This window comes from Rhinolophus hipposideros (genome assembly GCF_964194185.1).
Source record: "Rhinolophus hipposideros genome assembly, chromosome: 13".
Taxonomy (NCBI): Eukaryota; Metazoa; Chordata; class Mammalia; order Chiroptera; family Rhinolophidae; genus Rhinolophus; species Rhinolophus hipposideros.
The window spans coordinates 31,663,997-31,907,789 of NC_138059.1; the positions used below are offsets into that span (position 1 = coordinate 31,663,997).

Genomic DNA, 243,793 nt, shown 5'->3' on the forward strand with positions numbered 1-243,793 from the left:
AATTGTCTGGCTGCAGGGCAAGGGCTAGAGAGATAGCTTTCTCCTGGACGGAGGAGATAGCAGAAGACATTGTGTCTTTGTTGAGCCCCCCTGTGGGGACAGAACCCCAAAGAGCAGTTTCCAGGCTCTCGGCCTCACATGGAAAGGTGCTGGCTCAGGTAGTAAATGGCCATCAACTGTGATTGGATGACCATCAGCTGTGGCTAGTTGGACATCAGCTGTAACCAGTGAGCCATTGGCCACTAATATAACTGCTGTGGCTACGCTAGCAGCAAGTGGGGGCTAGCAATAAGATGGTGGCTGAGCTAGCAAGAGCAGATTGCAGTTAGCAAGTCGGTTGGTTGTCAGGCAGAAAAGCGGACGGCAGGTTGCGGATAGTATGGCTCCTGCTTCCTGTGTCTCCAACCCAGCCACCAGCGAGAATATAGTGGTATGACTTCTCTATCTATGGCTCCGTGGGTGTTCCTTTTTAGTCTCACCATATCCTGTGTTCTTATGTGGGGAGCAGGACTAGAGACCCCAGAAGAGACCCTGCGTGAATCCCTGCACGACACCCCCCCTTCCCCAACTCCTGGTATGCAGACACAGTCAGTGGCCATATCTGAGTTTCCATCAACATGGCTAACACCATTAATTCATCCTGTCCTGGTGATTCCCTGAGAATCTGCCACACTCAACTTTTGGGCACACCCACGCCACTTCCAGTGGCATTTCTGTATAAACAACCTCTTGGTTCATGCTACAGAATTTTCTAAAATATCTCAAAGGTTCACAAAATACAATCAAGCAGCATCTGTCCTCGATGTGTCTCGTACCTCTTGCTGAGCTCCCCTAAGCCCAGCACAAACAACAACTAGCCTCAGTTCACGGCTTGGCCTCTTGAGGCAACTCCAAGCCCAGGGCAGGTGGGGGCCATCTCCCTATTGCTTTATGGCTCATGCCAGGTGACCTCAGACAGGAAATAGTCAGTAGGTCCCCTCCCAGGAGATCTCAGAGCTGGCATGCCCAGTGGCCATCTTCAGACCCACCCAGAGCACCACCTGCCTGCCTCTAAGGAACACACAACCACAGGGCAGACTGGGCAGGCACCAGAGCTCTGCTAAAGTGAATCCTGCTCTGTTGGGTCAGCCCCTGCACAACAGCTCCTCCACTGTAGTCATGACCAGTCCTCACAACCTGTCAGCCCAATGGTCAATTCCCCCATTGATATGCAAACAGCAACCAAGGCTCACCTACAACAGGAGGGCACACAGAACCCACACAAGGGACATACCTGAAGCACCCAACTTGGGTGACCAGGGAGACTGTGCCACTAGGCACCATAGAACACCTCCTACATAAGGCCACTCTACTAAAACTGGGAGGCATAGCAGCCCTACCTAATACATAGAAACAAACATAGGGAGGCAGCCAAAATGGGGAGACAAGGAAACATGTCCCAAATAAACGAACAGAACAAAGATCAGAAAAAGAACTAAATAAAATAGAGACAAGCAATCTACCAGATGCAGAGTTCAAAACACTGGTTATAAAGATGCTCAGTGATCTCTGGGAGAACTTCAACAAAGAGATAGGGAACACAAAAGTGGAGATAGAAAACATAAAAAAGAACCAGTCAGATATAAACAATACAATAACTGAAATGACAAATACATTAGAGAGAATCAACAGCAGATTAGATGAAGCAGAAGACTGAATCAGTGATTTAGAAGATAAGGTAGCAGAAAACACCCAAACAGAACAGCAAAAAGAAAAACAAGTTTGAAAAATGAGGATACTTTAAGGGGCCTCTGGGACATCAAGCATACCAGCATTTGCATCATAGGGGTACCAGAAAGAGAAGAGAGAGAGCAAGGAATTGAAAACCTATTTGAAGAAATAATGACAGAAAACTTCCTTAACCTGGTGAGGAAATAGATGTACAAGCCCAGGAAGTGCAGAGAGTCCCAAACAAGAAGAATCCAAACAGGCCCACTCCAAGACACATTATAATTAAAATGCCAAAGGTTAAATTTAAAGCCAAAGAAAGAATTTTAAAAGCAGCAAGTGAAAAGTAGTTAGTTACCTACGAAGGAGCTTCCGTAAGACTGTCAGCTGATTTCTCAACAGAAACTTTGCAAGCCAGAAAGTATTGGCACAAAATATTCAAAGTGATGAAAAGCAAGGATTTACAACCAAAATTACTCTACCCAGCAAAGCTATCATTTAAAATTGAAGGACAGATAAAGAGCTTCCCAGACAAGAAAAAGCTAAAAAATGTTTATAACCACCAAACCAATATTATACTTATAAGGAATGTTAAAGGGATGTCTTTAAGACAAAAAAAAATAAAAAACTATGAGTAGTAAAATGGCAATAACTACATATCTATCAGCAATTACTTTCAATGTAAATGCATTAAATGCTCCAATCAAAACAGGGTGGCTGAATGTATAAGAAGAACCTTACATATGCTGCCTACGAGAAACTCATTTCAGATCAAAAGATACATACAGACAGAAAGTAAAGGGATGGAAAATGTATTTTATGAAAATGGAAAAAAAAGTTGGTGTAGCAATACTTATACCAAAATAGACTTTAAAACAAAGGCTACAACAAGAGACAAAGAAGGATCCAGTAATCCCACTTCTTATTAATCCAAAGAAACCCAAACGCTACTTTGAGGGGACATGTGCATCTACATGTTCATTGCAGCATTGTTTACAATGACCAAGATATGGAGACAGCCTTTGCATCCATTAATGGATGAATGAATAAAGAGGAGGTGGTACATATATACAATGGAATATTGCTTGGCCATGGAAGAGAATGGATTCTTGCCATCTGCAGTGGCAAGGACGGGCCTGGAGGGTATTTTGCTGAGTTGAGTAGTATGTCAGACAGAGAAGACAGACGCATTGTGATTTCACTTACATGTGAAATCTAAAGAACAAAATAAACAAAACAGAAACAGAGTCATAGAAACAGAGAACATTTTGATGTTTGCCAGACGTGAGGGGGTCTGGGGGAATAAAAAAGGAAAGGGATTAAGAAGTACAAATTGGTTGTTACAAAGTAGTCATGGGGATATAGAGTATAGCATAAGGAATATAGTCAGTAGTATTGTAATAACTATGTATAGTGCCAGTTGGTTACTAGACTAGTCAGGGAGATCACTTCTTAAATTATATAAATGTCTATCCACTACATTGTACACCTGAAACTAATATAAAATAATACTGAATGTCAACTGTATTTGAAAAATTAAGAAGGGGGAAGGGGAATAAGAGGTTCACATTTCCAAGTATAAAATAAGTCATGGCGATGTAATGTATAGCATAGGGAATACAGTCAATAATATTTTGATAGCATGATATGGTGTCAGATAGATGCTGGACTTACGATGATCACTTATTTAGGTATATAACTGTTGAATAAGTATGTGTAACCTGAAACTAATATAGTATTTTATGTTAGCTCTATTTTAAAAAAAAAATCTTTAAAGAAAAGTGTAATGGATAAAATGCTAACACTGCAGTAGCATTATGTGTTAGTTATTATTTGTTGAATACCCAATAGGTATCAGACCCCATGTTAGCTGCTTTTATATATAATATTTTATTTAATCTTTATGACAAACTTAAAAGGTTCATGATATTATTTCTATTGTATAGATAAAGATATTAAGGCTTAAAAAGGTTACGAAAATTGCTCAGGTGTACACAGGTAAGTGGCCTGACTAGAAAGCATCCAATCCAGGTGCTCCAGCATTGTATCAAACACCATTGGTGCCCCCAGCTCACTTCAGCTCCTATTTGATAAACACCTACATTATAGTCTATTACATTTCTAATCAATTCTATAGATTAGAAAATTATTCCTCTCTCCATCATCATTTGTTTAATTCATTAAATTAACAGATAGCATTAGATAAATGTGTTTGATACCTGAAATTGAGTCACTCTGGACCTTGAGAGAAAGGCCTATGTGTCATGAATTTTGGCGCAGTTGGAGGGAAAGAGAACAGTGCTCCTTCCTTCCTTCTTTCCCTCCCTCACCAGACAGGAAGGGCCAGCAAATGTACAGCTGCAAATGAACAGTGACAAAGCCCAGGGCAGCCTTTTGTCTGGGGAGCATCTGCTAGCTCAATTACCAGGCAGTCATTCTTGTATGGGCTATCCTTTGAGGGCCCCAAAGCACTCCGGAATTTGGAAACAGGGCTTTCCTTACCAACAGCATTCAAGCAGAAAGCAGGCCTTCTTGACAGACTGCCCTGCTCAGTTCCTGGTTACACAAAAGAGAAGGAAGAAAAAGCAACAGAAAGTACTAATTAAAAAATAATAATGAAACAATAAATGACAGTGTTGAAAACAAGATAATGATTCAAAGTTTGAGTTTATAAGAGATGTTGTAGTCCTGACTTTTCTTTTGCCAACGGCTGGCAAAGTCCCTTGGAAGCTTCCCAAAGGTCTTTCTGCTTAGGTGAGGAGACTGGGGGTGGGAGAAGAGAGTGGCTATTACTGGAACCTAGAGAAGTAATTCCTAGAAGACCCAGCACCTAGGACTCAATGATACTACAGAGGCTTGCAAGGGCTTGGTTTCTCTAGGGCACTTGGGCTGGACATGGCCAGAGAAACAACTAACTATTACATCCAGAGATGAGCTTGCGACTTCATAGGCCTCGTACTCTAACCAGGATACTGACTAAAGCACTACTTTAACACATCTGAACTAGTATTTAAGATGAAAATAATGGATAGGCAGAAGGGGTCAACTTACTGTATTGGAGATTTCTTTATGTGAGGCCCTCTTTGAAGGAAATACAGTGTATACATATTTGAATGCATAAAACTGATTGGCTAATTAAAAGTTCTCTTCAAAAAAATTGTCTTCCTGTCTTCTCTTAAATAGCAATTTCTTTCAAAAATATGTGCATCTTTCTAGGCATACTACTACCAGTGCTCCTTGCTTTACACCAGTGACCCCCAAATGAGAATCCTACATGGCTGCATCAGCATCATCTGGGTGTTTATTTAAAATAGATTCCTGGGGCGGCCAGATGGCTCTGTTGGTTAGAGCGCAAACTCTTAATAACAGGGTTGCCGGTTCGATTCCCACATGGGTCATTGAACTGCACTCTCCACAACTAGATTGAAAACAATGGTTTGAGCTTGGAGCTGAACTGCTGGTGGATGGCCAGTTGGCTCAGTGGTTAGCACACAGTGCTCATAACACCAAGGTTGCCAGTTGGAATCCCACATGGGCCAGTGAACTGCACCCTCCACAACTAGGCTGAAAAACAACAACTTGACATGGAGCTGATGGATCCTGGAAAAACACACTGTTCCCCAATATTCCCCAATTTAAACAAACAAACAAAGAAACAAAAACTATAGAAAGTAAACACAAAACACTTAAAAAAAAAAAAGGATTCCTGAGCCTTTCCCCAGTCCTACTGAATTAGAATCTCTGGAGATGGGAATCTGTATTTTTAACAGGTGATTTTGAGTGCAGGTAGAATTGGAAATCAATTCACACAATGTTGATTTCTAAAATGTTATATGATCTGATTAAAAAGAGATTAGAAAGAAAAAGGCAAATAGATGAGGCTAATGAAGAGGAAAATACCTCTTCATTTTACTTTAATTTTTAAATATTTACCTAACCATGAAATATTTGAAACATATGGGAGAGTACAAAACATAATAAGAGACCTTTGTGTAGCCATCAACTCCATTCCTCGTCCATTTCATTGATGTACTTCCACACCAATGATACATTGGTAAATCAACTCTCTATTCTTGGTTTATTTTCATAACAGCTCTTAAATAGCTTGAGATTATTTTATGATTTTGATTGCTTTATGTGATTTTGTTTAGACAGGCCCATATTTCGATATTACAAGAAAGCAGAAAAAATATCCATCTTATTCATTCATCATTGTATTCTCAGCATTTAGGACAGTACCTGTAGGCATGTAGTAGGTAATAAATACCAGTTGAATGAATGAATGTCCATCCCAAATGACACATTTCATTGGGGGCAGGAAATAAAATAAATTTATAAAATAATGATAATGGACAGTAAGGCTTTTTAATGTTTTTAGTTGGCAAAATTTAAAACTCTATAGTTTCAGAGTAGTTACAAACTATTCCTAGTTTGTTGAGTGTTTTTATCATGAAAAGAAATTAAATTTTGTCAAAAGCTTTTTCTGCACCAATTGAATGATCATGTGTTTTTCTCTTACATTCTGTTGATATGGCCCATATCATACTGATCAATTTTTGCATCCACTTTCTGTCTCTATGGATTTGTCTATTCTGAACATTTCATATAAATGGAATTGTATGATATGTGGTCTTTTGTGTCTGGCTTCATTCACTTAGCATAATGTTTTCAAGGTTCACCCATGTTGTAACACGAATCAGTGCTTCATGCCTTCTTATGGCTACATACATGGGCTTTTTAAAGTAGATTCTAGACTGAGAGATAAGTAAGAGTCTTTCTCTTTGAAGATTTTTCTTAGAGGTAGAACTTTGGGATACCTCAGCTGCGGAGCATGAGGCCCTTTTCTGGGAGGCAGTTTTTTTGTACATAACCCATCATGTAGACTTAATTTTCTTCCTCTCTGTACATACTCTCTTTCCTCTATTTAGCCTGAGACGCCTCCTTAGCAAGGGGTCATGCTTTCAAACTCAGCCAGGATAGTATGACCACCTGGTCCAGTCTTTGGCAATAATGTAACTCAGACATGCAACTAAGCAAGTGGCTGTCCTATAATTAATTCCTTTGCTTTAACATAAGATATCACAGAGGAGAAATTCTGCTGGACATTATACTAAGTGTAACTGAATGTAGCCCAGAATTACTAAACTCACTCTTCTCAAGCACAGCTTAGAATCAAAGGGTAAACCCATTTAAGTTACAACTAAATATAATTCGGCTAGTAGAGGTGGAGTGAGGTAAGGAGGATGGGCTGCCGTTGCTCTTTTTCAGCAAGAAGTTGCTGTGTTTTCTTGTATTATAAATATCTCTCAAACGTGAAGCTTCCATAACGGCGAAAGCAATGGTTCCATTGCATCCATTCTAGTATTTATTACCCATCACAGTACAAAAGGGAAAGATGACTTTATCTTTTAAAGCTCAAATCTCTTTTAACAGGTTATATTGGTTACTCAGAATTTTTGGATTTTGTGCTTTTTTTTTTTTAGATTTCTTACTTTCTAGAAATTCCTCTGCTAGCTGATTTTCAAAGTTCTTCCTTGGAATACATTAAATGTTCAGAAACCAGGAGATTTTTCCTCATCCAAGCTTATGGGCATTTTGGCATGTTTTTTTAGGTAGGATTTTATTGTGAGTGTTTTTGAGTGTTTGAGATAGGAAGGAATGAAATGAGCTGAAGGGTACTCCCTATTTGATAGCAGGACAATTAATCATTTTTCTCTAAAACATGAAAATTTACTCCTGGTTCTTATATGGACATGGACTAAGAAAAGCATGTCATGTAGCATTTTGGGGCTTCAAGAATTTGTTTTGAAGAGATCAAGGAATGCATACTACATGCCATCAACTCTTAGGGCACAGGTTTGGTTTGACACACAAATGTGCCCTTCCCATTTCCTCTTGCCTATCTCCAATTGCTAAATGTTCATGTTTTCAGCCTCGTGCACATCTAGGAAAGGCCATGTAACACAGTTACACATAGAAAGATTTTGCTTTTCTGACAAAAGGTGAAAATGTTGCCACTGTGACCTGCTTCTCTCCTCTTTCTTCATTGAAAGTGGTGTGATGCTTGGAGCTCCAGTAGCCTTTCTGGGCAGTCATCTTGCTGTGATAAGGAAAGGCCAAAAGCATTGCATAGCTGTAAGCCCTGACATCACATCACTGAGCTGATGAATCAACACCATTAACTGCCTAATTCCAGCTTTTACGGTGTATAACAAATATAGACCTCTATTTGTTGAAGTCACTTTTAGTAAGATTTTTGCTACTTGAATACACTGCTAACTAATACAAACAATTTATGGAATGAACTTTATTACGTAAACTATCCTCTGCTTTATTAATATTTACTCTAATTCTACCTAAATATCCACCATTTTCCTCTTTTTCTCTCTCCTGTGTACTTCAACTGTCTAATGTCTATTTTTACTATCTTTTTCTGAAAACATAATAGAGGTTTAAGTTTTAAATTTGGGTGGGGGAAAGATTTACAAAATTCATTTCAAAAGAAATATATTATGAGCAGTTTCATTTTTAAAATCTAGTGTGTGTCACTCCATTTATATAAAAATGTTTCCTGGGGCAGTTGCAACCCACACATGGCAGAACTTGTTGGTGTGGGAGAATGAAAAAAGGAAATTGTGACTGCGTCTGTAAGTACAAAGCTGTCTGATGATAGGCCTGTTTTCTATGAAGACAATACTTTTAGAAACCCTTAACCTTTAGCATCCTTAAATGCCAAAAGCCAAGTGTGAAATAACCACAGTAGAAAAAAATGGGGGCCTTATTATTGATCTTTGTTATAGTAATGTATCTTTAAATTTTAAAGAAATATATATTTTAAAAGAAAAGGGAAATCTCTATTTTTAATCATTTTCAAATTAATCCCTTAAATATGTGCCTGTGGTCTGTTTTGGAGAGTCTGGGTAGCTGACATATTGTTTTTTGTGTTAAGGATATTGTCCATTGTATCACGTAGTTTCCTGTTTATGCAGGCCCTTGGGAGAAGTTTTCTTTCTGATCATAGAATGAAGAATATTTATAGCTGAGCAATAAGTTTATTTTTGTCTCGTGAGTATTGTAGCTGATTTAACTGCCAATGGGATGCTGATTTTTGTTTTATTGGGTGCTTTCTAAAGAAAAAAAATATTATCTGAAAAGGTGCACAAGTTCCATAGTATTAGTTCCTATTAGAAAAGAATGAGTTAATTATGTCAGTTTTCATGTAATGGCCAAAAATGATGCTGGGCAATCATACATCCTACACCTCAGTTTGATGTTTCCTAGCATTGACTCAGGCTATGCAGTATTACTAACATTATATGAATTTTTAAACTCTTATGTATTTTTATCACCAACTTTAGGAATGTTTGTTATAATGACAATAAATGGAGGATAGTGGGCAGTTTAATTAAGATAACAAGCAATTCTAAAAATATATAATTGCTTTAACATCATGATTGAAATTTATTTTTCACTCAAATCAAGTCCAAAATGGATGTTCCTGATCAGCATAGAGCTTTCCTCCAACCCAGACTCCTTCCAATTTGTGGCTCCTCCATCTTCGATACAAAGCGTCCAAGACTGCTCAACTGCTCTGCATCAAGTCTGAAGAAGAGGAAAGATCATGGATGATGGAGCCCAGGGAGGTTTTATGGGACAACCTGCTTATATTTCATTGGCCAAAAGTCGACCACAGGGCCACATCTAACTGCAAGGGAAGCTGGGAAATGAAGCCTAACTCTGTGCCCAGAAAGAAGGAGGAAACAGGGTAGATAAAGACCTGGCCAGTCTTGTCACAGTGAAACAGATAATGAAGTGAAAGATACAGATAGTTTTAAAACCTGAAGAGGGAAGGAAAATTCAGTTAACTCTAATCATTTGGTGAAAAGACAGGCTACACCCCAAGGGTACTGCAGAATTCTATCCACCCAAATCATGTGGTAAATAGTGAAAGAGGCTATGATAAAAATAGGGTAAGGGTGAAATTTGAAAGACACTCTGGGGACTCCATGACACCCGTACTCTTGTGACGCTGTAGGCAAAACCAATCCAACCAACTATAAAAAACAGCTCAGTATGTTAACCCATTGCTCAGATAGAATCATTCTGGAAAACTTCCCAGTTTTATATATCTTACTGATAATCTGTATTGCAGTTCCAAATAACTCCAGCCTGCCTGAAATGCCTTCCTACTCCCCTTGGCTGGTTAAAGTGACTCTGCTTCCATGGAAACAGTGTAGAAAAAGTATGCAGAGGGTGAAGCCAATCAAATGCTTACTTTTTTGTTAAGTTTTAGAAGTAAGTTTTGTAACCATTGTGATAATCAGTTTGTGTTTGCTATTTAAGGACTTTGAAATGTTTAAGAGAATCTAACAAATGAGCCTTGTGGTTTTATTTTGAAATGATAAATTGATATTTGATTTGTGATTTTCATTTGAAAGTTGTAAAATAACTGAATATGTTCTTAGTGTTTGAATGTTTAAGCGTATCCAGTTTACTACATGTATATATGTCAGTTTTATTAGATTTGAGTTATAGAAAGATTTTACTTGCTGGATTTGTTATGTTGCCCCATCAGGCATTTGAAATGTTTCAGAAAATCAAATCTATTAAATTTGTAAAGGTAGTTAAAAATATTTTAGGAAACTTAATTACAGCAAAGGTGATCAATTGTTTGAGAAAATTTAATCTTTTTAAATTTATAAGTTAATTAAAGATGAATCAAACAACAAAAAAATTGTTTTCATATTTATATAAGAATCACTATTTTTACAAATAGAATAAGTAGATATATAGGTTATGTTTGAAAACTTTAAAAAGCTAAAGTAAATGTTCAACTTCAACAAATTGAATATTAATTAAATAGAACAGACATAAGTTCATTTTGCTCACAAATTCCTCACAATTAAATACTTAATTGACAGGAATAATAAGAAAGGGGAAAGAGAGAGAGTGGTGGGCATTTAATAAAAAGCAGGACCAACAACACAAACAAATTAATTTCTTTCAAACATGTTATGAGGCTAGAAATTGGCTCATGGTGTCTTTAGCAAAGCAAAAGACAAGACAAACAAATAAAAAACAATATTTAGGGGCTGGGCTGGTGGCTCAGGCGGTTAAGCGTTCCATACTCCTAACTCCAAAGGCTACCGGTTAGGTTCCCACATGGGCCAGTGGGCTCTCAACCACAAAGTTGCAATTCCTCGAGTCCCGCAAGGGATGGTGGGCTGCACCCCCTGTAACTAAGATTGAACATGGCACTTTGAGCTGAGCTGCCAATGAGCTCCTGGATGGCTCAGTAGGTTGGAGAGCATCCTCTCAACCACAAGGTTGCCGGTTCGACTCCCGCAAGGGATGATGGGCTGCGCCCCCTGCAACTGGAAAACGGCAACTGGACCTGGAGCTGAGCTGCGCCCTCCACAACTAAGATTGAAAGGACAACAACTTGACTTGGGAACGAAAAATAAAGTCCTGGAAGTACACACTGTTCCCCAATAAAGTCCTGTATCCCCTTCCCCAACAAAAAAAAACAAAACAAAAAAAAACAATATTTAGATACCACAATACCATAATTTGCAAATCAAAAAAGGTACAGTTCCTTGCCATAATGTATACAGAGAGTGCCAAAAAAAATGTATACACATTTTAAGAAAGGAAAAAACTGTATTAAAATTGTAATACTCAATATATACCAGTAACAAAAGATGAATACAAGTCATATGTATACTTTTTTTTGGCACATGGGGGTGTGTATTTGCATGTGTATATATACATATGTGTGTATGTATGTGTGTGTGTGTGTGTGTGTATACATACATGCTGGGTACATGCTCTGTATATATACCAGGGGTGCCAAAAAAAATCTATACAAGTGGACACTTTGGTCAATGCTGCTCAAGCAGTAGTTCGCCATAATCAGAAATATCTGGACGCTGATGGTAACCACTTTGAGCACCTCTTGTAATTGCAGAAATCAAATGTGACTTGTATTCATCTTTTGTTATCGGTATATATTGAGTATTACAATTTCAATACAGTTTTCCTTTCTTAAAAAGTGTATACCGTTTTTGGCACCCTCTGCATATAAAATTAGTACAAAGTTAACTACGTGAGCTTGGTAATGACAAAAAAACTTAATTTTCTCTCAATCTCCTGGGGCCCCCTAAAGATTCACGGAGTTTTTCAAGGACAGTGTTGACTTACAAATTGACTTTAGCCTCCAACTAGAAATAAAACATGATTCTGCCCAAATGACCACCTGACCTGAACCTCTGTGTTGCCTTTGCCCACAGAAAGGAAGTAAGTCCAGCCATGCCTGGTTGGGGAGCTCTAAAGAGACTGAGGGGAGCTGGGCAGGAGTGAGGAGGAAGCTAGGAAGGTCTAGGGAGCTGAAAACTGAGCTGTTGCCCCAGAGGAAGGGCCTTGCCTTGCAAGCCTACTTCCTCACAGGGGAATAGCTTATTGAGACATATGGGGATAGCCAATGGGACTGATAGGCAGAATTAGGGCTATTTGAAGGATTCTGTCAATAGCAGGCAAGAGAGCAAGGGCCCCAGAAAATGGGTCTGACCAGGATTCAAGATGGACACCAGGGCCCTGTGTTGACACAGAAACTCTGGGAGCACATAAAAGAAAAGGGAGGTCCTGTGGTTAGTGGCTACTTCCATAATGGAAATGTCTGGCCAGTTGGTGCTGACGTATAGAGCAGAACAGAGACTAAATATAACCAGCATCCACATTAGCCAAGGAGCAGGAGAAGGGACAGGAGAGGACTGTGGGAAAGTGGACGCTCTTCAAGAACAGATGGAATAGACAGTTGGTGCCCTGATGCCTTAACATCTGTGATAATAATTATCATCTTAACTGTGAACCAGGTATAGAAGGAAAGGAGAAGCATATAATGAGTTTTGTGGTATAGGGATGAGAGCATAGTGCTGTGAAAAACTGTAGCTGGGGTGTGGAAAAGGAAGAGGCAAGAAACAGGGCTGCATTAAAAGCATGCTAAGTCTCCACCCTCTAGATGATGGTAATGCTCTCCTCAGTTATGACAATGAGAAATGTCTGCAGACATTGCCAAATGTCCCCCCTCCCCAAAACAAATTCATCTGTGGTTAACAACATTGCTCTAGAATTAAGCTCTAGAATGAAAACTGAAACTTTTTCCTTCTGTATCTCCAGCACCCATAAGTGGCACTGGATAAGTATTTGTTAAATGAATGAATGAATGAATGAATGAGGCTAACAGATAGTAACAGAGGAATGGAAAAATTAGTAATATTATGATAATGAAACTTTGAAACCTCCCTGGATTAAATAGGTGAAAATTGATTGTATAAGAGAGGGCCAAGAGAGATTTATCCCAGTAATTTAAGAAAGAAATAATGGTTATACATACAATGGAATATTATTCAGCCTTAAAAAAGAAAGAAATTTTGTCACATGCGACAACATGGATGAAGGTTGAGTACATTATGCTGAGTGAAATAAGCCAGTCACAGAAGGACGAATACTGCATGATTCCACTGAGATGAGATATCTAAAATAGTCAAACTCTTTGAATTTGGTGGTTGTCTGGTGTCCATATTCCCTGCTGAAAAACCATGCTGTTACTGAGAGAGATAAGAAGAATGGTGGTTGCCAGGGGTTGGAGGGGGGAGAAATGGGGAATATGCTGTTCAACGGGTTAATGTTCAGTTAGACAAGACAAATAAGTTCTAAAAATCTGCTGTATAACACTGTGCCTATAGTTAATAACACTGTGTTGTGCACTTAGAAATTTGTTAGGAGAGTAAATCTCATATTAAGTGGTCTTACCATATTTTTTTTTAAAAAAGGTTTGCTTATACTTAAATTATTTTTAATTACTTTTCTAATTGGTACATCATTTGGTTTATATTTCTTCATGTTAATAATAAATACATGTTTACCATTGTAAATATATTTTTAATATATTTAAACACGAGTATGTTACCTCTCCAACATTCTTAACCATTCCGTTGGAAAACCACTTTTATTTAAACCACAGAGCCCATCACATTACTTTAAGTGAGGGGACCACTAATCACCTAGTGAGAACAACAAAAGACAAAGGGCATAGAGTGAAAGAGGAAAGCACAAAACACCTTTAACATTTCCCTCGAAATATCAGGATGCACTAGTAATATCTCAGAGGAAAATTTGATTGAGTTGGTAGGGTAAGATTTTGGCGAATCTGGGAGACCTGATTCAGGAGTTGGTTTGAGGTAGTGAGCACTAGAGAGTCATGAGTTAACACGTTGAGAACAGTTTCATGTTGTCAACAATGCCTTCAGAAGATTCTTCAAGCATGGCAGACAGTAGAGGGGAGAGATGACCAGGATGGGTCACGATGCAAAGTGAACCAATGGATTGACCACTGGGGCTTGGAGCCAAAGGAATGGAGTATGGAAAGTACTGTAAAGCTGTATTTCTGTAGAGTGAGGACAGAGATTTCATAAGATTCACATTGTTGGTTTACAATTCACTGAATTTAACAACATAATGGTAGTAATGGGTTTATTTTCCTTTTAAAAATAATTCTGAGGGTTACTAAGGCAGGGTCATGAAGACCTGAACAAATCAATGCTCTCAATGCTTTAGATAGCCTTGGCCACTGAGTCAAATCCATTATTATCTGAAAATGAGGGGATGATTTTGTCTCAAGCTTTAAGATAAGATTCTAGAATGGAATCTGCATTTTAGAAATTCTTTTCATTAAGATCTGGAGAATAATTTTGAGTTGTTATGAAGTTATAACCTTTCAGCCTTGCTTTTTTGGTTTTTATGACACGATGGCAGAGAAAGCCAGAGAAGCCCCCGTGTATTCATTCTTCCTATCTCTCTCAGTAACAGAATGGTTTTTCGGTGGGGAATATGGACACCAGACAACACACCTTATTTCCTAGCTTCCCTTGCTAGATGTGACCCTGTTGCTAAATCCTGACTAATGAGAGGGGGGGCAGAAATATCATGTGGAAGCTTCTGGGAATTTTCCTTAAAAGACATCAAGTGTCTGCTTTTTCCCTCTCTTTTCTTTGACCCTTCCTCGTATCTTGCTTCTAGGACCCATCCTGGGCCATGAGAAGGCAGGCCACTCCGAGGGAGGGCAGAGTGGGGAGCCAAAGTGGCTTGGGGCTTTGAGGACTTTGCAGAGGAGCCACACCAGCCCTGGATTGCCTAACTGGGCCTTCACATGAGACAGAAACGACCTCATATTTTGTGTAAGCTTCTCTTTGGCAGGTTTTCTGTTACATACAGTCAAAACTAATCCTCAGTAATACAAAAAATAAAATTTGATTCTACTAACTCTCATGTACTCTATTAAACATATTTTTAAATTTTTCTGTTGATAAATGATCTCTTAAAGTAATGACTGAACCATATCACCTCCCACCTCTTGCAACTTGTGCTTGGGAATCTTTACGTCCTCCTATTTCCCTCTAACCATATGATGCCTCCTCAGCAGTAAAGGCTCTGCACCCACCCTTCCTTTCCAGCCATCTTCTATCACTCCTTCTGCTTGGATTAAATGGCCCTCTTCTCCTGAAAGGTCTATCTCCATCTCTGCCTCTCAAAGTTCTTCATATTCAAGGCCCATCTGAAACATCACCTTTCCCATGCAGATTTTCTTCCTTTCCCTCACCAGGTGGGGGTCCCTCTCTCTATCCACAGAACTGAGTCTCTCACCTAACAATTACACTCTGTGATGCCCTTTAATTATACTATCCTTATTTTATCATCATCCTCAGCAGCAAATTTTGTGAAAACAGAAACTATGTTTATTCATCTGTGTGATCTCTACTGCCCTTAGCATACTTCTTGTTTAGGATGGATGCTTAAAAGTTGTTTGTGGGATTGCATGGCCAAGGCTTCTTGGCATAGAAAGAAATCAATATAATTCATGGCTGATTGGTTTGCTTTAGATATTACTATTAAGTTTCTTTCATATCTTCCAATTCTTCTTGAAATAGAGCACTTTGCCGTGGTGAGAATAATCAGATGCTATCTTGCATATTTAGTTGTCATCTCTTATTAAACTGTAACTTCTTGACATTAGGGACTGTTTTAAACTTATTTTCTATTTCCTTCCCTGTCATCTCTCAACACCACTTCTAATAGTTCTTAGCTTAGTGTCATACTCACTGAATTGTTTAAAGTACTTGTTGAAGCAATGAAGTAATGAATGAACGAATGAATGAATGAATGAAGCCAAGGTACTCCTTCTTTGACATTGTTCACATTTCCTTTTCCCAAACCTTGTTTTTCCTTTTCCACTTTCAGGGCCTGCCACTCATTCTGATGCTCTCAGCTTTCTTCTGCTAAGTTGCCCAAGCATCGTGCTTTAGGGATCATTCTCAGATCTTTCCAGAACTCCCAGGTGTCCATTAACCAAATAGAAGAGATAATCTAGCTTTACTTTAGTCTCCATATAATGAAAAATAGTACAAGACCAATGGCTCGAGGTGCCAAATTCTTTTTAAAAGGCATGGTCATAACATAGGCAGAGTTTTTAGACATCTACATGGTTATATTTACATCAAAAGCTGATTATGAGGCCAACAAGTATAAAGCCATGAGGTTAACACTCCAAGATAAATATTGTTTTTATAGACAATCAAGGTCTATTGTGGTTTGGTTTTTGTCTGAGCATTCCCTACCACTTTCCAAACTGGAATTAATGTAGATTAAGATCTGTTCATTTTCTGATTTCAGGCTTGCAAAGAATACCCAGGAAACATCCTCAGGAAGGGGATGCATCTTGTTGCTTGGAAACAAAGTTGGGAATAATGCCTAGGACAGCACACTGAGCAGAAGGGTCTGTGGCCACTAGACTTCCCATGGGTACTGCCAAGTTGAAGGATTGATTTCCAAATACCACACTGTTTCCTAACATAGCTTTCTCCATCCACTCTCCTTGGTCTCCCTCTTTGACAATATCTAGTCTGGTTAAAATACACTCACTGGGTGAGAACATCCTCAGAAGTACATAGCTTCATCACTTACACTGCTTTGATAGAACTTTTTACAGTTCAAATTTTATAGCGGACACCAGATTTACTTCTTAATTCCTTTCTTCCCGCCCCGACCCTCCCCAGCCCCAACCCAACCAACAATCCTTTGCCTCATCTGTTCTGTCACTGAGGAATAAGAGCCGACTATCTGGGTCTGTGAGTCATGCGCACACATTCAGGCCAAACTACACTCCACATGGCCTTGGGTATTTTAAGTGGTGGTTCTCCCCTAGTTTCCTGCTCACATAAATTTCCCAAAACTCACTAACCCCTTTTGTGAACACACATCTTCAGTCAAGCTTCCCTAATCTAGTCTTCCTCCTCTTCTGTTTAGACAGTTTCTAAAGGCCACAGCCAGCAGTCATTTAACCTGCATCGAATTACAGTGCTATCAGCTCTCCTCATTTGCAAATGTTCAATTTAACAGACCTTTAGTGACAAACTATCTCATGCTGAGCCCTAAGCTACACTATAAGGATATAAGATAAAGGCATGGTTCCTGCTCTCTGTAGGAGGGGCTTGTGTCTTCCCCTTTTTTAAATTTATACTTGATATTCTTCTAATCATTGGTCTATATGGATAGGACATTTCCGGAAATCACCATGTATTTTAGGGATGGGGCTATACCACAAGACCCTAGTAATCAAGCAAGCAATAGATGTTCAGATGACTGTCAATGTATCTCTCTGACTCCCCTTATCTTACCCAACAATTTTGTGTCAGAAATGTCCGAATTTGACTTTTCCTGTACACTACAAGAGAGATTGGGGAGAGAAGGGACTCTCTTGTTGCTTTAAAATAAAATGAAACTTGGATCTGGGACATTTGAACCACCTACTGGTTGGCTCCTATTATTTTACCCTAAGCAGATTATCCAGGTATCTTGCTTGAAAATCTGGTAAGTAAAAGAAGGTCCATAAGAATCTATAAAATATAAGGATCTCAAGATCTAGGGAAACTTAAAGATCATACAAACAAAACAGTGATGGAATAGGGCATACCAGCTGTCCCAAGGAAATCTAGGAAGAGAGGATTGGAAGGAAAAAAGCTATGAAAATACAAATCTGTAAAAAGTTGTATTTCCTTTGCTTTGATTCCTTTCCTCCCTCCCGGGCTTTACTCCTTATCTTTGATCCAGAGGAAGAGTCTATTGCTTTTTTCTGGGTCAGGGAAAGTCCACAAGGAGTCAATGTTGCTATTTCTCTAGCTAGGCCATCTCCACACGTGGTCCCTTCTCCACTGGTGGCTCTCACTAAAGGTATCATCTTCTGCTAGTTTATCTTCTGCCATTAGCACCCACTAGGTCCTCCCTGTTACCTAATTTTCAGACTTTATTATACTTTAAAAGTGGGTCTCTTCTTTCCGATTTAGAGTTACACTACAAAGCCTTCTTCCATGAACTTAGCCTTGGGTAGCACCATGTCTTATCCCTTCTTCCTGGCCTTCCTCCATCAACTGCATAAGCATGTGGATGGAGTGGGGGCATTCAGCACAGCTCCCTCAAATGACAATGAACAGGGACAATTACTGCTGGACATTTCTGAGATTTCTTGAAGTTTTATTACCTCCTCAACATTTGTCTCCGTGTGGTGTGTGTGTGTGTGTGTGTGTGTGTGTGTGTGTGTGTGTCTATTTTCACAGAGCAGTTAAAACCCTTAAAAACAAAAAAGAGATTGTGTGCTTGTGTCACAAACAGCAGGCGGTGAAATTGAGGGGTAGGATGCAGAGCCCCTATGCTACTCTGAAAGCCAGTCTAGGCCAAGAGAGGCTCAAAGTGAAGAGTTGCTGGACCCTGGGAAGGACAGGAAGCAAGAGAAATGCTTGGGACCTGTGTTGGTATCAGTAAGATTGGAAGGGCTGAGAAAGGACATTGCTTGGGACTGAAAAGAGAGGGTTGTTACCTAAAGGAAGACCCAGCTCCCTAATATTTCTGTGGCATTGTAGCTGGTCTTTAATATTTCTGTACATTTGTAGATTAAATGAATGAGAGTCCAGGAACATTAAACCAAGACTTGGGGTCTTTTCCCTGGAAGCATTACGTCGGAAGGCCAAGACTCAAGTCCTGGCTCCTGAGACCCCTGGCTGTGTGATCATAAGCCTGTCTGTTATACTTTTTGGGTTATTGCTTTCTTCATCTGTGAGAGGAATAATGATATCTGCCATCCTACCTCTCAGTCAACAGATATTTGTCAAGTGCAGTTATACTCCAGGGACTGAACTAGATGCTGAGAGCCAGCAGTGAATGAGACACGTGGTTCCTTCTCCCATAGCTTACATTATCATTTGAAATTGTATGGGAACAAGGAACTACAGATGTGACAATGTCATAGTGGAAAAGCACCTGGACTCTTGTGTGCATTTGCCAGGACACCTGACCTAGACTGCGAGGTCAGAGGAAGCTTTTTTGAACAAGCAATTTGAGCTGAGATGCAAATGATGAATAGAAGTCAGACAGCTGCAGCAGGGAGATGAGAGCTGGTTATGTATAGGAACAGCAGTGAAAATACTGAGGTGGGGAGAACAAACCATGTTGAACCAAGAAACGAGCAGAGTGACCCGGAGTGCAAAACCACACGGGGAAGGTACAACACACTGCGCTCGGCCTCACAAGCTGTAATAGATGAATTCTAAGGACAGAAAATGAATAATAAAGTGTCAACATTTCTTGGGCCACGTGTCATGGTCATTACTTTACATGTATTATCTCATTTATCTCTCCCAATAGCTACGAGATCACATAACTATTAATTGTGGAGGCAGAACTCAGACTCAGCAGCCTGCTCCAGACTCCTCACACTATACTGTGCAATATACAGACATGCAAATGTCACATACGGACAGTTTAGAGCCAGGAGGAATTGTTTCTCCCCAAATCTCTTTTGGCTATTTCTATTTTTGTAGGAGGTGCTTCCCAAGGCCACAGAGCATGTGAAAAAAAATGACATCAGCTTCTTTTTAAAGCAATTCATGAGGAACAAATGACTCTTGGTCAGGCGATTCCACTCTCTGGTCAACATCCTGGCAGGAAACTTCCGAGCACAAGAGACTTAAGAAGGAAGGAGTGTTTTCCCTTGCCTGTAATTTGGTTTCCTGTTCTGCTTTCCAAAATTTGCATAAACATTTTTTAAATGCTTTTAGGAAAAGTGCATTTTAAAAAGCCTTTTCCATGAGACAAGATTGATGATGGTAAGTGATCAGCCGCAGGAATTGCACAGGATCCACTCCAGTTGCCTGGATATAAACTCTGCTGTCTCAGAAGCCTTTTCGGAGCCCCTTCACCAATTCACTTAGAAATATCCACTTCGTCCTTTGTGCTCTCACTCTGGTCCCACATATTCCTGTGGCACTTTATCAAGCTAATCTGCTTCAATGCTTGTTACTCTACCAGACTGTCGCCTTCTTGGAGGCAAGAACTCTCCGACTCATGTGTTTATCCCCAAGTTTACATGGTGCCCAGCACATAGCAGCCACTCAATAGATGCTTCTAGAATGAATGAGCAAATAATGACAGCTTGAAGGATATCAGCATTGACTGAGTACCTACTTTGCAACAAGAACTATGCCAGTGGCTTGCATGTATCATTTCATTAGAGTCTCACAAGCCCCTTGTAAGCCATTAAATTCTCACAACGTACAAGCAGTTACTCTTAGTCCCCATTTTTCAGACAAGCAAACAGGGGCTCAGGGAGTTTAGTGAATTATACAGGTAATAAACAACTGAGCCAGGAGTCAAACTCAGGTGTTCTTTCCCATTATACTTCTTTCCTCCTCCCCTAAAGTGGCAGATGGGGAAGTCAGCAGCTCAGAGTAGGGTTTCCAGGAGGGAATTCCCACCCGTTCTCAGGAATTTTTTTTGCTTTCCTGTTCCTGAATCCTGAGAAAAGTTGGTCCGGAAATTGGGAAAATCGGCTCCTTGAACTCAGGTGGTTGGTAGTATTGGCCGTCACTTTGTGGAAATGATTCATCATGGAGAACGGAAAACAGTTTATATCTTGGGATTCTGGAACGGGAAAGAGAAAAAAAATCTCTCCTGGAAACCCTAGTTCAGAGGCTTTGCTGATCCTTACAGGTATTGGCCAATTTTTAAAAGCTGTCTCCCATTCAGCATGGTAAGACTTGCTTTGGAGCAGCTGCAGCAAGACGAAATTAGGGGGGCAATAATCACCTTCATTTTCTGCAGTCTTTCCTAGAAGAGGCAACATAGAGTGGGGGGAAGGAAGGAGGCTATGGGTCAGCCAGGCCAGGGTTCACATGCTAGTTCTGTCACTTACCAGCTGTGTGTCACTGGCAAGGTGTTCAACAGCTCTGTATCTCTTATAGAGGGACAATTACACGTACCTACCATAAAGGAGAGTGAAGAGTCATCAGAAATTGCAAGTAGAGTGGCCAGCACACAGTGAGTGCTTTTTTTCCTTTAAATTAAAGTTTATTGGGGTGACAATTGTTAGTAAAGTTACATAGATTCCAGGTGTACAATTCTGTAATACATTATCTATATCTCACATTGTGTGTTCACCACCCAGAGTCAGTTCTTTTTCCATCATCATATATTAGACCCCGTTTACCCTCTTCTAGAGCTCCGCTCCCCCTTCCCGCCTTACCCTCTGGTAACCCCTAAAGTACTGTCTATGTCTATGAGTTTTTGTTCTTTCAGTTGTTTGTCTTGTTCTTTTGTTGTTTTTGGTTTATATACCACGTATCAGTAAATCATATGGTTCTCTACCTTTTCTGTCTGACTTATTTCACTTAGCAGTGAGTGCCTTTTAAAGGGTAGATGTCTCTAATGTGAAGATGCCTGGGAGGTGCCAATTCACGGCATCACCGGCCATAGCTGACTCTGTCCTCTAGCTCTGTCCATCTGCCTTAAGCACACTTCTCCCCTTTATCTACCTGGATGACATGATCCTTCACAGGACATCTTTCCTTATCTCCTTTAACTTTAGTACATGGTTTCTTAGCTGTTTCTTTATTTGGTGTTCAGTTGGTTGGTTGGTTGGCTGGTATAAGAGGGATCTTGGACTCTTGGCATAAGCCAGGGTCAACATCTAGAAGCCACAGGACAAATTTATCCATTCCTGTTTTTGTATGGCTCATGGAATAACAACTGTTTTTACATTTTTAAAAAATGAAAAAAAAATTTTAAAGAATACTATTGGGTGACAAATGAAAATCAGATAAAATTCAAATTTCAGTGTCCATAAATCAAAATTCTATTGGAACACAGAAATGCTCATTTGTTTACATATTGTTTACTGCTGCTTTCCTGTTACAACAGCAGAGCTGAAGAGTTGCAACAAATACTGTTATGGTCTATAAAGACTAAAATATTTCCTATCTGGTCCTTTACAGAAAAAATTGCCAATCCCTGGTATAAGCAAATAACAGCAGAAGATTCCTCACTCATAAATACTGTCATGTGGGGTCTCAGGTCCTGCTCCTTGCATGAGAACACAGGACATGGTGAGGACAAAAAGGAACACCAACGGAGCCACAGATAGGGGAGTCACACCGCCATATTCTCGCTGGCAGCTGGGTTGGAGATACAGAAAGTAGGCTCCACATGATGCACAACCCGTCGTCGGCTTCTCTGCCAACCAACTAACCAACCCCTTGCTAGCTGCAATCCACGCTTGCCAGGCCAGCCACGGCAGTTCTATCAGTGGCCAATGGTTAACTGGTTACAGCTGATGTCCAACTAGTTACAGCTGACGGCCAACTGCTACCTGAGCCAGCACCTTTCCACGTGAGGTCGAGAACCTGGAAACTCCTCTCTGGGACTCTGTCCCCACAAATACCCAACTAAACCTCTTCTTCTTCCCCCTCCTCACCCCATTGCCGAATATAGGCTCAGGTCAGCAATTCTTTTTTTTAATTGAGATAACATTGGTTTATAACACCACATAAGTTTCAGGTGTGCAACATTATAATTCGACACCTGTACACATAGTTGACCCTTGAACAACGTAGGAGCTAGGGGCACCAAGCCCCATGCAGCCAAAAATCAGTGTATAACTTTTGACTCCCCAAAATCTTAACTACAGTCATCCCTCAGTATCCTCAGGAGATTATTTCCAGGACCAGCACAGATACCAGAATCTGCAGATGCTGAAGTCCTTTATATAAAATGGTTTAGATCAATGCATACAGTCGGCCCTTCGCATTCTAGGTTGGCTGAATCCATGGATGTGAGACCTGGGATAGAAAAGGCCCACTGTATATTTATTGAAAAAAATCCACATATAAGTGGACCCATTGAACCCATGTGGTTCAAACCTATGTTGCTCAAGGGTCAATTGTTTCACCCTCCCTCCAATCCACCTCCTTTCAGAACTTATTTTGGATTATCAAACCACAAATACTCCCTGAGAACATCGTATGTGTGTACGATTCTTCACACTTTAATTTTATTTGTCTTGATCACACCTTAGTTCAGCACAGAGGAGTGAGAAAGGAGAAGGTGGAAGTAGATGAAGGAGAGAAGGAAAGAGCAAAGGAAGAAAAGGAGGGAGGCATAGAGAAGTATAAGCAAAGTCATAAATAAATGTTCTAAACAAGCAAGTTCATAAAAGCCAGGAAAGGGGAAGATTTAACAGAAATTTACAAATTCTCCTGCTTCCTCTGCACTTGACACAATCATATCATCTTTTCTTCAAGAAAGCATTCACCATTTTGACAAGATGGCACCAGTTAGAGAAGATGACTAACCAAGCAACTGTGGTTGAAACAATTTAATATTTGTGCAACTGAGGAACTGACCAGCTGACAGAAATGAACTCAAAACTCCTAGCAAAATTTGGCTGCCCTAGTAAATGAGCTGAGGAGTCAGAACTACTGAGAAGTTACCAAATCCCTTAAAAAGAAAGAAGCAACAATTTTAGCATTAAAACCTTAATGTTGAAAGACTATAATAATCAACAAACCCCAAAGTGAAAGGACGTTAGATTAAAAAAATAAGAATTAAAGAGTCTACACAGTCATTTGATTAGCATAGATCTTATTAGCATAAATAAATTTGATTAGCATAAATCTTATTGATAGAACGGAAAGCCCCAGTGATGGTAATACCAGAGGTCTGGTTTTATCCTCTGTGCCTAGAGACCTCATAGCAAGATTTCTGGGTGCAAGCATAGGGATTGTTAAAATACCAGAGTAAGTCTAGCAAAGCATTTCTCCATTTTAAGACAAAGACCAGACGTGAAGACCACAAAAGCTCAGGTGCGTGTCAAAGTTAAGTGCCACTGGGCTTTGTTTTCTCCAAGTGTGCACTTTATACAGAAGAGGGATTTCATCTAAGCAGGACTCACAGAGAGATGTGAAAAGCTGAAAAATCTCATTTCCTCACCTCCCAGGCACTCGCTAGTGACAGAAGATAAAAAAGAGAAAGCAAAAAAAGCAAAAGGCAAAACAGTACATGCAAGAATAATAAAACATTTGCATTGCTGTCTACACCCTGGTTCATTTATTATTTGTGTGTGCTCCTGGCTCTCCCAGTTTAGGGGCCCCACATTTTCCATTTGCAGTTTGTTCACAAGTTTATGCAAAAACTGTTAAGGGCACCCAATTAGATAGTAAAGGGTGTAAGGAGGAAATTTAGAGGAATCATTCTAATCAGCACTCTTCAAAACTGTCAAGGTTACAAAAACTAGGTGGGTCGAGAAACTGTCACAGCCAAGAGGAGCCTAAGGAGACATGACAACTAATGTTAATGTAGTATCCTGGATGGAATCTTGGAACTGGAAAAGGATATTAGATAAACACTAAAGAAACCGGAATAGAGTATGGATTTTGGTTAATAATAATATATCAATGTTGATCAACTGAGACAAATCTACCATACTAATGTAAGATGCTAATACAGGGGAAACTGTTTACAGGGGTTTCATAACTTTGTTGTAACTCTAAAACTAATTTTAAAAATTATGTTTATTTTTCAAAAGAAGGAACCATTCATTCAGTGACCATTAGTGAGAACCTATGTATCAGGCGCTGTGCCATGAGTCTCACTTGAAGCCTGTGTTTCAGTGAATTTGCATCCCCCAAACTTCTCACTACAAGAAGGGCTTAGGAAGTCAACTATCCCCTTGATGTTGCAATGGCCTAAGTAAGTGCTTTCCAAAGGGAAAATCACTGAGTGATTTAATAGGAAAGAGAGAGGGAGAGAGAGAGAGAGAGAGAGAGAGAGAGAGAGAGAGAGAGAGAGAGAGAGAGAAAGAGAGAGAGAGAGAGAGAGGTGGGTGAGTGGGGAGAGAGAAAAGTGGATGGTCTGTGGTTAAACAGATTTAGAAAACAATTAGACTAAAACAAATTAAAAATGTTTCTTTACTACAGGATCTCTCAGAGCTTTTGTTTTATTTATGCAAATTGCACTATTCAAAAAAGGGAGCTATAGACTACTTATTTGATTATGAAACTCTTTTATTGCAGAATACCTCTTGGACTACCTTCCTCCAAAGATACTTTGGAAAACACTAATTATGCAATCTAAAAAGATGACTAAAATAGCTGAACACTACTAACAGAACTTAAAAGAAACAATTAAAATGATCTAATTACTGATTTTTAACAGGTTGCTTCAGGGATCTCAAAAGCAAGAAATTCTGCCAAACTTATTGCTGAAAAATGCTCATTTTATGCCCAAGGCCTTAAACAAAAGCCTAATGGACTACGTGTCTTGCTAAATGTAACTGCATGAGGAAACTATTAACATTAGCTTGGTTGATGTCCTCCGTTGCTAAACAAAAGGCATTTGTATCTCAGCCCTTTGGAAAGTTACACAAATTTGGATGGACAATGACTATGGTGGATATTAGTTAATGCAGAGATGAATGAATCCTCCCTATTCTGGGGAACAATTCCGTTTGCAAATAATTGTAGACACTCAGATGTATCGGGGACAGCTGGGATATTTAGAACTCATATATGAGATATTGTACATTTTATTCCCTTAGACATGCAACTCTTTCAAGTCTAAATTGCATTTTAATTTAATTAGTTTGGGCAGTTGCATCTCTTCAACTGAGATTAAAATAATAGGCTCAAATCATGCAGGGTTTTCTTGCAAATTTGTTTCAAAATATAACAGATAATAAGGAATAATATTTGAATCTTACAATACAGCTTTGTTATGGAATACATTAGCAGCATTTTTATCAACCTCTGATTGCTTTAGCACAATCTTTGTGGAATTGAAAAATTCTTGCTTGAGATGTATTTAAAGTAGCAGAAAAACAGTTGTTGAGGAAACAGAAGGCCTGAATAGAACAGCAGAATAGAGTAAGGAATCAGAATTAAGTAAAAAGAGTGCAGGCTTTTTGGAGAGTAACAGACACGGATTTGAATCCTGGATCCATCCCAGCAAAGCTGAGTAACCTTGGCCAAGTCACTTTTGGAAGCTCAGTTTCTTCATCAATAAAATGGGAACAAGAATATCACTTTTGCCAAGTTGTTGTAAGAAACAGAGATAGTGTTTACAAAGTGCCTTTTACAGTACTAGAGACTATCCTCTCAGTTAAATGCTTATTCTAACAAGTAAGTACCATCACCACACCATCACCAGTCTTAAACAGCAAAGAGTTTAGCAAGAATACAAGCAAATATCAACACAAAACAACTGGAAGCCAGGTTTATAGAAAACAGAGGAAGGGGGGTAAAATAGGTCAGCTAAAAGTGAATGCTCTGTGGAAAAAACAACTTTATTTGCATCAGCAGAGTTTTTTGGAAGGCAGGCAAGACTAATAAACTTTTAGACTTTTGGCATAACTAAACTCAATTACAGTGGTTCTGCTTAAGTCAAGTTTGTAAAATGGGCTTCCCTGTAGTCCTCAGATCAAAGTCATCTAAAACTAGTACATTCCTAGACTCAAACAAGAAAACTATTGGATCTTTCAAAATTATACAAGGAAAGTGAACCAAGGAAATGTTTCCCAAAGTGCATTCTGGATGTTATTCAGGAGGGAAAAAATTATAGAATTATATAATTTAGGAACTGTTGGATTAAAGGAAGTTAAACCAGTTTCTAGGCTTCTTTAAAAAGAAATGAATATACATGATAAAAATTCAAACAGTAGAAAAGAGCATAAAATGAAAAGTAAGGTTTCTTCTCACTTTACCTTTTGACCCCAGTTCTTCACAGAATCAAGAATTGTTACCAGTTTGTTGTGTATCCTTCCAGAGCTACTGTACACATCTGTAAACATCTTATTTAATCAAGATGTAGATAAATATAGACAAATCGCTCACACAACTTGTAGCACACTAAGCACACATTTGCATACTCCTTTGTTCACTTAATATATTTTGGGGAAAATAACAGTTCATTTAGATCAGTAGTTTTCAGCAAGGGGTAACATCTAGAGACATTTTTGATGGTCACAACTTGGAGGGTGGTGCAGGTGATACTGAAGACTAAGAGATAGAGTTCCAGGATGCTGCTAAACATCCCACAACGCACAGGACACCCTACACAACAAAGAGTTATCCAGCCCCAAACAGCAATGGTGCTGCTGTTGACAAACCTTGATTTAGATCCATCTCATTTTTTTAATGACCACATAATATTCCACTATATGGATGAATCATAATTTATATAACCAGTGCAATATAGCCAATCTAATATGGTCGTCATTTAGGTTATTTTGAGTCTTTTACTAAGAAAAAAACCCTGAAATGAATACTCTGATGCAAATGCAGAAGCATATCTATAAGTAGAAAGGCACATTCTGTAAGTGGACAGGTGGCGGATTCAAAGTATGTGCGCATTTTTATCACAAATATTGTCAGTGGCCCTCCAAAGATGATATAGCAACAGACCCTGCCTTCAATAATGCGTGTAAATTCCTGTTTTCTCAAATCCTTCTCCAAACAGTGTAGTAACATAACTTTTTGTATTTGTCAGTGTATTGCTTAAAATAGAATTGTTTAAATTTGGGTCCACTTATTATAAGTGACATTGAACATTTTTTATACATTTAAAGTCTATTAGTTATTTTTGTAAACTATCTGATCAGTTTTATTTAATGCAGGACTTCTCAGAGACTTTAATCTATATTATGACTCTCCAAGAGATAGCATTCAGCATATCCCAGGTTTTTATCCTTGTAACCTTATTTTTTAAGTAGATCTTTTGATTAAATATCGTTCTGTAAAACTCTCTTTGAGAATTACTGCATACAAGATGCCAGAATAAAATTGACTTGTGAAAAGATTTTGTAAAATTTCCAAGGAACACACAAATGACTTATCAATTTCTTGGTGGCATGTTTAGCAGATAGGGAATCCCCTAACCCATGGTTGGAAGCAAGATCAATCAAACTTGAGTTTTATCGAGTCTTAGTACTCTTCCGCCAAGTGCACTAATCAGGATTCTTTTCCTTGCATGTGGCTGAAACCCAACTAACTCATACAACGTTAGGAAAACAAAAAAACAAAAAACACAACTTTATTTGCTCATATAAATAAACTTTACAAAGACCTGCGATTCAGCTGTGCCTCACATACAGGTGGCACCAAGAACTCAAACTCTGTGAGGTTTTTCTCTACTGTACTCTCCCGCTCACTCATTTTTCTCTACTCCTCTTTTAAGTCTTATTCTCTCTGTTGAGCCCCTCACTGCTTCTACCCCTGGTATTTCACTACTCCGCCACTTAACTAACACCTTGACACTTAACACTTGCTTAACTAACACTTAATACCTAAACATGTGCTCTCAGGCCCCAAGTTCAGAAGTACCAGGGAAGAGCTGGATTTTTGCCCACTCCTGAGCCAAACAGCGGTGCCAGGTTCAGTAACTGTGAGGGGACTGACCTTGTGATGTCAATTGGGAGGAGCTTTGCCCAGAAAAAGAGCAAAGGAAGGTTCTCTTTCACCAATACATGACGTGACATCCTCCATATTATCAAAAGAGACCAGGAAACATCCCTGGAGAATATAATTATCATTAATTAAGTGACATGTGGCAAGTAAATTTAAAAGAATTTAACATTCAGTGTCCTTGTGCAGCTTATACAGATTTGCCAATGATAAAAACAGCATTCGCTACTGCAAAAAGGCTCTTGATTGACTGGATTATGACAGATGAAAAAATAAATATCAAAAAGGTTGCCAGCTTTGGTCCTGGGACAGAATGTAGATTCATAAGCCTTATGAGATGTGCAAAACCAATGATTTTCATCACATTTAATTGGCTAGAATGGTACCAAATGGGAGAAACTGGACTGAACATTTATGAATTGTATTAGTTTTCTATTTGCTGCTGTAACAAATTAGCACAAACTTAGTGCTTTAAAGAATACAAATTTATTATCTTACAGTTCTGGAGGTCAGCAGTTCAAAATGGGTCTCAGAGGCCTCAAACCAATGTGATGGCACAACTGCATTCCCATCTAGGGGCTCCTTTTCTTTTTGAGTTTCTAGAGTCTACCCACATTCCTTGGCTCTGGTGCCCTTTCCCCATCTTCAAAGCCAGCAACAGCAGGTCCAGACTTTCTCACATCAAATCACTCTGGCTCACTTCTGTTGTCATATTTCTTCCTCTGACTCTATCTTCTCTTCCATTTTTAAGGACCCTTGTGATTATATTGGCCTCACACGGATAATTTCTCTGTGTTGACGTTGGCTGATTAGCAACCTTAATTCCATCTGCAATCTTAATTCTCTTTGCCATATAATGTACCATGTTCAGTAGTTCCAGGAATTATGATGTAAACGTTTTAAGAGGCATTACTCTGCCTACCATACAAATTAAAAACTTAAAGACAGCATCACCATTTTTTCCTGAACCATGAAAAGGACAAATGCCATTTTAAATACTGATTATCAATGATATTAAGTACTCCAAATGCATCAGGTAAATGTCTAAAGCTTTTAAATGTTTCAAATGCTCATATGGTCATAGAAAGGTAAGTCTCACTATAGGCTAACCCCTAAATTAGAGGCAAGAAATTTAATGGAAAAAAAAATCAGGTCACTTTATAAACTGGTTGTTTATTTATGAATAATTAAGAAAAATTTTCACATTGCTTAATTTCCATTATATCCTCCCAGAAACAGTATCAATCATATACAATATAACCATAACATCCCATAAATCCATATATTAAACTTTAAAATGTAAACAACCCCTAATATAGAAGTAGAGGGCAAAACATTTTTATAAAATGTATTAAAATTAGCAAACCATTATCCTTTCCTTAGTCTACAGGAAAAGCTTTTCCACAGTACTGCTGAGATTATTCCCCCCTTTTCTGAAGGCAAAACTTATGCTTAACGCTGTCCAAATATGTAAAGACAATGATGAATAGTGTTTCCTGAAGATCCATCACTAAATGAGAATAAAGGGTGAATTTTATGGTATATAAATTATGGTATTGAATTTATAGGTCAATAAAGATGTTAATAAAGAAATGTTCAGAGAATTATAATGGATCTGCTATGATTAAGTAAAATCAAGCCCTTCAATAATACATTTTACATTTACATTTATTTAAATAATTATGTTTACATTTATGGGGTATTTATTAAGGACCAGATTTTTCCTAAGTACTCTATATGTATTAACTCATTTGGTCCTTATAATATCCCTATAAAGTAATTACTCTTTTCCCCACAGATAACTGTAACTCACCCAAGATCACACAATAGTAAATGGCAGAATTGAGATCTGAACTCTGTTATCCTGCTGTGCACCTCTTTAAAATGTTATCAATGAGAAACAATGCAGTTAGAGAAGACCATATATTACTTGTCCCATAAACATTTCCTTTAGTAGTGTAAACGAAGCAATCTGACATCGACATGAAACAATTGCCACTAGAATTCCTATGTCATGTAAAAAAATGTACCTTTTTCTTTTGTCACTAATTCCATTAAGCTAATCTGGTGGGGAAAATTGAAGTATGTATGAGAGATTAGGGAAGATTTCAATAGCGTTTTGTTGCAGTTGTTGTTGTTGTTGTTGTCACAAAATAAAAGGCAATATACTGGGGGGGTGCCAAAGAAATGTATACAAGTGGACACTTTGGTCAACGTTGCTCAAGCAGTAGTTCGCCATAATCAGAAGTGTCTGGACACTGATGGTAACCACTTTGAGCACCTTTTGTGATTGCAGAAATCAAACATGACTTGTATTCATCTTTTGTTATCGGTATGTATTGAATATGACAATTTTAATAGTTTTTTTCCTTTCTTAAAATGTGTATACATTTTTTTGGCACTTTCTGTATATATATTAAACAGGACACAGGATTAGGTGGTAACAGTTCATGTTTATAATAAAAGTGACATTTCTTTGCTCATTTGTTTTATAATTAAGCCCGAGTTCTGCCTGACTAACGTTCACAAACCTAATGTGTTGTGCCTTATTAGCTGCACAAAGTACCATCTTTTCAGAAAATGATGGTACTGCTTACTCTAAAATTTTCCTATATCGAAGGATCTATTCTCATCTCTCTCACCCTGTGCCAAGGTTTCTGTAGGATACTAGAACAGGGAAATGGAGTAAAAATTGCATCAGAAGAGCCAGGCTAATTGGCCAGGAGGTGTGCCTAAATTAGAAATCCAACTGCAAACAACGGTCATCACAATCTTAGCCCTGAACAAGGTTACTGCAGTTTCATTGCTCTCTTCCATGTCTCACTTACCCAAAACCCAGGCTTCATTTCCACCAAGCTACCTTTCTGATGCTTTTCTACATCTGTTCTACACTCCACCACCTCTGAGTCTTGGGCCAAGCTGCCCAGATCCCTGAAACTATCATTCTCTTTCTACTGAACCCCACCTCCCATCACCACCTGTAACATACTCACACATATACATTCTGTGCTTCTTCTTCTTTAACTCTCCACTTCCAGGAAATTTTCAAGAACTATCTTTCATTCATTCATTCATTTGATACTTTTATTTAACTAACATCCACTCATTTAGAACAAAAACTATATGCCAAATACTGCCAAAACAACCTTTAAATGACTATTTCTTCTAAGCAATTTTGCAATTGTCATAGTGATCAGGTATATCTAAATGATAACCTTCTGTCTCATTCTCTGTTCTGTTAACTAAATGGGGACTTAGCATCTTATATACCCTTAAACACTCTGGAGTCTGGCATACAATTGGTACTCAGTAAATTCTAGTTAACTTGCTGAGATGCTGCCAAGAGCAGCTAGTCTAGCTCCTCTTCTGCTTTTCAAAAAAACCCACAGCATATTTTAAACCTAATTCTGTGAGTCAGACCTTTAATCTTTGCCTTTTGGCACTAGAATTTAAAATCAAACCTCACAAAAGAAAATCATCCCTGACTTTCTTCACAATCATTCAAGCTTCAACCCCTTGCAATCTGGCTTCCATTCTTAGAAATCTAATGAAGCTTAGAAATCTAGATGAATCTAAAGGTCATCTATGAATTCAATTTGCCAAAGTCTAAAAACTTTTTTCCTTGTCAATCTTCTGATGCTATCAATCAATTTTTATTTCTCCACTTCAGAGACAGCAATAAGTGTGGTTTTTCCCTCAATTCTCAAAGCCACCTTCTCAAAACTCTTTGTCTACACTTCATTTTCCTTCTGCCCCCTTAATGTGGCAGTCTCCAATATTCTGACCTCCACTGTCCTCTTTGGCTCCCCACTCTCACAACTTTAGTGACCACTTCCTAAACAAATGACTCTCATTTATAGCTTTAGTCTGGATCTCCCTCCAGCCCTGCTGGAAGCTCCCACATGTATGGCCTACCATCAGCTCAGCTATGTCATGTCCAAAACCAAACACTATTTCTCCCCCAAACTGGCTCTTCTTTCTGCTTTCTCTCTCCCTTATACCCCAAATACAGTTAGTCACCCAGTTCTGGCAGTTCTGTCAAAATACTTTGCCAAGTCCTAGTTATTTCATGAAGAGCTGTAGTACTAATTCTGCATCTATCTGCATCCCAAGTGGGTTTTCCTTATTGATAAAAGGGGGAAGTACAAGTTTTGATTTGTAGTTTAGTTGTACATTAAATTTCAAATTTATGGAAAACTTTTCTAAGTAACAAATTTCTGCTAAGCATTTTCTATACATTGTCTTAGGAGAAAGATTTAAGCTTATTATTCTAATTTGATAGTAAAAAACATATGGTAAAAAATTATATAATTGGTTTTTTTCAGATCAACAGATTGGGGATGATATGGTTTCCCCCAAAATATGTATGGCACATGTTTTCCAACTTTGTAAACTTCTGCCCCCAAATTGACCCTTGCCTTAAGTGAATTCCAGACGTCCAGGTCTTAAAGATTGGGGTCTATTTCATTCCTAGGTGTCTAGGGATTTTGTATGTCCCCTACAATTATTGCCCAGCCACCCTACTCCACCTACCCCAATGTTCCTGCTTAGTGAACAAGCCAACCCCAGGGAAGCATTTCTTTTTGTTCTGCCATGCATGACCTGCTCATTTTCTCCACTGCATTGCCAGAACACCTTCCAGACATCACTGTTGCCATCAAATCCCTGCCTTCTTCCCCATGAGCAGGACCATGTTGCTGTTCCACTCAGGAACTAGGACCTAGGCTACCCTCAAAGAGTACATGAGGTTTTGGTAAGACTGTTTTGAATCTGTCTTTTGATGCTATCCATATTTTAACATTTGCCCCTCTTTTATAGGTCTAAAAAGAAAATCATATGACTTTCAGTCTCTTTTAATTACTAAATACTGTGTCTAATACATTACGTAATTTTATCTTTATGTCCCTCATCCCTGACACTTGTCCCTCAGGATGCAACATCATTCTTCCTGGGAAGTCCCACTACATTAACAATCTGCCTGAGCTGAGGCAAGGATTCTTCTCATAGCTGTGTTATTTGGTCCTATGCACCCTGCTTCACTTATCTTAAAGGAGAAAGTTTGGCTTCCCAAATCAACTCCAGTACTCTACCACCTACTGTTCCCTCTCTCCTTCCAACTGCTTCCTCTACTCCCCCAGAGGATCTTTCCAAGCTCAGTGAACAAATTCAGCCCCATGACACTTATCCCCTCTCTTCTAGAGCCTCTCATCACAGTTGCACGTTGCCTAAACTTACACAACAAAATCATGGGGGTTAAAAGTTCATGGTACTCCAATTCATTTGCTCCCAGGAACTCTGTCCAGCAAGCTGAGTCTGTTGAATTAACTGAAGATGCCTGTCTCCCTGTGATGTATAGTCTTTGACTATTGGCCCATCATAGTCAACTTTTCTTTGCTAGGTTTTTTTTTTTAATTAAAAATGGCAAGCATAGCTGCCAAAAGACCAAAAGCAACATTGAGACGTAATTTGCCAGCCAGCAACAGGCGGGAATCATAGGAAGGGAAGGCAAACAATCAGGGAAAAGAGAGTCCTGTGGATTGACTTGCCAGCACTTCAAGAACAATCTGAGTCAGAACAATCACAAAAATATTAACTGGGGCACTGTCGGGATGAATCTCCTTTCATACTTATTCACAAAGATGTTTATGCCCCAGTTACTATTTGAAACATTTACTTATTTCTTTGCGTGTTGAGATCTATGACCTAGTTTCAGTTTACACTTTTATGTTCTATACAGCCTCCACATTCAAAAGCACAGAGCCATTCTATTTTATTCCAAGCAAAAATGATCTTTCAGGACCACTCCGGAATAAATCAGGAGCAGTGGAAAGGTTTCTCCTCTCTTCTACTCTCCTCTCTTCCCTGTCCCTCTCCATACAGCCTCTAGCCCCTACTGACTGGGCTAGAATTCTCCAATCAGCTCTTCATCCTTGATCACAATCAAATGGGTTTAGCACTAAGTTAAAATCAAAATAGCATAAGAAGAGGTACACGTTAAGTCTTACTGGTCACTTGCATTTTGATAAAAATTAGTTGATTGTGTCTCTTTTCCAGAAAGTTTTTTAAAAAGGAGAAAGAGCAAATGAGTCATGGACACTGAGGAGGTATAAAGGTCATGGAAGAATCTACAGTCCAGATGCTGACATCACCATCTGGCCAAAAACAGGGTCATGGGTATTCCTATTTTCAATTCTGCCACACCCCTTAGGCCCATGTGGTATCTAAGACACAAACAGCTTACCATTTCACATCACTATCTAAGAAATAAGGGAAAGAGAGAGTCAATGGATTGCAAGTGGAGAGCCAAAAATGACATCAAGCCAATAGTTCGGGGTGAGGTGCTACTCTTTAAGTTTAGTTTTATTTTCTTATTAGTCAACAACCTATGCAAGTTCATGTCTTAAGTGATCATTGTTGTCAGAGTCACAGGAGCCAACTGATGAACAACAAATATACAGTGATATCTAGAGTGAAATTGGGAAGGAGGAAGTAACCCTGCAGCCATCATCTTGGGAACTTGAGTTTAATTTTTGATGAAATTTGTCCCAGACAGCTCTGAAATGTGGATGGAGAAACAGCCATTACAAGGTTTCAAGCAGTCTTCAGTTTCAGTTTTCAAGCACGGAGATCTAATAGGCCAATCAGAACCAGCTACATAATTTGCAGAGCTTAGTGCAAAATACATTAGTCACCAATTTGCAAGAATTCCAAGATGGTGACAGCAGAGCATTAAACAAATATCCTGTTCTAAGCCAAGGGCCATGTGGAATAGCACAGATTATAGGCCCACAAAGCTAGCTGTATGGCTATTTAATTATTTAAATGTGGAGCATAGACTCCCTTCTAACATGGAGATGGTTAACTCATGAATCCAATGAGATAAACTACTCTGTTTGAGAATGATTTTCAGGCAGCCAGTTGGTTCAGTTGGTTAGAGTGCAGTGCTCATAGCACAAACATTGCCAGTTCGATTCCCACATAGGGCCAACGAGCTGCGCCCTCCACAACTAGATTGAAAAAAAAGAAAAACAACTTCACAACTAGATTGAAAACAACGACTTGACTTGGAGCCGATAGGTCCTGGAAAAACACACTGTTCCCCAATATTCTCCAACAGGAATTTAAAAAAAAAAAAAGAATGATTTTCATGAAGGCAGGAATTTGACTATTTAACTTACTACCAAATCACCAGAGCCCAGAGCAGGTGCTTAATACGTATATGTTGGGGGGGTGGGGGGGATGAATAAATGAACATAAAACAATTCACATGCAATAGGCAGCTGCATCATTACAGCCTTTACTGTTTGCTTTCAATTTTTCTATGTAGGAAATTGACTTCTAAGTATAGGCAAACTGTTGTCTGAGCTTAAGGAGACAGGGATATTATTTAAGAAGTATTTATTAAAGTAAACCAAGTAGCTTTCCGGTCAAGATGGCAAAGTAGATAAATGCTGTATTTGCCTCCTCTCATGACCACATCAAAATTACAACTAAACTACAAAATAACTATCATTGAGAATCACCTGAAATCTATCAGATGCAGAATTCAAAACCCTGGTTATAAGAATACTCAGTGATCTCAGGGAGAACTTCAACAAAGAGATCAGAAAAATAAAAATGGAGATTGAAAACATAAAAAAGAGCCAGTCAGATATAAGGAATATGATAACTGAGATGAAGAATACATTAGAGGGATTCAACAGTAGATTAGATGAAGCAGAGGATTGAATCATGAATTTATAAGATAATGTAGCAGTAAATATCCAAAGAAATGGTAAAAAAATAAAAATAAATAAAAATAAAAAGAGAAGAGTTTAAAGGGTCTCTGGGACAACATCAAGTGTACTAACATTTCAGCAACATAGAGGTAACAGAAGGAGAAGAGAGAAAGCAAGGAACTGAAAACCTATTTGAAAAATAAAAATGGAAAACTTCCTTAACCTGGTGAAGGAAATAGACATACAAGTCCAGGAAGCACAGAGAGTCCCAAACAAGATGCACCCAAAGAGGCCCACACCAAGACACATCACAAGTAAAATACTAAAGGTTAAAGATAAAGAAAGAATCTTAAAAGCAGCAAGAGAAAAGCAGTTAGTTATCCACAAGAAAGCTCCCATAAGGCTGTCAACTGATTTCTCAACAGAAACTTTGCAGGCCAGAAGGGATTGCCACAAAATATTCAAAGTGATGAAAAGCAAAACTTTACAACCAAGATTATTCTACCTGGCAAAACTATCATTTAGAATTTAGGAGTTCATCACCACCAAACCAGTATTACAAGGAATGTTATAGGGACTTATTTAAGATGGGAAAAAAGATTAAAAATATGATAATAAAATGGCAATAACTACATATCTATAAACAATTACTTTCAATGTAAATGGTTTAAATGCTCCAATCAAGAGAGTGTGGCTGAATAGAGAGACCCTTACATATGCTGTCTATAAAAGACTCACTTCAGATCTAAAGACACACACAAACAGAAAATAAAGCAATGGAAAAGATATTTCATGAAAATGTAAACAAACAAATAAACAAAACCTGGGATAGCAATTTTATACCAGACAAAATAGACTTTGCAAAAAAGGCTATAACAAGAGACCAAGAAGGATTCCAGAAGTCCCACTTCTGGGTATTTATCCAAAGAAACCTGAAACACTACTTCAAGGGCATATGTGCATCCATATGTTCATTGAAACATTATATACAATGGCTAAGACGTGGAGGTAGCCTGGGTGTACATCAGTGGATGAATGGATAAAGAGGAGGTGGTACATATGTGCAATAGAATATTGCTTGGCCAGGGAAGGGAATGGATTCTTGCCGTCTGCAGCAGCATGATGAAGCTGGATGGTATTGTGCTGAGTGGAGTATGTCAGACAGAGGAAGACAGATGCAATGTATTTTCACTTATAGTGGAATCTAAAGAACAAATGAACAAACAAACAAAACAGAAACTTATAGATACAGAGAACATTTTGATGGTTGCCAGATGGGAGGGGATTGGGAAGGGGTGAAAAGGGGGAAAGGATTAAGAAGTATAAATTGGTTGTTATACAGTAGTCACAGGGATGTAGGATATAGCTTAAGGAACATAGTCAATAATATTGTAATAACTATGTATGGTGTCAGATGGGTATTAGATTTGTTGGGGTGATAGAAGAGAGGGGGTTGGAAAACAGGGTGAAAAGGGTGAAGGGATTAAAAAATACAAACTGGTAGTTACAAAATAGTCATGGGGATGTAAAATAAAGCATAAGGAATTATAGTCAATAATATTGTAATAACTATGTATAGTGCCAAATAGGTACTAGACTAGTCAGTGGGATCACTTTGTAAATTGTATAAATGTCTAACCACTGTGCTGTATGCCTGAAATTAATATAAAATAATATTTAATTTCAAAATTTTAAAAAGGGAGGAAAAGATAAAGGGGAATAAAAGGTTCAAATTTCCAGGTATAAAACAACTAATTCATAGTGATGTAACGTACAGCATAGGGAATATAGTCAACAATATTATGATAGCATGATACAGTATCAGATAGATGCTTGACTTATCATGGTGATCACTTTTTTTTTTTAGTTGGGTCTTAATTATTTATTTAATCTGACAAATTCTGTCTTTTTTAAAAATTTATTGGGGTGACAATTGTTAGTGAAATTACATAGATTTCAGGTGTACAATTCTGTCTTACATCATCTATAAATCCCATTGTGTGTTCACCACCCAGAGTCAGTTCTCCTTCCATCACCATATATTTGATCCCACTTACCCTCATCTCCCACCCCCCTTACCCTCTGGTAACCAATAAACTATTACACAATGTAATACTATTCGGCAATAAGAAAAGATGATATAGGAACATTTTTGACAACATGGATGGATCTTGAGAGTATGATGCTAAGCGAAATAAGTCAGACAAAAAAAGCAGAGAACCCTATGATTTCACGGATATGTGGTATATAAACCAAAAACAACAAAAGAACAAGAGAAACAAATGAGAAACAAAAACTCATAGACACAGACAATAGTTTAGTGGTGATCACTTCTTTAGGTATATAAATGTTGAATAACTATTGTGTACCCCTGAAACTAATATGATATTGTGTGTTAGTTGTATTTTAATAAAAATATTTTTTAAAAAAAAAACTAGTTGTTTGCATTGAAAGATTTGAGAGAATCAGAGCACAGATGGTGCTCTGGAATCAAGAGGACCAAGGGTAGCGCCAGTTGGAAGCAGACCCTTCTCATCACACATGAAAGGAACCCAGATACATTCTTTCACCTCAACAATTGGAAGCATTGGAAGCATGTCTTGAAACATTAGCAGTACAGCAATGCACTTAAGACCATGGGTGCTAAAGTCAGACTAGCTTCATTATTACCTTATTGGGCAAGTCACTTAGTCTTTCTGTTACTCAGTTTCCTTGTCTATAGGAAAAGGAGGGATAATATAGTATTTATATCACAGGGCTGTTTAAAGGATCACATGAGTTACATGTACCAAGCCCCTAAAACAATGCCTAAATCATAGTAAATGCTATACAAATATTTGCTGCTCTTTGGAAGGACACCATTGTCCATGGCAATTATGAAGCCCTTTCAAGCTCCTTCCAAAACAGTAAACATTGATGAAGGGAACAGGCACAGAAAAGGAGGAACAGGCTGGATACTGCCCATAAGCAAGTGTGTAACCACTTTCATCCTGTATCCCTTACCTTAGAAAATTGGAAGAAATAGGCAGCGAAGAAGAGTTTGTTACTTGGTGAAGGGGTGGAGGGGGATTGAGTGGGGTGGAAGTTGACAGGCAACAAACACAGGAACTTAAGGGCACCAATAGTATTGTGTGATTTGACTTGTATATTTAGACTGGAGGCAGAGTTGCACAATGGGAGTCAACACACCCTGATGGTTATGAGCAAGGGTTCTGGAATCAGACTGTCTGGGTTCATGCCCCTATCTACTCTGGGGTCAAAGTTCACCTAATGCTGTGACTAGAACCTAGCCCTGAGTGACAATCCTTCAAAAGCCCAAAGTTGAACTGGAATTTTCTAAGTTTCCACAGAAGAACAAATCTGTGTTTGAGAAACCAAAAACTAGTAGCCCAATCGGCACCTATGTGCAAATCAGGAAAAGTCTTCAGTTTCTGAGCCTGACAAAGCTCAGGCTGGACTTTACTCCCAATTCACCCCCTTTGCCAGGAATCGTTGTTCAGGGAATAACCTCAACACATATACTCAGCGCACAGTTAACCAACTTAGTTACTATTTTAGTCTGGAAAAAAAAATTGGAAGAAAAATGTCATTTAATTAAAAAATTGAAGTCCATAAATTTTACATGAATGTTTGTAACTATTCAAGTTGGAAAAGGACCAGGGAAACTAAATCCTGGAAGGTCTGGCCAGTCTTACTCTCATAAGAGAATTAGGATCCTAGCAGAAAACAAAATATATTGTTCTTCTTAGAAGAAAGTGTTAATAAACACTTCGCCAAACAGAGGTTAAAATTGAAAAATATTGGTTACTCTTACCAATTATATGAGGCTTAAAAGGATAGTAATAATTTTCCCCATGAAGTCTTTAAGCAAAAAAACGTAAGAGTACTTTGAAACAGTTGTACAGTAAATTATCTGTGTGGTTTTAAATTTGAAAACGTATAGATACATTAAAATATATTCCACATATAATTTAGATATATCTGTAAGTTATAATTAAGTCAGTAGCAAGAAATGTGAAACCCTTGCATTAGGAGAGTAGAAATGATTTAAAATTTTCACAGTTACCACTGATTATGTGTATTTCCCTGACGTGTTCTCCAGTGGTCTGGAATAGTCTTATAAGAATCCTTCCCAAGATTGGGGATTTCTTTCCCTGGCAGTATAGACAGATGAGTGCTGAACTGAGTCACGATAGAGCAGTTTTAGTTTGCACCCCGCAATCAACCATCTGGACTGCCTAGAATGATCTTCCTCCTGTTCTCTATCTGGGAAACTCCTACTCATCTTTCAAGACTTAGCTCAAATGCCACCTCCTCTGGGAAGCCTTCAAGGACTCCCCAGGGAAAGTCTCTGGGTTCTCACACATTTTGCTCATATCTCTTTTATAGTATTTTTACTGTTTCATAATTTTGGTATTCTCTACATAGTTTTCTGACCAAAATATAACTTTCTTGAAGGCAGGCAAGGTGACCTGCCATGTTTATTTCTCTGGCACCTGCCACAGTACTTTACAAAATGAATGATTAAATGAATGAACAAGCTATGTGACCCTAGACAACTCATGCAGCCTCTCTGTTACTGCATTTTCTTCATCTGTGAAAGGAAAGCATCTGTCTATTTTCTCAAGTTCCCATCCAGTTCAAATGCTCCTTAAATGCATAATATTCTATTACAGATATCCCATCCAGGCCTTTTCCAGGGATGGGTAGAGAGAGTGACCTCTGAGATTTTGCCATCTCTCCTTTGTACCCTCTCCACTCATCTGATTCCCCTACACATCCCTGGTATGTCTCTTTTTACAGTCCCTTGCACTCAGCTACTTGTCATTAGTGTCCAGGTTAAGAGCACAGAGCCTGGAGACAGAATGTTTGAGTTCAAATGCTGACTATAGCTGTGATTACCTACGTGACCTTGGGAATGTTATTAAACCTAGCAATTCCCTAATTTTAAAATAGGGATAATAATAAAAATGACATCTATCCCATAGGATGTCTAAGACAGGCTCTGATCAATCAGAATGGATACCAGTCTTAAACAACCAGCACAGCTATCTTAGATGTGGAACCTCTCAATGTCCTATATCCCTCACTCCAGGGCTGAACTTGTTGCAGTCATTGACTGTTATTTTTGAAAATGGGTAAAATAAGGACATCTTAAAAGATACCCACCGCACCCCCCTAAATATTTTCAATAAGGCAAAGGGGAATAGGCCCTCGAAAGCTCTACTCAAGACAGGTTTCTAAACTTGGTTGATTTCACTTTGGCAATGAATAATGAGAACTTACTCTTGGAACTTACTCTTCTGGTTTGTGAACAGAATATACTCGTATGTCTACTCATTATCAGAAAATAGTATAGATGCTTTCTCAAGATTTGTAGTTCTCTGATCATATGTGCAACTTAAGAAACTGTTATTTTTAATAATAATATTTAATATTAAAACAGCACTTTATACTTTTTCCTATAAATTGTCTCATAAGGTTCTCACAAGCCTGTGAGATGAGTAGAGCAGCTATTATCTGTCTCATTAAAAGAGTGATCACCATTTGTTTGTCTTGTTCTTTCTTTGTCATTGATTTTAGACAGCTTCAATACAATGTGCCTTGGTGAAGGCCTGTTGGGATTGAGGTAATTAGGTGTTCTATTTGCTTCTTGGATTCGAGGATCCAGTTCTGTCCACAAGTTTGGGAAGTTCTCATCGACGATTTGTTTGAATATATTCTCTGTTCTCTTCCCTCTTTCTTCTCCTTCTGGTATGCCCATTATTCTTATATTGCTCTTTCTGATGGAGTCAGAAAGTTCTTGTAGAGTTCTTTCATTTCTTTTAAGTCTCAAGTCTCTTTCTTCTTCCCTCTGTGTAAATTCCAGGTTCCTATCTTCGATGTCACTGATTCTTTCCTCCACCTGGTCAACTCTACTACCTAAGCTGGATATTTTATTGTTAATTTCTTCTATTGAGTTAAACTCATAGACACAGACAATAATTTAGTGGTTACCAGAGGGTAAGGGGGTGAGGGGTGGGGGATGAGGGTAAAGGGGATCAAATATATGGTGATGGAAGGAGAACTGACTCTGGGTGGTGAACACACAATGGGATTTATAGACGATGTAATACAGAATTGTACACCTGAAATCTATGTAAATTTACTAACAATTGTCACCCCAATAAATTTAATTTAAAAAAAAAAAGAGTGATCACCAATCTATCATATGTGAGAGTGTCTAACACATAAGATCTTGGGCAATTCTTTGGAAATTTATATAGACATTAATGAAACAGTAGTACTCTCTGGGAAGGTTAGAGGGTAACTCTGATTTTCTTCATCAATTTCCTGGAATCTAATTGTAAATCTTGGATGATTTTTGAGTATAAATATAATAACTTATGTTAAATGGATCTGTGGCTTAGAAATTGCTGCTGTCACAAATAATATATTACTTCACTTACTCCAAGAATATAAGGTAAGTGACTTGTAATTCAAGAGAAAAGTAGAAATAGAGACATACCAAGTACACAGATTAGGTATAAAATGATGTAGCAGCATCCCTCTGAAATACAAAGCTATTAGGAGACCATAGAACATCTCTCCCACATGGAAATGAGCATGGTGTTTGGTCACAAATTAGAATTCCAGTTGACAGAATACCTGGTGCAGAATGAATAATCTTCACTTAAGCAATTCACAATTATATTCCCAATCTTCTCTCATTATTCATTACGTTAATATAGCCTTTACTTTTAAGGGACTGTTTGACAACAGTTAAAGCTGTTGCCTTTAAAAATATGAGTTTGGGTATAGATATGGATCTATGGAATAGATATTAATATATACTAGCTGGATCTTCCGTCTTGAATTCTAGACAAGTATTTGTCTGCTGGTAATCTTATTTGGTAAGTCTAGAGGAAAAGAATTGTATCATCTCATTACTAAATGCAATTCCTGTGAAGCTTTCTTATTCCTGAGACCAAGTGAGGTAAGTAATCTTTTTTATTGAACAGAATGATGGAATAACATTTTGGAAAAATTATATGGAGTAAGCAGATGGGAAATGAGAGAAAAGCCATATGGCTAAGGAAAACCATGAGTTTTCACCACATAGCTGTAAAATATAAAGGAAAATTCTCTTGGGAAGCCCATGGGCCACTTGATTCAACAAAAGTGATTTATTTTTCATTCAGCAAGGGTTCTGAACTTTGGGAGTACGTGGAGTTTTATGACCTATGGCTCTCAGCACCGGCTGTGACAGAGAAAAAAGACTGTTGATAGACTAATTCTGACTAAGATAATGAGATACTTCACTGGCAGCAGCTAATAGCCTCACAGGAAATTTTAGGATGGAAGTCAGCCAACAAGCCCATCTTCATTTGCCCTTTCCTTTGAGTTGGCATAAACATTAGACACTTATTTATTTCTCTGAAAAATTAATTCCTTTAAAAAAAACTTAGTGGAGTCATTTCACATGGTAGTCCAGCCTATATTTCAAATGAGGTAAAAGCTTTAAAATTACTCCCTATCTTGCTGGCGTATTCCATCCTATCCTTGTCCTCATATGTCATCCTGGGTATTATGACGCAACTACCTAAAGTGGAGGGACCAATCAATAGCTAGAACCATTTGAGATGGGAATGCAGGAAGGAAATGACCCACAAGGAACTCTGGACCCACATAGAGAAGGGTCTGCTATAGCAGACTAGGAATACGCAATAGCAAGTCACTGATGAGTTCTATTTAGGAGTGCTGTAGATTGAATCTTTGTGTCCCCACAAATTCACATGTTGAAATCCTAACCTCCAACATGATGGTATTAAGAGGTGGAGCCTTCGAGAAGTTATTAGGTCATGTGGTCTGAGTCTTCATGAATGAATGACTGCCCTTATAAAAGAGACCAAGAAAGCTCTTTTGCCCCTTTCACCATGTGAGGTTACAGGAAAAGACAGCCGTCAGGGAGGAAGTGGATCCTCACCAGACTCAAATCTGCTGGCACTATGCTCTTGGACTTCTCAACCTCCAGAACTGTGAGAAATAAATGTTTGTTGTTTATAAGTTATCTAGTTTATGGTATTTTTGTTATAGCAGTCTGAATGGACTAAGACAGAGAATATGGCATAATCAGATTTGTGCTTCAAAAAAATTACTCTAGTGACAACATAGAGGATAGATTGGAAGGAAAAGACAATGTGATATCAAGTGGAAGGTTCTAGAAATAGGCTGAGGGGAGAAATGCTGAGAGCTTGAACTATGACAGTGGCTCTGGGGTTAGAGAGAAGAAAACAGATTCAACACATAGTCATCAGGTCCTGTTCATTCTCTCTCTCAAATATCCCTACCAATTTAGTCAAATGTCCCAATAATGTCTTTTATAGAATTTTGTTTTCTTCCAGTGTAGAATACAGTCCAGGATCATTAAACTTGGTTGTTATGTCTCTTTACTCTCATTTAACCTGGAACAGTTTATCAGCTTTTCATTATCTTTCACAACACTGACATTTTTGAAAGGTACAGGTCAGTTCTTTTATAGACTGTTCCTTAATTTTTGGTTTGTCTGATGTTTTCTTATGATTAGATTCAGGTTATGTATTTCCAGCTGTAATACCATATAAGCAATGTCATGTCCTGCACAGGGTCACATCTGGAGACCACATGATGTCCTCCTGTTCCTCATTGCTTATGTTAATCTCAATCACCTGGTCAGGATGCTATCTGGTTTCTCCACTGTATAGTAACTATTCCCTCCTTTGTGACGAGTGAACAATCTGTAGGGAAATACTTTAAGACCTTATAGATGTTCAACAAACTTTCCTCCCTAGATTGAGCATTCTCTGGTGATTCTTATCCAGGTCAATCTTTATACCCTAATGGTTTCAAAATGGTGATTTTTCCAGAAATTCCATTTTTAACTGGTTACATTACTGCATGAAATAAGGAACTATATATCCCAGTCTTGTTGCAGTTTTATGACTAAATTCTCATAGAAGCGTTCTGTGGGACTTAACAAGAAATCTCCTTAAAAGCACAGGACTGAGGGGCTGGTACTCATCTCCTTCCTGACTCCTTTTTACTGCCTATAACACAAACATACTAGCTGGAGGCCTGGCAGCCAAATTATACCGCCTTGGACCTTGCAAATGACATCTTCAAACAAAGGATGCCAGGGCAGAAAGATAGAAACTTGGGTCCCTGTTGACACCATGAAGCTTCCACACCAGTCCTGGACTGCCTATGTCCAGACTTCTATCTTGTTAAAGCCACTATTTGCGACGGACCCTGTTATAGATGAACACAAATTTTTAGCTAGATGCATACAGAGTAGTTGAATCCTTGAGAAAGTATGGGCAGCTTCCTAAGAAGAACATGGTGTAAGAAGAGAGAAGGGCTAAGGATTAGAGCCCTGAAGAACACTGAAAATTCCTGGATGTAAAAGTAGCCAGTATAGAAGTCTGAAAATCAAACATCAGGAGAGAGTTGTGCCTCCAAATCAAGGAAAGAGAGAGGTTGAAGGGAGAATGGAATGAAAACTATCATAAGAAGGTCAAATCAAATAAGGACTGAAGAGCCTCCATTGAATTTGTGCATCAGGAGGTCTTTGGTCACCTACCAAGATACATTTTATTAAAAGGAAGGGGAAAACCTGGACGGCAGCAAGTTAAGGAACAAACAGAAGCTGATATACGAGAATTAAGTTTAGATGACTCTTCCATAAAGCTTGCTAGAAAAGGAAAGGAATAGAACGAGGCTGTAACTAATTCTCATACTGATACTGAGAACAGAGACAAATTGTCTTGTTCACTTTGGTTCTCCAGCAATCAATGCATGCTCAGTACATCATAAGTAATAAGTAAATATTAGCTGAAAGCAAACTACACAGAAAAATTCCCTTTCCTTGGAGAATTCAAACTCAAGTAAATAAATAAATGGAGTAGGATGCATAGTTGATCAGTGTTTTTTTAGGATAAGAGATGTTTTTGTTCATGTTTATTGTATTAGACATACAGTTCTATGACTTTTGACAAACACATATAGTCATGTAGCAACCACAACAAATTATAGAGTATTTCCATCATTCCCCCAAAATCCCGTGTATCCCCTCCCCCAACTCTCAGTCCTTGGCAACCACTGATCTGATTGCTGTCCCCATAAACTTGACCTTTTCAGAATGTCATGTCAATGGCATTGAACAGGAGCCTTTTGTGTCTGGTGTATTTTATATAGTACAATGCTTTTGAGATTCATCTAGTATGTTATTGCATGTATTAGTAGTTCGTTGTTTTGGGGGGGTTTTTTGGTGAGTAATATAGATATATCCTTTGTATAGCTATATCACAATTTGTCTATCTAGTTCTCAGTTGATGGATATTGGGTGACTTCCAGGTTTTGGCAATCATAAATAATAATGCTATAAACATATGCATATAAGCCTCTGTCTGGACGTACATTTTCCTTTCTCTTGATAAATCCCTGGGAGTGGGATTGTTGGGTGTAAGTTTAACTTCAGAAGAAATTAGCAAATTTTTCCTAAGTGCCTATATCGTTTGGCATACCAGCACGGTATTAGAATTCCTGTTGCTTTGCATCTTCCTCAGCACCTGATATTGTAAGTTTTTAAAAGTTTAGCCATTCTGATACATATACAGTATTATCTCATTTTGGTTTTAACTTACATTTCCCGTTGCATTTTCATTCTGTTAATTATGTTGAGCATCTTTGCATGTGTTTACTTGCTATTTGTACCTCTTCTTTGGGTGCCTATTCAAATATTTTCCTAATTTTATTTTTTCCAACTTTATTAATATATAATGACAAAAAACACACACCATTGTGTTAGTTTAAGGTGCACAACATGTTGATTTAACATTTGATATTGCAAAATGATTACCACTGTAGTGTTAACTAACAGTTATGTTACCTCACATAATTAGCATTTCTTTTTTTGGTAAGAATATTTAAACTATACTCTAAGCAACTTTCAAGCATATAAATACATGATGATGATTAACTGTAATCATCATGTTGTACATTGTGTTCCCAGAACTTACTCATCTTCTAACTGGAAGTTTGTATCTTTTGATCAACATCTCTTCATTTCCCCACCCCCTCGCCCCCAGTAACCACCATTTAACTCTGTTTCTATGAGTTTAGCGTTTTCAGATTCTACATATAAATGATATCATACAGTATTTGTCTCTCTCTGTCTGACTTATTTCACTTAGCATAATGCCCTCAAAGACCATCCATGTTGTTGCAGATGGCAGGATTTCCTTCTTTCTTGTGGCTGAATAATAGTCCATTATATATATGTACCACACCTTTATCCGTTCATTCTTTGACGGACACTGACATTGTTTCCATGTCTTGGCCACCGTGAACAATGCTGCACCGAACATGGGTGCAGATGTCTCTTCAAGATCCTAATGTCATTTTGAGGAAATATATACCCAGAAGTGAGATCACTGAAATTATATGGCTGTTTTATTTTTAATTTTGTTTTTTAGGAATCTCCATACTGTTTTCTATAGTGGCTGCGCCAATTTGCAATCCCACCAACAGTGCACAAGTGTTCCCTTTTCTCCACATTCCTCACCAGCATTTGTTATCTCTTGTCTTTTAGATGATGGCCATTCTACCAGGTGGGAAGTGATAGCTCATTGTGGTTTGCATGTGCACTTCACTGGTAATTAGTGATGCTGAGCACCTTTTCATGTACTTGTTGGCTATTTGTATGTCTTCTCTGGAAAAATGTTTGTTCAGTTCCTCTGCCCATTTTTTAATCTGACTGCTTTTTTTTTTTTTTTGCTATTGTGTTGTATGAGTTTTTAATACATTTTTGTTATTAATTCCTTATCAGATGCATGATTTCTAAATTTTTTTCCCATTTGATAGACTGTCTTTTCATTTTCTTGATTGTTTCTTTTCCTGTACAAAAGCTTTTTAGTTGGACATAGTCCCATTTATTAATTGTTGCTTTTGTTGCTTGTACTTTTGGTGTCATATCCAAAAAATTGTTGCTAAGACCAATGTCAATGAACTTTTCTCCTGTTTTCTTCTAGGAGTTTTATGGTTTAAGCTCTTATATTTAACTCTTTAATCCATTTTGAAGTCAATTTTTGTGAGTTTGTTTAAGATAGGGGTACCTTTTTATTCTTCTATTGTGGTTATCCAGTTTTTCCAACCTCATTTATTGAAAACATTCTCCTTCCCCTGTGAGGATTCTTGGCTCCCTTGTCAAATATTAGTTGACTGTATATGTGTGGGTTTATTTCTGGGCTCTCAATTCTGTCCCATTTGTCAATGTATCTATTCTTATGCCAGAACTATTTTGATTACTATAGATTTGTAATATAGTTTGAAATCAGGAAGTGTGATGCCTTCAGCTTTGTTCTTCTTTGTAATGATTGCTTGGACTATTTGAGGTCTTCTGTGGTTCCATACAAATTTTAGGATTGTTTTTTCTTTTTCCTTTTAATTATGTTTTTTCCAGTTACAACTGACGTTCGATATTATTATATATTAGTTTCATGTATATAACATAGTGATTAGACATTTATATAATTTATGTAGTGATTCCCCGCCCCCCCCCTTAGTCTAATACACTATTATGGCACTATTATGATTGTTTTATCTATTTCTTTGAAAAATATCACTAAAATTTTCATAGAAGTTGCATTGAATCTATAGATTGTTTTCAGTAGTATGGACATTTTCAACAATATTAACTCTTCCGATCCATTAACACAAGATACCTTTCACTTACATGTTTTCTTCCAGTTTTTTCATATAAGTCTTATAGATTTCAGTGTACATACTTTTCACCTCTTGTTAAATTTATTCCTATTTCATTGTTTTTATTGCTATTGTAAATGGGATTGATTTATTTCTTTTTCAGATATTTCTGTTAGTGTATAGAAATGCAGCTGATTTCTGTATCCTGCTACTTTACTAAATTTATTTATTAGTTCTAATATTTATTTGGTGGAGTCTTTACGATTCTCCATATATATGATATCATTTGCAAAGACAATTTTACTTCTTTCTTTCTGATTTGGATGTCTTTTATTTCTCTCTTTTTTTTCTTTTTTTTTTCCCCCTGATTGCTCTGGCTAGAACATCCAGTTCTATGTTGAATAGAAGTAGTAAAGGTGGACACCGTTTTCTTATTTCTGATTTTAGAGCAGAAAGTTCTTAACCTTTCATCATTCAGTATGCTGTTAGCTGTGGACTTGTCATTTTTGGCCTTTATTATTTTGAGGTATATTCCTTCAACACCAAATTTGTTGAGAGTTTTATCATGAAAGGATGTTGTATTTGGTGAAATGATTTTTCTACAACTATTGAGATAATTATGTAGTTTTTATAATTCATTATGTTAATGTGGTATATCACATTAATGTTGAAACATTCTTGCATTCCGGGGAGAAATCCCACTTAATCATGGTATACAGCCCAATAATGTGCTGCTGAGTTTGGTTTCCTAATGTTTTGTTGAGAATTTTTGCATCTATATTCATCATGGATATTGGCTTGTAGTTTTTATTTTCTTGTCATCTTTTGCAAATTTTAAATTTTGAGTTGTTTTCTTATTATTGAGTTGTGAAGGTGTATGTTCTGGATTCAAACCCTTTTACAAATATGTGTTTTTCAAACATTTTCTCCAAGTACATAGTTTGTCTTGTCTTTTTTTTTTTTTTTAGCAGTATCTTTTGAAAAGCAGAAGTTTAAAATTTTTGGTGAAGTTCAATTTATCAGGTTTGTTTTGTTTTGTTTTGTGGTTTATACTTTTGAGTCCTATCTAAGTAATCTTTGCCTAATCCAAGGTTCTCTTTTCTTCTAAAAGGTTTATACTTTTAGATCTTTCATTTAAGTCTATGATCCATTTTAAGTTAGGCTTTGTATATGGAGAGGATAGGAGATTTGAATATATTTATAGTTCAAGAGAGAAAGAAAGATGGAAGACATGTAATATAGCAAGATTGCAAAAGAGATATGAAATTGAAAAAGGAGTTTGTGATGATAGAACTTAATCCCTTCTCCCACTAAAACAGAAAGGAAAAAGATTAAAACAAAATGTTAAGTGGGGTAGTGGGAAGTTAAATAGGCTCACATCTCTTGGCCTCCATTTTCTTGAAGACAGAGACAGGGCTGGAAATAGGTTAGAGAAGAATAACTAGGATCTGGAATAAATGCTGTGGAGAATGGGGAAGAGGGATAGCCAGTAACAAAAGAGAAACTAAACAATATTAAAGGCCCGAGTGAGGTTGGAAACTTTGAAATAGTAGTTACCCCCATTGCACATTTAGGCAAATTTTCTTAGTTGTATTGATCAACGTCATCAGTGTAGGAGGGATGAAAGCCAACATAAGGAGGGACTTGGCAGAAAAAAGGAGATGAATTCACTGAGATACTGATGAGAAGCTGGAGTTCTGTTTAGACAAAAGGAAGTGAATCCATGAGGGAATGATACAATGAGACAACAAGGAAGGGCTGCAAGAACTTGAAGTCTGGGTGAGGTGAAGAGCAAACCTCAAATCCAATGATTATCCTGTGCTTTTTGTTCATGGGATCGACCTACTTATTTTGTATATTAGTTAGGATGCATTTGGTTGCAAGTAAACGTCTACCCAAATTAAAACGACTTAAGTAACAGAGGTACGGGTTTTTTCACCCCATTTTCTCACATAATAAGAAGCCTAGAGGTAGTAAGCTCTGGATATAGTTAAATAAATGGCAGAACAATATCAGGATTCTGGGCAATATCTCTCCTATTGTCTTGGTTACCCTCACAATTGCAAAATGGCTCCCAGAGCTCCAAGCATCATATCTTTTCATGGTCATCTTCAAAGGTAAGAAGGAAGAAAATGGTTTATCTGCATGTGTCTCTCTTTCAACACAGAGGAAAATCTTTCCTAGAAGTTTTCTCCTCACTAGATTTCCCTCAGTTCCCATTGGCCAGAACTGAATCACATGCCCATACTATACTGCATGGCAGGCTAGAAAAGCAAATAACAGGGTTTCCAGTTTCTATAACAGGTGATAACTTTGCCAGCAAGGTCAAAGGACTATTGAGTAGTCAACTAGCAATGTCTGTCACATCATGCTTTCAGAAAAGCATGTTAGTATGACAATAACCTACAGCCACAAAAGAGACCTAAGATATAGTTCCTAGCCTTCAAGAAAGGCTACACATTAGTCATATAACATGGATTTGACTTCAGTCATCTTTCAATGGTTTCCAGGAGAAAATTTTTATAAAGATGAACAAGAAACTTCCCTGCTCTTAAGGAGCCTAAAGTCTAGAAAGGAAGCAGAAATTCACAATCACAATATACAGCATATTGTAGGATTTAAAGATGGTACATGATAGGACCAGTGAAAAAAACAATTAATTCCAGCTTGACATACTAGTTGGAGTATACAGGGTTTGAGCTAAATTTTGACAGATGATTGGAATTTCATCCAAGAAAAGGACATTCAAGACTAAGAAAACAAAAAACAGAAAAGGCTAAGATTCAGAAGTTGTAAAGTATAGGATTTATTCTTGAAACATCTCATTTTTCATATGGTGATAGCATAGAGCTTTAAGGGCAAGAGTGTGATGCAATAGACCTGTAGAGGTGGGCTGGAGCCTTATTGTAGAAGGCTTCATAAAACAGCAAGGAGGATGGACTTTATTCTGTAGGCAATGGAGAGCTATCACAAGTTCTTAGGAGGCAAGCAACTAATATAAAATCAGTTTAAAGAGGATCTGATTAGAAGCCATGTGTAGAGAGAAGAGATTACAGATAGGGATTAATTAGAAGATTTTGCCACGGTTATGACTAAAGAATATGCACATAAATATGGGTTATGGTAGTACTCTGTTTCCCCAAAAATAAGACCTAGCCAGACAATTAGCTCTAATGCGTCTTTTGGAGTAAAAATTAATATAAGACCCAGTATTATATTATATTATATTATATTATATTATATTATATTATATTATATTATATTATAATTAAATTATATATCATTACAGGCCTATCTCAAGAAATAAGAAAAATCCCAAATAAATAACCTCATGTTACACCTTAAAGAACTAGAAAAAGAACAAGCGAAACCCAAGGTCAGCAGAAGAAAGGAAATAACAGAAATCAGAGCAGAACTAAATGAAATAGAGAACAAAAAGACAATAGAAATAATTAATGTGACAAAGAGCTGGTTCTTTGAAAAGATTAACAAAATTGACAAACCCTTGGCTAGACTCACTAAGATAAAAAGAGAGAAGACACTAATTAACAAAATCAGAAACAAAAAAGGGGAAGTTATCACGGACACCACAGAATTACAAAAGATCATCCAAGAATACTATGAAGGACTATATGCCACCAAATTCAATAACTTAGAAGAACTGGACAAGTTCTTAGAAACATATAGCCTTCCAAGGCTGAATCATGAAGAACTGGAAAATCTAAACAGGCCGATCACCAGTAACGAAATTGAATCAGTCATCAAAAACCTTCCCAAAAACAAAAGTCCGGGACCAGATGGCTTCACTAGTGAATTCTAGCAAACCTTCAAAGAGGATCTAATACCAATCCTGCTCAAACTCTTCCAAAAAATTGAAGAAGAGACAGTACTCCCTAACTCATTTTATGAGGCCAACATTACCCTGATACCAAAACCTGGAAAGGACAACACAAAAAAAGAAAACTACAGACCAATATCTCTGATGAATACAGATGCTAAAATCCTAAACAAAATCCTAGCAAATCGAATACAACAATGCATTAAAAAGATTATTCACCACGATCAAGTGGGGTTCATCCCCGGGGCACAAGGATGGTTCAAACATCTGCAAATCCATCAATGTGATACATCACATAAACAAAATAAAGGACAAAAATCATATGATTCTATCAATTGATGCAGAAAAAGCATTTGACAAGATACAACATCCATGTATGATTAAAACACTTAATAAAATAGGTATAGAAGGAAAATATCTCAACATAATAAAGGCCACATATGACAAACCCTCAGCTAATCTCATAAATAATGGTGAAAAGCAGAAGCCCTTTGCTCTACATTCAGGAACACAACAGGGCTGTCCCCTATCACCTCTGTTTTTCAACATAGTGTTGGAAGTCCTTGCCAGAGCAATCAAGCAAGAGAAAGAAATAAAAGGCATCCAAATTGGGAATGAAGAAGTTAAATTGTCACTCTTTGCAGATGACATGATGCTATATATAGAAAACCCTAAAGACTCCACCAAAAAGCTATTAGAAACAATCAATGAATATAGTAAAGTTGCTGGCTACGAAATCAACGTACAAAAGTCCACTGCTTTCCTATATACTAACAATAAAATCTCAGAAAAACAAATACAAAAACCAATTCCTTTTGCAATTGCAGCAAAAAGAATAAAATACCTAGGAATAAACTTAACCAAGGATGTGAAGGACCTATATGCTGAAAACTATAAGACATTTTTGAAATAAATTGAAGAAGACACAAAGAAATGGAAAGACATTCTGTGCTCATGGATTGGAAGAATCAACATAGTTAAAATGGCCATATTACCCAAAGCAATATACAGATTTAATGCAATCCCCATCAAAATCCCAATGGCATTTTTTAAAGAAATAGAACAAAAAATCATCAGATTTGTTTGGAACCACAAAAGACCCTGAATAGCCAATGCAATCTTAAGAAAAAAGAACAATACTGGAGGTATCACACTCCCTGACTTTTGCTTGTACTACAGGGCTACAATAATCAAAACAGCATGGTATTGGAAGAAAAACAGACACATAGACCAATGGAATAGAATTGAGAACACAGAAATAAAACCACATAAATATGGACAGATAATTTTTGACAAAGAAGCTAAAAACATACAATGGAGGAAAGACAACCTCTTCAATAAATGGTGCTGGCAGAATTGGATAGCCACGTGCAAAAGAATGAAACTGGACTGCTATCTGTCACCATGTACCAAAATTAATTCAAAATGGATCAAAGACTTAAGCATAAGACCTGACACAATAAACTGCATAGAAGAAAACAAAGGTACTAAACTTATGGACCTTGGATTCAAAGAGCATTTTATGAATTTGACTCCAAAGGCAATGGAAGTAAAAGCTAAAATAAATGAATGGGATTATATGAAACTGAAAAGCTTCTGCACAGCAAAAGAAACTATTGACAAAATAATGATGCAACCAACTGAATGGGAGAAGATCTTTGCAAAGAGTGCCTCCGATGAGGGTCTAATATCCAAAATATACAAGGAACTCATGAAACTCAACAACAAAAAAACAAACAACCCAATTGAAAAATGGACAGAGGACTTGAAGAGACATTTCTCCAAAGAGAAATGGCAAATAGACATATGAAAAAATGCTCAACATCTCTAATTATCAGAGAAATGCAAATGAAAACCACAATGAGATATCACCTCATCCCAGTCAGAATGGTATCATCAACAAGACAAATAGTAACAAGTGTTGGAGAGGCTGTGGAGAAAAAGGAACACTCATCCACTGTTGGTGGGAATGCAGACTAGTGCAGCCCTTATGGAAGGCAGTGTGGAGGTTCCTCAAAAAATTACAAATAGAATTACCATATGACCCAGCATCACTCTCCTGGGTATCTACCCAAAAAATCTGAAAACATTTATACATAAAGACACGTGTACTCCAATGTTCATTGCAGCTTGTTTACGGTGGCCAAGACATGGAAACAACCAAAATGTCCTTCGATAGATGAATGGATAAAGAAGTTGTGGTATATATACACAATGGAATACTATTCAGCGGTAAGAAAAGATGATATAGGAACATTTGTGACAATATGGATGGATCTTGAGAGTATAATGCTAAGTGAAATAAGTCCGACAGAAAAAGCAGAGAACCATATGATTTCACTGATATGTGGTATATAAACCAAAAACAACAAAAGAACAAGACAAACAAATGAGAAAGAAAAACTCATAGACACAGACAATAGTTTAGTGGTTACCAGAGGGTAAGGGGTGTGGGGGTTGGGAGATGAGGGTAAGGGGGATCAAATATACGGTGATGGAAGGAGAACTGACTCTGGGTGGTGAACACACAATGGGATTTATAGATGATGTAATACAGAATTGTACACCTGAAATCTATGTAAATTTACTAACAATTGTCACCCCAATAAATTTAATTAAAAAATAATAATAACAATAAATATATTATAATTATATTATTATGTTAGAGCCAGTCTTATATTATAGTAAAGTAATACCGGGTCATATTAATTTTTGCTCCAAAAGACACATTAGAGCTGGTTATCCGGCTAGGTCTTATTTTCGGGGAAACATGGTAGTAAGGGAAAGAAGAGGATGAATTCAAGAACCATTTCAGAGGGAGATGAAACGTACGTGTTCTGAAAATATTATTGCCATAGGATTTCCATCTTTGCAAAATACTACCACGAAAACCAGTCTTTAAAACCTAACCCAAGCAGGAGATTCCTGCTGCTGTTGGTGTGACTTTTTGTCCTAATGCCTGTTGGAATATCTTCTGCTAACTATGGTAACAGTGAAGAGTCGTCCGTGACAACCAGAAGTCATTATTCCTTATACCACCCATTAACAAATGATCACTACCATTTATTTGTTAAATACCTAATAAGCATCAGTCACTGTACTCTGGTGCTTCATGTATTTTTCCTATGGATCTTTACATCAACCCAGTAAGGAATAATGTTCCCATTTCCCAAATGTGGAAAATGAGGCCCAATGAAGGGAAGTAACTTGCCCAGGGTCACTCAGGACTTCCTAAATCCAAGATACTTAGCCTGATGGAGATTATGATGAAAATGTACAAAATCTTCTGAACCTATACTAAAACATTTGCCTTTTCAGGGTAGCTAAATTACCACTGTCTTTTACTTTAAAAAAAAAAAAAACCCTCACATCTAATCTTTTCTTTGCCTTATTAATATACATCCAAATAGATTGCAAATATTCCTGAAACATTCCTGAAAAAACTATTTCAGCATTAGGCCTTCCATGTACTTCACTTTCCTGATTTCTGTCCAGTCATTTATTAGATGATTCCCCCTAAATTGACTGTATATGCTAATTTGGATCCTTTGTGTTTCAATTAACAAATGATTTTTGAGGTCGGAGCGGGGAGTTGGCTGGTAGGCAACAGATTGGTTTCAAATATATTGTCATCTTTCTCTGCCTCATAGGGTTTGGACAATTATTTGAATAGTTTATTTTGCCCTATTTCATTAAAAGAGTAAAAATATAAAATAAAAGTGTTAATAATAGGAATAAGAAGCACGGGTCTTATAAACTTAATATAACCATGACAGTCAGAAAGGAGTGAATCTTCAGATTCCTCAGATGCTTTTTAGACTTAAATTAGTTAATTTTTATTCAGTTGTGATGGGAAAATGCAAAATTGAGAATGTAAGTAAAACACTAGAACCATATTATCAAAGATTACATCTAAGAAGTTATATGAAAAAGAATATATATATAGCTTATAAATATCATTTTGTGTATATATATCTAAGAAGTTATATCTAAGAAGTTATATGTAGTATAAATATAAATTGTGGACTAAAATCTTCCCTTAAAACATATAGTCATACTGTTTCGTCTTTACACATTTTATTTTCATTCACATTTTCACAAACTTCATTTATGAAAAGGGGACTATTTACCTCTCCTTACATTCAGAGTTCTCCAATCACATAGTTGTATTTACAAAACTTTTCTCACTTCTTCCTAATACCCACCTTAATCCTCTACTCTTAACAGAAATCTAATGCTGCTATTCTTCTGTGTATCTCCAACTTTTCCTCTCTGTTCCAAACTGCAGCTCTCCCCACTTCAGCTCTTTCCATTAGTTGTGCTCTTTCTTTTCCATTAAAGTGTTGGCTAAATGTGTAGATTATTTTTCTTCCCAAAGTGATCTTAAATGCTTTTTTGAAAAATGAGATTAGGAATATAGTCAATATAAAAAAGTAAAAATTGTAAATAAAAATAGCTTACATGTTGGCAGGTGCCCTCTGTTTCTTCCGATTTTATTACAAGTGGGTTATTTCTTGCTTATACTCTCTAGACCATAAGAACTATTAGAATTTCTCTGCTTGGCACAGTCCTGAGAATCCTGTTATAAGCACCCAATATAAAATTAACAGAATTCAGTGAAGAGTGCTCACAGAGTGCATAAACTTCAATCAGATGTCTGTCCTTTATATAATAACAAACACAGCAAAATCTTGCTCATTTTAGACGTCGTATAGAAAAATCTAAATTAATGCAAAGTCTGAATTAGAGACTTTTAAAAAGCCAAATCTTTGTATTACTTTTGTATACCTAGAGTAACTTGAACTGTTAAGGGGGTAGGGTTCCTTAATTAGAAGCCCTTTTTGTCTACTTTGGATATTAGTAGGATCTATTTACATGTAAATAGCAAATACACTTATCTCCTTAAAAAAAAAGAAAAAACATTTCTTCTTTTAAGTAAACTAATATTATAACCACCACAACCAAACAATCTACAGTTTCATTTAGGGGACTAATTTGCTCTTTTTAGATAACGTTGAGAATTATTCCTTCCAAGAACAGTTTCATTAGAGATTTACATTTATTTTAATCTTGAGAATTATGGTTACATCCCTGACAAAATTAGAAAGAGTTAAAAAGGGATACACTGAATTAAAATAGTGTATATAATTTCAACTGTGAGGGACAGAGTCAAACATTGTCTTTTCTGGTAACTCTCTATTACTTTTAATTTATCATAAATAATTAGGTGGTAGTTTTATTATATTATCCAATGCAGGGGCCTTGGGTAATAGGAAAACAAATCAGTATTATACTGAGGACAGAATACTGAGAATTTGCAAATTTTGAAACACTTAAATGGCACTTCATTGATGGTCTCCTTCTCCTAAAAATCTTAGGGATAAAGTAAAGGGAGAACAAAGCGCCATGCAAAACTCGCAAGATTTAGAATAAAATGACTTTAGTTTTTATCTGAAGCACAAAGCACTGTGACTTTGGATAAGTCATGTAACTTTTCTGAGCCTGTTTTCCAGCTACAAAATGATACTACTAACCTTAGAACATTATTTTTGAACATTAAATTCAATCATGCATAAGAAAATGTTTTGAAAAGTGTTTAGTACCAATCAAAATGCTAGACTGAAAATGGAGAAACATTTAACTTGTATTTTATTGTTTTTAAAATAGAACTGTTCTTTTCTTGGCCTAGGAGAAAAATTTCCTCTAACACTTGGCATCTTTTGAAAAACTAATAATAAATGCTTCCACCCATGGTTGACTCATAATTATTTCATACTTTTGTGAAGGGAACGAAACATGATAAAAAGTAGTGATTTTTAGACAAATTGTGAAATCACCCTACATTCATGACAACTTTTTGGTCAGGAAAGCATCTCTGTGTAGATGCAATGTGGAGTTTAAAGTGGTTTTTTACTGAAACATCAACAATTTTTAGCTGTGTTGTTAAATACGAATTTGCATAATGTTTGGTTTAACAAAAGCTAAAGTTTCACAAAGATAATGGAGTAATAGAATCCTGAGAGATGACAGGAAAGAATTGAAGGGAAAAACTGCTTTTAATATTTTTTTGTATTTGTACATGAGTGAAAAACCAAAATAGTGACGACTGACTAGACCAAATAATCTAACTCCAGATGGTGATAGGTAATATCACCAACAATTTGTTTATTATTGTTAGCAGGACTCTAAGCACTGAATGGAGAATAACAATAAAGAGGAAAGGTATAATAACACATGACCTATGGGAGCCCAGAAACTTGGAAATTTCACTCTTGTTGAAATGCCAATCATTTCCTCCTTGCCAAAATCTCCTCAGGCAGCCTGCTGCCTGCAGACTGGAAGGGTGTACAGGCCCTGCACTGCTCTCTGACCAGCTAATTTGACCAGGGGCAGACACTTGGCTCAAAATGAGTCCATCATATTCTCAGAGACACAAAGGCTGAATCGGAGTGTGTTGGCATTGAAGATGCAAAATCATGAAGAGTTGTTGCCAAAATTAGCAGCATGGCAGCCCAAAACCATGTGGGAGGGAAAAGAAACTAAAAACCTTTCAGAGAAGCAGAATAATAGTCTGCAATGAGGAAAATGGAACAGATGTGAAACAAGGACAAAGTGAGATTAGAAAACAAAGTGACTCAAGGGAGAGAGGGAAAGAAGAGAGACAGAATGAGGGAGAGAGAGGCTGTCTGATCATGCATACTTTCTTCAGTTGGGTTCTGTATAATGTCTTAAAATAAATCTCCTTTCCTTTACACTTGCTGTCTCCCATGAGTTTTGGTTCCTCAGAACCAAGAGATAGTTTAGTAAGATATTCACTGAGTGAACTAGAGCCAAAAGTAAAAAAGTATACAAGAAACGCATTTGAACAAATTGCATTTCCAAATTTATATACTAAAGCTCACAGGACACTAAAAATCTTTCATTGCTTTTTAAATTTTGTATAACAGCTTTATTGAGATATAATTCACATACAATAAAATTCACCCTTCTTTGCCTGTTTACTTTTACTTTTTTAAAATTGCTCCAAGCTTCCAGATCTAACGTCCAGTCTACAATAGCCTTGATAACAAAGAGAGGATGGCTAGTAGAAGCAAGCCAACCACAGCAATATAAAGTGACAGTTGACAGCCTGGCAGCAAAGGAAAAACTGTAAATGGGAGAACAATAATTCCAAAGGGAGGGCGAAGAGCAATCTGGGGTTATATAGAGTATTTTCGTTAGGCTCTTTTTGTTCCGAAGAACAGCTCAAGTTACATCTAATATTAGGAGAAGGAGTTACACGGAATGAAGAAAACAAGGATGTCAGCCCCACAGGGCCTCCTGGGAACCACGAAAGGCCGAAACACCAAGCCTCTGTTAGAACGGCGCTGCAGTGGAGCCAGACCTCAGGACGACTGGGCCCAGAACACCATCAAGAACCCAAGTGACCCCAGGACTTCAGCATCAGGAGTTCGTGCATCCTCACGAGTGATCAGTTTATTTATGTGATTCAGCTCTGCCTCCCACTGCGCTGGGCAGCGTCTTTCAGCTTCTTTCCTGCCTCTAACTGGCTTCCTCATCCTCCTCGGAGTTTGTAAACTGCCAGCTCTGGACCTGTCTCAACCTGCAGGCTCCTTTTGTTAGCACAGCATGGTGCCTTCACATTGTTTAGAATTCCAGAGTCTTTGGGTGGGACTTAAACTTGGCAATGGCGAGAATCTTTACCAGCCATATTATCTTCACCTCGCCCTCTTCCCTCATTTCCAGAGACTGGCGAACTGCTGATGGTATTCGACTTTGTGACTCTGGCTCCCTACTTCTCTCCTACCTCACAGACTCTGCCCATCATCATATCTGCTTCTTCATCACTTTTGCCTATTCTACCCTACTGTCTCCCTCTACATCCTTTTACCATAGTTCCCACTGCTAACCAGTAATTCCCAGTTCAAATTCCCCAAGAGAGAATCTGGAGCATAGTGCCCATTTTGGACTAAACTTTCCCCACTGGTTCATATTGTAGACTGCTGGCCAGCCCAGAGAACGGCAGTTTTAGATCAGATGTCCTCTCCATGTCATCATCTATGGCTGAGGTGCTCCAAGGTCAGCCTAGAAAAGAGCATAGTTGTCAGGCTGACACCTCAGCAGGGACTATGAGCAGAACAGTTACCGTTAGAAAGGGCTGAAGGGAAGGCAGCCACCATGATTGTTCAGTGCAGTGGGTCAGAGTAACCTAACTCTAAACTTTAAAAAGCCTGAGAGAATCAGGCTCTATCTTAGCCTCCCCAAGTAATTAAAGTCTATGACACCACCATGAAGGCTTTCAGAAAAGGGTAGATTGTATTCAGTGTTCTCTAAAGAAGCAGTGATGTCTACAGAATACTTTGGAATAATTTGCACTGAATATTATGTAAGTTACAATAATGGGAGGTATTTAATGTGTACTTAGATATTTGAGAAACTTTGGGTATTTTTTTAAATATCATTTTCCTTTGAAATAGGAATTAATCTAGGAAGTTGTTAAGAACAGGAGCCCTGAAAGTTTTCTAATCCTGACTCTGCCAATTACCAGCTATCAAATTCTTAAGTCATTCAGTGCCTCAGTTTCCTCATCTATACAATGAGGGTAATCGTGGCACCTATCTTGTAGAATTGTCAGATTAAATTAAACAATCCAAATAAAATCTTTAGAACAAGTACCTGGTGCATAGTTAGTGCTAAAAATTGTTAATTAGTATTATTGCTGCTGCTGTTTTGTTACTACTCTGTAAATAAGGGAGCTACGTATTAATATATTAGTAGAATTTTTTTCATGGTTGAGAATATATTTATTCTCTTCCTTGACATTTTGTTCCAGTTCTGTCACCCGAATAATGCATTGCATTTCCATACGAAACAAACTCCTTTGATCAGTTTGCTGTACTGTATAACCACAGTGTTTTGTTGGGGATGGGGATCTGAGCTGAATTAACCCTAGTGCTGGCCTGTCTATCCATTAGCTTATCTTGGTGCCTAGACTGGAAGGCAACACAAGCAAGGCAATCGTCAGAGCAGGCTCCAACACAGACAGTTGTCAGTTTGAATGTAACCACCTTCGAAAAACAACAAAGGCTATAGCTGATGCCAAAGGATTTATCTAAAGACAGTCTCTTTGGAGTCTCTGGCCAGATCTAGGATGACTTCCTGCCTGGAAACGAGACAGGAAAGTGCTGGAATGGCTGCATGCCGAAAGAGCTAGGGTTGAAAGGAGTAAGACTTAGTGAAAACATCAGAATCAGCTAGGAAGTTTTAGAAACATATCAATGCTAGTCCCACCTTGGGCCAATTGAACTCTAAACCTCAGGGGTGGGGTGTAGTGGGGTGGGGTGGAGTGGGGGAAGGAGAGAGCAAACAGTCATATTTTTTAAAGCTCCCCAAATGTTTATAATATGCAGCTAATGATGAGAACCCAACTGTCCTAGGGCTTCCTCTAATTTGCTTCTGCCACTAGGCAGAGCCTCCTTAGAAGAGAGGCATCCAGGCAAGAACACAGGAAAGGAGAAAAGAAGACATTGCCAAGAAGCTGCTCATCATAGCAGCCTCCTCAGGATTGGCCAGAACTTACCCTCTGCTCAGCACTGTGCAGAAACCAAGTGGGAAGAGGAAAGAAGATTTTGATTAGCGTTGCCTTCAAAAGCTTTCAAAATAGTTAGGGAATCAATATTAGCACACAAGAAATGGTGGCAGAACCATGAAGCATTACATTGTGTCTGTGATTAAAAGGATGTGCTCTTGAGAGTTCAGCCAAGGGTGAGGCAAAGGTTGACATGGAGGAGATGGAACTTCCTGAAGATGAGTAAGATTTGGACACAAAGGGAGAATGAGGAAGGCAGTTACAAGAACAGTAAACAGAAGGAGCAGAGTCTCAGAAAGAGCATGGGCTGGCACAAAAAGTGATAAGACCACACTAACTAGGGTGCAGGACACTCCTGGGGAATAGTAGGAAATACACTTGGATGATATAAGTAGAGTGGAACCAAATTATAAAGGGCTGGTGTACAAGCCTGAGTAATTTAAACATCATACAACAGAGAACAGGAAGCATTGTGGGATCTTGAGTAACGATCGACAATGTTTTCTAGTAATTTAACAGAATGAAGGAGACCAGAGGTGGCAAGACTGGGTCGTATAAATTGCTACAATAATATTAACATTGAAAAAAAATATGAAGGCATACGTGGTGAAAACAGAAATAAAGAGTAAATCCTAGAAATAGGTTAACATCCCTTTTGTGTGTGCTTCTTTTGATTTTGATTTTGATCAGGCTATATAAAATATGCACATTATAAATCTGAGAAATCACAAAAAGAAAAAGAAGAAAAATATCATGCACAATCTCTCTAATCCCAAGTAATCACCATATTTCTTCCCAGTTTTTCATATATTTTCATGCAGTTGTGACCTCACTGTCTAAGCAATTTTGTATCCTGTCTTTAACATAATCATGTGAGAATTTCCCCATGTTATTAATAGCTTTAAGCTTCATTTTTGTAGCTGTGTGGCCTTCACTGGTAATGAGTACACTGTGATTTACTTGAAGGACAATAACAGCTTTAGAACTGTTTTCAATTCTTCCCCTGTTAAAACAGTGTAGAAGAAGTACATCTTTAGCATTAACCTTTGTCTATCTTTATGGTTTTATCCATAGGATAAATTCCTAGATATGCCATCACTGAGTAAAGATTTTTTTTTTAATTTAAAGCTCTTGCGACTTACTGAGAATTTGCTTTCTAAAATTATTAAACTGACTGCCACTCCTGCCAACAGAGCATAGCAATACTGGTTTCAGTCTAATTATATTTGCTAATTTGGTGGAGTAAAAAACGGAATCTACTTTGTGTTGTTTTTTTTTTAATCTGTGAGGTTGATCTTTTTATGTGCTTATTAGTCAATTGTATTTCCTCACTTATGAATGGTCTGTTCATTCTCTTTTCCCATCATAGAACTAGTAAGAAGGAACAAATTTTAAGACTTACCAATATATTGAAGACGAAAAGGACAGAAGATTCAAAGTTGTTATCTTCTTGCCAAAATAAGCAAGACAAAGAAAAACAAAAACAAACAAACAAAAATCCGTATACACAAAATGAAAGGTTAAATATAAATCTAGGGGAAATATAAATCTGGGAAAAGTAACACATACAGCAGAGAAGCTAATTTCCATAGAATACAAGCAGCTTATAATAGGCAATAGGTCAACAACCTAACAGAACAATGGGCAATAGACATGAATGAATAGTTCTAGAAGAGGAAATGTAAGTGGATTTTAAACATACACAGATACTCAACCTCACAACAAATTACACAGAATGATCGAAAATTAAGGTGAATGTTTAAATTTTAAAAATTAATACAGTAAAAGACACATTGCCATTAATCCCTCTCAAAATAATCCCCCTCACTTCGAACGCACTTATTCCATCATTCTTCCCACTTTCTGAAGCAGCTCAGGAAGTCCTCTTTTGTGAGTGTCTTTACTTCATCCTCCATCATGACAACACTCTGTGTCACACATCACTTCCAGTATGGCAATTTCTGTCAAATAAAAACATTACGGTGTGTCCTCATCCACCTTATTCACTGGATCTGGCAACATGCAACTTGTGGCTCTTCCCCAAAGTCAAAGTGACCATGAAATGAAAACGTTTTGAATCAATTCAGGACATTGAGGCAGCCAGGACAGTGCAACTAAAGACATGAAAGAGGACTTCCAGAACTGCTTCAGAAAGTGGCAAGAATAACAGGATAAGAGTGTTCAAAGCAAGGAGGGAGTATTTTGAGGGGACTTAATGGCAATGTGTCTTTTACTGTACTAAACTTTTTTAATTTAAACATTCACCATACTTTTTGATCACACCACAACATATGCAAGTTAAAATGAAAATGAGATAGTATTTTCACTTAACAGGTGTGCAAAGGTAAAATGTTTAATAATAGACTTTGTCAAGAGGATGTTGGGAAAAATGCACTCATCCATTGTTGATAGAGTTAATTTATATGATCATTTTGGGGGATAATTAGACAATAAATATCAGTATGGAAAATGGACATATCTTTTGACCCAACAATTTCACTTCAAAGAATTTATCTTACAGATAATTCACAATATGTATGCAATAATATATAACCTAGATAAGTATTGCAAATATGTTCATAGGAGCATAATATTGGAAACAATGTAAGGTACATCAATAGATTATTTAAATAATATATGGTGCACCTGTACAGTTGAATATTATGCATCTATTAAAAAGAGCAGTATTTTTTTGTAGGTATTGATATATTAGGTTGGTGCAAGAGTAATTGTGGTTTAAAACATTAAAAATAAATGCAAAAACCGCAATTATTTTTGCAACAACCTAATACCATTTTTCGAGATATATTGTTGAGCAATAAAGCAAGATTCAAAAACTACCACTTTGTAAAAAGGGGGTGAGGAGGATATATATATGTATATATATATGTATATATATATACATATATAGATATAGATATATATTTGCTTGTATGTGCACAAATATGTTTTGGATTGATATTGGATTGATACATAAGACACTGACAACAATACAAGTTGCCTGGGGGAGGGGCGCTGAAGAGATGGGAACTGAGTAATGGAGGTTAAAAAGAGAGTTTTCACTCTTTTGCACCTTTTGAATTTTTTATCATACTCCTGCAATGGGAAAATGTGACTGTTAAGAGTATGACGATGGCTTTTCTATATTGTGTGAAATCAAGGTTCAGAAGGGCAGCTGCTTGGATACTCTCCAAATTACGATTCAGATAAAGCTGCATCGGTTATCATTCTCCCCTGGAATGTAAGAACAAGATGGTAGGGGCTGTAAATGTTGACCTCCCATTTGAATCAACAGCATCTAGCCCAGATGGGAGGTGCTTGATAAACATGTCTTAGATGACTACCAGGATTCTAATCTAAAGAATAGAAAAATAGAGTCATCACAGTGAGAAAGGAGCAGATCAATGTGCAAGGAAAACTCAGAGACAAAAGCATTTAGGAGTGAAAGGACAGTTCTTTGCAAAAATGTTGCAAAGGAGTCAAACGTCAGAAAGACTGGCTTGGAGCCAGCCTGCTCCTTGTGTAGCAGTGCTGTGTGTCCACAGCAATTTTGAGAGGACTGTAGAGAGATGAAGCTGGAGAGGTGGGCAGAGCCAAGTTGCAATGGGCCCTGGACACTATGCAAAGGAGTGAAAAGAAACAAAAGTTAGAAAGAAATTGAAAACACAAACATCGTGTTCAGACTACTTTGGTTTCAAGAGACAGAGATCTAAACCAAAGAGGGAATTTATTGGCTTGTGTAACTGGAAAGTCCAGAGAGTCAATAATATCATCAGGATATTCTTTCTCTTTCTCCACCCCCCCCACACACTTTTTTGTGCTGGCTTCAATCTCTTTCAGACTTCCCACATGCTGGCTTCTGGCAACTCCAGCTTTACGATTAACAGGTTATTGGCTCTAGCACTTCCTAATATTTCCAGTAAAAATCTTAGAATGGATTCTTACTGGACAACTTGGATCACATGTTCATCCCTGAAATAATCACTGGTTGAAACACTAGTAAGCCAGGCAAAACTCATCATGATCACTTTTAAAGAGGCGTGGTTAACACCACTCTAATCTTAGGAACCAACAGTGAGGGAGGCGCAGTCTCCCAAAGAAATCAGGATGCTGTTTCCAAACACAGAGATGCTAAACAGGTAAAAACATCATGCTAAGCAAAGGCAAAAGATCAAATGAAGATTTTTTTCCCTTCTTTAAAAACAAAAGTTGGAAAGAATTTTTGGAGGAAGAAAAAGTTAAGATCCTAGAGAAGGCAGAGGAGATTGTGGGAGCGAACCCTGGAAGAAATGGGAAGGGATGGTGTTCAGGTGGAAACATGGGTGGTTGAGAATAATTATGGACTCCTGGGGCTGGGAAGGACTTTGGAGGCCATCTAATCCAGCTCCCCTCCTTCTCTTATGCGAGCCTCCCCTCCCCACTCCACACACACAAATTAGGATCCCTTACAGGACCATTTGAAATCTACTCGAAAATATTCATAATTTTGGAAAGTATTTAATTTTATTGTACAGGTTTGATTTCCTAAAATGTCTGCTTTTCATTGAGCAAAAATCTAGTTCTCAGTTTGCCCTGTGGATTAACAAACCTTAAGGCTACTACTTCATCAGATGATCCTTTAAATGTTGGAAGATTGCCCCAGTATTTTCTTTCAGCCAAGCCCAACGTGGTCTTTTGACCACATATCAGGTGACATAGTTTCCAGATTTTTCTACAATCTAGTTGTCTTTTTCTGAATTCATGCTCATTTGCATGTATCTCTCTTTAAAAGGTGCTTAAATATAAGCCTCCAGATGAGTGCAATATAAGGTGCTTAAATATAAGCCTGTCGAGTTCAGTGGGACCATCTTTTGTTTTTGCTCCCTTTACCTGGACACTATAAAATGCAATTTAATATCTCAGTGGCCTTTTGTTTTTTCAACATTGTATCACAACTCACTCATTTTGAGCTTATTACCAACAGAATCCTCAGGTCATTTTTCTCACTAATGGTTGCCAAATCAGGCCTTTCGCGATTAAGTAAGTGGTTTGCCTTTTTGTTTTTTGTTTTTGAGCCAAGAGAATGGAACATCTTAATTTTTCTTTTCATCTCTTTCTTGTTTTTCAGATCCATCCTGTTACTTCCCTGCCAAAGTGTGATCCTTTATAACCAGATGGTATGAGGCCTATAGACCCTGCTGTAAAAGAAGGGAACCCTCAGGCGTTCCATTAAACCAACTAGTCTTTTGGTTTAAGCATGGGCCAGCTCTCGTGTCTGATTCCTAAATAATCTAGTTTCTCTTCCTTGTTATTGCGTTGGTCACATGTTGCACCACTAATAAGTGGGCAGACTTTCTAGCCCATAGCGTGTGTGTGTGTGTGTGTGTGTGTGTGTGTGTGTGTGTGATGAGATTTGACCTATGATTTCAGGCCAGTCACTGCTAACCTTTGCTCCCACTTCAGCTTTGTGTCAGCTGTTCTGGATGAGTGGACACATTGGTGCCAGTAAGCTGTTCCACCCCTCTCCCATGGCCAATGAAAGGGCAGCAGCCAGGACAGCTCCAAAGGAATTTGGAATCAGTGACATCTGGCCTGTGCTTTAGAGCATAATCCTTTAGCCAGAGCCCTACCTAACCATCCCATGTAGCCAAATGGTCTGATTAGCCTTTTACCCAAGTCCCAGATTCCTAGATACCCTACCCCTCAATACCCTTACTGGAACTGAAACTTTTTGTACTATAGCTGTGTCATCAGAGGGGTTCTGCTTCCCTTATGACCCCTTCATCTGGTTCACTGAAGACCCTTTCCATGGGGCTACACATCTGTTTCCAGAATTTCTAAGGGTCTCCCTGATCTCAGATTTGCTGCTAATGCCTAGAAGCCTTCTCCTACGCATCACCGCAGGCCCCTTAGACTAAACCCTTTGCATACATAAACATACTCCAAATTGAACTAAAATTCACCTTTGTCCTTTGGACTTGAGGATTTTGACTGCTGACTTTTTGCTTCAATTCACTTCCACTGCTCTCTCAGCCCCGACACTGCCCTCCCTCCTATCAGATTGAGCCTATTTCCCCACCAGGAGTTTCTAAGTACTTGAGGTTCTGAGAAAGTGCCAAGTATGATAATTAAAGAAAATGTGCAACCGGGACATGATCAAAAGTGGAGCCTCTTCCCTAACCCAAAGAAGGGAGGTACATTATGTCAGGGGTAGATACCAACTGTCCTTTCACCCGGTCTCCCATAATGCATGCACTCAAGACTAAAGGCAGTTGCCCTTAAAGAAGGACAGAGGTCTCATTTTCTCACTAGAGTGTAGAACTCATACCTCAAATATTTGAAGGGCCTACCTGTTTGCCAGGATTTATTTCTCAGTTTTCCCACAAATCTCTGTAATACTATGTTTCCCCAAAAATAAGACCCAGCTGGACAATCAGCTCTAATGCGCCTTTTGCAGCAAAAATTAATATATGATGCAGTCTTATTTTACTATAAGACCCAGTCTTATATAATATAAGACCAAGCCATATATTAATTTTTGCTCCAAAAGACACATTAGAGCTGATTGTCCAGCTGGGTCTTATTTTCAGGGAAACAGGGTAGCTCATTGTCAGATTGTGTAAACAGCAATAAAGAGATGATATATTTATGCTTCTTGCTCACATATTCTGCATCTCTGAAAAAGAAATGCTGGCTTGAAAAGCAATAGTGAAGTAAAATCATCAGTGATATTCTCATCACCTTTCCAAACTTGTTTTCTATAATGCCTTTTTATACTATTTTTAAAAAAGGAACCAGATGTTTTCCTCTGGGGAAATTTCTAACACTCTCTTTCTGAAAAATAAAACACAGGAATTGAGGGACCATACACTCAGGATTTTCCAGGTTATGACCACAATACAGAAATGGATGACATCACCTATAGGAGAGAGGTTTTCGTAACTCAATACAATAAATAGGGTATAAGAAGTAATTACTAAATCTAACAGGAAATTTTATAAGAATTCTTAGGTAATGAATTACCCTTCCTTGCCAATCCAAAATTAGTAGATCAGAAAATAAAAATAATTTTCTTTATATTTGTTAGCCAATCTAAGATTAAAAACTGAAAACCCAAGCCTAGATCTGTGTGGGACTTTTTTCATAGCAAAATAGAAAGTACCTGAAAGGCAATCCAAATAAAATCATTTAAAAAGAAGTCACGCAGACATATCTGCTGAGGAACTGTTCATCAGAATGTTTAGACCAGATCCAAGAATGTAAAACTACCGGCTAGTATGCTGATTATTATGGGACAGAACACATTTCAAAAGGGAAAAATGTAAGATAGCACTCAAAGAAAGTGTCAATTCTGAATTTGAAGATATTAGCAAATATACTCAACATTTTTTCTCAAAGAAAGTGAAAATACAGCTTTGTATTTAATACAGATCATTTAAAGGGTTTAAGATAAATATCATTTATTTCAGAACAAAAAATATTAAAAACCATAAGGAGTAAGATCTTAGAAGAGGAAAGAAGAGAATGAATTCAAGACCTCCTGGGAAAGAAAATAAAACTGGCTCTTCTCCTGAGTTAGGAGGAACAGCAAAAAGGGTTGAAGAAGAGGCAGAGAGATGTGACATGGAAAAAAGGAACATGCGGGGGTTGATGCTGCCCTAAAGGCCCAGATGTTCCCAGTGAAGAAGCAAGGGCTAGAAGCTGCCTCTGTTTCCCTCACTGGACTATAAAATCTGTTAGGGCAGGGACTGGATCTGTTTTGTCCCTGCTGTACTACCCACCACCTAGCACAGTGCATAGCGTATTGTTGATTCTCAATTAGTATTTGTTGAATAAAATGAATGAGTGTGGGCACAGGGACTTAGAAGAGTGGGAAATGCTGGGAATAGCTAAGTTAGGTTGTCAACAAGAAATGAAAATGGAGGTGCTAATTTGAGGTTAGGTTATACACATTTAAAGCAAATCAGTATTTTTCTGAAGTTCAGAAGCAACAGCAGAAAAGCAGACAAATAGAAATTGGCGTGACCAAGAGAGTAGAATGAAAAAGGGGTAAGAGGGTCTTAGTATGTATGTGAGGGTAATGGCCAGGCTGGAAATGGGGTCCAGGGTAGAGACAGACTGAAAGCAGCAATAGATTGTCAAGGTCATGCGATTGTAAGTTCTTCTGAAGGCGTTAGAGCCTCTTTAAAACACCAGTACAACACATAGCTTTGTAACAGTCTAAGAGCCAAATTCAAATTTTTATTCTAAATTCTGTGAGTGTTCAGACCTGAACTATGTCTGAGTTGTTTTCTCTTGTAGCCAGGTTTGTTAATTCAATGAATAATTATAACAAGGAGAGAAGGAAGAAAACAGTTAAAGACATGATTGACCTGTGTTATGTCTATTATAATTATGAGCTATTCAGATTTTTATGTGTGTATAAATGTATATAAATATTTGGATGTGTGTATATAATAATACTCATAAATATACATTCCATCATAAACACCCCCAAATATTTTCTGCTATATTGAGATTGGTAACAATGACTAAAAAATCTGTCAATTAGTTGTGTTCTTTCATGCTATAGGATGGGGCCAAGATCTGGTAAATACTGAACTTGAGGATCCAGGGAACAAGCTGGAGATTTGGAGCTGCTGAGGAAAGCAAACTAGAAGCAAATTCTTGGGTAGAGATATCTTACCTAGTGGTTAGTTATTGAAAGGAAAGGGCCTAGACATGATACAGTTTGACCAGAATCAAAGACCAGAAGACTAGCCAGGTCAAATGGAGCGACAAATGAGCAGGTACCATACAGGAAGTCCAAATCCAGAATTACTGTATGCTTGCCTCTTTGGAAGACCCAAAAGTCAAAGCCTCTGCTAAGACAGTTCAGGCTTTGAAGTTCTCAGTTATAAGACATATTTTCAGTATCAGACATATTTTCCCTTCTCGGATTTTCTATTTAAAAGATGAACCTTTTGAATTAATTTTCATATCACCTCTTATTGAAATATAAGGTTCTTTTTGTTTTCAATTTTTTTGTACCATTTATTTTTCAAACACATATACTCATATATTTAGGTTTCTCAGGTTGGAAATTCTCCTCTTGTGAAAAATCAATGCAAAGGTACATTAAAGTCTAATTAAGAGAAAATAGTGACTCATTGTTAGATGGGAGTGCGGTGAGAGTGGTGATTGATGGGGAAAGAGAATAAAAGGAATTTCCACTCTCCTCCAGATTTCCTAAGTCTTCAAAATGTAGTATTCCAAAGGAATCCATTGTTCATTTTAAAGGAAAACAAAAATTCTACATTCACATTCCTACTGGGTTTACAAATCAGTAGAATATGAAGGTGGAAACAAAAGAAACACCTCTTTGTGACTGATCATTTACTTTACTCATCCAAGTCTTTGAATTTGATTGTGTTGCTGATTTGAACTTCTGAAAATAGAATGTCTCAAGTATTGTTCCTAAATCCCAAAATGCTTGCTGCTAAGTTATTCCTTTTCTATTTAACACTGAAACACAGAGAAGATAGCATAAAAGCGCTCATGCAATGTATGGAACCGACATTGTACAAAATCTGGAGTGGGCACCCTCTTCCTCTTGGTAAGAAATAAATTTTAATACAATTTTGGTGAGTGGGAATTTTCATTTGAACAAAGCCATCTCAAAATCCCAGCACTGTAGTAATTGTTCAGTTGTCCCCTCATTTCTTGAAACATAGCATTTAAATGTTTTGCTTTTATCACAGGATATAAAACCCCTAAGAAACAATTTAAAATTGAATACAGATCTCTGACCCTGAGACTTCAGATATTTTTCTCCGTTGCTTACTTATCCAACTATTTTAAAAATCTTATTCTCTTTGATCATTGATAGGAATGTTGGCTTGGCACAGTCATTTTAACTCCAAACTTGTGAATTTTTTTTTTAAACTCTCAAGTATGAATTTCAGCAAGTTAACCAAGGATCCTAAATTCGCCTCCCAACCCTAAATATCTTGTGATGCATTTAAAGTATTACATGTCATCTCTTGCCCACCTTTTAGATCACACAGACTTTCAATTAGGCATTTTGGATTCTGACCACATTTGCTAGGAAATAGCTGTTTAAATATGTTCTACTCCTAACACATTTCTGATGGGATTCCCCTGGCAAAGGTGGATGGGATTTTAAAAATTGGAACCATACTAGAAACAGACTTGTTTTTGGTAATTGCTGATGAGTTTCCTGACTAGCATACACAGAGCTAAAGTGACAATTCCATTGAACTGAACGGATGGCAGAAAAGGGCAAAAGATGGCACCCTACAAAAACAGGCTGTCCACTGCTAGTAGGAATTAATTACTAAACAGTTGCCTCTCCCTACCATCCTCTCCCTGCTTAAATGTTTTATATCTTCTTACAGTTTCAGTGCTGAGATTCTGCCAAAAATATTAAATTAATTTAAAAGGAAAAGGAATACATAAAGATAAAACTTCCAAAAATTATATTACAGGGAGGAATAGTTTTTTTCTTCTTTAAAATTGTATCTTTCTATGGCACACTATCTTCAAATAAAAGTCACTGAAACCAATATCTGCGCATCTTAAAATAACAATATTGATAATTGCTAAATTTACTAATCTATTACTAAGTACCAATCACTCAGCTAAATGCTTTACATTTATTATTTTATCTAGCTGTCACAGAAACCCCTAGAAGGAGGTACTTTTATTACCCTCATTACAAAGATGAGGAAACAGATGTAATGGGATCTTGATCTATGAGCATTCATCTCCCTGCACAGTCATACCTTGGAGATATTGCGAGTTCAGTTACCAGACCACTACAATAAAGCAAATATCACAATAAAACAAGTCACAAAATTTTTAGTTTCCAAGGGCATATAAAAGTTATGTTTACACTAGACTATGGTCTAGTAAGTGTGCAATAACATTATGTCTTAAAAATGTATATACTCTAATTTAGAAATACTTTATTGCTAAAAAATGCTAACCATCATTTGAGCCTTCAGAGAGTCCTAATCCTTTTGTCAGTGGAGGGTCTTGCCTTGATGTTGATGAAAACACAGTATCTGCAAAGTTAAATCAAACAAAGCTCAGTAAAATTAGGTATGCCTGTATTAACAATTTTGGACTTTTTATTGGAAGGCTTCTGAGAATCCAAATGTACACATGTATTTTTCCACCCATTGAATATAAATTAACATTTATAAATATAATTAGAGCAAAGTGGGGCCACAAGAGAGGTTACAGTACTTTTTAACTTTTAAAGAGTTTCTTCAGTAATTCTGTTTCTAGGCATATATCCCAGAGAAACTCTCCCATATGTGCAAAAAGAAACATGTATAAAAATGCTCATTTATATAGAACTGAAAATGAATGAATGTATCATGTATCCATGTATCAACATGGGTAGATCTTAACAATTTTGAGAAAAAAGAAAAGGAGGCTATAGAATAAAACATTTGGAACATCATTTATGTAAAATTTTGTTTAGTAAAAAGTATGTTTAGAACATACAATCACAGAATGTGTTATTCTGAACATATATTTATGTAGTAAAAGGATAAAAATGTGAACCGCAAAGGTTAAGTATTCAAGATAACAGTTGCCTTGGGAGGAAAGGAAGGGGTTGGGCGAAGATATAGAGTAGGCTTCAACTCTGTGATGTCTCCTTTCTTTTGCTTTAAAACAACAATACAAATATGAGAAAATGTTAACTTTTGTTCTCTCAGGAGCTACATGAGTTTATCTTATTCTCCGAAAACTTTTGTATTTCAAAAAGTACTTCCATCTTAAGAAATACAAATAGGTATATTCATGCTGGAAAGGGGCAGAAATCACCAGATAGAACTTGACCCCTATAGTTTTAGGGTAAAATGTTTTGAAGGAGATTTAACTATATACCCAATTTATCCATAAAATAACTTAGTATACCATACATAGACTAGCTTTGAGTCTTGTAAATTCGGTGCAACCTCCAAAATAAAGTAGTTGTGAAATGTGTTCCTCAGTGATTTCACTAAGGTGAATGTCTTCATGTGGTTTTATGTTAGCTACAAGCCACAGGGTACCAGACCCCCAGGCACCTATGATATCATCAAGGGAGCAGGAAGAACAGTTATCTGGAGACTGTTATAAGCCACACACTGCTGGGCATAGATTCCTGCTCATGGGTCATCATTATTATCTAGACTGTACATCATTATTATTTGGGCTGTACATCCCCTTTCCTCTCCCTTTCTTCATCTCCAACAGCACACAATCTCAATGTGAAGGTGAACACCCCTGAATGCTGTCTAATTAAGCTGTGCAGTTTCAATGGTGAGAGGATACTTCATTACATTATTTGGTATAATGTTCTGGGTCACATCTAAAAACATTTCAGCTTGAAAATTCATCTAATCTCTTATTTGCTTTTGTTTGGAATCTTTTCACTTTCTACATAATAACATAGTTGAAGAATGATAAATCCAGCATTACTTGAAGCGCCCCTCATTTGTTAAGACTGTATTTTGTGAGGAAATTATTCTTCGTGTACATTTAAAAATAATCCCTTTCAGTTATATAACCAGCAATCAGTACCAGTTTATTTGTGGGCATGTGTTCATACATATTTTTTTATACCTGCCTTGTTTCAAAAAGGATAAAAGCTGGGTTACAGATACATATAATATAGCAGCAGAAAAATTAAATATGAAGTTAGTGAAGGAATGTATGAAGGATTTAAGTCAGGGGCGAGTTATGTAAATAAAGTACATCCTGTTTAATCTTATACACAAGCCAGAAGGAGGCCACACATGGCTCTAAACTTTTTCACAGCCAAGGGAAATACTGTCAGTTCCACAATTAGGTATCCCGAAGACAAAAACAAATGAGATAAAAAACAAGGGAAATAACAACTATTCCAGGTACTAAAACCAAGGGAAAATGTTCAGATATTGTCAGAGAGAGTATAATGGCCACAAATTTCATGGCACTTTCTTATAAATCCCTTAATGTAGGCCTAAAGTATTATACCAAAGTGAATTAATTAAGGAAATCTGAGGAAAGAGACATGGCAGGGGATTGGAGGCTGGGAGTGTGGGAGGAGGGTAGTCTAAGCACAATCGAGGGCTACAGCTTTGCAACCGTTGGTCTTGACGTGGGATTTATTACTAGGATGACCATATAATTTATTGTCTAATCTAGGACCCATTGAGAGTAAAAGCAGGTACCATTAATAATTAAGCCCCCACAACATGTATAAACCAGGACTGTTCTGAGCAAACTGGGACATATGGTCACTCTAAGTTCTTGTTCATCACCCACTGACATCCTGCTCTCAGTGCAGCCCACCTCTGTGGACCTATGTAGTAAGCCAAGCACATCCTGTCCACATGGAGTGAGTCTACCCAGCTCTAGTTACAGGGTACTCTGGCGATTTCTGGCCCAGGTCACCAACATGGAGTAGGCTTGCTCATGAGTCAGCCAAACAGGGAAGCTAATCAAGAAAGACTGAGTAATCAATAGGTGACGGTGGCCTGAGGATCTAGTCTCCATCAAGAAAAGTTTAAAGGAGACTTCACTTCTGGATAATGGATGGGAGGGGGAATAAAATAGGTTGTAGGTAATTGGATGGGTTCCACAAAGAGGAAAAAGACACCCTCTTTTCTGAACGACCAATGAAAGAGCTAGTGAAAGAAACCTGCTTGTAGTTCTCAAACATGTGATATGAATTACGTGGAGCACTTGTCAAAAACTAGATTCCAAGATCCCAACCCTACAGATAATGATTGTTAGTCTGAGATGGAACCCAGAAATCTATTTTAACAAGCACTCCGGTGATTCTGATGATAACAGGTCTAGCTTACACTTTGAAAAATACTACCCTAAATATCACCTGATTGAATAATCCTTCAAGGGGTCTAACCTTCCGGCAAGAAAGAGGACGCTGGGCTGACTTTGGGGAGGATACAATGCCAGTTCCCCTGTGGAAGGTGGGGTGTGAGAGATGGGAAGGGAGACTAGAGGGATGATTAGAGAGAAGCTCAGCCTTCATCCACCTGAAGGATTTTTCCATTGAGGGACCTAGGTTCTCAATTTGAAAAAGAAAAGGCCTCTCCTCTTCAGATTCCCTATATGGTCCTAACAATTAAGAGAACCACCCAAGCAGGGACACAGGTGAGCTCATTTTTTAAATCTTAGCTGGAATAACTCCCACTCTAGCAAGCTTCCTTCTAGTCATAGTAGCAAACATTCATTGGTGATTTACTATATGCCACACCGCCTAAGTGCTGTACCTGCCTTTACTCATTTACTCTTGAGAACAATTCAATCCAGTAGGTACTATTTTTACTCCCATGTTATAGCAAGGTCACTGTGAAGCATGTCCACAGGGTACCAGGCATGGTGTAATCTGTCTGTGGCACCCCTGTGGTAATGCAGAGCACAACCTCCACAGCTTTACACACTGGGCTCAACAATGTGGGTCATTCGTGTTTGATAAATTTCCCAAGGTCCCACAGCTAGAACCTAAGTTCTGAAACCTTGTAGATGAGAAAAAGGAGGGAACTGTATAAAAAGAAATTTCTATGACCCTGACATGAAGGGAAATGAACCAACTTGGAAATCACTAAATTTATTCGTATAAGGACAGATAAGGTTGGGTGGTAAGGAATTGATTCATTCCTGAATCAATTGTGCCAGCTGAAAATCTCCCAAGTCTTCCTGGACAAAGTCCCGAGACTGCCCCCACAAATCACATTCAGTGATGGTGGGAATAAAGCTCCTAAGCTTCCATTCTTGGTTGCATTTTTTCCCCCCAATGAAACAACATTCAGGCCAAGCTTCTTGCCTCCAACATCCTGTCCTCGTATAACATGTTGTTATAGTACTTCTATAACATGTTGTTTCTATCACACTTCTCACCCTTGTGTTAGAGTTATTTTCTGTGTGTTTCTCTGCCAAGTTTACACGCTTCTGGAGGGCAAGGACAATGCTTTACCATATTTGTGTTTCCCGGGATCCATGTGTGCAGGGGTAGGATTCTTTGCTTGCTTCCTTCCTCTCTCCCTGACACGAAGCTCCCTGCCTCCAAAGTTTAGTGGGAAAGACCTGCAAAATAAATGAAGTGCTTTACACAGCAAATCATAGAGGTAGGCACAGGATTGCTGTGGAGCCATAGAAGCCGGGCTTGACTCAGCCTGTAAGGACCAGCAAAGGTTGATAACTTGAGGCAGGCAGAGGAGGGGGGAGAGGATATTCTAGGAAGAGTAAATAGCACAAAGAAAGTTAGATGTTCATATGTAAGAGAGAGAGTAGAGAAGAAGAAGGAAGGAGAAAGGCTGTGTAGTACCACAAATGGCTAAATGTGGCTGAAGGAATTTTTACTTTGTGACACGAACGGAAGGGCCAGACTAGTGGTGGGATAAGAGTATGAGCACTGGAACCAGACTGCCCAAATGAGACAAATCCCAGCTCTGCCACTTACCAGCTATGCAACTTGAGCAAGTTACTTAACTTCTGGAGCCCCAGATCTTAATTTGTTAATTGGAATAATAATAGCACCTACCTTTTTGGACTCTTATGATAATTAAATGGCTTAATACTTATAAAGCACTTAGAACAGCGCCTGTGATGTGGTACTTATGCAATAAAGAGTAGCTATTATTGTCATCCCATTGTTCTCTTATTCTCCACTTTTACTTCATTCCAAGCAAGTCTATATTCTGCTTCTAAAATATTTACCAAAACCATCTACCTGTCTCCCCGGTGTCCACCTTAGCCCAAAGAACGATTCCTTTCCTTGATTCTTATAGTAGCATCCTATTTGGTCTCCCTGTTTCCACTCATTCCCTCCCACAATCTGATCCACAGAGCAACCAGAGTGATCCTTTTCAAAGGTTAAGTCAGATTTCACTCCACTAAAAAATTCATCTCGTGTCTCATCACACATACCAACCATTTAGAATTCTCCTTATCAAGACCTTAAAAGGTCTTAAATATGGCTCCCTCTACTTCTCTAACCCCATCTTTCATATTCCCTCTTTCTATGCTTCAGTCTCTAGCTGCCTGAACTTGGCAAGTTTGTCTTGCTAGGACCCTTGCACCTGCTTTTACCACTGCCTTCCTCGCCCCTCAGCTTGTTTGCCTCCTTCCTGACTTGTAGAACCCAGCTCAAATGTCAGAGGAGTGAACAAATAAAGTGACAGCCTCCCTGGTTTCTATGTTTCTCTAGAAATTTATTTCCCTTTGCTTTTTCTGCCTCCAACTGTACCCCCCAACCCCCCAGAATGTAAGCTCCATGAAAGCAGAAACAAGGGCAGTCTTTTTCATTGCAGTGCCTACAATAGCAAACCCCTCTCCAACATACCAGGCACTCAATAAATATTTATCAAATTATGTTGAATGAATTAGAAAAGAGTAGAGAAAGGGAGAAGGTTGCCAAAAATTAAGGCACCTAGAGTCAATTATTATGCTTTTGCAGTAATCCAGTGAGAAATGGTGAGGCCCTAGCCATGGTTTTTAAACCTTGGCTATGTATTGGAATCACCTGGGGAGTGATCTTAAAAATACTGATGCCTGAGCACCATCTTCAAAGATTCTGATTTAATTGGTGGATGTAGCCTGTGCATCGGGATTTTTAAAAGCTCTGTAGGGGATTCTACTGTGCAGCCAAAGTTGAAACCATAAGGCAGAAAAGGGATACAGGAGAGTGAATACAGGGACGTTTAAGATAAGCAGTACTTGGTGGTTAATTATGAATTAGAAGTGACTGAAAGGAGGGCTCCTGAGAAGAATCCTAGATTTCTGGCTTTGGCCTGGGTGAATGAGCGGCAGGTTTTGAGAAAGATAAATTCTGTCTTGGGCATACTAAGTTTGAGATGCCTGTGAGGATTTGGGTGGAGATGTTCAATAGATATTCATTTCTTAATAGATTTATGTTGCATTAGTGAAGAGTATGAAATCCCTCGTTTTCAGGAAGACATGCAGGGGAAAGCATTTCTAGAAAATGAAATTGTACAATGTACAAGACCACTCCCACTCAGCACAGCCTCTTTACTCACAAAGCCCTTTCCAAGCTAATGCCCCATCTGTTCTGAAATGTTCAACATGTTGATATACTTTCAAGATTCTGTATGGACACTTCCATAAATCCATTTAACTTGCTACTCATATACTACCTGTAGGCTTAAAGTATCCCATGGATTAAATTGCTGGTGGCCTTCAAGTAGCATTTAAAGGACTATATAACAGCTTTAAAATTTCCAATAAATGAAAATAAACATACCCATCATTACTTCCTTTAAGATTCGTGGTTCAAGATACTTAGACCTAAACTGCCCAGCTTGTTTAGTTTGTTAATTGGTAAACATTTACTGGGTCACCAAAGATACCAAGTACTATCTGAAAGACCATGGTTCCTAGGTTTGTTTCTAACTTAGACACACTAAAACAAGTTCTGAAGGGGTGATAAATTTAGTTAAGTAACAGATGGCGAACGGACATTCTGTCCAGCATCTATCACATTCCATTTCTCAGTATTCCAAGGAAGAGTGACTAAGTATTGGGGAGAAATAAACTAGGAGGGAATGGACCAGGTCTGGACTGAATGTGTTTATTCAACTAAGAATTGATGCGAGTCAGGCGGAGGTTAAAAAATTCAAAGGGGGATATGACTGGCTTAACAAGGGGGTGTAACAGCTAAAGCTAAAGTAATTCAGAATGTATCAATAAGGACCGAAATATGAATTCTGAATACTTGAACGACTTTGTGAAATTGGGGAGGAGGGAGGGGAGAGGTAAGCGGAAGATATTCTCCGAATCCTCACATAGGGTGTTAAATTGTGGCTAAGGGCTGCTCCTAGCAGCCCCCGCGGAAGACTGAGGTCTATCAAACCTAAGAGTAAGGGCGTGGGGGAAGGACACTGCCGATAGGAGAGCGGCAAAAACTCGCTGCAACATCCCGTCTCCGCTCTCCCCAGGGCTGCCAATGTAGCAGGTGAACCGTGAGAACACAAAAGGAATGAATACGTAATGGCGTGCGAAAGGCCAAAAGCCAGGGTCCCCAAGTCCAGCATCTCCCTTCACCTCGGAAGCAGCCCCACCCGTCCTGGGAGGAAACACCTGCCCCACAGCCCGGCCGGCTCCGGGCGAAGAAGTCCTGCGGGCCGAAGGGGCAGAAAGAGCCGCTGTTTGCTCCACGCAGGACTCAGGCGGCGGGGCCGCGCACCGGGCTAACCAGGTCGCAGGTAGGTCGCTCCTGGGCGGGTGCGGGGAACACGTGCGCGAGCGGACGACCGCCTCCCATAGCCGACCGCGGCGGGCCCGTGGGCGTGACGCCATGACGTACGGCACGCGGGCGGCGCGGCGGGGCGGGGCGGGGCGGGGCGGGAAGGGGACGAGGGCGGGAGGAAGAAGTGGGAGGAGGAGGCGGAGACAGCGGGGCCTGAGGGAGGGGGAGAATGGCAGTTGAGGCGCTGCTTCCCGGGAACAGCCGTCAAGACAGAACTGCGGAGGAGGAGTTCGGGAAAGCGGCCGTCGCGACCCCTTCTCTCCATTCCCTCCGCCCCAGCTGAGAGGCGCCTCGGCGGGTCTGAGGCACTCTCGGTACTTCCTCCGGCTTCTGCCGCCGCCTCTGGGAGATTGGCCTGCTCGCCCGCAACCCTGCGCCCGCCGCCTCTCTGAGGAGTTGAAGGTACTGGCGGGCACAGGAGGAGGCTACGCCCGGGAGCGGGAGGGCAGGGGCGGCTCCCGTTTCCGATCCGAGGCGCTCTGCACGGCCGCTGCCCTCGAGCCCCTCCCCGGGACGGAAATGTTTTCGGAAATCCCACGGGAAAGGCGCCCCCTCTCGTGCTCAGCTCAGGGCTCGAGCGGGGGCTGGACCCAGGGGTCAGGCCTCGAACTGGTTCTGCGTCCACCGCCCGGCCCTGGCCCTGGCGCCCCGGTGGCAGCGCGGCCCGAGGCAGAGCGTGGGATCCGCCCCGAGCTCTGTCCTGCGCCGGGTAGTCTGTGGAGCCCGCGGCTGACCCGGCCGTGTTGTGACGGGCCGAGGCGGCGCTCCACTCGAGCACGTCGCCAGCCCCTGAAGCGGGCAACACCGAGGGCTGCCGCCGCGGTGAGGCGGCAGGGGCGGAGCGCATTCCTGACGGGTGAAATCGGCTCTAACGGGACCGATTTCCGGGCCTCGCTGCAAATTCGGGGCCGGGGCCAGGGCCAGCGCCCCACCCCCACCCCCCTTGCCTGGGAGGCATGCTCCAGGGAAGCTCGATCAGGAGAACTGTCACCCTTGAAAAGCAGAAATTCTACAGATGAAAAATGGTGTAACCTTGGAGAAAAGTATGTGTTTAAATAGGGGTCTCCCAGGATTGTCTCCCTCTTGCCAAACCTTCAGGGAGTTCCCAGCCTTCACGCAGAAGGTAACGCCACTATTTTTAATTTCCAGTTTTTCCTATCATATGGGTTCCCGTCTACCATTGCTCTTTTACCCGTTTCCATTAATGAAAAGAAAAAGTTCAGGGTTCGTTAACTTCGCGATAAAGGAAGTAAATAAAAGGGGACAGTGGTTCAGGTTGTACATGGGAAAAGGGTCTTAATTTTTCCCATTGGCCCCTGAAAGTAGAAATATAAGAACGATGCTTTGTTCTGGTTAATATTTACTATCCAAAATGTTGCAGAATGATCTGTTGGGTTGACTTTGGAAAAGACAGCGTTTAAGTGCCGCTGCAATTTTCAAACCCAGATGTTGGTTGAAAACGCTAGTTTTAAATGTTAGTAAACAGTGGCGGCGTAAACACTCCTTTCCCCTGACCCGTTGCCATAAAATGTTTGTGATCTTTCCATTTTACCTTTTTTTTGGGGTAAGAATGTGGCCATCTTTATTTTTATTTTTTTGTTATTTTAACCCGGATTTCTTGACCCTTTTGGTTATATGAAATCTGACGGTCTGCCTAAATTTCGTTTTCAGTTTTGCCATTAATCATCGTAATGCGCATCTTCTGTTTATAATTAAGCTATTACCGTATTTGTCTGTTTATGTTTCCTTAACACCCAGCTGTCTGAACTGAATTAAAATGTAAATACACTTTAGAAATGTATTTAGAAAATGGCGATGATCTATTGTTAACTCTTATTTTTAAGTGTTTCTTTGCAACTTACAATTCCAATGAGGTACCCAGCAACAACAAAAAATCTTTTTGTTAGTTTAATATTCTTTTTTATTATAGTGTACAATATAACTTAAGTTTAAATTTCATGTGTCCATGGAAACTATTTTAATGTCACCACAAGGTGTCTTTCTGAGGAAAAAATTACATTTGGCAACTAACGTTATTGTTATTTTTTCAATATCTCTGACTTCCAACAAGGATTCCAGTAAGATTCTTTTAAAACTACAACGTTATTTTAGGCATTGAAACACAACCCATCTAGTAGCTACTTGAAATATTGTTTCATCCGGGGATGCCTCAGTTTATCCTTAGAGTTTATATTTAAAAAGTACATTTTATTGTCATCTACTGTGTTTCCCTGAAAATAATACCTAGCCGGACAATCAGCTTAACTGCATCTTTTGGAGCAAAAGTTAGTATGTCTTATTTAATATAAGACCCAATCTTATACAAGACCAGGTCTACTATAGTATAACATAATGTAAGACTGGGTCTTATATTAATTTTTGCTCCAAAAGATGCATTAGAGCTGATTGTCCGGCTAGATCTTATTTTCGGGGAAACACGGTAGTGTTGGATTTTTTTTGTGGGTGTGTGTGACTTTTAGAATTTGGGGTGCTTTTTTACTTTACTAAATGAAAACATTTTTTTCTACCTAAGGTAGGAAAGATACTAAGATTAGTATCTGTTTTTAGCATCTTGGTGAAAAATAAATGCATTTCAAAAATTTGAAATAGGGGATGCCATAAAGTAATATTTTTGCAATTGGGAATGTAAGACACTTGGGGTCTCCTCTTTAATGGGATCATATTGAAAGATGGGATTCTTATGGGATTGTTAGATGGAATTAGATACAGGTAATTTGAAGCAAACTTTTTAAACACTTGAAAGAATCTCTTGTATATTATGGCAGGTTTTGATTTTATCTTAAACACTTATTTAGATTTATCATAAATTCTTTGGTTTCTATTCATCCCCCTTCCCCAACTTTTTTTTTTCAATCTGGAGGGCACTGAGGTTGAAAAGTGTAGTTTTATGAATTTTTCAGAGGGAAGAAAGAAGACAATTATTTGTGATAACCTGTAAAAGACTCTAGTCAAGTATTAGGCCGAGTAAAATGGGGAGAAATTTTGTTGCATTACATCTTAATTGCCTCCTTATATTTCTTCTCTACTCAGGTTATAAAGGAAATCTTAGAGAATTGTTATTTGTTTTTCTGATGCTATGGAACAAGTGACAGTTGATTGTTACTGGCTGGTTTCCTGCTGTCTTAGCTTTATGCTCTTTTATTATTTGAGGCCCATATAAAAATTAGGCCATTTGGGGCATGAAGGCCAAAGAGACGTTGAATTTCTAAATTTATATTTGATTGCATATTCCGTTGTATTTGATAAACTAGCACTAGTAGTTTATTGAAAGGACCTATGGTCATATATGAAATACATTAGCTTAAAGATTTTGGTTTGACTCCTTTTGAGCAAATTGTTAATAATTATAGAGAAGAGCTAATTTTTCCTTAGGTGATTTTTTTTCCCTCCAATCAGGAGTGATTATTGTTTTTCTTCAGCTTTTTTTTTTAAGTCCGGAAAGATCAGTTCTTTGTTAGCTGACAGAGGATGTATAACATTGAAACAACTATGTAAGGACACCTGCACAGTTCAGACTGAGGGATAACATTCCTTTGCTAAACACATCTGTATTTCAAATGGTGGTAGACTTCAACCAAAAAAGGCAATGAAATCATTTTGGATGTTTAAAACTTGGGTACTTATTTGCTTCTCAATAGTTATCATATGTCAGTAATACTTTCTGTATTAAAGTGGGGAAAAAATAGAACCTTTTGATGAAGTAGTTTTTGTTTATATTGCTTTCTTTGTAGCCCTCAGTAAAACCTGAACAATTATGCTTATTGGTAACATTTTCTTGAAAGCAGGCCATTAGCTTTAAAAGCATTATATATTCTTGTCCTACTGATATTACCTAGTATTTTATGTTACATATAATTTGGTAGAGATATACTGCTTCTTAATTTGTTTTGGAAATACTGTTTGGGAGAGTAGTTTCTTTCTTATGTAAAAGCCTCAGTAGGACATAACTGATGAGTTCTTTCAGCCCTCAAATAAGTTTGTGCATTGAATTATAAAGCAAAAGCCTGCCTGAAATCACCCTAATTTGTTTAAGCTCAAAAGAAACTTAAACTCAGTCTTAGGGCCAAAAAACTGGATTTGGCCCCTTAAAATAATGTACACTTAACAATTTTCAACCTTTGTCCTTCTCTAGAGACCCCTGAAAGTAGAAATAGCCCCACTGTAATGTGAATAGCAGGCAGGGTGCCAATTTGAAAAGACACTCTGATAGAGGTGAGCCATAAGGAGGGAGCAAACTTTAGAGGAAGAAGGATCAAGAAACCAGAAGGTGTTGGGAATGTGATAGTATTAGACTTCCAGATAAATATTATAAACACAATAATGTATTCTAAATTATTCTTATACATTATCACAAATGAGATAATACATTTGAGATTTATACTTGATGTGTAGGAGATAATGTAAACTCAGTGATGGCAGGGACCATTCTCTTTGTTCACTCTTAAGCGTAAAGCCTGACAGTAATACAATAATAGATGTTGAATAAGTATTTGCTAACTGAATAAAGTATGTATAATGTAAAGTATCTTACTAAATTTATTGGGATGACATTGGTTAATAAAATCATATAGGTTTCAAGTGTACAAATCTATAATACATCATCTGTATATTACATTGTGTGCTCACCACCCAAAGTCAAATTTCCTTCCATCACCATGTATTGGTCCCCTTTACCCTTGTCTACCTCTCCACCACCCCCTTTTCTCTGGTAAGCACCATACTGTTTGTGTGTATGAGTTTTTGTCTTGTTTGTTTGTTTGTTGCTTTCAGTTTTATATACCACATATGAGTAAAATCATGGTTCTCAACTTTTTCCATCTGACTTATTTCGCTTAGCATGATATTCTCAAGAGTCATCCATGTTATCACAAATGGCAGTATTTCATCTTTTCTTATGGCCGAGTAATATTCCATAGTATATATGTACCACATCTTCTTTATCCAGTCATCTATCGAAGAACACTTTGGTTTCCATGTGTTGGCCACTATGAATAATGCTGCAATAAATGTGGCAGTACAAATATTTTTATGAATAAATATTTTCAAATTTTGGGGGTAGATACTCAGGAGAGGGATTACTGGGTCATAGGGTAACTCTTTTCTTAATTTTTTGAGGAACTCCATACTGTTTTCCATAATGGCTGTACCAGTTTACATTCCCACCAGCAGTGTATGAGGGTTCCTTTTTTTCTCCAACCTCTCCAACACTTGCTGTTATTTGTCTTGTTGGTAATAGTCATTCTAACATGTGTGAGGTGGTATCTTATTGTGGTTTTGATTTGCATTTCCCTAATAGCTAGTGAAGTTGAGTATCTTTTCATATATCCATTCGCCGTTTATGTTTTCTTGAAAGAAGTGTCTGTTCAGTTCCTCTGCTCATGTTTTAATTGGATTGTTTGTTTCTTCATTATTGTTGAATGGTATAAGTTCTTCATCTAGTTTATCTAGCCCGTTATCAGAGGCCTTGTTTGCAAATATCTTTTCCGTTCGGTTGGTTGCCTTTTTATTTTGTTGATGGTTTCTTTTGCTGTGCAGAAGCTTTTTAGTTTGATATAGTCCCATTCATTTATTTTTGCTTTTACTTCCCTTGCCTTTGAGGTCAAATACATAAAATCCTCGCTAAGACCAAGATCCATAAGTTTAATATCTATGCTTTCCTCTATGCAATTTATTGCTTCAGGTCTTATATTTAGGTCTTTGATCTATTTTCAGTTAATTTTTGTGTATGGTGACAAATAACAATCTAGTATCATTTGTATTTGGCTTTCCCAGCACCATTTATTGAAGAGGCTTTCTTTTCTCCATTGTATGTTTTGACTCCTTTGTCAAAAATAGTCTTTCCATATTTATGTGAGTTTATTTCTGGGCTCAATTCTGTTCATTGGTCTATGTGTCTGTTGTTGTTTTGTTTTGTTTTGTTTTGCCAATACCGTGCTGTTTTGATTATTGTTGCTTGGTAGTATAACTTGAAGTCAGGGAGTGTGATACCTCCAGGTTTGTTCTTTTTTCTCAGGATTGCTTTGTCTACTCAGGGTCTTTTGTGGTTCCATATAAATCTGGTGATTTTTTTTGTTCTGTTTCTTTAGAAAATGCCATTGGGATTTTGATGGGGATTACATTAAATCCATGTATTGGTTTGGGTGATATGGCCATTTTAATTATGTTTATTCTTCCAATCCATGGACCTGGAATATCTTTCCATTTCTTTGTGTCTTCAATTTACTTTAGTAATGTCTTGTAGTTTTCAGTGTATAGGTTCTTCATATCCTTTGTTAGATTTATTCCTAGGTATTTGTTTTTGTTGCAGTTGCAAAAGGAATTTATTTATTTATTTATTTTTCTGAAATGTCATTGTGTTCACAATGAATTTTTGTACATTGACTTTGTATCTTGCGACTTGACTGTATTTGTTTATCATTTATAACAGTTTTTTGGTGGAGTCTTTAGGGTTTTCTATATAAAGAATCATGTCATTTGTAAAATGTGATAATTTGACTTTTTCAGTCCCAATTTGGATGCTTTTTATTTCTTTGTCTTGCCTCATTGCTCTGGTTAGGATTTCCAATACTGTATTGACTAACAGTGATAAGAGTGGGCATCCTTGTCTAGTTCCTTATCATAAAGGAAAAGCTTTCAGTTTTTCACCATTGAATATGACATTAGCTGAGGTTTTGTCATATATGGCCTTTATTATGTTGATATACTTCCTTCTTTACCCATTTTATTGAGTTTTGAAATCATGAATGGATTTCGTGTCTTGTCAGATGCTTTTTCTTATTTTGTTAATGTGGTATATCACATAGATCAATTTGCATATGTTGAACCATCCTTGCACTCCTCTAATAAATCCCACTTGATCATAATATGTTACCTTTTTAATGTATTGTTGTATTCAATTTGCTAGTATTTTGTTTAGGGTTTTTGCATCTGTATTCATTAGAGATATTGGTCTGTAGTTTTCTTTTTTTCTGTTATCCTTGCCAGGTTTTCGTAGCAGAGTAATGTTGGCCACATAAAATGAGTTAGGAAGTTATTGCCTCTTCTTCAGTTTTTTTGGAAGAGTTTAAGAAGGGTAGGTATTAAATCTTCTTTGAATGTTTGGTAGAGTTCACTAGTGAAGTCCTCTAATGGTCTTAAACGTCCACTTTTTGGGAGGTTTTGATGATTGTTTCAATTTCCTTTAAAGTATCTATTTCATAACTTTATCTACAGCAGGGCTATCTAATAGAAATATGTGAGTCATAAATGTAATTTAAGATTTTCTTTTAGGCACATTAAAAAGTAAAAAGAAACAGATGATAATAATTTTCATAATATATTTAAGCAAATATATTCAAAATATTGTTTCATCCTGTATTAATCAATGACTTTACATTTTTTTATTCATACTAAGTCTTCGATCTAGTGTGTGTTTATACTGGACAGCATAGCTCTAGGGGCATTTTGTATGAAATGTTTTTTTTCCACAGGAATTCTTTTCTTTGTCTTTTTTATAGTCTTTTCCTAACTGATGGACCTTTCTTTTGAGACCAAATACAGACGCTCATATGTCATTTAACTGGAATTACTAAGTTGAATTGAAAGTCAGGATACCTTATTTCTCTTAGTTTTACAACTCCTCCAAAATGACTGTGATTTATTCTCTTTCCCTATATATAAAATGAGGGAAAATGTGCTATGTATTTCACTGAGTTAGTATAAATTACATCTTTGAAATGCTCAACTACTCAGTCAAGGCTGTTAGGAAAGAGATCTCTTTCATTATTAATTAGTAACTTGTCATAGCAAGTCTCAGCATAAAAACAACAGGAGAGTATAAAAACAAAAGGAGTAAGTCCCCACAAAACTACTGCATTTGGAGGTCCTGTTACCTCCACTGAAATCAGTTGCAATGCATAAATCAAGACAAGATGCTCTTGTAACATAGAATCAGGAGAGTTGACGAGGTCTGTTTGGCCACCAGATTTTGTTTCTCATTTGTTTGTCTTGTTCTTTTGTTGTTTTTGGTTTATATACCACATATCAGTGAAATCATAGGGTTCTCTGCTTTTTCTGTCTGACTTATTTCACTTAGCATTATACTCTCAAGATCCATCCATGTTGTCACAAATGTTCCTATGTCATCTTTCCTTAACGCCAAATAGTATTCCATTGTGTATATGTACCGCAACTTCTTTATCCTTTCATCTATCGAAGGACATTTTGGTTGTTTCCATGTCTTGGCCACCGTAAACAAAGCTGCAATGAACATTGGCGTAACGTGTCTCTATAGAGAAATGCTTTCAGATTTTTTGGGTAGATACCCAGGAGAGCAATTGCTGGGTCGTATGGTAATTCTATTCGTAATTTCTTGAGGAACCTCCACACTGCCTTCCATAGCGGTTGCACCAGTCTGCATTCCCACCAACAGTGTATGAGGGTTCCTTTTTCTCCACAGCCTCTCCAACACTTGTTACTATTTGTCTTGTGATGATAGCCATTCTGACTGGGGTGAGCTGATATCTCATTGTGGTTTTCATTTGCATTTCTCTGATGATTAGCGATGTTGAGCATTTTTTCATATGTGTATTTGCCATTTGTATATCCTCTTTGGAGAAATGTCTCTTCAGGTCCTCTGTCCATTTTTCAATTGGGTTGTTTGTTTTTTTGTTGTTGAGTTTCATGAGTTCCTTGTATATTTTGGATATTAGACCCTTATCAGAGGCACTGTTTGCGAAAATCTTCTCCCATTCAGTTGGTTGCCTCATTATTTTGTCGATAGTTTCTTTTGCTGTGCAGAAGCTTTTCAGTTTCATATAATCCCATTTGTTTATTTTAGTTTTTACTTCCATTGCCTTTGGAGTCAAATTCATAAAATGCTCTTTGAACCCAAAGTCCATAAGTTTAGTACCTATGTTTTCTTGTATGCAGTTTATTGTGTCAGGTCTTATGCTTAAGTCTTTGATCCATTTTGAATTAATTTTGGTACATGGTGACAGATAGCAGTCCAGTTTCATTCTTTTGCACGTGGCTATCCAATTCTGTCAGCACCATTTATTGAAGAGGCTGTCTTTCCTCCATTGTATGTTTTTAGCTTCTTTGTCAAAAATTATCTGTCCATATTTATGTGGTTTTATTTCTGTGTTCTCAATTCTATTCCATTGGTCTATGTGTCTGTTTTTTCGCCAATACCAAGCTGTTTTGATTATTGTAGCCCTGTAGTACAAGCAAAAGTCAGGGAGTGTGATACTTCCAGTATTGTTCTTTTTTTTAAGATTGCTTTGGCTATTCGGGGTCTTTTGTGGTTCCAAACAAATCTGATGATTTTTTGTTCTATTTCTTTAAAAAATGCCATTGGGATTTTGATGGGGATTGCATTAAATCTGTATATAGCTTTGGGTAATATGGCCATTTTAACTATGTTGATTCTTCCAATCCATGAGCACAGAATGTCTTTCCATTTCTTTGTGTCTTCTTCAATTTCTTTCAAAAATGTCTTATAGTTTTCAGCATATAAATCCTTCACATCCTTGGTTAAGTTTATTCCTAGGTATTTTTTTCTTTTTGCTGCAATTGCAAAAGGAATTGTTTTTTCTGTCTCTTTTTCTGAGATTTCATTGTTGCTATATAGGAAAGCAATGGACTTTTGTACGTTGATTTTGTAGCCAGCAACTTGACTGTATTTGTTGATTGTTTCTAATAGCTTTTTGGTGGAGTCTTTAGGGTTTTCTATATATAGCATCATGTCATCTGCAAAGAGTGACAATTTAACTTCTTCATTCCCAATTTGGATGCCTTTTATTTATTTCTCTTGCCTGATAGCTCTGGCGAGGACTTCCAACACTATGTTGAAAAGCAGAGGTGATAGGGGACAACCTTGTCGTGTTCCTGAACATAGAGCAAAGGGCTTCAGCTTTTCACCATTAATTATGAGATTAGCTGAGGGCTTGTCGTATATGGCCTTTATTATGTTGAGGTATTTTCCTTCTATACCAATTTTAGTAAGTGTTTTAATCATAAATGGATGTTGTATCTTATCAAATGCTTTTTCTGCATCAATTGATAGAATCATATGATTTTTGTCGTTTATTTTGTTTATGTGATGTATCACATTGATGGATTTGCGAATGTTGAACCATCCTTGGGCCACCAGATTTTAAACCTCTGATCTATTTAAATATTGCTTGAACTGATCTATCTGTTTTTGTTTGTATGAATAACTAACACTTTTTATATACTAGGTGTCCTTAAATCAAAATCATTTAACAAGGTCCTTTGGAAAGAGGGGGTAGGGACTGATAAGTGCATGTAAGTGGGGGAAGTAAAACAATCGTTTAGAAAAGCCTATCATCACATGGTATATGATGTATAGCACAATGACTAGTTCTTTTATCCACACCAAGGTGACAGTGGTTACCTGGTAAGCAGTTGTACATGGCCAAATCACATACATAGTTAAATCAGATAGATATCTTTTTATTACCATCCCCATTAATTTTTTAAAAAAAGAATGTTTTTTATTATGGATGAATATCCTTTGGCTTTTTGCATAAACAAAACACACTTTACTGATGTCCTTCGCCAGAATTTCTGGAATCCTGTAGGTTGATTGGTGACCCTCAGATATTTTCATTTCCTAATCTTTGGAACCTGTGAATGATATCTTATTTGGAAAAAGAGTCTTTGCAGATATAATTAAGGATTTTAAGATGAGGTCATCCTGGATTGTCCAGGTGGGTCCAAAATCCAATGACAAGTTGTCCTTACTAGGGAAAACAGAGGTCATTACAGGCAGAAGGGAAGAAGACACACAGAAGAGGAAGAGGCAGTGTGACCATGGTGGAAGAGATTGGAGTAATGTGGCCACAAGCCAAAGAATGCTTGTAGTCATCAGAAGCTGGAAGAGGCAAAGAATAGATTCTCTCCTGCAGCTCCAAAAGGAATCATGGCCCTGATGGATTTTGGACTTTCAGCAGCCAGAACCATGAGAAAATAAATTTATGTTGTCTTAAGCCACCCACTTTATGGTGATTTGTTAATAGCAGCCACAGGAAACTTAACAGACAGTCAAGTCTTTAGTAAGCCAAAGATCTATGCTTATCTTTGTTTTATATCCTGCATTGTGACTATCAGAGACTACAGTTCTTCTTTAGAATTCTGATCCTTTCTTAGAAATATCAGAGGAGTTGTCTTAATACCCTCAAGTTTCAACAGGTTTAAGAAGGATATATCCTATATGGTACATTGTGTTTTTTTTGTCACATCACTCCTTTATTCCTCCCAATTTGCACCTCCTTTGCTCATGACTTCTTAAGATGTCATTTAGGGGAGAGGGTGAGTAAAATATTGATAGGGATGGAATCAAAAGGTTTTGTCTTATGAAAGCATAATTCCTAAAAGGTTCGTTTTCCACCTTTTCTGTCTCCTTTACTGGACCCTCCTCTTCTCCCCAGTATCTTAATATTGGAATGCCACAGGGCTCAGTCCTTGCCCTTCTATATTTATTCCTCCATGCTCATGATTTTACACACCCTCTATATCACAACTCCTCCCAAATTTATATCTCTAGGCCAGACGTTTTTCCTGAACTCTAGGCTTGTCAAATAGGTATTTGGATATACATTCCCACCTAAGATATAAGAAGCAACTCAAATGTCTGAAAATGAACTCCTTCTCTTAGCTCCTCCCTAAAACTTGTTCTTTTCACAGCTTTCTCCATTTCAGTGAATACTGTGTTTCCCCGAAAATAAGACCTAGCTGGACAATCAGCTATAATGCGTCTTTTGTAGCAAAAATTAATATAAGACCCGGTCTTATTTTACTATAAGACCCAGTATAATATAATGTAATATAATATAATATAATGTAATTAATATAACATAACATAACATAATACTGGGTTTTATATTAATTTTTGCTCTAAAAGACGCATTAGAGCTGATTGTCCAGTGTGGTGACAGAGTTTCAGAGAGCAGTTTCCAAGCTCTCAACCTCACGTGGAAAGGTGCTGGCTCAGGTAGTAGATGGCCATCAGTTGTGACTAGTAGTTAGCCATCAGCTGTAACCAGTTAGCCGTTAGCCACCAATATAACTGCTGTGGCTACGTTAGGGGGTTGGTTGGGTGGGTGGCAGAGAAGCAGACGGTGGATTGCAGCTAGCAAGTGAAGTTGGTTGGCAGAGAAGCGACCAGTGGATTGTGGATCGTGTGGAGCCTGCTTCCTGTGTCTCCAACTCCATTCCTGTGTCTCCAACTCAGTCGCCAGCGAGAATATAGTGGTGTGACTCCCCTGTCTATGGCTCCATGGGTGTTCCTTTTTGACCTCTCCATGTCCTGCATTCTTATGTGGGGAGTGGGACCAGAGACCCTGCATGACATCCGTCTAGGTCTTATTTTCGGGGAAACAGGGTAGTAGGATAGGTTCCACAGCCAAATAAAGTTGGTGCAGTGTTCTGAGAAGAGCAGATGGGTTTTCAAGCAGATGGCACCTGTGCATGGCTAGTGTTTGTGAAATAGTTCCAGGTTCCAGGCCTTTTCATTCTTTGCATGTCTATGAGTTATTTAAAAGACTCACTGTGTCTCTTGATTGCTGATTTTTTCATGTTGGTCTTTAGTTTGATGCTTCCCGGGAGTCTATAGTTAAATATCTAATGCATCTAATTTAATGGTATGTTTAGTATAGTTAAACCTATTTTCTGTCTTTTGAATTCTCAGTGAGAAAACTATAACAATGATAAACCTTTATGATTGATTACCTGCTGCATAATTCTTGCCTAGGTTCTTCTGTTTTCTTTAGAAAATACTCCCTTGTTTTCTTCCCTTATAAAATTAATAAATATTTCATTTTGTATTTCATTTTTGGTCTCATTTCGGGGGACATGTTTAAAAAGAGGCTATATGAATGCTGTGTAGCCAAAGTAAAATAGACATATTTTGCGTATTGTGCCTCTTGTTTCCCAAGAGATGTTGTTTCTTCTGAGAATTACTTTACAAATTGAAGAAACTTTTAAAAATAACTTCCAGGACTTCTACCGAACAGCTCTTCCAACATGTACTAAATCATGTGTGTGCGTGTGTGCATGCTTAATTTTATTATACATATATATGTATGTGTACATACCGGGGGTGCCAAAAAAATGTATACACATTTTAAGAGATGTTATCTATGCTCAAGCAGTAGTTTGCCATAATCAGAAGTGTCTGGACACTGGTGCTAACCACTTTGAGCACCTCTTGTAATTGCAGAAGTCAAACTGACTTGTATTCATCTTTTGTTATCAGTATATATTGATATTACAATTAATACAGTTTTTTCCTTTCTTATAATGTGTATACATTTTATTGGCATCCTCTGTATATACATGTATATATATATATATAAAACAAAATTAAGCACGTGTGTGCGCCTGTGTGTGTGCACGCATACACGCATGCACACATAATGATTTACCTAACCAAAAGTCTCTTCTCCTACCCCTCATATTCTTTAGGAGAAAGAAGCAAATGAACGTCCAAAATTGGAGAAGCAGGATGCTGTCATTATCAATTTTTATTTAAAAACCAATCTTCCAGAAAAAGTGGTTAGAACAAAATTAGCTCAGACAATAAATACTTGTAATTGTCCAAATAGTAGAATTATTCAGATTAATAATTTAATTTGTAAAATTTAGTTTGCAAAGACTATACTCATTACACTGGATTTACTAAGAAAAGAGTATACAGTGGTACCTCAGTTTTTGAATGTAATCCATTCCAGAAGACTGTTCGAGTTCTGAAACGTTCGAAAACAGCCGACAGCTGGGCCTCAGGATCTTGGAAGCCACGTGACATGTTTGACTTCCAAGGCATGTACGAAACCAAAGCATTTACTTCTGGGTTTATGGCGCTCATAAACCAAAATGTTTGTCAACAGAGACATTCGAAAACCGAGGTACTACCGTACTAACATGAAAGAATTTGGAGATTAAATTTTTAAAGAACAAAAACAATTATTTGTTTATCTCAGAAAATCTTAATTATGCACTTTTAACCTAGAGTACGCTATGTATTAAAACTATGAAGGGGATCAAATATATGGTGATGGAAGGAGAACTGACTCTGGGTGGTGAACACACAATGGGATTTATAGACGATGTAATACAGAATTGTACACCTGAAATCTATGTAAATTTACTAACAATTGTCACCCCAAGAAAATTAATTAAAAAAAAAAAAACTATGTATTTGTATATTAGAATCATAGTCTTTTAGAACCAAGGAACCTTAGAGATATGTGGTCCAGCCACTTTTGCTTTCAAATAAGAAAATTGAAATTCAAAAAAGTAGACAAGACTTGGCTAAGATGTCAGATTAGGTTTGTATTTCGTTTTATTGATGTGTAGCAATGAGTATTGTAACCAATTCAAAAAATTTTTGACAGCTAGATGCCTGTTTTAAACCCTGTTTTATAACCTTTACCTGTCTCTGGAACTCCATCACACCCAGCCAGCACTATGATTTCCCTACTATTTCCCTATTGGTGTATTGTTTGCCCTACTGAACCAAGAGGGCCTGGAATGAGCTAGCCAAAATGTTTTTAATCTTTTTTAATTGAAGAAATGGAATGAATAATCCTTTTTCTTTCTGCAGCAGCTTACATTTTGTAACGGATTGAGTAATGAATATTATTTGTAATTAGTATTATTAAAAGCGTAAAGTACCATACCGTTCTGTTCTACCTTATAATCAAGAATGGGCTTAAATAGGTAAATGTGGCAGTTGTGTGTTTGTGAATCTATTGAACAGCTATCTCTTTGGGGAAGCTTTATAAACATATGGGAATAGTTTATTTTAAACTTTTAGTTTCTGTTTCTGGAAGTTATAAAAACTGTCTTAAAGGATAGAGCTTAATGTATATTTGAGTCTTGGTAAGTTTCACTTTCTAAAAAACTTACTGGAAACCGATACTAGCGTCATGCTAATGATGTGTTGAGTTACCCCTACCTCCTCCATTTATAAGTAGTTAAGTTGAAGTTATCCCATTTTTAATATTAAAAAGACCACTTGAGGTAGACTGGTAGCTATATAAACATATGACTGAAAATATTAGTTACATTTACCTTAGAAATTTATATACAGTAATGATATATTCCAAATTTCCAAGTGGCTAGCTATTCTGATTATATTAGAAAAGCCGTTTCAGAGCCAACTATTTGTTTTATTTTATTTCTAACCTTCAGTGTGATAATCCTTCCAACAGTTATATCCAGTAAATGGTTTAGTTGTATTTATGCCATCTTCTCATATTTATAATAGTTATAGCTAATATTTGTTAAGTGGTTAATATGTGCCACTGCCTATGCTGGATTCTTTATATCTGTTATTTTAATTAATCCTAGTAATAATCCTGTAGACTGTAGGTATTATTATTCCTAATTTATAATTGAAGAAACTGACTTAGTAATTTAACCCTAATAAGTGTCAGAGGCTGAACTTCAACTTTGTGACTCTAACGTCCATGCTTTACTCTCTGAATAAAACACATGCTATCATTACCCAATATTTGTATACTATTTAAAAAATCCTCCCCCAGGCTCTAAATTATTACTTCATTTTGTCTTCCCCCACTAAGGTAAGTAAGATAATTTTGTCTGAAACAGACATCCCAAAGTCTCATGGTAGTAGGACATATTAAAATCTATTTCTCACTCACACAAAGAACCGTGTGGAAGACTTGTGTATCCAGATTCCTTCCATCTTGTGATTCAGCTGTCCCCTAAGGCCTGCTTGGAGTCAACCACAAGAATTACATTCAACAAACCAATGAGGAAAGAGAGAGAACTCGAAGGATGTTTGAAATCATAAGTGATAATTTAGGGACCAGGTTTGGAAGTGCCATTCATCATTATATTCACTTTGCATTGGCCAGGACTGGACACATGGCTGTATCTAGCTGCAGTGAATGGAAAATGTAGTTGTCTTACGTACTCAGAAGGAAAATGAAACAAGTGAGGATATAACAACATCTCTGCCGCAATTGTGTTTTCTCTGTTTTAAAGATGATACGGAGAGGTTGTTAGTGAACTAAAGCCATAAAACCATTTGGTGTAATACCATAGAACACTCATTTCACTAGATTTCTTTGGATCTGCATATTAGATGCTTATGTTTCTGAGGAGACATTCAGATAATTAAAAGACATTTAGATTTCTAGCATCATTGCTGATTCTCATTGGGCATCAAATATTGTACCTCTTTGTGTCATGTTTTAAATGAGATATTGACTTAGGAGGAATGAAAAACTTAACATTTTTAGTGATAATTGCCATTTTAAGTGAAGAGCATATAATAGCACTATGATATCTTTATATACATATTTATAATCATCTGTTCTTTGAACATACAATATTGATTAGCCTTTATTATATAACTTTGTTTTTTAAACATGTGATAGATTACTCTAGGCCATCTATATATCTGTTTATTCTTGCATTATGAATTTGAGACATTTGTTTCCAAATGAAAGTTGTTTTTCAACCTTACCAAAAATTTAACTCTTCTGGAAGGAGCTGCAACTTCAAATCTTATATAATAGAAGTGTGTTTTAACCATGCTGATAATTGGTACAGATATAAATATTGTACTCATAATGTAAATTAGAGCTGAAAAGATTTACAGCAACTAATGTTAACTTTTACTGGCAAATTAAAATCCAACATCTCACAATAACAGTTAACCTTTTATACTTCAGTCTCCTTGGAAAATCCGTTGAAAGCTACAGATTCTACCCCTAGAATATAAATATATTCACAATTTAGTTACAGTTTTAGAGATTTCATGGATTTCTGTGAAGCCTACCCATACATAAGCTTTTTTGATTATGCATAGTTATTTTTAAGCATTTTTAGCCTCCAAAAGTTTATTGTTATGCCTATTATGTTTTTACTCTAATAGACTGTATAGAGAGATGTTTTAATAAGTCAGTTTTTATGATATCTGGACCACAAGAATTATACCCAGTGCCTACATTGCTACTATAGTTGAATTTGGCAGCTGTATTGGGGAATAGTTTTAGAGGAAAACATGGCATTTCCAAATTAGAGGTTGGCAAGGTGAATAACTTAAAAATAATTTTAAATGTTAAAATAACCTTTTTGAGCAATAGCAGACGTCATTATAATGAACTTTAGTGATTTATCTCTTTTCAGAGAAAGTCATATATGAAAATCAAAACAATTTAATGCCTCAAGGTTCTCATAATGAGATGGTTCAGTTTTACGAAAGCTCTGTTTACTTTGAGCCAAAATTAGCTTGTGTGCAGATATATCATTTTTAGTACTTCCAGTTATGGACTGATCAAAGGGTTGCTTATGATAGTTTGTTCTGTTTTTTGGTAGTCAAATGCGTTAAATTTTACGTAGCAATATTTAAATTTGATAGGTAGTTGTTTGCAACTCTGTGTATAGGAGATGTTATGGAAAGACAGATACTTTCTTTTCTCACTGCCCTAGGAAACCTTATTTAACATTAAGAAAGAGCAGAGCCAAAAAAGTGAGTTAAGTTTTGGGATTTCCCCCCACTGTTTATTTACCAATTTTTGGTTCCTGAAGTTGTGCACAGTGAATTAAATGAATTTTCTCTATACTAGAGCATTTGGTCAGATAACCTAGTGATTTCTTTTGGCACAGCTTAAATTGTTTGCTACTTGGTGTTAGAAAACCATTGTCACTATGAAAATAGAGTGCTGTCAAAAGTATATACAGTCTTTTAGAGAGAAAGCTTTAAAACAGATTTTGGTAAATTTTAGTTTAGATTATGGGACTATCATATATGCCAAATATAAAATCGAGGTTATTTCTTTCAAAATTATGCTTATGAAAAAAAGGAATCACATATATGTGTGTGTGTATGTGTATATATATATATATCTCTCCTAGCAAAGTCATCCATATTACTTACTGTTTGGGGAAGACATAGTCTGAAATGTCCTTTGCTCTAGTGCTTTGCTTAGATGCACTAGAATCGAAATTCCAGGGGCCTTGTCTATTCTGTCCACTATTGTATATCTACGACCTAGAGGAGTATCTGGCAAATGATAGGCATTGAACATACTTGTTGAAAGAATAAATGGGTTAATATTTGTACAGGTTACTTATAGGAAAAAGACAAAAAGTTATTAAGTTAAAAAGACAAATTTAGTTATTCCTAGAAACTGTTTAACAGTTGCAAGTATTAGATAATGCAAGAAAACTTTTTAAAGATCAGTTTTTTAAAGCAATACAGTAATTATTTGTATTGTAGAGATAGCAAATGCATACTTAAACAGACTAAAATTTCCTATGGCAGCATCATATACAGATTAAAAAATACTGTATCTCAGAGCCCAGGTGAAGATGTCCTTTGGAAACCTGTCAAGTATTTTCCCCAAAAAAAGTCATTCCGTTTTTCTCTTGAGAAAACATCCATGCAGCACACTACAGCTGGAAATAAAGCAGAAAGCCCAGAGTCTTACTGACTTGCGGTTTCTCAGGAGATGGAGTTTGGGACTGCCAGAATAGCTGGGAATTGAGTGGATAAATCTCAGAAAGGAGGGAGTTATAGTAGGATAGCCCTAACTTCAAAATGTGCAGGGGAGATTCCAAGGAGCTCATTGGAAATAGCTGTGAGCCTATAAAAGCTGACTAGAAATTTCAACCGCTACCCTCCGTAGGGTAGAATTTGGTGTTTGATTCCTACGAAGTTAAAGGGTCTGGTAAATATTTGTGCTCATCGCAGGCCCATTCTAAAAAACCGTAAAACCAAACCTTCACAAGTTCTACTTGATTAGCCAGTGATTTAACTGCCAGGTATAATAAAAAATCTCACTCTTCAGGAGATAAGAGGCTCTTAAAATCTCTACTACATATCATCCACAATATCTAGTTTATAATATGCAATAATTACTAGACATGTGAAAAATCAGGAAAATGTGACTTGATGTCAGGACCGTCTTCCCCCAAATGGTGGCAGACCCTAAAATTAGCAGATTTTAAAGCAACTAGTATTTTCAATGACTTAAAGGGAGAGGCATGATCATAATGACTGAACAGATGGGTAATCTCAGTGGAGAAATAGAAGCTATAAAAAAGAATAATTAGACATTCTAGAACTGAGACGTATAATATCTGAAATGAAAATTTCACTGACTTAACAGCAGATTGGAGATGGCAGAAGAAAAAGTTGGTGAACTTGAAATAGATCAATAAAAATCTGCCAATCTAAAGAATTAAGAAAAAAGATTACAAAAAATGAACAGAGCCTTGATAGCCAATGGGACAGTATTAACTGTCTAACATGAATAAGAGAGAGATATAGACAGATGGGTAAAAAATATTTAAGGAAGTAATTGCTAAAATAATTCACTATTGAGCCTTAACTCTAGGAGACAGGTCCAAGATGGCAGATTAGGTAATCCCTATGCCTACTGCATTCCAGGATCACACCAAAATTACAAATTACAGAACAATCAACCTTAAGAATCAGCTGAAGACTAGTGGAACAGAACCCCAATAACTAAGGATATAAAAAAGAGACAACATCAAGAATGTTAGGAAGGGGAGAGATGCAAAGAGGGCTGACCCCAAACCCACCAGTAGTGGTTGAACTGTGGGAGGGACACCTCAATGGCAGAGGTCCCCCCTGAAGAGGGAAGAGTCCCAATCCCATGCAGCGCTCCCTAGCCTAGGGGTCCTTTGCCGGAAAGAGGAGTCCCCACGGCATCTTCAAGTGAAAATCAGTGAAGACTCTGTCTTCCCTTCCTCGTGGAGTGGAGAGCTACTGAAAGCCCAGATGCTCTCCTGTAGAAATGGCACACGGACTTACTCGTTTGTGGGCACTCACCTGATCTCTGGTGGAGAAGTGGCAGCTCGGGAGGTCTAGGAACATGCAGGGAAGGACAGAGTTGTGTGGCTTCAGGGTAGGAGCTGGAGGGACAAGAGCCATTGTTATTCCTGTGTGGAGCCTGACACACACGTGGCCTACAAGAGGGCGCCATCACTTCCGTGTTAAGCCTTCTCCCAAACGGCCAAGCTGGGACCACATTGTTGTAGTGGAATCTGCGTGTGCACACTACCTTGGTGATGCCTGCTCCCCAAACAGCTGGTGTTGCATTGCCCAGGACACTCTTGACTGCTGGGCTACTAGCCCTGCGCCACAAGTTATGGAAGCCTTTTTGCAGTACCTCAGGAAACGTTTGCTGGTGGGTGGTAACCCAAGACCTGTGCCACAGCATCTCAGGCAGCTCTTGGGAACCTGCAGACCTGAGATGGGTGGTGGCTGGCCATGGTGTTTGTGCAGGGTGGTTGCGGCCCCACTCCACTGGTGGGGGAGCCCAGACTGCATTGATTTTGTAGACCACACCCCTTAGTTCCCTGGAACCCCACCTTGCCCACCTAGAGCTGCATTGCTAGGGACGCTCTGGGTGCCTGGGTGGCTGGTCCCACTCCACAAGACATCAAGGCCTTTGGCAGCAGTAGACAGCCCGCGATGGCCCAGAGAGATTTTTGTGGTGGACAATGATTCAAAACCTGTGTTGCAGCCACTCTTGGGCAGCTCTTGGGGATTTGCAAGCCCAAAGCAAGTGGTAGCTGGCTGTGGTGTTCTCAGGGCATTTTGCAAAGTGGTCACAAGCCAGACACTGCCCCGAGGCAAACAGTGACTGACTGCAGTGTTCTTGGGGTACTGTGCAAAGTGATCACAGACCAGGCACTGGCATAACAACTGAATCTGTATTAACTTTGTAAAAATCACCAGCCATATCTCATGACTCCCTGGGACTCTGCCCCACCCAGCTAGTGCTGCATCACTGAGGGCACTCTTCAACACTGGGTCAACTAGCCCAACACTTGCACCTGAAGAGGTTCTTTCAAATGGCTGGGCTCTCTGGGCAGCTGGAGGGTAGCAGTAGGCCTAAGGGGCCCTGTCCCTCTTGCTAAGCTGCCTCAGGCCCACTATGGGTGGCAGCCAGCCTCTGTTCACAGTGAGGCCACCCACACATACCTCCAGGTGCAGCCCAGGCAGCAGCCAATCACATACAGCTTTGTAGCTTCTACCTGGAAGCTGTGGGCCAGTAACAGGCAAGGCTGAAATTGGCCTGCACAGGAGCCTCTACCAAGAGACACCAGAAACAGTACACCCAGAGGCCAGCTTCAGACCACACCACAGCACTACCTAGTGAGCTCCATAAGCATCACACCCAAAGCAGGGGTCTCAACAGGAACAAGAGCCTACAGGGGTGAATTCTCCTCTGTGGGGAGATAAGCCCAACACACAGCAGCTCATACACTGTGTGCATAGCCAGTCCTTAGAGTCAATCAGACTGAGAGTCAGCCCCACCCACTGATGCTCCAAAAGCAGTCAGGGCTCAATTACAATAGGAGAACACACACAACACACTCAAGGGACACTCCTGAAACACACACACAGGAGATCAGGGAGACTGCGCCATTGGACCACACAGGACACATACTACATAAGGCCACCCAGCAAAAACGGAGAGACATAGAAGATCTCTGTAATACATTGAAGCTAACACAGAGGTCAGCCAGAATGAGGAAACAAAGAAACATGTCCCAAATAAAAGAACAGGAGAAACCTCCAGGAATAGGATTAAATGAAATGGAGGCAAACAACCTACCAGAGACACAGTTTAAAACACTCATTATAAGAATTCATAAGGAACTTAGTGAGAATTTCAACAAAGAAATAGCAAGTATAAAGATGTAGAAACCATAAAAAATAACCAGTCAGAAATAAAGAATACAATAACTGAAATGAAGAATACACTAGAAGGAATCAACAGATTAGATGAAGCAGAAGATCAAATCAGTGACTTAAAAGACAAGGTAGCATAAAACACCGAATTGAAACAACAAAAAGAACAGAATTTTTAAAAAATGAAGACAGTTTAAGGGACCTGTGGGACAACATCAAGCCATAACAACATTTGCATCAGGAGTACCAGAAGGAGAAAGGGAGCAAGGGAACAAGAATCTATTTGAAGAAATAATGACCGAAAGCTTCTAACCTGGCAAAGGAAATAGACATACAAGCCTTGGAAGCATAGAGAGTCCCAAACAAGATGAAACCAAACAGGCCCACACCAAGACACATAATTAAAATGGTAAAGGTTAAAGACAAAGAAAATTCTCAAAGCAGCAAAAAAAAGACAACTAGTTACTCACAAGGGAGCTCCCATAAGACTGTCAGCTGATTTGTCAACAGAAACTTTGCAGGCCAGAGGGGAGTGGCTGGAAATACTCAAAGAGATAAACAACAAGGCTCTACGATCAAGATTACTCTACTTAGCAAGACTATCATTTAAAATTGAAGGAGAGATAACAAGCTTACCAGATTAAGTAAAAGCCAGAGGAATTCATTACCACCAAGCCAGTATTACAGGAAATGTTAAAAGGACTTCTTTAAGCAGAAGAAAGGAGAAAACAAACGAAAATTTAAAAATATGAATAATAAAATGGCAATAACTGTATCTATCAAAAATCACTTTAAATGTAAATAGATTAAATACTCCAATCAAAAGACATAGGGTAGCTGAGTGGATAAGAAAACAAGACCTGTGCATATGCTGTCTACAACACACACACCTCAGATCAAAAAACACACACTGACTGAAAGTAAAGGGATGGTAAAAGATGTTTTGCACAAATGGAAATGAGAAAAAAGCTGGGGCAGCACGACTTATATGGGACAAACAGACTTTAAAACCAAGACTATAGTAAGAGACAAAGAAGGACATTACATAATAAAGTGATCAATTTAACAAGAGGATATCACCCTAGTAAACTTTTATGCACCTAACATAGGAACACACACACACACACACACACACACACACACACGTACACACACGTACACATACATACATACATACATAAATAAATATATATAAATATATAAAGCAAATACTGACTGAGATAAAGGCAGATATCAACAGTAACACAATCATAGTAGGGGACTTTGACACCCCACTGACACAAGTGGTCAGATCTTCCAGGCAGAAAATCAACACGGGAACAGCAAACTTAAATGACACATTAGACCAGATGGATTTAATTGATATTTTCAGAGCATTTCACCCCAAATCAGCAGAATGTACATTCTTTTGAAGTGCACATGGAACATTTTCCAAGATAGACCTCATGTTAGGCCACAAAACAAGTCTTAGTAAATTTAAGAAGATTGAAATCATATGAAGCATCTTCTCTGACCACAGTGGTATGAAATTAGAAATCAGTTACAAGAAAAAAAAAACTGAAAAACAAACACTTGGAGAATAAGTAATATGCTACTAAATAACGAGTGGTTCAAGAATGAGATCAGAAGAAATCAGAAGATACCTTGAGATGATGAAAATGAAAACATAATGACCAAAAATCTGTGGGACACAGCAAAAGCAGTCCTAAGAGGGATGCAGGCCTAAGAGGGATGCAATGCAGGCCTACCTAAAGAAACAAGAAAAAAATCTCAAATCAACAGTCTATCTTTACACCTAAGGGAAGTGGGAAAAGAACAGCAGACAAAGCCCACAGTGAGTACAAGGGAGGAAATAATAAAGATCAGAATAGAAATAAAATAGAGGCTAAAAAAACCCCAAAAGATTAATGAAACCAAGAGCTGGTTTTTTGAACAGGTGAACAAAATGCAAACCTTTAACCAGACTCATCAAGAAAAAAAGACCCAAATAAATAAAGTCAGAAATGAAAAAGGAGAAGTGACAACTGACACTGCAGAAATACAAAAAAATTTTAAGAAAATACTACAAGCAACTCTATATACAGCAACAAATTAGACAATCAGGAAGAAATGGATGAATTCCTAGAAGCATAGAATCTTCCAAGGCTGAATCAAAAAGGAACAGAAAATCTGAACAGACTGATTACTACCAATGAAACTGAATCAGTAATCAATAAGCTCCCAACAAACAAAAGTCCTGGACCAGATGGCTTCACAGGTGAATTTTACCAAACAATCAAAAAAGTTTTAACACCCATTCTCCTCAAACTAATCCAAACAATCCAAGAGGAGGGAAGGCTCCCAAGCTCATTTTACGAGGCCACCATTACCCTGATTCCAAAAACGAGACAAAAACATAACAAAAAAAGAAACTATAGGTCAATATCCCTAATGAACATAGATGCAAAAATCCTCTACAAAATATTAGCCAACCAAATTCAGCAATATATTAAAAAGATCATATACCACTATCAAGTGGGATTCGTTCCTAGTATGCAAGGTTTGCAAATCCGCAAATCAATTAACGTGACACAGTACATAAACAAAATGAAAAATAAAAATCATATGGTCATATCAACAGATGCAGAAAAAGCATTTGACAAAATCCAGTATCCATTTATGATAAAAACTCTCAGCAAAGTGGGAATAGAGGGAAAATATTTCAACATAATAAAGTCCATATATGATAAACCCACAGCTAAAATCGTATTCAGTGGGGAAAAGCTAAAAGCATTCCCCTTAAAATCAGGAACTAGACAAGGTTGCCTACTTTCACCACTTTTATTCAGCATAGTTCTGGAAGGTCTAGCCACAGCAATCAGACAAGAAAAGGAAATAAAAGGCATTCAAATTGGAAAAGTGGAAGTAAATTTATCATATGCAGATGACATGAGAACCCCAAAGACTCCACCAAAAAACTATTAGAACTGATAAGTGAATTTAGTCAAGTAGCAGGATACAAAATTAATATTCAAAATCAGTTGCATTTGTGTGCACCAATAGGAAACTATCAGAAGGAGAAATTAAGAGAACAGTCCCATTTACAATTTCTTCAAAAACAATAAAATACTTAGGAATAAATTTAACCAAGGAAGTAAAAGATCTGTACAGTAGTACCTCGGTTTTCAAACGTCTCCATTGATGAACATTTCGGTTTGAACACTGTAAATTTTATGGATCTATGGTATCATTAGATAGTAAAATTCATGCTAAATTGCAGTTTTAAGGGTTGATTTTAAAGGTCTGGAACGATTAATCCATTTTGCATTACTTTCTATGGGGAAATCATGCCTCGGTTTTCGAACGTTTCAGAACTCGAACGGACTTCTGGAACGGATTACATTCAAAAACCAAGGTACCACTGTGGGAAATTATATAACACTGAAGAGAGAAATTAAAGAAGATAACTAATAAATGGAAACATATACCTTGCTCATGGATAGGAAGAATTAATACAGTTAAAAATCCATGCTCTCTAAGGCAATAATAGATTCAACACAATCCCTATCAAATTACCAATGACATTTTTCACAGAACTAGAACACATAATCCTAAAATTTGTATGGAATCTTAAAAAGACCACCAATTGCCACAGAAATCTTGAGAAATAAGAACAAAGTGGGAGGTATGACATCAAAGCATACTGCAAGGCTATAGCAATCAAAACAGCATGGTACTGGCATAAACACAGACACATGGATCAATGGAACAGAATAGAGAGCCCAGAAAATTAATTCATTCCTATATGGTCATTTAATCTATGATAAAGGAAGCAAGAATTTGCATTGCAGTAAAGACAGTCTATTTAATAAATGGTGCTGGGAAAACTGGAAAGATAAATGCAAAAGAAAAAAAAAAGAAAGGAAGAAACTGGACCACTTTCTTATGCCATATACAAGAAAAACTCAAAATGGATTAAAGACTTAAATGTAACACCCAAAAACATAAAACTCCTAGAAGAAAATAAAGGAAGTGAACTCTCAGACATTACACTTGGTAATATTTTTACTCATGTATCTTCATGGGTAAGGGAGGCAAAAGAAAAAATTAAACACATGGGAGTACATCAAACTGAAAATATTTTTCACAGCAAAGAAAACCAACAAAACAAAAAGACAACCTACTGAATGGGAGAAAGTATTTGCCAATGATAAATCTGATAAGGGGTTAATACCCAAAATTTAAAAAAAAAAAAAAAACTCATACAACTCAACACCAAAAGCCCCCAAACAATCCAATTAAAAATGGGAAGAGGACCTGAAGAGACGTGTCTCCAAAGAGGACATACAGATGGCCAATAGTCACGTGACAAGATGCTCATCAACACTAATCATCAGAGAAATGCAAATAAAAACCATAGTGAGATAACACTTCACTTCTGTCAGAATGGCTGTCATCAATAAAACAACAATGCTGGTGAGAATGTGGAGAAAAGAGAACCCTTAAGCACTGTTGGTGGGATTGCAAATTGGTGCAGCCACTATAGAAAACAGTATGGAGGTTCCTCAAAAAATTAAAAATGGAACTACCTTATGACCCAGCATTTCCACTCCTAGGTATTTATCCAAAGAAATCCAAAACACTAATTCGAAAAAATATATGCACCCCTATGTTTACTGCATCGCTATTCACAATAGCCAAGATATGGAAGCAACCTAAATGTTCATCAATAGGTGACTGGATAAAGAAACTGTGGTACATTTATACAATGGAGTGTTACTGTGCCATAAAAAAGAATGAAATCTTACCATTTGCAACAACATGGATGGACCTAGAGGATATTATGCTAAGTGAAATAAGTCAGACTGAGAAAGACAAATACTATATTATCTCACTTACATGTGGAATCTAAAGAACGGAAGAAACAAAACAGAAATAGACTCACAGACACAGAAAACAAACTGATGGTTGCTAAATGGGAGGGACTTGGGAGATGGGTGAGAAGGTGAAGGGTTTAGAAAATATAAATTTGGTAGTCACAAAATAGTCATAGGGATGTGAAATACAGTATGGGGAACATAGTCAATATTGTAAAGATTATGCAGGTTGTCGGATACTGGACTTATAGGGGGGATCACTTCATAGATTATATAAATGCCTAACCACTGCGCTATACACCTGAAACTAATATAAAATAATATTGAATGTCAACTATAATATATATACATAGTATTATATATATAGTCACAGGATGTAAAGTACAGCATAGGTAATAATAGTCAATGGTATTGTAATAGCTGTGTACATTGTCCCCTGGGTAGTGGACTTGGTGGGGTTATCACATTGTGAGGGGTGTAAATGTCTAATATGTTGTTTTGTACACCTAAAACTAATTTTAAAAAGAAAGATTCTCTTCTGTTGACTCCTAGAAGCTTTATGATTTTACTAATAACATTTAGGTCTATGAGCCATCTGGAATTGATTTTTATGCATGGGGTGAGCTTAAAGGTCAAGTTCCCTTTTTCTTCTTAGTAAAACAGTGCTATGTTTTTTGGTTTTGAAAGGGCTGTTCTTGGTGCTCACCCACATCACCTTTGACATAAATCAAGTATCCATATATATGTGGGACTTTTTATCAAGACTGTTCTCTTCCATTGGTCTTTGTGTCTATCCTTGTGATGTACCACACACTGTCTTCTTAATTACCATAACTTTATAATAATTCATTATATCTGGCAGTATAAGAGCACCTCCCCTTACACACACACTTTATTCTTCTTCAGGATTGTGTAAGCTGTACTTAGCCCTTTGTATTTGCATGTACATTTTATTGTCAATTAAACACACACACACGCACACACACACACTCCTAAAGTCAGTGGGGAATCACTGAGGTCTGAGTGATGATAAAAAATTTTGTATGTGATTTTAATAATGCTAAAGTCAGTTCAATAAGATTAAAGAATGCCTTTGTTATTAATATTTTACCATTGGTTTTATATTCTCTTATAGACTGTTCAGTAAGTTGACCTTTATTTTTAATCTAATGGTGAAGAACATACTCTTTTGAAGTTTTATAGTGAGTTTGTAAGTTTGTTTTAAAAACATGCAGACTGAGAATATACAATTAAATGATCTTAATGTTTTGTTTTGTTTTTTCAGAACATCTATGATAACAGTCTTCTATAAAATCAAACTTTTTCAAGAATTCTCTGAAAGAACCAAGTCGGATTTACTTACATCATGACTTAATCTGAATGCAAGAACAAGAAATAGGTGTTATCTCTAAATATAATGAAGGGCTGTGTGTAAACACAGACCCTGACTCAGTTCTAATGAGCATTTTAGACATGAGTTTACATCGCCAAATGGGTTCAGATCGAGATCTTCAGTCTTCTGCTTCATCTGTGAGCTTGCCTTCAGTCAAAAAGGCACCCAAAAAAAGAAGAATTTCAATAGGCTCTTTGTTTCGGAGAAAAAAGGAGAACAAACGTAAATCAAGGGAGATAAATGGCGGTGTGGATGGAATTGCAAGTATTGAAAGTATACATTCTGAAATGTGTACTGATAAGAACTCCATTTTCTCTACAAATACCTCCTCTGACAATGGATTAACTTCCATCAGCAAACAAATTGGAGACTTTATAGAGTGCCCTTTGTGCCTTTTACGGCATTCTAAAGACAGATTTCCTGAGATAATGACTTGTCATCATAGATCTTGTGTGGATTGCTTACGACAATATCTAAGGATAGAAATTTCTGAAAGTAGAGTTAATATCAGTTGCCCGGAATGTACTGAACGGTTTAATCCCCATGATATTCGCTTAATATTAAGTGATGATGTGTTGATGGAAAAATATGAAGAATTTATGCTTAGACGGTGGCTCGTTGCAGATCCTGACTGTAGGTGGTGTCCAGCTCCAGACTGTGGGTAAGAAGATTTTGTTAGCTTTTTCTTGAGTTAATTTTTTTACTTGTGATAAAATAAGAATTTGCTGACTATTACTCAAAAGAAAAATCTTAACATGTCAGGTCATTCATTCATTCAATCGACAAACATATTGAGTGCTTACCAGGTGTCAGGCAGTGTTCAATGTCAGAGGCAGGAAACTTAACTCATTTTTACGAGCATATTGTCTCTGCACAACATTCACTTAAGAACAGTTTTCAGAAGAAAAGGTTAAAATGGTAGAGTGCAGGATCTGGTTGAGGGCAAAATTGATTTTCCCCATTCAATTGGAAAATTTTTATTTTGATATAACAGATGAAATGATCAGGGGTTTTGTTTTTGCTGTTGGCGGGGTCATTTATATAAATTTAAATGACTGTTTTGAAAGGCACCTTACCATGTGTAACAGTATGATTTGTTTATGTTGGTGTACATAAGTATTTACTAGTCTCAAGATCTAGAGATTATGTAATACTTCATCTGCCTCATGTTTTTTAATTACAAATACCATTTTACCAACATTTAAAATAATTATGCTTATATATTTGATTATTATGTCAATAGCAATCCCCTGTTTACGGAACATTTACTATGTAAAGTTGTCAGAACTAGGGAGAAACAGTCATATACTCTTTTTTTTTTTTGACAGTTGAATTTCTTTTGAACATTAAGTCACTTTTTGTAAGCTAGTAAACAGAATCAAAGTAAGGCAGTCTGGTCCTGTAGGGATTCAGGCCAAATCTTGCAATCTTCAGCATAATACAGGGTGCTAACAACGGGATTATAAACTCTAAATAACAACCTCTTATCTACGTTTTTCCTTAGGAAACAGCCAAAAGTCCAGTCCTTAAAGGCATGATGCACAGAACATCTTGACCCAAATTATATGCTCTAGCCAACCTATTGGTAAGCCAGATCAGAGCTGGCCGAGGACGGTGAACAGAGAGAGTGTTCATAATACATTTTGAAAACTTACTCTGAGGTTTAAAACCGTCCTGGTTGCTGTTAATAAGAAAGCAAAAAATATTACAGATGCACTCAACACTGATACTTGATTTTGCCAAGGTCTTCCATTAGAACACGAAATTAGAGATGAGTAGGGGATGAGATACTTAGATATTTTCAATTGAATTATGCTCTCCTATACTGCCAGGACCTTGTACTATAACATAAATAACAATAATATGTTAAAGATAGTATCTAAAATGGGCCAAGGTTGGGTATGCTTTCAAGTGTATGGCAGAAGCAAACTCTGGGACCCGTGAAGAGGTAAACTCTCAAGAAAAAGATGAGAAGAAAATAGGGATAATGAACTTGAGCAGAAGACAGTATCCTATCAGAAGAACAACTTAGACAATTGTGTCACTCTTGATCCCTGGAACCTCTGTACAACATTTTCACTGGTGCAAGTGTGCAGGTTCATTAGAGTAGATTTGAAGTTAGATAGCAAATTTTAGGTTAAAAAAAAAAAGCTTTTGGGAAATCATTATAGCAAATACTCCTATAGTAAGAATTCAAATAGAAATATGCTTATGTATGCTTATATAATGTTTATTATCTGGTTTTCTAACTATCTTTTGTGGAATCCCAGGGTTAAGAGGTGCTCTCACATGTTCCTTTAAGCATTTAATAGCTTTAAAAAAAAAAGTGAAAATGGTGGACAAATTAAAAAGAGACTTAATATCAGAACCTGTGTCCAGAAGAGATTCAGACAATAAATCCAGGAGCACAGGCTTTCTGGTGACTAAAATAAGAATATTCTCTTGTGCTGGATTGATCATGTCATCATAATGGATAATATCGACACTCTCAACCAAATAGAACACAACAGATAGGGCTGAGACACAGATTCTAGTTTGTATAGGAACTTGATTTTAGAGGAATGATGCCAAACCAATTGGGAAAGGATTATTGAACATATGGAATTGTGAAAATTAGCTATTTGAGGGGGAAAAATTAAGATTGTCACCACACATAACACATCAAAACAAAATCAAAACAGATTATAGAAACAAGTTATATAAATAAAAAGAAAAGAATTAACTAAAAGAAAATACAGATGAATATAGCTCACCAGCTACCATGCTATTTATTAAAATTGAACACACATTTACTCTATAACTTACAAGATCCACTCCTTGAAGAAACTCTTGTGTGCCAGGAGGCATCTAGTTAGGATACATGTTTAAGAATTGCATAATAGCAAATAAAAAAGAAAAAAAACAAATGTTCGTTGACAGTAAAATGGATAAATACATTTACTTTATGGTTACCTCTTGAGAGAAGAAGGATGTGAACTTCAAGGGGCAATCAAGGAATTTCTAAAGCCACTGATAAGTATGATAGCCGTAGGTTCTGATTTGCCCAAGATAGTTTCAGTTCATGCTTATTGTACTGATGTAATTTTTAGTAGCATTACTACCTTTCTTTCTCAGGTGTCCCAGTGTAGGTTGTGAATTATATGATCACCCTATAGATACTGTTTTTAACTTGGGTGGGTACAGTGGTATTGGTTTTATTATTCTTTATAAGTTCTTTTATATGTATGACATTTTTCAGTAAAATTTTAAAATTTTTCATAAATTTGTAGTTTGGGTTATTTCTATACGTTTTCTTCTCATTGACACTTCGTTGTTAAAAAGTAAAATGCCTTAGTATTCTAAATATTTTAGAATTAAATATAAAATAATAGAAACACCTACTTTAATAAATTATGTTATTATGAAAACAACCATTTTGTTCTTATGTAAGTTTAACAAAGAATTGGGTTTGCTTAATTTGGCTATAAATTAATTTTTTGTTCTGGTGGTTGTCAGTAGTCTTACCTCAGAGGACAAAGAAGACATGTCACAGACATTACTTTTATTTGTGTATTTTCATTTGTATTTAATTTATGCTGGCTTTCAAATAGCATATTTTATGTACTTGATTACGTTACAGTTTTTATGATTATGTTATGTAGAAAAATTTACCCAGTAACAAAATTTATATGGATACTTGGAAAACCTAAAATACTACATAAGCCCTCATTAAAATTTAGTTTTACATAGCATGAGCATGCACAGAGCTAATTTTGAATCTTCATCCTATCATGTTATAAGAATTGAGATAGATCTCTAATATTATTACTACCATAATTCCTAGCTTTTCATAGCTCTTATCATTTCACATCTCTATTTCTGAAGTTTTGTTTTGTTTTTATATCAGTCATTCAGATATTTAATTCACCTGTGTACCAGGTACTAGAGATTTAGTGAACAAAAAACCAAAAATCTCTGCCCTCTTACAACTTAAAATCTTTGGATTCACAGAGGGACACTTTTTATTTAAACTCAATTTATTATTTAAATATGACATAGGGAATACTGGTAAATATCTGCCTGTTTGGCAGTTATTCATAAAAATGCTTAGCCAACAGTAGTAGGACCATAGGCATGTATGTAATACATTTCATTGTACAACACACTTGAAAGGCTTTTTTCCAAAAATACTAAATATGAACTTACGAATTTTTCCTTCTGCATTTTGTATTTGTCAATATAACCATTTTCTATGTCTGACATCAATTTTACTTAAACACGTAGTTTTACACACTTTGAGAAATACTGCTCTTAGCTCAGAGTGGAAAGAAAACCTGGCCCGGATTCTATTTGAGAGATTGCAGCGTTTCTTACCTAACATTCTTTTCCATTCTTCTGAGGGTCAACACAGATTAAACTTGTTTAAAGGACAGTATTTCTTTTAAAAAAACAAAAACAAAACTTGACAAGGGGCCTAGGAGGCCAAACCTGTGTGCTGTGATTTAACCAGCGTAAAGTTAGCCCTAGCCCGGTTCTAGAAAATGCCAGTTTGCACAGGTTCAGAGAAAAATCTGGCCATAGCGGAGGAGAAGAATTGGGGTGAGAGGCATGTATGAAGGGAAGCATAGAACTTGTCTTGGATTAAAATATCTGATTACCTCCCGCCTTGGAGTCCTAGTTTGTACATTGTCTAGGCAGATAGCAAAAAGTTGGCATTTTGGTTTCTGTTATCACTTGTTTCAACTGACTAAAAACCACCCTTTTGCCAGCACACATTATCCATGTCATCTCATGTGAGTGCATCTGACTTTGCTAGGGAACTGTTAATGATTTATGTCTGTGAGCCCTATCTATAAAAATAACATTCTTCCACTCACACCCTTGGTAAGAACCAAGTTGATACACTACAACACAGGAGACATGTCAGCTTTCTCTTACTAATTAGCGGACTGAAGAATGTGGCTTTAGATATGCAGCCAAAATGCCTTGCTAACACTCCACCTCTAAGTTAGACTGACTTCTCCAGTAGTCTGGTAGTTTTCAACAATTGTAGGCCTCCCCTGCAGCATATACTCAAAAGCAGGACCAAACGCATCCTCTGTAGGAAAGCAGATCTGGAAAGGGAACTAGGAGATGAGCCTCGCTTTGTTGAGACCTTCTCCCAAATATATTGTCACTCCTTTTCCACTGCAATAACAGTAACTTCTTGTAAGTGGAAACATGAGGCTATTGATTTTGATATAAAACCTGAATTTTCCGTTTAACTGGATCACATAATATTGGTATTTCTGATTATATATTTTTGTTCTTTAAAAGTTGTGTTAAAGCTTGGACTTCTGGATAATCTTTCTTCGTTCATTTTTCTCATTTTTTAACTAAAAATTTATTGGGACTGTTATATCTTTCTTAGGATTACATTTCATGTTAGATATAGTTGTCGTTCTTGTGCCTTCATAAGGAATTTGTTCTAGACAGAATATACTGCCCTAGCTAATAATCCTGCTTCCTCAATTTTATCAGTATTGTAAGTTGTGGAACTCTAGTACTGTGAAACTCTCCCAGGAAATAGATGTCTTAGTCACATAAATTCGGGAAATAGTGCACATATACACTGAAGGTTGGTATGTTAAAAATTCTTTTAGCAAATACTAGAGTGAAAAAAACAAACAAAAAAGCACTTTAATTTTACTTAGCATTTCCCTAGCTTGACCACTGCGTACTTTCTTCGTAGGGATCACCTGTTCACAATCCAGTGAACAGAAAATACTTTTGGAAAAACTATCCTATTTCAGTCCTTTCTTGTTTTCCTTACTTTCTTCCTATCTCTCCAACCCTGCCTAAGTAGGAAGGTTTAAGCATTTCAAGTAACTAGAGATCTTCAGCTGAAGAATAGACAGAAAGTAAGACTTAAGTTAAAAAATGGATCATAGAAGGAAATGGAGCTATCTTTTAAACCAAGGTTTGGATACTGTTTAATCCAGAAATGTTTAGCATTATTTGTTTATCTCTGTGACCTTCTGCTGGTCCTGTTCTTTTCCTAAATAATACTTAATGCACTAGAGCAGAGAGACTTCTGAAATTTTTCTTTAAAGCTAGTGTTTTGTATTTAATTTGTTTCACCATTTGCTTCTATTATAATTTGAGAGCCGTTTTCCAATGGAAAACAAGTTTGGCTCCCCACACTATGAAACTGATCTTCAAAAGGCCTTTGAAAACACATTTTCAAAATATGTGAGTGCTAGGGACATTTAATTCCTTGATATGTTATAGAATGTGCCTAACCACTTATTATTAGGATTGAATGTGTATGGACACAGAACACTTACATAGTAAGTACTCAATAATTGTTAGCGTAAGGAAAACTACTAGACACACTATCCTTTTATAGTTCTCAAAATACACATTCATGAAAATATTTGGTTAGTATTATTAAAGGTAATCCTGTTTTCGTTTGGAATTTGCCCAGATTGAATGGGACTTGAATGTTTGGTTCTGGGGTAGGGCACCTTAGCTTTTATATTAAAAAAAAAAAAAAAACCTGAGAAGTAGAGTGAAAGAAGATGGATGTACTTTATCTCTAACATTTGAGTACACATGATGTGCCCTGAACTAATTCTCTTTCCCTTTCTCCCTCCTTTTCTCCACCTCTTTCTCCCCCTCCCTCTGTTCCTTCCTCCCTCCCTCCCTCCTCAGCCCTCTCTCCCCCCTACCTGTATTACCTTGTTTAAATATCACAACACTTACTATATCCTAATTTTTGAACTGCATCAAAAGCTACATTTTCACCAAGTATTAAATGTTTGACATTGTAATGCAGAATGATTGCTCTACATGTCAGCTGTTAGTTTGCTCCAGGTAATTACACTGCCTATTTAAACAATGCTAAATAGATATTCACCATCTGCGTACTATAAGCAGTGAATCATTTTCAGGAAGCTTAAGTGTCTATCTCTAGACTCAAAACTATAAGGAATTTTCATCTTAAAGCAATTTATGAAGCTATTTTAAGTTTAATTACTGAGAAGAAAATGTGTTTTGAGTTCTCAGGTTTTTTGCTCTACCCCTTCATGTTGTTAGGGATGCTGTGCCAGATTTTGGAACTTCTGTTGTCATGAAATTTTGAAATGGCAAAGTTGACATTCTCCTTTTAATGCTTGTCAAGATGTGACGAACTCCCTAATAGAACTTTCTCTTGGAAGACTCTATGCCTAAATCACTAATTAAAAATTAAGTCAGTTCTTAAAAGTTTTGTTTAGTGATATTCTACTATACTGAAAAACCTACAAAATTTAGAATTATGATATAACCTAATTTCTATTAATCTACTTCATATATTTTTATAAATACTTACTTTGAAAGGATATGCTCTTCCTAAGTTTATCTACTTAAAGCACTCTCAGTGTTCATATTAACTGTAGATCTGTTTCCCTATTTAATTATTTGAAAGTTCTTAAGTTTATGTCTAAATTTGGCTTTCACAATTATCAATATAATTACTGCATTTTATTTTTGCAACACAATGTACGTTAATACTTCAGTTGTCCAGTAAAATTTCACTATATAAAGCAACAAGATTTTTACTCTTGTTATGTCTAGAATGCCTACCAATGTTTATTTTTAAATGAATATTCAGAAATTAATATTCAATCTAAATGACATATATTATACTGATGTAGAAATGATAGTAACTTGTATGATCAAATGGGCATTAATCAAGCACAGTGCAGAGGTACTAGAAATGTCACTGGAGCAGTCATTGCTTATTTGGCCTACTAATGGGTCAAGGGCAAAGCTGAAGCTGATTTTGGCTGAATACTGAGACTAAGGAAACTTCAGTGAATTCCTATTCTATGCTTGGGAAAACTTTGTTGTAGAAAGAGTATGTAACTTACATAAAATTATATAGGGAATAAGTGGTAGAAGTTGAACTTGGACCAAGTAGCCAAAACTTTTCTTCTGCCTTTATAAATTGTGACTGACTTAAAAAAATAGGTGGTCTTAGCATTGTTCACTGCACACACACAGCTTCCCCCATTCTGTCCCCTCCTCTTCCCACCTTCCTTTAAGAAAAGGTAGGATAGAGAAGAGATTTAGAAGAAAATGCCTTTCCTTTTCACTGAAATTATTTTGAAGGCTGCTTTTGGATTATAACTTGATAGAAAATAAAGTGTAGAGTCTGAAGATATTTTTATTGAGACTGCAATGAATAAACCCTTCGGGAAAATTTTGAGCTCAGGGAAGTGAAACATTGCTAAATTACCTCTGTTGCTTTAAATTGCCTTTCATTCAGTCGTGTTTGGACATATTTATACTAGACAATGATAATTGCAGAATTGGTTATGTCAGAAATAAAGTGTAATTTAAGTTGTCAAGTTTAAAGTGTGAGATAATAAGGGAGCAACAGGTCTAAAACTAGAAGAACTTTCTCTTGAAATTTTGCATAATTTTATAGATTATATAATTTCAATAAATTTAATAAAAATCTCATAATTATTATTTAAATATTTATGCCAGTATCAATAGGAGCCCTGAAAAGTCCCCTAAATTTCCAGGCAAAAGGAAATGTTTGATATTTACAAAAGCCTTTTATTCATTGATAAGACTTGTTTCTCTTTCAGAGAGAACCAGAAACCCCTAGATATTTTTTAATGGAAAGTTTTATTGAGATAATTGTAGATTCATGTACAGTTGTAAGAAATAATACAGAGAAATCCTGTGTATCCTTCACACGGTTTTCCCCCAGTGATACCATTTTGCAAAGCTATGAAACAATATCACAACTACTAGGTTGGTCAAAAGTAATTGTGGTTTTTGCAATTATTTCTAACCTTTTAAATTGCAGTTACTTTTGCACCAAGCTAATATTATGTGGGCATTGATACAATCCACCAACCTTATTCAAATTTCCCCAGCTTTATTTGTACTTGCGTATGTGTTTATTTAGTTATATACCATTTTATCACCGGTAGGTTCATGTATACACCATCATAGTGCAGGGACTGAATAGTTCTATCACAAGAAAGATCCCACATGTTGCTCTTTTATAAATACATATACCTCTCCCCTGCCTTCTCCCCTCCCCCATCCCATCCCTAACCCCTGGCAACCACTAAGTCTGTTTTCCATTTCTAAAATTTCATCATTTAAAAATGTTATATAAGTGGAATTATACAGTATGTAACTTTTTGAGATTGACTTTTTTTGTTCAGCCTCATTCCCCAGAGATTCACCCAAAATGTTAAGTGTACAGGTAGTTTCTTTTTGTTCTTGAGTAGTATTCCATGGCTTACATGCACATAGTTGTTTAACCATTTATTTGTTGAAGAAGGACATCTGGGCTATTTCCAGTTTGGGGCTATTACAAATAAAGCTGCTGTAAATATTTGTGTACAGGTTCTTATGTGAACATAAGTTTTCATTTCTCTGGGATAAATGCCCAGTAGTGCCCAGAATTTATTTTAAGTCAGAAATAACTTTTTTAAGTGATTTTTTTTTTTTTAATTGGGGAACAGTGTGTTTCTCCAGGGCCGATCAGCTCCAAGTCATTGTCCTTCAATCTAGTTGTGGAGGGCGCAGCTCAGCTCCAAATCCAAGTTGCCATTTTTCAATCCTTAGCTGCAGGGGGCACAGCCCATAATTCCATGCAGGAATTGAACCTGCAACCTTGTTGTTAAGAGCTCACGCTCAAACCAACTGAGCCATCTCGCCACCCCTCCGGCAGCTCAGCAGCAGCTTGTTGTCTTCAATCTAGTTGTGGAGAGCTCAACTCACTGGCCCATGTGGGAATCGAACCGGCAACCCTGTTGTTCAGAGCTCGCCCTAAAACCAACTGAGCCATCCGGCCACCCCAAGTCGGAAATTTTTTAAGTGTCCAAAATTTTAACTCAGAAAATTGGTATTAGGACTAGTCATGAATCTACTGTTCTCAGTCTTTTATCTAAAGCAAAAAATTTCCTGATTGAGAAAACAAGTTTGTGTACTTTTGGTAGGAGATTTATACCAGAGACAACTTTTACCATGCATCTTAGAAAAAAATATGAGAATTTATGCATAAATACAAGATAATCACAAAATTTATGAATTGGCATAGTTTGCCATTAACTGACAGTTATAACTGGTCCATAGTCATTGTATTTTCAAATAGATAATTTTTTTATCTTTCTGATTTTAAAAGTAACAAGTAATTGTAAAAATCAGAAATGTACACATACAAAAAGAAGAAAATTAAAACCCTTATACCAGAAAAACTACTGTTGAGATTTTTGGTGTATTTCCTTCTGGTCTTTCCTATGTGCACACAATACTAAATTTAATAGAATTTTATAAAATTGGGACTATGTACACAGTTTAGGCTACATACACAGTTTGATATCCTAGTTAAAGGTTGAAAGTTAAAATTGAACTTTAAAAAATGCTATTTATACATTTATATGCCTTCTTTTGTGAACTGTTTATTTTTTCCCTATTTTTATATTGATGAAATAATGTCAGGACTTATGACTGCTCATACATAAATAGGAAGAGCATTTAAGTTGGGTAGTATTTTTACTTAATGAGTATCTCTTGTTTTATGTCACATTTTAAATCATTTTTCTTCTTTCAAGATACGCTGTGATAGCATTTGGATGTGCTAGCTGTCCAAAATTAACTTGTGGGCGAGAAGGCTGTGGAACAGAGTTTTGCTACCACTGTAAACAGATTTGGCACCCCAACCAGACCTGTGATGCTGCTCGACAAGAAAGAGCCCAGAGTTTACGTCTGAGAACCATACGTTCCTCATCCATTAGTTATAGTCAAGAGTCTGGAGCAGCAGGTATTTATGTCTAACTTTTTCAGTAAAATATTTGACACACACAGAACACTAGATATTTTAAATAAAAAATAAAATACAGGGTTGGACAATTAAGTTCGCAAACTCAGGTAGAAAAAGTGCTGCGTACCTCATTGCTGAATATCACCACAAGTCTACCTTCGAAGTGCTCCCCTTGGGAAGCTATGCACCGATGCCAGAACCTAGTCCACCCTTCAAAGCAATCTTGGAACTCTTTTTCTGGAATGGCATTCAGAGCTGTCGTATTACCCTTGATGTCTTGAATGTCATAAAAATGTCTTCCTTTCAATATTTACTTTATCTTCGGGTAAAAAAAGAAGTCATTGGGGGCCAAATCAGGTGAGTAGGGAGAGTATTTCAATACAGTTATTTGTTTACTGGCTAAAAACTCCCTCATAGACAGTGTTGTGTGAGCTGGTGCATTGTCGTGATGCAAGAACCATGAATTGTTGGTGAAAAGTTCAGGTTGTTTTCATCTAACTTTGCCACGCAGCTGTTTCAGCACTTCCAAATAGTAAACTTGGTTAACTGTTTGTCCAGTTGGTACAAATTCATAATGAATAATCCCTCTGATCTCAAGAAAGGTTAGTAACATCATTGCAACATGTTCGCGAACTTAATTATTAGACCTCGTATTCAGTTCCTGTTATCACCTGTTCTCCTTTCAGTTTTCAAGTGTTTTATTTGTTAGCATTCATGTCCCAGAAGCACTCATTCTATCCTGTGGAAGAAAATAGTATTGACATTGGAAAGATTTTACTGTCAAAGAAAAAGGAAGTGTCATGATGACTTAATAACTGATAGCCGAAGATGGTCCAAAACTGTTGTTTATAAAGGTGTTTTATACAAAGCTTAGCAAATATTTTTAATATTAATTTCAAATATATTACTTTTTGATTATTTCTAATTTTACAACTATCACAAAGTTACAGATTTAAAACAGTAATTTTGGAATCCTTTTCATTTACATACTTTGTGAAATACATTTTTTTTATTAGTTTCAGGTATACAAAACAATGCAATAGTTAGACATTTGCACCCCTCACAAAGTGATACCCCCCCCCATCTGCTACCGATCTGGCATTGTATATAGCTGTTACAATTCCATTGACTGTATTCCCTATGCTGTATTCCACATCCTGTGATAGTTACATAGATATTTAATTATAGTTGACATTCAGTATTATTCAACTTCAGCTTCAGCTGTATAGCGCAGTAGTCAGGCATCTACAGTTTGGGAAGTGGTTTCCCTAGTAAATCTAGTATCCATCTGGCATCCTTCATAATCTTTACAACATTATCGATTATATTCCTCAAAGTGAAATACATTTTTTATTTACAGATACCTCATCCAATTCCAGGATCAAAGATTCAAAATCATACCTCAGTGGGGAGGACACTAAGAACTTGGTGTCTTTGGCTAGCAGTTTAAAAATTAGCTGGGGAGCTATACATGAGCAGTGAATGTATGCATCTCATAAATCTCAAAAATTAGAGACAAAATTCTGAATATTCTAATATTTTTTGAGTAAATTCAAAAAGTTAATATTTTAATTATAGAATTTTTATTTTTATTGAAATTTCAATCAGTTTTAGAAATATTCTCATTTTTCTCACTGGCTGTAAAGGGGAAAAACTTGGAAAAAATAGAAAATTTTCAAGAAAGTAATTTATTTTTCTACCAGCAATGTATTGAGATAATCATGTACTTTATGCAATTAGAAAAAAAGTCTTATTCCAAACAAAGAAGCAAAAATTTGTAGACAAACACAACAGTTTAGTGGTTACCAGAGAGTAAGGGAGGAAGGAGGTTGATAGAAGAGTATGAAGGGGGTCAAATACATGGTGATGGAAGAAGAATCTGGGTGGTGAGCACACAATGTGATGTACAGCTGATGTATTATAGAAATGTACATTTGAAACCTATATAATTTTAGTAACCAATGTCACCCCAATAAACTTTTTTCAAAAAAGAAAAAAAAAGTCTTATTCAGCATTTAATGTTGAAATTAAAATTAAATAAATTTAAGTTCAACATTTAATACTTTGTATAATATGGATTTTCATGCTTGTTTGCTGTTTGACTTGTTTCTGTTTCCTAAAGATTTGGGGTGTGATAGTTTCTTTTGATGTAATCTATAAAAAAATGAAAATCTTGGCTTCTCACTGACTTGTGGAAAGAAAAGGGGAAAGCGATGTGCCATCTAAAATGGTTTTGTTAATCCCTATTATTCCAGATACCTTGGTATTTTTTGTCTCCCATTATCATGATACATTGAAAAATTAACTGCACTTTTAATAATGATTCGTACAATAATAATAATTAGGTGGCTATTTCTTTTGAATCAGTCACCTGAAGATAACTAAGTATGCTTAATCATGTGACATGTTAAATAATTTATATTATGGTTATATTTGTCTTTAACCTGTGACAGTATTGCATGTACATAAGACTTACAGTTACTAGGGATTTTATGCACTTGGAGTTACATTTTAAAGGAACCACATATTTTTCTTTTCTTTTTTACCATGTTTTCCTCCCTTCATAAAAATATGTTAAATTGGCTTCCTTCCCCCACCTCTATCCCCTACTACTACCATCCTAAGAGATAACCACTGTTAACATTTGTTGTAAGTCCTTATAGTTAATGTGATGAGGCTAGGGGCACGGGAGGTTTAAAACAAATTTTAAGAACATAGTGTTTTGTAATCTGTTATTTTTTTCTTAACATGACAATGGCCCACACTTTAACAGTAATAAAAATATAGTAATCAAAAAAGACAAAAGCCTTATCAAACTCTTTACATAGGAATGGCAAACCTTTTTTTAGTATAAAAGACCTGTGGATTAATTGATGCTTGGTGAATGGGGCATCAATTGACCATCTAATCAGGAAAACAATTTTATTTAGGATTTTTGCATTTTGAGAATATTTTGAGAGCAATATGCCATATACCATGTTTCCCTGAAAATAAGACGTAGCTGGACAGTCAGCTCCAATGCGTCTTTCTGAGCAAAAATTAAAATAAGACCTGGTCTTATTTTACTATAATATAAGACCCTGGCTTATATAATATAAGACCGGGTCTTGTATTAATTTCTGCTCCAAAAGACACATTAGAGCTGATTGTCCAGCTAGGTCTTATTTTCTGTAATGTGCATAAGTAAATTTTTTTCTGATTTGTGTTTAAAGCAGAGACAAAGCAGATGAAACAGCCTTTCATAGATAAATAAGTATACAGAGAGTGCAAACATGTGGGCACAGGTATATCAGGAATACATTACTTATAGTGTTAATTCTCTAACATATAATCTTAACATATTAAGAGGCTGTTTTGTGTTTTTAGGACCATAAAAATAAATGGGGATGGCACCTTTCAGTTTGTTCTGAAGATTGCATGTATCATAGCCAAAGCCTGGTTCTTTTTCTCTAATTGGATGGTTCTAATTGGGATATTTATGACTTGAGTATATTCTAGAATGAGGAAGTTTATCAATTAATATGCCTCTTAAACAGATTATATTAGCATTTCTTTAACGTGAAGTACTAGATGTTATATCAGCTATAAAAGTCAGCTTTTTTTTCACTTACTGCCGCAATGTTAAAAAATTAACACAGACTTTATGTTCTTTGGATTATTTAAATCCATGACTTATGGATAATTATATGGACTAATTACTAGTAATTATCATTTGTCTTGGTCTGACTGCATAGTTATCAGTTTGCTCAAAATTGCTTGAATCATTAACACTAATTGTGAGCATTGACCAGTTCATAAGTTAAAAAACACCTTTGGCCCTAAAAGAAGCATTAAAGGAAACTTGAATTCAGTAATAAGTTACAGATAAAATCTGACTGTCAAATATATGGTGATGGAAGGAGAACTGACTCTGGGTGGTGAACACGCAATGGGATTTATAGACGATGTAATACAGAATTGTACACCTGAAATCTATGTAAATTTACTAACAATTGTCACCCCAATAAAATTAATTAAAAAGAAAAAAAAAATCTGACTGTAAAACTTGTAGAAAGAAAAATAGAATATAGCTTAATGCTTATATGTAAGAAATTGGAACAAATACTTGAATTCAGTGGCAAGCACTATACATTTTTTTTCTTAACTGTCTATGTGTAGTTAGGAAATATAGCTGACAAGTAGTAACAGTACAATAATTACTGGTTGCTATTTAAATAGATGCCAAAGTTCAAAATAGTTATATAATTTGAAGTAACTTACGCTGTGTCAGTGATTCCTAATGTACCCACTTGATTTTAACTTGGCAATTTTGTGTAATGTAACCATATTATATACAAGGAGCATACAACAACAGCATTTCAATAAATGAATAAAAAGGTCAAAGATAACAAATGAAAAACAGTCATGAGCATAACCAACAGATGGTTATTTTAATTCGGAAACTGTGTTTTCCATCATTTAAATGTTTATAACTGTATAAGCCTTCCTTAACCTCTTACCTCCTCCCTTTTATTCTGGGTACTGATTCTTTGTGAGACCCATCTATCTATTATATGAACTAAAATACGAGGAAAAGGCTACTTTTATGAAGAAGTCTGTATTTTTACAGTGCCTATAGTTGATGTTACTTGGAAGAGAGAAGTAAACTCATAGTGCTTTATATATCTATTACGTCAGATTAATATCAGATTGTCACTTGGTATTAGTGTTCATTCACTAAAGGAATAGCATATATCATATCTAGCATTTTAATTAAGTGGGGATGGGTAGAAATGTTCTAGACATGAAGTGCCACTTGAAGAAGTCGGTGCTATGGGATAGGAACAAAGATAAACTTTACGTAGTTCAGTTTGCCTAGGGCTGTCCTTGGTTCTCTTCTCTCTTTATCATTTTGTTATTCTTTGCTGTCACCATTCTGCTACTATATTTGAAAATGTTTACAATTTGAAAATTTAATGTAAAATACGTTCTTTTTCTCAGAAGTAAAGAAAAAAATACTTTATATACTAAAAATAGCAGGTGAAAGCTATCGATTAACAAACATGTTAAAATTTTTTTGGCAGTGCTACAATTGATTATCAACTTGAAATAGTTAATTTTTTAGACCAGTTTTATATACTAAGCAGGTCTCTCTATTTTCCTAATAGCTGATGATATAAAGCCATGTCCACGATGTGCTGCTTATATAATAAAGATGAATGATGGGAGCTGTAATCACATGACATGTGCTGTCTGTGGTTGTGAGTTTTGTTGGTTGTGTATGAAAGAAATCTCAGATTTACATTATCTAAGGTAAGTTTATAGAAACAACAATTTATATCTAAATACAATTTTATATTATAAGACAAAAGGACTTTTTTTGAAAAAGTGTCATCCTAAGCATTTTTAAACTTGGAATTTATAAGATACTTAAAGGGATCGGTTTTATTCTAGTTACATAGATTTAAAAGGAACCAAATTATTCTGCTAATTATTTGAGATTAATAATCAAAAATAGGAAACATATTTCTTCTTTTTTTGTTTGTTTTTGTTTTGTTTTTTTGTTAAATTAGAAAGCTAGTGTTTAACACCCCATGTAATTATTCTAGGTCATAAATATTTCCATTTAATTTTCTCATATATAAGTTCCCTCATTTAGGTCAGTGTGAGTTTATGATATAATCAGATAACTGTACACCTAAAACAGGGATAATATAAATATGTTTTGCATTAATATACTCTGCAAAACTAAGGTTTTGAGCGCTAATGGAGGAATAGGATAGATATTTAACCTGAATCCCATTTATTAATATCCTTTTAATATAATTTATTGTGGTTTTTACCTTGATTTTTTGGCTTTTAATGAACTCAATTTAAAGAAAGGAAAATAATTGCTAAATATGAGAAGGCTTCTTTTATAGTTACTGTCTTACTCTGTGGCAGTAATTTGTTGTGATGTTTTGTAGCAGTTATATTACATTATATTTTTTTTCCATTAGTCCATCAGGATGTACTTTCTGGGGGAAGAAACCCTGGAGCCGAAAGAAGAAAATACTGTGGCAGCTGGGAACACTTGTTGGTGCTCCTGTAGGAATTGCTTTAATAGCAGGCATTGCTATCCCTGCAATGATTATTGGCATTCCTGTATATGTGGGCCGCAAGGTAAAATGCATAATTCCTTGTTAGTTCATTATCTTAATCTCAGTCTTTAGGTTTAGAGTTGAAGATTTTTGCTTTGTCTTTGTTTTGAAAGATTGAGGTCGTTTTTAGTTATCTTCAGTATAAAACAATTTACTATTTTTTCATGAGGTAATAAATTTTCAGTGTTTGGCAAGCTCGTATAGATACATAAAAAGTATATTTGCTTTAAAATTATCTAATCTGAAAACTTTAGTTCGTTTGTGTTATAAACCAACTTTTAAGTATAGAGTTCTGAAGGATACACACCTGACATTTTTCTCATGGGTATATCCTTATAAAGTCAGTCTATAAAAAGTTAATAGCTAAATAACATATGTCCTCAGGCAAAGACTAATTAGCCAGTTCTTGAATTATTGCCAACTTCAGTTCAAAGCTTTTTTCCCCCTTCAGATTGCTGCTATTAGTAAATACACTGTTGTGTAGATTATAACAATCTTGTGAAAATCCAAATTCTAAAATTTACCACTGGCCTTTGAGGGATGAATTTTACTTCATTAGCTAAGCAAATAATTCTCTTTTGAAAGATTAAAGGAATAATTTGTAAAGTGGCTAAGAAGTGTGCTGCTGTCTAAATTAAGAGAATCTCAGAATTGGGAGGTAACTTTAGAAATTATTAATTCCCAGCCCTGTACCTAAGCAGAACAAAGTATAGGATTTTTAAAAAGGGGGAGGAGGGAGACTAATGTTTGTTGAGCCCTTACTATGTGGTAGGTGTTTTATGTACTATAACTCATTTCAACCTCACAGAATTTTATGTGTTAGAATATTGAGGTTTAGGAAAGTTTATGCAATTTATCTTTAGTTACATAGAAAGAAGCAGAGCTGGGATTTAAATCCAGATGCGCAAAATATTTATATAGGACCCCTGATAAATTTCAGTCTAGCCATTTGGGTACTTCAGTGATGGGGAAACTACCAACTCATAAAGCAGCCCATTTTGTTGTCAGGTAGCTTTTAATTGTTAGAAAATTTCTTATGTTGAGTCAAAATCTGTTTCTCTTTAAAGTGTTTCATTTAATTCTAGTTCTGACTTTTGGGACCAAACTCAAGGCAAGGCTGATCCTCTTCCGCACAACAGTCAATTTTTTTTTTTTTTATATTCAACGTATATTACTTTCGTAGCTGGAAAAATAGTACTACTTTTTTAAACTAATTTTGGGACAGAGGACAAACATAGATATTTATGAGCCAAATGTTTATTTCAGAAGGTTGAAGTAACTAAACTTAGATTGTCTCAAGTCCCCAAAATAGTAGCTGATTATAATATTTTTCATGTAGTTATCCAAAGCCAGGTTTTGCTGAAAACAAAACTGTTTATTTGATACTTAGAAATAGAAGTAGAAGGGAAATAGAGACTGTTGTACTGCACACATCTACAAATAATTTATAGAGGAGAGATTATTTACCTCATTGTTCAAGTCTTCGGTGCAGTTACAAGTCTTTTTTCAAACATGTACTCAAAGGATTGCAAGTTGATGAATTAGTTTTCTGTTGAAACAGTGTTCTCTGTGGTGTTCACAGATACAAACCAGCCCAGGAAAACCTATTAAGTTGATCAAGTACCTAAAAGCTGGGCCTTTACTTTCAATAACAAATAGAAAATGAGACACAGAATAGTAAAACAGAAAAATAAAAATGAACCAGAACTAGTGGAATGTTATGATCACTGTAATTTAGTATTGGTACTTGAAGATGCAAAATTTTCTGGAAGACTCCTTTCTCCTGGCAGCCTGCCTTTGCGAGTCTGCTCCATCAGTTTTTAGTTTTGGCTTTTCTCTGCTTCGGTGCTAAGTTTTCCAGGAATGGGAGTGGGGAGGAGCAAGAATTAGTTGCAGTACTGCAGGATAATGAAAGGTACCATACAGATTGCCTGTGTGGACTATTTAGGAAATACAGAGGCCCATTCCCTGGGAACATACAGTCAGTGCTTGGAAACAGGATTCTGACTAGAAATATAAATATTCTTTGTCCCATACATATTTCACCCACCTCCCCACCCAACTTTTTCACAGTATAATATATCCTACAAGACTCACTGTACTTTACAGCCATCAAAATAATCATAAATTTTTTATTAAGCCTCATGTAATATTGTTTATAAGTCAAGTGTTTTATTTTAGAGACAACCTGTACACTTTTGAGGCTGTTTTGAATTTGTCCTGAAACAGAGGGGCAAATGTATTTTATTAGCTTTAAGCCCTTGCAAACCACGAGAACAAAGATACTGAGGTATTTCTCAAAGTTCATGTAACATCTCACAATCTGCTTTCATGGTAATACTAAATTCTGTTTATGAACACCTGAACAGCACAAAGATGCTAAGCAGATCCAGCTCCTGTCTTCTGGCAGCATTGTTTATTTTTCTCTCTCTCTCCCTCTACCCCCTCTCTCATGACTTTGAGCTATAAATGAAAGCCTAGGATTCTGAGTTATTTGGTAATATCTATCTTCATAAAAAGGAATCTGAGGAAAAAAATGATTATAGTTAGTGATGTTTGCTTATTAGTACTGCTTTTTGAGGTCAGTTTTTAAGAAAGCGTTGTGGGAACCTCTCGTAGGAGCCAATTTCTGCCATTTAGGGATGCTTATTTAGAAAGAAACGTGTGGAATGTTAAATTTCTCAAAAGTAATCCTATTAGTCAAACATCCAAACTATGTTGGAAATAATATTTTTAATTCCTTCTTCTTTGTTCAAAACATGATTACACTATTCTTGAATAAGATTATAAAGACTACTTTTTCTCAAGACTATTTAAAGGTAAACACAAAGTAAAATCTATTAAATCACTATCTTATGTAAGCAAATTATGTGTAAGAATATGGTTTAAGAGCAGTAGTAATATGTTTACCTTGAATTAGGACACTTAACTATGAAATTGTAAGAGAAATCAATTTAAACTTCTAGCAAATATAGATTTATTTCATTCAAATTAAGTATGTAATGTATTTTTTCTTTAATCCCCCACCTCCATTTTAATTCAAGATTCACAATCGATATGAAGGCAAGGACGTTTCAAAACACAAACGGAATTTGGCCATAGCAGGTGGTGTAACATTGTCTGTAATTGTATCTCCAGTGGTAGCTGCAGTAACTGTTGGTAAGAAAATGCTTTAAAATACCAATTACCCCAAATTTTATAAAATTAAAGTTTCGTGGAAGGATTTTTAAAAACAAAACATTATGATGTTGAGGATAAAGGAGTTATTTTTTTTAAAAATTTAAAGACAATTTAAGCTGAACCTACAGAAAGCCTCTTATTTAGTAACTGTATTGGTTAAAAGTATTATAGACTCTAGCCTTAGAATAGTTGGTAAATTACCTGTAGCCTCCCCCCAATACAGTTTAGAACGCTGGCACTTGAAAAGGTTTACATCTTTTTTTAAATTCACCTGTGAGCCTAAAACTTTTGAATTTGCTTGTGTCCCTAAACATCTGAGTAAATCCACGTTCGGCAAGGATTGCAGAATCCTAGCATTTTTCTCCTATATACTTTCTCTCAAAAAGACTTTTTAAAACTCATGCTTCTATGATTTATTTCTTTGATTCATAATGACTAATTTGTTTCCTCTTTAGGTATTGGTGTTCCTATTATGTTAGCTTATGTTTATGGCGTTGTTCCAATTTCTCTCTGTCGAAGTGGAGGTTGTGGAGTCTCAGCAGGCAATGGAAAAGGAGTCAGGATAGAATTTGATGATGAAAATGATATAAATGTCGGTGGAAACAACACAGCTGTAGGTAAGTCCTTTAAGGAAAGGAAGAAAATGTTTTCCTAATTGTTTAAATTAGGGGAGGCTGTAGACAAGTCAGAATTTCCATTGCCTTCCTTTTACTAGGCCTAATAATGTTCATCCAGAGAAGTACATCTGTGAAGTGGACTACCGAGGAAAGACGAATGGATGAAAGAGGGTGGAATAGTTCTAGGTATCTAATCTCCAGTGGAAATATATCTTAGAAATTCCAAACTTTTAATCTTAAATTTTGCCTAAAACGTTACAAATCTTTAAGGAAAGGATATAAAGAGAAATACAGTTCGTAAAAGAAGTACAGATGGCAGATGAGTAGAAAATATCTTCAACATAGTGTTATTCAAAGAAATATGAATTAGAACAATAACTTGAGAATGAAAAGGCCTGCATAGACTACCAATAGGAGTAAAAGTTAATAAACCTTAAAACATGTACATATTCTACATTCCAGGAATTCTTATTATAGAAATTTGTCTTAGGGAAATAATCAGGCAAATGTGCAAAAATAACATCCACTTTGTTACTTCCTATTGTCTTTTGAACTCACTCCAATCAGATTTTGGACCCTACTACTCCAGAATTTCATCTCTACCACTCTACCAAAGCAGAGTTACCAGTGACCTCCATGTTACCAAATATAGTGGTCATTCTAGGTTTTCATCCTTTTTTTTTAAAGATTTTTATTAAAATGTAGCTAACATACAATATTATATTACAGTGGTACACCATAGTTATTCAACATTTACATACCTAAAGAAATGATCACCATGATAAATCCAGCAATCATCTGATACGGTACCATGCTATCACAGTGTTATTGACTATGTTCCCTATACTGTATATTATGTCCCTATGACTTACTTGTTTTATACCTGGAAATTTCAACCTCTTATTCCCTTTCACCTTTTTGGCCTTCATCTTAATATAAGAGAATATCTGACATGGTAGACTGTGCTTTCCTTCTTGAAACATTTTCTTTACTTCTAGAAAGAAAATTTACTTAATTTACTTTCATCTCATCGTATTTCCTGGCCACTCCTCAGTCTTCTTTGCTGGTTCATTTTTCTCTCCTAACCTCTAAATTTTGGAGTTTCCCAGGCCTCAGTGCTCAGACTTCTGTTCTTCACTACACATACTCGCTAGGTAATCTCAGATTACCTAGACCGACTGCTCTTAAATTTATATCTAATCTAGAACTCTCCTTTGAACTTCACACTTGTACATCTCTCTTTTTTTTTTTACTTTAATTTTTATTGTTAAAAGAAAACCCTGACAGAGGAGGATCCAAATATTAGCTTAAGAAGTGATGAGGGTAATTTTTTCAGTTTGCCAAACACTGGAAATGCATGTTGAAATAGACCAATTCACAAGAAACATGGATAAAACCCAACCAATTTAGGAGGAAAAAAAAAGTCACTTAAATTTATTCAATAATGAACAATAGAGAAACTGGCAGATTCTCAATTTCTCAAACTTATGAAAAAAATTAAAATTTAAAAGTATCTAATTTATTTAAAGGAAAAGTAAAGCAGTTAAACTATTACTTCTTCCTTTTGTAGGATCCTTACCACTGGGAGTGCATGGCTTAGTCCATGAGAGAGCTCAAGTTGATTAGTAATCCTTATTGTGCAAACTTGTTTACTGTTTGTGTCACGTTGCATCTCAGTTCATTGGTTCGATCAGAGCATCCAGTGGGCTGTGTTGCTCCAAGCTTTGTGTCGCCTGGGACCCTCCCATCTTGGGCCATCCTGAGTCTGCGTCATCAGCATAAAAATATCACACATCATGCTTTCTCCTGACTGGCTTCATTTCACATCTGTTTTCTTTAATCTGCACTTGAATGTCTAATGAGAATTTTTAATTTTATCTTTCTATAACCAAACTCTTCACTCTAACACCTGTTGTTGTCTCCATCATCCTTGCCTCATTAGGCAGCTTCTCCATTTTTGCTATTGCTTGGCCAAAAACCTTCACTCATGATGACTCTCCCCTTTTCCTTTCTGACCCCGTGTCTGATTCATCTGCAAATTCTGCTACTTCCTTCAATATTTAGCCATAATCCAAGCATTCTCACCTTTTCCACTGCTATTCCATTAGTCTAAGTTACTATCCTCTTTCCTGGACTATCATAATAGCCTCTTCACTGACCCATCAGCTTCTCAGTTTCCACTCACTATTCCACAGTGCAGTCATAGTGATACTTCTAAAACATAAAAATCAGATCATGTCTTTCTTACACTCAAAACTCTCCCAGTTTTTCTAACTGTATTAGAGGGTACGGGGGAAATTCTGTCCTTATCATGACCCAGAAGACCCCACGTGATCTGTCCAAGGCTGCATCTCTGAACTCCTGTCTTGTCACTTTCCTGTTTTATACTACTCTCCTTGATGTTTTCAAGGATGTCGAGCACACTTCCACTTCGAGGCTTTTAAACTTGCAGTTCCCTCTGCCTGGAATATTCTTCCCCCAGATAATTTCATGGCTCCTTCACTTCCTTCGAGTCTCTACAAGGGTTACTTTATCCAAGAGGCCTTCTTCAATCACATTATATATAGAAAAGCGCACGGCATGCACATATACTTCACATAGCTCTCCACTGCCTTTCACTCCCTCCCCTTTATTTGGAGTTATTTTTTCTCATAGCGTTTATTACCATATAATTTTATTTATTGCTTTCCCCAACTAGAATGTAAGATTCTTGAAGGCAGAATGTATGCCCCCAGTGCTTAGAACAGTGTGGTATGTAATAGGAACCCAAATATTGGAGCAAATAAATGAGTCCTTCAATACAAAGCATTACTGTACTTGGAATATAGTGGTATCGGATCTTGTAATAGCTTGTAGACAGTTGGAACCATGGACTATATCTAGAAATCAACTTTGGCCCATTCTTACTGACCTAGAGAATAATAGACTCTTTAAATGACACTGTTACTGAAAACTGTCACTTAATTTTCCTCCAGAGTTAGCTAAATCTTTCAGCAATCACGTTTTTATAGAATTCCTAAATCTTCTAGATTTTTAAAAAAATAGTGATCATCTAAAACTGAAGGCTAGTCCTTAATCCAGCTTTACTCTCTGAAATATTTCCCTTTATTCTTACCCCATAGTTATATGTCCCTGACTCCAGACATTTTTTCTGTTCCTGTGTATGTTTTTATACTTTATATGATAAAATGCTCTATCTGAAATCATGGAGGAATTTAAGAAGAGGGACATTAATAATTGTACTTATTTAATGTCTTTGAAATATTTGCATTTAGACACAACTTCAGTAGCAGAAGCAAGACAGAACCCTAGCATAGGGGAAGGAAGTGTTGGTGGTCTGACTGGCAGTTTGAGTGCAAGTGGGAGCCACATGGATCGAATAGGAGCCATTCGAGACAATCTGAGTGAAACAGCCAGCACCATGGCACTAGCTGGAGCCAGTATCACGGGGAGTCTGTCAGGAAGTGCCATGGTAAACTGTTTTAATAGGTAAGAAATGTGCTTTGTATTGTTTTGGTCTTTTGTTAACTACAAATTATTGATTTGATGAGGAGAATTTTGAGCATGATGATTACATATAACCCTACTGTGTCAGGGTTGAAAACAGTAATGTTAAAAAAATGAAATTTAGTGGCAAACAGCGAGTAACATTTTTACTTGTTTGGATTATCTGTCATAGTATACCCATGATGCAGTAAAATCCAAATTTAAGGCGTAACATTCTGCCAATTTTTTCACTGCACTTGTCAGATTTTATGTTTGAACCAATGCTGGAGCTGCTTCAGTGGACATAGTAAAGGCAGTACTTAAGCCTTGACCTTACCTCTGGAGGTGCAACAGCTGGATGTTAGGAAATGAGGCATTGGTTGAGCCCTGGGGAAGGAGGGAGAGTCAGGATATCCGGGAATGCATGAACTGAAGCCAGGGTTATCTGCCTGGTTCCTTTTATGTATTAATGGTTATTTCATTCTCACCAAGTCTATTACCAACAGTCACTATTCTTTACCTTTGTTTATTAGCTTTTTTTTCTTTTTGTAACATAGGGGAGAGTACATGAATTAAAAGAGAAATTGGTCAGATTTATTTTTAGGTAGTTTGCTTTTAAATGCAAAACTCGTAAGTTATACTGGTGCATATTATTATGTCTTTTTAAAAGACTCAAGTGTTAAATTTATAGAACCACTTTTAATATATAGATGCCCAGGATTTTTTGATTCACTGGTCTGTCATGTAGAATGGTTTTTAATGTATTTGGATATTGTGTATATGTATTTGTAATATGTATTTGGATATTTGGATATTGCATTGAACATGGCAGGCAAAGTGCCACATCCTGAGTGAAAATAATAGAGCATATTTAAGTTAAAATCCTTTATATTTCTTTGTGTTATTCTGTTGCTTCCTTACTTGGAAAACAGCTAATTTCCCACATTTTAGTTGGATGGCTCTTACTCTTCAGTGTGCTGTAGTAGAATTAGAATAATTAAATAAAAAAAATGTTTATAGTTGTTTCTAAATAGCTTCTTATTACTAGGGTCCTTAACTGAATTATTTAAAGATACATATTATAGTACTGCTGATATTATATGTATTTTCAGTTTTTATCAGATATCTCCCTCTTTTAGGTTGGAAGTACAAGCAGATGTGCAGAAAGAGCAGTGCAGTCTAAGTGGAGAATCTGGCACGGTCAGCTTGGGGACAGTTAGTGATAATGCCAGCACCAAAGCAATGGCGGGATCCATTCTGAATTCCTACATCCCGTTGGACAAGTAAGGAATTATCCCCATCATTAGGCAAAATTATCATGAATAATGGTTGTCAACTGTTAGGTTCTCTGGGAAAAGAAAATGGTGAGATGACCAGAATAGGCAAATCCATAGATACAGAAAGTAGATTAGTGGTTGCCAGGGGTTGGAAGGAGGGAAGAATGGGAACTAATTGCTAATGGGTATAAGGTTTCTTTGGGGATGATAGAAATGTTCTGAAGTTAGGTAGTGATGATGGTTGCACAACTCTAAATATGTGAAAAACCACTGAATTGTACCGTTTAAACAGGTAATTTGTAGGTGCGTCTGTGTTTTATTTTAATTAAAGCATTATTATAGTCCTTTTTATTTCAAGCAGTTGTTTTTAATAGAATGTATCCTGAGTTAATTTGTTCTGATAGCTTTTATATAGTCTTTGAATTTTTCACACAGAAATGCTTCCCCCTTTGTTGTCATCTGAATAAAAATAAGGAAGTTAGAAATTTATATTTGTTTCTCTTATGTTCCAGAGAAGGCAACAGTATGGAGGTACAAGTAGATATTGAATCAAAGCCATCCAAATTCAGGCACAACAGTGGAAGCAGTAGTGTGGAGGATGGCAGTGCCCCCCGAAGTCACCAGGGTGGTTCATCCAGTGGCTTGCCTGAAGGTAAATCCAGTGCCACCAAGTGGTCCAAAGAAACAACAGCAGGAAAGAAATCAAAAAGTGGTAAATTGAGGAAAAAGAGTAACATGAAGATAAATGAGACCAGAGAGGATATGGATGCACAGTTGTTAGAACAGCAAAGCACGAACTCGAGCGAATTTGAGGCTCCATCCCTCAGTGACAGTATGCCGTCTGTAGCAGATTCTCACTCTAGTCATTTTTCTGAATTCAGTTGTTCTGACCTAGAAAGCATGAAAACTTCTTGTAGCCATGGCTCCAATGATTATCATACCCGCTTTGCTACTGTTAATATTCTTCCTGAGGTAGAAAATGACCGTCTGGAAAATTCTCCACATCAGTGTAGCATTTCTGTGCTTACCAAAACTGCTTCATGTTCAGAAGTTCTACAGTTGAATCATATTGCTGAAGAACATGGTAACAATGAAATGAAACCCAATGTTGATTTATATTTTGGTGATGCGCTAAAAGAAACAAATAACAACCACTCACAACAGACAATGGAATTAAAAGTTGCAATTCAGACTGAAATTTAGGCCTATAAATGCTGCAAAATAGTTACCACTGAACAACCTTGTTTGGAGCTGGTTGAAATATATGTGATTAAGTTTCAAGTTACCAGTAAATGCCGGGTTACATAATCATAATGCAGATATATTTTCTGTGTTCAGCAAAGCATTGTGTTTCATGTGGATCTTAATTACCAAACTATGAAATGAAGGCTTTAAAAGTGCATTATTGTAAGGACAACAGTTCTTCAGAGAAGTATGTTTTGTGCATTTGCCACAAAACATTGCTTGAAGCACATACTTGTGTATTTAGATAGAAATTTGGCTTAATTTATAATCAATATAAAATACTAATGCAGTTCTACAGCATTCTTATGAAGAAAACTTGAGGCTTCGGGTTAAGTGGTTAGTGACATTTTATTGAAACCACTAAGGTATACTGTTTAAAGAACCTTGCAGGTTACTCTTAGTGTATGATATTCTTTGTAACGTTTCATAACTGGGCATAAATTTAATTTTTTTCTTCGTATGCGATGTGGATATGTCAAGCTTCATGCAGCCCACACGCTACCACTCGGATACTTAGACACTTTGAGCAAGATTGCGGCAGATTTCGCACAACTTTGAAATAGAAATACCTGGTACTCTACATATCTTGTGTATTGTTAATGCCATCTTAGAAAAAATGTATGAAGGTAGGTAATTAAGTATACTGACAGCGCCAAATAAGATATATAAAACTCCAAGACAAAATTCCTTTCATTTATAAGTATTACAAAAAAAAGTCATCTTTCACTAAGTGGAAGTTTGCACCCCATTGATTCGTGGTGCCTTTGGTATAGACTGGATTTTAAGGGTCTAGTTGAGGATTTTGTATTATTTTCCATAATGTTTTTCTCTAGCCATTTTGGATTGTGTAGAAAAATACAGGATAGATAAACATAAATATGATTAATAATAGCAATGCTGAGAAAGTATTAGCCTACCAAAGACACACTCAGGCTTTAGTGAATAACTTTACATAACCTCAGTTTTTAACACATGCGTATCTTCTCCAATCATGAAATCAAAGTACGGTGCAGAGTTTGTACCAAGTACTAAGGAGGGGTTCATGTGTGACTGGCTTTATTTCCTTTTACTTCTGTATATGGAAGATGTTCAGCTGACATAAACAGAAGTTGGCCAAAATACTGCCTGTACTGTTGAATTCCTATATAATTCACTTAAATAAAACAGGTTAACCTCAATGATAGCAATTAAAATGTTCCATCTTCTGTGTTTCTTTTTAAGTATTACCATTTTGGTGCTATTCAGCGTTTTCTTTTGATCAAAAGAAAAATGCTATGGGCTGCGGTCTTCTTCCATCACTTTTTCTCACAGGTCCGTTAATATGCTTATAACACTAGTGCCAGTTATTTTATTTGATAATGCTTATTATGGTATTTGTATATTTGTTTGCATTCCAATTTTGTTCAGTAGTGTGTGTAAACTGCATACATGAAATAAATGTAAATACTGATGTATTGCTGCCTTATGGTTTCTGCACAGGCGTTTCTATAAGAATGGGAATGTTCATTAGCTATGTGGTAGTTATTCATAAATATTGCAAGCCAATGAGATGATTCTGCATTTGGTCTCAGCCCAAAAGAAAACATTTGCTGAACTTTTCAACAAACAAGTGTTAGACACTTTTCTTCGTGTCTAATACCTGCCTTTTCTTCAGAAAGAAGGTGCTTTATTCATCAAAATAATTTCATTTTTCAGAGTAAATTGTTGGAAAATAAATAGGTCTATCATTAAATTGTGAAGAGATAAGTATAAGCCTCATCTTTTTTTTTAATGTTTATTGGGGTGACAATTGTTAGTAAAGTTACATAGATTTCAGGTGTACAATTCTGTATTAAATCATCTATAAATCCCATTGTGTGTTCACCACCCAGAGTCAGTTCTCCTTCCATCACCATATATTTGACCCCCTTTACCCTCGTCTACCACCCCTTTGCCCCCTTACCCTCTGGTAACCACTAAACTATTGTCTGTGTCTATGAGTTTTTGTTTCTCGTTTGTCTTCTTCTTTTGTTGTTTTTGGTTTATACACCAGGTATCAGTGAAATCATATGGTTCTCTGCTTTTTCTGTCTGACTTATTTCACTTAGCATTATACTCTCAAGATCCATCCATGTTGTCACAAATGGTACTATTTCATCTTTTCTTACCGCCGAATAGTATTCCATTGTGTATATATACCACAACTTCTTTATCCATTCATCTATCGAAGGACATTTTGGTTGTTTCCATGTCTTGGCCACTGTAAATAAAGCTGCAATGAACATTGCAGCATACGTGTCTTTATGTATAAATGTTTTCAGATTTTTTGGGTAGATACCCAGGAGAGCGATTGCTGGGTCATATGGTAATTCTGTTCGTAATTTTTCGAGGAACCTCCACACTGCCTTCCATAGCGGCTGCACCAGTTTGCATTCCCACCAACAGTGTGTGAGGGTTCCTTTTTCTCCACAGCCTCTCCAACACTTGTTACTATTTGTCTTGTTGATGATAGCCATTCTGACTGGGGTGAGGTGATATCTCATTGTGGTTTTTATTTGCATTTCTCTGATGATTAGTGATGTTGAGCATTTTTTCATATGTCTATTTGCCATTTGTATGTCCTCTTTAGAGAAATGTCTCTTCAGGCCCTCTGCCCATTTTTCAATTGGGTTGTTTGTTTTTTTGTTGTTGAGTTGCATAAGTTCCTTGTATATTTTGGATATTAGACCCTTATCAGAGGCACTGTTTGCAAAAATCTTCTCCCATTCAGTTGGTTGCCTCTTTATTTAGTCGATGGTTTCTTTTGCTGAGCAGAAGCTTTTGAGTTTGATATAGTCCCATTCATTTATTTTAGCTTTTACTTCCCTTGCCTTTGCAGTCAAATTCATGAAATGCTCTTTGAAACCAAGATCCATAAGTTTAGTACCTATGTTTTCTTCTATGCAGTTTATTGTGTCAGGTCTTATGCTTAAGTCTTTGATCCATTTTGAATTAATTTTGGTACATGGTGACAGATAGCAGTCCAGTTTCATTCTTTTGCACGTGGCTATCCAATACTCTCAGCACCATTTATTGAAGAGGCTGTCTTTTCTCCATTGTATGTTTTTTGCTTCTTTTTCAAAAATTATCTGTCCATATTTATGTGGTTTTATTTTTGCGTTCTCAATTCTATTCCATTGGTCTACGTGTCTGTTTTTCTGCCTATACCATGCTGTTTTGATTATTGTTGCCCTGTAGTACAAGCTAAAGTCAGGGAGTGCGATACCTCCAGTATTGTTCTTTTTTCTTAACATTGTTTGGCTAGTCGGGGTCTTTTGTGGTTCCAAACAAATCTGATGATTTTTTGTTCTATTTTTTTTAAAAATGTCATTGGGATTTTGATCGGGATTGCATTAAATCTGTATATTGCTTTGGGTAATGTGGCCATTTTAACTATGTTGATTCTTTCAATCCATGAGCATGGAATGTCTTTCCATTTCTTTGTGTCTTCAATTTCTTTTAAAAATGTCTTGTAGTTTTCAGCATATAAGTCTTTCACATCCTTGGTTAAGTTTATTCCTACGCATTTTATTCTTTATGCTGCAATTGCAAAAGGAATTTTTTTTTGTTTGTTTCTTTTTTCATTGTTAGTGTATAGGAAAGCAATGGACTTTTGTACGTTGATTTTGTAGCTGGCAACTTTACTGTATTTGTGATTGTTTCTAATAGCTTTTTGGTGGAGTCTTTAGGGTTTTCTATATATAGCATCAAGTCATCTGCAAAGAGTGACAGTTTAACTTCTTCATTCCCAATTTGGATGCCTTTTATTTCTTTCTCTTGCCTGATTACTCTGGCAAGGACTTCCAACACTGTGTTGAAAAGCAGAGGTGATAGGGGACAGCCCTGTCATGTTCCTGAACGTAGAGTTACAGATAGTATTTTGGTAGCCATCATTTAATAGGTGAATAGTACAAGGGAGTTTGCAGTTTTGAAATTTAGTTCAAATTTAATCACTATATTTCATATTCCAGTTGGAATTTTTGTGATTTCTGCCAATTTATTCATTCAACAAAGTAACAAAGTAGCTCTGGAGATATAGCATTGTATCAAATAAATAGACACTCTGACTTCAATGAGCTTATAATTGGGAGACATAAATAATAAACATATCCATATACTTTAAAATAATGTCAGATGATGGGTACTGTGCAAAATACCTAGTGAGAAATAAAGTGACTAGAGGTATTGGGTAGTGCAAAAAACAGGAAAAATGGAAAGGCTCTCTTCTTAGATGATATTTATCCAAAGATCTAAAGGACATGAGGGAAGAACTATGTAGACATACCTCACAGATGAGCATTCCAAAAAGAGGTCTTTCAGGTGAGTTAATGGACAATTTAGACATCGATCTTGGAATTTATTTGATATTTAATAAAGCAAGAATGCCACCTTGTTTTTCTTGCAGAGTGTCTTGACTATTCTTGGCACTTTACATTTCCCATAAACATTTTAGAATAACCTTGTTGAGTTCCACCAATTTTGACTGGGATTGCATTGAATCTATAATTATCCTATAGAGGTCATTCATGTCCTTTGTTAAATTTTCTTCCAGGTACTCGGTATTTTTTAGATCTCATTTTTGGTTTGTTACTAATAGTATATAGAAATACAGCTGATTTTAATGTAATGATTTTGTATCTATGAGATATTACTCTTAATTCTAATAGTTTAGATTCTTTGAGATTTCTGTATATAATCATCTATGAATAATTTGTTTTTATTTAACAAAACTATTGCAGTGCTTTGAAGTGTCAATACTTTCTCTGTACCTTTAAAATATTAACTTATTTACTATCAGAACAAGCCTCTGAAGGAGGTACTCATATCCCCGTTTTACAAATGAGTAAACTGAGGCACAGAGTACTTTGCCCAGAGTTGCATAGTTGGCAAGTAGCAGAGCCAGGATTCAAACTGTTCTAAGTTTCTTCCTCTTCAATCTTTACATATACAGAGGGTGCCAAAAAAATATACACATTTTAAGAAAGGAAAAACTATTACAATTGCAATACTCAATATATACTGATAAAAAAAAGATGAACGCAAGTCATGCTTGACATCTGCAATTATAAGAGGAGCTAAAAGTGGTTACCATCAGTATCCAGACACTTCTGATTATGGCAAACTACTGCTTGAGCAACGTTGACCAAAGGGTCCACTTGTATACATTTTTTTGGCACCCCCGGTATTTCTTTATCTGGCCCATTTGCATTAGCTAGGACTTCAAGTGTAAGGTGCTAAATAGCAGTGGTTATGGGGGCATTATTGACTTGTAATAATTTCAAAGGGGAACCTTTGAATATTTCAACCATTAATAATATTTGCTGCAGCAATATCTATAGATACCCTTTATCAAATTTATTAAAGTCTCTTCTAGCTCTTAGTTTGCCAAGCATTTTTACCTTGGGAAATATGTTGAATTTTATGGGCTGCTATTTGGGGGAGGAGGGCATCTATCATATAATTGTAGTTTATTCCTTTAGTGTGTTAATATGGTGAATTTGATTTTTGAAATGTTAAACTTAACTTCCTGTGATAACCTTCAATATCAGATTTTGTGAAATTGGAATCAAGTCTTGAATGTTTGGTAGAAACTGCTCTTAAGGCCGTCTGGGCCTCTGAATTTTTTGTCTTTTAATACCACACTGAGCAGGCTTTCGGAGTTAGTTTTCAGATACATAATATGAGTAGTAAGGAATGGAAAGCTCTTCCCTCTATAAGAATCTACTAGTTGTAGAATGTGTCAATTTTGCTGGCTCTCTGATGACAACATAGTCCTGCTTTTTTTGTATTTTTTTCCAGCCTTTTGGAGCACCTATTTCTGCTGTCTCTTGATCTGCATGAAGGAGGTAAAACTTAGATATTTCACAGCGCATGTGTACCAGGTGCCTCCAGTTTTAATTCAGGATACTGGGAAAACGGAAATCTTAAAAAGAAACTGTAGGCTCTTGAGAGTAAGGACCTTATCTTCCTTTTCTTTTTCCTATAAGTATGTACCTAATAAGAACTTTGTATTTGAAGAGGGAATTGAGGAAAAGTTTGCTGTGATAAGACAGAATAACTAAGCAAAAGGAATGAGGATGTTTGTGGACTCAGGCCTCAGAGTTGGTCACCAGTCACTTCATTACAATGTACACGACAATAAATGGAAACATGACTGGCTGAAAAGGTAATCACTTGTTACAAGGTTTTATACCAAATATGTTATTTCACAAATATTCTAGGAAGTATGACAGCCACAGGAATATGATTGTTCAAGGTTGGTGTAGCCAAAGCCTTCAATTTTGTTTTGGGGGGGGCTTTTTGTTGTTTGTTTAAGGAAAATAATAGTACTTTCAACTAAATAAAGAAATTGTTGCTTCATAGGTAGTACGCTGATGTTTTAGAGACAATTACTTTTGAGAGTTTAAATAAAATGTGCTCTAAAGAATTTATTTCCCCCTTCTGCCCCTTTTCCTTTGTTCCCCTTTCTCTTCTCTGCTCCTCTTCCCACATTACCTTCCCCCATAACCAGTGCAAAATGACCAAGTATGTGTGATACCATAGTTTTCTTCATGTTCATATAATCATACGCAATGCATATATACATGGATTTTTTTTCCATATCTTACAGAAATCAGTCCAAGGCAACTGGTATAGCTGCAATTGTGTGTTTTTTTTAAAGGCTGCATATTGATGGTCATTCACTTAGTGTCTCTTTTGGGTTTTGGGTTTTGTTTTTGTTTTTCCATCACAACGAAACACTGTAAGAGACATCCTCATACATACGTCCTCATTTTCTGGTAGTTTTAATTATGGGACATAGATTCATGGAAATCAAATGGCTAGGTTAAAATGTGTATGTATTTTTAATTTTAATAAGGTTATCAGATTGCCTTCCAAAGAAAGCTTTCACAATTTCTAGTTCCACTGACAGTACATGAGTCCACTTTCTCCTCCACACCACCAATAATAGATACTAGAGCTTTATAATTTACACAAGACTGTTATATATAAAGTGATATATGTAACCTGATTCTGCATCCTTGACCACTAGTGAATTTGTACATCTTTTTGTGTGGTTTTCTTTTTTATAGGTAGAGGGGAATGGTGGTATTTGATTTGCTGTTCTCTAAATTGACTGTTAAATCCTTTGCCTATTTTATGTTCTCCCCTTGTCAACTTGAAAGAGATCTTTATTATAGCTATTATATATATATATATATATATAGCTATTATACTAGCTATATGTTATATATATATTATAGTGATTAACAGTTGCATTTTCCTCCAAATCTGTTACTTGACTATTGACCTTATTAACTTTTTTTGCTGTGCATTTTATTTTTAAATAAATTTTATTTGGAATATTTTTAGATATACAGAAAAGTTGCAAAGATAGTTCAGAGGCTTCAGATACTTTACTCCATAATTTTTTTTTTTTTTTTTTTGCCATATGAAAGCTGTATTGCCAAATGTGTCTACTTGTGTATTTCAGATCTTACAGTCATGGTTAAGGTCTCCCCTGCTCCTAACTTATACTTACAGTTTCCTAGATTTCTTGTGAGATTTTAAAAATTTTTAACATTTGCTTTAATCTATTTTGAATTTATGTTTAGTGTATTGTAGTGGTCTAATCATATTTTCTTACTTTGGAAAGCTCTTTGTGATGGCACTGTTTGTTAAATAATCTATCCTTTTCCCACTGATCTGAATGCTATTTTTATAATGGAATTTCTAGATTTCTACCAAAATACCTCCTGGGATTTTAACTGTGATTCCATTAAATCTGTAGATCAATTTGGGGAAACTTGGCATCTTAACAATACTGAATCTTCTGATCCATGAGCATGGTGTATCTATCCATTTGTTTAGTGTTTATATTTCTTTCAACAGTACCTTATAGTTTTCAGTATACAGATCTTTTTTTAAAATCATAATTCTGATTATAGTAGTCACCCTTATCCATTGGTTCACTTTCTGTGGTCAACCATGGTCCAAAAATATTAAATGGAAAATTATAGAAATAATTTATAAATTTTACATTGTGCACCATCCTGAGTAGCTCCATCTGCCTGGGACATGAATCTCCCTATTGTCTAGCATATTCATGCCATATACACTACCTTCCTGTTTGTCATTTAGTACCATATTTCCCCCAAAATAAGACCTAACCAGAAAATAAGCCCTAGCACAATTTCTCAGGATGACATCCCCTGAACATAAGCCCTAATGCATCTTTTGGAGCAAAAACTAATTTAAGACCCAGTCTTATTTTCGGGGAAACACAGTAGCTGTCTGAGTTATCAGATTGACTGTCATGGTATGAGTGCTTGTATTCAAGTAGCCCTTATTTTACTTAATAAAGCACAAGAGGAGTGATGCTGGCAATTTGGATCTGCCAAAGAGAAGCCGCATAGTGTGTATATATATGTGGGAAAAAACAGTATATATAGGGTTTGGTACTATCTGTGATTTCAGATATCCACCGAGGATCTGGGAACGTATCCCCTGTGGATAAGGGGGGACTGCTGTATTCATACTAGCATGTAGAAATACAATTGATTTTTGTAGATACCTTTAGTAACTTTATTTTTGTGGCCTTATTGTCTTGGCTTCAACCTTCAGTACAATGTTAAATGGGAATGATAAGAGTAGACATCCTTACCTTGTTTCCAATCATAACATAGAAGTAATTAGTACTCTTTTCCTTTTGGTAAATTCTTGACAAGCTTAAAGGGGTGACCTTAGTGGACTGATTGGAGGGCCCCAGACTTTGCTTCTAAGTTGTTGTCTGCCTTGTGTGATTTGCTTTTTTTTTTCTCCTCAATTTTTTTTTCTTTTTTTTTTTCTCCTCAATTTTTAAAGTTGAGACATAGTTCATGTATCATAAGATTCACCCTTTTTAAAGTATGAAATTCAGTCGTTTTTAGTATATTCACAAGGTTGTACAACCATCACTACTATATAATTCCAGAACATTTTCATCACCCCAAAAAGAAACCCATCACCCCAAAAAGAAACCATTAGCAGTCAGTTCCCATTCCCTACTCCTCTCAGCCCCTGGCAATCACTAATCTGTTTTCTGTTTGCATAGACTTGTCCATTCTGGACATTTCATATAAATGGAATCATAATATGTGGATTTTTGTGTCTGGCTCCTTTCACTTAACAGTAATTTCAAGATTCATCTATGGAATAGCAAAATCAATACTTCATTCCTTTTTATGGCTGAATAATACTGTATGGATATGCCACATTTTTGTTTATTCATCAGTTGACGGACATTTCAGTTTCCACATTTTTGGCTACTATAAATGATGCTGCTGTGAACATTTGTGTACAAATTTTTGTGTGAACATATGTTTTCAGTTTTCCTGGGTATAATACTGGGAGCAGAATTGTTGGGTCATATGGTAACACTTTAACTTTTAAAAGAACTACCAAACTCTTCCAGAGCAGCTGCACCATTTTACATTCCCATCAGCAGTATATGTGGTTTACCATTTCTCTACATCTTTGCCAACATTTGTTATTGGATGTCTTTTTTATTACATCCATCCTAGTGAAATCTTTTTCCTTGTTTTAGCACAAATATGAATTAAGATTAAAATTGTGTTTGTTGAAATAACCCTCCCAAACCCACTGCCTAAATATAGCAAATATTTGGTCTAGTTTTACAGGTAGGAAACTGACATAAAAGACACTAATAAGATTAAATCTTCAGCTATTTTTGGATTTGGCTTAGGTCACTATTAAAACCCTAAGGAAAAATAGAACAAATCGATTTGGTTTGCAAGTGTCCTGCCTGGTTTCTGCCTATTACTCAATGAAGCATGCCTGCAGTGGCAGAGTTTTAGACTGTTTCTAGTACACTGTGATACTGGAAATTCTATAGTAAAGTAATCCAATCCTACTGAGCTCTTCCTTCTCATCAACCCAAGTCTGTTTAAAACCTGACTTAGAGGTTACCTCTTCCTGAAAATGCTCTTGATTAACTCTACTTGACTTTTTTAATAGCTTTGACACTTGAACATTTCATTGATGCTTTTTTTCCCCACTAGAGTCTCTTGAACTTGATTTTATGTTTCTTCAAAATTAGTCAAAAAGCTCATTAAAAGCAGGAGCTATCTTTTTTTATACCCCACAACACTTCATTCAGAGGACTATGAAGAGTTTTGTTCACTTAACAATGTTTATGCAACTCAGATAACTCAGCTTCTAGGACAGTGGGTCATATATTCCAATTTGCCTGAGAATCACGGATATTTTAAAAGTTAGATTCCCAACCCCCTTGGACTCTTAAGATCCCCAAGTGATTCTGATGCAAATATTCTAAGAACTACCGTTTGAGAAATAATTAGAATGTCATTGTAAACTTATCAGTAAGAGGAACTTCTCTAATCTGAATCAGAGCACCTTTTAGGTCAGTGTCCTCTAAATTCATTCAACGTTTACTAAGCACCCACCATCCTATGCCAGGCTCTGAAGCTACAGCTGTTTGTGTTGGCTCACCCTCAAAACAGTGACAGGGTTGGAAAAGAAAGACACGTGCTATTATTACATATAGATTCTCTGTGCAGCCCAATTTGTGGAGTAATCTCTTGGCTGTTGTAGCATAACTATTTTCCAGGAGATGGCACCAGTCAGTCTTCCAAGGCCAGCCACTTCTCTGGCTATACTGTTTCTGTCTGGAAGAGTCATAATGTGTGTCTCTTACCCAGTAAGTAAATATGAAGGTGTCCATAGTATTTGAAAAGAGTTTTTTTTATCCTTTTCTAACAACATAGATGAGATCATTATTCTTCTGGGAAGAAAGCAGTTATACACATGGAAGGAAATACAAGGTACTTACCTTGTTTCCCCGAAAATAAGACCTAGCCAGACCATTAGCTCTAATGGCGTCTTTTAGAGCAAAAATTAATATAAGACCTGGTCTTATTTTAATATAAAACTCGGTCTTATATAATTATATAATATAATACCAGGTCTTATATTAATCTTTGCTCCAAAAGATGCATTAGAACTGATGGTCCAGCTAGGTCTCATTTTTGGGGAAACACGGTAGTACCACCAGCCAGTTTTCATGAACTACATCATATTACGACCCTAAATTGGTAGTAAGATATCCCTCCTCATTTTGCAGGTGAGGAACCTATACAGATCCTGAATATCAGAGTTGGGATTAAATACCAAAGTCTATGCCCTAAAGCAGTTTCCCAGAGGAAAAAAAAGAGAAGGCAGGTATGGGACTCTTATCATCTTGTCTCCTGCTTTTTCATTGGTCTTTCTACCTTCAACCATCTCTGATTTTGGGGAAAATGCATTAAAACCTATAAACTTGATGAAATTTATTGTATTCTGGAGATAGATTTCTGCTAACAGACATCCTTTCTGTAGAGAATCGAGAGGCAGGATTCTATGACTTTCACATTAGTCTTTATGAGTCCTTCTGGTCTGAGTGGTACCTACTGGCTAATAGAATAAAACAAATTCCAAATGAACAATTTTGCTCTATCCTATTCCTTGATAGAAAAATCCATAATATATCAGAAAAACAAGTATAAGAAACATCTTTGAAATTCCTTTAACATAATCTCTTGTTGTAACTCATGATTAATCTCTTTGCGCACAACTGAGCATCAACCCCTTGTACTCCTGCTGAGAAGGCTTCTGTTGAAAAATACACCATTTCTAACAGTGAGGCATCACAGGTTGGTCACATGAAGGGCGTTTCCACCAGCATGGATAAGTGGGGAAGGTTAAACTTACAGCATCATGTTTTTGAAGCTTTCCTGACAAACATCAAATTCTGAATATATCCACGTCTGTGGCGTCAACTTGTAGAGAGCCCTTTGCATTTTGAGAAAGTCTAGGTACTTTCTGAATTTGCCTAGATTATCGCTCATTCTGAGTAATTCAGAAATACAATAGCCATTTTAGTGTCAGTATTGTAGCTGCCTTTAAGGCTTTGCTTCGTCACCTTCCAATTTTCACTTTTCCCCACGAATCCCAGCAAAAGCACAAGACCAATGCAGTCAGTTTCTCAACATTTCACACAATATTTGGTTGTGTTCTTATTTGGGCTTTGATATAAAAGAGTTAGATTTAGATGATATGAACTTTAAAAATCTCTTCAGGCTACCATGTAATCCAAATTTTATGACAAAGAAAAAGCTTCTGAATGTGAACAGGTTGTTGAGAGCATTTTCAATAGAAATGGGAGTTTGAAGCCAAATTTTGTTTAAACAATGAAACTTGGAGGTGGGAAAAATAGAGAAAGTTAGCAATTTTTGAAAACATGATGATATAGGAAAGGATGGAAGCTTAAAAGATTGAAAGACTTTTCTTTAGGTAGGGAAGAGTTGAGTGGGTTCGTAGGCTGAGAGGAAGGTGACCATAGAAAGGGACATATTGCAGATGCAAAAGAGAAGGTATAATTCTTGGAGGAAAGAACTTGAAGAAGGGATAGGATCAGGGATCAGCATTAGAAAGAAGAGGGAAGACTACTTTCTGGTAGAGAGAAGTGGGAAAATTTGGTGATGAGTCAAAAGGAAGGGAAGCGGATTAGAGCAGTCACATGGAGTGGCCTCGGTTATTTCAGTGAAGGTCAGGAGGCGGAGGCTGACCAGGATGCTGGACCAGGGGACCATGTGGTAACAACTTCAGAGGCTGGACAGTAACTGATGGTCCGTGGTTAGATGTGAAAACCTAATTCAGACTCTACACAGGGAGCTTTCATGAACCAGAAATAATGATAGTCTCCTATATTGCATATAGCTTAGAAGGTAGTTTCGTGTTATTTCACAGTAAACATGATGTCAGCTCAGATGATATTTAATCATTTAAAAACGTGCAAACGTAAGCCCAGTGATTGTGATTTGCTCAGGTATTATACACCTAGGAAGTATTGCCACAATTTTAATTTAAGAAACTTTGGTTCCCCTACTCCTCACCCTTTTTGGTTTAATATTTTTTCTTTCACTCTTATGTCTAGAAACTTTTCTTATAAGGTCCCTAAGGTATACATTTAAGCCTTGCTGATAAATCACCCTCACTGTATAGAATTACTTTGAGACTTTCATACTTTCCGATGCATGATTTACAGCAACCCACTAGATGTATGGTAACAAGTGCTAACATTCTTCTGAAATACTTTAATATATGTACCCAAAAGTGTAATTACAAAGTTAGCAATGCTTCTCATTCATTCAAAGATTTATTGACTCTGTTGTGCCAGGCATTCTGCTGAATAATGTGGGGAACAAAACCAAACCAGACATTCTGTGTCAAAGACAAGGCAACTCAGAACACCAGAAACAGTGGTTAGAGCTACGACAGAGCTATGCACATAGCCGTCTGAGAAAACGATGACAGGTCATTTAACTCAGCCAAGGCAGGTGAGGAAAAGCCCCTGCTAAGTGACATTTGAACTGGATTTTAAAGGATGACCAAGAATTTAGCTTTGTGGTTTGGGGGAGATCAGAGGGAGAAAGCATTGGGAGCAGGGTCAGTGTTGGGTGAGTGTGTCATGTCTAGGTAATTAAACAGTTTGCCCGGGGCAAAGACTGGATGGAGAGTTTGAAAAAGGAAAAGAAGTCAAGGATGAAGCTGAGGTTTGTGAGCACTGGTACCTTTCACCGAGCTATGTGGTAAGTGAAGCCTGAATTTGACGGAACAGTTCAGTTTGGGGCATATTACATTTGAAGTATCTGTGAGACGTCTATGTGGAGATGAACAGTTGGAAGTTAATTTTACAGGTCGGGGCTGAAGAAAAATTGAAGGGCTTAAGATAGATGAAACATGGAAACAGACTGAGAGGTTAAGTCTTTGGACATAATTACAAACAATCCAAAATCTCAGTGGAAACGAAAGAAGGGGAGGGAGGGAGAAACGGAGGGAGAGGGAAAGAAAGAAAAAGCTTATTTATTGCTATCCAGTGGAAAATGGGAGGACTCTGCTTTGTATCAGCACTCAAAGAACCAGGCTGATGAAGGCATCCTCATCTTGTAACCCGCTAACAGAAACATACACTCTGCAGCAAGGGAAAAGACCATGGAGAGCGCTGTGCCAGCTCTTCCATCCTTTGGCTCACACATCACTTCTACCTCTACCCTATTGCCAGAATTGGTCATGGGGCCCTAACCAATCACAAAGAGGCTGAAAAGTACAGGCTTGTGTGTGTCCAGAAGGGAAAGAAAACAAAGTGTAGGTTAAGACTGGTAATACCCGACTTACAAAGGAACTACTTCTATAATTCAATCTCTGATATTTCTACCATTTTATATCTAGTATGCAGCTTTCTGCTTTACCCACTATCATTCCTTTAGGCTTATCACACAAACTTTTTTGCTCCACTAATACAAGATTACATGCAGTTCCCCAAATATGCCTAGTTATTTCAGACTTTCATTCAACATGCACCTTCACATGCATTTTGATGCCTTTGTGTCTTGTTTCCTCTTCCTGGCATGTCCTTTTCTCCTGTCCAAATGACAAACTCAAGCTGCAACATCACCTCTTTGAAACTTTTCCTAATGCTCTCAGGCTGTACTGGGCTTCCCTCTTGCTCTGTGTAATCATTACAAATACCTCTATTAGTGTACCAAGACTGATAATTTACATATTCATTGCTTCTAGTAAGCTGTACCTCTTAAAGGTGAGGCACCTTACTCATTATTCCATTCATATATTTAATATTTTACATTACACAGCACAGTGAGTGTGAGTTCAAAAGACAGACTGCCCTGGATTGACCACTTGCAACATTTGCAATCCTTGTTAATTTACAAAGATTTGATTGAATTTAAATTTTCTGTGTCATGGTTTCCTCATCTATAAAAGAGTTGTTATAAGGATTAAATTAGGCAGTATGTGAGAAACTACTCAGTGCCTGGCACAAAGTGAAGCTCACAAAATGTCACCTACAATTATTTTTTAAAATTGAAATATGTTTGACATTGTATACAACATTGTATAAGTTTAAGGTGTACATGTTGATTTGATACTTATATATTGTAATTATTGCCATTATAGTGCTGGCTAGCACCTTTATCATGTCACATAATTATTTTTTGTGGTGGGAATAATTAAGCTCTAGTCTCTTAGCAAGTTTGATGTTTATAATACAATATTGTCTAATCACTATAGTGTGCATTAGATCTCTAAGACTTGTCTACTAGTTGCTAGTTCATATACGTAACAATATCTCTCCTATTCCAATCCCTGGTCCCCTGGTAACCACCATTTTACTCTGTTTTTATGAGTTTGGATTATCACAAAGAAGTGATGGCATAAAAAGTATTTGTCTCTGCCTGACTTATGTCACCTAGCATAATGTTCTCAAGGTCCATCCATGTTTTTGTAAATGGCAGGATTTCCTTTCTTCTTATGGCTGAATAATAGTTCATTAAGTGTGTGTGTGTGTGCGTGCGCATCTTCATTCATTCATCAGTTAATGGGCACTTCAGTTGTTTCCACATCTTGGCAATTGTGGATAATGCTGCAGTAGACATGGGGTGAATATATCTCTTTGATATCATTCTCATTTCCTTTGGGTGTACACCCAAAAGTGGAATGGCTGAGTCACATGGTATTTCTATTTTCAGTTTTTTGAGAAACATCCATACTGTTTTTCGTAGTAGCTGAACCAATTTGCATTTCTACCAGCAGTGCACAAGGGTCTCTTTTCTTCACATCCTCACCAACATTTATCTGTCTTTTTGATGACAGCCATTCAAACAAGTGTGATATCTCATTGTGATTTTGATTTGCATTTCCTTGATGATCAGTGATGTTAAGCATCATTTCAAGTACCTGTTGGTCATTTGGATGTCTTCTTTGGGAAAATGTCTAGTTCCTGTGATCATTTTTAAATGAGATTGGTTGTTATTGAATAGTATGTGTTATTTATATATTTTGGTTATTAACTCCTTATCTGATATACACTGTGCACATACTTTCTCCTGTAGGTTACCTTTCCATTTTGTTGACTGTTTCTTTTGCTGTGCAGAAGCTTTTCAGTTTGATGTAGTCCCACTTATTAATTTTTGCTTTTGTTTGTACTGTGGTGTCATATCCAAAAAATCATTGCTAAAATCAATGTCAAGGAGCTTCTTTCCTATGTTTCCTTGTAGAAGTTTTACAGTATCAGGTATTATGTTTATGTCTTTGACCTATTTCAAGTTAATTTTTTGAGTGGTGTAAAATTAGGTGTTGAATTTCATTTTTTCTGCATGTGTTTATCCAGTTTTTCCAATACCACTTATTGGAGAAACTATCCTTTACCCATTGAGTGTCTTGCCTCCCTGTTGAATGTTAGTTAATCGTATATGAGGGGATTTAATTCTGGGTTCTTTATTCTGTTCCATTATTCTATATGTCTATTTTTATGCCAGTACCATACTGTTTTAATTACTATAACTCTGTAGGATGTATAGTTTGAAATCAGGAAGTGTAATGCCTCCAGCTTTGCTCTTCTTTCTCATAGCTTTGGCTATTTGGGGTCTTTTGGAGTTCCATACAAATTTTAGGCATTTTTTTATTTCCATGAAAAATGCCTGTGGAATTTTGATATGGATCGCATTGAATATATGGATAATTTGGGTTAGTATGGACATTTAATAATATCAATTCTGATCCATGTGCATGGGATATCTTTTCACTCATTTGTGTTTGATTTCTTTTAACCATGGCTTGTAGTTTTCATTGTTACAGATCTTTTACTTCCTTGGTTAAATTTATTACTGGTATTGTTTTTGATGCTATTGTGAAACGGGGTAGTTTTTTTCCCCCAGATGTTTCATTGTTAAATGTATAGAAATGCAACTGATTTCTGTATGTTTTTATATCCTGAAACTTGACTGACTTTGATTAGTTCCAACAATTTTGTGGTCGAGTCTTTGGGATTTCCTGTACAGGCAAACCTTGGAGATACTGCAGGTTCAGTTTGAGACCACTGTAGTGAAGCGTGTATCGGAATAAAGTGAGTCATAATCTTTTTGCTGGTGGAAAGTCTTGCCTTAAGTTTGTAAAAAATACAACATCTGGGAAGTGCAATAAAGTGAGGCACACAATAAAACAAGGTATGCCTGTATATAAAATCATATCATCTGCAAGGAATAAGAATTTCTTCCTTTCTGATTTGGATAGCTTTTATTTGTCTTGCTTAACTGCTCTAGCTGGGAATTCCAGTATTATTATTGAATAAGAATGATAAAAGTGGGCATCCTTGTGTTGTTAGAGGAAAGCTTTCTAATTTTCACTGTTGAGTATAAGATTAGTTGTGGCTTTGTCACTTATAGCCTCTATTACGTTGAGATATGTTTCTTCTATACCCAATCTGTTGAGGGTTTTTGTTATAAAAGGATGTATTTTGTCAAATGCTTTTGCTGCATCTATTGAGATGATCATGCAATTTTTATCATTCATTTTATTAACATGGTGTATGACATTTATGGATCTGAGTATGTTGAACCATCCTTGTATCCCAGGTATAAATCCCACTTAGTCATGTTTTATAATCCTTGTAATGGGTTCTTGAATTTAGTTTGCTAGTATTTTGAGAATTGTTGCATCTATTTCATCAAGTATATTCTCTATAGTTTCCTTGTTAGTGTCCTTATCTGGCTTTCCTTGTTACTGGTCTGTTTTGTATTTCTTCCTGATTCTGTCTCAGTAGTTCTATTCTTGGGAATTTATCCATTTCCTCAAGGTTGTCTAATTCTTTGGCATATTATAATAATTGTTCATAGTAGTTTCTTATGATCCTGTGTATTTCTATAGTATCAGTTGTAATGTCTCCTTTTTCACTTCTGATTTTGAGTCTTTTTTTCATGGTCTAGCTAAAGGTCTGTCAATTTTGTTTATCTTTGAAAACCCAGCTCTTAGTTTTGCCAATCTTTTTTTATTGTTTCTCTGGTCTCTATTTCACTTATTCCTGGTATGGTCTTTATTTCCTTCCTTCTGCAAACTTCGAGTTTATCCTTTTTGTAGTTTCTTGAGGTCTAAAGTTGTTTATTGGAGAACTTTCTAATTTCTTAATATATGTGTTTATTGCTGTAAACTTCCATCTCAGAACTACTTTTGGTATGTTGTTGTGTTTCAATTTCCATTTGTCTTGATACATTTATTTCCCTTTTGATTTCTTCTTTGACCTGTTCGTTGTTCAGAAGTGTGTTGAGTTTTGACATATTCCTCTTGGTGTAGTTTCATAGCATGTGGTAAGAAAAGATAGCTGGTATAATTCCAATCTTCTTAAATTTGCTAAGACTTGTTTTATGTCCTATCTTATAATCTATCCTGGAGAATGTTCCTTGTGCATGTGAGAAAAATATTCTGCTGCTGTTGAATGTAATGTTCTATATATGTTTGTTAGGTCCATTTTGTCTAAAGCATGGTTTAATTCCAACATTTCCTTGTTGATTTTGTCTGGACGATCTATCCATTGTTGAAAGTGGGCTATTAAAGTCCCCTTTTATTGTATTGTTGTCTCCTTCTCACTTCAGATCTGTATTTGTTTAATACATTTAGGTGTTCTGCTGTTGAGTGCACATATTTACAATTGTTGTATCTTCTTGATGTATTGACCCCCTTTATTATATAATTACCTTCTTTTTCTCGTTACCATTTTGGCTTAAATAATATTTTGTCTGATATAAGTATGACTATCCCCACTTTCTGTTTCCACTTGTATGCAGTATCTTTTTCCATCCTTTCACTTTGAGCCTATGTGTGTTTCTAAAAGCTGAAGTGAGTCTCTTGTAGAAAGCATATAGTCGGGATTGTTTTTGTTTTTAAATTAATCCAGTCATTCAGTCCATTTACATTTACTTATTGATATGTAAGGACTTACTATTGCCATCTTATTGCTTTCTGGTTGCTTTGCATTTCCGTTGTTTCTTTTTACCTCTTTGTTTTTCCCCTTCTGTTTGTTTCACCTTTGTAAACTGGTGATTTCCCACAGGGGTATGCTCTGTTCCCCCTCCCCACTGCCTTTAAAAAAATCTTTTGTGGATCTATTCTAGATTTTTCCTTTGTAAAAGGCTTACATAAAACATCCCATGGAGAAAATATTCTATTTTATGCTGATGGCAATTTATCTTCATTCACCTATACAGGCTCCACCCTTTCCCTGTCCCCATTTTGTATTTTTGATGTCACATTTTACCTCTTTTTATGTTTAACAAATTATAGTAGCTAGTTATTTTATATATTCTTTTAATCTATGTGCTATGGTTAAATGGCTAATACACCATCCTATTACAGAATTATTTTCTAAATTTGAGTATAGTTTCTTACCTCTACCAGTGTAAAGGTGTTTTCATGTCACTGATTAGCATTTTTTAATTTCCTCTTGAAGAACTCCTTTCAGCATTTCTTGCAAGGCAGATCTAATAATGATAAATTTCTAGGACTTTTGTTTGGAACAGTCTTTTATGTCTCCTTCACATCTGAGGGATAACTTTGCTGGACAGAGTATTCTTGGCTGGCAGTTTTTATCTTAACACTTTGAATATGTAATTTCACTCTCGTAGCCTGAAGGGTTTTGACTAAGATATGATAGCCTAATGGGAGTTCCTTTGTAGGTCACATTCTTTTTGCCCCTGGCTGCCTTTAGCATTCCTTATCCTTGACTTTTGGTAGTTTCATTATAATGTGTCCTGGAGAAGGTATTTTCACATTGAGATCATACATAGGGTGATCTACATGTTAACTTCGTGAATTTGGATCTCCTCGTCTTTCCCCAGGTTTGGGAAGTTTTCAGCTATTATTTCTTTAAGCTTCCTGCTTCTTTCTCCCTCTCTTATCACCTGGATTCCCAATTATTCTGGTATTTGCTGTTCTGATTGAGTCCCATAGATCATGTAGGCTTTCTTCCCTTTTTCATTCTTTTTTCTTCTAACTGTATTACTTCAAAATTCCTATACTTTTTAAGTTCTTTATTCTGTCATCCATCTGCTCTACTCTACTACAGATGCTCTCTATTGTATTAATATCATTCATTGATTTCTTCAGCTCCAGAATTTATTTGGTTTTATTTCTATCATTTCATTAAAGAGTTCCCTTTGTTCATGTATTTTCCTTCCTACTATCATTGAGTATCTTGTTTTCTTGTAGCTCGTTGAATTTCTTCAAAGGAACTAGAGTAGTCCCCACTTAACTGCAGGAGACATGTTCCAAGACCCCCAGTGGATGCCTGAAGCTGTAGATAGTACCAAACTCTATAAATACTATGTGTTTTCCTATATATGCATACCTATGAGAAAGTTTAATTTGTAAATTGGGCACAGTAAGATATGAATTATAATATACTATAATAAATGTGAAGGCTTTGGGGCCATTATTAAGTAAAATAAGGGTTACTTGAATACAAGCAACATGATACTAGTAGTCAATCTGATAACCCAGACATACTGACTAACCAGTATGTAGTGTATACAGCATGCATATGCTGGACAAAGGGATGTTTTCATGTCCTGAGCAGGACAAGCAGGATGGCACAAGATTTCATCATGCCATTCAGAACAGCATGTAATTTAAAACTTATAAATTGTTTATTTCTGGACTTTTTCCATTTAATAATTTTGGACTGAAAAACAAAACCTTGGATAAGGCAGGGAGGACTACTGTATTCTAAATTCTTTATCAACTAGATCACAGTATTCTGTGGCTTTGAGCTTGGTTGTAGAATTATTGGTCTACAATAATAATGGGTCTTTTGGGGGTGACGTATTTTATTTTTATGTTCCTTGTGTTTCTGCATTGCTGGTTTCACATTTGAAGTAGCAGACACCTTCTTGAATCTTTATTGCTTGCCCTCAGTTGGATTACTGATCATTGGTGGTGTTGTAACAGGCTTTTGAATGGGAAGAATTATTCCACTCTTATCACTCTCTCTGTGGCAGAATTCTTGATCTTTTACATCTTATCTTCTTATAACTCACCAGGCTGGCTGCTGGAAACCTCATTTTCCAGAAAGTGGTGCTATAATTCCAGTTGGTTTCACCTTTGTCCACCAACCCTGGTCCATTTTTCTGAGAACACTCTGATTACTGGATCTGCTTTCACTATTGCACTTAGGAAAATATACAAGGATCTGGCCAGAGTGGGAGGAGGTCTGGGTTTGGCACTTGGGGCTTTGTGGGTACCCATAGACCCGGTCGGGAGATTGAGTGGGATATTTATTCCCAGAGGCGTTTGGGCATATTTTCTGATGAAGTCCTGAAGCAGACACCAGGAACCATGTTCCTTTAATGCGCTTTGATATTCTTATCTTTTTCCTTCGCTTGCTTTTCCTTCCCTTCCATTCCCTTCCGTAATGGAGGCACCACCTCAATACTCTGGATGCTGCGGGAAAGAAATGGATTTCTATAGCTGCAACCCACACAGCTGGGATAGCCCCACATTTACTCAATGTTATCCACCTCCTCTGTGGGAGAGGTTGCCACTGGTGGAAAGCTTATCCCCATGCTGCTAGGTGCTAGGTATGTAACTGTCAACAAAAAAGACGCTTCCTTATGTCTCTACTATAAAGTTACTAACACACTCCATCATATACTTTTACAAAAATTTAATAGCATTGAAGAATACTTTGTTTCAATTTGTTTGCTTGACGATTAGAATTAAATACCCATTACAGTAGATTTTCACTTATGAACAAAGGAAAGAACAGTTTTAAAGAAAAAATGGCATAGTTTGAAAGGTACCATTTACCCACAATGATTTTTAAAATATTTTATAATTATATAAAATTAAATAAAATAATGAATATGGAAATACTAAAAGTGATATTCATCACTTGTGTTCACTTCTAAAGAACAGGAAAATCCTCCAGAGAAAAAGAACTGACTAAAGACTACTAGTGAGAGACCTGAGTGTTTTAAGAAATATCTTTATTTTGACTCAGTTAACAAAGGAGTTTTCAATATGGTGAGTTCTTCACCTTCCCTTTTATATTAAGGGAATAAATATGGTCAAGGTTAAAAGATGGGGGAGAAGGCCTTTAAATATTTGGGGGTGATAATTCAAATAGAAAAGCAGGCTTAGTTTACTTTTCTATATTGGTGGTTTTGTTACTGCTTACATAATTTATAAGGGAAAGTAGCTTTTTAAAATCTAAAAAGTTATAGAAATTATTGGCAATTTTTGTTATTGATTTAGAAAAAAATAAGTTCCTCTTATTGTTCTAAATTAACAATCACAGTTTATTTAATAATCATTTCATATTATAGACATAATGCATTTCATCTTAGCCGACTGTAACATACAAGTAGTATAAAATGGGACGTGTATATATCTTAGCAGGAAATAAGGTGATGTAATAATCATTATTAATGATTTTCACTGTTAAAAATGAATTTTAAAGAAATACATTTCTGTCAAACGTAAGTGGACTTTTTCATAGCACAAAAATGTAATTTAACTCAAATTTTTAACAAGTTATTGAAAGAAAATGTATGCTATAAATTAAAATACATTTTAACCAGTTCCAAATATACTTACTGTTAAATATAAAGATGTTAGCTCTGGTACATAAGAAAATATTTACAACTAATAAAAAGCAGACTGTAGAATATACATGTTCTATGTATAAAAATAAGTAAAATATTCTACAGTCCAGACCAAGGGATCTTTTCTAAGCCAGGTTTTATCCATGCAGCTGTATTACAATACCATCTCATTAGCATTACTGGGACACATACATGCATGGAAGAAATCTAACAATAATCTTGATTTAAAGCTCATACTGCCTTTTTAGGGCCTGAATATCTTCTAAAGTAAAATGTTTGTTTGGTTTGTCTGAGAGGTCATCAAAGAGCTGTTCAATTTGCTCCTTTTGGCTCTTGCTAATTAGTGTCAACATCATCTGAAAGAAGGAGAAAAATTGTATTAGCATAAAATATTCACATTATAAAATTATAGAAACCCTAAAATAATCAATCTGTATTAATATTTTTGCCACTTACCTTAAACCTTTCTGCTTTACTCAGATATAAAAGATGCTGATATACCAATGAGGGATCTTTATCAATAAGGTTATTTTTCAGGGATTGAATGAGGAGGAGGAATATATCCCCTTCAAGTTTGTTACTCAACAACACTGGCAAATCTTTCGGTTCAGTGATGGCTAAGAGGTGTGCACAGGCTTCTTTATCTTTCCTAGTACTGACAGCATTTATAACCTGACCAAATTCATAGGCATTGTTAGGCTTGGCGATCGCTAATTTTTCAGAGCAGTCTGGTGGCCCATTGCTTGTGTGCCCCTTCACAGATGGAAGGCAGTCAGTGGAGACCTCCTCTGACATCTTTTCTGGCTCTTCATGGCCTTCATTCACCTTCATGGGGGAAAAAATTACAATGTGACACAAAGAACAGCCACTGCACACATCCCAAATTATATTTATTAAAATGAGAAGGAATTGAAAAAACACACGCAGACTGTGTTTCAGTTAAGTTCTAAGTGAAAAATGTATAATTTGTAATAAATCATAAATCTACCTTTTTCAGGAAGAGAAATTTTAAGGTACAGCATTCACAAAAGTATTCCTTTGTAAAGTTTAAAAATATTTTTAACATTGAAAATATGACAATGAAATATTTCATTTCATTGGTTAAAATTATTTCATGGAAAAATTTTCCATGAATAAAACTGCCATATAAAAGAAGACCTGTAACAACTTCATCTTTTTCATAACTTTTATATTTACTTATTTCCTTACATTTAACAGAGAAGTGAACTTACATTTTTTAATTCTTTTAAAACAGTTCTTCCCTTCTTAGAGGGAAAAAACTTCCTAGCCTCTCTCACATTTTAGCCTCTTGTTCTCAGTGGAAATGTAGTATGATAAATGAGATATTAATATTCACGAATACACAGGAATTCATGTGCTGACATCCTTCACTAAAGGCAAAGCAGAAAGCTATAGCCCAAGACATTGAGTTATCTGAAATCACAAAGGTACGTTTGATTCTGGGGTAGTCCAAGATCTCTGATGAGGCCTCAGAGTGCTAACAGGGTCTGAATCAAACTGGAAAATCTTTATGGGATGTAGCTTGCAGGGCCACTGAAAGGAAATCAGTCCCATCAGGATCTGCATGTCTACCCTGAAGCAAAGCTCAATGGCCACGGGTTCCCAGAGCATCTCCCAGGGCAGATGGGCGGGTGGGGGAAAGAAAAGAAGAACCTCAGTAATTCAGACTTCCAACACTGTCCATAGACTGAAGATAGGAAAATACAATGGCTAATTATCACGACAAAGGAAAAGTTTGTTTTCATAATTGGTTAAAAATTTATTCATTGATCATCAGAATAAAAACACAAAATTAAAGTTTCTTTCAGAAATCACAGGAATAAGACCTTAGAATGCAATATAAGATCCCCAAAAGAGGACTTGCAAAGATAACCAAATCCAAATACCTCTTGAATCTCAATTTTCCTCCTCTCCTTTTCTTTGTTGAATGATGCTGCATTATCCTTAATATTAAGGAATCTGGTTACCTCTTCCAGTTCCATCTTTGCCTCAACAATACTGGAGTCTAATAGGAGAACTTTATTAAGATCGTTTAAACTTTTCTCATAATTCTGAAAGTAGAAAGGCAGAGAAAATCACTTTCATACATAAAAGGAGAAGGGGCACAGATTAGTCCAGGTGGGAGTGAGCATAAGCTGAGCAGTGAACAGTGTATGAATGGGTTCCCATTAGCACCACGATGATTAAGTTGGGCTTTTCAGGTAATACTTGGGCTAAAATACAGTATTATACAACCCATAACACAGCAAACATCCTCTATAGAAAAAAGAGCACAGAATCTGGAGTTATTAGACTCAAGTTCAATTATGTATCACCACAACCTTCACAGTCCCTATCATGCGTGCTAACTGAATAAGTGAAATAACGAACGTCCTCCTCATATTAGCACCTACTAGCCGTAAAACTTAAACAAAATCCTACCTAACTTTTCTGAGCTTCAGTTTTTATCTTTAAAATAATAACAATTCTAGTTTTCATGAGGCTGTACCAAGTAATAAATGAATTAATATATGCGTGCTTTAAACCTATTAAAGGGCTATAAAAATGTTACTATAATATCTTGTTCCATTAAACCCTTCACAGTCATAAACTGTCAAATAGGCTAGAGTCAACACTTATTCTTCCATAAAGAGTCAGACAATACACTGGAGAGGTTGAGGGGAAAGAAAAGGAAATCTAAGCTTAACAAAACACAGCACAGAATCTGGTAGCAGAAACAGATGCCACAGAATCAGTCTGCTGTGACAGGACATATTCTACAACTACAGACTAGGCCCATGTTTTGATTAAACCAAAATTAATCCTGTGAAGGGGTACCTAACTCCAGGGATGTGTAACCTCTCTGAGTATTCATGACATATCAATAACAGCGTAAACTGGAGGCTGAGGCACAGGTTAAGACAAGCTAGTGGTTATGTGACATTCCTGGGGGACTAGCTATAATGCCACATCTCTTCCCTCTCCACCCAGCAACACACCAGAGCAAGAGTTATGGAGTCATGTGCTCAAAGACAACCTTAAATCTGCTCTAATCTATAAAAAAGAAAAGGTAAATTACTTACAAACTATAACACATTACGTACTATTAGTAACAAATCCCTATATACCACTGTGTCACAACAGCACAGCTGGAACCTGCTACAAAACAACAAATGACATTGTGTTTCCATCCTATGTGTTCTAGGCAGTGACCACACTGAGAGGTAAGGAAGTAGGGCAGCGGGGCAAGTTGAGGGAATAACAACAGCTAACTCCTACCATTCTCAGCATTTTGCAAGTATTATTTTCCTCTCACAATAGCCCCATAAATACAATCTTTTGTTGTCCCCATTTTCAAGATGAGGAGCCTGAGACACAGAGAGAATCTTTGGGATGATCAAGGCAGCACTGCCAAGAAGCTGAATGGTGATACAGCTGTGGAGCTCAAGTGAGAAGCCTGAAAAATCAAGATTTGTGAGTGACAGCTTTGGAAATGGAAGTCTAACACAAGAGCTGATACAAATTTTTTAATCCATTCCAGAAAAGTCTGTGCCTAAAGAGCAATCTGCCTGGTTGGAGGAGACCTAAGAAAACAGGAAACGCACTTCAATAAGTCTTAAAATAGGGGCAGGCAAATGTGACAAGAGGGCAGGACAGCAGGAAGGGTAGAGACAGCATCAGGCAAGGAGGCGGTGGAGGACAGGGACCAGTCTGCCACATCCCACAGAGTGGTCAGGCAAGGTGCATTCACATGACCGATGGCAACTGACCACTTCTGTGTGCCAGGAACTGGGAGCACAGAGAAAAAACAGCTCTTAGGAAAGCTACATCTTATGAAGGGAAATAATAAACAAGTAAACAGATGAATCAATAGTATGGACTGTCCTTAATGCAAAGGTTGAGATGGATACTAACGAGGGGGGAGGAGTGTCCTTTCGATCCAGTTATCAGAGAATGCACGGCGGCCACGCAAAGTGAAGGAGAAAAGAGCTTATGGAAAGAGAGAGTGTGACACTGGCAGAAAGGACAGTAAAAGCTGCTACTGACCTCATTAGGCCTTAAAATATATAAAAAGATGAAGTATAATCACATGGGTTTGTGATATTGACTATTAACAGCTGCGCTGAAACTAATAACAATAACTTTATGATATTACTTTTTGATATCGTGCTCTTGGAGCCCCCTCCCCCCGTTAGCTGTAGATCCCATAAGGCAGGCACCGTGTTTTACTCACTCCTATGCTCCCAAAGCCCAACATATCAGCAGCGCTCAACACAAGACACAAACTGTAACTGAAAGTAAAATGTTCAGTTATCTTTTCTTGTGAAGGAAGAACAGCTGTACGTTAAGAAAGCTCTGTATTTTTCAAAGCTGGCATACAAAAAAAAAAAATTAAAGCCAGCTAGAAAACAAAAGATTCGAGAAAGCAGAGCGTTCGGCTGAGGGCTGAGGCCGGGCACTCCTGGCCCACTGGGGAGCGGACCCGGGCCTGGCTTCTGACACATTTTATAAGCGGCTGTAGCCTCTGAAGACCCTGAAATGAAATTCATTTGGCCCATAACTCAAACTGCAGGATATGTAAGTCAAACCAGAAAAACAAGCTGCCGGCCTCATAATCTAGTGGGATAGAATTACTTAAAGCTGGGATTACCTTTCTGCATCAGTACAATTTCTAGAATTCATTCCAAGGAAGTATAAAATTCTGGCCTTTCCTTTGGTATACCTCTGACCTTCAGTCAGGTAAACAAGTTCAGAGCATCAGGCAGCCAGAATGAGGTAAACCTGCTCTAAGAGTTTGGACATACGCAAACTCACAAGTCATGCAGACCCACCGTCATGTACCTAAATCCATTATGCTCAAAAAGAGTTGAGTAAATTTTGAAGAGGCCTCTTTTAATTGATGGTGCCACACACCATCTAAGAAATCTTTATGTGACGTTTACAAATGTGTTGCTCACGAAAAAAGGGGAGGGCACTGTAAATACACTGCAGCTGAAGCTTCCAGGTTGGTGAACCCATCCACACGCTGGGAGGGTGGTGCACCCCAGTTCCATCCCCATGGAACTGAAGATCCTGCGCTTGGGACCCTGTAGACCTCACCCTGTGTACCTCTTCATCTGGGTACTCATCTGTTATCCTTTATAATAACCCCATAACATGAGAAGGGCGGGCAGTCGGTGGCACGGCTCCAGTGGCATGGGGGTAATGTCACAGCGTCTGTACTGCAACCTGAGTGGATCTAGGATCTAGAAAAGACAGATCACTCAGTACAGACTACTCATTTAATATGCGACACAAAACATGACCGTCTTCTCCCAACACAACCTCAGTTTTACAGAATGTATTTTTAGATATATCCCTGTCAGTAATGGGCATGGAATGAAAAGAACTATCTCAAACCAAGTAAGGTGAAAACTATCCCTCACCTCCCTCAAACTTCTCCCTCTTCCTGGATCCCCTCCATGACCATACTGACCACTCAGCAACCAGGGCCAGAAACCTGGGAGGCACCTCCTTTGTTCCTTCTTCCATATATTTTACCGCTCAGTGTGTCCTGTCAACTTTACCTTCACACAACCTTCAGTTAATCCTCACCTTCTGTTATGGGCTGAACTGTGCCCCCTGAAAGTTCGTATGTTGAGCTCCTTAATCCACAGGGCCTCAAAATGTAACCACATTTGGAAACAGGTTCTTTAAAAAGGTAATCAAGTTAAAATGAGGTCATTAGGGTGGGTCCTATTCCAGTATGACCAATATCCTTATAAAAAGAGAAAATTTGGACACAGACATATATAGAGAGAAGACAAATTAAAGACACAGGGAGAAGCCAGCCGGGCACAGCCAAGGACAGGGACCTGGAACAGCTCCTTCCCTCACAGCCCTCAAAACGAACCAACCCTGCCAACATCTTCATCTCAAATTTCTAGCCTTCAGAACCGTGAGAGTATAAATTTCTGTTGTTTAAGCCACGATCTGTGGTACTTTGTTACGGGAGCCTTAGCAAACTACCACACCTCTCTTCCCTCTGCCATTAACGTCCTTCAGGCATCTATCTGCATGTCACCTTGGTGTGCTCTCACCAATCTCCCTGCTTCATGCTGGGCCCCCTTTGATCCACCTTCTGCAATGTTCCCAAAGCTGATCCATCATGCTGCCCTCTACCACCGTCTGGAGGTTCCCATGGCCTTCAGGATCAAGCCCAGCCTCCGCGGCATGGCCTCCCAGGCCCCTCACAATCTGACCACCTCTCCAGCCTCACACCTACCTGCACCTGGCCTCCAGGTGAGGAAGTCCACAGGAAATGTGCACAAGAATGTCATAGCAGCTTTATCCACAACAGCCCCAAACTGGAAACACCTAAATGTCATTAACTGGTGAATACGTAAAATAAATTGTGGTACATTCATACAACTCAGCAATGAAAAGGAACATTTCCTGATGTTCACACAATATGGATGAATTTCAGGTGCTATGCTGAGCAAAAGAAGCCAATGAGTACATTCTATGATTATGTTAAGTCAAACAGAAGAAAAACTAATCAATCTATAATGATAGAAATTAGATGAATGGCTGCCTGGGTGAACGGATGAAAGAAGGAAGATTAAGGGCAACGAGCAAAAAGGACGTTCTCAAGAGATGCAAATGTTCTTTATCTTGACTGGGGTAGATGGGGTGGCTACATGAGAATATACATTATTCAAGTCAATGACCAAATTAACAAAACAATCCCATTTACAATTGCATCAGAAAGAATAGAATACCTAGGAATAAATTTAACCAAGGAGTGAAAGACCTGTACACTGAAAACTATTAAGACACTGAAGAAGACACAAATAAATAGAAAGATGTTCCATGCTCATGGATGGGAAAAATATTAAAATGTCCATACTACCTAAAGCAATCTACAAATTCAATGCAATCCTTATCAAAATACCAAAAGCATATTTCCACAGGAATAGAACAAAGAATCCTAAAATCCATACGGAACCACAAAACACCCCAAATAGCCAAAGCAATCTTAAAAAAATAAAGCTGGAGGCATCATGCTTCCTGATTTCAAACTATATTACAAAGCTACAGTAATCAAAACAGCACAATATTGGCATAAACACACACGCGTGCATCAACAAAAGCGTAATTGCACACCTTCTTTGAAAATACCGGTGTGGTTTATTTTTAGAGAAGAATGCCATTCTATAGTCTCACACTGACCACCAGCCAGCTTAAGGCCCAAATCACCATGAGCTTCCCAATCTCCTCTATATCTCTACCATCTTCCATTCTGATGCCTTCCTCCCATCCCATAGACAACCCCAATCCTTTGCTGGAGGAATCCAATGGCATTGCTGGCGGCCTTTAATAATTCAGTAAAAAATCCTTCCTGTCCCTTATCGTGGACCTACTGTAACTAACAACAGTCCTCAGGAAATAAATCATAATTTTTGAGCTGGAAGGAATCTTAGAAATTATCTATGTTATAATTAGGGAAACCTATTCCAAGGTTTCAGGACTGGTTAGTACAGGACTGGGATTAAATTCCAGAATAATCTTGCTTCTATTCCACAATCTCAAGATTGGCGTTCATGGAAACCACACGATTTGTTCAGAGCTGAAATTTATATATTAAAATAAAGATTTCCTCACCTTGAGTCCTTTATGAGCAAGAGCTCGTCGATAGCACGCTTTCACATTCCTGTTATCTATCTGAAGCGCCCGGTCACAGTCCTGCTTTGCCTCTTTAAACTGGCACAGCTTCAAGTAACAGAGCGCTCTGGTATAATGTAATGGAACTCAGAATTATGAAAGGTAAAGACAACATATCTATAAAATTAGATAGCTAATAAAAATCAGAAAATAGCTCAAAAAGTCTATTTCTATACCATAGCTGTTTCTCAATGGAAAACTAAGACCTTACCTCAATTATGGCATTTTCTTGCAGTACATATAATTATGGCACTGGGGACACAACTAAACAAAATGCAGCCCCAGCTTTCAAAAAGGCTGCAGTCTAGTGGAAGAGACAGGCAATGAAAACAAACACACACAATAAAATCTGTATAGGACGCTCTGGGAGGACACAGCAGAGAATGTCATCAGATCTGGTGGGGCTGAGGGGAGGACAGGGGAGTAGCAGTCAAGAAAGACTTCCCGGAAGAAGTGACACTTAAGATGAAGCCCAGAGTATGAAGTGAACATTATCCAATGCAAAGGCCCTGGGCTGAGAGTTAAGATGTAGGGAGGGGAGAGTGGAGGCCAAGGGCACAGTATGTGCAAAGTTCTACAGTGAGAGAGAACATGGTGTTCTTGACGAAGAAAAGTTCCATATGACACAGCAGTGCAGAGATGAGGCAGGGAGAGTAAGCAGGCCAGATCATGAACGGCCTTATATATAAACCACTGCAAGGAGGTTGAGCTTTACCCTGAACTTCATGGAGGTCCACTGATGGGTTTTTAAAAAGGGGCTGACATCGTGGAGAATGAGATGAGAGGGAACAAGACTGCAGGCCACCATGAAGTGTGCTGCAGACACAGAAGATGGTGGTCACCCAGAGCAGGGAATGGCGGTGAGGGTGGAGAGAAAGGCTCACAACTGAAGAGAAATGTAGAAGGTAAGACACCTGAACTTCTGACAGACTGGGAGAGAGAGGTGTGGGTCAGGGGGATGATAACCCATCGTGAGTGCAGAAGCGGGAAGTGCTCAGGTCCGAAGCTCAGAGACAGAGATTTGGGGGCCATAATTAGAAGGTGATAAATGGAGCTTGAGAGAGGATGAAATGGCCAGAGAGCAGAGAGCGAAAAAGGGATCTACACCTTTAGTGCCCCAAGGATACCAGGGAAAGAAAAGCCTGAAGAAGAGGAGAGCCAGGCAAGTGTAGTTTCCAAGGCAAACTGAGTGGCCTTTAACGCCCAACACCGCAGAGCTGAACAGGAGAAGGGCAGAAAAATACCTGTTGACGTTAGTGACAAATTTTTGGCAAAAAGGTTGCCAGTAGAGAAAAACATGTACAAAAACAAAGCAGTGAGAGGTTAAATCAAAAAGAATTCATCTGAAATAGCTAGAAAAACTCATGTTGTAAGTCCCTACTCTTTAGGAACTATATTTCTTCCTTGTCACCCCAGTCTCAACCTAAAATTCCCCAAATCACCGTATTCTAGATAATTTTACCATAATATGGTAAAGATGACACCTGAGCAGCATTCCAGAAAATCTCTCTGTTCACTCCTAATGCACAAAAATGGTGGTCCCTTACTTTCAAACTTCCAGAGAAAAGGGGTACTTACTACACTAATTTGAAAGGCAAGTGATTCCTGTTGCTACCGTGGAGGACAGTGTTCAGACACAGCCAGCCACACAGTCAGGAAGGGTCAGGTTGGCCTGCAGGGACACGTGACTCTGACCCCGACAGACCTCCCAGCCCACCAAACGTCACGTGCTCCTTCTCTCCAGAACTCTTATGCCCTCACTTCTTTAAAATACACTAACTTAGGACAATTTGCTATATAAATTCTCAGAACTTTGGAAAAAAACTTTGAACATTAATATGTCTATATTTCTTAATAAAAAAATATTAACATAATAAATACATAAGGTTACAAAGAACTTGCCTGTTTGTATAAATGGCACATTCCTTATTGTTAATCTTTAAGCATTCACTGTATTTACTGAGGGCATCTTTATAGTTTTTGTCCTTTACACATTGATTGCCTTCTTCTTTAAGGGTTTTAAACATTTTTTCATCTATGAAACCCAAAAAATAAAAAAGAAGGAAGTTTTCACATAAGCAGGTCTACAAAATCTTAAGTACATATGTAAGTAAATCTTCTATTGCAAATTAACTTGATCCCATACCATGCAGAGCTAAAGTCTAAATGGAACAAAACTTTGTATACAAAGATAAATTGGCTGTAAGTAAAAACGATTATACAATTTTGACACTTTTATTTTCAAATTAGAAAATAAAATACAATTAATTCTACCATTTTCTCCATATTGGTATGCATTCGTTTCTCTGCTGGAGATATTAATATCTAGTGTTTGGTTAAATAATTATTTCACGAAAAATGAACAAACCCATTATAGCCTGAAGAGTTATTTGTCCAGTACCCAAATTTCCTTGGAAAATCACATCTCCTCCACTCTTTGCTCCTGTGGTTTAAAGCAAATCCCACTCTAGCCCTACCTTTTGGGGTAATCTTCGTTTCATCAATCAGCATGTTATATTCCCTTGGCCACAATAATCTAATAGGTCAGGGGTGGGCCTACAAGAGCCAATGAGCCACAATAAGATTTTTGTGACAGTAAGGTAATTCTTGATCTTTCCTGTGGAACAGGAGGATGAAAGGAGGAGCTATGTTGCCATCCTGTGAGACAAAGGGAGAGTCTGTCTGGGAATGAGGCCAACATAGCAAAAGAAAGGCCAACATAGAAGGCTAAGGAAGACAGTCTGAGTCCTAAATCCGCCCTTCCCTGCAGCTACTCCACCTGTGGACTTTGCCAGGATCAGAGCCAATAAACCACCTTTTTGCTTAAGCCATTAACAACTAGGTTTTCTGTTATCTTCAATCAGAGTCCCAACTTTTACCAGTACCTACTGTCTTGCAGTGATCATGGCTGACTCCCTGCTCGGGATCCATTACCTCGTTCCTAGGAGTACTAAGCAGCTATCACCCCTCTCCTATTTAGCCCATGTATTCAGGGGAAGCTGACCCTACTGATCAGGAACACAGACATAATAAGCCAATCTGGGCATGACATTTCTTCATCAGAGGGACTGGTTCACCAGGGGGCACATGGCCCATTCAAATAAGTACCAATAGAATTCGAGCCAATAGAACAACAGGATTAAAAGCTACAGCTTTGGAGTAATATATTCTCTCATTCTAAAATTAATGCCACCAAAAGCAAAGGTGTCGCTCTCCCACTGGATTGATATGAAGACATGAGGCCTAAACTTCTCTGACCAGAGCCTGAGCCCTGATGAGTCATGTATGATTTTAGAGCCTGTCTGGGCCCTTTCAGTTACATGAGACAAAACAATGCCTTACAATTTAAGTGTTACTAGCAACCAAAGTTTTCTAACACACACATAGTTATTAACATTTAAAGTTTTAAATCTCTGTAGTAGCTTGATCCTATGAAGTAACTTGACATAAAATAAAAATCCTTAACTTAAAATTTAAAATATACCTTTAAATTCTGTGACCTAAAAATTTTGATAGATGTAATGAATTTATAGTATAAACTGGAATGTAAATGATAATCTTACTTGTCCATCTGTACAAACAGCATGAAATATTAGTTAATTTTTCATCTTTTATTTCAAATAACAGAATATTTCTGCCTAATATTTCATAAGATCCCACACAATGGGGCCAAATGACACTCCCCACAAATCCTGGTATACGTCAGCCCTAAAATAAAATATTACAGCGGATTTTTTCTCCTCAATTTGCTGAAAAACTTTCCTCAAGCTTTTCTTCTCCCCAATGTTTATAAGCCTTTGGTATCCATTCTCCCTGATAATCAGCATACTATGAACAGAAAAAGCGGCTTATACCTGTACTTCTGATTTGCTGTCACATATCCACAGTATGGTTAGTACATACACGCACTTTCTTAATAATAAACAGCTACCCTTCACCGAGCAAACACTTTGTGCCAGTCCCCAGTAATAATGGACTCGAGAAAATTATAGAGATCTCCGTCATTTTCCTAGGACTGCTAGACCATCCAAAAGCCTTGGCAGATGTTCCCTGTATCTTCTTTCTAGGCAATGGACAGGATGAGGGTCTAACACTCGCCACTGGGACATCACCGGCTCAGGAATTTCAGAGTATCTGCAAGATGAAGCTCAACCTGGGGAACATACATGGAGTTCCTACGCAGGCAGGAGAAATGGGGACTGCTTTCAACTGGCTTTAAAACAGAAAGAGTGAAGGCACATTTATTAAACACTCTGCACAAAGCAATGAGGTAGGTACTATAGCAATGCAGATATGTTAACAACCATGCTACAAGGTAGAAGGAAGTGCCTGCTACGTAGGTATTTATGCTATATGCTACTTATTCTTAATAATAATGCTAACTTAACCTCTATGGAGGTTACTATAATCTTATACAGTCAGTACGTGCTAAGTATTTTATATGCATATCTCCATTCATTGCTGAGAACAACTCCATGAGATAGTTACTAATATTTCCCCTTCACATACTCTAGGACACTGGAGGTGGGTAGCAACTTCTTAAGACTCTGTAGCTAGAAAGAGAGAAAACGGAGTCTTAACTTAATCTGTCACCTCAGTTCATGCTCTTATTCTTCTGCTTTACTCTGAAAATATACACACAGCTCAAAAAAATAACCCTCAGAAGAAATGAATGTAGGCTACCCCAACCTCTGATGCCTGGTTGGTGCTGGCTGCAGGAATCTCCCACTTGATGTTGGAGCATTTCTGCTGCAGGTCGCCAAGGTCGCAATTGTGCAGAAGTGGGCACAGAAGGAATGGGTGACAGCTTCTCCCGCCAGTTTGGTCCATCGAGTTCCATTAAAATTCTTGTTATTCTAAAGAGAAAAATGAGTTTTCTCTGTTGATCATGCAATTTGCATTTCATATTACCGAAGATAGTATCAAGAGTTAAGATTTACCAAAAAAAAAAAAAAAAAAAGAGTAAGATTTACAAATGCTGTGCATTTGTGTACTTTCCTGTAGAAAACATACAATCTTGAGCTATTTGCTGTCCACATAAACGGTCTTCAAAAGGACTTTTAAAAGTTGCTAAAATTATGTAACTTTAGATCTTTTTGTATCAAAAAAAAGTAAGTAAATAAGACATTTCTAATTGGTTTAAATTTTTAACATATATGCAATAAAATGTTAATTTTTTGAGAAAGTAAAATATGAAACTAAAATTTAGGAGTCTAGAAGAAATGTCCCCACATAACGTTTAATATAATTACTAAATTGGTAATGTATTACTCTGAGAACACTCAGAAGTACTTTAGAATTTCTATGCCCAAACTGTATAGTACAGCAGGTGTACAAGACCAGCTCCTAAAACTGCCACATGTAATATTGCGTTTTCTTAAAACATTTACATGTGGTTTAAGATTCTCTTACCTTGTATTTTTTTCATGTCTAAAATTATCCCCTTATTTTGTTTACATATGCACAAAGATGAAAGAATAGGACATGGGAGTCCACTACGAGGGCCCTTATATTCGTAATTTACTAGTAATAGCCGTGATAAAATTCAGATTAACATTCCCGATTATTTCTCATCATTTTAAAAAAACAGAATATTACACTTTTATGAATCTAGTTTTAAAAAGGGTGCTCCCCAAGACTGAAGGTTTATTGGTAATTAATAGTTAACTCAGTAGTACTTTTTGTGTGAAAAATTTTTGTATTTACATAGAGACAGATATAATATACAGTTTCCCTGAAATTTCAAGTGATCTTTGTTTATGATAACCAAATATTGTATATTTTAGTGTAAAAAACAAATTTGAACAATAATATATGACCATCCACAACTGTCGAAGAAAAAGAAACTTTAGAAAAAAGAATTTTCAAGCAAAACTTGTATTACCAGCAGAGAGGGAGGAAGGAGCAGCTGAAAAGAGATGATGTGTTGCCAGGGAGTAAATAAGTATATGCAGGGAAATTTAACATATAAGATTCCTGGAGAGGAAGAGAGGAATATGGTTAATGGAAGACAGAAACAAAATAAGCACAAACGTTTAAATAAAAAAATAAAAAAAGAAGAAGTTGCTGTTGCTTAGATGGAAAAGCAAGCACAACTATGGGATTCACAAAAAAAGGAATACCGCAATTTTAAAAGCGAATATTTTGTAGAAAAATATGTAAGGCAAAACCAAACAAAGCCTCATCATATTATAAAATGATATATCAGCACGAACCATTCAATTTAAAAAAATGAATGAGTCTTAAAAGTCAATTTGTATAAAGGAACCCTCTTGAGCATATATAAAAAGTACAATACAATCCTCAAAAATTATGATTGGGTGAATTACCCTATCACCCAGCATTTCCACACCTATGTACACATCAAAAGGAACTGAAAACACGTATGCAAACAAAAACTTGTACCAGAACGTTCGTAGCAGCACTCTTCACAACAGCCAAAAGATAGAAACACCCCAATGCCCATCAACCGGTGAATAAACAAAATGTGATCCATCCATACAATGGAGTGTTATTCAGCCATAAAAAGGAAGTGCAGATACATGGGACACCATGGATGAACCCTGAAAACATCTGCTAAGTGAAAAAAGCCAAACACGAACGGTACACTTATGATTTAATTTATATGAACTATCCAGAATAGGTAAATCCATAGAGATAGAAAGCAAATTAGTGGTTATCAGAGGATGGGAGAAGGGAGAATGAGGAATGACTAATGGGGACAGTTTCCTTTTGGAGTGATGAGATGCTTTGGAACTAGATACAGATGATGGTTGTGCAATATTTTGAATGTACTAAAGGCCATTAAATTGTACACTTTAAAATAGCTAATTTTATGTTATGTGAATTACACTTCAATTTTTAAAGAGTATAATGTAAAGGTTCAGAAGTGAGAGTAATCAGTCTCTCAGACATGTATTTCTCCCTTAAACCATTCAGCCTATCACTTTGAACTAAAATACCTTTTCATCAGGCCTCTCTTCTCTGTCAGGTACTACAGGTTCAGGTGTCTTCCCACTTTGTTTCACAAGAATTCCTAACTCTGTGAGAAGATCCTACTTTCTCCAACTATCTCGGAGACTACCAGACAACGGATGGGCAAATTAAAATTAGAGTCCCAAAGAACAAGAGTGAACTATGCTCTCCCTGTTGGAGAATGAATTCATTAAACACATTTTTACTGATGATATCTACTGTACAAGGAACTGTAACTACAAAGATGGATAAAACACAATTCCTGACCTCAAGGAACTCCTAGTAGAATAAGAGAAAACATTTTTACAGAAAGAGAGGGACAGAGAATTTACAAACAATATGAAGACGGATAATAAGAAAAGGCAGTATTCTGGTGGCATGAGGAAGGAAACCCAAAATGCATGCACGGTGTGGGGAGGAAGAGATGGGTGGGCCAGGGAAAGTCATTTCCTAGAGGAAGAATGTCTTCTCCTAAAGGATGAGAAGGAATTAACTGGACAAGGAGGAGGAAAGGGCCTTTGGGCACATATGAGGCCACAAACTACCAGCAGTGGGGCAGCTGTGCAGCAGGCAAATGGCTTGGAGAGCTCCCAGGTGACACTGCCTGATTTTACAAGCTCGACATCAAGGAGGCGGTAAATGCCCAAGGTTTGATCTAGTTCCACTCTAGATCCACTAACCAATATATGTCCATTTCTTCCAGTCGGGCTGGGATCAGACAGGTTCTGTGTGACAACAGAATGGAACCTCCAGGGAACAGCTGTCAGCTACATACAGTTCTAACAGTTTTCTTCAAAGTGCAGTGGGACCATGTGGTGAGCTAAGGCATGATTTTAAAAAATGAATTAATCCGAAACATGCCATTCTCATTTCTACAATTTTGCTTAAGGTTTCCTTATATTCAATCAGTGCCCTTGAAAGACAACCTCAAGTGCTCTCTCTCTCCTACAACTATAGTCCATACAAACATGGCCTGACCGCTCTGTGATCTCCACACCTTACTTATAAATTTTCACACTTGGTGATTATCTTATTTTAACTTCCCCCGCTTAGCTATATTCTAGTTTGCCTAAAGACATTTTTTTCCCCTTTTGGGGAGGAGTGGGGCATGGTACACTAGACTGATACAGGACACAATGTAACACACAAATACTGAAGAAGTTAAACAGTGGACAAATGGGATCAGAAAATATTATACATAACTGGAAATGCTATCCAATTAGTAATTTTCAAGTTTCATCGGCAAGCAGTTTATAAAGTCTGGAAATTCTTACCTGCCCATTCTCACTCAGGGGGTAAGTAGGTCATAATATAAATTAGATCCAAATTCTTTGCAATTTCACCATTATAAATTGACACTCATTCTAGATCAGTGTCTAGTGCAAGGGCAGATAATACAAATTATCTAGCAGGCTCATGAAGACATCCATTCTCCTGAGGAGAAACAAAAGATGTTCCCACTGACAGCTGTGGTGCCAATGAACACAGGAAAAGATTTAACATGGCAGCTCTCACTACATTTTTTGATCTTGTCCTATAATTAGCACTGATTTATGACATCACTGAAAACACCATCTAGCCCCACAGACATTTACAAATACTAAAATTAAATTATGTGCATTTCAAGCAACACAAAAGACCCTGTGCTATTAAAAAAATAAATAAAATAAAATATTCACTGAACAGTGATAAATGGTCCAGAAAACAAATATAAAGATATTAGAGGACAACTCAGAATGTATTATGTGATAGTTAGAAATAAAGTTAGAGAGAACCATTTGGTTTTGATGGAATGAAAGAAGGCAATCATTCATGTAAAACAACTGAGAGCATTATAGACATCATTCTTGAAGGAGAGAAAGAAAAAAATCTAATTATATTGTAAAACATCTAGACCTCAGAGGTAGCTGGCTCAGATCAGGTTACCTATTAATACTGTCGTTTGCTATCTGGATTCCGCAGTCTATTTGCAATACTGTTTTATAATCCACATAAGCTTTCTGATACTGCTCCAAAGTTTCATAGGCCATTGCTCGTCGAAGAAGAGGTTTGACTGAGAATGGATGAAGTTCCAGAGCCCTAAAGAAGACATTAATATTACATGCCATTTGTTTTGAAATTACTCTTTAACTTATACTAACTGAACATATACTGTAGTACTGGACTCTCAAATACATACCTACCTGATACTTCATCTTAGGAACCTGGAAACATACCAAAAAGGCAAACCCAGAGTAACACAGCAATAAAGTCTGTGGTTACTTCCTTTCTTTTAAAGGAGTACCAAAGCACTTTGGTATTTACCCTTTCCCCCACAGAGCCCGGACTCACTGGCAGCAGGCAGTGCCTCACCACCCCTACACCCCCCACCTCAGCCCCCCACACACCCTCACCCTCCCCTTCACCCTAACAGAACCCACTATGGCACCAGGCAGAGTAGGCTTTCAGCAGATTCTTGTTATTGGCCCAGGTAAATTTTTATTTGCACCTACATATTTAATAAGGCACCTTAGCACAGAACCACAAAAACTTGCATTACTGTTTGAAAATCAACTAAAACTTAATACAGTGTATTATGATTTACTTGCTGCCAAAGGGCTTCAAAAATAAACCAAAGGGAATCAAGGAAGTAAGCATACAATGATTTCTTTATGTCATGAATTTTCATCTTGTACATTTAGTCTATGAAGTATTTCCAATATCACTAGAGATACATTTCAAGGTTATATTCCTTGGTTTTGTTTGAAGTGAAGGTTTAAAGCTACTTCACTACTTACTATACTTCATTACATTCTGAAATAAAGCATACAATCAAGATTGTATTGATAAAAGAAAGTACTGTATTCTGAGTTTTAATAAAATTAACTAAAGCTGTACAAAAGTCCTCCCTGCAGAAATTCTATGAGCAGCTACTTTGTATATAACCCACTAATGAGTATGCACCAGGCTGTCCACACTGGGGATTGCAGGTTTGCTCTTCTGGTTAACTCTTATGCTACAAGCAGTTTACATATCAGATATTTAACTTGCTTCAGAGAAAGCACAAGCAAGGGCTGCTTTACTTTTTTCTCAGGAGGCTTAGAGATCAGCTGTCTCTTCCCGTCTACAGTGACCTGGTGAGGACACCTGCTACACACTAGTCACTGTAGACTTTCTCATCTAATCTCACAAGTCTGCAAAATAATTTTAATACATGATACATGTATGTTCATTTGCAGGTGAGGAAATGGAGGAGCACCTGCAGCAATATGCTCACGTGTCAGTTTTTTTTAATTTAAGCTTCAGGAGGGCATTGCCTGTCCTGAGCATCACCGTATTTCCAGAGCCTAAATCAATACCAGGGCCACGACAGGGACTGTTCAGAGCCCACACTCTTTCTACCGCAAACATATACAAAAACACTACAAATAAAGGAACTTGGAGTCATCTGCCCCTTGGGCTTCTTCACAATTCTCCAGTGTACACGCAGCAGTACCTGTGGGTGTGCTCCTGGAGTCGGCACCACAGAAGTTGTTCTAGCAATGTCATTAAACCTAATTAGCTTCAGTCTCTGAAAAACAACCAATTTTTCTCTGCCTACTGTGCTTCCCTGAAAATAACACCGGGTCTTTCATTAAGTTTTGCTCCAAAAGACACATTAGGGCTTATATTCAGGGGATGTCATCCTGAAAATCATGCTAGGGCTTATTTTCCAGTTAGGTCTTATTTTGGGGGAAACACGGTAGATGTTAGGAGTTGTGGGTGATTTTAATGATCTCCTTTGTGTTGTACTGGGTTTTACATTTTTTTCTACAATAGGTACATGTTAGTTTTGTAACCAGTAAGTTATTTAATAAACAAAATTAAAATCAAGTAAAAACACTTAAACGCTAGAAAACAGATCTCTGGGCACCTGTACCACTCACTGCCTTAAGTCTAGCTTAGTTTAAAGCTTAAAGGATATTAACACCATGAACGTTACTACCCCCATTTAACTATAGATTTCCCAAACCCAGGCACTGTTTATGCATTCAAGGTGGACTTGCAGTAGGTGTGGCATCTAAAACTGAGTGAGATGATGCATTGAATTCTTAGCACTCCCCAGGATAGTAAATGTAAGGTTTTTTCTCTTTAACCATGATTCTGAAAATAAATGAGCTTATAAACAGAAATTCCACAAAGGAAAAAAAGAAAGCACCCATTCATAAAAACAAACAGAGAACTTTTAAACCAGAGCTTACAAAAGCTTAACTATTCAAGTTACACAGTTAAGAACCTAAAGAGTATTCTAATTTCAAGTGTTGGAGAGCAGCAAGGACAAGCAAAAGCAGAGAATTACTATACATCATTCATTTGTGTTGAGTCTGTCAAAATAGTCTCAATGGAAAGCCATGGAAAGATTTCTGGTGTGGTTCATATAACGCAAGAAGGTTATCTGACAGACGGGAAAAATGAAGTTTTTTTTTAGCTGATAAACAATTATGAGAATAAAAAGTAACTTCTGGAATAAAAGTTTTAAATGTTTACTTAGGCATCATAACCCCATTTCAAATTTCACCTGGAAGCCTAAAACAGAAACATGAAGATGTTGTGAGGAGAGGGGCAGAGCCTGGAGCCCCTTGAGCTCCTCCAACACTTTTTACACTCCCTGGGAAACATCTCAGAGGAACTGCTTCAGAGAGGCCCCAGGAGTTTATGGACAATTAAAATCAAGTACTTTCCCCCCCAAACGCATAAAAAGTTATTTTTACAGGTAAATCTATGAAAGTTATTTCATAGGTTTCCCTTCTCCCCTTTATTTAAATTTTGCCATGAGTTTTTCATTTTCAATGTTTGATTTCTTCTACCACTTGTCTCGTAATAAGGGCTTATGGAACACAAAACAACTCTCCAAGGAGCAAAGATAATTAAAATGTATGCAATCTTTTTTGAAGTGAAAATACCATCATATTTCTAATAAATGATCCTAGTTCATACAGATTTAAATATATCCATGTTTCAACATGTTCGCAATAATAAATCATGGTTTCCTCTCATTAAAATGAGTTTGAGAATCACTGCGTTGGAATAAAATCACCCCATACCCCTTACACTGCCACTCACATGCCAGATAAAGAAAACACCTAAGTAGGTCTGTCTCAGTGGAGGTCAGTACTTGGCTTAGAACACAACACTTATCCACAGACAACTTACTTTAACCACCACGCACCTCCCTCCCCAGCAGGCCATCTCTCCCTCAAAACAAACCTCCATTCTAGCCTCCTTGGACACCATGGCTGGAGCTCCATCTTTGACTTCCTCCTGGGTCTACACTGAGACCCAAGTTTTAGCAAGAAAATGTCTGCCACCTTAACCCATCTCACTTAAGGACAAAGTGAGTCCACTGTTTTACAGTAGCCCTATCTGTAGGGGTCCAGGGTTTTAAATAGAGACTTGAACTCCTCACTGTAGGAAGACCTAAGACAAGTGTGAAGGGTCATGTATTAGCAACAGATACTTGAGCTGAAAGGCTTGAAAAGAACCAAAGTTTTGCCACTCAGAAAACTCTGCCTTTTGGGATATCGATTTTTAACCTGGTTACTAAGAAACAAAAGACTTAAAAAGAATCTTTGACCTTCTCCCCTATCCTGCTCAAGAGATTTAGATAGAAAAACCTGTTCCAGGAAAGAAATTTTAACATATTCACCTCAGACTAATTTGAATTAAGTAGGTAGACAAGAAGGCCTCTCAGGGCCTGTTTACCAGAACTGCTCCTCACAGGTGTCACACTGTTTCTGGGCTGCCTAGCAAATATTTACCTGACATGTGTGCTCAGCTTCCTTTTGAAATCTAATATCCCCTCTATCTCCTTTCTCATCTAAAATAACATATATACCCAATTTTACCTCACCTCATTGTCTGGAATTTTCATGCTTCTGTGAATTCCCCAAGCGCATGTATTCAAATTTGATTTTTTCCTGTTAATCTGTCTGTTACTTTGATTATTAGCCTAGCTAGAAGAATTTAGAAGGTAGGAGGGAAAGTATTTTTTTAAGCCCCCACAGGTTCTTGGCTGCAAATTGCAAAGTGCCCGATATTCTGCAAATTCAGAGTCTTGTTGGTTATTTATGGGCAGGGGTAAATGACATCTGGCTCTCCTGGGGCAAAAAATGTCCAGATTTGTGGCATTTGCCCATTGTTATGGTATTAGTACTCTAACCATGCCAGAATTCAAGCTACAACTTGACTTCGATCACCTCACAAAATCCTGAAAATGTAACAATTAGCTAGTGTGAGCTAGCACAATAGTGGATGGGGTTTGAAGTAAGGCCAGAGTAAATATAATTTATTTAAAATTTGAATATGTAAAATTGGCAAAAAATCCGAGTGCCTCAGACCTTCTTAACTGCAGGCACAGATATTCCAAGTTTTAACTCATATTATTAATAATAAACTGATACTACCAATGGAAAAAATAAATTATTCACCTTATAATCAGGGTGCCCACATAAGTTACTGTCCAAACTAGGGTTTCTGAGAGTGAAAGAGGGTGATATTAATAATTATACCAGAAAAAAGGAGTAAATCAGGACTGTGAAGGGCAAACCAGGGCATACATCTACTTATTTTTTAGACGCACTAATAGTGGCTTCTTTCCAAAGGGCTTTGAAGAAGCTTACTGCTTAATGGTAAAAGAAAATAATACTTTTCCTTTATGTAAATATGTTCCTCTATCTCAGCACAAAACTGGTCGAGTACCATCCTGTCCTCGACGGATGCAAAGCTGTAAAAAACACGGTTCCTGATCCCAAGAGCTTAAAATCCAATGCAGTGCATGACAGGAGTACCTACGAGTGAGAGTGCATGTGCTATAGATGTGAAGATGACCAGGGAACCTGAAGGTGACCAGGTAAGAGGAGGGGGCAGCCGAGCTGGGATTTCGGAAGCAAGAGCGTGTAGAGCACATTACAGAGAGTGGACCAAACGGGAGTAGAAAGCTTCTTTTGGGGACAGTGTGCTGACAGGAGTTTGTAATTATCTGGAAAACCATACTGAACTAGTGAACAGCTGTTTGAAACAGTCTGGACAAAACAGTGCTTCAAGAAAAGTTATTCTGATGCCACAGTGGATTGGAGGAGGCAGAGAGTAGTTAGAAGTCTTCTCCGGTAATCTAGGATTGATATAATATAAAGAGCATGAATTAAGGTGGTAGAAGTGGAAATGAAAAAAGTTTGTACAATCTTTTATAACTGTCTTCCTACATGTGAAAAAAGAATTTATGAATTAACATACTTTAAAACTGTCTTAAGAAATCAGACTCATGCAGAAAACTTAGAAGCGTACATATTACATTCACCACATTGAAATGTAACAATGTCTTGACAAACCTGAAAATGGGCGATTTACCTGTTACAGTCTTGAATGCAGCCACTGCAATTTCCTTCCTTTAGGTAACATGCTGCTCTATTTGAATATAAGATACTTAGATCATCTGCACTTCCACTTCCTAAAATCACATTTAATTAAATACAATTAAAATCCATTAGCAAAATCAGGTTCACCAGAATTACAAGACGCCTGAGGTCTCCAGTGGCACTGAAGTCCCACAGTGCTGATAATGCAGAGCTCCGAGGAGCTGTGGTTGCCAGCAATGGCCACAGGGGGAAAGCCCGCAAGGGGACAAACTTGCCTCGCCAGGGCACATGCTACGCATTCCAAGCCACAGACTGCTCGCGTAGGTCCAGTCACACACCGCCCTCGGTCACCGGGAAAGAATGTACAGACGCAAGCGTCTGTCATTCAGGAGGTGGCCTGCGCCTCTCCGGCTGTTGCCCCTTTAGGTTCCGTGAGCCTCAGCCCGTGGGGTGCAGGGAACGCGCGGGGTGCAGCTCACTTACCTGCTGGCTCCAGCTGCGCTATCGCAGCCGAGTACTTGAGAGCCGCCTGGGCGAACTGCCCGTTTTTGAACAGATCGTTGCCTTGGCTCTTCAGGCCCGCGGGGCTGACCGGGACGCGGGGGCCAGGTGACGGCGCGCCAGGACCAGGGGATGCGTTGGCCGCGACGGGGTCCCCAGCACCCCGCCCGCCCCCTGGGTGCCCGTTGGCACCGCCCGCCGTCGCCAGGGCCCGTGGGCGGCCCCGTTTGTCCGCACCGACCCTCGGCGCCCGGCTGCGCCGCTGCGCGCCCCTCTCCGGCCTCTTGCCACCCTCGCTTTTGCCGGTCAGCTTCTTCTGGATGTTGCCCATGGCGCGCGGCTCGGAGGTGCGCGCGGCTGCCGCCGGCTCCGCGGTCTCTGTGGGAAGTGTATGCGGGAAGTGAGTGTTTGCATCATCAGGAGGAACTACCGCGGCGGCCGCAGGGGTGCCGGCGCAGAGGCGCAGCGCGGGCTATTGCCGGGGGCGGGTCTCGGGGGAGCCCGGCGAGCGCCGCCCTCTCGGGCGGAGTCCGGCGGCTGCCGGCCCTTCGGGGGCCTGTCCGCCCGGAGTTCACCCCGGAGACCGCGCGCTCCCGAGCGCCTGGGGCTTCCAGGGCAGACACAAGCCAACCCCGTATTTAACTCTTTAAAAGCTGAAGGGCTTATGACATGAAAACAGGCATTTCAAAATCACACTCTCAATAAAGCATACCTGTGGAGGTAGAGCTTACAAAATACCTACTATTCTTTTCTTCCATTTACAATTTATGAATGGATGAGTTTACTAAAATTTGAATACAATTGCACCCAAGGTTAGTGTACCCTTTCCTTATGTTAAGCATCCTTATGTTAAGATCATTTGAAGGAAAAAAAAATCCCCAGTGATTTTTAAGTCACTGGGATTTTTAAGATTTTTAAAGTGAATTTAGCAAAGAAGTCACATAAAATAGGCACCTAGTTTTTAAAGTGAACCTTAAAAAAAGTTTTCCATTACAATTGTTAAGCCATATTTAGGCCAGGAGCAGAAACCTTATCTTAAAAGCCATCTTGTCTTGATCTCGTCTTGCTTTATCTCCTAGGGCCCTGGGGCAGGCCTGGGGTCAGGCTGTGAAGCTGGAGGGCTTGGTCATGCCCTGAAACCCTTTGTCAATGAAAACCCATTGAAGGGAGAACAGCCTCATTTACCCCCAGCGATAAAACTCCATAACCCTCTTTTGGGTAGGTTATGATCTTTTCCCTCTGCTCTAGCCTGACCTCCCACAGCTCAAACACACCAAATAAATACTAATAGACTAATCTTGGTCTCCCAAGACTCATTCCTCCCACCGTGCCTAACAACAATGCCTTATTCAAATTTTAAAATTTCTTTGAATTTGATTGAAAGATTTCAGGTATTAATCTTAGCCTTAATAATTGGTTATGAGTCTACTTTTTAAAAATATAAAGTGATGTATAAATATTTCATTGATGAGTGTCATCAATATTTTAAACAAAGCAATTCATCCTTTTGTTAAAGGAAAGAATCACAGGCCCAAAATGGCATCACTTGTACTAAAAGCCCACCACACCAAACCTAAATTTAATACCTGATCTAATTGCAATTTCAACCTCTCCCAGAAACATAATCTTAATCAACCAGTATGGAAGGTTTTGGCCAAGCACTAGTAGTCTGTCACATTTGCCTTCACTGTTACACATACCCTTCCTCCCCACAATAGAAAGCAGAGGCAAACTGCATGATCAAAACCCTTCCCTGTTCTCTTTCCCTACAAAAAAAAGATGTCCCCAAAAGAGGCCCCAAATAACCCTTCCTTTCTTTTCACTAAGAGCTCCCTTGTCCTACCTAGCCTCCTAGCCTGATTCATGATTAGATCTTCAAATTTACTTGGTTGACTTTTGTTTTTTAACAACTTAAAACTAAAAGCACTTAAATACAGAGACTTCCAAGCTTTCTAACAAATTCTAATCTGATTTTTAATGGATATACTGTATTTTACATTCCGTTACATAAATGGTAAAGCCAGGATTCAAACATCAAGACAGAAGGAATAGAAAAACCACAAGTATTTGAATGAAACTCAGTGGTCACCTTAAGGCCAGCACTGAGTTTTAAAACACACGAATAAATACAATTTTCTACACAGGGGAATAACGTCCAATTTTGGATCACTAACCAAAAAGGGCTTAATTATTTCTTTTTTAAAAAAGGTCTTGTTATCATGATAAATGCCTGGATTAGACCCAGTAGGATTATTAAAGCAAGGCTCCAGTCTTCATCTGGTATCTGCTACTCAAGTCCCCACCCGGAATAGAAAGGATGGAAGCACAAGTCAGTGTCAGCAGAAACAAAGGACAACTTAGTATTACTGTCCATTCCCTTGTATGTTACCCCTTCAAGTCTGACCAATACTATTACTAAATAGCTACAGTTTATTTAGAACTTAATATGGGTCAAGACCTTTACATACAATACAATGTTCCATTATCATTAATCTTCATTAATCAAGAATTTGCTCAAGCACAGAGAGCTAGAATTCCCAGCATACCTGGGATTCAAATGAGATGAACTGAATGCAAAGTCATACCTCTTTTCTTAAGATCGAAAAGCCCTGAACAACTTTGCTAGTCCCTGCAAAGGTAAACAGAGGCCAGAGCATGAAAGACCTGTGAATCCTGTTGGGTATTGCACTGTCTGTAGGACATTCCAGAGGTGTTGTTCAGGAGGTGGCTCCCAATGTAGATCAGAGGAGTGGCCTTATCTATAGACACTGACTTAGGAGTTGCTGGCTTGTAAAGGATCATGAACTTTGGATGTGAATTGGGTCACGCAGATCTTCGAAAGGATCCCTTAAGGGATGATCAAAGGAAGAATATCCAATGGAGATGGAGGAGTACCTACAAATGAGAGAAATACAAGGAGGGCATACTGCCTCTGAAACCAACAAGAAAGACTATTTCAGGGAGAAAGGTGTCAACAATAACAAACATCAAAGGAAATAATGGCCAACAGTATCATTTATACCAAGAATAAAGAGAACCATTAGATCTAAAGACCACAAGGACTTCAGTGACTTTGAGTGGGGTAGTTTGGGTAATTGGTAATGCAAAAATCCTCAAAAAAATAAAAACAAATCAAATCCAATCACACATTAAAAGGATTACACACCACTACTAAGTGGGACTTATCTCAGGATATTCTTCCAGGAATGGAAGAATAGTTCAACAGTAGAAAAGCTAGGCAACACACCACATTAGTAGAACATGGGGAAAACCACATGCTCATAACTGAAAGTGAAAACGCGTTTGACAAAATCCAACATCCTTTCATGATAAAAACAATCCGAAAATTAGAACAGAAAATAGAAGTAAAACTTCTCAACATGATAAAGCACATTTATAAAAAACTCACAACTAACATCATACTCAATGGTGAAATCCTGAAAGCTTTCCCCTGAAGCTCAGGAACAAGACAAGGATGCCTTTTTCACTACAGCTACTCAACTTTATATTGGAATTTGTAACCTGATCAATTAGGCAAGGAAAATAAATAAAAGCCATCCATATTAGAAAAAAGTAAAACAATCTCTCTTTATAGATGATATGATTATATATAGATAGATTCTTTAGGATTACATATATAATATATAATAATATAACAATATAGTTATATACTTTATTATATAATGTATAATTATATACTTATATATGTAAATATATAAAACAATTATAATTATATGATATATAAAGTTATAATTATGTTTTAATAATATATGTATATATATTTCCAAAGAATACACACACACACACACACACAACACACAAACCACTATTAAAGCTCATCAGCAAATTCAGCAAAGTTTCAGGGGACGAGCTCAACATACAAAGATCAGTTGTTTCTACGCACTAGCAATGAATTATCCAAAAACTAAATTACAGTAACAATTCCATTTACAATATCCAAAGGAAAAAAAATTTAAGAATAAATTAATAAGGAGGTGAAGGTTTTGTACACTGAACACTACAAAACACTGCTGAAAGAAATTAAATAAATGGAAAGACATTCCTTGATCATAGATAGGAAAACTTAATGTTGTTAAGAGATCACTACCCAAAGTGATCTACAGATTCAACATAATCCCTATCAAAATTCTATAGCCTTTATTGTAGTAATAGAAAAGCTGATCCTCAGATTCACATGAATTGCAAGAGGCCCAGAATAGTCAAAATAATCTTGACAAACAACAAAATCAAAAGACTCACATTTCTGATTTCAAAACTTATTAAAAGCAATAGTAATCAAAACAGAGTGATAGTGGCATAAGGAAAGACATAAATAGACCAATGGAATTAGAATTGAGAGTCCAGAAATAAACCCATACATCTATGGTCAATTGATTTTTGACAAAAGTGTCAAGTCCATTCAGAGGGGAAAGAATAGTCTGTTTAACAAATGGTGTTGGAACAACTGGATTTCCACATGCTAAAAAAAAAAGAAGCTAAGTTGGACTCCTTCTTACCTTAATCAAAATAAATTAATGACCTAAATATAAGAGCTAAATCATATTCTTAGAAGAAAACATAGGGGTAAATCTACATGACCTTTGATTTGCTGATGGATTGTTATATATGACATGAAAGGCCCAAGCACAAAAGAAAAACATATAAGGATTTCATCAAAATTAAAAACTTTTGTGCATCAAAGGATATTATCAAGAAAGTAAAAAGATAACCCACAGAATGGGAGAAATTACATGCAAATCGTATATCTGATAAGGGTCTATTATCCAAAATATATAAACACTTACAATGCAACAATAAAAAGACAAGCTAATTGTAAAATGGGCAAAGGACCTGAATGAAGATTTCTCAAAGATATACAAATGGCTAATAAACACATGAAAAGATGGTCAACATAATAAGTTATTAGGGAAATGCAAATCAAAACCATAAAGAATTATCACTTCACACCCACTAGGATGGCTATAATCCAAAAGGCAAACCATAACAAGTGTTTGCAAGAATCTGAAGAAGTTGGAATCCTCATATGTTGCTCGCAGGATTATAAAATGTAGCCTCTTTCGAAAACAGTCTGGCAGTTCCTCATGGAGTTAAACATATAGAGGTACCATATAATCCAGCATTCTACTCCTAGGTGTATACCCAAGAAAATTAAAAACATATTCACACACATGCAAACTTGTACATGAATATTCATAGCAGTATTATTCATAATAGCCCAAAAGTGTAAATAACCCAAATGTGCATCAACTGATGAATGGATAAAGAAAATGTGATATTCTCCATGCAATGGAATATTATTTGTCCATAAAAAAGAATGAAGTGATACATGCTACAATATGGATGAAAAGTGAAAACATTATGCTTAGTGAAAGAAGCCAGACACAAAATGCCACATATTGTATGATTCCATTTATATGAGATACTCAGATTAGGTAAATCCATAAAGATAAAAAGTAGATTAGTGTTGCCAGGGGAAGGGAAACAGTAGCACGACTAATGGGCGTGAGAAGTCTTTTTGTGATGATAAAAATGTTCTGGAATTAGTGCTGATGGTTGCACAATTTTGTGAATCTACTAAAATCCATGAATTTGAAAAGGATGAATTTTATGATATATGAATTACATTTTAATTTTAAAAGGCATGCTTATTTTACGTTACCCTTGACAACAAAGGATACCTTTTTCTTTCCACCTTGGACAATTTAATGGGAGAAAAAAGAAATCTATATTTAGTTTTCATTTTTTTATTAACAATAAAATTTGTTGATCATTTAAATTTCTTCATTAGTGATGTAGCTGTTCATATGCTTTGTTCATTTTGGTACTGGAATCTTTAACTTTGTCTTATTGTTAAACAGTTCTTCATATCAACCCTTTCCCATTTTTCCTAATTTGTCATTTGCCTTTTAATTGATTTTATGGCACCTGATTTGCACAAGTTTTTCATTTTTACATAATCAAAATCATCAAAAAGGTGCATACCTGTCTCTTTCTGATTTTGTCTACTGTTTTATCTCTTTGAAATCCCTACCCTCTACCCTCCTGATCCTGCCAATTCTAGGTCAAGAGAAATATTTATCTATATTTTATTCTTTTGTTAGTAGCTGTTTCATTTTCTTAATTTTCTTATATTTCATTTTTAAGTGAGAAATAAGCAACAGTACAAGAGAGGCTAGATGCTTACTTTCCTCTGATTACTTCTCCCAGACTCTGTAAGGAAATAGAATACATACCAAAGTTTTTGGTATTCTATCAGCTACAGTTGTATGATGATGGCCACTTCTAAATGTTCTCTACGAGGGAAGGAAAACGCACATAGATGAGAAGTTCCCAAGTAAGCCCACGAATACAAATCCCCAGATCTGGTCAGCCTGGCAAATAGGCAGATATTTCTTCATATTAGTCCTTAGAAGGACAAATGAAGAAAGCATATCAACTGTCTTGTACTTGACACAGGGTAGGTGCTCAATAATTGTTAGCTGCTCAGTTAAATCCATTGGTTATGCTATACCTCAATCTTGATGAACTGGGCCTGGCCAACCCAAGTCGATCTCCCAGGGAAACAGCATTACAAGCCAAGGTTACAAAATACTAATTGTTGTGTTTTTCCATGGTCTTCAGGGCTCCCTGTATCCATACCCCATAATGACTAAAAATTCTTTTTTGGAATGTGGTGGGATGGGAAACCACATGCAAATATTCCAACTTGATAACCTCCCTCTTGGCATTAACATTATTTTCCTAAGAGTGATTTGGATTTCTCCTGTCTTGTCCAAGGCTCCAGGACCTCTTTTTACATGTCATCTAACAATGGAACTTGGAAGAAGTGAGCATACGAAAATAAGATAGTTCCTATGATTTTATTTCATTTTAAAAGGACTACATCTGGGCTTCTACCATTTATTCCACCTGCTCTTGATTTGCTTTCCTTATTTAAGGGAACTAACTGGTCTTAAAATTTATATTCTTCCTATCAAGACATTTTTGTTTTCTGAATCTTACATATTTTAGATGTTACTTAATCTAAAAATAATTATGAAGACATGAATGACAGAATCAGAAATAGTTCTCTTAAAGCTCTAGCTGCTTGGAGATCTGAATGGGACTATTGCTTCCCTATGGAATTCACATTAGGGAGAAATATCAATCTGTTAAATGATATTACACTGTAACAAACCTGACTCTCCAACAATCCCAACTCAGATTTCTAATCACAGAAGTAGTACTACTGTTTTTTCAAATGATTAGCCCTTCCCTGTTTGTTTATCTCTATTTGTGAGGAGGGCCTTTTAACATCCTTTTTCTCCCCTAGCTATATTGAGATATAACTGACATATAACACTGTGTAAGTTTAAGGTGTGCAATGTGATGATTGATACATATATATTGTAAAATGATTACAACACGGTTATATACAAATATCGAATCATGTTGTACACCTCACACTAATGTGTCAATTATATCTCAATTAAAAATTTAACTCAGAAGGAATATATATCTAAATATAAAACCTAAAACTATGAAACATTTAAAAAAAACATAGGAGAAAATCCTCCTGGTTTTGGGTTAGGCAAAGCATCTTACATATAATACCAAAAGCACAGTCCATTAAAAATTTTTTACTATTTGGACTCTACCCAAATTGAAGACCTTTTTTTCTATGAAAGGCAATTTTAAAAGAGTGAAAAAACAAGCTACAAACAAGGAAAATATTTGCAGAGCTCATATCTAACAAAGGACTTGTACCAATAATAAAAAATTTTAAAAAAGCACTCAAAACTCAACAAACAACCCAATTAAAAAAATTGGTGGTATAATCTTCACCAAAGATGACATACAAATGGCAAATGAGCACATGAAAAAATGTTCAGCAAAATTAGCCATTAGTAAAATGCAAAGTAAAACCATAATGAGAGACCACTATACATCTAATAAAATGGCTAAAATAATTTTTTTTTTAAAAAATAGAACTGACAATACCAAACGCTGGCAAGAATGAGAAGCAATTAGAACTCTCATACGTTGCAATGAGAAGGCAAAATGATACAGCCATCTGGAAAAACGGTTTGGAAATGTTTCATGAAGTTAAACGTACACTTGCTATATGACTCAGCATTCTCGTTCTTAGATATTTACCATAGGGAAATGAAAATATTGTTTACCCAAAAACCTACATGTGAATGTTAATAGCAACTCTATTCATAAATACCAAATACTGGAAACAACCCAAATTTCCTTGAACAAGAGACGAGATAAGCAAACTTCAGTATATCCATAGAATGGATTACTACAGCATTAAAAAGGAATGAACCAAAGATATACCCCACTATATGAATGTATGCATCTCAGTGACATTATACTAAGTGAAGACAGTCAAAAGGTTACATACGTTCTGATTCTATTTATGGTATATGACCCTGTGGAAAAGATCAAACTATAGGAACAGAGAACACATCAATAGTTACCAAAGGCTGGGGTGAGGGAAGGGTTAGCTAAAAAGATTAAAAAAGGAGGTTTTTGGGCATGATGGAATTGTTCTGTATCCTGTGGTGGTAGTTACATGAAATTATACACATGTTCAAACTACATACCAAAAAGTCCATTTTTACTATACATAAAATTTTAAAATAATCTTAAAATAGTAGCAATTTAAGTAGTTTATACTTATTAATATTCTTGTTCCGGATAAGATTTTAAATAATTTCCTTTAATTGTTAGATACTTGGCTAAAATTATCTTAAGCTAAACATAAAACCTAAGAATATTTGCTGCTAGAATTTACTTGCTAGAAATCTGGCTGAAAAATGAGTCGCAATCATTGAAAAACTTTTAACCTAATTTCTCCCTTTTTTATCCTTTTAATCCTCTGTCTTCCTTTCCCATCTCTCTCTTGTGCTCTTACTCTCTGTCCTCCCCTCTCTACCTCCCTTCTTTTCCATTTCTTTGTCTTTATTCTAGGTTAACGGATCATATATCAACCTGAGATATATATTTTACATTATGTTTTGTCATTAAAAAAATAAAAACTTACACTTCTTGTTCTTTGTTTTTTTAAGTGGAATGAATTGAACATTTTTAATTTCTCTCTCAAAATTAAAATATTCTGTCAAATTACTTAAAGTTGAGTCACCCGTGAGTGATTTTCAGAATTGGTATTTCCCCTTGGTTGCTCAGGGGCTTTCAAGAAGAGGGTAAGAATTTTCCCCACCTTGTCAAACGATAGTCAGATCTTTCCACTTAAAGCTAACGTAACTTTCATTGTTTTATGTAATAAAGATTAAGCTTTATAGAGTCTAAATTCTTTTTTAAAATTATCAAAAGTGAAATTGCATATTTAAAACAATTTTTTTGAGAGGCATGCATAGCAATTTTCCATATCCATCCATTTTAGGCATATACCCCTTTGAAACGAACACATTTGTTTGCAACCAATAGCCATATACAAAACAATCATCTAAGAGAGAGATTTAAGGTTAACTTGCAAATGGTGGGTCTCACAAAGACACAGACAAAGATCATCATTTAAAGATGATGATCTGGAAATTGAGCACTAGAAAAGTGTCCGGTTAAGAAGAAAAATGAATTAGGGAGATTGTATTAAAAAAAACAATGAGCTGTGTTAACAAGACAGATTGTTGTGATCATTTCACAATATATTCAAATATAAAATCATTATATACTAAAACTAATATAATGTTACATGTTAATTATATCTCAATAAAAAAAGGAAAAAGAAAAAGATAAGCTATATTAAGAAAAAAGATTAAGGAAAAACTTAATTGTGGATTTACAAGGTAAAGTTAGAAAAAGTTGATAGACTAAGAATTTCTGTACAAATAGAAAATTTGATCCAGCTCATCATATAAAAAGGTAATTTTTTGCATAACCAAAAGAGAAAAGTTGTTTTACTTTTATCTCCACTGCCATCTTCATGTTTTTTCCCATTGTCCTTTCTGTCTTCATCTTCCGAGTTTTCTACTTCCTCAATAACCATCCTTTTCCCCTTGGTCTGAGTCTTAGATACAGGTTCAGAATTTTTCAGATCTCTTTCAACCGCTGACAGTGTTTTCTGCAACATAATCACCATATTAAAGAAAATCTTTTCCCTTAATAAAAAATACAATACTCTTTCAGGTAAGAATATAAGGCTATTAAAAAGTGAATAAAGATAACTAAGATAAGGCTTTTTATGGTGATCTGTTTTTTTTCTTTTCAAACAACTTCTTTGCTTTATCTGATTATAATCATATATGTCTTTGTAAAAAACTGAAAGCACAAGTATAAAAAAGAAAAGAAAGAATTATCTGAAATCCTGCCACTCAAATAACACTATTGATATTCTGATGATCATCTTTCTAGATATGTTTATACAACTACACACAGACACACACACAGACACACACACTACACATACCATTATAAAAAGGGAACACCATGGAGAAAAGATGTGTTCCTGAGCTGGGCCCTAAATCTAATCCACTGAAATGTTGACTTGACAAACGCAGCTTATACACTAGGGACATTAGCTGCCACTCAGAGAGTGAGACAGATAACCCAACAGGTGTACATGGAAACATTGACAACTTGGAAGAGTGTTCTCAATGCGTTTCTCACATTTCTGAATATACTGTGAGCACAGGAACTAAACTTTGTACTAGACTATATTTTTAAGAATGTTTGTCCTGAGAACAGTCATGAGAAATAGAGTACTCCCCTTCAGAGGAGAGAGCAGGTTTGTTGGCTCTCTGGTAAAATAATGTTTCCCTCTTACACTAGTTGGGCAGGTTTGCTTTTATCCCATAATAAAAGATGGGGGTTCCATAAATTTGGGAGTCCTCATCTGAGTGTGCAGCATGGACCTGGGCTGTTCTGCGCCACCCTCATGAGACTTGGGGGCCAGGGGAACTGATAGGAACTTGGAGTTCATCGGCTTGCCACGCTGTAAGTCTGACACAGGAGTTCTGTGCATTCTTCTAGTCTTGTATATTCTTTTCATTAATTTGCAAGTAGGGTAAAATCTCAGAACTCCACACTTAACCTCTACTCCTCAGGCCTTAACATAGGTCCACCTAAGTGCATGCCTGAGTCAGTCTGCTGTCAATGACGCAATGCTTACCATGCAAGTCACAGAGAGAAACACTCTTTTATGGCCATCAAGCTCACGCCTAATCCTACCTAGGAAGCTTCTACACTACTCTGAATAATAAACTGAGCTTAGCCCAAAGAAAAGCATTGCCTACAACACTGCAGGAAAAACAAAAATTAAGTATTCCTTTAGAAGTAGGTTTACAGTTTTTGGGCAATTTAAGAGCTTGCTTTCTTCCACTTCAAATATATGTGAAAATTTGGGATGTTTGGGATATACCTACTTTTTAAAGCTGCGACCTAATCCTCAACATTATCTATGTAGCAGGATTGATATCATTGTGACACAAATACAGACATAGCAAACTACAGAATTTGGTGAGGAATCACTTTCTGTACTCACTTTGGCCAACTCATTATCAGGTTCAACATCCAGTACTTTACTCAAATCTTCTATAGCTTCCTGGAGCTTGTTTTGATGTTTATATGTAGTGGCACGGCGTAGAAGGGCTGGAAATTTGCCAAAATAAAAGTTAAATTTTTTAACATATGGTATTACGGTTATAACACATTTTGCAAGTGAAAGAATATAAATAAGTAGCACAGAACAGGTTAGGATGCAATTGGGCAAAGCTTTTTTCATTGTTACACATATAGAAAATGATGTAAACAGAAGAGGCTGCCTCAGGCAACTGTCCCCTCCAACAACCTGGCCCTCTGGCAGCCCAAGTTCCTGCCAACTCCTCCAAGGACTGAAAGACTCCATACCTCAACCCTCAGAGGTACCATGCTGGGCCGCAATATTGGGAAGCTTTTCACTAAACGAAAATGTTTTCTTATAATCATCACTAGTTATCATCTCACCATTTTACGAAAACTTTGAAAATCCTTTATTCAAATTTAGTATATTATTGACCAGGATCTGGTTTAGAATATGGGCCATTAATTAAGTCTTTATAACAATCTCTAAAATGATTAGAAGGAGGTATTTCACACAGAGAACTGAGAGAATTCTGAGTAAATCAGCTAGGTTCAGAAATTGGGTATTTTGATAATTTGCATCAGATTTTTTATAAGTTTCAACGTATAATTTAATAATTATTTCATATTGAAAATGAATGCCTTTTTAATCCCACCATTATTCATTATATAATGAGCGCTTTGTGTAATTAAGCCATCATCTTGAAAAGAATTAGGCTTGGTAATTATGAAAAGGAAGAAATTTATATCTTTTAATAAGCTATTTATATATTTTAATATGCTATTTTAAAACATAAATTTGACCAGTTTGATGTTAGTCTTAAAATTAACCATGACAATTTAGAGAATAAATAATTTTGTCATAAATTTAACCAAAATTGTAGCACTATACTTTAAGTACCAAATTTAGCTATTACTATTACTACTCAGATTTCAGAAGGGAATGTTCATAAAGAAATATTCATGATATAACAATTATCATTTTTTAAACTTATTTTGCAAATAATTTTAGATTTATAGAAAAGCCGCGAAGATAACAGAGTTCTCACATGCCTTCACTCAGCTTTCCCTAATGCATCTTACATAACTATGATATATTTGCCAAAACTCAGAAATTAACATTGATACAATACTATTAAATAAACTATAGGCTTTATTTGGATTTCATCAATTTTTTCACTAATGCCCTTTTTCTGTTCCACGTTGCATTTAGAACAATTATCTTTTGAGTAAAAAAAACTAAGTTTTGAAGAGGAAGTTACTTATTCATTTAAGCAAACATAAGACTTCTTAATAGTTTATGGCCATACTCATTACTAGATTTGATTCTGTCAAATTTGTTTTTTTAAATACTGAAGATGCTGGTGCTTAAGAAATTACTCAAACAAGGAAGAATGAAAACACACCACCATTCTAGTGGCAGAAGAGTAGCACAGCAGTTGAACAGATTCCACAGCTCTGGAATCTGTTGTTCAGTTTTTGAGTCCTGGCTCTGCCATTTGCTAGCTGTGTTATCTTGGGTGAGTTACTTAATCTTTCTATGCCTGGCTTTCCTCTTTTGTAAAATGAGTATACTAATAATATTATCTGTACCTCTACTGAGCTGTTATGAAAATTAATGGAGTTAATATATGTAAAGCACTTAGCACAGAGTCTGGTGCAGTGGTGGTATGTGCCCATGAGGAGATCGTAAAACCTTTATGAGGCACCTGCCTAAAGGTAAGTGCCCACCTGTACTCTGACAGAGAAAAAACACAGGCACAAGAAGACTTTACCAGTTAAAGGAGGGCAACCCATGACAATGAGGGTCCGCACTAATGTAACAGGGTCCTTCCCCTTGGCACATCCGTGGTTTCTGCCCACCCACGTTTGTAGGCACAAAAGGGCACATTCCATGTGAAAAAAATGAAGTGTTTATATTTGTTTGAATCCAAAAATGTTTAAAGAAATAGAATGAGTCTACTATAATTTATGCTATTCTCTCTTGGAATGATTCCTTCTTGATAACAGAAAAGGAAAGACTTGCATACTTTGGCCTTGGACACAGCAAGGTGATGCAGTCACTGAAAGTGAAAATAGGGACAGAGTACAGGTTTTGGTAGAAAGATGTAGTTGGTTTTGGACATGTTTAATATAAAATGTCTATGGACACTTAGGTGGAAATGTCCACAGAGCCACTAATAGAAGGTTCTAGATCTTTGGTGTGGGCTTATTGACTATATTATTAAATATAAGAAAATCTATATTAAATTATATTTAAATATTTTTGGATAAAAAGACACAATTCAATAAGCCAGTCACAAATAAGATAAATACTATATTATTCTGCTTACATAAGGTACCTATGTACCATATAGTACCTATGTACTATATACCTAGGTATACAGTAAAATCATAGAGACAGAAAGTAGAATCGTGGTTGCCAGAAGCTGGGGGGAGGAAACAACAGAGTTATTTATTAGGTATAAAGATTCAGTTTTGTATGATGAAAAAAGCTGCAGAGATGGATGGTAATGAGGACTGCACAACAATATGAGTATACTTAATACCGCTGAACTGTACACTTAAAAATGATTAAAATGGCAAATTTTATGTTATACGTATTTTACAAAATTAAAAAATTGAAAGAAAAAATCCACAGCTAAATGCAACCTTGAGTGAGTTCTTTAAAAACACATATATATTTTATTCAATCTTCTGAGATTATTGGCTACTTCAATGTATCAATAATCAGCGACTTAAATTCCAAGTTAAACTTGAAATTAAAAGTAATTTTCTGAAGGTAATGATTCACATATAGAAATCTGAGTTTATTTGAAATATTTTAGTGTAAACAAAATGAATGTCTACAGTCTTAAATGGATCCTACTATAAATTTAAAAGCATTTTATGAATATTTTTTACCCTTTAAGTTTCCAGGTTCTAACTCCAAGACCTTTTCACAATCCTGAAAAGCACTGTCCCAATTCTGTAGTTTGATTTCTGCTTGAGCTCTATTATTATAGGCCGCTACCGTGGGAAGCACTGATAGGCTCCTATAAAAGAGACACTCATTGGTAACAAGCAGACCACTGGTAAATATAAGAAGATAGACAAACTCAGCTAAATTATAAATAAAACAGTTATAGCCTGTGTTATGGGCATACTTGTACCCCTCCCAATTCATATGTTGAAGTCCTAACCCACAGTACCTCAGAATATAAATATATTTGGAGAGTCTTTAAAGATGTGATTAAGTTAAAATGAGGTCATGAAGGTGACACTAATCCAATATAACTGGTGTCTTTATAAGAATATGAGATTAGAATACAGACACACACAGATGAAAGACCACTTGAAGGCCCAGAGAGAAGAAAACCATTTATAATTAAAGAACAGAGACCTCAAAAGAAACCAGCCCTGCTGACACCTTGACCTTAGACTTCTAGCCGCCAGAACTGAGAAAATAAAGTTTTGTTGTTTAAGCCATCCAGTCTGTGGTATTTATGGCAGCCCTAGCAAACTAATATGGACTGTATCATCAAAATAAAATACAATTCTATAAACATACTAAATCAACACTTAGACACACGCTTAACTATCCAGTTAAGTAAGAGTGTTAAAGTTGACTCAAGCTTTAGAGGTGATTTACATGGAAATGTAACTACTCATAGATCTACTAAAAAACCAGTTTAGTTAACATCACATATCAAAAAAATATATTTTTTTACATGGTGGGGAACATCTCCTCGTACAAAAAATGGGGCAAACAACCACAACTAATATCCTTTATTAAGCTGTTATTGCATTAACAGACACAAATTAGTTTGTAATCTAAAAGTAGATTTAACTCTAAGGAAATGATAATTTAATCAAATGAATTTAATTGAAGGGAACAGAGAGGGTAATCAGTGGAATGAGGAATACAGACTTTCAGAGAGCAAATTTTGCTAAATTAAGGGTACGAATGCAAAATAACAAAAAGAAGAATTTAAAACCTACCTAACTCTTGTTTAAAAAATTGATTTGGAATGCTATGAAATAACATATACCTGGATATAGGAAAGATAAGGTTATCCATGCTTGCATTTTCAAAACCCAGAAGAGGAATAAAAGGTGAAAATGGAAAGCCACAAAAAGTGTCACTTTACCAAGATCATCAAAGATGAATATAAAGAAGTTACGTGGTCGGGTAGAGATCAGACATGGAAAATACATGTAAGAATAAATAATAAGTACTAGACCCTGAGTATTCCCACATGCCAGCCACTAAACACTAAACTCATTTAATGCTCATTACAACCCAGAAAGAATCACTGCTCTTCCCATTTTACAGATGAGAAAATAGATGCACTAAAAGGTTAAGTAACATGTCCAAGGCCACACACTACTAAACGGAAGAGTCAGGATGCAAACCCAAATAGTTTGCCCCAGGACCTGCTCTCTTTACCACCATATTATCCTGACTTTCAGTGTGTGTGATTTTATTTACTTCTCACAGCTACTCTGAGGCAGTCACTATTATAGCCCACCACATTGAGAAAACTGAGAGATGAAGAATCTACTCAAGGTCAGAAAGTGTCAGTCTCAGTTCCCTTAATCATCATGCCATGCTGCTTTAATTCTTCAACTCCTGTGATTTCACAAAAGAATAAGAACAGAAAAATGTTGTTCCCTGTAATAGACAAGACATTCTCTACTGGTGGAAAACTGCAAGAAGAGAAAGAACAACGTCAGAAATGACATCCACCTGGCTGAATAGGGCAGGCTATATTGAATGAGTGATGCTTCGGTATCCTCTTTACCCTGTATGTTCACTTAAACAGTCTGAGAAAAACTCTCTAGAGACACAAATAATATTGGGGGAAAAAAATCTTCCTTGCAAAAGTGGAAGGAAGGTTGACAGAGTTTAGTTCTAAGGTAGCATTAGTGGTTCTATCAGCACAGTTTGTAACAATATTTTAGAAACTTAGTCTACTTTTCATAGACTTAAGAGTTACAACAGTTCATACAAGTATTTATTGAACATCTACTATGAACCAGGTACTTTATGGGAGACATAATGGTATAAAAAAAAACTAACAAGTAGCCTCTGCTCTTACAGAGCTTACAGTGCAGTTAGTATCAAATCACACAAACTTAAATTGTACCTCCAACAAGTCTACAAAAGAGAGATAAGACTGCTATAAGAGCCTATAAATTGGGGGATATGGGATACATCAGGGTGGGGGGAGGATGGGTTAGGGTGAAGATTTAACCTAGTCTGGGAGGTCAGGGAAGACTTCACCAAAGAAGTGAGGCCTGAATTGAACCTGAAGGATAAATCAGAATTAACTAGATAACAAGAGTAGGGAAGAGTATTTTAGACAGAGGACCCAGCGTATGTAAAGGCCCTGTGGTGAGAGGCCTAAATAGTAGGATTAGATCCAGGCAGCCTGACTTCTTAACCTCTATGCTATTTGGACTTTCTATGAAGTTCCTTTTAGCTGGCTTCTATTTTCTCTATAAAATAGGAAAGCTAGGACCTCTGTCAAAAGTGGGGATGGGTGGGAGCTGTGAGAAAAGTATTGAAAAAACAAAGCAAACACAAGTGAATTTATGATAAACCACAAGTACAATATCTTGAGTGATTCTGACAAACTATTTAGCTCATTTATATCACTTCAACAATTAAATTTAAACACTGTCAGTTTTTAAATAGCAAAGTTTCAACTACAATTTAAAAATCTGCTCGCCTTGTATAATATTTCACAGCCTCTTCATAATCTCCGGAGTTGAAAGCTTCATTTCCTTTTTCCTTTTCACGAGTAGCAAGAAAATCCTTTTCCTTCTCAGTTAGACCTAGAAATACATGTTTATCTGCTGTACGTTAAAATATAATTTAATAGAATTTTTAAAAAACTTAAATCCAAGAACGCTTATTTTAACAGAAGCAGAAAATTATAAAATAAAAGAAAATATAAGGTTTCCTAAGTTTAAGAATGATTCTTTTCTTTTTTTTAACCATTCACAATTTTTGATGGTCTAGAATTTTTTATGCTTGGTTTTGTTTCTCTTTAAAGGTGCTGTATACCTATGGACTTCAAATGAAAACAAACTGCTCCATCTTTTTTGTTTTGAGGCAAAAAGACACAAAATTGAGGTATTTGAAGGGAAAAAAGGATTCAACAAAAAAAGAAATAAAAAAAATGAATTACAGTAAAAAACAGGTTTATATTTTTAAGTTTTACTAAATTTAAGTAGTATAACTATTACTCATATAAAATTAAGTAGTTGAAGAATAGATATGAATTTGTTGAAAGTGGTCAACTTGAGGAAAAAATCCATAAACTTTTAATGGAAATCTGCAGCACTTAAAGAGAATGTCTTCTCGTTTGATACCTTTTATTGTAATTCAAAAAATTTAGAGATACTAAATTATTTTTATTTTTTCCCAATTACCTGCTGTGTCTACTCTTGTCTCAATTTTAGACAAATGTGACTTGTTGTTTACTACCGTTTTTTCTTTGTAATCTTCATCAATTTTTGAACATTCCTTTTCCACATCAAATCTTAAAAAAAATAACAGAAACTGAAAAAAGTACAATATAAGCAGTAAAAACAAAATTTGTTATTATTATTCTTGTATTTGCATCATTGTGACTTTAAACATATATTCCAAAAATTCATAATAGGTTTGCATCAAAAGTCATCTGTATTTTGTCTTAGAAACCATGCAATTTAGTGAGAACTTAAATATTAATCAAACCTAAACTGTTCAGAACTTTGTAATTAAAATGTGACAAATTTCTCTCAATTTAAAATTTTTGTTCATTTTTATATTAGATGGGTATAAGGAATGCATTAGTTATTTTGGGTTGCTCTTAGAAACAAACGGATACACAAGATTTTTATTTAATGAAAAAACAAGATCAAGAGTGCTTAGATCATATATTCTTAGCACTCTACTGAAATGCCTTGGTACTCTTGATATTTTCAGGTTCATAATAATTAAGAAATTATTGGGCCGGTCCAATGGCTCAGGTGGTTGGAGTGCGATACTCCTCACGCCAAGGTCAACAGTTCAATTCCCAGATAGGCCAGTGAACTGCACCCTCTACAGCTAAGATTGTGAACAACAGCTCTCCCTGGAGCTGGGCTGGCGTGAGCTACTGCGGGCTGCTCTGTGCTGCTCTGGGCTGCTATGTGCCATCATGAGCGGCTGGTGGCCAATGTGAGTGACCGGCAGCCAGCATGAGCTACTGTGTCCTGCCGTGGGCAGCTGTGTCCTACCGTGGGCTGCTGTGTGCTGCCACAGGCTGCTGTGTGCTGCTATGAGTGGCTGATGGCTTGTGTGAGTGGCTGGCAGCCAGCATGAGTGGCCAGCAGCCAAGAGCTGCCGTGAGCTGCTGTGAGCCGCCGACCAATGACCGGCAACCAACTGCCTCAGTTATGGGGAGCGCAAGGCTCATAATAACAGCTTGGGCCAGGGAGCTGTGTCCTACACACCTAGACTGAGAAACAATGGCCTGAACCGGAGTGTGGGGTGGGGAGGGAAAAAGAAAAAGAAATTACTGTAGTATTCTATGATAGAGAATTTTTCAGTGATGTTATACATAAGGAAATACAAAACATACTTATCCCACTCTGCATAATCCCTCGGAATTTTCTTTTTAGCTGATCTAATTTTAGAACATTTTTCCTGAAAGAATAAAATCATATTTATGAGACATATGTAATATAAGATTAGCAGGCTTTACTATAAATGCAATGTGAAGTATTAGATTAAGATATACAAATTGAATAGAAAGAAAAATAGGTACCCTGGAAGTTATAACCCCAATATTAAAATTATTAACATAATATCAGTAGGCTTAAAAAGGATTTTAAATTCGTAGTTAATTTCAGGAGTAATCGACAGAAATTTAAGTACATATATAAAATTTAAAAACTTATGTGTGAAATGTGATTATTAGTGATTTTCTTATTAAAAAGTATTAAATTATCATTCATTCTTTTAAAACCTAGGTATTAGAGAATAACTACTTGCTGTATTAGTCAAAGCTGGTTTGTTTGCAATGACAGACACCCAACTTGCACTAATTCTATTTACAAAGAATAAATTATTAGTTTATGTAACCAAACTGATGCAAGGGCAGGGATTTTGCTGGATAAAGGAATCATATGGTCTCTCTTTCTCCAGTTCTCCCTCTCTCCCCGTCCCTAGTTTCTGCTTTTCTCTGCCTATTGATTTCATTTTCCCTGCTGGCTACTTGTTATTTCCATGTAGTAGCAAGCATGGCCACAAGCAGTCTGAGATTATAACCTCACAGGACTTCCAATCAGAAAGGAAAAGGAGAGTGACTCCTCTCCATCTTTAGTTATAGAAATCCCAGGGAAGGACTGTGATTAGTCCAAACACTAGCTTGGTGCTATTAAGTGGCCCACCCTAGGTCACATGCCCACTGCAAGCACCAGAAGAGAATAGAAAGAAAGCAACGATAGCCATTGTGCTCACAAATAGTTTCTTAAAAGTCATAATCTGAAACCATTTTAAATGGATCATTTACCCATGCACAGTTTTGGAACATTGTGCATTGTTCATTGTTCATTAGTTCATTTAGAGCTTTCAAATATTCATACATTTCATTATACAAAAAATCATATTTTTACTATCTTCATGGAATTCATCAGAAAAGTCTTTAAGTATGCCCCTTAAAGAGAAATTATTTTGTCACAAGCAGATATTCAAGAGCCACATAAGAATATGAAATACGCTGAATTGTACTTGACAGCTCAGGTTTTATCATTGGTAAAAAACATTGTCAGTGGTTTTCCCTGAAGTGACAAGCCCACTTCATTCATTTTTAATACAGTGTTTTCCAAAAACCCAAGCTTCTATAACCAGTCTGTCAGTCACTCTTTCAAATGAAAATTATTCCAGGAAAAAGTGGCTAGGCTACTTAAGCTAGCAACTTAATCATATAAGTGCTTTTCTTGAGATAACAATAACATTTCACTTTGCAGTGCTTTCCGCATGCTTCACATTTCTGTCATACAGAATGTTAAAAAGGTGTGCCCTCAAGATTCAAGATTTAATAAAATAAGAATGTTTTACTGTTTTATCCAAGACATTTTTGTTAAGTTGGAATTTTTTACTGTGAGTGCACAGCAGTGGAAAATACAATGACTATTAGTACAACTTGGTGCCACTGCCTTGATTTGTGCTAAGGTACCACCAGTTTTACCCTCAGTACATATGTTAACACAGTGAAAAGGACAAGGCAGTAGCATTATTTTTTAAAATAGCATTGACTTTCAGGACCCCCTGGAAGGATCTCTGGGACGACCAGGGTCCACAGACCATGCTGTGAGAACTACAACACCACCAGTCCATCTACCCCACTGGACTGTAAGCCCCTTGTGGGCAGAGACTAAGTCTTATTCATTGTTATATTTTCCGGGCACAAACTTAGCACATAATGGGTGTTCCATGAATGTAAATTCACTGGTTACAGACAGTGGCAACCTTACCTGAGTAATTCCTAACAGGGAGTGAAAAGATCCTGGAAGGTAAATTATCAAGGGCAGAGTGGTGAAGGGATATGGATGTTTTTTTAAATAAAACTGAGGATTCAAGGAAGAGGTGAGAAAAACAAGAATGAGTTAACCCAGAATGAAGAGACTAAGGTAGAAATGATATAAAAAAAAAGTAGGGCAGAGGAAATGGAATGTGTTATCCACATGAAAGCCCAGGACACAAGGGCTAAGTTCTGTAACATCAGGATCAGTTGGATGCCAAGAAGATCAGTTTCAACTTAAAATAATTTTAAGCAAAATGGACCTGGAACTCCAACAGGCCCCTTATCTACCGTCTTTCACAGAAAATAAGACAGGTCTTACATTAATTTTTGCTCTAAAAGATGCATTAGGGCTTATGTTCAGGGGATGTCATCCTGAAAAATAATGCTAGGTCTTATTTTCCGGTTAGGTGATATTTTCGGGGAAACAAGGTATGGAACCCACGGGTTAAAAAGGAGAGGTCTAAATGACAAAATAGGGATCACCTACAGAGGAGTAATCAAAAGGGGCGAGAGATAAGGGGGAAAAAACATGCACTGAACAAAGGAAAGACATCTATAACCGCTTGAAAATATCTGTTTAATATTTTAAATCCATAGTTAATTATGTAGTGAACTATTTCCTCTCTGCCTCTACTGGATACATAAAATTATTCTCTGAAATTCTCACACACTGAATTTGATCTTATGTGCTCATCAAAATTGGTCAGAACAGAAGAGACAGAAGAACAAAAGAAAAAATGAGGAAAGGCAGTAATCCCAAAATGAAAGTTTTCAAAGGAAAAAGCTGTTTCATTTTGATTTCCAAGTGATGAAATACAGCCTCGTCAAAAAAGTAACAGCACATGACCAGATGAAAGCATTCCCCAGCTCTCCTAAAGGACATCGCACGTTAGTCACACTGATTAAACTGAGATAGCTCTCTTAATAAACAATAACAACCTCCCCGCCCTTACCACCCACATTCCACACAAAAAGGCCTACTGTGGCAACATGAAGACAGCTGTTTGAACCACGAACTGGAGGCATATTTTCTTCCATTGCTGGAAATGTTTCAGTTTTATGGAAGTGTATTTTATTTTCTTCTTTTTTAATTTCTGATACCCAACTCTGAGATGAAGGGAGAAAAATGAAGGTAAATATGCAGTTTGGAATAATAATTAACCATTAATTACATCATCAAAGTTTTCCATAGGTCAATTTTTAAAAAATAATTAAAGTTTATTGGGGTGACAATTGTTAGTAAAGTGACATAGATTTCAGCTGTACAATTCTGTAACACATCACCTATATATCACATTGTGTGTTCACCACCCAGAGTCAGATCACCTTCCATCACCATATATTTGATCCCTTTTACCCTAATCTACCATTCCCCTCCCCCTTTACCCTCTGGTAACCACTAAAATATTGTCTATGTCTATGAGTTTTTGTTTCTTCATTTGTTTGTCTTGTTCCTTTGTTGTTTTCAGTTTTATATACCACCTACCAATGAAATCAAATGGTTCTTGACTTTTTGTGTCTGACTTATTTTGTTTAGCATAATAATCATGACAATTTGATCATACCATTCTCTCTACTTGGAACACCCTTCCTACTTATTTATTGTGAGAAAAAACATGTAACATAAAATTTATCATCTGAATCATTTTTAAGAGTACAGTTCAGTATGGGTAAGTATATTCACATTGTTGTTGCCCTTACTACTTTTATTTATCTTACAAGATCTTATTATTCATCATCTCTTCCAGCAATCATTACCTGAACTTCTGGGTGGGGCTGAAAATGCTCCTCCTTCATGTATTAGCATAAATATTTTAAATAATCTATTTATTGTTCATCTCTCTCACTTTGAGGGCAGAGACTGTTGTAATCTCATCTTTGTGATTGAAGAACATGGCACAGTATTTGGCACATAATAGGTGCACAGTAATGTTTATTAAACTGAATTGTCACAGGTGCCAGGAAAAACCTGAGTAAGAGAGTTCTTTATTATCCATGAAATTATATTATTTATTATAGAATTTATATAGTGAGGGTCTAATATTTGTGAAACACTCTGAAAATTGGCACTGGGATGCAGCAATAAACTATATTACCTGTCCTCTCCATACAGGAGGCAGGAAAGATGACAAGGGGGCAAACAGGAGAAACAGGAGGAGAAAAAGAAAAACAGTAAGGGAAGAAAAGTAAATGGGGAATGAGGGAGAAGTGGCAAGGAAAGTATGAAATAAAGGGAGATGAGAAGAAGACTAACTCAAAAAATAACAGTTGGGACAAAAGCAGGCTCTGCAACTCAAAGTAGGTGGTGTGCCCCTCAGAAAATAGAGCCAAAGAACTCTGGACACAAACTGCTATTTTAACTTATAGATTAATTACTAGATTTTCAAATTCAAGTCAATCAAATGGTAAAATGAAAAAGTTGAAAGTTTTTTAAAACTTAGCATTCTGAGTTAGAGAAGACATTACTTCACAATTGTTTTCAAACACATAATTTACCCCAGAAGAATGTGAATAACAGAGAGAAAAACAAAAAAAGAATTATTTCTCCAGAGGTCATTTAAAAACTTATTTCTTAAGCAAAATGAAACCACATAAAGGGACTCTGAGAAAATATAGGTAAAATTTATATCTGGTGGAAAGAAACTTTGCCTAAGTATAAGACAAACATAAAGATCCTAAAGAATAAAATCAAGAGGTGTGATTACATAAAAATTAATAAATATTAAATAACACTATACACAAAATTTTAAAGGAAAATTTAAAAATTGAGGGAAAGTTTAAAATACAAGCATAAAGGACAGAACTCTTACAAATGAATAATAGAAAAAAATCAATAAAGGGACTTCTCCTCCTGGCTCTGACAGAGTAACAGGGACTAGATTTACTGTCTTGCCTAAACTCTAGAAACTTGAATAAAATATATGAAACAATGGTTTTCAGACATTGGACAATAGGTAGCACAGGACAATGATCGTTGAAAGAAGGGAAACAAATGAGGTAAGTCTTACATTTGCCTCTCTTGACAGCCTAGAGTTTTCAGGCTAGAGTTTTCACTCCAATTTCATAACTGGAGTGACTTAGAATGAGCAAAAAAAATTGAAATTAAAAAACATTAACCTTACAATAGCACAAAATATATTAAATACTTAAGAATACATTTAACAAAAAATGTCTAAGAAGTATACACTGAAAACTGTAAGACCTAAATGAGGTCTCTAAATGTATGATGCACATGGATCAGAAATCTCAATATTGTTAAGATATCAGTTCTTCTAAAATTGATCCACAAATTCAACACAATCCCAATCCATATACAAGCAATTTATTTTGTAGAAATTGGCCAGCAAATGACCTAGGATAGCCAAAAAAAAAACTTTGAAAAAGAACAAAGTCAGAGGACACGCACTATCTGATTTCAAGACTTACTGTAATCAAGACAATGAAGTACTGGAGTAAAGACAGACATTTAGATTAATGAAACAATAGACAGAGTCCAGAAATAGACCCAGAATACTGGGTCCATTGACTTTTGACAATGGTACAAGAAGTTCAATGAAGAAACGATAATCTTCTATTAAATGATGCTTGAACACTTGGATATCTAGATTAGTATGCATGAATGTGTGTGTGTGACATATATTTGTATACGTGTGTATATATATATGTGTGTGTATACACACACACACACATATCCAGAAAATAAAACAGATTATAGACATAAATTTAAGAGTTAAAACTATAAACTTTCTAGAAGATTAATAGTAGAAAACATAGGAATCTTGGATTAGACAAAGATTTCTTAAGTAGGACACAAAAGCTCAAACTATTAAAAGAAATATTTGGGGCCAGCCCAGTAGCTCAGGCGGTTGGAGCGCTGTGCTCCTAATGCCAAAGGCTGCCTGTTCACAAATGCTGGCGTGGATGTGGAGAAAAGGGAATGCTAGTGCACTGTTGGTGGGATTGCAGATTAGTGCAGCCACTATGGAAAACAGTATGGAGGTATCTCAGGAATCTGAAAATGGAACTACCCTATGATCCAGTAATTCCACTCCTAGGCATCTACCCGGAGAAATCCAAAACTCCAATTCAAAAATCTGTATGCACTCCTATGTTTATTGCAGCACTTTACACAATAGCCAAGATATGGAAACAACCGAAATGCCCATCGGTCGATGACTGGATTAAGAAGCTGTGGTACATTTATACAATGGAGTATTACGCAGCCATAAAGAAGAAAGAAATCTTATCATTTGCAACAACATGGATGGATCTAGAGAACATTATGTTAAGTGAAATAAGTCAGACAGAGAAAGACAAGTACCCTATGATCTCACTTATATGCGGAATCTAAAGAAAAGAATAAGTGAATGAACTAATCAGAAACAGTTTTGGGGACAAAAAGGAAAAAACTGAGAGTTGTTAGATGGGCGGGGGTGGGGTGGTGGCGATAAGGGGAAAAAGGTGAAGGGATTAGGAAGCAGCTGGTAACCACAAGATGGCCTCAGGGTTTTTTGAAAATTAATTTGGGGAAGGTATTCTATAATGTTGTAAAGATTTTGTTGGGTATCCGATGGACATGCGTCCTATTTGGGAGACCACCTCAGAGATAATGTGGATGCCTGATCATGGCACTGTACACCAGAAGCTAAACATTAATGAATGCCAACTATAATTTTATATATATAATGTGATGGCTCAGTGTGAGGTCGGAGGGATAGTGGATGGGGGGAGGGGGGTTCACAGTGTGAGGGATATAAATGATGAATGTCTAAGTATTACCTTGTCTTGTACAACTGAAACTAATAAATTAAAATAAATAAATAAATAAATAAATAAATAAATAAATAAATAAATAAAATACATAAAAAAGACCATCTGTTTGATTCCCACATGGGCCAGTGAGCTGCGCCCTCTACAGCTAAGATTGTGAACAACAGCTCTCCCTGGAGCTGGGAGGGCGTGAGCTGCCTCGGGCTGCTCTGTGCTGTCATGAGTGCCGGCAGCCAGCATGAGTGGCCGGCAGCCAGCATGAGCTACTGTGTGCTGCTGTGTGCTGCCGCAGGCTGCTGTGTGCTGCCATGAGTGGCCACCAGCCAGCACCCAGCGAGAGCTGCTATAAGCTGCTGTGAGCGGCTGACTGGCCTCAGCAGAGGGGAGCGCAAGGCTCATAATACCAGCATGGGCCAAGGAGCTGTGTCCTACACAACTAAACTGAGAAACACCGGCTTGAACGGATTGGGTTGGGGAGGTGGAAGAAAGAGGGGGAAAAAAAGAAAAATTTCATCCAAATTTAAAACTTTTGCTCTTCCAAAGACACCATTATAAAATGAAAAAGCAAGCCACAGAATATCAGAAAATATTTGCAAACGATTTATCTAATGAAGAACATGTATCTTACAACTCCATAAGAACATAAACGATCGAATTTTTTCAAATGGGAAAGACTTCAAAGACATTTCACTAAAGATAAGTTGATAACAAATAAGCACATGAAAAGACACTCAACCTCTTTAGTCAGAGAAATGCAAATTAAAACCAAAATGAGATATCACTATATACCTAATAAAATAGCTAAAATGAACAAAACTGACAATATTACTTGTTGACAAGGATGTAGAACAGCAGGGATTTTTATCAATTACTGGCAGAATTGACACTTGGAAAACATTTTAGCATTTGTTTATAAACAGGTAAAGGGTTAAACTGTAATATCTATACAATTCAATACTACTCAGCAATTAAAAGGAACAAACTATGGACACATGTAACAACATAGACGAATTTCAAAAGTATTATGCTAAGTGAAAGAAGCCTGTCACAAAAAACAACATACTGTATGATTACATTTATTTGAATTCTAGAAAAGGCAAATCTATAGTGATAGCGGTTCAGTGGTTACCAGAGACCAGGCTGCAGGGTCCGCATTGACCGCAAAGTACATAAGGAAACTTTTAGAGGTAATGGAAATGTTCTCTAGCGTATATATTTGTCAAAACTCAGGGAAATGTGTACCATAAAATTCCTAATTTTTAAATGTAAATTTAGCTCAATACAGCTAATTAAAAGGAATTAGTAAAGATACAAGCAGGCCATTTCCTAAAGAAATTCAATTGACATATAAATGAAAAAAATTTTAACTTTACTAGTACCAAAAGAAAAACCACTATCATTTTTTTCAACAATTTAATTCATTAAAACATGTAAAAATTATTACCGTATCCAGTGAAGGGTACCTGAAAATGAGCATTCTTATACACGACTGGTGGGAGAGTAAAAGGGTACATTACAACTTTTCTGAAAATATAGAAATAGGTTTCAAAAACCTTAAAAACATTCAAATCTTTTGAACAAGTAATTTGAATTGTGGTAATTTATTGCAAGGGAATAACCAGGCAGTACAAAAAAATTATAAACAAACATGTTTATATAACACTACTTATATAAGATGATTGAAATGGTTCCTTCATAGCATGGAACCATTTATTCCATCATTTAAAATACACACTTGTGTGGGAGCATGCGCATGCATACACACGTATTCTCCTAGATGTAAGAAGAAACAGATATGACCTAAGTAATTACCAACAGAAGCCCTTCACTGACAAAAAAAGATGCCTAGGATTTCAGATAAATGAAGTAGACATATATACAACAGGACAATGTCACAAAAACTGGTGTTACTCTATACCTTTATATCACCATCAATTTTTTCCCATTCTTCTGCTGTAAAACTGGATGCTGTCGCTGCAGGTTTGTCTTTCCTCAAAGCTCTACTTCCTGGAGCCAATTCTTTAAGGTGTTTTTCACAAAATTCTGTAAGTTCTGGATAATATCCTTCCTCACCAGACCTTTAAAATATTTCAGACTTTTAGTGTTACCACTTTATGTAGAGATCATCTTGAACAATGGTTTGCAAGCTGGGTTCCATGGAGCCCAGGGGTTCTGCAGAGATCTCAAAGACTGCCCCTGCACAGGTGGAAGGATGGGCTGCGGCCTCCCACTCACCTTCCTCAGCCAGCACAACCTCCATTATTATCTGTTGATCTATACAGTGACGCAACGAAAGAAAAAAAGGAGCTCCAAAGACACAAATTTCCATCAACAGACTTTAAAAGTTGAATAAGTAATATTTTCTCTCCTCTGTCACACGTTCATTTCATACATAATGTAATTTTAAACTTACAAATGGAAATTCAATATTAGAGACAGGCAGAAAGTGAGACTTTAGATTTCCTTTCCTAGGAGAAGCTCCTGGCACCGTCACCCTAATCCCCCACTCCCCGCAAAGAGATAGGAAGAAAATGAGAAAATAGCAGAGGAACAGTTTAGAAACACAGGCCTCTAAATTCAACCATTCAAGGAACAAAATTCCTTCCTTAGAGAGTTAAATGGAGACATCTATCCTTTTCATCATTTGTGTGTGTGTTTTTTAAGGAAAATCAATCTTTTGCTCTTCTCTTGTGGGTCTGTTTACTTTTAAATTTTTAGAAAAGTAGAAATAAATCCCATTTTCAAATTAAATTAATAACCCAAATCAATGCAATATAATTTAATTAAATTATTCATAGAAATTCGTAGAACCAACATTATTACTGTGGCTTTCAATCTTTTATCCCATAAACTTGTCATTTTCTGTATCAGTCCTTGACCAAATATAAATGGAAATGTTATTACATTGCTGAGAAAAACAAAAAGGAAAACAATGAAAACCAAAACAGGTGGCACAGGGCAGTGTTTCTTGAAGTGGGGTCCCTTGATCATCTGCATGTCAATCAGCTAGGCACTCACTAAAAACACATGCTCCTGGGCCCCACCCCAGATTTCCCAAAGCAGAATCTCTGGGAATAGGACGCTCGAATTTGCATTTTTATTCAGATTTGCATTTTTAATAACCACATTAGATGTCTATTACAGTTTAACAATCACTGCCTTGGGGCTCTTACTCAGAGAAGGCCCTGATTCCCTGCCTTCCGGTCCTGCCTCCTGGCCTTCCCACCATCCTCCATAGGACCAGCTCACAGTGAGTCACCCACCTTTATTGGCAGAAGAGAAGTGGAAGAGTGCCAAAGAACTTCATCAGTGTAGGCTGATGAGCTAACCTTACCTCCTACTGGCTACTCTCACAGCTATTTTTCCTAGAAAATGTGGAGGAAAAAAGAAAAGTGCCTAAATCACAAACTGGAAGTAGATCTAGCTAGAACCATGCAAATGAACCACAGGATGAAAATCACTGTTTTGCAACCTAACATGGGCAAATACAACAAACAATCTCACTATTTGAAAACTTTCTCCAATGTTTCTAATGTAGCTTCGACTTTTCGAAGGGAACAACAGTGTAATTAAAATTGGCATACTGAAATATGAAATAATTTTTAAATGCTTACCTGAGCACACAAAGAATTTTTTCCAAGTGTTTAACGTCTGAACATTTTTCAATATACTTGAAATCCAAATGTTCAATGGGAATTTTGAATGTTTTTGTTGCTCCAAAGCCCCATAATGACGAACAATCTTTGGCGGTCATGGCTAAAATATATATAGGAAAACAGGAATCTAATATATATAATACTCAATTTGGATAGTAACAACCATCGAGGTACTCTAATATTTATTTTTCATTTCTGTAAAAAAGGAGGTAGAGTGTTTTTTCCAAGGAGGAAGGCTAGTTGTTTTAAACTCTTCCTGATAACAACAGTTAACATTCATGGAGCAAAGTCACTATGTCTCACACATGGATTATCTCACTTAATCTTTACTTAAGCAAAGTTGAAATACAATAACAAAACATGTTTTGGTGCTATAAAGGAAAAAAAAAACACGTTCCTCTACCCATTTAAATTCAGTAACTGATGCCTGCAAGTTAAACTGAGAAAACACACATTAACAGGAGAAAAGGTTTATTTTATATGCACATGGGGGCTTCACAAAAAAGTAAAAACACAAAGACACTGTTCAGCCTGGGAGCCTAATCATTTTAACAAAGGGTGATAAATTATGGCAAAGTGGTCAGAAGGAAAAATTGTTTTGGCTTATAAGAGAAAGTAAATTTGTGGAAGAAACAAATGAGAGGGTTATTTTAATATCTGTTTATGCAGATTCATCTCAGAGCTGACTGTCTCTCTACTGTAGTAAGAATTGTTCTCCTCCTGATATGGGAGAGGGGAGGAGGGAAAACCTTCATAGAGGGACATTTATGCCCTGCTTTTAGGCAAAGGGTGAGGGCAGAGTTCTTCCTGTTGTTTAATTTCTTCAGCTCAAAATAATCTTATGCCAAAGTGGCCTGTTTGGGAGTGGCATATTCTGATCCGCTTTAGTACTCAATCTGCTTTTTAGGATATCTTTTAATATTGATTTAAATGACCGTCTACTTTAGCTGTTAACATCCCAACCATGATTTAGCACAAACATAAGTAACATCCTTGCTGTTACTTTCCTTATTATCACCCTTTTCCCCATTCCCTGCAGCCTACTCCCATTAATGAACAGCCCCCAGATTTGTGTTCTAATGGCACTCTGTACAGACCTCTCTCATAGCATATAGCACATATTCTAATTATGGTTCTCTGTCTCCTCTTCTAGATTGTGAGAGATCTTACGAGTATTTTATTCATCTTCATATACTCAGGACTAGCAGAATAAGTAGTACCTTATACCTCTTAAGAAACACTTGCTGAATTGAACTGGCAAAAAAAGGTCATGCAATTTCATTCTAATGATACTGCTGCTAATGATGATAATAACAGCAACAAATACTTACATAGCTCTTAATGTGTGCTGGGCTCCACTGTAAGTACTGTACATATATTACCTCAATCCTTCAACTGAGACAGGTTAGTTAGCATGTTGTTAGGTAAACAGGGAAGTCCCTGGTAAAATAAACAAAGGCAGCCATATCTTGGAACTCCAGGTTCTGGAATGACTCATTCGCTACAGGGCAACAATGTAACATTCCTCTAGGGATAAAGGGGTTATTTCGTAAACCCCTTTAGGCTGGACAAACAGAGCAAATCGGATAGACAAAATCCATCAGAAGGTGCCAACTCCCTTCCCCAAACATGCAAGAGAAAGTATAAAACCCTTTTGCCTTAGTCAGTAGGCATCCCAATTTCGGGTATGTCCTCTAGTGAGAGCTGTACTTTCGCTTTAATAAAAATCTTTGCTCCTCTCTCCTTCTTTGGGTACGTGAGATACGATCTCTGGGCACTAGACACCAGAATCCTACATCACAACAACTGCATTAGGTAGGTTTCATTTTTAAACAGAAACAGTAACAATAATTAACATTTATGGAGCTAAATTACTATGTGCCATGGATTATCTCACTTACTCTCCAAAACCATTCTCATGTAGGATATTAATGACTCCCATTTTACAGATGAGGAAGTTGATGTTTCAAGTTAAGTAAACTGCCTATGGTCAGATAGCTATTAAGCAGTGAACTGAAGATGTGAATCTCAGTAGGCAACCACAGAGTCCACATACTTAAGCATCATACTTATGCTTATCAAATTGCAGGTGGCAATCCACAAAATCAATTAGTGAGTTTCAATCAGCATTGTTTTATATTGAGATAGAACAAAAAAAAATCAGATTACCTGACACATACCAATAAATATTATTTTGTAAAACTTTTATTTCATGTCTACACAAACAGAAATTATAAAGATGTGTACATATAAATGCATATGATGTAAAGAAAAATATATTTCTTATTGTGAGTCATTATCAACAATTTATAAAATCACTGCACTTAAATATATTGGATGATACATTTTAAAATAAGTAGCAATGGGTCTACTTCATTAGAAGTATTTCCTTCCGCATGCCAGCCTTCTGGGGGTCTGGTCATATATCAATTAGATCTCTGCAGAAAAAAAAGGATGCTCTGTTGCCTTCTCCTCAATATTCTGCTGGCTTTGATTCGGGTATAGAATATAGATGACAGTTCGTCAGCATTTGGATGAGATCCAATTGAGAAAGGAGACTGTGGCTTTCACACCATACCGGCATGGTCCAGTATGATGAACGTCTCCCATCACAAGGATAGCCATAAGGTGGAAGTTATAGGAAAGCAAAATAAAGAACTTTTAAATTACTGATGCTGCCCAGAATAGAATAGGTTGCCTTGGGAGAATTTTTCCAAAGAGCTGGAGGACCTTTGATGGGATAGATTTAAGCATCTAATGGGATTAAAATAGATCACCTGGAACTGGAGGTGTCTTGCCACCCCTGAGAGTTTATGATTTGAATAAAATACAGTGAAAAACGTGAAATGATAGACATCTCTTACCTAATCAAACAAATTTCATTCTGAGCAGTTTTAACATTTCTCTGAGAATCCTTTTGGAAAACTACATTTTTTGGTAGGATACACATTCTCAAGACCACTAAATATCTATTCTCAAGTTCAAAAATACTTATACATTTGCTCTAACTCTTCCATCTGTTTGTAATCTGGTCCTAATTGGATTTAATTTATTTTCCATCTTTCTGATCCACATTCATTTCCTGTATTTCTTACTCAGCTTATCAGTAATACCTCCTGTGCAAACTGGAAACCCTGTTTTCTTCCACCCAACATCTCCCACCTAGGCATTCTTGCATCCACAGGGTCGAGCTCCCCCTGCAGCCGGAGGCCGAAAGGAAATAACACGCTCCTAGCGTAGCAACGGTTTCTATGTACAACGCGGCTCGAGAGGGTGGAGGGACCAGGTACCGGTCGGGATCCAGGAACTCCACAGGCAACTCGCAACCATCAGTGGGCAGTTTAGGACTCTGAAACTTCCTGGCTTTGGTCAACAGTACTGGTCGCCGCTGGAAACCCCCTTATCGCTAATCCCCAATATCCGCCACCATCAGCGGCGGGAAACAGCCCTCCAGTTTGGTTCCCCCCACCAGGATGTCCATCCCACAACGCGCTCCCTCGCTCAAGTCCCACAGTGCATTTGCTCCTCCGCGTAAGCTCTTCACCCCCGCTCGGAGGGAGGGACTGCGATGGGGAGGAGTAATTTACTCCAGGAGGCCAAGTACTCACCGAGTTCCCATACACCGCGCCCTACCGAGGACGCGGACGCCACACACCTAACCAGTGCGCCGCAGGTGCGGAGGGAGGGGCGTGTCTCCCCGCCTCAGCGCCCTTGCGCCAACGGCTGACTGGAGGGGGCGGGAAATAAGTCCTCTGCGGGATGATTGGCTAGTCCCCAACCCAACATCCCGCTGATTGGCCTTACAGGCACCAGCTCCACCAGGAAGGAGGAGCAATAGGGAAGAAATAAAGAGAGTGAATATATGAGTTCTTTCCTCTTTTGCCTTTCAATTTGTTTTAGATGGAGTTAAAACGCTGTCACTGTTCTGGATTGTTTTGCTGTCTGCAAGGTAAATTGGTATCTATTCCTACTTGAATGCAGAAACATAATTAAACGTTCAGGATTATCTATACTGCAACTTATATTTACTTATTTCCTCCCCTTTATACAAAAGAGTAAATACAAAAGAGTAAATAAAAAACAAGATTCTCTCTTCATGCATTCAATATTTTCTGAGTGCTGGTTATGAGTCAGTCAGACACTGTACTGAAGGAATCTTTACAGAGCAAAAAGAAAAAAATGAAAGATGAGAAAGTTAGGTCAATGAAGTCTAATATTAGATTGGAAAAAAGATCTAGAGAACAATCAGTTGTAAGTTATTAAATTCAAGAAAATTTCCCAGAATTGAAGAGCCTAAGTTTCCAGATTGAAAGTACACACCAAGTGATCAAACCAGTGAAATGACACAGACCCATACCAAGGCACATACTGTAAAATTTCAGTGCACTGGCAAAGAAAATTAAGTTTCCAGAGAGAAAATGGGTCACATACAAAGGATTAAGAATGGTTTTGGACTTCTCAACAACACTAGAAGCTAGATGACAATAAATCAACCTTTCAAAATCCTGAAGCTGGTGAAGAACACCAGAAAAGGTCTTATCATGCAGAGAGACAAGCCATGGGAAAAAGCACAGGCAAAAAAGAAAAAATGTCTGTTACCTGCTTAACCAAAACACTGAGAGTCGGTTGAAGTGGTGACAGAGGTAAGAAACGAGTCAGATAATCAAAGACCAAATATACTATTTGCAATTGTTTTGATTTTATCAAAATAGGGAGCCACTGAGGAGTTTCCGCAGGACAGTGCCATGAAATTTGTATTTTAGAAAAAGCAATCTGAAGAGTATAGAAGACAGCAAAACCAGCTGGGAGACTAATCTTAAGGCCAATACAATCATCTGTGTGGCAAATACTTTCAGTAATAGTGATAATAGTTAACATATTAGTTTTGTGGATTATTTCATTTTATTTTGCAACAAACCTTTTAAGTAGATGCTATTGTAAAAACATGGAAAGTGAACCCCAGTAAAGCCACACTGCCAGCTAAAGAGGGACATTTATTCTTCCTCAGGACTTATGATTTCATCTACTGTTTTTGAATTTTCCTAACTTCAATCTCTGAAGATAGCATCATAGTCTCAAAGCACAGTACTGATTATCATTAATTCCTCCACTTTAACAATGAAGTTGAAGTTAAATGAACTGGCCACTCATTGAGTAGCAGGGCTGGATATGAACCAATTTCCATGTCCATAGTCACTGGCAAGCAGTTTATTAGAGAACAAGTTACAAGGTGTGATTAAAAAAATACGGTAAATGTTTAAATTAAAAAATATTTATTAAAGACACATTGCCATTAATCCCCCTCAAAATTCTCCCCCTTGCTTCAAACACATTTCTCCCATTGTTCTTGCCACTTTCCAAAGCAGTTCTGGAAATCCTTTTTTGTGTCTTTACTTGAGCTGTTGTGGCTGCCTTGATTTCCTAAATCGATTCGAAATGTTTACCTTTCATTTTCATTTTGACTGTGGAGAAGAGCCAGAAGTCTCATGGTGCCAGATCCAGTGAATAAAGGATGAGGGCACAGTGTAAAGTTTTTGACAGAAACTGCCATACTAAAAGGGATATGTGACACTGATCCTTTCTGTTGTGATAAAAAAATATGGTGAATGCTGCTGCTGAATGCCACCCAACAGAAAGGCAGGGATATTCAATACAGGGAGCGGCACGTGGAACCTTAGTGTGTGACAAGGTTCAGCTTGTTTGGTGTAGTCAGTCAGGTGTGAGCTACACTTGACAGGTGTGTTTTAAAGTGTGCTGTAAATTATCCTTCATCATGAAAACACTCCGTGTCACACATCACTTCTGGTATATGGCAATTTCTGTCAAATAAAAATATTACAGTGTGTCCTCATCTACCTTATTTACCAGATCTGGCACCATGCGACTTCTGGCTCTTCCCCAAAGTCAAAATGATTCAGGACATGGAGACAACCATGATAGCACAACTAAAGACACTCACGAAAGAGGACTTCCAGAAGTGCTTCAGAAAGTGGCAAGAATAATGGGATAAGTGTGTTCAAAGCGAGGGGGAGTATTTGGGGGGGATTAATGGCAATATGTCTTTTACTGTAATACATTTTTTTAATTTAAACATTCACTGTATTGTTTGATCACACCTCATATATGTTAACCTCAAGTTTTGATTCACTGATTTTTATATTTATAGAGCACATTTGAAAGAACCTTTTAAAAGCAATTTTATATCTATTTTACCATTTATATCTATTTTACCATTTTTAAAACTGTCTAGGTAGGCAAGAGGTAAAATTACTTCCATTTTATAGATGAAGTGGACACAAAGAGATAATTGACTGAAATAGTGGTCATGAGTTCCAGTGATAATACTTTTTTCATTAAACAGCTGTCAAATAACAATATTCAATTAAGCTACTGATACGTAAAAAACCTACGAAATTAGAACAGTTAAGAGCAACATGATCCGGTGAGTTTCGGTTTGTTTAGGAGGCTGTCATAAAGAGATATCTTATTTATCGGCACTCTTTTGTCTAAGGACAAGTTCAAGAAGAAACATAGTAGAACTACAAAATTATGAAAGCCATGGCTAAAGGAAAACATGGACCAACGAAGCACTCTTTAAAATTTGAGCATGATAGTACTTTGTATACCACATAATAAACTTATAGAACTTAGTATTCAAGGATGGTAGTAAAAATACAGGTTTTTAAAAAATGGTATACAATATTTTGAATGTCAGAGACACACATAGCTATTAATAAAATTGGAATATATCTGATCTTTAAAATGAATGTTAGGGAGACCACCATGATGCTCCGTAAAAATGGAATCCTGGAACAGATGGAGTATCTGAGTATCTATATCCCTAAGATCAAGATAAAAGTTTTAAACATTTATCCAGTAATTCAGTATAAACCAATCCCTATTCTTTTTATAACCTGAAAGCAGATTTTTTTTTCTTTTTTTTACTTTAATGAGTGATTACACCTGGGAACTGCACCTGCCTTAGTAGTCTGCTTCATCCACTTTATGCGATGTTGGTTTTTGCTTTGCAGAAAACAACCATTAAAGTTTCTTTTCCTTTGCCCAAGATTTAACAAATAGTCAAGCATTATACACAAATACAGAAAGGCCTACTTCAAGTAACAAATGAAAAATCTAACTCAAAATGACACATGCACACTGACAGTAAGTGCACTGGTATATACTAAACAAAGTGATGCTGAAGACTTTACAAACAGCTGATGATATAAAACAGTGGTTTCCAAGGAACTTACATTATTAGACATTTAGAGATCCCCAGAAGTTTATTTTTAACAAGGGCCCCAATGATTCTAAGTTTTGATTAAAAGTGGTTTGGGGAAGCACTTTTAACCTTCATTGTGTACCGCTGACACTGTATTATATGTCAGATGACATATACAATAAAATTAAATTACAAATCATGTAATTGAACAAAAAAAATTTCTTTATATAAACTATTAATAGATACCTAAATACAATATGGTTTTTAAAATGAAATCATGTGTATATAGTTGTATTCATAAAGATAAGTACACCAATCAAAAGCTATACAACATTAACAGCAAATCCAAATACAAAGATATTCCTCTGAATTCCATGTTTCACCGAGCATCAAAAACCACCACTGTGTTAAAGTGAATTAAGGAGAAAAGAAGTATTTAAAAATTACATAAAAGACTTAACACTTCCTAGTCACTTTCTCTTTACAATAAGCCAATTTGTTATTTAAGCTAAAATGCACAAAAGTATGGAATTCATTATTTACTGACAACTGGAAATGAAAAAACAGTATTTAAATTTTCATTAGTCTCCTTTCCATGATACAAAAGACTAATGCTCCAAAAACACTGAAGTAATGTTAAACGTGATTACTTATTGATTTAAGAATATTGTCAGTTACCACATAACAATTTACCCTGTCTTACAACTACTTTGTAAGCCTCACTTTTTTCATTAGGTAGCACGTGTGCACTATATTTCTCCTTCTATAGTTTAGTTTGTCCATAAACTCAAGCTAAATAATGAGTACTTAGTTAAACATACAATCCTTGAAAAACAGAACTTTTGCGAACCAAAATCAGCTAGTTTTTAGATTATTTAGAATATGCCTATAGATTGGCATATTGGTCCATGAAAATGCTGATCATGACTTTTTTTTTTTTTGGTAAGTAATCCATTGCCATTCTTACCAGAGATTAGTCTTTAACTATCAACCCAAGCATTATTCTTAACTTCCTCCTACCTCATATTTAGAAAGCATAGTTAAAAGGATACATCTTTTAGTCCTTTTCTTGTACATTATTCTGTATCCACATTCTCTGCATCTGATTGGATCCCTGGATTTTATTTCATTTTCTGTGTGACATTCTAGGAAAGAAAACACATTTATTCAATGTTTAAAAGGACAACATTACGGACAAGCAAATTATCTTAACCATATTTTTCACCCAAAGCATTAAAATCTACTCAATCTCAAGGGTATGTTGTTATCACCAATGTATGAAGGAGGAAAGAAAAAAATAGTTGTGGGCAATAATACACTTTTTCTAGGAGAGAAAAATGAAATTTTATCGTGAGGATTTTTCGTGGTTGCTAAAGTGTTTTGCTTTATAACTTTAAAGATGAGTGACTCATTTAAGTAAAAGAGAAATATAGTAATTTCAAAAAAATTGAAGTAAAACGCTCTTAATGTAAGTGCTACTCTTACCTCCACAGATATATATCATTGGCTGCTGCTTTGGGGGTTGAATGTCCTTCTGGGTGTCCATAGTTAGTCCCTGAAATCACAAACTCAATATTGAATATCTCAGAGGGGCTCCTCACAAATCCAACCAGCCTTTATTTTTCTCAGAGAAAGCTAAAAAGATCCCAATTCCTAATCTGTAATTTTTCAAACACTATGCGTAGGTCAAAAGGACGAAACAACGCATTGCGCGCCTTCACCCCCAAACTGGACACAATAATACTTTACACGTGTTATTTCATTTATACAGGTTATTTCATTATAATGTTTGCAACAAGCCTAGGAAGTATTACTCTTATTTTACAGATGAAGAAACCGAGGCTTAGAGAAGTTAATTTGTGGAAGATGTCTCAACCATTAGGAGGCAGGAGGATTCAGAACTGACTGCAAAGCTCACCTCATTTAGTACAAGTTCTATTTTTTCAAACTTTAGCAGGAGATAGCCAAAACATACATCTCTCAACAGGGGAACATGCGACCGGAACGTGAGGGAAGAATAAAGAAATAATCCCAAATAGTTAAACTGAAAGAAACCAGGCAAAGGGCTAACAGCAACGACTCCACCTCTCCCCTCTCCCAATTCTAACCCCACACCGGACGTTTTTAACTCCCAGGGTCTTTCCAGTTTTGGACCAAATGCCCACCCCAAAATCCCAACCCGTTAATTCCTTACTCACTTAGCACCGAGGAACTCGTCCCACACCGCCCTTCCAGATCGCAGCTCGTCGTTGCGTCGCAGCCAACTTCCGGCGTCAGCAAATGACGCCAGCGGAGTCTCCGCCCCTTCCTCTCCGGGCGGGGCAAAGAAACCCGAATTGAGCGCAGGCGGATAAACTGGGAACTTTGCATGTTAGACTGTGGACAAAAGTGCTTGTTCCGGCCTCAGCTATTTTCATTTTTCATGAAAGCAAAGAATTTAATAGTTCCTTAAATCGAAAGAGGTTTATTTTTCTTACTAGTGAAGTCGGTAGAAAGTCGGTAGGATTACTTTTGCAGGAGGGCGGAGGGTTAGAGAGAAACCGAAATGACAAGTGTCCGGGAAATTCTAGGCTAACCGTTACACCAGGGAGCATAAAATCAGCTCCACCGCTCATTTTCACGTAGGAAAGCACTCTTCAGATTTTCACATGGTTTGATACCTGCGCTGGTGCAGTAGAGCAGCCGACCTCTATCTTTTGCATACTTTTGTTTTTGCTTTTCAACTCTGTCTCTTAGACCTCTGTCATCCCTCTCACCCACTTCGTTTACTTGTTTTAAAGTAAAGACGGGCGTGAGGGCAACTACAACAAATTAGTCCCACTTAAAACTAAGGGATTTTGGTAGCGGTAGCTGTCCACTGACCCTCCCTGACTTCAGTCCCATGTATTACTCCCTAGAAGAAAATCACCTGCCCAGCGGAGATGTGTTTTTTCAAACATAAAAATTACAGTGAGGTTAATATCACTTGGGTTCACAACATTTACACTTTTCTTTCACAGCAGGTATTTTACTTAGAAGAAAATGAAGTTATTAAATTTTATTAAAAATTCAATCAGTTGTTAACTATTATAGCTAACTGGAGAAGCAGTTTTCTCTCTCCCCTTCACTTTCTTCTTAAACAAGCTATACTGCTATCCCTTCTTCCATTCAGCAACTTGAGAACTTTGAACTTCACATTTAGCTTCCAGAAGAAGTTCCAACTAGTTGCACCTTCACAGACCAGCTTGAGAGATTTAACTTGGTCTTCCCAGTCTTCCTAACTGCCAATTTTTAAATTTTCAGGGAAATAATGAAATTTTCTGCTTCTACCTCCACAAACAGGCTGACGTAGAGTATAAATGCTTTGACCATCAGCTCTCTTACAAAATACCTCTCCTCTCAACCAAGGAGAAGTAATCCAATAAAATAGTCAAAATAAGCTTCCCTACAAGAAGTATTAGATAAAACCATAATCAAGAGGAAGATGATGGAGTGATACAGAATATGTCCCTTTAATCATTGCAAGCTGTTCTAGATTCTGACTCTCCAGTTGAGGTATCAAGATGGTTCTGGCACATAACACAGTCTATGGAGATCAGAATGGATGTTATATGTGGAATACAAATGGGTCCTGAACCATACAGAAGTGTAGAGTAACTGTAGAGAAGTGTAGAGAAGTGTAAGAAGATCCAAAATTTTAATGAGTTCATACTGATGCTAGTCCAGATCCAACACCTTCTTTCTTGTCAGCAGGAACTGGTAGTTTTAGGATTACTGTGGCGCATGGTCAATTGAAGCTATTGTCAATGGTCTCAACTAACTTTTCTTGAGAACTTACTATGACATCATTACATTGCCCTCTCCTAATGAGAACATTTGTCTTTGCTATCTTGGATACTAGTGTTTTTAACTCCTTGTAATGTAGTTATGGAGATGCAACTTGCTATTTTCCCCCTGAATCTCTTTTTCCTTTTTCTTTGAATGTAATCATTTAAATTTTTCTGTGAAACTTGAATGCCATGGTTACTGAAAAAGTCTTTCATTCTGTTTTACTGGATGGTCCCCAAAAGAAACATTTGATCTTGTAGAAAACAGCTGGGTTGTAGAATTCTGAGCTCTGTAATGGGATGACACCCAATCCAGAAAAGGAAGCAAAAAGCCCAAAGACTGTAGTGAGTAAAAAACATAGCTCAGTGGCTTAAATTTGGGATATATGAGTAAAGGTAGGGTAAGCTATATGTAAGTAGGTGTCTTTTTATCCTTTTAGCGGGTTGTAAAAAATTATTATTCTTTGAATGATAGAAGGGAGTTATGATATGCTCTTTCAGTTTTCGGTTGTAATAAAATATCTAAAGAAAAATTAACCAGAGAAGAGAAAAGGGAAATATTTAAATGGTGGTTGGGGTTGCGTGGATTTTATTTAACCGTAGGCATAATGCTCTATTTGCATTATGATGGGAGTGGGGAGCACCATTAAACAAAATAAATAATTAATATGATATTTTGGAAGATGATAAATTACACAGAGAAAATTCAGCGGAAAAGGGAGTTTGCAAATGCTGGGTGGGGAAAGGCATAACGACTGTGAAGACATTTGAACAGCTAGAGAGGGCATCATTCACTCTACCTGCGTGTGGTGGGGAAGGCTTCAGAGGGGTGTTATCTTGAAGAATGTGAAATTCACTAATTGTTACCTTAAGTCCTTATAGGGATCTCAACAACCTCATACTGAATTCATCTTATTTTCTCCCAAACCTATACTCTTCACTCTCTCACCCCATGTCCCATGCAGTTGATTCTGCCAATTGAATATGTCGAGTCCAAGTGTTTTTCTCCACCGCCACTATCTTCCCGAGTAATGCAGTAGCTTCCTAAGAGGTCTCTTTGCAGCCACCCTCACCTCTCTTCCTTCTGTCCTCCATTCTGTCACCAAGGTGGTCTTTCTAAAATGGTGTGCATTGCCTAGAGGATACACTTCAGACCCTTAACATGCATCCACAACTCTCCATGACTTGTCTTCTGCCCCTTCTCAAAAATTTTCTTTGCAAGAATGGGACTGGTTGCAAGTAACAGAATCACTATGATTCTTCAGAGGGAATTTTGTTTGCCCTTTCCTCAAACAAATCTTAGTTTCCAGCTACAACAAATTATTTACAGTTTCTCTAATTTGCCTAACTGTTTCCATTTTCCTGTTGCACTTTTTTCCGCCTCCCCCCCCCCCTCTGGTTCAGCCGTTGTTTGTCAGTCTAGTTGTGTGGGACACAGCTCCCTGGCCCATGCTGGTATTTTGAGCCTTGTGCTCCCCTGGCTAGGCAGTCAGGCAGTCAGTCACCAGTCGTCGGCCCATGGCAGCATATGGCAGCCCACAGCAGCTCATGATGGTTGCCGGCCATTCACGGTGGCACACGGTAGCCCTTGGCAGCTCATGGCAGCTCACAAAGCAGCCTAACTCCAGGGAGAGATGTTGTTCACAATCTTAGCTGTAGAGGGTGCTGCTCACTGGCCCACGTGGGAATCGAACTAGCGAACTCTGCGTTAGGAGCACGGTGCTCCAACTACTGGGCTGGCTCCGTTGCACGTTTTGTTTTGAGTTTGGAATCACCTGTTAACTGCCTTTTAAATTACCACTTGCCCTTCAAAATCTACTTCATTTCATGGTCTTTATGAAGTTAGCTCTGCTGGCTCATCCATCTTTCCTTTGTGCTACCACTGTTCCTTTGTTATTGCACTTAACACCACTGATCCCCTTCAGTACCTAGACCAGTAGTATGCACACAGTCGGAGCTTAATAATTGTTAGTGAATTTAATTTTAGATATATAGCAATTTGAATGACTTAAGGGGCAATCAGGGGGAGAAATGTCCAGTCTGATGGGAGTTGTGGTAGCAGCTGTTACTGTCTTAAAAGTAATGGCTGAGGCTTTGAAGAAGAACTATGTAAGCACAGAACGGTAAAATAAGAAAAATGCTGTGGCAGGATGCCTCATTTAGGGAATAAGCAGAGGAAAAGAAGCCAGAAAAAGGAGACTAGGAAGAAGCTTGGGAATGGAGTCTGGCATATAATAATAGGTGCCCAGTAAATAAGATAAAACACCCCTTTCTAGATGCCTAAAAAACAAGCATAATCCTATCTAGAAATACTGTAACTAAGTTAGTCATATCTTTCAGACCTTATCCTGTATATTTATATCTGTACTTCTAACTCAAAAAGAGTCATTCAGTTTGTAACCTGCTTTTTACACTTGATGATTTTCTCTGGAAACGTTTTCAAGTGTCTATTCCCCTATATTATTTTATTTTTTAAAAAAAGATTTTATTGGTAAAGGGGAACAGGACTTTATTGGGGAACAGTGTATACTTCCAGGCCTTTTTTCTAAGTCAAGTTGTCCTTTCAATCTTAGTTGTGGAGGGTGCTGTTCAGCTTCAAGTTGTTGTCCTTTCAGTCTTAGTTGTGGAGGGCGCAGCTCAGCTCCAGGTCCAGTTGCCATTTTCTAGTTGCAGGGGGTACAGCCCACCATTCCTTGTGGGAGTCGAACCGGCAACCCTGTGGTTGAGAGGACACATTCCAACCAACTGAGTCATCTGGGAGCTCAGCGGCAGCTCAGCTCAAGATGCGGTGTTCAATCTTAGTTGCAGGGGGCGGAGCCCACCATCTCTTGTGGGACTCTAGGAGTTGAATTGGCAACCTTGTAGTTGAGAGCTCACTGGCCCATGTGGGAATCCAACCGGCAGCCTTCGGAGTTAGGAGCACGGAGCTCCAACCGCCTGAGCCACCGGCCGGCCCTCCCCTATATTATTTTTAATGGCATCCAAGGTATTTATAAAGCTCCCCAAAGTGAGAATAGGGAGAGGAAGAGCCCATCAGGTTGTGAAGCCCTCTGGGTGCCACGGATGCGGGTGGAAGCGTGGGAAAGAGAGGCTATGACTCCTCCGGCAGAGGCCGGGATCCTGCAGGGCGCCCGGTGGCCGGAAGGGGGCGCCACGGAGCGGGAGGAAGGGGCGGCGCGGGGCGGGGCGGCGCATAGCGGTTACTCTGGGCGGCAGTTCAAACCGAAGGAGGGAAACGCCGGGCCCCAAGCGAAGGTGGCGTGGGGGTTGCTATAGCCCGGCCTCCCTAGGGGCGAAGCGGTGGCTTCACCCGACGCACCGGGCAGCGCCACCTCTCTCCTCTCCCGCCCGTCGGCCTTGGTGCCCCGCGCGGCCCGGTCGGTGCGGCGGCCCCTCGGTCTCCAGGTGGGCAGGAGCGGGCAGCCCCAGGAGTGTGCAGGCTAGCGGGCCTCTGGGCGTCCCCTGGCCTCGCGGCCCACTTTGCTTTCCAGGTGCTGGCACTAGAGAAGCGCCCCGAAGCCGTCCGCTTCACTCGCTCCGCGCCAGGTGACACGCATCCACCCTCGGCCTTTGGGGGCTTTCTGGGCCAAGGGCCCTGGCGGCCCCGTCGAGCCTCCCCCGCCAGTCGGGCCTGGGGAGGGTCCCGGGAGGGTCGCCCTGGTGAGACCGTAACCCACTCACCTGCGGAGAGCACCTGGGGGAGTAAACGACGGCGCCGAGACTTACACTGCGTTTTCAGAAACCCGAATTTGGGATGTTTCCTCAGTTCTAAGACTAGCTGGAGAAAACAAGGATATTAAAATCCCCGTTATGTGGAAAGCTGAAGGAAATTCAGAGTGATTTAGGCCTTTTCAAAGGTTAGAAATAATCCCTGCAAAATGTACTTTCGGTACCTTTCAAATGTTAGCAGTCACCGTTAGTTGGTTTCAATTAATAGTTCAACCTAAAGTTTTCTCTTTAAGAGGCATTTATTGGACATGAATTTTCAAGACAAACTGATTTTCGTGTTTGGAAGCCTACATAAGTTTGACATCCAAGAGCTCAATATTTACTGATGGTAAGATTTTCCACTTTAACAAATGAGAGAGATTTGGTTTTTCATGTAGTTAAATAATAAGTATTTCATTCTCCGATTTGACAAGTGTTTTTAAATTTTTAAATTTCTAAAAGCGCTGTAGAGATAAGCGTTCTCCACCCTTTATCAGGAGCTTAGTGTTAAAAACTGAATATCAAGGAGGCTTGTTTGATTCATCAGTGAACTGTTGAATCAATAAAAATTAAGTAAGCCAATGGGCATTCTGTAATTTTTGCATGAATAATTTAAAATAATAAAAAACTTAGTCTTGAAAAACCGAGTTTTATTTGAGACCGGTGTCTTGGGGTAGTAGAAATAGGAACATTATGACAGTAAAGAAAGCACGTTTGAGGCAACTTCAGATGGGTAGATGAACAGAAAAAAATTCAGAAGAATTTTTTTTTTGTATGTTTATAACAAGTAGCCTATGGTTTTTAGGGGGAGAGGATGATATATCTGCATCCCAGTTTGTTTCTAACAATTTGCTTCTGTTTCCCAAAATCTAGCTCGGTGAGGCACCTAGTGGTGAATTAGTAGAATAGTTATATTTTGTTTTAACTTTAAAAGGATTTCTTGACTTGATTTTACCAAATGTCATGAGTGGAAATTGTTACTTCATAGGATGATTCTCCGGGAGAGGGAAACATTTGTGGGTGAAGGTGAAATTTGAAAACACACATATTATTAACTTAATATTTTGGAAACAAAAGTGTTTTAAAATACAATACAAATTGTAGAAAGCAGAGTTTGATAGTCTTGGCTGGTAAGCATGTACAGAAGATAGCAGTGATTCACACGATCTGTGGGGTTCTAGATCAGAATAAAACATGTGTGAGATTTACCAGAAAGGAAAAGAGGTTTAAAAGGTTGAAAACCACTTTAGATACTTTGCCCAGTAATAATGATCATTATACCATAAAGAAACTATTTCATTTTGTGGTTTGAGTAGTATTTTTTTTTTAAAGTTCATGCATTAACATATTTAATATAACAGGCATAAATGAATTACTTTCCCATTACAGCCAGCTAAAGTTATTTTAATAGAGAAAAATCATGTTTGGTCTGGAGAAAACTTTGAAAGAATGACAGTTGTCTTAGTGTCTTTGAATAATCTGGAGAAATATCAGAAACTATGATGACTTTCTTAGCTTCCTTTGAGTTAAGATTTAATTCAAGTTTCTAAAAAAAAAAGAGCTGTGATACTATTGAAAAAATGAAGTCTTTCCTTGTGTCATCACAAATATGATTACTGAGTCACATTTCTTCTTTAAGTAATTTACTTGAATTCTTTATTTGAAATTTCAAGAGTATTATAAAGAGCGGGTTTCCCACAAATAGTTGCCTGTTGTCTGTGAATTCAAACCTGCAACTGGACCTTATGTCTCAAAATATTTAGAAAGTGAGACATGAACGAGTATAACATGCTGACTGTGAAATGGCCCTATATCTATGGGGCAGTGGGTTCATTTTGGTTAGCTCAGGAAGATGTGTTAGTAATTTATCAATGAGCCAGATCTTAGCAAAGGTATAAGTGTGGGAATCAGACCTTGTGAATGAATGGTCACTGAATTTCTGAGACAGGCTTCTGTTATAAGTATGCATAACATTATCCTGAAGTTGCTTAGCCAACTTGCAGTTAAATCTGGTGACAGCACTCAATTGACACATTTCCTAAAGACTTGTTTAAAAATTAGCAGATAGTTCTTTTTAAGCAGCTTTAGTTACATCCCAGAACTTTGAACTATCCAACTGACTAGATAATGGCCAGCACAAATAAGCTAGAATATTAAAACTACTATTTTGTACTTTAGTGCTGTTAAAATCATAAGGTAATAAAATCATCTAAAAATGATGCTACCAGATTATTTTCTCAAGTGTAGTTCAAGAAAATATTTGTGCGTGGTGCTTAGACTAGTCTGAATATATATAAACTGAAAGTTTTTGTTTTTATGATGTCAAAAAGTAGTTTTAAGTAAAATACACATGAGTATATTGTAGATTTGTTTTTTAAAGTAACTTTTTTATTGCCATAAAATTTATTATCTGTACTCATAACAATATATTTTGGTGTAAGCTTGTGAGGCTACTCATTTCAAAGGAAGAGTAAAATTGGTTTTCACTTTGTAGAAACAGATTTTGAAGATGTCAGAAAGGCATTCAGATCACGCTCAAACTGGAGCAGGAAATGAGGTGGACTCTCCCACTGTCAATTTCAAGTACTTCAGCTTCAGAGATTTATGTTCTACATCTTCATTTCAAGATAGTGGCTACAGTGAGTTGTCAAAATCCTGCAGCTTTGATACTACAGATAAAGAATTTTTTGGAAAGGAAGAAAAAGGTCTGACATTAAACTATGAACATCCTGAAACTTCAAGTCTGGGCTTAAGACATGCTTTAGAGTCCCCCACTCAAAAAAAGAGATTTGTCTTCCCTAGGAAGGAAAAGGATAAAATCCCAGAACTTTTTGAAACTCCTAAAGTTGGTGGAAAAAAATTTTTACTGCGCAGAAGGCTGGACATATCTTTTTCTCTTCTAAAGGGAGACTTTGAACCACAAAATAGTTCTCTAGAAAGTAGTGTAAGCCAAGCTCTCAACTTAGAAAAAAATATTCCAAGCAGTGCTTCAGGTTTTCCAAGGCAAAATAATTTTAGTGCTTTAGTTACTAGCATTTTGACAACAGAAGAAGCAACTTCCAGCAGTCAAAAATTGAGACTGAATTTTTCTCAACAGAAGACTTCTACAGTTGATGACTCCAAAGATGACTGTAACCTGTTTGAAGTTGAATGTATATCTCCTATTCAGGGCAATAATTTTAAAGACTCTGTCACCCATGACTTTAGCAATAGCAGTCTATGTGTTACTGATGAGAATCCATATCCGGAACTTCTGGGCTCTGATAGTGGCACAACGTGTGAAACAGATGAGGACATATTTGTGACTCCAATAAGTAACCTTGTAGCAAACATTAAATTTAAGGCAAGTCAAAGGCTTTCTCCTTCAGCTGAAGTGAGAGGCAATATTTCAACACCCAAAGATAGTGGTTTTGACTCACTTTGCTTGGATAAATCAGAAGATTTCCTCTCTGACCAGGAGGGTTCTTTTCAAGAATTACTTCAGAGGCATAAGGGAACGCTCAAAGTGGGGTCAAAGCGTCTAGGAAGGTTGAGAAGATTGTCCACCCTTCCAGAGCAAGGCTCACAGTCTGAGACAGAAGAGGAAAAGATCACCCACTCTGATTCTGAAATAACACCAGCAGCTGCTTCAGACATCTCAGAGAGTCAGCCGTGCAGTGACAGTCAGAGTGGGGATTCGATTTTGAGCTTTAAGAATTTGTCAAAGACCCCAGCCTTGCAATTAGTGCATGAGCTCTTTATGAAAAGTAAAAGGAAAAGATTCCAGCAGAACAGTACACATGCATTCTTGGAAGATGGGGATAGGGGGAAAATAGCTCTGCTGCAGTATGTACTTGCAGGACTAATTGGCAAGAAAATGGGCATAGAAAAACTGGACATCTTAACAGAATTAAAATATAGAAATTTAAAGCATATTCTCACAATGGTTTTAGATTTCTTGACTGCAGAAAGCCTATGCAGGTAAGAAATAATTTTTTTTTTGACATAAAACTGCCTTTTATCACTTTTTAAAAAAAGTTGGAAAGCTTTTTCATGAGTAGTTTTCCTGCTTTTTGTTTGTTTTGTTTTATTATTTCTATCTGATTGTCTTACAATTTATCAAAGGTGGTTTAGTGAACTCCCTGATAGAGCTTACTGGTATAGTTCCTTCCATGTTAAAGCCTTCTTTAGAAGCAACAATATAGTCGTCTTCTTGATAAAGGTCATGTCAGTCATTTGGGAAGAGAGTTCCTAAAAGTTGAACTTTAAAATTTCAAAATGACAAGCTTTATTCAACAAAAGTTATTTAATGATTTATTTCATAGTTCACATCCTGTTGTCAGATTGCAAACTATTGAAGTTATGACACTTGGTCAGAAATAATGTAAAGCATTATAGTAACTAAGAAATGACAACATACAAAAGATATCATTTAGTTATTTAAGTTTTAGAATTGAAGAACAATGGTTAGCTTTCATTTTAGGGTTTGGTCTTTCCAGAGACCAAGGGAATATGGATTATTTTATTTTAAACACAGCAGTGGAAATTAATTACATTTGGGAATTTCAAGGAATTAGAAACTGAAGAATTTATGATCACAGAGATTTCAGTATACTGAGTGCTGCTACATAATTAAAGGGAAACTATGTCAAACAGGAGTATTGGGGTGAGAGGTAGTGTTATAAAGACTAAAGTGAGAGTGTTTATACAGGCAATTTTGGGGAGTTGCAGGACTATCAGAAGACAAAACCCTCGGGAATGCCATGACCAGGAAGGAGGGAGAACATGTGGAACAGGATTTCTGTGAACTGATGGTTTGATGAGGGCATACAGGAGAGTTAGTGAACCTCCTTTTTGATAGGAATATGTCAAGAGTTTGATTCATTGAGTCCTTGCTGTTTTTATGGCCACTACTTCTCTTAGAGCCCTTCTTCACCTTTCTGCCATGAATTAATTGGAAGCTCTTATAGAGAATTGTAGAATTTCATAGCTGGAAGTCTGAGATATCTAGTTCAGTCATGTATTTTGCAGATGAGGAAACAGCTCCAGAGAAGTTTAGTGACCAGCCAACAGTCACTCAAGGAGATAAGAATAACTCTGGATTTACAATCGAGCCCTCTGATTTCTCATCCAATGTTTTCCTACAAACTCTTAAGGTTTAAAGTGTTTTTGAAAAGATTTGATTACGAATGTATTTGGTCTAACAAGTAGGATAATAAACAGATTAGTGCACCTATATTTTGTATGCCTTTTAAAAATGTTCAAATGAGATAAATTAGTCATTTAAAAGAGTAAGAGATAGCTGACATGTAGGAACTTTATTTTTGTATGCTGGAGTATATTTGGATACAGACCAGTTAAAATAAAACTTGGGTGATACTTTTGGGTACTCATTTGTGGGAGTAGTTGATATTGAGTCACGCTTTAATAATTACCTTTCCTGCCCAGGCCTCCAAATTTATAGTGTGTGTACTGCGGAATGCATGTATAATGTTAGCAGTGTTTATTCTTGGTAATTTAAGGTTATGGTCAGTTTAAATAGCTGTGGCAAATACCCAATTATATAGTTCATTTCTTCGCTTTTAATGGGTGACTTTCTGCCTATTCTTCTTCATCAATCTGATATAAGGTACGTGTATCAGTTTAGGGAGAGGCGATGAATGGCAACTGGCCCCAGTAGCTAGAAGAATAGTAGTGTTGATATCTGAAGTATTACTAGGGTCCTCCATAACAAGTGACTTTTTTCCCCCAGCTGACTGTTTGGTCTTACTTTCTTTGATTTGTTAAATTAGAATAATGAAAAACACCACATTAACAGTTGAAGGATTATCTTTAATAATTAGTATAGTCAAAGTTATTGATATTAAATAAGCAATCACTGGACATAAATTGTTTTTTCTTTAGCTGCTTCATTCTCATACACTTTGGTTTATAAAATTGGAACTTTGTAGTGCTACTCATAATAATATTTATTGTTTGGTGCTTAGTACTTCCAATGAAGGATTGATCATATGTTTATTTAGTCAAAATGATAGATTTGTTAAATACATTAATAGGAGAAATTGATAAAAACATCTTGTGCTATAGTTGACAGTCATTTGCTGAAGTCATTTTCCAAATTTTCAGTTTTAGTGTCACATTTAAAGTTAAATGCTGTTAATCAGTCTTCCAATGGACTCATATTGGCTTTATACGAAATTATGTTTTTCCCTTAACTGTTTCTAAGGTAATAATCTATCAACATAATGCTGGTATATATTTAATATTTTACTAGGATTTCTTTCACGTGGTAAAACAATATGAAGCAACAATATAGATCGTCATATTTTTAATGTAAATTTTTAGGTTTAAATTTACTGTCCAACATGTTTTAAAAAAATTTTTTCTTATTAATTGACAAGTGCAGAGAATGTTAATCTTGTGGAATATATACAACATAAGGACTGATCTTTTTGTTATAGTGTTTGGAAAGTGAGCAGAAATTGGCATGAAATTATTGTTCAAGATAAAAAAGCAAATCGGAGGAGGAAATTTTTTATCACACAACTGAAAACAGATTCTGAGGTAATGTATATAATACTTTTCTAAAATAGATCCTAAATTATAAGTATCTAATAATCCTATATTGCTGGACAACCTAATTTGGTTTTACTCTTAATTTCCAACCTTTTCCATTTAGCAAACATTCACTTATAAACTTTTTACCTTTCCCAAACTCTGTTTTCTTCTGGACTGTCAGTGGAGTTGACTACCTAGCATCAAGAACATCTTGTTGGGTTTGTTTTGTAAGTATATGTGCTGTTAGCAGTATTTGAATAGTAGTAATATGCTGAATCCATTCATAATTAAATATCCTTATAGCATTTTCTATTCAGTCTTTTGAGTGGCTATTATGTGTCAGTTGCTTAGATTCCAATGATAAATATTTCTGACATGGTCTCTGCTCTCTTGGAGCTCTTACCCTGTGAGTGATACAGGTAAACAGGTGATTACAATTCAGGTGTGTTAGGGGAAGCCCAGAGTTAGTTCTCCTGGAACATTTAAAAGGAAAGTTGCAAGATCCATCCATGTTGTCACAAATGGCAGTATTTCATCTTTTCTTATGGCCCAGTAATAGTCCATTGTATATCTGTACCACATCTTCTTTATTCAGTCATCTATTGAAGGACACTTTGGTTGTTTCCATTTCTTGGCCACTGTGAATAATTCTGCAATGAACATAGGGGTTCATAGATCTTGAGATTATCATGCTAAATGAAATAAATCAGACAGAAAAGTCAACCATATGATTTCACTCATATGGGATATAAAATTGAAAGCAATAGATGAACAAGACAAACAAACAAAAAATCAGACACAGACAACAGTTTAGTGGTTACTAGAAGGTAAAGGGAGGGGGTAGAGGAGGATAAAGGGGGGCCAAATATATGGTGATGGAAGGAGAACTGACTCTGGGTGGTGAACACACAATGCAATATATAGATGATTTATTATAGAATTGTACACTTGAAACCTATATAATTTTAGTAACCAATGTCACCCCAATAGATTTAATAAAAATTTAAAAATAAGTAAAAAATAACTAAAAGGAGTTTTAGATACTTGGGAATCAAGAGGCTTCTCAGAAAAATTGCATCTCAGCCGAGGGATGAATGATGAATTAGTAGTTATCCAGGTGAAGAGAGGGGATAGTGTTTAGCAGAGGGAATAGTGAATATGAAGGCCTGGAGGTGTGTGAGCATGGCAGATCGGTACTCATAAAGCTTCGTAAATGTGCGCTCCCTGGAAGATGTGAGGTCCAGCTTTAAAGTTACAAGACAAGTCCTACAGAAGCTGATTAATTCTTCCTAGGGACGCTACTTGGTGTAATAGGCATCTGCTGACTCTGGCACCCATATTTATTGTATGTTCATCTTTTAGACCTTTCTCAGGCATAATACCAAAAGATACTCTGAGAGTTCACCCCCTTATTCTTGTTCTAGTAAGAAGCATTTAATAACGTAAGTAAATTTTTAATTTGATTAATAATTGAGATGAAGCATGGCATAAACAAATATGAACACCTAGATACAGATTGGTGGGTTTCTCATTACAGTGAAATATTAGGGCCTGCTGTTAACTAAAATTTTGACTATCTGTTTTACTTTGGGGAAAAGTTTTACCTTCTCACCTAAGATTAGTTTATGACTTATTCACAGCTCCTGGCTACTTATGGCTACAACTGCTGCCTCTGGGAGCTAAAAATGGTGAAGATATTAATTGCCTTTCTAACATCTTTCTTGAGTGCTGCCCTACATGCTAAGGACAGACTTAAAAAACATTTTTTAAGCCAGAACCTATTAATATTAAACTTTTAGCCCCATGTACTCCTTACATCTTATTAGGAAGAAACCTGTTGTTGTGTTTGGCAACCCTCCAGGTAATTCTATATAAAATATTTAATCTTCACAGCTTACCCACTACTTATTTTTTTATCTTGGTTTCTTAAAGGACTGTACTTTTTGTTTTCTTGTTTTGGTTTTCTTTTCAAATTTTTTTTCAAAGTAAAACATACATGGTTAAAGTAATCAAATTGGACAATGAGGCTTATAACAAAACACCTTGTCCTGCCCTCTCCCTTCCTACTCTTGCTTCCTGTCCCTTCAAGGCAATCACTTTAAAGTCTTTAGTTATAATGGTGAAGATATTAATTGCCTTCCTAACATATCTTTTTAGATATGGTCCTTCTGATATTTATGTCGATATTTCTAAATAACATGCCTTTATTGCTATTTCTTGGCATTTTTCTATGAAGGGGATTGTTCTCTAACCTCTCACCATTACTACCACTCCCTACCCACCTCTCTCTGAATGCCTTTCTCCCTTTGTCCTATCTTAACTACACCATCATTTGGGAGCAAATCAGAATTAGATGCTGACATTATAAAGACTGTTGAGATTATTATGATTTTTTGACAGCTGTAATATGTAGTGCATATGGTTATACCTTTTTTTCTTATATAACTTCCAGAGTTAATAATTGCCCAGTTTCTTTCTTTTTTGCATAGTGTTTCTCTATACAGATCCCTGATTCATCTCTTCTTATCCACCAGAACTGGAAATCTCCTCTGTGTAAGTCCAAACAAATCATGTATTCTATCTGTTCCTTCTTTTCCTCAGAGACATCCTGCTGGTGCCATTTGTTTGCCCTGTCATTCTAATATGGACTGGTTGCTTTCTACCTGAATTATCCTAATGGGTCATGAACCAAAACAAAGTTGTTAAATGGTTTTCCTCACAGTTGTATAGCATCACTGAAAACTCCTTAGTGTGAAAATTAGAATGCACAGACAGACCAGCTATGTATAATAGGATCTCAATTTTATGTTTGCTTTGTAGCAGTGAGAATGAGCATTAAAATTGGAATACCTTTTCCATTGAATTTCTAAATCTACTGTATTCTTCACTGTTTTCTTATAATTATGGAAATGAACAATCATGAGGTGACTCCACTCTCACTTTTAAATGTTCTCTGATAACATGATGATGGCTGTGTTTCAAAAATTTTGTGTGTTAACGAACATGTGCCTTAGTTAACTGCATTGCCTTGTATCATTCAGAGATAGTAGCACATACTTCAAGCTCCAGGAGAACAGGGATTAGACTGTTTTATTCACGTGGAACCTTTAGGTGTTCTATAAATATTTGTTAAATGAATGAATGTTTCTTCTGTGGCTGAAATTTGCTTCAAACACATATCTCTATTTATTTATTTTTTGGTACATGCACAATCACTGTGTTTACAACTGCATCAAAATCCATTGAAATTTTGTCTTGTGTGCTCTTGTGTGATGTGCTTGTGGCCTATGCTGCAAATCATTTATACAAATGTAATATAAAGAGTACTGAGTCCTTGAAAAATTTCAACTATTTATTCTAATTTCTGAAAACCAATATTCATCCATTACACTTATTTATGTTGTTAAACTGTTAATCATGTAATTTTTCATGACCAGCTAACCTCATTTCCTATATTTATCCTACAATAATTTCTCATGTTTTAGGTCTCCCCACTGTTAGGAGCCAATTGTGGCTACGGTGGACTATCAAGGGAGAGGAAACACAATTATACTTGGAGAAATGAGGAAACTCACCCGCAGCACATTTAATTTTGATAATTGGTTAAGAATGCCAATTTTTTTTTTTAAAAAAACAACAAAAAACCCATACTTTGTTTTCACTACCAACTTTAACAAAGTAGAAGGCTATAAGGATTACTCATTGAAAATATTTCTTGGCTGAACATTTGAGTGATGTGGAAATCCAGTTCAGATAAAAGTGATTTCCTTTTAAAATATCAAAGCTGTTAAAGCTTAAGGGTAAAAAATGAATTATGTATTTGCAAGTATTGCAAAAACCAGCCAAACAAATTGGGTGTCATGGTCTAACCAGGCCCATTACTCTTTTGACATATGGCTAAGGTAAGAAACCTTCAAAGAAGTCCATGATATTCCATAGCAAACTTTAAAAAGGACTCACCTCTTCGTAGACCTTGGCTTAAAACAGGTTGGCAAACTCTGGTCTGAGGGACAAATCTTGTCTGTCACCTGTGTTTTTAAATTAAGTTTTATTGGAACTCAGCCCTCCCTGCTCTTTCGTTTTTGTGTCTCTACACTGCTTTTGCTAAAATGGCAGTTGAGTAGCTGCAACTATCTGGCATGAGAAGTGTAAATGTGTACTATCTGGCTCTTTTCAGAAAAAGTCTGTCAACCCATGCCTTAAACAGAAAAATAACCAATCATGCAAACTTAAAGCTAACATTTATTGTTTTAATTTTTAATATATGTATATTCCTTCGACTTTTAAATGTTAGATAAAAGAAAAAGAATTTCTAGAAATAAATAGCTTAGGGAGAAAATTCTAGTGGTGTGAAACCAGTTCCAAACATTTAAATACATGTGCATCAGAAAGCTGTCCTGGAACTTTTGATGTTACAGTACTGACCCCTCTTGTCTTTTACCACAGGGGGCTATTTTAAATGTTCAGGATGCTGCCACTCGGCTCCATCTTTTAAATCGATCAGCTTTAAGATCTGTACAAGCTCAGGCTAGGACACCAGGTTCTCAGAAAGAACAAGTTTCAACATTTTCTCCTTGGGGAGAAGTTTTGACACCTATAGCAAGCTCTTCAGTTACTCACTTACATAGTAAACAGGAAGAATATGTTAAGGTGAGTATCATACGTTATTAGAAATACTTACAGAGCTTGAAATAAAGCCATTCTCTATATGAAACTGGAAGATTTAGTGTATATGCTTTTACTGCAGGTTGCCAAAACACTTTTTATTGATGAAGCATTAAAACCTTGCCCAAGGTGCCAATCCCCTGCTAAGTACCAGCCATATAAGAAAAGGGGACTGTGTAGCCGAAGAGCCTGTGGTTTTGACTTTTGTGTGTTATGTTTGTGTGCTTATCATGGGTCTGAAGAATGTAGTAGAGGAACAGCAAATCCAAGAAATAGAAAAGATGTTCTTCCAGGAAGTGCCCAGAGTAAGCGGAATTTAAAACGCCTCTAAAGAGACTTTAAATATAAAAGAAGCATTCCCCACGCAACGTTTTGTCTGAGATAAAATTATGAATATTTTGAAAGCATGCAAATTTTCCCATTAATGACAGATGATGATTTATTTCCTATTGTATATATTACAATCGATGTCATTGTATGTTTTCTTTAAAGTAGTGAGTATTGAAAAAATTTTATTTTACTATGTTACTTTTATGCATTTTAATAATTTAGAGTTTTAAATAAAGAATTTTCAATGTTATCATATATGTATTTAACTGTTTCATGTAATATTTAAAAAGTGTGCATTTCATCACTATGTGGTGAAATGTACTTCAATCACTTTTAAAAAATAGTTTTCCAAATAATATTAAATTTTGAATTTGAGATTGATGGCCTTAATAGATTTGGAAAATGAGTATTTGAAATGAAATATAAATAAAATGTTTTTAGAAGTTCTATTGAATTTATAATCTTTCTCTTAATTTGGTGAGAGTCATATTTGGGCAGACTTCTGGTTAAATAAAATTTACTTAATATTGATAAATAAGAAGACATAAAAAGTAAATTATTAGACGTATGTGGTTATTCACAATGGGAATCTTAGTCAATAAACTATATGAGTCATACATTTCATGTAAGTACTTTTTAAAATTCCAGAACTATAGTCACTGATTTTTCATTTGTTTATTCTAGCCTGGGTATCAATATTCTGACCAATTTGGGCTGCTTGGAAAAGATAAGGTTTTTTATCTTTTAATAAAATTTATTAAATTGTTTATAATGTACCTCTTTCCAAAAATGAAGTTGTGTGGTTCATTTATAGAAGAGCAGCAAGAAGGGTAAGTTCTGTTGAACAAATTACTAAACCCAGAGGAAAATTTGAAGATAGTTTCATAAATTCTTTGTGTCTAGGTAACAGATGTGTGTATATGCCTGTGTCCACACTATATACACAGATTTACAATGTAGCTTTTCTTATACATTGTTTTAATAAGACAATTTTAAAGTGTGCATTAGATATGGATATATTTGGAAAAATCTACCCTAATTTTTAATTTTGTAGTTTAACTCCCTAAATTTTTTTGATTAACTGCTAAATATTAAATTTTATCATATCCTTTCTAATTTCACAAAGAATTTTAGGAGGTTAAATATAAATATGAATAAATTGTTAGTTATATTTAATATGTTATGCAGTCCATAAATTTTACATCACATTTTCTGATTTATTTGATTCTAACCAAGTTTAGTTTTTAATATCTATTTAATTTCCTGAGATATTTTCCACATCAGGATCAATATTAGGAACAACTAATGTTGTTCACTTAAGACTGCATTTTTTTCCTCCATCAGAGAAGTTTCTTTGTTTTTAGGAATTATTCCCAGTCTTGATTCTCTTAATTTATGAAATCAACTCTTTGATTTAATCCAAACTATGTACTTATCTTTGACCTTTCTTTCTCTGGCTCAGATCAAATCATATCTTCTTCTGTCATACGTACATTTTTGCTATTTTATGCTCTTGATTTCTACCTGGACTAAATGCCATTCCAGAAGTGACTTGTTAGGTTTTAAAAGTCACAGATCCATGACATGTTTTTGAAAAATGAAATGCAAGATTGCTTATATGATTTTAAGTGTTTTTTATTTTTTTATTTTAAGTGTTTACATTTCCCAATATCTTATGAGTTTTTGTATTTTATTGCAGAACAATGGAAAAGGACAAACAAATGTTACTTTTACATCTTTACATGTGAAATTGTTAGTAGTGCAATGGGGGAATCTGGAGTCCTATTTCCAGTCCATTATGAGTCACTTTGTTATTTTCTTTTGTTTTGCAGCCACACTGCCCTCTCAGTGTGATCACATTCATCATCCTGTGGTTACCCAGTCTACTAAAATGTAATATTTCACACTGGTGGTGAAAAAGTAGATTTTTACAACATTTAGTTTTAGAAATCAATACTTTCCATGTGTTCCTTTTTACTTGTAGGTGCGGTTAACAATGGAAGTTCAAATTTTTTGTATTTCTGATTTTAATTTAAATTTTAGTTTTATGATCCAGTAGTTATGAGTGAAATAGTATAAGGACTGAATACCACATATTTTAATGATTTTATAATAAAACTTTGTGAGGAAAAAAATTAAAGTAAGAATTCAAAAAATAGGTTTTACATTTGTGATAGGGTCAAGAGGTAAATAAGTTAACTGGAAGAAAATCATACAGTATTAATGAACAATTGTATTAAACAAAGGCTCCAGCTGTCCAGAAAACAATCAGCGTTATCCTAATTATTGTAAATTATTATGTGTTATCGTAACTGACTGGAGCACTTACTTAAGCTGTATGCTCCCGAGCATCCTGTCCTTCCTCTGTACGGCACTTAGTTCACTTTATTTAAATTGCTTGTTTAATTTTCTTTTCCCATAAGGTATAAACTGTGAAGACCTGAACTATATCATGTTTGACTTAAATACTATTGCATCCCTAGTACCTAGCCTAGTGCCAGTCAAGTAGAAAGTGCTCAATAAATATTTATTGAATGAGTAGATTTTTTTTTAGTACTACTAGTAATTTCTATCCAAGTAAATCATTATACTTCTAATAATTTGTTAATTTCTTAGTATTTGATTTTAGTAATTAATGCTTCATTAAACAAAAAATGGGATGTAAATGATTTCTTAAATTGTTTTTAACATGTAATCGGTAGATTTGTTTGGCTTACGCCTTCTTTTACCTGATTTTTCTTGCAACTGGTTAGAGTGTAATGGAAGGAGTGCTAGGCTAGGAGTCAAAAAGCCTCAGTTGGTATCCTGAACTACTTACTAGCTGTGCTCTTATGCAAGTTACTTATTGATTCTGAGCCTATTTCTTTTATATATAAATAAGAGAAATTAAAAGAGATGATGTATTGTGAAATCACTTTTAAAACTCTAAGTGGTACAGCAATCTGTGTTAATACACAATTGGCTGCATGTGAATAGAATAAAATGAAATTGCATTTGTGAGGATAGAACATTATGCTGAATGAAACTATAAAGTCAGCCTCTAACTTGCTTGTAAAAAATGTCTGAATTCAACCAATCATGAATTGAGCTCTTACTATATATAGGCACGCTTCTAAATCCTTTATATGTGTTCATTTATTCTTCACAGCAACTCTATAAGGCAGTTATTCCTTTTATATATCAGAAAACCAAGAATCAGGTTAAATCTAAGATCACACAGACAGCACGTGACGGGGAGTCAGGATTCTAGCAGAGGTAGTCTGCCACTTGTACATGACAAAAGTCTTTGCAGAACCCCTGTTGGTAAATTCAGTGTGCATATAATTACCATGTCTTAAATGGAAAATTGTTTTGTGATTTAAGAAAAATCTATTGGTATGTCAGGAAGAAAATCATTCTAATTTAGAACAATTCTGCCTGAATAGAGTAGTTCCTTAGCTTCTGAGTGGCTTAGACAACTTCATCATTTGAAAAACTACATGAATTGCATGAATATTCTATTATCTGAGAGTTCAGTTCAAGAGAAAGGCCACTGCTCTAGTCCTAGAGTCTTTGTAATTTAAAGGCAAGGCATTTTGAAAACAGGAATAAATATTACCATATTCCAGTAATTACTGCATTTTTACAGGTTTTGATTATTGGGTGAGCTAAAATAATAAGAAAAAGTTCACCAAACAGTTATTGATGGTCTACTCTGTGCTCCCAAGAAGATTCCAAAACAAGAGGGCTTTATTTTTGTACTTTGTTTCACTTCTTAATAAGGACACAAGGAAAAGAATGAGTGTTGTTTCTAGAGAAAACCAATGAATGCTTTACCTTCTACTGACTTAGGATAAGAACCTCTCTGTATTTCCCCCTTAACAGCCTTGTTGGCTGATGGGCAGGAATATTCTTTCTATTTGACTTATACTTGTTTCCAGAAAGGACAGGTATTTTCTATTTCTGACCCCATTTTTGGGGGGGAAAAATGGTGAGAAACTTGTGATATGTAACACAGAGAGAAACGACACTTTAAGAGTTATCTGATCATTTTGTACTAGCATTTCTATGAGTGCAAATATGGATGTTTAAATTTATTCCAGGTATTTAAATAATAAAATCATTATGAATTTCTTAGCAATAATTTAAGGGTACAACTGCTGTTGAGAAAACCTTTTGATACTTAACACTGTGTAAAGCTAAATTTTTCTATTACCTTTGCTTAATTTTTGATACAGCAAAATTTTCAAATTTATGACAAAAATTTACTGAATATTTTCAACATATGATTTCTTATGTTCCATGTTTGCATTTTATTTACATGGCTTTATTTTACATTGTGTCTCTCAAAAATAGTGTAACATATAGACAATGATTTAAATGTCTTAAAAGATGGAAATACCCTTTATTACATCTGTGTGGAAGGATAAATGTTTCAAAGTTCATACTAAACATTCCACAAGGGGGCACCAAAGACTCATTTATGGTGATTTTGGCAATCCTTCAAAAAAGTAAATTTAGCATTTAGTGTTTGACATTGATGTACTGTGACATTGCCAGGTAGGGGAAATGTTCCTTGACTTAATTTTTAAAGTGTATATAGAATAAATTTTGGTAATAGTTATTACTCAGAGTTGCTAATTAAAATATTTTAGCTGGCTTGCAAGAGTGCAGTTTTCTGGGATGACTTGCAGCAGAACACCTAGTTGGCAGTGGGGTCTGTGCCTTAGCCATCTGTGTTTACTTGCCCAGTGGCTCTGCCCTCTTGGCTCCCGCACCGTGGACTGTGGAGCCAGAGGAGTAGAAGGTGCAGTTGAAATATGGAGATGAGTGCTGGTTATGAGTGGTGGAGGCGCCCTACCAATTATTTCCCTCTGGCATTCTCCTTTCTGCAGAAAGGTGGTACTTGATTCAGGTCCTAGTCACATCCTGCCTACATCCTATAAATGCCTTCTAACAGGTCTCTTTGCTTTTGCTTTCTTCCCTTCTGAAACTGTCCTAAATATCCATTGCCAGGGTATTTGTACTAAAATGTGGCTCTAATTACGTTGCTTCCTATTAAAAATGAAGCAGAATTTAGGATATCCTAATGCTCCTAACTTTCTAGCAATCTCTCCCATCGTTCCACTCTGTGCACTTTGTTCCAGCCAAACTAGACTCCTTATTGTTTTCTCAACCTCCTCCGCTTTCTCCCATTTCCTCTCTTTCTTGCCATATTAACTCCCATCGAATGAAGCTAATCCTTAGTTTCTTTCCATGAATCATTTTCTGATTTCTCTAACAAATATGAAATGTTGGTCTTCTTTGAATCTAGTGTTTATTTATATCTTTCTGTGCCATGTCTTATTTGTATTAAATTCTTTACCTGTCTCCTACGATTGACAAATTCCTTAAGAGCAGATTTGTTTTCCTTGGCTCTCTGCCTCCTTTAGCAAAGTGTCTTGTGCATGATGGATGATGCAGCAAGTATTAATTGCTGAATTAACGATTTACATAATAGGACAGTGAATCATAATATGAATATGATGATACAAATGAGAGGATATGTATGTATACATATATACACATATTTTAGGTGTTTAGGGGCAGAGGATATTGTCCTTTAGGGATGAAATATGCATCACTTTATGAATGTGTTATATAACTACATGCAAAAAGTAAATATGACATTTTTATGTGCTAGGGTGGCAAAGATATATTTTTGTGTTGATATTCAAAAGAGGGAAATACATGTTCAAGGCATAGTACTTATATAAAATTAAAGGAAGAAAAGTATATTTTTTCTCCAACTTTTTTGAGACATAATTGACATGACACTGTATAAGTTTAAGGTGATCAAAGTGTTGACTTGATGCACTTACATATTGCAAAATGATTACCATCATAGAATTAACTAACACCTCCATCCTTCCTGTCACATAATGACCATTTCTTTGTGTGTGTAGTGAGAACACTTAATATCTACTTTGGTAGCAACTTTCAATTATATATAACAGTATCATTATCTATAATCACTATGCTGTACATTAGATCCCAAGAATTTGTTAATCTTATGACTAGATGTCATTTTATTTCTTGAATGTTTTTATGCCGGTTGGTAAATACTGTTGGCTTGAAGCTTATTTGAGTGTCACCTGAACAAAAGCTGAGTAATCTCATTTGTTTAAAATGAATACTTTAATAATAATAAAGTCAGGGATAAAGAACAAATAAATTATCATCTGGGTGATTTTTTTAATTTTAATTTAAAAAGTTTTTAAAATTACAGTTGACATACTATTGTATGCCATATCATTTTAGTTTCAGGTGTACAACATAGTGATTAGATATTTATATAACTTACGGAATGATCACCCTGATAAATGTAGTAACAATCTGCATGATCTTACCGAAGTACAAATATGAGTGTCTCTCATTAGTTTAAAATATTAATTGAATTGCTGAATTAATAATTGGTTGTCATATGATAAATATTTTATACACCTCCCAACTCTGTTTACTTTTTCAGGTGATATCATAGGGAACCTCAAATATTGTTATTAGCTTTTGAGAGAGCTAAAATTGAGGTACCAAGCCCTCGTGCTCCCTTAGAGTTTGCTGATGCTGCTTTCTGCCTCAGATTGTCATTCTCTCCCTTCCACATTGCCTCCCTCCTACTTGCCATTTAAGACTGCCCAGTGTACACTGGGGCTGATAACCTTCCCCCACTCCCAGGCTGGTTATGTCACTCTCCAGAGCCCCTTTGTGTTATCACAGCATATATCAGAACTTTTATGTTTTCCTCATTAGACAGTGAATTCCTTTGTCCTGTGTCTGTAACCCCAGTACATAGTCTAGTACCTAAGCACTGAACAGAAGTTCAGTGTTTGGCAAAAGCCTTCCCAGCTACCTCCTATGCCCAGCCTGGGTCAGGTGTACACAGGGTACTATGAGGACAGAGAGAAGAAGCTCTGTGTCATTATTTAAAACCAGGAGGTGTCAAGGCAGCTGACATGAAAGTTCTCTTTTACTTATTCTCTGCTACCAGGGGAAGGGACATGGGTTGCCTCCCTCCTGATACAGAGGATAATTTACATTCATTTTCTGGTTACTTTGAAAGTGCCCTTGAATTATTTCATTAGGAGTGTAAATATTCCAAGGGCAGGGGCTATTTTTTCTTACCTCTCTTTAGTGCTCTAGTGTATACTAAACTGATACAGAGACACAGTAAATGTTGACTAAAAGGGCTGTGGAATCCTGAGACAGTGACCCCAATTTAAAATATCGATCTTTATTGTTGGTGGATAATCTTTAATTTGGCCAGAAAATGAACTATGTATCTTGCAGACATTATCTTATTAAGAACAAAGCTATGAGGGTGGTACCATTATTATTTGCATTTTTTACCCCAGATAAGGCTTAGAGGAGCTTAAACATGTGTTGGTACCACACTAGTGAGTTTAGAGTTGGGGTTAAAAATGGTGGCTGTTTGCCTTGGCTTTCTGCCTATTCATACTAACCTAAGCAGTACCACTGTCCTGTGGCAGCAAAGCTTTGGTTCTGATGCTGCTGCTTTATTGGAGACTCAAATACTGTTGGTTTGGCTT

At 36.9% G+C, this 243,793-nt stretch overlaps 4 protein-coding genes across 8 annotated transcripts; 2 read left to right on the forward strand and 2 right to left on the reverse strand.

Moving 5' to 3' along the window:
* Positions 1-80,757: 80,757 nt before the first annotated feature.
* On the forward strand, positions 80,758-165,433 carry RNF19A (ring finger protein 19A, RBR E3 ubiquitin protein ligase). 4 transcript variants are annotated; one of them, XM_081070814.1, is made up of 12 exons: positions 80,758-81,058; positions 108,525-109,293; positions 119,216-119,424; positions 124,572-124,716; positions 125,403-125,565; positions 128,588-128,702; positions 129,179-129,340; positions 132,616-132,829; positions 133,966-134,109; positions 134,616-134,755; positions 146,489-146,586; positions 161,213-165,433. In XM_081070814.1, exons 2-12 carry the CDS (start codon positions 108,620-108,622, stop codon positions 161,303-161,305), a joined length of 2,157 nt encoding a protein of 718 aa, XP_080926940.1. In that variant the 5' UTR covers positions 80,758-81,058; positions 108,525-108,619; the 3' UTR covers positions 161,306-165,433. The 4 variants fall into 4 exon arrangements, with proteins under 4 accessions (XP_080926940.1, XP_080926938.1, XP_080926937.1 ...); XM_081070813.1 differs by lacking the exons at positions 146,489-146,586; positions 161,213-165,433 and adding exons at positions 136,570-136,659; positions 141,166-141,795 and having other exon boundaries at positions 80,764-81,058; XM_081070812.1 differs by lacking the exons at positions 146,489-146,586; positions 161,213-165,433 and adding an exon at positions 141,166-141,796.
* On the reverse strand, positions 156,675-213,746 carry SPAG1 (sperm associated antigen 1). Of its 2 annotated transcripts, none has more exons than XM_081070809.1 (19): positions 213,569-213,746; positions 209,919-210,060; positions 208,223-208,382; positions 202,516-202,641; positions 199,588-199,652; positions 198,413-198,522; positions 197,707-197,812; positions 194,897-195,027; positions 191,916-192,022; positions 190,337-190,496; positions 180,389-180,784; positions 179,898-179,997; positions 174,459-174,611; positions 170,241-170,413; positions 167,460-167,592; positions 165,498-165,624; positions 159,761-159,925; positions 158,310-158,678; positions 156,675-158,209 (listed from the first exon to the last, which is right to left on the reverse strand). In XM_081070809.1, exons 2-19 carry the CDS (start codon positions 210,056-210,058, stop codon positions 158,078-158,080), a joined length of 2,853 nt encoding a protein of 950 aa, XP_080926935.1. In that variant the 5' UTR covers positions 210,059-210,060; positions 213,569-213,746; the 3' UTR covers positions 156,675-158,077. The 2 variants fall into 2 exon arrangements, with proteins under 2 accessions (XP_080926935.1, XP_080926936.1); XM_081070810.1 differs by having other exon boundaries at positions 156,678-158,209; positions 170,247-170,413; positions 213,569-213,611.
* Positions 211,687-219,461, reverse strand: POLR2K (RNA polymerase II, I and III subunit K). The gene is made up of 4 exons (XM_081070816.1): positions 219,381-219,461; positions 218,668-218,737; positions 218,235-218,327; positions 211,687-217,584 (listed from the first exon to the last, which is right to left on the reverse strand). Exons 2-4 carry the CDS (start codon positions 218,726-218,728, stop codon positions 217,562-217,564), a joined length of 177 nt encoding a protein of 58 aa, XP_080926942.1. The 5' UTR covers positions 218,729-218,737; positions 219,381-219,461; the 3' UTR covers positions 211,687-217,561.
* Positions 219,462-227,190: 7,729 nt separating this feature from the next.
* FBXO43 (F-box protein 43) lies at positions 227,191-236,229 on the forward strand (the record flags this gene model as incomplete). The annotated part of the gene is made up of 4 exons (XM_081070815.1): positions 227,191-228,656; positions 231,137-231,239; positions 235,680-235,883; positions 235,981-236,229. Exons 1-4 carry the CDS (start codon positions 227,206-227,208, stop codon positions 236,227-236,229), a joined length of 2,007 nt encoding a protein of 668 aa, XP_080926941.1. The 5' UTR covers positions 227,191-227,205.
* Between the last annotated feature and the right edge of the window lie 7,564 nt (positions 236,230-243,793).

What these genes read in the sequence shown, in the direction of transcription:
- SPAG1 (XM_081070809.1), bottom strand. Translation starts at nt 210,058, where the DNA reads ATGACCGCCAAAGATTGTTCGTCATTATGGGGCTTTGGAGCAACAAAA. An exon ending in AAATTGATGGTGATATAAAG is followed by an intron (nt 202,642 to 208,222) that starts GTATAGAGTAAC and finishes CCTTCATCTCAG; the next exon opens with AGTTGGGTATCAGAAATTAA. An exon ending in GTAAAGCAGAAAGGTTTAAG is followed by an intron (nt 158,210 to 158,309) that starts GTAAGTGGCAAA and finishes TCCTTCTTTCAG; the next exon opens with ATGATGTTGACACTAATTAG.
- POLR2K (XM_081070816.1), bottom strand. Translation starts at nt 218,728, where the DNA reads ATGGACACCCAGAAGGACATTCAACCCCCAAAGCAGCAGCCAATGATA. An exon ending in AATGATATATATCTGTGGAG is followed by an intron (nt 218,328 to 218,667) that starts GTAAGAGTAGCA and finishes TTTCTTTCCTAG; the next exon opens with AATGTCACACAGAAAATGAA. An exon ending in CAAGAAAAGGACTAAAAGAT is followed by an intron (nt 217,585 to 218,234) that starts GTATCCTTTTAA and finishes ACTTTAACACAG; the next exon opens with TGGTGGTTTTTGATGCTCGG.
- RNF19A (XM_081070811.1), top strand. Translation starts at nt 108,620, where the DNA reads ATGCAAGAACAAGAAATAGGTGTTATCTCTAAATATAATGAAGGGCTG. An exon ending in TCAAGAGTCTGGAGCAGCAG is followed by an intron (nt 119,425 to 124,571) that starts GTATTTATGTCT and finishes TTTTCCTAATAG; the next exon opens with CTGATGATATAAAGCCATGT. An exon ending in CTGTATATGTGGGCCGCAAG is followed by an intron (nt 125,566 to 128,587) that starts GTAAAATGCATA and finishes TTTTAATTCAAG; the next exon opens with ATTCACAATCGATATGAAGG.